Below are 288,358 nucleotides of genomic sequence, written 5' to 3'. Positions count from 1 at the left end.
TTTAGAGTAATTTTAATACCCGAAATTGGTCAAAATAGAAGCTTCTGAGTAGGAGAAAATGTCTGTATAAATGGCAATTTTGGTCACATTGAGGCTTCAAAAAGTAGTTATTCAACATGAGGCACAATCCAAATGACATTTTTAATACATTTTTCTACAGTCAAAAAAATCAATTTTCTGAGGAAAAACGATGACCTGTCGAACTTTCTCCAGATGGTCAGAAATGGTATTTTTTTAATGATTAATTTTTTGACTGTAAATGACTATTGCAGGTGAATTAGAACTCTTGGAACTAAAATAAGTGTTTTTATAGTCATTTTAATGCCTGAAATTGGTCAAAATAGAAGCTTCTAAGTTGGAGAAAAAGTATGTAAAAATGGCAATTTTGGTCACATTGAGGCTTTAAAAAGTAATTATTCAACATGAGGCACAATCCACATGACATTTTGAATACATTTTTCTACAGTTCAAATAATCAATTTTCTGATGAAAAACGATGACCAGTGACCAGTCGAACTTTCTCCAGATGGCCAGAAATGGTAATTTTTTAATCTTTCATTTTTTGACTGTAAATGACTATTGCATGTGAATTTTCACTTTTGGAACTAAAATAAGTGTGCTTAGAGTCATTTTAATACCTGAAATTGGTCAAAATAGAAGCTTCTGAGTAGGAGAAAATGTCTGTATAAATGGCAATTTTGGTCACATTGAGGCTTCAAAAAGTAGTTATTCAACATGAGGCACAATCCAAATGACATTTTTAATACATTTTTCTACAGTCAAAAAAATCGATTTTCTGATGAAAAACGATGACCCGGGACCAGTCGAACTTTCTCCAGATGGTCAGAAATGGTGATTTTTTAATGTTTAATTTTTTGACTGTAAATGACTATTGCATGTGAATTATCACTTTTGGAACTAAAATAAGTGTGTTTAGACTCATTTTAATGCCTGGAATTGGTCAAAAAAGAAGATTCTAAGTAGGAGAAAAAGTCTGTAAACATGGCAATTTTGGTCACATTGAGGCTTTAAAAAGTAGTTATTCAACATGAGGCACAATCCAAATGACATTTTGAATACATTTTTCCACAGTCCAAAAAATGAATTTTCTGATGAAAAACGATGACCCGTGACCAGTCGAACTTTCTCCAGATGGTCAGAAATGGTAATTTTTTAATCTTTACGTTTTTTTACTGTAAATGACTATTGCGTGTGAATTATCACTTTTGGAACTAAAATAAGTGTGTTTAGAGTCATTTTAATGACAGAAAATGGTCAAAATAGAAGTTTCTGAGTAGGAGAAAAAAGTCTGTAAAAACGGCAATTTTGGTCACATTGAGGCTTCAAAAAGCAGTTATTCAACATGAGGCACAATCCAAATGACATTTTGAACACATTTTTCTACAGTCCAAAAAATCAATTTTCTGATGAAAAACGATGACCCGTGCGTGACATGTCGAACGTTCTCCAGATGGTCAGAAATGGTAATTTTTTAATGTTTAAGTTTTTTGACTGTAAATGACTATTGAATGTAAATTATCACTTTTGGAACTAAAATAAGTGTGTTTAGATTCATTTTAATGCCTGAAATTGGTCGAAATAGAAGCTTCTGAGTAGGAGAAAAAGTCTGTAAAAATGGCAATTTTGGTCACTTTGAGGCTTTAAAAAGTAGTTATTCAACATGAGGCACAATCCAAATGACATTTTGAATACATTTTTCTACAGTCCAAATAATCAATTTTCTGATGAAAAACGATGACCAGTGACCAGTCGAACTTTCTCCAGATGGCCAGAAATGGTAATTTTTTAATCTTTAATTTTTTGACTGTAAATGACTATTGAATGTGAATTATCACTTTTGGAACTAAAATAAATGTGTTTAGAGTCATTTTAATGCCTGAAATTGGTCGAAGTAGAAGCTTCTGAGTAGGAGAAAAAGTCTGTAAAAATGGCAATTTTGGTCACATTGAGGCTTTAAAAAGTAATTATTCAACATGAGGCACAATCCAAATGACATTTTGAATACATTTTTCTACAGTCCAAATAATCAATTTTCTGATGAAAAACGATGACCCGTGACCAGTCGAACTTTCTCCAGATGGTCAGAAATGGTGATTTTTTAATGTTTAATTTTTTGACTGTAAATGACTATTGCGTGTGAATTATCACTTTTGGAACTAAAATAAGTGTGTTTAGAGTCATTTTAATGACAGAAAATGGTCAAAATAGAAGTTTCTGAGTAGGAGAAAAAGTCTGTAAAAACGGCAATTTTGGTCACATTGAGGCTTCAAAAAGTAGTTATTCAACATGAGGCACAATCCAAATGACATTTTGAATACATTTTTCTACAGTCCAAAAAATCAATTTTCTGATGAAAAACGATGTCCCGTGACCAGACGAACTTTCTCCAGATGGTCAGAAATGGTAATTTTTTAATCTTTAAGTTTTTTGACTGTAAATGAATATTGCATGTGAATTATCACTTTTGGAACTAAAATAAGTGTGTTTAGAGTCATTTTAATGACTGAAATTGTCGAAATAGAAGATTCTAAGTAGGAGAAAAAGTCTGTAAACATGGCAATTTTGGTCACATTGAGGCTTTAAAAAGTAGTTATTCAACATGAGGCACAATCCACATGACATTTTGAATACATTTTTCTACAGTCCAAAAAATCAATTTTCTGATGAAAAACGATGACCCGTGACCAGTCGAACTTTCTCCAGATGGTCAGAAATGGTAAGTTTTTTAATCTTTAATTTTTTGACTGTAAATGACTATTGCATGTGAATTATCACTTTTGGAACTAAAATAAGTGTGTTTAGAGTAATTTTAATACCCGAAATTGGTCAAAATAGAAGCTTCTGAGTAGGAGAAAATGTCTGTAAATATTGCAATTTTGGTCACATTTAGGCTTTAAAAAGTAATTATTCAACATGAGGCACAATCCAAATGACATTTTGAATACATTTTTCTACAGTCCAAATAATCAATTTTCTGATGAAAAACGATGACCAGTGACCAGTCGAACTTTCTCCAGATGGCCAGAAATGGTAACTTTTTAATCTTTAATTTTTTGACTGTAAATGACTATTGAATGTGAATTATCACTTTTGGAACTCAAATAAGTGTGTTTAGAGTCATTTTAATGCCTGAAATTGGTCGAAGTAGAAGCTTCTGAGTAGGAGAAAAAGTCTGTAAAAATGGCAATTTTGGTCACATTGAGGCTTTAAAAAGTAATTATTCAACATGAGGCACAATCCAAATGACATTTTGAATACATTTTTCTACAGTCAAAAAAATCAATTTTCTGATGAAAAACGATGACCCGGGACCAGTCGAACTTTCTCCAGATGGTCAGAAATGGTGATTTTTTAATGTTTAATTTTTTGACTGTAAATGACTATTGCATGTGAATTATCACTTTTGGAACTAAAATAAGTGTGTTTAGACTCATTTTAATGCCTGGAATTGGTCAAAAAAGAAGATTCTAAGTAGGAGAAAAAGTCTGTAAACATGGCAATTTTGGTCACATTGAGGCTTTAAAAAGTAGTTATTCAACATGAGGCACAATCCAAATGACATTTTGAATACATTTTTCTACAGTCCAAAAAATCAATTTTCTGATGAAAAACGATGACCCGTGACCAGTCGAACTTTCTCCAGATGGTCAGAAATGGTAATTTTTTAATCTTTAAGTTTTTTTACTGTAAATGACTATTGCGTGTGAATTATCACTTTTGGAACTAAAATAAGTGTGTTTAGAGTCATTTTAATGACAGAAAATGGTCAAAATAGAAGTTTCTGAGTAGGAGAAAAAGTCTGTAAAAACGGCAATTTTGGTCACATTGAGGCTTCAAAAAGTAGTTATTCAACATGAGGCACAATCCAAATGACATTTTGAATACATTTTCTACAGTCCAAAAAATCAATTTTCTGATGAAAAACGATGTCCCGTGACCAGACGAACTTTCTCCAGATGGTCAGAAATGGTAATTTTTTAATCTTTAATTTTTTGACTGTAAATGACTATTGCATGTGAATTATCACTTTTGGAACTAAAATAAGTGTGTTTAGAGTAATATTAATACCCGAAATTGGTCAAAATAGAAGCTTCTGAGTAGGAGAAAAAGTCTGTAAATATGGCAATTTTGGTCACATTGAGGCTTTAAAAAGTAGTTATTCAACATGAGGTACAATCCAAATGACATTTTGAATACATTTTTCTACAGTCCAAAAAATCAATTTTCTGATGAAAAACGATGACCTGTGACCTGTCGAACTTTCTCCAGATGGTCAGAAATGGTAATTTTTTAATGTTTAATTTTTTGACTGTAAATGACTATTGCAGGTGAATTAGAACTCTTGGAACTAAAATAAGTGTTTTTATAGTCATTTTAATGCCTGAAATTGGTCAAAATAGAAGCTTCTGAGTTGGAGAAAAAGTATGTAAAAATGGCAATTTTGGTCACATTGAGGCTTTAAAAAGTAGATATTCATAATGATCCACAATCCAAATTACATTTTGTATCAATTTTTCTACAGTCCAAAAAACTCAATTTTCTGATGAAAAATGATCACCTGTGACCAGTCGAACTTTCTCCAGATGGTCAGAAATGGTAATTTTTTAATCTTTAATTTTTTGACTGTAAATGACTATTGCATGTGAATTATCACTTTTGGAACTAAAATAAGTGTGTTTACAGTCATTTTAATACCCGTAATTGGTCAAAATAGAAGCTTCTGAGTAGGAGAAAAAGTCTGTAAATATGGCAATTTTGGTCACATTGAGGCTTTAAAAAGTAGTTATTCAACATGAGGCACAATCCAAATGACATTTTTAAAACATTTTTCTACAGTCCAAATAATCAATTTTCTGATGAAAAACGATGACCCGTGACCAGTCGAACTTTCTCCAGATGGTCAGAAATGGTAATTTTTTAATCTTTAAGTTTTTTTACTGTAAATGACTATTGCGTGTGAATTATCACTTTTGGAACTAAAATAAGTGTGTTTAGAGTCATTTTAATGACAGAAAATGGTCAAAATAGAAGTTTCTGAGTAGGAGAAAAAGTCTGTAAAAACTGCAATTTTGGTCACATTGAGGCTTCAAAAAGTAGTTATTCAACATGAGGCACAATCCAAATGACATTTTGAATACATTTTTCTACAGTCCAAAAAATCAATTTTCTGATGAAAAACGATGTCCCGTGACCAGACGAACTTTCTCCAGATGGTCAGAAATGGTAATTTTTTATTCTTTAATTTTTTGACTGTAAATGAATATTGCATGTGAATTATCACTTTTGGAACTAAAATAAGTGTGTTTAGAGTCATTTTAATGACTGAAATTGGTCGAAATAGAAGATTCTAAGTAGGAGAAAAAGTCTGTAAATATGGCAATTTTGGTCACATTGAGGCTTTAAAAAGTAGTTATTCAACATGAGGCACAATCCACATGACATTTTGAATACATTTTTCTACAGTCCAAAAAATCAATTTTCTGATGAAAAACGATGACCCGTGACCAGTCGAACTTTCTCCAGATGGTCAGAAATGGTAATTTTTTAATGTTTAATTTTTTGACTGTAAATGACTATTGCAGGTGAATTAGAACTCTTGGAACTAAAATAAGTGTTTTTATAGTCATTTTAATGCCTGAAATTGGTCAAAATAGAAGCTTCTGAGTTGGAGAAAAAGTATGTAAAAATGGCAATTTTGGTCACATTGAGGCTTTAAAAAGTAGATATTCATAATGATCCACAATCCAAATTACATTTTGTATCAATTTTTCTACAGTCCAAAAAACTCAATTTTCTGATGAAAAATGATCACCCGTGACCAGTCGAACTTTCTCCAGATGGTCAGAAATGGTAATTTTTTAATCTTTAATTTTGTGACTGTAAATGACTATTGCATGTGAATTATCACTTTTGGAACTAAAATAAGTGTGTTTACAGTCATTTTAATACCCGTAATTGGTCAAAATAGAAGCTTCTGAGTAGGAGAAAAAGTCTGTAAATATGGCAATTTTGGTCACATTGAGGCTTTAAAAAGTAGTTATTCAACATGAGGTACAATCCAAATGACATTTTGAATACATTTTTCTACAGTCCAAAAAATCAATTTTCTGATGAAAAACGATGACCCGTGCGTGACATGTCGAACGTTCTCCAGATGGTCAGAAATGGTAATTTTTTAATGTTTAAGTTTTTTGACTGTAAATGACTATTGAATGTAAATTATCACTTTTGGAACTAAAATAAGTGTCTTTAGATTCATTTTAATGCCTGAAATTGGTCGAAATAGAAGCTTCTGAGTAGGAGAAAAAGTCTGTAAAAATGGCAATTTTGGTCACATTGAGGCTTTAAAAAGTAATTATTCAACATGAGGCACAATCCAAATGACATTTTGAATACATTTTTCTACAGTCCAAATAATCAATTTTCTGATGAAAAACGATGACCAGTGACCAGTCGAACTTTCTCCAGATGGCCAGAAATGGTAATTTTTTAATCTTTAATTTTTTGACTGTAAATGACTATTGAATATGAATTATCACTTTTGGAACTAAAATAAGTGTGTTTAGAGTCATTTTAATGCCTGAAATTGGTCGAAATAGAAGCTTCTGAGTAGGAGAAAAAGTCTGTAAAAATGGCAATTTTGGTCACATTGAGGCTTTAAAAAGTAATTATTCAACACGAGGCACAATCCAAATGACATTTTGAATACATTTTTCTACAGTCCAAATAATCAATTTTCTGATGAAAAACGATGACCAGTGACCAGTCGAACTTTCTCCAGATGGCCAGAAATGGTAATTTTTTTATCTTTCATTTTTTGACTTTAAATGACTATTGCATGTGAATTATCACTTTTGGATTTAAAATAAGTGTGCTTAGAGTCATTTTAATACCTGAAATTGGTCAAAATAGAAGCTTCTGAGTAGGAGAAAATGTCTGTATAAATGGCAATTTTGGTCACATTGAGGCTTCAAAAAGTAGTTATTCAACATGAGGCACAATCCAAATGACATTTTTAATATATTTTTCTACAGTCAAAAAAATCAATTTTCTGATGAAAAACGATGACCCGGGACCAGTCGAACTTTCTCCAGATGGTCAGAAATGGTGATTTTTTAATGTTTAATTTTTTGACTGTAAATGACTATTGCATGTGAATTATCACTTTTTGAACTAAAATAAGTGTGTTTAGACTCATTTTAATGCCTGGAATTTGTCCAAAAAAAAGATTCTAAGTAGGAGAAAAAGTCTGTAAACATGGCAATTTTGGTCACATTGAGGCTTTAAAAAGTAGTTATTCAACATGAGGCACAATCCAAATGACATTTTGAATACATTTTTCTACAGTCCAAAAAATCTATTTTCTGATGAAAAACGATGACCCGTGACCAGTCGAACTTTCTCCAGATGGTCAGAAATGGTAATTTTGTAATCTTTAAGTTTTTTTTACTGTAAATGACTATTGCGTGTGAATTATCACTTTTGGAACTAAAATAAGGGTGTTTAGAGTCATTTTAATGACAGAAAATGGTCAAAATAGAAGTTTCTGTGTAGGAGAAAAAGTCTGTAAAAACGGCAATTTTGGTCACATTGAGGCTTCAAAAAGTAGTTATTCAACATGAGGCACAATCCAAATGACATTTTGAATACATTTTCTACAGTCCAAAAAATCAATTTTCTGATGAAAAACGATGTCCCGTGACCAGACGAACTTTCTCCAGATGGTCAGAAATGGTAATTTTTTAATCTTTAATTTTTTGACTGTAAATGACTATTGCATGTGAAATATCACTTTTGGAACTAAAATAAGTGTGTTTAGAGTAATTTTAATACCCGAAATTGGTCAAAATAGAAGCTTCTGAGTAGGAGAAAAAGTCTGTAAATATGGCAATTTTGGTCACATTGAGGCTTTAAAAAGTAGTTATTCAACATGAGGTACAATCCAAATGACATTTTGAATACATTTTTCTACAGTCCAAAAAATCAATTTTCTGATGAAAAACGATGACCCGTGACCTGTCGAACTTTCTCCAGATGGTCAGAAATGGTAATTTTTTAATGTTTAATTTTTTGACTGTAAATGACTATTGCAGGTGAATTAGAACTCTTGGAACTAAAATAAGTGTTTTTATAGTCATTTTAATGCCTGAAATTGGTCAAAATAGAAGCTTCTGAGTTGGAGAAAAAGTATGTAAAAATGGCAATTTTGGTCACATTGAGGCTTTAAAAAGCAGATATTCATAATGATCCACAATCCAAATTACATTTTGTATCAATTTTTCTACAGTCCAAAAAACTCAATTTTCTGATGAAAAATGATCACCCGTGACCAGTCGAACTTTCTCCAGATGGTCAGAAATGGTAATTTTTTAATCTTTAATTTTTTGACTGTAAATGACTATTGCATGTGAATTATCACTTTTGGAACTAAAATAAGTGTGTTTACAGTCATTTTAATACCCGTAATTGGTCAAAATAGAAGCTTCTGAGTAGGAGAAAAAGTCTGTAAATATGGCAATTTTGGTCACATTGAGGCTTTAAAAAGTAGTTATTCAACATGAGGTACAATCCAAATGACATTTTGAATACATTTTTCTACAGTCCAAAAAATCAATTTTCTGATGAAAAGCGATGACCCGTGCGTGACATGTCGAACGTTCTCCAGATGGTCAGAAATGGTAATTTTTTAATGTTTAAGTTTTTTGACTGTAAATGACTATTGAATGTAAATTATCACTTTTGGAACTAAAATAAGTGTGTTTAGATTCATTTTAATGCCTGAAATTGGTCGAAATAGAAGCTTCTGAGTAGGAGAAAAAGTCTGTAAAAATGGCAATTTTGGTCACATTGAGGCTTTAAAAAGTAATTATTCAACATGAGGCACAATCCAAATGACATTTTGAATACATTTTTCTACAGTCCAAATAATCAATTTTCTGATGAAAAACGATGACCAGTGACCAGTCGAACTTTCTCCAGATGGCCAGAAATGGTAATTTTTTTATCTTTCATTTTTTGACTGTAAATGACTATTGCATATGAATTATCACTTTTGGAACTAAAATAAGTGTGCTTAGAGTCATTTTAATACCTGAAATTGGTCAAAATAGAAGCTTCTGAGTAGGAGAAAATGTCTGTATAAATGGCAATTTTGGTCACATTGAGGCTTCAAAAAGTAGTTATTCAACATGAGGCACAATCCAAATGACATTTTTAATACATTTTTCTACAGTCAAAAAAATCAATTTTCTGATGAAAAACGATGACCTGGGACCAGTCGAACTTTCTCCAGATGGTCAGAAATGGTAATTTTTTAATCTTTAAGTTTTTTTACTGTAAATGACTATTGCGTGAGAATTATCACTTTTGGAACTAAAATAAGTGTGTTTAGAGTCATTTTATTGACTGAAATTGGTCGAAATAGAAGATTCTAAGTAGGAGAAAAAGTCTGTAAACATGGCAATTTTGGTCACATTGAGGCTTTAAAAAGTAGTTATTCAACATGAGGCACAATCCACATGACATTTTGAATACATTTTTCTACAGTCCAAAAAATCAATATTCTGATGAAAAACGATGACCCGTGACCAGTCGAACTTTCTCCAGATGGTCAGAAATGGTAATTTTTTAATCTTTAATTTTTTGACTGTAAATGACTATTGCATGTGAATTATCACTTTTGGAACTAAAATAAGTGTGTTTAGAGTAATTTTAATACCCGAAATTGGTCAAAATAGAAGCTTCTGAGTAGGAGAAAAAGTCTGTAAATATGGCAATTTTGGTCACATTGAGGCTTTAAAAAGTAGTTATTCAACATGAGGTACAATCCAAATGACATTTTGAATACATTTTTCTACAGTCCAAAAAATCAATTTTCTGATGAAAAACGATGACCCGTGACCTGTCGAACTTTCTCCAGATGGTCAGAAATGGTAATTTTTTAATGTTTAATTTTTTGACTGTAAATGACTATTGCAGGTGAATTAGAACTCTTGGAACTAAAATAAGTTTTTTTATAGTCATTTTAATGCCTGAAATTGGTCAAAATAGAAGCTTCTGAGTTGGAGAAAAAGTATGTAAAAATGGCAATTTTGGTCACATTGAGGCTTTAAAAAGCAGATATTCATAATGATCCACAATCCAAATTACATTTTGTATCAATTTTTCTACAGTCCAAAAAACTCAATTTTCTGATGAAAAATGATCACCCGTGACCAGTCGAACTTTCTCCAGATGGTCAGAAATGGTAATTTTTTAATCTTTAATTTTTTGACTGTAAATGACTATTGCATGTGAATTATCACTTTTGGAACTAAAATAAGTGTGTTTACATCATTTTAATACCCGTAATTGGTCAAAATAGAAGCTTCTGAGTAGGAGAAAATGTCTGTATAAATGGCAATTTTGGTCACATTGAGGCTTCAAAAAGTAGTTATTCAATATGAGGCACAATCCAAATGACATTTTTAATACATTTTTCTACAGTCCAAAAAATCAATTTTCTGATGAAAAACGATGACCCGTGACCAGTCGAACTTTCTCCAGATGGTCAGAAATGGTAATTTTTTAATGTTTAATTTTTGAACTGTAAATGACTATTGCAGGTGAATTAGAACTCTTGGAACTAAAATAAGTGTTTTTATAGTCATTTTAATGCCTGAAATTGGTCAAAATAGAAGCTTCTGAGTAGGAGAAAAAGTATGTAAAGATGGCAATTTTGGTCACATTGAGGCTTTAAAAAGTAGATATTCATAATGATCCACAATCCAAATTACATTTTGTATCAATTTTTCTACAGTCCAAAAAACTCAATTTTCTGATGAAAAATGATCACCCGTGACCTGTCGCACTTTCTCCAGATGGTCAGAAATGGTAATTTGTTAATGTTTAATTTTTTGACTGTAAATGACTATTGCATGTGAATTAGAACTCTTGGAACTAAAATAGGTGTGTTTTTGAGTAATTTTAATGCCTGAAATTGGACGAAATATCAGCTTCTGAGTAGGATAAAAAGTCTGTAAAACTGGCAATTTTGGTCACACTGAGGCTTTTAAAAAGTAGTTATTCAACACGAGGCACATTCTAAATGACATTTTGAATCAATTTTTCAACAGTCCAAAAAATCAATTTTCTGATGAAAAACGATTACCCGTGACCTGTCAATCTTTCTCCAGATGGTCATAAATTGTAATTTTTTCATATTTAATTTTTGGACTGTAAATGACTATTGCATGTGAATTATCACTTTTGGAACTAAAATAAGTGTGCTTTGATTCAAAATGTCATTTGGATTGTGCCTCATGTTGAATAACTACATTTTAAAGCCTCATTGTGACCAAAATTGCCATTTTTACAGACATTTTCTCCTACTCGGAAGCTTCTATTTAGACCAATTTCAGGCATTAAAATCTCTCTAAAAACACTTATTTTAGTTCCAAGAGTTCTAATTCACGTGCAATAGTCATTTACAGTAAAAAAATTAAAAATTAACAAATTACCATTTCTGACCATCTGGAGAAAATTCGACAGGTCACGGGTCATCGTTTTTCATCAGAAAATTGATTTTTTGGACTGTGGAAAAAATTATTCAAAATGTCATTTGGATTGTGCCTCATGTTGAATAACTACTTTTTAAAGACTCAATGTGACCAAAATTGCCATTTTTACAGACTTTTTCTCCTACTCAGATGTTTCTATTTCAACCAATTTCAGGCATTAAAATGACTCTAAACATACATATTTTAATTCCAAAAGTGATAATTCACATGCATAGTCATTTACAGTCAAAAAATTAAACATTAACAAATTACCATTTCTGACCATCTGGAGAAAGTTCGACAGTTCACGGGTCATCGTTTTTCATTAGAAAATTGATTTATGGACTGTGGAAAAAATTATTCAAAATGTCATTTGGATTGTGCCTCAGGTTAAATAACTGCTTTTTAAAGCGTCAATGTGACCAAAATTGCCATTTTTATAGACTTTTTCTCCTACTCAGAAGCTTCTATTACTATCAATTTCAGGCATTAAAATTACTCTAAACACACTTATTTTAGTTCCAAAAGTGATAATTTACATGCAATAGTCATTTACAGTCAAAAAATTAAATATGAAAAAATTACAATTTATGACCATCTGGAGAAAGTTCGTCTGGTCACGGGACATCGTTTTTCATCAGAAAATTGATTTTTTGGACTGTAGAAAAATGTATTCAAAATGTCATTTGGATTGTGCCTCATGTTGAATAACTACTTTTTAAAGCCTCAATGTGACCAAAATTGCCAGTTTTACAGACTTTTTCTCTTACTTAGAATCTTCTTTTTTGACCAATTCCAGTCATTAAAATGAGTCTAAACACACTTATTTTAGTTCCAAAAGTGATAATTCACATGCAATAGGCATTTACAGTCAAAAATTAAAGATAAAAAAATCACCATTTCTGACCATCTGGAGAAAGTTCGACTGGTCACGGGTGATCATTTTTCATCAGAAAATTGAGTTTTTTGGACTGTAGAAAAATTGATACAAAATGTAATTTGGATTGTGGATCATTATGAATATCTACTTTTTAAAGCCTCAATGTGACCAAAATTGCCATCTTTACATACTTTTTCTCCTACTCAGAAGCTTCTATTTTGACCAATTTCAGGCATTAAAATGACTATAAAAACACTTATTTTAGTTCCAAGAGTTCTAATTCACCTGCAATAGTCATTTACAGTTCAAAAATTAAACATTAAAAAATTACCATTTCTGACCATCTGGAGAAAGTTCGACTGGTTTAATTTTTTGACTGTATATGACTATTGCACGTGAATTAGAACTCTTCGAACTAAAATAAGTGTGTTTAGAGTCATTTTAATTCCTGAAATTGGTCTAAATAGAACCTTCTGAATAGAAGAAAAAGTCTGTAAAAATGGCAATTTTGGTCACAAAGAGGCTTTAAAAATTAGTTATTTAACCTGAGGCACAATCCAAATGACATTTTGAATAATTTTTTCCACAGTCCATAAATCAATTTTCTGATGAAAAACGATGACCCGTGAACTGTCGAACTTTCTCCAGATGGTCAGAAATGGTAATTTTTTAATGTTTAATTTTTTGACTGTAAATGACTATGCATGTGAATTATCACTTTTGGAATTAAAATATGTATGTTTAGAGTCATTTTAATGCCTGAAATTGGTTGAAATAGAAACATCTGAGTAGGAGAAAAAGTCTGTAAAAATGGCAATTTTGGTCACATTGAGTCTTTAAAAAGTAGTTATTCAACATGAGGCACAATCCAAATGACATTTTGAATAATTTTTTCCACAGTCCAAAAAATCAATTTTCTGATGAAAAACGATGACCCGTGACCTGTCGCACTTTCTCCAGATGGTCAGAAATGGTAATTTGTTAATGTTTAATTTTTTGACTGTAAATGACTATTGCATGTGAATTAGAACTCTTGGAACTAAAATAGGTGTGTTTTTGAGTAATTTTAATGCCTGAAATTGGACGAAATATCAGCTTCTGAGTAGGATAAAAAGTCTGTAAAACTGGCAATTTTGGTCACACTGAGGCTTTAAAAAGTAGTTATTCAACACGAGGCACATTCTAAATGACATTTTGAATCAATTTTTCAACAGTCCAAAAAATCAATTTTCTGATGAAAAACGATTACCCGTGACCTGTCAAACTTTCTCCAGATGGTCATAAATTGTAATTTTTTCATATTTAATTTTTGGACTGTAAATGACTATTGCATGTGAATTATCACTTTTGGAACTAAAATAAGTGTGCTTAGAGTCATTTTAATACCTGAAATTGGTCAAAATAGAAGCTTCTGAGTAGGAGAAAAAGTCTGTAAAAATGGCAATTTTGGTCACATTGAGGCTTTAAAAAGCAGTTATTTAACCTGAGGCACAATCCAAATGACATTTTGAATACATTTTTCTACTGTCCAAATAATCAATTTTCTGATGAAAATCGATGACCAGTGACCAGTCGAACTTTCTCCAGATGGCCAGAAATGGTAATTTTTTAATCTTTCATTTTTTGACTGTAAATGACTATTGCAGGTGAATTAGAACTCTTGGAACTAAAATAAGTGTTTTTAGAGTGATATTAATGCCTTAAATTGGTCGAAATAGAAGCTTCTGAGTAGGAGAAAAAGTCTGTAAAAATGGCAATTTTGGTCACATTGAGGCTTTAATAAGTAGATATTCAACATGAGGCACAATCCACATGAAATTTTCAATCAATTTTTCTACAGTACAAAAAATCAATTTTCTGATGAAAAACGATGACCCGTGACCAGTCGAACTTTCTCCAGATGGTCAGAAATGGTAATTTTTTAATCTTTAATTTTTTGACTGTAAATGACTAATGCATGTGAATTATCACTCTTGGAACTACAATAAGTGTGTTTAGAGTCATTTTAATGCCTGAAATTGGTCAAAATAGAAGCTTCTGAGCAGGACAAAAAGTGTCAAAATGGCAATTTTGGTCACATTGAGGCTTTAAACAGTAGTTATTCAACATGAGGCACAATCCAAATGACATTTTGAATTAATTTTTCTACAGTCCAAAAAAACAATTTTCTGATGAAAAACAATGACCCATGAACTGTCGAACTTTCTCCAGATGGTCAGAAATGGTAATTTTTTTATGTTTAATTTTTTGACTGTATATGACTATTGCACGTGAATTAGAACTCTTGGAACTAAAATAAGTGTGTTTAGAGTCATTTTAATGCCTGAAATTGGTCTAAATAGAACCTTCTGAATAGAAGAAAAAGTCTGTAAAAATGGCAATTTTGGTCACAAAGAGGCTTTAAAAATTAGTTATTTAACCTGAGGCACAATCCAAATGACATTTTGAATAATTTTTTCCACAGTCCAAAAAATCAATTTTCTGATGAAAAACAATGACCCGTGACCAGTCGAACTTTCTCCAGATTGTCAGAAATGGTAATTTTTTAATGTTTAATTTTTTGATTGTAAATGAATATTGATTGTGAATTATCACTTTTGGAACTAAAATAAGTGTGTTTAGAGTCATTTTAATACCTGAAATTGGTCTAAATAGAAGCTTCTGAGTAGGAGAAAAAGTCTGTAAAAATGGCAATTTTGGTCACGTTGAGGCTTTAAAAAGTAGTTATTCAACATGAGACACAATCCAAATGACGTTTTGAATCAATTTTTCTACGGTCCCCCCAAAAAATTTCTGATGAAAAAAGATTACCCGTGACCTGTCGCACTTTCTCCAGATGGTCAGAAATGGTAATTTGTTAATGTTTAATTTTTTGACTGTAAATGAATATTGCACATGAATTAGAACTCTTGGAACTAAAATAAGTGTGTTTAGAGTGATATTAATGCCTGAAATTGGTTGAAATAGAAGCTTCTGAGTAGGAGAAAAAGTCTGTAAAAATGGCAATTTTGGTCACATTGAGGCTTTAAAAAGCAGTTATTCAACATGAGGCACAATCCAAATGACATTTTGAATACATTTTTCTACAGTCCAAAAAATCAATTTTCTGATGAAAAACGATGACCCGTGACCTGTCGAACTTTCTCCAGATGGTCAGAAATGGTAATTTTTTAATGTTTAATTTTTTTACTGTAAATGACTATTGCAGGTGAATTAGAACTCTTGGAACTAAAATAAGTGTTTTTATAGTCATTTTAATGCCTGAAATTGGTCAAAATAGAAGCTTCTGAGTAGGAGAAAAAGTATGTAAAAATGGCAATTTTGGTCACATTGAGGCTTTAAAAAGTAGATATTCATAATGATCCACAATCCAAATTACATTTTGTATCAATTTTTCTACAGTCCAAAAAACTCAATTTTCTGATGAAAAATGATCACCCATGACCAGTCGAAATTTCTCCAGATGGTCAGAAATGGGAATTTTTTAATGTTTAATTTTTTGACTGTAAATGACAATTGCATGTGAATTATTACTCTTGGAACTAAAATTAGTGAGTTTAGAGTCATTTTAATGCCTGGAATTGGTCAAAATAGAAGATTCTAAGTAGGAGAAAAAGTCTGTAAACATGGCAATTTTGGTCACATTGAGGCTTCAAAAAGTAGTTATTCAACATGAGGCACAATCCAAATGACATTTTGAATACATTTTTCTACAGTCCAAAAAATCAATTTTCTGATGAAAAACGATGACCCGTGACCAGTCGAACTTTCTCCAGATGGTCAGAAATGGTAATTTTTTAATTTTTGATTTTTTTACTGTAAATGACTATTGCACATGAATTAGAACTCTTGGAACTAAAATAAGTGTTTTTAGAGAGATTTTAATGCCTGAAATTGGTCTAAATAGAACCTTCTGAATAGAAGAAAAAGTCTGTAAAAATGGCAATTTTGGTCACAAAGAGGCTTTAAAAATTAGTTATTTAACCTGAGGCACAATCCAAATGACATTTTGAATAATTTTTTCCACAGTCCAAAAAATCAATTTTCTGATGAAAAACAATGACCCGTGACCAGTCGAACTTTCTCCAGATGGTCAGAAATGGTAATTTTTTAATGTTTAATTTTTTGATTGTAAATGAATATTGATTGTGAATTATCACTTTTGGAACTAAAATAAGTGTGTTTAGAGTCATTTTAATACCTGAAATTGGTCTAAATAGAAGCTTCTGAGTAGGAGAAAAAGTCTGTAAAAATGGCAATTTTGGTCACGTTGAGGCTTTAAAAAGTAGTTATTCAACATGAGACACAATCCAAATGACGTTTTGAATCAATTTTTCTACGGTCCCCCCAAAAAATTTCTGATGAAAAAAGATTACCCGTGACCTGTCGCACTTTCTCCAGATGGTCAGAAATGGTAATTTGTTAATGTTTAATTTTTTGACTGTAAATGACTATTGCACATGAATTAGAACTCTTGGAACTAAAATAAGTGTTTTTAGAGTGATATTAATGCCTTAAATTGGTCGAAATAGAAGCTTCAGAGTAGGAGAAAAAGTCTGTAAAAATGGCAATTTTGGTCAAATTTAGGCTTTAATAAGTAGATATTCAACATGAGGCACAATCCACATGACATTTTCAATCAATTTTTCTACAGTACAAAAAATCAATTTTCTGATGAAAAACGATGACCCGTGACCAGTCGAACTTTCTCCAGATGGTCAGAAATGGTAATTTTTTAATCTTTAATTTTTTGACTGTAAATGACTAATGCATGTGAATTATCACTCTTGGAACTACAATAAGTGTGTTTAGAGTCATTTTAATGCCTGAAATTGGTCAAAATAGAAGCTTCTGAGCAGGACAAAAAGTGTCAAAATGGCAATTTTGGTCACATTGAGGCTTTAAACAGTAGTTATTCAACATGAGGCACAATCCAAATGACATTTTGAATTAATTTTTCTACAGTCCAAAAAAACAATTTTCTGATGAAAAACAATGACCCATGAACTGTCGAACTTTCTCCAGATGGTCAGAAATGGTAATTTTTTTATGTTTAATTTTTTGACTGTATATGACTATTGCACGTGAATTAGAACTCTTGGAACTAAAATAAGTGTGTTTAGAGTCATTTTAATGCCTGAAATTGGTCTAAATAGAACCTTCTGAATAGAAGAAAAAGTCTGTAAAAATGGCAATTTTGGTCACAAAGAGGCTTTAAAAATTAGTTATTTAACCTGAGGCACAATCCAAATGACATTTTGAATAATTTTTTCCACAGTCCAAAAAATCAATTTTCTGATGAAAAACAATGACCCGTGACCAGTCGAACTTTCTCCAGATGGTCAGAAATGGTAATTTTTTAATGTTTAATTTTTTGATTGTAAATGAATATTGATTGTGAATTATCACTTTTGGAACTAAAATAAGTGTGTTTAGAGTCATTTTAATACCTGAAATTGGTCTAAATAGAAGCTTCTGAGTAGGAGAAAAAGTCTGTAAAAATGGCAATTTTGGTCACGTTGAGGCTTTAAAAAGTAGTTATTCAACATGAGACACAATCCAAATGACGTTTTGAATACATTTTTCTACAGTCCAAAAAATCAATTTTCTGATGAAAAACGATGACCCGTGACCAGTCGAACTTTCTCCAGATGGTCAGAAATGGTAATTTTTTAATTTTTGATTTTTTTACTGTAAATGACTATTGCACATGAATTAGAACTCTTGGAACTAAAATAAGTGTTTTTAGAGAGATTTTAATGCCTGAAATTGGTCTAAATAGAAGCTTCTGAGTAGGAGAAAATGTCTGTAAAAATGCAATTTTGGTCACAATGAGGCTTTAAAATGTAGTTATTCAACATGAGGCACAATCCAAATGACATTTTGAATCATTTTTTCCACAGTCCAAAAAATCAATTTTCTGATGAAAAACAATGACCCGTGACCTGTCGAACTTTCTCCAGATGGTCAGAAATGGTAATTTTTTAATTTTTAATTTTTTGATTGTAAATGAATATTGATTGTGAATTATCACTTTTGGAATTAAAATAAGTGTGTTTAGAGTCATTTTAATACCTGAAATTGGTCTAAATAGAAGCTTCTGAGTAGGAGAAAAAGTCTGCAAAAATGGCCATTTTGGTCACATTGAGGCTTTAAAAATTAGTTATTCAACATGAGGCACAATCCAAATGACATTTTGAATCAATTTTTCTACAGTCCCAAAAAAAAATTTCTGATGAAAAACGATGACCCGTGACCTGTCGAACTTTCTCCAGATGGTCAGAAATGATCATTTTTTAATTTTTAATTTTTTAACTATACATGACTATTGCACATGAATTAGATAACTTTTGGAACTAAAATAAGTGTGTTTAGAGTCATTTTAGTGCCTGAAATTGGTCGAAATAGAAGCTTCTGAGTAGGAGAAAAAGTCTGTAAAAATGGCAATTTTGGTCACGTTGAGGCTTTAAAAAGTAGTTATTCAACATGAGACACAATCCAAATGACGTTTTGAATCAATTTTTATACAGTCCCCCCAAAAAATTTCTGATGAAAAACGATGACCCGTGACCTGTCGCACTTTCTCCAGATGGTCAGAAATGGTAATGTTTTAATTTTTAGTTTTTTGACTGTAAATGACTATTGCACGTGAATTAGAACTCTTGGAACTAAAATAATTGTGTTTAGAGTCAGTTTAATGCCTGAAATTGGTCGAAATAGAAGCTTCTGAGTAAGAGAAAAAGTCTGTAAAAATTGGAAATTTGGTCACATTGAGGCTTTAAAAAGTACATGGTCAACATGAGGCGCAATCTAAATGACGTTTTGAATCAATTTTTCTACAGTCGAAAAAAACAATTTTCTGATGAAAAACGATGACTCGTGAACTGTCAAACTTTCTCCAGATGGTCAGAATTGGTAATTTTTTTATTTTTAATTTTGTGACTGTAAATGACTATTGCATGTGAATTAGAACTCTTGGAACTAACATAAGTGTGTTTTTGAGTAATTTTAATGCCTGAAATTGGACGAAATATCAGCTTCTGAGTAGGATAAAAAGTCTGTAAAACTGGCAATTTTGGTCACATTGAGGCGTTAAAAAGTAGATATTCAACACGAGGCGCAATCCAAATGACATTTTGAATCAATTTTTCTACAGTCCAAAAAACAATTTTCTGATGAAAAACTATAACCCGTGACTTGTCGAACTTTCTCCAGATGGTTAGAAATTGTAATTTTTTAATGTTTAATTTTTTTACTGTAAATGACTATTGCACGTGAATTAGAACTCTTGGAACTAAAATAAGTGTGTTTAGAAACATTTTAATCCCTGAAATTGGTCGAAATAGAAGCTTCTGAGTAGGAGAAAAAGTCTGTAAAACTTGAAATTTTGGTCACATTGAGACTTTAAAAAGTAGCTATTCAACATGAGGCATATTCCAAATGACATTTTGAATCAATTTTTCTCCAGTCCAAAAAAACAATTTTCTGATGAAAAACGATGACCCGTGACCTGTCGCACTTTCTCCAGATGGTCAGAATTTGTAATTTTTTCACATTTAATTTTTCGACTGTAAATGACTATTGCATGTCAATTATCGCTTTTGGAACTAAAATAAGTGCGTTTAGAGTCATTTTAATACCTGAAATTGGTTGAAATAGTAGCTTCTGAGTAGGAGAAATAGTCTGTAAAAAAGGCAAGTTTGGTCACATTGAGGCTTTAAAAAGAAGTTATTCAACATGAGACACAATCCAAATGACGTTTTGAATCAATTTTTCTACAGTCCAAAAAAACTATTTTCTGATGAAAAACGATGACCCGTGAACTGTCGAACTTTCTCCAGATGGTCAGAATTGGTAATTTTTTTATCTTTAATTTTGTGACTGTAAATGACTATTGCATGTGAATTAGAACTCTTGGAACTAAAATAAGTGTGTTTAGAGTGTTTTTAAGGCCTGAAATTGGTCGAAATAGAAGCTTCTGAGTAGGAGAAAAAGTCTGTAAAACTGGCAATTTTGGTCACACCGAGGCTTTAAAAATTAGTTATTCAACATGAGGCACAATCCAAATGACATTTTGAATCAATTTTTCTACAGTTCAAAAAATCAATTTTCTGATGAAAAACGATTACCCGTGACCTGTCGAACATTCTCCAGATGGTCAAAAATTGTAATTTTTTCATATTTAAATTTTTTTACTGTAAATGACTATTGCATGTGAATTAGAACTCTTGGAACTAAAATAAGTGTGTTTAGAGTCATTTTAATCCCTGAAATTGGTCGAAATAGAAGCTTCTGAGTAGGAGAAAAAGTCTGTAAAAAAGGCAAGTTTGGTCACATTGAGGCTTTAAAAAGAAGTTATTCAACATGAGACACAATCCAAATGACGTTTTGAATCAATTTTTCTACAGTCCAAACATACTATTTTCTGATGAAAAACGATGACCCGTGAACTGTCGAACTTTCTCCAGATGGTCAGAATTGGTAATTTTTTAATCTTTCATTTTTTGACTGTAAATGACTAGTGCATGTGAATTAGAACTCTTGGAACTAAAATAAGTGTGTTTAGAGTACTTTTAATGCCTGAAATTGGACGAAATATCAGCTTCTGAGTAGGATAAAAAGTCTGTAAAACTGGCTATTTTGGTCACACTAAGGCTTTAAAAAGTAGTTATTCAACATGAGGCACAATCCAAATGACATTTTGAATCAATTTTTCTACAGTCCAAAAAATCAATTTTCTGATGAAAAACGATGACCCGTGACCTGTCGAACTTTCTCCAGATGGTCAGAAATTTTAAGTTTTTTCACATTTAATTTTTTGACTGTAAATGACTATTGCATGTGAATTAGAACTCTTGGAACTAAAATAAGTGTGATTAGAGTCATTTTAATGCCTGAAATTGGTCTAAATAGAACCTTCTGAATAGAAGAAAAAGTCTGTAAAAATGGCAATTTTGATCACAAAGAGGCTTTAAAAATTAGTTATTTAACCTGAGGCACAATCCGAATGACATTTTGAATAATTTTTTCCACAGTCCATAAATCAATTTTCTGATGAAAAACGATGACCCGTGAACTGTCGAACTTTCTCCAGATGGTCAGAAATGGTAATTTTTTAATGTTTAATTTTTTGACTGTAAATGACTATGCATGTGAATTATCACTTTTGGAATTAAAATATGTATGTTTAGAGTCATTTTAATGCCTGAAATTGGTTGAAATAGAAACATCTGAGTAGGAGAAAAAGTCTGTAAAAATGGCAATTTTGGTCACATTGAGTCTTTAAAAAGTAGTTATTCAACATGAGGCACAATCCAAATGACATTTTGAATAATTTTTTCCACAGTCCAAAAAATCAATTTTCTGATGAAAAACGATGACCCGTGACCTGTCGCACTTTCTCCAGATGGTCAGAAATGGTAATTTGTTAATGTTTAATTTTTTGACTGTAAATGACTATTGCATGTGAATTAGAACTCTTGGAACTAAAATAGGTGTGTTTTTGAGTAATTTTAATGCCTGAAATTGGACGAAATATCAGCTTCTGAGTAGGATAAAAAGTCTGTAAAACTGGCAATTTTGGTCACACTGAGGCTTTAAAAAGTAGTTATTCAACACGAGGCACATTCTAAATGACATTTTGAATCAATTTTTCAACAGTCCAAAAAATCAATTTTCTGATGAAAAACGATTACCCGTGACCTGTCAAACTTTCTCCAGATGGTCATAAATTGTAATTTTTTCATATTTAATTTTTGGACTGTAAATGACTATTGCATGTGAATTATCACTTTTGGAACTAAAATAAGTGTGCTTAGAGTCATTTTAATACCTGAAATTGGTCAAAATAGAAGCTTCTGAGTAGGAGAAAAAGTCTGTAAAACTGGCAATTTTGGTCACATTGAGGCTTTAAAAAGCAGTTATTTAACCTGAGGCACAATCCAAATGACATTTTGAATACATTTTTCTACTGTCCAAATAATCAATTTTCTGATGAAAATCGATGACCAGTGACCAGTCGAACTTTCTCCAGATGGCCAGAAATGGTAATTTTTTAATCTTTCATTTTTTGACTGTAAATGACTATTGCAGGTGAATTAGAACTCTTGGAACTAAAATAAGTGTTTTTAGAGTGATATTAATGCCTTAAATTGGTCGAAATAGAAGCTTCTGAGTAGGAGAAAAAGTCTGTAAAAATGGCAATTTTGGTCACATTGAGGCTTTAATAAGTAGATATTCAACATGAGGCACAATCCACATGACATTTTCAATCAATTTTTCTACAGTACAAAAAATCAATTTTCTGATGAAAAACGATGACCCGTGACCAGTCGAACTTTCTCCAGATGGTCAGAAATGGTAATTTTTTAATCTTTAATTTTTTGACTGTAAATGACTAATGCATGTGAATTATCACTCTTGGAACTACAATAAGTGTGTTTAGAGTCATTTTAATGCCTGAAATTGGTCAAAATAGAAGCTTCTGAGCAGGACAAAAAGTGTCAAAATGGCAATTTTGGTCACATTGAGGCTTTAAACAGTAGTTATTCAACATGAGGCACAATCCAAATGACATTTTGAATTAATTTTTCTACAGTCCAAAAAAACAATTTTCTGATGAAAAACAATGACCCATGAACTGTCGAACTTTCTCCAGATGGTCAGAAATGGTAATTTTTTTATGTTTAATTTTTTGACTGTATATGACTATTGCACGTGAATTAGAACTCTTGGAACTAAAATAAGTGTGTTTAGAGTCATTTTAATGCCTGAAATTGGTCTAAATAGAACCTTCTGAATAGAAGAAAAAGTCTGTAAAAATGGCAATTTTGGTCACAAAGAGGCTTTAAAAATTAGTTATTTAACCTGAGGCACAATCCAAATGACATTTTGAATAATTTTTTCCACAGTCCAAAAAATCAATTTTCTGATGAAAAACAATGACCCGTGACCAGTCGAACTTTCTCCAGATGGTCAGAAATGGTAATTTTTTAATGTTTAATTTTTTGATTGTAAATGAATATTGATTGTGAATTATCACTTTTGGAACTAAAATAAGTGTGTTTAGAGTCATTTTAATACCTGAAATTGGTCTAAATAGAAGCTTCTGAGTAGGAGAAAAAGTCTGTAAAAATGGCAATTTTGGTCACGTTGAGGCTTTAAAAAGTAGTTATTCAACATGAGACACAATCCAAATGACGTTTTGAATACATTTTTCTACAGTCCAAAAAATCAATTTTCTGATGAAAAACGATGACCCGTGACCAGTCGAACTTTCTCCAGATGGTCAGAAATGGTAATTTTTTAATTTTTGATTTTTTTACTGTAAATGACTATTGCACATGAATTAGAACTCTTGGAACTAAAATAAGTGTTTTTAGAGAGATTTTAATGCCTGAAATTGGTCTAAATAGAAGCTTCTGAGTAGGAGAAAATGTCTGTAAAAATGCAATTTTGGTCACAATGAGGCTTTAAAATGTAGTTATTCAACATGAGGCACAATCCAAATGACATTTTGAATCATTTTTTCCACAGTCCAAAAAATCAATTTTCTGATGAAAAACAATGACCCGTGACCTGTCGAACTTTCTCCAGATGGTCAGAAATGGTAATTTTTTAATTTTTAATTTTTTGATTGTAAATGAATATTGATTGTGAATTATCACTTTTGGAATTAAAATAAGTGTGTTTAGAGTCATTTTAATACCTGAAATTGGTCTAAATAGAAGCTTCTGAGTAGGAGAAAAAGTCTGCAAAAATGGCCATTTTGGTCACATTGAGGCTTTAAAAATTAGTTATTCAACATGAGGCACAATCCAAATGACATTTTGAATCAATTTTTCTACAGTCCCCAAAAAAAATTTCTGATGAAAAACGATGACCCGTGACCTGTCGTACTTTCTCCAGATGGTCAGAAATGATCATTTTTTAATTTTTAATTTTTTAACTATACATGACTATTGCACGTGAATTAGATAACTTTTGGAACTAAAATAAGTGTGTTTAGAGTCATTTTAGTGCCTGAAATTGGTCGAAATAGAAGCTTCTGAGTAGGAGAAAAAGTCTGTAAAAATGGCAATTTTGGTCACGTTGAGGCTTTAAAAAGTAGTTATTCAACATGAGACACAATCCATATGACGTTTTGAATCAATTTTTCTACAGTCCCCCCAAAAAATTTCTGATGAAAAACGATGACCCGTGACCTGTCGCACTTTCTCCAGATGGTCAGAAATGGTAATGTTTTAATTTTTAGTTTTTTGACTGTAAATGACTATTGCACGTGAATTAGAACTCTTGGAACTAAAATAATTGTGTTTAGAGTCAGTTTAATGCCTGAAATTGGTCGAAATAGAAGCTTCTGAGTAAGAGAAAAAGTCTGTAAAAATTGGAAATTTGGTCACATTGAGGCTTTAAAAAGTACATGGTCAACATGAGGCGCAATCTAAATGACGTTTTGAATCAATTTTTCTACAGTCGAAAAAAACAATTTTCTAATGAAAAACGATGACTCGTGAACTGTCAAACTTTCTCCAGATGGTCAGAATTGGTAATTTTTTTATTTTTAATTTTGTGACTGTAAATGACTATTGCATGTGAATTAGAACTCTTGGAACTAACATAAGTGTGGTTTTGAGTAATTTTAATGCCTGAAATTGGACGAAATATCAGCTTCTGAGTAGGATAAAAAGTCTGTAAAACTGGCAATTTTGGTCACATTGAGGCGTTAAAAAGTAGATATTCAACATGAGGCGCAATCCAAATGACATTTTGAATCAATTTTTCTACAGTCCAAAAAACAATTTTCTGATGAAAAACTATAACCCGTGACTTGTCGAACTTTCTCCAGATGGTTAGAAATTGTAATTTTTTAATGTTTAATTTTTTTACTGTAAATGACTATTGCACGTGAATTAGAACTCTTGGAACTAAAATAAGTGTGTTTAGAAACATTTTAATCCCTGAAATTGGTCGAAATAGAAGCTTCTGAGTAGGAGAAAAAGTCTGTAAAACTTGAAATTTTGGTCACATTGAGACTTTAAAAAGTAGCTATTCAACATGAGGCATATTCCAAATGACATTTTGAATCAATTTTTCTCCAGTCCAAAAAAACAATTTTCTGATGAAAAACGATGACCCGTGACCTGTCGCACTTTCTCCAGATGGTCAGAATTTGTAATTTTTTCACATTTAATTTTTCGACTGTAAATGACTATTGCATGTCAATTATCGCTTTTGGAACTAAAATAAGTGCGTTTAGAGTCATTTTAATACCTGAAATTGGTTGAAATAGTAGCTTCTGAGTAGGAGAAATAGTCTGTAAAAAAGGCAAGTTTGGTCACATTGAGGCTTTAAAAAGAAGTTATTCAACATGAGACACAATCCAAATGACGTTTTGAATCAATTTTTCTACAGTCCAAAAAAACTATTTTCTGATGAAAAACGATGACCCGTGAACTGTCGAACTTTCTCCAGATGGTCAGAATTGGTAATTTTTTTATCTTTAATTTTGTGACTGTAAATGACTATTGCATGTGAATTAGAACTCTTGGAACTAAAATAAGTGTGTTTAGAGTGTTTTTAAGGCCTGAAATTGGTCGAAATAGAAGCTTCTGAGTAGGAGAAAAAGTCTGTAAAACTGGCAATTTTGGTCACACCGAGGCTTTAAAAATTAGTTATTCAACATGAGGCACAATCCAAATGACATTTTGAATCAATTTTTCTACAGTTCAAAAAATCAATTTTCTGATAAAAAACGATTACCCGTGACCTGTCGAACTTTCTCCAGATGGTCAAAAATTGTAATTTTTTCATATTTAAATTTTTTTACTGTAAATGACTATTGCATGTGAATTAGAACTCTTGGAACTAAAATAAGTGTGTTTAGAGTCATTTTAATCCCTGAAATTGGTCGAAATAGAAGCTTCTGAGTAGGAGAAAAAGTCTGTAAAAAAGGCAAGTTTGGTCACATTGAGGCTTTAAAAAGAAGTTATTCAACATGAGACACAATCCAAATGACGTTTTGAATCAATTTTTCTACAGTCCAAACATACTATTTTCTGATGAAAAACGATGACCCGTGAACTGTCGAACTTTCTCCAGATGGTCAGAATTGGTAATTTTTTAATCTTTCATTTTTTGACTGTAAATGACTAGTGCATGTGAATTAGAACTCTTGGAACTAAAATAAGTGTGTTTAGAGTACTTTTAATGCCTGAAATTGGACGAAATATCAGCTTCTGAGTAGGATAAAAAGTCTGTAAAACTGGCTATTTTGGTCACACTGAGGCTTTAAAAAGTAGTTATTCAACATGAGGCACAATCCAAATGACATTTTGAATCAATTTTTCTACAGTCCAAAAAATCAATTTTCTGATGAAAAACGATGACCCGTGACCTGTCGAACTTTCTCCAGATGGTCAGAAATTTTAAGTTTTTTTACATTTAATTTTTTGACTGTAAATGACTATTGCATGTGAATTAGAACTCTTGGAACTAAAATAAGTGTGTTTAGAGTCATTTTAATGCCTGAAATTGGTCTAAATAGAACCTTCTGAATAGAAGAAAAAGTCTGTAAAAATGGCAATTTTGATCACAAAGAGGCTTTAAAAATTAGTTATTTAACCTGAGGCACAATCCGAATGACATTTTGAATAATTTTTTCCACAGTCCATAAATCAATTTTCTGATGAAAAACGATGACCCGTGAACTGTCGAACTTTCTCCAGATGGTCAGAAATGGTAATTTTTTAATGTTTAATTTTTTGACTGTAAATGACTATGCATGTGAATTATCACTTTTGGAATTAAAATATGTATGTTTAGAGTCATTTTAATGCCTGAAATTGGTTGAAATAGAAACATCTGAGTAGGAGAAAAAGTCTGTAAAAATGGCAATTTTGGTCACATTGAGTCTTTAAAAAGTAGTTATTCAACATGAGGCACAATCCAAATGACATTTTGAATAATTTTTTCCACAGTCCAAAAAATCAATTTTCTGATGAAAAACGATGACCCGTGACCTGTCGCACTTTCTCCAGATGGTCAGAAATGGTAATTTGTTAATGTTTAATTTTTTGACTGTAAATGACTATTGCATGTGAATTAGAACTCTTGGAACTAAAATAGGTGTGTTTTTGAGTAATTTTAATGCCTGAAATTGGACGAAATATCAGCTTCTGAGTAGGATAAAAAGTCTGTAAAACTGGCAATTTTGGTCACACTGAGGCTTTAAAAAGTAGTTATTCAACACGAGGCACATTCTAAATGACATTTTGAATCAATTTTTCAACAGTCCAAAAAATCAATTTTCTGATGAAAAACGATTACCCGTGACCTGTCAAACTTTCTCCAGATGGTCATAAATTGTAATTTTTTCATATTTAATTTTTGGACTGTAAATGACTATTGCATGTGAATTATCACTTTTGGAACTAAAATAAGTGTGCTTAGAGTCATTTTAATACCTGAAATTGGTCAAAATAGAAGCTTCTGAGTAGGAGAAAAAGTCTGTAAAACTGGCAATTTTGGTCACATTGAGGCTTTAAAAAGCAGTTATTTAACCTGAGGCACAATCCAAATGACATTTTGAATACATTTTTCTACTGTCCAAATAATCAATTTTCTGATGAAAATCGATGACCAGTGACCAGTCGAACTTTCTCCAGATGGCCAGAAATGGTAATTTTTTAATCTTTCATTTTTTGACTGTAAATGACTATTGCAGGTGAATTAGAACTCTTGGAACTAAAATAAGTGTTTTTAGAGTGATATTAATGCCTTAAATTGGTCGAAATAGAAGCTTCAGAGTAGGAGAAAAAGTCTGTAAAAATGGCAATTTTGGTCACATTGAGGCTTTAAACAGTAGTTATTCAACATGAGGCACAATCCAAATGACATTTTGAATTAATTTTTCTACAGTCCAAAAAAACAATTTTCTGATGAAAAACAATGACCCATGAACTGTCGAACTTTCTCCAGATGGTCAGAAATGGTAATTTTTTTATGTTTAATTTTTTGACTGTATATGACTATTGCACGTGAATTAGAACTCTTGGAACTAAAATAAGTGTGTTTAGAGTCATTTTAATGCCTGAAATTGGTCTAAATAGAACCTTCTGAATAGAAGAAAAAGTCTGTAAAAATGGCAATTTTGGTCACAAAGAGGCTTTAAAAATTAGTTATTTAACCTGAGGCACAATCCAAATGACATTTTGAATAATTTTTTCCACAGTCCAAAAAATCAATTTTCTGATGAAAAACAATGACCCGTGACCAGTCGAACTTTCTCCAGATGGTCAGAAATGGTAATTTTTTAATGTTTAATTTTTTGATTGTAAATGAATATTGATTGTGAATTATCACTTTTGGAACTAAAATAAGTGTGTTTAGAGTCATTTTAATACCTGAAATTGGTCTAAATAGAAGCTTCTGAGTAGGAGAAAAAGTCTGTAAAAATGGCAATTTTGGTCACGTTGAGGCTTTAAAAAGTAGTTATTCAACATGAGACACAATCCAAATGACGTTTTGAATCAATTTTTCTACGGTCCCCCCAAAAAATTTCTGATGAAAAAAGATTACCCGTGACCTGTCGCACTTTCTCCAGATGGTCAGAAATGGTAATTTGTTAATGTTTAATTTTTTGACTGTAAATGACTATTGCACATGAATTAGAACTCTTGGAACTAAAATAAGTGTTTTTAGAGTGATATTAATGCCTTAAATTGGTCGAAATAGAAGCTTCAGAGTAGGAGAAAAAGTCTGTAAAAATGGCAATTTTGGTCAAATTTAGGCTTTAATAAGTAGATATTCAACATGAGGCACAATCCACATGACATTTTCAATCAATTTTTCTACAGTACAAAAAATCAATTTTCTGATGAAAAACGATGACCCGTGACCAGTCGAACTTTCTCCAGATGGTCAGAAATGGTAATTTTTTAATCTTTAATTTTTTGACTGTAAATGACTAATGCATGTGAATTATCACTCTTGGAACTACAATAAGTGTGTTTAGAGTCATTTTAATGCCTGAAATTGGTCAAAATAGAAGCTTCTGAGCAGGACAAAAAGTGTCAAAATGGCAATTTTGGTCACATTGAGGCTTTAAACAGTAGTTATTCAACATGAGGCACAATCCAAATGACATTTTGAATTAATTTTTCTACAGTCCAAAAAAACAATTTTCTGATGAAAAACAATGACCCATGAACTGTCGAACTTTCTCCAGATGGTCAGAAATGGTAATTTTTTTATGTTTAATTTTTTGACTGTATATGACTATTGCACGTGAATTAGAACTCTTGGAACTAAAATAAGTGTGTTTAGAGTCATTTTAATGCCTGAAATTGGTCTAAATAGAACCTTCTGAATAGAAGAAAAAGTCTGTAAAAATGGCAATTTTGGTCACAAAGAGGCTTTAAAAATTAGTTATTTAACCTGAGGCACAATCCAAATGACATTTTGAATAATTTTTTCCACAGTCCAAAAAATCAATTTTCTGATGAAAAACAATGACCCGTGACCAGTCGAACTTTCTCCAGATGGTCAGAAATGGTAATTTTTTATTGTTTAATTTTTTGATTGTAAATGAATATTGATTGTGAATTATCACTTTTGGAACTAAAATAAGTGTGTTTAGAGTCATTTTAATACCTGAAATTGGTCTAAATAGAAGCTTCTGAGTAGGAGAAAAAGTCTGTAAAAATGGCAATTTTGGTCACGTTGAGGCTTTAAAAAGTAGTTATTCAACATGAGACACAATCCAAATGACGTTTTGAATACATTTTTCTACAGTCCAAAAAATCAATTTTCTGATGAAAAACGATGACCCGTGACCAGTCGAACTTTCTCCAGATGGTCAGAAATGGTAATTTTTTAATTTTTGATTTTTTTACTGTAAATGACTATTGCACATGAATTAGAACTCTTGGAACTAAAATAAGTGTTTTTAGAGAGATTTTAATGCCTGAAATTGGTCTAAATAGAAGCTTCTGAGTAGGAGAAAATGTCTGTAAAAATGCAATTTTGGTCACAATGAGGCTTTAAAATGTAGTTATTCAACATGAGGCACAATCCAAATGACATTTTGAATCATTTTTTCCACAGTCCAAAAAATCAATTTTCTGATGAAAAACAATGACCCGTGACCTGTCAAACTTTCTCCAGATGGTCAGAAATGGTAATTTTTTAATTTTTAATTTTTTGATTGTAAATGAATATTGATTGTGAATTATCACTTTTGGAATTAAAATAAGTGTGTTTAGAGTCATTTTAATACCTGAAATTGGTCTAAATAGAAGCTTCTGAGTAGGAGAAAAAGTCTGCAAAAATGGCCATTTTGGTCACATTGAGGCTTTAAAAATTAGTTATTCAACATGAGGCACAATCCAAATGACATTTTGAATCAATTTTTCTACAGTCCCCAAAAAAAATTTCTGATGAAAAACGATGACCCGTGACCTGTCGAACTTTCTCCAGATGGTCAGAAATGATCATTTTTTAATTTTTAATTTTTTAACTATACATGACTATTGCACGTGAATTAGATAACTTTTGGAACTAAAATAAGTGTGTTTAGAGTCATTTTAGTGCCTGAAATTGGTCGAAATAGAAGCTTCTGAGTAGGAGAAAAAGTCTGTAAAAATGGCAATTTTGGTCACGTTGAGGCTTTAAAAAGTAGTTATTCAACATGAGACACAATCCAAATGACGTTTTGAATCAATTTTTCTACAGTCCCCCCAAAAAATTTCTGATGAAAAACGATGGCCCGTGACCTGTCGCACTTTCTCCAGATGGTCAGAAATGGTAATGTTTTAATTTTTAGTTTTTTGACTGTAAATGACTATTGCACGTGAATTAGAACTCTTGGAACTAAAATAATTGTGTTTAGAGTCAGTTTAATGCCTGAAATTGGTCGAAATAGAAGCTTCTGAGTAAGAGAAAAAGTCTGTAAAAATTGGAAATTTGGTCACATTGAGGCTTTAAAAAGTACATGGTCAACATGAGGCGCAATCTAAATGACGTTTTGAATCAATTTTTCTACAGTCGAAAAAAACAATTTTCTGATGAAAAACGATGACTCGTGAACTGTCAAACTTTCTCCAGATGGTCAGAATTGGTAATTTTTTTATTTTTAATTTTGTGACTGTAAATGACTATTGCATGTGAATTAGAACTCTTGGAACTAACATAAGTGTGGTTTTGAGTAATTTTAATGCCTGAAATTGGACGAAATATCAGCTTCTGAGTAGGATAAAAAGTCTGTAAAACTGGCAATTTTGGTCACATTGAGGCGTTAAAAAGTAGATATTCAACATGAGGCGCAATCCAAATGACATTTTGAATCAATTTTTCTACAGTCCAAAAAACAATTTTCTGATGAAAAACTATAACCCGTGACTTGTCGAACTTTCTCCAGATGGTTAGAAATTGTAATTTTTTAATGTTTAATTTTTTTACTGTAAATGACTATTGCACGTGAATTAGAACTCTTGGAACTAAAATAAGTGTGTTTAGAAACATTTTAATCCCTGAAATTGGTCGAAATAGAAGCTTCTGAGTAGGAGAAAAAGTCTGTAAAACTTGAAATTTTGGTCACATTGAGACTTTAAAAAGTAGCTATTCAACATGAGGCATATTCCAAATGACATTTTGAATCAATTTTTCTCCAGTCCAAAAAAACAATTTTCTGATGAAAAACGATGACCCGTGACCTGTCGCACTTTCTCCAGATGGTCAGAATTTGTAATTTTTTCACATTTAATTTTTCGACTGTAAATGACTATTGCATGTCAATTATCGCTTTTGGAACTAAAATAAGTGCGTTTAGAGTCATTTTAATACCTGAAATTGGTTGAAATAGTAGCTTCTGAGTAGGAGAAATAGTCTGTAAAAAAGGCAAGTTTGGTCACATTGAGGCTTTAAAAAGAAGTTATTCAACATGAGACACAATCCAAATGACGTTTTGAATCAATTTTTCTACAGTCCAAAAAAACTATTTTCTGATGAAAAACGATGACCCGTGAACTGTCGAACTTTCTCCAGATGGTCAGAATTGGTAATTTTTTTATCTTTAATTTTGTGACTGTAAATGACTATTGCATGTGAATTAGAACTCTTGGAACTAAAATAAGTGTGTTTAGAGTGTTTTTAAGGCCTGAAATTGGTCGAAATAGAAGCTTCTGAGTAGGAGAAAAAGTCTGTAAAACTGGCAATTTTGGTCACACCGAGGCTTTAAAAATTAGTTATTCAACATGAGGCACAATCCAAATGACATTTTGAATCAATTTTTCTACAGTTCAAAAAATCAATTTTCTGATGAAAAACGATTACTTGTGACCTGTCGAACTTTCTCCAGATGGTCAAAAATTGTAATTTTTTCATATTTAAATTTTTTTACTGTAAATGACTATTGCATGTGAATTAGAACTCTTGGAACTAAAATAAGTGTGTTTAGAGTCATTTTAATCCCTGAAATTGGTCGAAATAGAAGCTTCTGAGTAGGAGAAAAAGTCTATAAAAAAGGCAAGTTTGGTCACATTGAGGCTTTAAAAAGAAGTTATTCAACATGAGACACAATCCAAATGACGTTTTGAATCAATTTTTCTACAGTCCAAACATACTATTTTCTGATGAAAAACGATGACCCGTGAACTGTCGAACTTTCTCCAGATGGTCAGAATTGGTAATTTTTTAATCTTTCATTTTTTGACTGTAAATGACTAGTGCATGTGAATTAGAACTCTTGGAACTAAAATAAGTGTGTTTAGAGTACTTTTAATGCCTGAAATTGGACGAAATATCAGCTTCTGAGTAGGATAAAAAGTCTGTAAAACTGGCTATTTTGGTCACACTGAGGCTTTAAAAAGTAGTTATTCAACATGAGGCACAATCCAAATGACATTTTGAATCAATTTTTCTACAGTCCAAAAAATCAATTTTCTGATGAAAAACGATGACCCGTGACCTGTCGAACTTTCTCCAGATGGTCAGAAATTTTAAGTTTTTTCACATTTAATTTTTTGACTGTAAATGACTATTGCATGTGAATTAGAACTCTTGGAACTAAAATAAGTGTGTTTAGAGTCATTTTAATCCCTGAAATTGGTTGAAATAGAAGCTTCTGAGTAGTAGGAAAAGTCTGTAAAAATGGCAATTTTGGTCACAATGAGGCTCTAAAAAGTAGTTATTCAACATGAGACACAATCCAAATGACGTTTTGAATCAATTTTTCTACAGTCCCCCCAAAATATTTCTGATGAAAAACGATGACCCGTGACCTGTCGCACTTTCTCCAGATGATCAGAAATGGTAATTTGTTAATGTTTAATTTTTTGACTGTAAATGACTATTGCACATGAATTAGAACTCTTGCAACTAAAATAAGTGTGTTTAGAGTGATATTAATGCCTGAAATTGTTCGAAATAGAAGCTTCTGAGAAGGAGAAAAAGTCTGTAAAAATGGCAATTTTGGTCACATTGAGGCTTTAATAAGTAGATATTCAACATGAGGCACAATCCAAATGACATTTTGAATCAATTTTTCCACAGTCCAAAAACAAATTTTCTGATGAAAAACGATGACCCGTGACCTGTCGAACTTTCTCCAGATGGTCAGAAATGGTAATGTTTTAATTTTTAGTTTTTTGACTGTAAATGACTATTGCACGTGAATTAGAACTCTTGGAACTAAAATAATTGTGTTTAGAGTCAGTTGAATGCCTGAAATTGGTCGAAATAGAAGCTTCTGAGTAAGAGAAAAAGTCTGTAAAAATTGGAAATTTGGTCACATTGAGGCTTTAAAAAGTACATGGTCAACATGAGGCGCAATCTAAATGACGTTTTGAATCAATTTTTCTACAGTCCAAAAAAACAATTTTCTGATGAAAAACGATGACTCGTGAACTGTCGAACTTTCTCCAGATGGTCAGAAATTGTAATTTTTTAATGTTTAATTTTTTTACTGTAAATGACTATTGCACGTGAATTAGAACTCTTGGAACTAAAATAAGTGTGTTTAGAAACATTTTAATCCCTGAAATTGGTCGAAATAGAAGCTTCTGAGTAGGAGAAAAAGTCTGTAAAACTTGAAATTTTGGACACATTGAGACTTTAAAAAGTAGCTATTCAACATGAGGCATATTCCAAATGACATTTTGAATCAATTTTTCTCCAGTCCAAAAAAACAATTTTCTGATGAAAAACGATGACCCGTGACCTGTCGCACTTTCTCCAGATGGTCAGAATTTGTAATTTTTTCACATTTAATTTTTCGACTGTAAATGACTATTGCATGTCAATTATCGCTTTTGGAACTAAAATAAGTGCGTTTAGAGTCATTTTAATACCTGAAATTGGTTGAAATAGTAGCTTCTGAGTAGGAGAAATAGTCTGTAAAAAAGGCAAGTTTGGTCACATTGAGGCTTTAAAAAGAAGTTATTCAACATGAGACACAATCCAAATGACGTTTTGAATCAATTTTTGTACAGTCCAAAAAAACTATTTTCTGATGAAAAACGATGACCCGTGAACTGTCGAACTTTCTCCAGATGGTCAGAATTGGTAATTTTTTTATCTTTAATTTTGTGACTGTAAATGACTATTGCATGTGAATTAGAACTCTTGGAAGTAAAATAAGTGTGTTTAGAGTGTTTTTAAGGCCTGAAATTGGTCGAAATAGAAGCTTCTGAGTAGGAGAAAAAGTCTGTAAAACTGGCAATTTTGGTCACACCGAGGCTTTAAAAAGTAGTTATTCAACATGAGGCACAATCCAAATGACATTTTGAATCAATTTTTCTACAGTTCAAAAAATCAATTTTCTGATGAAAAACGATTACACGTGACCTGTCGAACTTTCTCCAGATGGTCAAAAATTGAAATTTTTTCATATTTAAATTTTTTTACTGTAAATGACTATTGCATGTGAATTAGAACTCTTGGAACTAAAATAAGTGTGTTTAGAGTCATTTTAATCCCTGAAATTGGTCGAAATAGAAGCTTCTGAGTAGGAGAAAAAGTCTGTAAAAAAGGCAAGTTTGGTCACATTGAGGCTTTAAAAAGAAGTTATTCAACATGAGACACAATCCAAATGACGTTTTGAATCAATTTTTCTACAGTCCAAACATACTATTTTCTGATGAAAAACGATGACCCGTGAACTGTCGAACTTTCTCCAGATGGTCAGAATTGGTAATTTTTTAATCTTTCATTTTTTGACTGTAAATGACTAGTGCATGTGAATTAGAACTCTTGGAACTAAAATAAGTGTGTTTAGAGTACTTTTAATGCCTGAAATTGGACGAAATATCAGCTTCTGAGTAGGATAAAAAGTCTGTAAAACTGGCTATTTTGGTCACACTGAGGCTTTAAAAAGTAGTTATTCAACATGAGGCACAATCCAAATGACATTTTGAATCAATTTTTCTACAGTCCAAAAAATCAATTTTCTGATGAAAAACGATGACCCGTGACCTGTCGAACTTTCTCCAGATGGTCAGAAATTTTAAGTTTTTTTACATTTAATTTTTTGACTGTAAATGACTATTGCATGTGAATTAGAACTCTTGGAACTAAAATAAGTGTGTTTAGAGTCATTTTAATGCCTGAAATTGGTCTAAATAGAACCTTCTGAATAGAAGAAAAAGTCTGTAAAAATGGCAATTTTGATCACAAAGAGGCTTTAAAAATTAGTTATTTAACCTGAGGCACAATCCGAATGACATTTTGAATAATTTTTTCCACAGTCCATAAATCAATTTTCTGATGAAAAACGATGACCCGTGAACTGTCGAACTTTCTCCAGATGGTCAGAAATGGTAATTTTTTAATGTTTAATTTTTTGACTGTAAATGACTATGCATGTGAATTATCACTTTTGGAATTAAAATATGTATGTTTAGAGTCATTTTAATGCCTGAAATTGGTTGAAATAGAAACATCTGAGTAGGAGAAAAAGTCTGTAAAAATGGCAATTTTGGTCACATTGAGTCTTTAAAAAGTAGTTATTCAACATGAGGCACAATCCAAATGACATTTTGAATAATTTTTTCCACAGTCCAAAAAATCAATTTTCTGATGAAAAACGATGACCCGTGACCTGTCGCACTTTCTCCAGATGGTCAGAAATGGTAATTTGTTAATGTTTAATTTTTTGACTGTAAATGACTATTGCATGTGAATTAGAACTCTTGGAACTAAAATAGGTGTGTTTTTGAGTAATTTTAATGCCTGAAATTGGACGAAATATCAGCTTCTGAGTAGGATAAAAAGTCTGTAAAACTGGCAATTTTGGTCACACTGAGGCTTTAAAAAGTAGTTATTCAACACGAGGCACATTCTAAATGACATTTTGAATCAATTTTTCAACAGTCCAAAAAATCAATTTTCTGATGAAAAACGATTACCCGTGACCTGTCAAACTTTCTCCAGATGGTCATAAATTGTAATTTTTTCATATTTAATTTTTGGACTGTAAATGACTATTGCATGTGAATTATCACTTTTGGAACTAAAATAAGTGTGCTTAGAGTCATTTTAATACCTGAAATTGGTCAAAATAGAAGCTTCTGAGTAGGAGAAAAAGTCTGTAAAACTGGCAATTTTGGTCACATTGAGGCTTTAAAAAGCAGTTATTTAACCTGAGGCACAATCCAAATGACATTTTGAATACATTTTTCTACTGTCCAAATAATCAATTTTCTGATGAAAATCGATGACCAGTGACCAGTCGAACTTTCTCCAGATGGCCAGAAATGGTAATTTTTTAATCTTTCATTTTTTGACTGTAAATGACTATTGCAGGTGAATTAGAACTCTTGGAACTAAAATAAGTGTTTTTAGAGTGATATTAATGCCTTAAATTGGTCGAAATAGAAGCTTCAGAGTAGGAGAAAAAGTCTGTAAAAATGGCAATTTTGGTCACATTGAGGCTTTAAACAGTAGTTATTCAACATGAGGCACAATCCAAATGACATTTTGAATTAATTTTTCTACAGTCCAAAAAAACAATTTTCTGATGAAAAACAATGACCCATGAACTGTCGAACTTTCTCCAGATGGTCAGAAATGGTAATTTTTTTATGTTTAATTTTTTGACTGTATATGACTATTGCACGTGAATTAGAACTCTTGGAACTAAAATAAGTGTGTTTAGAGTCATTTTAATGCCTGAAATTGGTCTAAATAGAACCTTCTGAATAGAAGAAAAAGTCTGTAAAAATGGCAATTTTGGTCACAAAGAGGCTTTAAAAATTAGTTATTTAACCTGAGGCACAATCCAAATGACATTTTGAATAATTTTTTCCACAGTCCAAAAAATCAATTTTCTGATGAAAAACAATGACCCGTGACCAGTCGAACTTTCTCCAGATGGTCAGAAATGGTAATTTTTTAATGTTTAATTTTTTGATTGTAAATGAATATTGATTGTGAATTATCACTTTTGGAACTAAAATAAGTGTGTTTAGAGTCATTTTAATACCTGAAATTGGTCTAAATAGAAGCTTCTGAGTAGGAGAAAAAGTCTGTAAAAATGGCAATTTTGGTCACGTTGAGGCTTTAAAAAGTAGTTATTCAACATGAGACACAATCCAAATGACGTTTTGAATCAATTTTTCTACGGTCCCCCCAAAAAATTTCTGATGAAAAAAGATTACCCGTGACCTGTCGCACTTTCTCCAGATGGTCAGAAATGGTAATTTGTTAATGTTTAATTTTTTGACTGTAAATGACTATTGCACATGAATTAGAACTCTTGGAACTAAAATAAGTGTTTTTAGAGTGATATTAATGCCTTAAATTGGTCGAAATAGAAGCTTCAGAGTAGGAGAAAAAGTCTGTAAAAATGGCAATTTTGGTCAAATTTAGGCTTTAATAAGTAGATATTCAACATGAGGCACAATCCACATGACATTTTCAATCAATTTTTCTACAGTACAAAAAATCAATTTTCTGATGAAAAACGATGACCCGTGACCAGTCGAACTTTCTCCAGATGGTCAGAAATGGTAATTTTTTAATCTTTAATTTTTTGACTGTAAATGACTAATGCATGTGAATTATCACTCTTGGAACTACAATAAGTGTGTTTAGAGTCATTTTAATGCCTGAAATTGGTCAAAATAGAAGCTTCTGAGCAGGACAAAAAGTGTCAAAATGGCAATTTTGGTCACATTGAGGCTTTAAACAGTAGTTATTCAACATGAGGCACAATCCAAATGACATTTTGAATTAATTTTTCTACAGTCCAAAAAAACAATTTTCTGATGAAAAACAATGACCCATGAACTGTCGAACTTTCTCCAGATGGTCAGAAATGGTAATTTTTTTATGTTTAATTTTTTGACTGTATATGACTATTGCACGTGAATTAGAACTCTTGGAACTAAAATAAGTGTGTTTAGAGTCATTTTAATGCCTGAAATTGGTCTAAATAGAACCTTCTGAATAGAAGAAAAAGTCTGTAAAAATGGCAATTTTGGTCACAAAGAGGCTTTAAAAATTAGTTATTTAACCTGAGGCACAATCCAAATGACATTTTGAATAATTTTTTCCACAGTCCAAAAAATCAATTTTCTGATGAAAAACAATGACCCGTGACCAGTCGAACTTTCTCCAGATGGTCAGAAATGGTAATTTTTTAATGTTTAATTTTTTGATTGTAAATGAATATTGATTGTGAATTATCACTTTTGGAACTAAAATAAGTGTGTTTAGAGTCATTTTAATACCTGAAATTGGTCTAAATAGAAGCTTCTGAGTAGGAGAAAAAGTCTGTAAAAATGGCAATTTTGGTCACGTTGAGGCTTTAAAAAGTAGTTATTCAACATGAGACACAATCCAAATGACGTTTTGAATACATTTTTCTACAGTCCAAAAAATCAATTTTCTGATGAAAAACGATGACCCGTGACCAGTCGAACTTTCTCCAGATGGTCAGAAATGGTAATTTTTTAATTTTTGATTTTTTTACTGTAAATGACTATTGCACATGAATTAGAACTCTTGGAACTAAAATAAGTGTTTTTAGAGAGATTTTAATGCCTGAAATTGGTCTAAATAGAAGCTTCTGAGTAGGAGAAAATGTCTGTAAAAATGCAATTTTGGTCACAATGAGGCTTTAAAATGTAGTTATTCAACATGAGGCACAATCCAAATGACATTTTGAATCATTTTTTCCACAGTCCAAAAAATCAATTTTCTGATGAAAAACAATGACCCGTGACCTGTCGAACTTTCTCCAGATGGTCAGAAATGGTAATTTTTTAATTTTTAATTTTTTGATTGTAAATGAATATTGATTGTGAATTATCACTTTTGGAATTAAAATAAGTGTGTTTAGAGTCATTTTAATACCTGAAATTGGTCTAAATAGAAGCTTCTGAGTAGGAGAAAAAGTCTGCAAAAATGGCCATTTTGGTCACATTGAGGCTTTAAAAATTAGTTATTCAACATGAGGCACAATCCAAATGACATTTTGAATCAATTTTTCTACAGTCCCCAAAAAAAATTTCTGATGAAAAACGATGACCCGTGACCTGTCGAACTTTCTCCAGATGGTCAGAAATGATCATTTTTTAATTTTTAATTTTTTAACTATACATGACTATTGCACGTGAATTAGATAACTTTTGGAACTAAAATAAGTGTGTTTAGAGTCATTTTAGTGCCTGAAATTGGTCGAAATAGAAGCTTCTGAGTAGGAGAAAAAGTCTGTAAAAATGGCAATTTTGGTCACGTTGAGGCTTTAAAAAGTAGTTATTCAACATGAGACACAATCCAAATGACGTTTTGAATCAATTTTTCTACAGTCCCCCCAAAAAATTTCTGATGAAAAACGATGGCCCGTGACCTGTCGCACTTTCTCCAGATGGTCAGAAATGGTAATGTTTTAATTTTTAGTTTTTTGACTGTAAATGACTATTGCACGTGAATTAGAACTCTTGGAACTAAAATAATTGTGTTTAGAGTCAGTTTAATGCCTGAAATTGGTCGAAATAGAAGCTTCTGAGTAAGAGAAAAAGTCTGTAAAAATTGGAAATTTGGTCACATTGAGGCTTTAAAAAGTACATGGTCAACATGAGGCGCAATCTAAATGACGTTTTGAATCAATTTTTCTACAGTCGAAAAAAACAATTTTCTGATGAAAAACGATGACTCGTGAACTGTCAAACTTTCTCCAGATGGTCAGAATTGGTAATTTTTTTATTTTTAATTTTGTGACTGTAAATGACTATTGCATGTGAATTAGAACTCTTGGAACTAACATAAGTGTGGTTTTGAGTAATTTTAATGCCTGAAATTGGACGAAATATCAGCTTCTGAGTAGGATAAAAAGTCTGTAAAACTGGCAATTTTGGTCACATTGAGGCGTTAAAAAGTAGATATTCAACATGAGGCGCAATCCAAATGACATTTTGAATCAATTTTTCTACAGTCCAAAAAACAATTTTCTGATGAAAAACTATAACCCGTGACTTGTCGAACTTTCTCCAGATGGTTAGAAATTGTAATTTTTTAATGTTTAATTTTTTTACTGTAAATGACTATTGCACGTGAATTAGAACTCTTGGAACTAAAATAAGTGTGTTTAGAAACATTTTAATCCCTGAAATTGGTCGAAATAGAAGCTTCTGAGTAGGAGAAAAAGTCTGTAAAACTTGAAATTTTGGTCACATTGAGACTTTAAAAAGTAGCTATTCAACATGAGGCATATTCCAAATGACATTTTGAATCAATTTTTCTCCAGTCCAAAAAAACAATTTTCTGATGAAAAACGATGACCCGTGACCTGTCGCACTTTCTCCAGATGGTCAGAATTTGTAATTTTTTCACATTTAATTTTTCGACTGTAAATGACTATTGCATGTCAATTATCGCTTTTGGAACTAAAATAAGTGCGTTTAGAGTCATTTTAATACCTGAAATTGGTTGAAATAGTAGCTTCTGAGTAGGAGAAATAGTCTGTAAAAAAGGCAAGTTTGGTCACATTGAGGCTTTAAAAAGAAGTTATTCAACATGAGACACAATCCAAATGACGTTTTGAATCAATTTTTCTACAGTCCAAAAAAACTATTTTCTGATGAAAAACGATGACCCGTGAACTGTCGAACTTTCTCCAGATGGTCAGAATTGGTAATTTTTTTATCTTTAATTTTGTGACTGTAAATGACTATTGCATGTGAATTAGAACTCTTGGAACTAAAATAAGTGTGTTTAGAGTGTTTTTAAGGCCTGAAATTGGTCGAAATAGAAGCTTCTGAGTAGGAGAAAAAGTCTGTAAAACTGGCAATTTTGGTCACACCGAGGCTTTAAAAATTAGTTATTCAACATGAGGCACAATCCAAATGACATTTTGAATCAATTTTTCTACAGTTCAAAAAATCAATTTTCTGATGAAAAACGATTACTTGTGACCTGTCGAACTTTCTCCAGATGGTCAAAAATTGTAATTTTTTCATATTTAAATTTTTTTACTGTAAATGACTATTGCATGTGAATTAGAACTCTTGGAACTAAAATAAGTGTGTTTAGAGTCATTTTAATCCCTGAAATTGGTCGAAATAGAAGCTTCTGAGTAGGAGAAAAAGTCTATAAAAAAGGCAAGTTTGGTCACATTGAGGCTTTAAAAAGAAGTTATTCAACATGAGACACAATCCAAATGACGTTTTGAATCAATTTTTCTACAGTCCAAACATACTATTTTCTGATGAAAAACGATGACCCGTGAACTGTCGAACTTTCTCCAGATGGTCAGAATTGGTAATTTTTTAATCTTTCATTTTTTGACTGTAAATGACTAGTGCATGTGAATTAGAACTCTTGGAACTAAAATAAGTGTGTTTAGAGTACTTTTAATGCCTGAAATTGGACGAAATATCAGCTTCTGAGTAGGATAAAAAGTCTGTAAAACTGGCTATTTTGGTCACACTGAGGCTTTAAAAAGTAGTTATTCAACATGAGGCACAATCCAAATGACATTTTGAATCAATTTTTCTACAGTCCAAAAAATCAATTTTCTGATGAAAAACGATGACCCGTGACCTGTCGAACTTTCTCCAGATGGTCAGAAATTTTAAGTTTTTTCACATTTAATTTTTTGACTGTAAATGACTATTGCATGTGAATTAGAACTCTTGGAACTAAAATAAGTGTGTTTAGAGTCATTTTAATCCCTGAAATTGGTTGAAATAGAAGCTTCTGAGTAGTAGGAAAAGTCTGTAAAAATGGCAATTTTGGTCACAATGAGGCTCTAAAAAGTAGTTATTCAACATGAGACACAATCCAAATGACGTTTTGAATCAATTTTTCTACAGTCCCCCCAAAATATTTCTGATGAAAAACGATGACCCGTGACCTGTCGCACTTTCTCCAGATGATCAGAAATGGTAATTTGTTAATGTTTAATTTTTTGACTGTAAATGACTATTGCACATGAATTAGAACTCTTGCAACTAAAATAAGTGTGTTTAGAGTGATATTAATGCCTGAAATTGTTCGAAATAGAAGCTTCTGAGAAGGAGAAAAAGTCTGTAAAAATGGCAATTTTGGTCACATTGAGGCTTTAATAAGTAGATATTCAACATGAGGCACAATCCAAATGACATTTTGAATCAATTTTTCCACAGTCCAAAAACAAATTTTCTGATGAAAAACGATGACCCGTGACCTGTCGAACTTTCTCCAGATGGTCAGAAATGGTAATGTTTTAATTTTTAGTTTTTTGACTGTAAATGACTATTGCACGTGAATTAGAACTCTTGGAACTAAAATAATTGTGTTTAGAGTCAGTTGAATGCCTGAAATTGGTCGAAATAGAAGCTTCTGAGTAAGAGAAAAAGTCTGTAAAAATTGGAAATTTGGTCACATTGAGGCTTTAAAAAGTACATGGTCAACATGAGGCGCAATCTAAATGACGTTTTGAATCAATTTTTCTACAGTCCAAAAAAACAATTTTCTGATGAAAAACGATGACTCGTGAACTGTCGAACTTTCTCCAGATGGTCAGAAATTGTAATTTTTTAATGTTTAATTTTTTTACTGTAAATGACTATTGCACGTGAATTAGAACTCTTGGAACTAAAATAAGTGTGTTTAGAAACATTTTAATCCCTGAAATTGGTCGAAATAGAAGCTTCTGAGTAGGAGAAAAAGTCTGTAAAACTTGAAATTTTGGACACATTGAGACTTTAAAAAGTAGCTATTCAACATGAGGCATATTCCAAATGACATTTTGAATCAATTTTTCTCCAGTCCAAAAAAACAATTTTCTGATGAAAAACGATGACCCGTGACCTGTCGCACTTTCTCCAGATGGTCAGAATTTGTAATTTTTTCACATTTAATTTTTCGACTGTAAATGACTATTGCATGTCAATTATCGCTTTTGGAACTAAAATAAGTGCGTTTAGAGTCATTTTAATACCTGAAATTGGTTGAAATAGTAGCTTCTGAGTAGGAGAAATAGTCTGTAAAAAAGGCAAGTTTGGTCACATTGAGGCTTTAAAAAGAAGTTATTCAACATGAGACACAATCCAAATGACGTTTTGAATCAATTTTTGTACAGTCCAAAAAAACTATTTTCTGATGAAAAACGATGACCCGTGAACTGTCGAACTTTCTCCAGATGGTCAGAATTGGTAATTTTTTTATCTTTAATTTTGTGACTGTAAATGACTATTGCATGTGAATTAGAACTCTTGGAAGTAAAATAAGTGTGTTTAGAGTGTTTTTAAGGCCTGAAATTGGTCGAAATAGAAGCTTCTGAGTAGGAGAAAAAGTCTGTAAAACTGGCAATTTTGGTCACACCGAGGCTTTAAAAAGTAGTTATTCAACATGAGGCACAATCCAAATGACATTTTGAATCAATTTTTCTACAGTTCAAAAAATCAATTTTCTGATGAAAAACGATTACACGTGACCTGTCGAACTTTCTCCAGATGGTCAAAAATTGAAATTTTTTCATATTTAAATTTTTTTACTGTAAATGACTATTGCATGTGAATTAGAACTCTTGGAACTAAAATAAGTGTGTTTAGAGTCATTTTAATCCCTGAAATTGGTCGAAATAGAAGCTTCTGAGTAGGAGGAAAAGTCTGTAAAAAAGGCAAGTTTGGTCACATTGAGGCTTTAAAAAGAAGTTATTCAACAGGAGACACAATCCAAATGACGTTTTGAATCAATTTTTCTACAGTCCAAACAAACTATTTTCTGATGAAAAACGATGACCCGTGAACTGTCGAACTTTCTCCAGATGGTCAGAATTGGTAATTTTTTAATCTTTCATTTTTTGACTGTAAATGACTAGTGCATGTGAATTAGAACTCTTGGAACTAAAATAAGTGTGTTTAGAGTACTTTTAATGCCTGAAATTGGACGAAATATCAGCTTCTGAGTAGGAAAAAAAGTCTGTAAAACTGGCTATTTTGGTCACACTGAAGCTTTAAAAAGTAGTTATTCAACATGAGGCACAATCCAAATGACATTTTGAATCAATTTTTCTACAGTCCAAAAAATCAATTTTCTGATGAAAAACGATGACCCGTGACCTGTCGAACTTTCTCCAGATGGTCAGAAATTTTAAGTTTTTTCACATTTAATTTTTTGACTGTAAATGACTATTGCATGTGAATTAGAACTCTTGGAACTAAAATAAGTGTGTTTAGAGTCATTTTAATCCCTGAAATTTGTTGAAATAGAAGCTTCTGAGTAGGAGGAAAAGTCTGTAAAAATGGCAATTTTGGTCACAATGAGGCTCTAAAAAGTAGTTATTCAACATGAGACACAATCCAAATGACGTTTTGAATCAATTTTTCTACAGTCCCCCCAAAAAATTTCTGATGAAAAACGATGACCCGTGACCTGTCGCACTTTCTCCAGATGATCAGAAATGGTAATTTGTTAATGTTTAATTTTTTGACTGTAAATGACTATTGCACGTGAATTAGAACTCTTGCAACTAAAATAAGTGTGTTTAGAGTGATATTAATGCCTGAAATTGTTCGAAATAGAAGCTTCTGAGAAGGAGAAAAAGTCTGTAAAAATGGCAATTTTGGTCACATTGAGGCTTTAATAAGTAGATATTCAACATAAGGCACAATCCAAATGACATTTTGAATCAATTTTTCCACAGTCCAAAAAACAAATTTTCTGATGAAAAACGATGACCCGTGACCTGTCGAACTTTCTCCAGATGGTCAGAAATGGTAATGTTTTAATTTTTAGTTTTTTGACTGTAAATGACTATTGCACGTGAATTAGAACTCTTGGAACTAAAATAATTGTGTTTAGAGTCAGTTTAATGCCTGAAATTGGTCGAAATAGAAGCTTCTGAGTAAGAGAAAAAGTCTGTAAAAATTGGATATTTGGTCACATTGAGGCTTTAAAAAGTACATGGTCAACATGAGGCGCAATCTAAATGACGTTTTGAATCAATTTTTCTACAGTCCAAAAAAACGATTTTCTGATGAAAAACGATGACTCGTGAACTGTCGAACTTTCTCCAGATGGTCAGAATTGGTAATTTTTTGACTGTAAATGACTATTGCATGTGAATTAGAACTCTTGGAACTAAAATAAGTGTGTTTTTGAGTAATTTTAATGCCTGAAATTGGACGAAATATCAGCTTCTGAGTAGGATAAAAAGTCTGTAAAACTGGCAATTTTGGTCACATTGAGGCGTTAAAAAGTAGATATTCAACATGAGGCGCAATCCAAATGACATTTTGAATCAATTTTTCTACAGTCCAAAAAACAATTTTCTGATGAAAAACTATAACCCGTGACTTGTCGAACTTTCTCCAGATGGTCAGAAATTGTAATTTTTTAATGTTTAATTTTTTTACTGTAAATGACTATTGCACGTGAATTAGAACTCTTGGAACTAAAATAAGTGTGTTTAGAAACATTTTAATCCCTGAAATTGGTCGAAATAGAAGCTTCTGAGTCGGAGAAAAAGTCTGTAAAACTTGAAATTTTGGTCACATTGAGACTTTAAAAAGTAGCTATTCAACATGAGGCATATTCCAAATGACATTTTGAATCAATTTTTCTCCAGTCCAAAAAAACAATTTTCTGATGAAAAACGATGACCCGTGACCTGTCGCACTTTCTCCAGATGGTCAGAATTTGTAATTTTTTCACATTTAATTTTTCGACTGTAAATGACTATTGCATGTCAATTATCGCTTTTGGAACTAAAATAAGTGCGTTTAGAGTCATTTTAATACCTGAAATTGGTTGAAATAGTAGCTTCTGAGTTGGAGAAATAGTCTGTAAAAAAGGCAAGTTTGGTCACATTGAGGCTTTAAAAAGAAGTTATTCAACATGAGACACAATCCAAATGACGTTTTGAATCAATTTTTCTACAGTCCAAAAAAACTATTTTCTGATGAAAAACGATGACCCGTGAACTGTCGAACTTTCTCCAGATGGTCAGAATTGGTAATTTTTTTATCTTTAATTTTGTGACTGTAAATGACTATTGCATGTGAATTAGAACTCTTGGAACTAAAATAAGTGTGTTTAGAGTGTTTTTAAGGCCTGAAATTGGTCGAAATAGAAGCTTCTGAGTAGGAGAAAAAGTCTGTAAAACTGGCAATTTTGGTCACACCGAGGCTTTAAAAAGTAGTTATTCAACATGAGGCACAATCCAAATGACATTTTGAATCAATTTTTCTACAGTTCAAAAAATCAATTTTCTGATGAAAAACGATTACCCGTGACCTGTCGAACTTTCTCCAGATGGTCAAAAATTGTAATTTTTTCATATTTAATTTTTTTTACTGTAAATGACTATTGCATGTGAATTAGAACTCTTGGAACTAAAATAAGTGTGTTTAGAGTCATGTTAATCCCTGAAATTGGTCTAAATAGAAGCTTCTGAGTAGGAGAAAAAGTCTGTAAAAATGGCAAGTTTGGTCACATTGAGGCTTTAAAAATAAGTTATTCAACATGAGACACAATCCAAATGACGTTTTGACCCGTGAACTGTCGAACTTTCTCCAGATGGTCAGAATTGGTAATTTTTTAATCTTTAATTTTTTGACTGTAAATGACTATTGCATGTGAATTAGAACTCTTGGAACTAAAATAAGTGTGTTTAGAGTACTTTTAATGCCTGAAATTGGACGAAATATCAGCTTCTGATAAAAAGTCTGTAAAACTGGCAATTTTGGTCACTCTGAGGCTTTAGAAAGTAGTTATTTAACATGAGGCACAATCCAAATGACATTTTGAATCAATTTTTCTACAGTCCAAAAAAACAATTTTCTGATGAAAAATGATGACCCGTGACCTGTCGAATTTTCTCCAGATGGTCAGAAATGGTAATTTTGTAATTTTAAGTTTTTAGACTGTAAATGACTATTGCATGTGAATTATAAGTTTTGGAACTAAAATAAGTGTGTTTAGAGTCATTTTAATACCTGAAATTGGTCGAAATAGAAGCTTGTGAGTAGGAGAAAAAGTCTGTAAAAATGGCAATTTTAGTCACATTGAGGCTTTAAAAAGTAGATATTCAACATGAGGCACAATCCAAATGACATTTTGAATCAATTTTTCTACAGTCCAAAAAGTCAATTTTCTGAAGAAAAACGATGACCCGTGAACTGTCGAACTTTCTGCAGATGATCAGAAATGGTAATTTTTTTATGTTTAATTTTTTGACTGTAAATGACTATTGCATGTGAATTATAACTTTTGGAACTAAAATAAGTGTGTTTAGATTCATTTTAATGCCTGAAATTGGTCGAAATAGAAGCTTTTGAATAGTAGAAAAAGTCTGTAAAAATGGCAATTTTGGTCACATTGAGGCTTTAAAAAGTAGATATTCAACATGAGGCACAATCCCAATGACATTTTGAATCAATTTTTCTACAGTCCAAAAAACCAATTTTCTGATGAAAAACGATGACCCGTGACATGCACGACCCCCTACACTGCCTGTACACCACTGCTCTGCCCTAAACCCTGAAACACCACCCCCTGCATGACCCCCTACACTGCCCAACCACCACTGCACTGCCTTAAACCCTGAAACACCACCCCCTGCACGACCCCCTATACTGCCCGACCACCACTGCACTGCCCTAAACCCTGAAACACCACCCCCTGCACGACCCTCTACACTGCTCAACCACCACTGCACTGCCCTAAACCCTGAAACACCAGCCCCTGCACGACCCCCTACACTACCCAACCACCCCTGCACTGCCCTAATCCCTGAAACACCACCCCCTGCACAATACCCTACACTGCCCGAACACCACTGCCCTGCCCTAAACTCTGAAACACCACTCCCCGCACGACTCCCTACACTGCCCGAGCACCACTGCCCTGCCCTAAACCCTGAAACACCACCCCTAGCAAGACCACCTACACTACCCGAACAGCACTGCACTGTCCTAAACCCTGGAACACCGCCCCCCGGCAAGACCCCCTACACTGCCCGAACACCACTGCACTGCCCTAAACCCTGAAACACCGCCCCCGCAAGACCCCCTACACTGCCCGAACACCACTGCACTGCCCTAAGCCCTGAAACACCGTCCCCGCACGGCCCCCTACACTGCCCGAACACCACTGCACTGCCCTAAGCCCTGAAACACCAGCCCCAGCACAACCCCCTACACTGTCCGAACACCACTGCACTGTCCTAAACCCTGAAACACCACCCTAGCACGACCCCCTACACTGCCCGAACACCACTGCACTGCCCTAAACCCTGAAATACCACCACTAGAACGACCTCCTACATTGCCCGAACACCACTGCTCTGCCCTAAACCCTGAATCACTACCCCCAGTGCGTCCCCCTACACTGCCCGAACACCACTACACTGCCCTAAAGCCTGAAACACCAGCCCCAGCCCGAGCATGACCCCTTACACTGTCCGAACACCACTGCACTGTCCTACACCCTGAAAGACCAGCCCCAGCACGACCCCCTACACTGCCCGAACACCACTGCACTGCCCTAAACCCTAATAATACATCAGCCCCAGCATGACCCCTTACACTTCCCACACACCACTGCACTGCCCTAAACCCTGAAACACCACCCCCAGCACGACCCCCTACACTGCCCATACAGCACTGCCGTAAACCCTGAAACACCAGCCACAGCACGACCCCCTACACTGCCTGAACACCACTGCACTGCCCTAAACCCTGAATCACCAGCCCCAGCTCGACCCCCTACACTGCCCGAATACCACTGCACTGCCCTAATCCCTGAAACACTACCCTCAGCATGACCCCCTACACTTCTCAAACACCACTGCACTACCCTAAACCATAGAAAAGTAACCACCACACCATGCTGAATCCCCCTTACCTCTCACTCCTCGTGGTTCCTCTCCTCATGGTTGCTGCTTCATGTCGTCCCTGAGGGGCGGTGCACTTCATTGTGAGGAAACGGAACAGCCTCTGTTTCCTAACAACGACGTGGATCGTCTACATTTTTTTAGAACTCATGGTTATTTACCTTACATACCTTTACAACAAAATTTGTTGTAAAGACATGCGTGGTAAATGACCATGCGTTCTACAAAAATGCGTAGTCATGACTTCACGATGTACAACGCATGCGTGGTAATGCATGCATTATAATAGTATTGTGATGTAAAAAATGTGTTGTAACAGCTGTGGACCAGGCCCAGCCTAGAAACTTAGCCATGGCAATTGCTATTGGCTGTAATGGATCAGTTGTAAGAATTCTTAGGGCCTCATCATGCTTTCTAAAACCCAAAAGTTTACAAATAGGAATGACCCACGTAGCCCAAGGTTTTTTATACAATGGGCAAAAAAACAACAAATGGCTGACCGTTTCATCTTTATCTAGACATTTTGGGCAATTTTTCGTAATAATCCCAGCCCAGTTACCAGTAAAAGATCTAACCGGTAGGGTACCAATCCTCATTTGGAAGTATAACTTCCTGTCTGAAGGTTTTTCAATAAAATCCCTGTAATATTCTAGCGCAGGGTTTATCTTCAGTTCAAGGAATCGGCCTGTCAGATGCTTTGTAGCACCCTTTGCTCGTATTGTTGCCATTGCCATATCCCAGTATTTCTCCTTTAATAACTTTGACGGAAAAGAAGCATTTGAGGGGTCATCCCAAAGATCAATCAAACCTAGGTTCACCAATAGCAACCTTATCTCCCCTAGCCATTTAATCCTATGGAAACAATCTGAATCCATTACATCTTTTAGCCCTCTAGCATAGTGTGAGAGTTCCAAGATATCATGTTTAATGATTTTGATTGGATTTGTATATTTTTCAAATTCAGTGTGTCAATTTTATTCTTTACATTTTTTAAAAAATACTTTTTATCACCATTTTTTAAACTTATTTTTTCAATTAATTCTATTAAAAAGTAAAAAATATTATTTGAACTTAATGGGTTTTTCAAACATATTTTTTTATATTTTTCAAAATATTTTTTTAACTATATGTGCAAAACTTTATTTTGTATATATTTTTTTCAATGTTTTTGGATCCGCGCACCCTAAGCGCACCGTTCCCGATCCCTACGCGATAGCATCTGCGCATGGTATGCGTCGGGTACGTGTTTAGTGCGCGATCGCAATGCGACCGGTACGTGACTCCCAGCCTATACGCGACACGTTCGGTGTACGTAACGCGACGTTTACGCGCTTCCGTGATGCGTCATCTGCGTCTATGACGCGGTAGGTGCGCGGATCTCGCAAAGTATTTAACATTTTAAAAAACAAATGTATGTATTTCATGTGAATATTAATTGAAGACAAACTCTAAACTAGTCTTAAAACTAATATATTTTTACATCTAATCCTATAAATTTTATTTATTCAATTTCGCGGATGCGCGCTGGGTGCGTGCTGCTTAAGGCGCAGGGTGCGCGGATCCCATGTGAACTGCAAAAAAAGAGATTTGATTGGTTCATTACACTTCCTCTTCTAACTATTGAAAGACCCCACCCATTTCAATCATTCTTCTTTGACCTTCTTTAGAGCACCATCTCTTTGGAGAGAAGAAGATTTGTTAGACTAAGTTTACACTTAGCTCTAACTTTTTTCAACTAAAAATGGCTTCAGGGCAGCAGGCATCACCTGCATCAGCTCATACTTCTGAGGATGAATTTTTGGCGGAGGCGCCACCCAAAAAACGTTTTTCTTCAGTGGTGCGGAAATGTTTTACTTTTCCCGAGGGGCAGAATAAGACCAATGCCACCTTGGTCACATGCAAGATTTGCAAAAGAGTCCTGTCGCAAGGGGATCCTAACAAGAAATACTCTTGCGGCAAGGCAAGTATGATGAAGCACATGAGGACCCTTCATCCGAGCAATCTTGCAAGAGAAGAGTGCCGACGGATGAGAAACACTCCTGCCCCTGCGCCATCCACCTCATCGCAGCCAAGCACATCAAGAGTGCATCCATCAGCCCAAACCTTGGACATCCGTCCTCAATTTCAATTTTTAAAAGTGCTCTGCACTAAGTGCAATGCGACTTTGTGCAATGGTGAGCAGTCGATCGATCTGATCTGCCGCCGCCAAGAAAGACACATTTGCTAGTTTTTTTTGTTTTTTTTATTGTTCCCTGAAGTTCATTGTTTGGTTTCTCCTGTTTTGTTTTTTGTTTTTATTTTGTAGAAAAACCCCCAAAAATTAAAAATTGTTCAGAAAACCCCCAAAAAATTATAAAAGAAGAAAGAAGAAAAAAAAAGTTCTTGTAAGAACTAACTTTCCTGGTTTAAAAAAAGAGCTAAATGTCTTTGTTAGTGTTAGTTTAGATGAATGTATGTGTAGTACGTAATTGACTGAATGAATGCATTAGTAGCGTATGGTGAATGTATAAGTGCAGAAGTATGAGGAAGTGCTGCAGCATCACACAGTAACCTCTTTAACTGCAGTGTGCTGTAGTACTTCCGAAGCACGTAGATGCAACATATGTACATAAATATGTTGCAAATCTATACTTCTGTCTGCATGGCTGCTTAAACTGCAGCCATGTGGTGACACAGGCACCCTTGCACCATAGTGCACGGATATCTGTGTCATGTGCTGTTTGTTTTTCTGCAGGAAGACACACCTTCCTGCACAAAAACAATGAGAAAATGCATTTTTCTCCTTCAATGTATGCTGAACATTTCAGCATGCGTTGAAGATATAAAAATGTGCAGAAATGAAAACAATTCTCCTTGTTGTACTTTCCTACACCAATTTTAGAATGGTGCACCAATCACACACATATCGAGATTTATGATTTCTGATAAATCTAGACATGTGTCTTGTTCTATGAGTTTTCAGTGCAATCATGCACAACAACACTTATAGAACACCCTTTCAAAACAAAGTGGTCTGCATGATGAGGTTGTATTTACATGGAGTATAAAAAGTGCACAGAGTGCCTTTTCCTCTCTTTGTAAATATGAAAGTGTATCTTACACAATAACTATGTTACACAAAGTGACATATTTCCGTTTTTAAAATTCCTTGTGAATGATAAAAGGTAAGCACAGAGTTTTGTCTGCAAAGATGTTCAAAGAAGAATGATTGAAATGATTGCGGTCCTTCAATAGCTAAAATAGGAAATATTATGAACCCCTCAAATCTCTTTTTTTGCAGGTCACATGATATCTGATTATGGTCAGATTTCAAAATTACATAGGTATAAACAGAGTGTTTTTAGAAACATGTTTCCACTTTGTAGCTTCTTGCAGACCTCCTCATTCTGCATATTGAGACTTAGTTAAACTTACCTTCACAGTAATAGGAATAAAAAATGGTACACATTTTTTTCACATTTTCATTCCAATCTAAATTCTTAAAAATTGCTTATTTTACAATTTTGATCTGTGAAAGAAAAGGAAAAAAATTTATAACATGTAATAATACATTTTTTACAACACAGCATAATTTCCACAAAGTAATTTCTTTGCCTTTTTTGCTGTTCTCAGAATATATTATATTTCACTAAAAATAGTGATTTCAATCATACTCATCACTTAACAGCAGGCAAAAAAAAGAACAATCACAAAGATTGTTAAAAAAACAACAACATGCTATTCTACACAAAATACCACAAGATACAAATCACAGGTATATAAAATGCTTACAGCTAACAAAATGTTATAAGTTTAACTTGCAAAAACTGTAAATTTTGTCGCTTTAAAATATTCACCGAATCTAAGGATGAATTTTTGGAGGACGCACCACGCCCACAACGTTTTCCTTCAGTGATGTGGAAATGTTGTACTTTTCTCGAAGGGCAAACAAAGACCCATGCCACGTTTGTCACGTGCAAGATTTTCAAAAGAGTTATGTTACAAGGGGATCCTAACAAAAAAGACTTTGAGCAGCACAGCAAGTATGATGAAACACCGAGGGACCCTTCATCCAAACAATCTTGCACGAGAAGAGATGCAAACAGATGAGAAACACTCCTGTTCTGTACCTGTAAAAAAGAATCACAAATACATGTATATTAATAACTTTCAAATGTATACTATTCCATTACTGTACAAACACATTTTATATAAATACTGACTAAGAAACTATAGCCCTGAACCACAAGTGTGACAATGGTTAAAACACTACATGCATAGTGCATACTACTTTGAAGCAGTTCATGCCCTAAAGCCTACCTCACTAAAACACTACATGATAACTGACTAAATGATTACCATACTATAAGGAGACACACTGGGTGAGTGACAGGGTGTTTGCTAGAAGTGTATGAATACTAACTAGGGAATTGAAGGTGTGAAACACAACTGTGTAGGTGATTAGAGGACTGCATCTATACTGCATAGGCATTTCAAGCAGTCCATGTGGTAAGGCCTGGCTCACTGCATGACTACTTGGGTACTGACTGAATGATTAGAGTACAGCAAGGAGAGTGCCTAGGTGAATTTATAAGTGGTAGGCTTTTCGCACAGGGAATGGATTAGTACTTGGTACTGAATGGGTCACTAGACGAGTGCAAAGGCAGTGACAGGATGCTTGCTGGACTTTACGGATACTGACTAGGGAATTGAAAGTGTGAAAGACAAGTGTCTAGGTGGTTAGGAGACTGCATACATAGTGGATAGGGGTTTGAAGCAGTCCATGTGCTGATGCCTGGCTCAGTGCATGAAAACTTAGGCACTGACTGAATGATTAGAGTACTTCAAAGATAGTATCTTGGTGAATGTATAAGTGTTTGAGTTTTCGCACAGTGAACGGATTAGTACATGATGCTGAATGGGTCACTAGAGGACTGCAAAGGGAGTTACAGGGTGTTTCCTGGAAGTATATGGATACTGACTAGCGAATTGAAAATGTGAAAGACAAGTGTATAGTATGGTAGAAGACTGCATGCATACTGCATAGACATTTGAAACAATCTATGTGATAATGTATGGTTCACAACAAGAGGACTTAGAAACTGACTAAATCATCAGACTACTACTAGGTTAGTGCCTGGGTAAAACTTTTACATTTTCAGTTCTGGCACAGTGAATAGAATAGTACGTGGTACTGCACTTTAGTGTCAAACCCTGACTCATTTTATCAATGCATAAGCAAAGAATAGCTTCTAAAGCTACTAAAACTTGACAACATGACCGATTTTAAAACAGTTATCTGTCATCAAATACACTATGTTACCAAATGCTTCTCTCATAATCCTTACCCAAATGTACACAGACTCACAGTGTGATTTTAGACAAGCAACACTATCCCTAGAAGTTTACCAAAACTCATTCACTAGTGTAGAAGAGTTAATGGTACTGCACACAATCTACATATTTCAGGACTGCACTTTTGTGTCAAAGCCTAACTCATTTAATCAACGCATAGCCAACGACTGGCTTCTAATCCTACTAAAACTTGACAACATGACAGGTTTTAAAACAGTTATCTGTCAGCAAATACATGATGTTACCAAATGCTTCTCTCACAGTGATCCCAAATACACACTAACTCACAGTGTGATTCTAGACAAGCACCACTATCCCTAGCAGTTTACCAAAACTCATTCACTACAGTGCAAGTGGTAAGGGAACTGCACACAATCTACATATTTGAGGACTAGACTTTTCTGTCAAAGGCTGACTCATTTAATCAAAGCATAAGCCATAACTGTCTTCTAATGCTACTAAAACTTCACAACATGACAGGTTAAAACAGTTATCTGTCAGCAAATACACGATGTTACCAAATGCTTCTCTCACAGTGGTTCCGAAATGCACACAGACTCACAGTGTGATTCTAGACAACAACCACTATCTCTAGGAGTTTACCAAAACTTATTCACTACTATGGAAGTGGTAAGGGAACTGCACACAATCTACATATTTCAGGACTGTACTTTTCTGTCAAAGCCTGACTCATTTAATCAAAGCATAAGCCATAACTGTCTTCTAATGCTACTAAAACTTCACAACATGACAGGTTAAAACAGTTATCTGTCAGCAAATACACGATGTTACCAAATGGTTCTCTCACAGTGGTTCCCAAATACACACAGACTCACAGTGTGATTCTAGACAAGCACCACTATCCCTAGGAGTTTACCAAAACTCATTCACTACAGTGCAAGTGGTAAGGGAACTGCACACAATCTACATATTTCAGTACTGCACTTTAGTGTCAAAGCAAGAATCATTTTATCAATGCATAACCAAAGACTGGCTTCTAATGCTGCTAAAACTTGACAACAAGATAGGTTTTAAAAGAGTTATCTGCTAAAAAATACACTTTATTACCAAATGCTTCTCTCACAATGGTTCCCAAATGCACACAGACTCACAGTGTGATTCTAGACAACAACCACTATACCTAGGACTTTACCAAAAATCATTCACTACTGTGGAACTGATAAGGGAACTGCACACAATCTACATATTTCAGGACTACACTTTTCTATCAAAGCCTGACTCATTTAATAAAAGCATAAGCAAAAACTGGATTCTAATTCTACTAAAACTTGACAACAAGACAGGTTTTAAAAAAGTTATCTGTCAGAAAATACACGATCTTACCAAATGCTTCTCTCACAGTGATCCCAAATACACACTAACTCACAGTGTGATTCTAGACAAGCACCACTATCCCTAGGAGTTTACCAAAGGTGATTTTTCTAAGGTGATTTTTCCATGTGAAAAAGCCTTCTGCTGGGATATCATGAATCATGTTTGAGAGAAAACTATTTTCTCATGCTTTTCCGACAGAGGTTTGGAAGGTGATCTATAAGCTAAACTGATAGCATATTTTCTGTAAATTCACATTATCTTTCTCAGTCATTGAGAATGAAGTCTGACATTCTCAGTAAAACATGTACATCCAACAAGGGCAGAGACTGTCAGTTGATTCCTTTGTGTTCGACTGCAGCTTCCTAGAGTGTTCTAAAGAACAACTAGAGTGCTAACAGTCCTACTTATGACAAAAGTATGGCACACCTGAAGCCATCTTGATTTGAATAAAGTGGTAACTCTTAAAACATTTAATTTAAAAAGGAACAAAATGAGGGGTTCATTTTGCCATGGAAAGTATGATTAGTGCTGCAGAAAGAAAAATTAGGGCACATTTTGAGTGATTTCCTAAATCCTCTTCTATTTCATTAAAAAATTCTGACATGCAGACTGAAACATGCACTTTCAATACCAGCAGCAGACTTCCCTGGTGAGCAGTAGCTTTACTACAGTGATCTAATGAGCAACAAGAGTGCTAACATTCTGAATTTATGGCAAATGTTTGACACATCTGAATGCCTTCTTGATGGAATCAAAGTAAAAAACTGAAAGTATTTCCTACTGAGGAGACTGTAGTAAATGAGGAAATTAGGAAACTTCATAACAAATAAGTCTCCCAAGAAGGCCACCAGAGACAAAAGAGCCCAAATGTAGCACAAATATCACCCAGATGTAGCCCAAGTATAGCCCAATGACAGAATGTCCTAGAGTGTTCTAAAGAACAACCAGAGCGCTAACAGTCTTACTTATGACAAAAGTATGGCACACCTGAAGCCATCTTGATTGGAATAAAGTGGTAACACTTAAAACATTTAATTTGCAAAGGAACAAAATGATGGGGTTCATTTTGCCATAGAAATTATGATTAGTGCTGCAGAAAGAAAATTTAGGGCACATTTTGACTTCTCAAATCCTCTTCTATGTCATTAAAAAATTCTGACATGCAGACTGAAACTTGCACTTTGAATACCAGCAGCAGACTTCCCTGGTGAGCAGTAGCTTCACTGCTGTGATCTAATGAGCAACTAGAGTGCTAACATCCAGAATTTATGACAAATGTGTGACACATCTGAATGCCTTCTTCATGGAACCAAAGTAAACAAGCATTGAAAATGCAACAGGTCTCGCCCTCGCAATTCTGTTTGTAATTAGGTGGGTTTTTAGCTTTGCTTTTATTAGTGTTTTTGAAATTTTCATGTATATAACATGCATATGTATGCATATATGTATATGTATGCATGCATTTATATTTGTATTTATATAGATATGCAGATTATATATATGTTTATATATGTATGTATATGTACACATACATATATATAAATGCATATGAATATATTTGCATAGATATATATGTGCATATGTGTGCGTGTAGAGAGACTTAGAGAGAGGTAGAGGTGTAGAGGAGTAGAGGTAGAGGTGTAGAGGTAGAGAGCTAGAGGTAGAGAGGAAGAGGTAGAGAGGTAGAGAGTAGTAGAGAGAGAGATAGAGAGGTAGAGAGTAGAGGATGAGTAATAGAGAGTAGAGAGTGAGTAGTAGAGAGTAGTAGAGAGAGTAGCAGAGAGTGATTAGTAGAGAGTAGTAGAGTGAGTAGTAGTGAGAGAGTAGTAGAGAGTGAGTAGTAAAGTAGTAGAGAGTGAGTGGTAGAGAGAAGTAGAGAGTAGTAGAGTGAGTAGTAGAGAGTGAGTTGTAGAGAGAGTAGTAGAGAGTAGTAGAAGTAGTAGAGAGTGAGTAGTAGAGAGTGAGTAGTAGAGAGAGTAGTAGAGAGTAGTAGAGTAGTAGACAGTGAGTAGTTGAGAGTGAGTAGTAGAGAGTAGTAGAGAGCGAGTAGTAGAGAGTGAGTAGTGGAGAGTGAGTAGTAGAGAGTAGTAGAGAGCGAGTAGTAGAGAGTGAGTAGTAGAGAGTGAGTAGTAGAGAGTGAATAGTAGATAGTGAGTAGTAGAGAGTAGTAGAGTGAATAGTAGAGAGAGAGAGAGAGTAGAGAGTAGTAGAGAGTGAGTGGTAGAGAGTAGTACAGAGTAATAGAGTGAGTAGTAGAGAGTAGTAGAGAGTGAGTAGTAGAGAGTAGTAGCGAGTGAGTAATAGAGAGTGAGTAGAGAGTGAGTAGTAGAGAGTGAGTAATAGAGAGTAGGAGAGAGTGAGTAGTAAAGAGTAGTAGAGAGTGAGTAGTAGAGAGTAGTGGAGAGTGAGTAATAGAGGGTGAGTAGTAGAGAGAGAGTAGTAGAGTAGTAGAGTGTGAGTAGTAGAGTAGTAGAGAGTAGTCAGTTAGTGTCAGTCAGTCAGTCAGTGTCAGTCAGTCAGTGTCAGTCAATCAGTGTCAGTCAGAGTCAGTCAGTCAGTCAGTGTCAGTCAATCAGTGTCAGTCAGTGTCAGTCAGTCAGTGTCAGTCAATCAGTGTCAGTCAGTGTCAGTGTCAGTCAGTGCCGGTGTCAGTCAATCAGTGTCAGTCAGTGTCAATCAGTCAGTGTCAGTCAGTCAGTGTCAGTCAGTCAGTGTCAGCTAGAGCAGCTCTGCTGACCCGGTTCTCTGGCTCTAAAGCAGCTCTGCTGACCTGGTTCTCTCCCCCTAAAGCAGCTCTGCTGACCTGGTTTATCTGGCTCTACAGCAGGTCTGCTGCCCTTTTTTCTCTGGCTCTAGAGCTGCTCCGCTGACCTAGTTCTTAGGCTACAGAGCAGCTCTGCTGATCTGGTTCTCTGGCTCTACAACAGCTCTGCTGACCTGGTTTTTTGGCTGTAAAGCAGCTCTGCTGACCAGGTTCTCTCCCTCTAGTGCAGCTCTACTGACCTGGTTTCTCTGGCTCTACAGCAGCTCTGCTGACCTGGTTCTATGGCTCATAAGCAGCTGTGCTGACCTGGTTCTCTGGTTCTAGTGCAGCTTTCCTGACCTGGTTCTCTCCCTCTAAAGAGCTCTGCTGACCTGGTTATCTGGCTCTAAAGCAGATCTTCTGCCTCTAGAGAAGCTCTGCTGACCTGGTTCTCATCCTTTAGGGCAGCTCTGCTGACCTGGGTTTCTGGCTCTAGAGTAGCTCTGCTGACCTGGGTCTCTGGTTCTAGAGCAGCTCTGCTGACCTGCTTCTTAGGCTCTAGAGCAGCTCTGCTGACCTGGTTCTCTGGCTCTACAACGGCTCTGCTGACCTGGTTTCTTTGGCTCTACAACAGGTCTGCTGACCTGGTTCTCTGGTTCTAGAGCTGCTCTGCTACCTAGTTCTTAGGCTACAGAGCGGCTCTGCTGATCTGGTTCTCTGGCTCTACAACAGCTCTGCTGACCTGGTTCTCTGGCTCTAAAGCAGCTCTGATGACCTGGTTCTCTGGCTCTAGAGCAGCTCTGCTGACCTAGTTCTTAGGCTCTAGAGCAGCTCTGCTGACCTGGTTCTCTGGCTCTACAACAGCTCTGCTGACCTGGTTCTCTGGATCTAAAGCAGCTCTGCTGACCCAGTTCTATGGCTCTAAAGCAGTTCTGCTGACCTGGTTCTCTGGCCCTAAAGCAGCTCTGCTGACCTGGTTTTCTCCCTCTAAAGCAGCTCTGCTGACCTGGTTCTCTCGCTCTAAAGCAGCTCTACTGACCTGGTTTCTCTGGCTCTACAACAACTCTGCTGACCTGGTTCTTTGGCTCTAGAGCAGCTCTGCTGACCTGGTTCTTAGGCTCTAGAGAAGCTCTGCTGACCTGGTTCTCTGGCTCTAAAGCAGCTCTGCTAACCTGGATCTATGGCTCTAGAGCAGCTCTGCTGACCTGGTTCTCTGGCTCTATAGCAGTTCTGCTGACCGGGTTCTCTCCCTCTAAATCAGCTTTGCAGACCTGGTTCTCTGCCTCTAGAGCAGCTCTGCTGAGCTGGTTCTCTGGCTCTAAAGCAGCTCTGCTGACCTGGTTCCATGGCTCTAAAGCAGCTCTGCTGACCTGGTTCTCTCTCTCTAAAGCAGCTCTGCTGACCTGGTTCTCTGCCTCTAGAGCAGCTCTTCTGACCTGGTTCTCTGGCTCTAAAGCAGCTCTGCTGACCTGGTTCTCTCTCTCTAAAGAGCTCTGCTGACCTGGTTCTCTGGCTCTGAAGCAGTTCTTCTGACCTGGTTCTCTGCATCTAGAGGGGCTCTGCTGACCTGGTTCTTTGGCTCTAAATCAGCTGTGCTGACCTGGTTCTCTGGCTCTGGAGCAGCTCTGCTGACCTGGTTCTCTGGCTCTAAAGCATTTTTGCTGACCTGGTTCTCGCCCTCTAGGGCAGCTCTGCTGACCTGGGTCTCTGGCTCTAGAGCAGCTCTGCTGACCTGGGTCTCTGGTTCTAGAGAAGCTCTGCTGACCTGGTTCTTTGGCTCTAGAGCAGCCCTGCTGACCTGGTTCTTAGGCTCTAGAGAAGCTCTGCTGACCTGGTTCTCTGGCTCTAAAGCAGCTCTGCTAACCTGGATCTATGGCTCTAGAGCAGCTCTGCTAACCTGGATCTATGGCTCTAGAGCAGCTCTGCTGACCTGGTTCCATGGCTCTAAAGCAGCTCTGCTGACCTGGTTCTCTCCCTCTAAAGCAGCTCTGCTGACCTGGTTCTCTGCCTCTAGAGCAGCTCTTTTGACATGGTTCTCTGGCTCTAAAGCAGCTCTGCTGACCTGGTTCTCTCCCTCTAAAGAGCTCTGCTGACCTGGTTCTCTGGCTCTAAAGCAGTTCTTCTGACCTGGTTCTCTGCCTCTAGAGGAGCTCTGCTGACCTGGTTCTATGGCTCTAAATCAGCTGTGCTGACCTGGTTCTCTGGCTCTAGAGCAGCTCTGCTGACCTGGTTCTCTGGCTCTAAAGCAGTTTTGCTGACCTGGTTCTCTCCCTCTAAAGCAGCTCTGCTGAGCTGGTTTCTCTGACTCTACAGCAGCTCTGCTGACCTGGTTCTCGCCCTCTAGGGCAGCTCTGCTGACCTGGGTCTCTGGCTCTAGAGCAGCTCTGCTGACCTGGGTCTCTGGTTCTAGAGAAGCTCTGCTGACCTGCTTCTTTGGCTCTAGAGCAGCCCTGCTGACCTGGTTCTTAGGCTCTAGAGAAGCTCTGCTGACCTTGTTCTCTGGCTCTAAAGCAGCTCTGCTAACCTGGATCTATGGCTCTAGAGCAGCTCTGCTAACCTGGATCTATGGCTCTAGAGCAGCTCTGCTGACCTGGTTTCATGGCTCTAAAGCAGCTCTGCTGACCTGGTTCTCTCCCTCTAAAGCAGCTCTGCTGACCTGGTTCTCTGCCTCTAGAGCAGCTCTTCTGACCTGGTTCTCTGGCTCTAAAGCAGCTCTGCTGACCTGGTTCTCTCCCTCTAAAGAGCTCTGCTGACCTGGTTCTCTGGCTCTAAAGCAGTTCTTCTGACCTGGTTCTCTTCCTCTAGAGGAGCTCTGCTGACCTGGTTCTATGGCTCTAAATCAGCTGTCCTGACCTGGTTCTCTGGCTCTAGACCAGTTCTGCTGACCTGGTTCTCTGGCTCTAAATCAGTTTTGCTGACCTGGTTCTCTCCCTCTAAAGCAGCTCTGCTGACCTGATTTCTCTGGCTCTACAGCAGCTCTGCTGACCTGGTTCTCGCCCTCTAGGGCAGCTTTGCTGACCTGGGTCTCTGGCTCTAGAGCAGCTCTGCTGACCTGGGTCTCTGGTTCTAAAGAAGCTCTGCTGACCTGCTTCTTAGGCTCTAGAGCAGCTCTGCTGACCTGGTTCTCTGGCTCTACAACAGCTCTGCTGACATGTTTTTTTTGGCTCTACCGCAGCTCTGCTGACCTGGTTCTCTGCACTCACAATGCATTCACCCGACTTCGCGAAAATATATTTAAAAATAATATACTTTTATTATAAGTACAAATATATTATTTTTATGAATATCTTAGATAATCTCTTGCCCTAATATGTGTATTAAAGACACATACATATCATTTTGGAACATAATTTTTTTTTGCGGGAGTCGCGCACCTAAAGCTCCCCAGCATGTATATGATGTCACGTGGGACCCACCACCGCACAAGCATCTCGTACCATAATGCGCATGTGTTGGGAATGCACAGGAGCAGGAGTCGTGGACTGGTCGCATACCAACCACGCACATTACGTAATATTAAATGTATATGATGTAACTGAAAAACACGCATCCATCACACACCATACGCGGATCCTTCACAACTTTTCTAAAATGGCAGCTAGAATCCGCGCACCCACAGTGATTTGTAGGCTTTGAGTGCGCGACTAAAAAAAAATTGGAATTTTTTAGCTGTCTGACTGTCTGTGCAAGTGAGTAATTAAAAGTGTCTCACTTAATACAAGGATTAATAACTAAACTATGTGAATGTGTGCATCACTGTCTCTGTTGTTGTATAACATGCTGCATCAGTTGGTCACTAACTACATGAGTGTGTACATTAGTTGTTGAATAGTTGGGTGAGTATTTGTATGGGACACTGAGTTTGTGTGTGGTTGGATGGGGTGTGTGTAACTCTATGCATAGATGTGTGAATGGCTGATTGACTAAGTGTATAGGTTTAAGAGTGCATGTGGAAACAGTTGTTTGGGTGACTGAGTGTATTTATTTGTGTGTTGGTGATCGAATACATGTTTTAGTTGTACATCTTCAACAGAGTAAAAAAAATAAAAGGCATTGTATGTGAGAGTTGGTGTATATAAATAAGTATATATAAGAGTCAGTGATTGAGAGTAATTATATGAATGAGTTTATAATTGTAATGGTGATTTTTTAACATATTAACTATGAGTTACTATGTGATGGAAAAAATGAGGTGTTGTGTGTATAATTGTGTAAGTGAGTAAATGTAAGCGTGATTAATTTTTTCATGAGTGAGTAGGATGACTGCATAACCGACTAAGATGACTGCTGATGTGTATAAGTGCATTTGATAGTGTTCTATTAATTAGTGACTGCATGTATAAGTGATTCTGTTGTTGAATGGGTAGTTGTGTGTGTAGACTTAGGAATCAGTGAGTGGGTATGTAGTAACTGTATTGGTATGCCAATGGTTTCATATATGGTACTGTGTATTTTACAGTGAGTGATGAAAGGTTATACTAGTCTATGATGAGGTGCATCAGAGTGTCACGTGGATGATGTCATCAGTGATGTCATCAGTGATGTCATTTGAGATGTCATCAGTGATGTCATCAGTGATGTCACTGACCATGTCATGAATGATGCAATATGTGACGTCATCAGCAGTGCATTGCGGGCGCACGAGTTATAGTTAGCAGAACTAACTATAACGGAGGAATTTCTATGGTTTTGTACAAGTGAAATGTCCAGCTAGCTATAACACCCCTGAAACCTATGTTTTTTTCTGTGAATTTTAAATGCTAATTTCTAACTATAACGTCTCTGAAACCTATGTTTTTTTCACTGAATATTAAAGCTTTTTTAAATGCTAATTTTTAAGTGTAATAGTAGTTATACCTATTTTATTGTACTGATTTTTTACAGTTTTTTAACTGTCTGTTCATAATTATTTTATTCATGAAATAACATTACATATTTTTCTAAAAATTGCACACAAAAAATGTAAACTGAAATATTGTTTAATTTTTTAGTTTTACTTTTTTATTTTAATATATTTATATTATTTTCTTTTTTAAATTTATTATTTCCAATTTTTTTTCGGAGTCGCGCACCCAATGCGTACACATCACGGTGGGTGCGTGGATTCTAGCCGCCATTTTAGAAATGTCGTGAATGATCCGCGTATGGTGTGCGACGGCTGCGTGTTTTTCAGTTACATCATATACATTTAATATTACGTGATGTGCGCGATTGGTATGCGACCAGTCCGCGACTCCTGCTCCCGCGCATTCACTACACATGCGCATTACGGTACACGATGCTTGTTCGGTGTCGGGTCCCGCGTGACGTCATATACGTGCTGGGGCGCGCTGGGTGCGCGACTCCCGCAAATATTTGTATGTTCTTAAATGAAATGTGTGTGTGTTTAATATACATATTAGAGCAAGAGACTATCTAAGATATTCATAAAAATAATATATTTGTACATATAATATACTTATATTACTTTAAATATACTTTCGTGAAGTTGCGTCGGGTGCGTGCTTCATGAGCGCAGAGTGTGCGGATATCATGTGACCTAAAAAAAAAAGATTTCATTGGTTCATAACATTTCCCACTGTAACTATTGAAGGACCCCACCCATTTTAATCATTCTTGTTGGAGCATCTTTAGAGAGACATCTCTTTTCCTGCAAGAACCCTTTTTGCTTTTTTGTTTGGTGTTTTTCAAAAAATATCAAACAAAATGGCATCTGGACAGCAGCAGCAGCAGGAGGAAGTATATTCTGAAGAAGAATTCTTGCAGGAGGCACAACGTCCACAGAGGAAAGTCGTGTGGAAATTCTTCACTTTTCCATCTGGAGAGAAGAAAGTAAATGTGACGTGAAAAATTTGTGACCGAGTCCTATCAAGAGGCAGTGAAAAAAAATACTCTTGTGGCACTACTTCTATGTACAAGCATCTCCGGACCACACATCCTCTCAATCTTGCTTGGGAGGAAATGAGGCGAGCTCCTTTTAACCCCTCACCTGCTGTGGCAAGTACATCTGGAGCTTCCTCAGGAACACCTGCAATGGACATTAGGCCAGAATTTGCTTTTCTCGAGAAACACTGTGTGAAGTGTAAGAAACTTATATGCTTCGATGAGCAGTCGGTGGATACAATTTGTGCTGCGCAACGCAACCATCATTGTTAATTTTTTTGTTTTTTTGTTTTTGGAATGATAAGTAATTCCAAATGTTTCCTGTTTTATTCGTTCTTTTTTTTGTTCAATTTTTGAAAAAACACCCCAAAAAATACAAAATTGTTCAAAAAAATTAAAACAAAATACAAAAGAAAAAAGAAGAAAAAAAAGTTCTTATCAGAACTACCTTATCTGGTTAAATAAAGAACTATAATTGCAAGGTAATGTGTGAAAGTTTGGTTGAATATATGTATACAGCATGATTGACTGAAAGAATGCATTAGTAGTGTATGGTTCATTTATAGGTGAAGATTTATGAGGAAGTACTGCAGCGTGACACTGCATGCTCTTTAGCTGCACTGCACTGTGGCACTTCTGAAGCACAGGGATGTGACATATGTACATGAATATGTTGCAACTCTGTGCTTCCTTCTGCACTGCTGCACAAAGTGCAGCCATGCGGTGACACAGACACCCTTGCACCATGGTGCAAGGATGTCTGTGTCGTGTGGAGATTGTTTTTGTGCAGGAAGAGACACCTTCCTGCACAAAAACGATCAGTAAAGGCATTTTCCTCTTTCAATGTATGCTGTGAAATGCAGCATGCATTGAAAGAGGAAAATTGAGGAGAAATGAAAACAATTCTCCTCGTTGCGGCTTGCTACACCAACTCTAGGATGGCGCAGCATTCACACACATCTCCAGATTTACGATTTCTCATAAATCTGGAGATGTGTCTTGTTCTATGGGTGTTGCGTGGGAACACCCACAGCAACACCTATGGGACGCCCCTTCAATGCAAAGTTCTGTGTATGAAGGGGTCGTATTTACAAGGAGAGGAAAAACCACGCAGGGTGGCTTTTCCTCTACTTGTAAATATGAAAGAGTGCCTGGCGCCATCACTACGTTACAAAAAGTGACATACTCGTGGCGCAGGGTGTTTGTAAATCTGCCCCATAAGTGCTTAGGTATTGGTAGACTGATACAATAAGAACATAATGCTGGATGGGTGATTGAAGAATTGCGTGAGACTGACAGGAGGTATCCTACGCTGCATGGGTACTACTTCAGTATTTAATGGAGTGGACCAATAGTATGTATCTGCTAAGAGATTTGTAGGGATTATGCACAGAATATTTTATGTGTACTTGTGTTGGTGCCTAGGTCATTTTATAAGAATACCACTAGTTACTGAAATGATGACAGTGCTGCAAATAGAGTGAACACTTAATTTATAAGTGCTTACGTATTGGTGGAGTGATAGGATAAGTAGATAGTGGTAGATAAGTGATTAAAGAAGTGCAGGGGACAGACTGAACAATTCCTACACTGCATGAGTACTAACTGGGTATTTAGAAGAGTGTATCAATAGTATGTAGCTATTTAAAGGTCTGCTTGGTTAGTGCATAAAATATTATAGATGTACTTGTGTTAGTAGCCAGGCCATTCCATTAGTTCATGACTAGTAACTAGAATAATTACAGTATTACAAACAGAGTGTATAGTGAATTTATAAGTGCTTAGGTATTGGTGGAGTAATATGATAAGTAGATAGAGCTGGATGGGTGATTGGAGAAATGCATGGGACAGACAGGAGGATTCCTACACTGCATAGGTACTAACTGGGTATTTAGAAGTGCGTATCAATAGTTTGTAGCTGGTTAGAGGTGTGCATGCATAGTGTACAAAATATTGTACCTGCACTTGTGTTTTTGACTACGCCATTCCTTAAGTATACAACTAATAACTGGAGTAATATCAGTGTTGCAAAGAAAGTGTGTGCTGAATTTATAAGTGCTTAGGTATTGGTGGAGTGATAGGATACATAGATAGTGCTGGATGGGTGAATGGAGAAGTGCATGGGAAACACAGATGGATTCCTAGACTGCATAGGTACTAACTGGGTATTTTGAAGAGCGTATCAATAGAATGTAGCTGGTTAGAGGTCTGCATGCATAGTGTACAAAATATTGTACCTGCACTTGTGTTAGTGGCTAGGCCATTCCTTAAGTATATGGCTAATAAATGGAGTAATTGCAATGCTGCAAAGAGAGTGCATGCTATATTTATTAGTGCTTAGGTATTGGCAGAGTGATAGAATATGTAGATACTTCTGGATGGTTGACTGGAGAAGTGCATGGGACAGACAGAAGGATTTCTAGATTGCATAGGTACTAACTGAGTATTTAAAAGACTGTATCAAAGCTATGTAGCTGATTGGATGTCTGCATACATAGTGCACAGAATATTGTAGCTGTACTAGTATTGGTGTTTTTATGGTTTCGAGAATGGTAGTCTGTATTCTGGGGTGTGAGGAGGTGCATCAGATGATCACGTAGATGATGTCATCAGTGATGTCATTTGAGATGTCATCAGTGATGTCATCAGTGATGTCACTGACCATGTCATGAATGATGCAATATGTGACGTCATCAGCAGTGCATTGCGGGCGCACGAGTTATAGTTAGCAGAACTAACTATAACAGAGGAATTTCTATGGTTTTGTACAAGTGAAATGTCCAGCTAGCTATAACACCCCTGAAACCTATGTTTTTTTCTGTGAATTTTAAATGCTAATTTCTAACTATAACGTCTCTGAAACCTATGTTTTTTTCACTGAATATTAAAGCTTTTTTAAATGCTAATTTTTAAGTGTAATAGTAGTTATACCTATTTTATTGTACTGAATTTTTACAGTTTTTTAACTGTCTGTTTATAATTATTTTATTCATGAAATAACATTACATATTTTTCTAAAAATTGCACACAAAAAATGTAAACTGAAATATTGTTTAATTTTTTAGTTTTACTTTTTTATTTTAATATATTTATATTATTTTCTTTTTTAAATTTATTATTTCCAATTTTTTTTCGGAGTCGCGCACCCAATGCGTACACATCACGGTGGGTGCGTGGATTCTAGCCGCCATTGTAGAAACGTCGTGAATGATCCGCGTGTGGTGTCCGACGGCTGCGTGTTTTTCAGTTACATCATATACATTTAATATTACGTGATGTGCGCGATTGGTATGCGACCAGTCCGCGACTCCTGCTCCCGCGCATTCACTACACATGCGCATTACGGTACACGACACTTGCGCGGTGTCGGATCCCGCGTGACGTCATATACGTGCTGGGGCGCGCTGGGTGCGTGACTCCCGCAAATATTTGTATGTTCTTAAATGAAATGTGTGTGTGTTTAATATACATATTAGAGCAAGAGACTATCTAAGATATTCATAAAAATAATATATTTGTACTTATAATATACTTATATTACTTTAAATATACTTTCGTGAAGTTGCGTCGGGTGCGTGCTTCATGAGCGCAGAGTGTGCGGATCCCATGTGACCTAAAAAAAAAAGATTGCATTGGTTCATAACATTTCCCACTGTAACTATTGAAGGACCCCACCCATTTTAATCATTCTTGTTGGAGCATCTTTAGAGAGACATCTCTTTTCCTGCAAGAACCCTTTTTGCTTTTTTGTTTGGTGTTTTTCAAAAAATATCAAACAAAATGGCATCTGGACAGCAGCAGCAGCAGGAGGAAGTATATTCTGAAGAAGAATTCTTGCAGGAGGCACAACGTCCACAGAGGAAATTCGTGTGGAAATTCTTCACTTTTCCATCTGGAGAGAAGAAAGTAAATGTGACGTGAAAAATTTGTGACCGAGTCCTATCAAGAGGCAGTGAAAAAAAATACTCTTGACTAGTAACTAGAATAATTACAGTATTACAAACAGAGTGTATAGTGAATGTATAAGTGCTTAGGTATTGGTGGAGTAATATGATAAGTAGATAGAGCTGGATGGGTGATTGGAGAAATGCATGGGACAGACAGGAGGATTCCTACACTGCATAGGTACTAACTGGGTATTTAGAAGTGCGTATCAATAGTTTGTAGCTGGTTAGAGGTGTGCATGCATAGTGTACAAAATATTGTACCTGCACTTGTGTTTTTGACTACGCCATTCCTTAAGTATACAACTAATAACTGGAGTAATTTCAGTGTTGCAAAGAAAGTGTGTGCTGAATTTATAAGTGCTTAGGTATTGGTGGAGTGATAGGATACATAGATAGTGCTGGATGGGTGAATGGAGAAGTGCATGGGAAACACAGATGGATTCCTAGACTGCATAGGTACTAATTGGGTATTTTGAAGTGCGTATCAATAGAATGTAGCTGGTTAGAGGTCTGCATGCATAGTGTACAAAATATTGTACCTGCACTTGTGTTAGTGGCTAGGCCATTCCTTAAGTATATGACTAATAAATGGAGTAATTGCAATGCTGCAAAGAGAGTGCATGCTATATTTATTAGTGCTTAGGTATTGGCAGAGTGATAGAATATGTAGATACTTCTGGATGGTTGAATGGAGAAGTGCATGGGACAGACAGAAGGATTTCTAGATTGCATAGGTACTAACTGAGTATTTAAAAGACTGTATCAAAGCTATGTAGCTGATTGGAGGTCTGCATACATAGTGCACAGAATATTGTAGCTGTCCTAGTATTGGTGTTTTTATGGTTTCGAGAATGGTAGTCTGTATTCTGGGGTGTGAGGAGGTGCATCAGATGATCACGTAGATGATGTCATCAGTGGTGTTATTTGAGATGTCATCAGTGATGTCATCAGTGATGTCACTGACCATGTCATGAGTGATGTAATATGTGACGTCATCAGCAGTGCATTACTTTCATCCAAAAACCTGGCGGCCATATTGGCCTGGTCACGATGTGAAAATTTTGGAATTGATACAATAAAGAAAAGAAAACAAGTGTTACTATGCACACAATGTCTTTTCAGCATATCTTGCCCCGTGACCGCTATACCTGTATGTTTGTCAACGTAACTTATTCATAATAAACATACTCAGAATTGCAAACATCAACCTAAACAATGGACTACAGATTACTTTAAAGTGAAAGGCTATCGGCCATATTAATCTGGGCACGTTGCAGATTATAATGGTTCTTACACGAAAGAAAAGGAAAAAAAAGGGGTTTTAATATACGCACACTATCCCTAAATAAAGTTCTAGCGATTATAGTTCCATTCCATTCACAGCTCATTTGAGATGTCATGAGTGATGTCATGAGTGATGTAACTGACCATGTCATGAATGATGTAATGTCTGAGGTCATTAGCAGTACATTGCGGGTGCGTAAGTTATAGTTAGCTCAAGTAACTATAACTGCTGAATTTCACTGGTTGTGTATGAGTGAGATATGAGTCTAACTATACCGTCCCTGTAATCTTTGTTTTTTTCAGCAAATTTCTAAATTTTTTTTAACGTTAAGTAAGATGCATATCACAATAGATAGTGGGGGGCTGGAAGCAGGGCCTGGCGTTGTGCTGCCCCCACCCAAGCTTGCTGCTCCTGCCTTCCCTCCTCCAAGCCATCCATTGTCCAAGTCCATGTCCCTGCTCCCATATTACAGCCCTGTTTGGCTGTTATTCTGCCACTGGCCTTCCTGCCTTCTCTGAACAGTTAGCTTCTCCGCCCCATCTACCTCCTCTCCATCCTCTGTTGTCTGAATCCATGGACTAGTCTCCTCCCTCCTGCCATGCATGGTCTGATGTGCTACCACTGCCCTCCAATTAGAATGATGTACCAGTCCACTCCTCCTGCCCTCCATTGCCCAATTCTATGCCCCATCATTGACCTCCTGCTTAGCCTCTGTGCTTAGCTTGCTGCCCCTATTCTCCTTCCCCCTGCCCTCTGATGTCTTTGTGCAGGCCCCTGCTCCATCCTGTTTTCCCACCATGTTCCATGGACCTGCCACTCCTATCTACTCTGAGTGTTCTGTTGAGCTGCCACTCCCCTCCCACCTGCCTAGCATTGTCAGATGACTGTAACCTGTCCCTGCCACCTCCACCCTGCCTGTCCACATGCCATGCCCCTATCCCCTTCCTCCTGTCCTCCATGGTCCATTTTACTGCCACACCCTTCTGCCCTCCCTGGTCTGTTGTGCTGCAACTGCTCCTCCTGCCTGCCCCACGCGGTCTGTTGTGAGGCCCCTTCCCCTGAACTCTCTTGTCTGTGCCCAGGTCCTGACCCTCCCTTCTATCCTCCATGGTCCTTTGTGCATGCCCCTGCACCCTCCTTCTTGCCCATCATAGCCATTGTGCTGCCACTAACCCTCCTGCTTGCCATGCATGGTCTTCTGTGCTTCCATGGCCCTCCCACCTTCCCTGTGTGGTCAGCTAGCTGCCCCTGACCCCCTCCCACCTTCCCCCCATGATCTGTGTGTATGCCATCATAGTCTCACTGTTGCTCTCCATGATGTGTCCTGTTTCTAGTGCCCATCCTGCCTGACCTCCATGGTCATCTTGCTGCTCCTGCCCTGCCCCCTTCCCCCCAGCCCTCTGTTTCCATGTGCAGACCCCTATTCCCTCCCTCCTGGCTTGTCTGTTCCATTGTAATGCCCCGATCCGTCCCTCCTGCCCTTTATGGTCTGTTATGCTGTAGCTTTCTCTCGTGTCTGTCCATTATGGTCAGCTAGCTACCATTGCCTCTTTCCCCTCTGTTCTCTGTTGTCCATGTGCATGGTCCTGTCCCCTCCCTATTGCTTTCTATGGATTGTTGTGCTGCACTCTCGTCCTGCATGCCCTGTGTGGTGTATTGTACTGCTGCAAACCCTGATGCCTGCCCTGTAGGGTCAGTTTGGTGCACCTCTCCATGTCCCTCCTGTCCTCTGTTATCCGAGTCCATGTCCCTACCCCAATTCCTCCTGCCTACCATGATCCAATGTACCATACTTGCGAACATTTTGAACTTGGTAAGAGGGAGATTTTGAAAGAAAATGGGGTATTGATTTTCCCCTTTGAGTTACATTGAAAAAGAGGAGATTGTAGACAGGAGACAGATCAAATAAAGCCCATTTGAGCTTTAAAACATTGGACGTTTCCTGGCTGAAACGGGTCTGTTGACATGTATGGTTGTACTACCACTGCCCTTCCTTCTGCCCACAATGGTCTATTATATTGCCACAGCCTCTCTTGCCAGTCCTGTATTGTTGGTTTGTTGCCCCTGCCCCCCTTCCCACTGCCCTCCATAGTCTGTTGTGCTGCCACTGCCCTTCCTGCCTGCCAAGTATGGTCAAATTGTTGCCTCTGCACTCTCCTACCTGCCTTCAATTTTCAGAGTCCGTGCCCCTGGCCTCTGCCTCTCAACAGTATCCCAATGAACAACTAGATTGCTAACATTCTATATTTATTACAAAAGTGTGGAGCGCCTGACGTCATCTTGATGTAATCAAAACGGTAATACCTAGAGCATTTCCTTTAGAAATTACATATATGAGAGGGTCTTATTTGCATCAAAATTATGGTTAGTGCACTAAAAAACTAAAATGAGGACATATTTTCTGAGTTTTCAAATAGCGACAAAGAACTTTTAAAATATTTGTAATCTTTATGTTTTTTTATCCAGTTGACCACTTGATTAAATGTTGCACTTAGGGGAGAGGATGTGGTGTTACTTCCAGAGCTGCAGACTTGGCAACTGGGGAACCAGGTTGGAGTTTCTGCTTCAGCTCTACATTCTGTGATTCTGGTCAAATCAAAATGAATTTCATCTTGTGTGATGTAACCAATGCTCATGTGAAGCACTCCAATACCTGACAAGTCTGCACTGTATAAAACTGCAAATACACAAAAAATAAGTGTTTTGCACACTTCTGTCATTGGGCTACATGTGGGCTACATCTGGGTGATATTTGTGCTGCATTTGGGCTTTTTTGTCTCTGGTGGCCATCTTGGGTGATTTATTTGTTATGAAGTTTCCTAATTTCCTCATTTACTGCAGTCTCCTCAGTAGGAAATGCTTTCAGTTTTTTACTTTGATTCCATCAAGAAGGTATTCAGATATGTCACACATTTGCCGTAAATTCTGAATGTTATCACACTAGTTGCTCATTAGATCACTGTAGTAAAGCTACTGCTCACCACGGAAGTCTGCTGCTGGTATTAAAAGTAGAAGTGGGCGGAATTTGCGATATTAACTATCGCAATTTATCGCGAAAATGTTAAAAATTATCGCAAACACGCCGGAAATATCGCGAAGACGCGGAAGTTATTTTCCCACCTGTTCGTGGTATTTTCTGCTTGATCACGGGTTGCCAACTTACCCATGCGGTTGCTCACGGGTGCGGCCATCTTGTTTTTACTCGTCCCGCCCTCTCGCGATGCTTACTTCCTATTCCGGGTCGCGCAATGCCTGTTCACGCCCGTTCGCGGTCGATATTTCCTGTTCGCGGCTGCTTTTACTTGATCGCGTTGCTTTTTGCTTGCTCGCGGAGAAAATATTGCGCGAACTTGCGCATGTGGTCGCAATGGGCTCGGCCATCTTGTTTTTCACTCTATTGCATGGTTCTGGGGCCTGATTTTGAATCCTCCCAAAATCTTTTCAATCCTTTGATTATAGCCACTTTTTTTGGATCTTTATTACTTATTATTTCTCTAAGTATTTTCCTGCTTCTATATTTTTGGTTTTTGTCTACTTTTGTTTTGTTTTTTAGCTACTTTTTCTCTTTCTATTGCCTGCTATTTATTTTCTTTACTCCTTTATTTATTTTACCTTTTCTTTCCCGCCCCGTCCCCAGAACCATGTCTAAGGGTAGGGCTGTTCGCCGGCGCAGCCAGAGCCGCGACCGCAAGGCACCCACAAGGGGTGCAGGCACGGGCCTTATTTGGGGAGGCGGAGTTGGCTGCACTAATTTTCTTTGTGCTGTGCTACCTCCCCTCAACCCTGGCAGCAGGTGGCAGGCCTGGGTCCGGGTACGGCCTCCGGGAGCGTCGGCAGCGGTGGGAGAAGGTGCGCCGGGCAGTGTCACGCTTCTCTGGTGTCCGGCGCACCCAGGCGCAGCTGACGCACTGGTGGTCCGACATCTTGGACCGTGACCAGGACCTGCTGGACCTGCTAGGAGTGGAGGTCCCGGGGCTTGGTGAGTACCTATTTAATTATTACTACTTTGTGTCTGTTCTTCTGCTCTGTGTTATATATTGCGAATATCTTTTTTTTCTTCCAACCAGCTAGAATGTTGCTGCTTACATTCCAGGTTAATTACGTTTAAAAGTCTGTGATTTTTTTTGACACAGGTGCTCTTCTGCGCTACTACTAATCTTACTTGTTTGCAGCTTTGCGTTTGCGCTTGCTTAGCATGATTCTTTACGAGTTTATTTTAGAGAAATTAAGTTACGTAATGCTACAGTGACTCTAGTCCACTCCTTACTTTGTCCTGTCACTAATAGATAGGGGCGGATTGATACTTAGGTTTAGGTACTTTTGTATGAGCTTCAAATTTGTTAGTGGTATGCGTGATGCCCCCTCACTCAGTTACGTGACGTGCTGCTTGTACGGCAGTCTTTATTAGAACCTTTTCTAGTTTGTTCAATGAGTGGTGGTAGGCTTAGCAGTTACTTAGCACTAGCAGATCAATCAAACCAAAATTTGGTGTATACAAAATATGTAGTCATGTTCATGTGTCCTCCATGATTTGACCATATGCATTGTTGAGGAATACAGTGGAAATGCATACTTAATGTACAATTGGCATGCATGGAATAGGTGGGCTAGTTTGAGTGGTACGTTGTACTTAGGCTTAGTTGTAACTTAGTATTCTGGAATCAGAATGGAAGACTGGATTACTGTTGATAAGTAGAAACTTAAGTAGTCGAACTGCGAATCCCCCGATACTACTTGTTGACCAGATGAGATCGGTCAATTTAGGTATTGCAATTGTTGTTTACATAAGTGTTTTTTGACCGTTGTTGAAAAATATTGTATTTGTTTGACACCATCCATCAATGTTTGTCTCTTTCTTATATCTTTCCTGTTCATCAGCATCCAGGGGCAGACCGACAGGGACTGGGCAGTCGGCGGGACAGTCAGAACACCACCAGGAGGACACCGCTGAGGGCTCCTCTGCTGGCCCCAGTAAGTCTTCTTGTTTTTAATAATATTTCTTATTCCATACCTTTTACTGCCCCCTATTTTTCACAAACTATTGTTTGTTTTCAAATGCTAATTTTTTACCACCAATTATCCTTCGATCTGTATGGTTTAAAAAATCTTATCCCTGCCTCCGCTATGATGACTCTCAGTACTACTACTACTACTACATACTATCAGTCTGTCTGTACTGTAGTAGCTAGTCTTGCCCAGTTGGCCAGTGCCACTCTTTGTGAAAGGTTGTAATATAAAACTCATGTTCACCAGTAGCTCGAGCCATTGAGTCCAATATGTTGGGTCGTCGTCTTCTACTACTTTTACTCTTATTGATCTTGAGGCTTTGAAAATTCACAGCAACAACATCCCTACCAGATTTATTACTATTTTGATATGATACCCTATAGGACATACTACTGTTGTAGGGATCTTGCACATACACATTTGCACCAGAAAATAGGATGTTGGTGATGGTAGGTTGGACCTTCCTCGCACACCTCAATCAGAAATTCCGCACCCACCACAATTCCACTGCTTGACTATAGTACTGTCTTGTCATAACTATTAGGTCTCGGAACCCTCCCCCCAAGATACCCAACAAGTAGACAACCCAGAACATAACACAACCAACCTCTCAGTCGTGGAAGCAATGCACATGCACACCCTTACTTTAATTTGCTCACTCGTGTAAGTTAGTCTACACCAAATACCACCAAGTCTATGTAAGTTCAAAATGTTTATTTCAATTTGAGAAGGTCTGTACACTGTTTTATTATAAAATGCAGCACCAACCGGAAAATCAATAACATTAAAACAATATACATTGTTACACTTATACAGTTGGGAATTAAATCAGGATAACTGAACAGTGGTGGAAGGCAGCACCACCATCCCCTAGGAATTTAGTTTATATAAATTTATAAATGAAGATGTGAGTGAAGGGACCCCTCACCTTAGAAGAACCTAGTACTGGTAGTTGTTGCATCATTCAGAAGCTCTGGTTCGTAGAAGGGAATCTTGCGTCTGTAATGCGAAAAATGAAATGGTGTGCGTTAGTATATTGCAACTTGCAAGCATTTCTCAGCCATGCCAAAAAGTGTAGCATTTATGGATAAGCAATATGGACTAACAGTAACAGTAGTACACCAGTACTTCCTAAAAAAGTGGCTTGTTAATGTTTTTGTTGACCGCTTGTAGACTAGACAGTAGCAGTGTGAGGCAGGTCATGTGGGCTAAAAGGTGTATTAAGAAGCTGCAAGGTAACGTCACATGTGCAAAAATAAAAGACACAAAGGTAAAATGGTTGCATGGCTAGGGCTAATTAAGCAAAGGCTACAATGATCATATATAACTAATAGTGTCTACTCTACTACCTGATTTGTACTAGTGATGTATGTTAGTATTAACTCATTTTTCAACCTTGCTACTGATCAATAGGGGGAGGTGTATATGACACCTAATAAATGTGTAATGTTTTCTAGGCGCACTACCGACCACCATTGCCGGGGCCAGCGAACAAGGCGACGCGGAGGTCGAGGATGCGGCAGTTGCTGCCGATACCGACGATGGAGCGGTAGGGGGAGTGGCAGCACCAGTGGCAGGCGGTGGTAAATTAGATTCATAATCCTTAACTATTGTTGAACTTGACAGTACACTCACTGCAAGGGTGTACTGTATGTATATGTATACTGTACAGTTGTGACTTAGGGCCCCATTAGGATGGTGGGCGTATTGCCCCCGCTGGGCCGGCTGGAATTCACTGCCGACACCACAAGGGCAAACCACCCGCCAACCCTTTAGAAAATATTCAGACCCCCCACATGTCGACCAGGCGGAAAAGGGTTCAATATGGCGGTGGTGTCTCTCTGAACACACCGCCAGCCATATGATCTGCATTTTGGAATGCGGCATTGCCGTCCGCCACGGAAAGGCATGCAGACATTGCAGAGTATGCTTGGGGCCCCCATGGAGGGTACCTACCTATGCTATGGTACCCCCCCGCCTTTCAAAGCAAAACGTGACAGGCTCCGTGCGGGGCCCGTCATGTTGTGCTTGGAAAAGCAGCACAACATTTTAGCATTGCTTTCGGCAACGGCAACCAGAATGTAAAAAGAACAGGATGCGCCCGCCACTGTGCCGGGCGCATCATCCTAATTAATTGTCCCCACGGGACCCCCACCCTTTTTAGCATAAGGATGGCGGGCGGACAAAGTCCGCCCGCTATCTGATGTCGTGAGTAAGTATGAGTTGTTGGGGACGTTTGAAGAGTGAACTAGAAGACTAGAATTCCCTTTAATTGGCATAGGAGCGGGAGTATTGAGTAACCAATGGCCTCATCTATCTGATTTCAACTCCACTTTGAAAGTTTTATGGAGAAGAGCACCTGGTGCACTGTTCAACTAAAAAGTGAAAGACGGGTGGAAGGAAGAAGGACGGGCGGCATTTAAAATGTTATGTACTACTGTGCGTTATTTTATAGTGCTACTCTATCATGCCACTATGTGTATAAATAATTAACTTGTCTTACTGTTTTTCTAAGAGTATATTTTACAATTTGCTTGTTTTTTTCTTTTTGATACACAGCTACTCCAAAACAAAATCGGAAGGAGTTGGCCGCCAAGGCACGGCGCCGGAAGCTGGAGGCAATCCAGCGAGAATACCGGCGGCTGGTGGTCTTAGCCGAGGAGGAGGTGGAGGAGGAGACTGCGGCTGCAATTGTTGAAGCCTCCTCCAGTGGCCCGGGCCCCAGCCACCGCCCTCCAGCGGTACGGCGCCACCGTCTAGCGGCTGCCTGCCGCCACCGTGCCATCTCCGGTGCCCCCCCCACTGTGGCTGCTACTGCCGCGCCCTTAGACGCTGCGTCGCCCGTTTAGAGGGCCAGATGCATGTCCTCCTCGAGTCCCGCCCCACCACTTAGTCCCTGTCATCCTGTTCTGCCCCTTTTTTAATTCTTGTTTGGGTGGGTGGGTGGGAACTTGTTTGGGCGTTACAGACTTTTTTCTCCTATGGACATTGGTTGGGTTTAGGGAGGGGGGTGCTTCAGCTTTTGTGGGTTTAGTTTATTTTTGTTAGGGTAAATAAATATATTTTTCTATGTTACATGCAATGTTGTTAATGTTTTGTAGGTGGGGTAACTGTTTTACATCACACTGTTTCCTTGCTGGTGCATGGCCGCCCATAGCCTGTGTTTGATTTAAATAATTGGCTGACTGTATAAGACACAAACAGATAGATGTGACACACCTCACTCATTGGCTTGTCCTTCTAGTACTTTCAGTCTGTCCTCTAGTTTATGCATTCTTTGTACTGGTGTGTGAAAATGAAATCATTGACAACATGTCCATTATTAATTCTGCCTCCCCCAAACTTCTCTTTTACCGGTGCTTGATGTTTATGTCCAACTGTGGCACAGCACTGGCTGCATGGTGAAGATGGTTTCCTTTTTCATACATGCCATGATTGGGGTGGTGGTGGCATAGTAGTAGTAGTAGATACTGAAAGGGCGGCAGCATTTGCAAAAAAAGAAAAGGAGACAGTCAATCGCCTTTGAGAGACTGTTAGAGGAGTAGTAGAATGAAGTACAGTACAGAACTTACCGAGCAACAATAATATGCTCATATATTTGACAAAAAAACAGAATGGTGGTTGGGATAGCCTACTAGACAGAGTTACAAACTATAGTTGTGTTGAGTCACTTGACTAGGCCTACAGCCTAACAGTTAGTGCTGTATATGAGGAATGACAACAAACAAATCCAATCAATGCCGGCAATTCATGCTGAGGTATATGTTCCTTTGTTAAATAAAATAACCTCTGAAATATCCTACTCATGGGTGGGCAAGCAGAAGAAGATCATCACTCTGCCTTGAAATTGAAGTAGTGTTGCTTTCACCACATCCGCCCCAGCAAGTGTGTGATTAAGTATTGGTGTACATTTAATTTAGTTACACCTCGACAATAAGTCACACAGCCCGGGGGAAGAGGGTTAGGGTTTGTTGAATGGATGGAAGGGGGTTTTTGGGAAAGGTTTGACATAGAAAAACAGTATGCATACATAGACAAACAAACAACAATCATTGAAGACTACCATATCCATATGGTAAGGGAGAAAAAGGCAATGCATGCATGATGATGAGAGACCCGGATTACATATACTTCTAGTTCTTGTTCTGTTCCGGCCTTAATACTTTTACAGATAGCAAATAGAAATTTTAAATATTGTTAGGGAAGAATCGTAAACACAAAGCAAACCTAATGATGATAATAGTAACTCCAAGAACACACTGTTGTAAAGATTGTATACAAAATATTAATCAAATTATTTAAAAGTAGATAAAAGTGGATACTGTTACTGTGTTATCCTGGTCAAAAATGTGGACTGGATTTGCATCTCGGCATTCCTCTTGCTCCTCTTGTCCATCAATCTTGGGTGTGTCGCCTCGCCACTCGCAACTGCCCGGCTGGAAAAAAAGAGGTGATTTATTGGTAAGGTAAATTATGCATTGTAATGTTTTACAAAGTTTAGGGCAAGGCCCGGCCTGTAATTGTAGATGGAAAACCCAAGGGGATATTGAGAAAGAAAGTTAAAACAAATGCACAAGTTATGGTGTAGTGCAACAAGAACACTTTCCGAGGTGGCATGTATGCATCATCTCTACTACTCTAGTCTGTTTCCAGCATTGACCTTCAACAGTAACAGGAGAGAGCAGGCCCACAGTGCTTAGCAGTAGCACATCCTATGTTAACAGACACTTTAAAATCCTTTTTTTTTTCTCAAAGAGTTGGACAAACGCAAACCACATTATCCATTCCAAACATTGCATTTTATAGTTTCAGTTACTAAAATCAATGAACTGCAGTCATCCCACCACTACACTCTATTCCACTTCTACACAGACATTTGTGTCTGCTGTGGTTGTTGTTGACGTGTTTACCTTTATGCTTTTCCGTTTTATGCCACTCATGAAACATCCTCCTGACTTCATCATCATCTCCGATACTTTTACTGACTGACTGTGAAGATCGGGCTGCAGTATAAGTAAAATTTTTATGACACAACAAAAGTAGAAATATAAATATTACTGACTTGAGTCATTCTTTATTGTGTACAGAAAGATAGATTACTAGTACACTTTGACTTCACTTTGTGCACAACAAACAAACAACGGAAACACAACGACCAATCGCTCAGAATCAGGTGTCCAATGCATGCCATTAATTGTCATTACCTGTTCCTTCTCATCTTAAGTTAACGGGCCGTCTATTTCGCCATCTTCATGATGGGCGGGTCTGTTGTGTCAATCATACACATTGCACAGATTGAGTGAGTCCCCTTCCTGTATTGAATTAAAATCAATGTATCACCTAGCTGTAGGAGAAGTACAAATTTAATATTTGCAATAAGGGGACAATTGAATTTACCTTGCGTTAAGTTTAGTGTGTTCTGTAAAAAGTTGATTAGTGGCAGTGCACAATTACATAAATTCATGCACAACAAACACAACAAAATCTAAATCATTCAGTCTGCGACTCTGCGTCCAATGCATGGCATCAATCATTACCTGTTCCATCTTATTTTCAGTTAATGGCCAGTCTCTCTCGGCTCTGAAAGGAGGATAGCTATAGTAGTCATCTGATTCATGCTCAACTTCTTTTGGAAGGACTAGGAAAGTTTGAATTTGTTGTTACCATCATCCAATCATCATTCATGAGGGAAATGGAATTGAGCAGGAGATTCAATATGATGGAGCGGAGGAGCTGGTTTCGGAGGACTGTACTGTCAAATAGCAGACACCTGAAACTTGTATATTAAATTAGAAGAGTAGAAGACGGTGGTAATGGATTTGTTGTGATTCACAAGTTTATAACCGGAACGACAGACACATAAACAAAGGGGGAAAAAGGGAGGAAGACAGTAAGTGCGAGCCTAAATGTCAGGGAAGTATAGCTCGTCCTCAAACTCTGGGGGTTCAGCCAGTAGTAGGTAATCATCTGACACAATACTTCCGTCACCTGAGCCGCTGTCCTCATCTTCCTCTCCATTGCTTCATGTATTGTGTAATTCGGTGGTATGAAGTGCTGATTCATTTTGATCATTGTTAACCTCTTCACGTTTTTTGGCGATAGACTGGTCCTTCTCAATGTTACAATGGAACCAGCAGCACTGAAAACACGTTTGGAAGAGACACTTGCGACAGGGCAAGCCAGATAGCTTATCGCCAGCCTGCTGAGCTGTGGCCATTCAGACCTTTTCCTATACCAATACTGCAATGGGTTTTGATCAATGTACACCTCTGTTGGGTCATCCAGATAGGCCTGGACCATCCGCTCAATGTTCAGGGTTGCTGCTAGTAAGCTTTCGTGCTGTTTTGTTCTGTGCATCAGCACTGTGCTTATTAAAGCCTAACTTTAGGTACCAATCCTGTAATGATAATGATTGTACTCGGCCTAATGATCCAGTTATTGTTTCTGTGGTCGATAGTGATGGTGAGTGTTGTGATTGTGATCCAAACGCACTTCCCTCAGCCGACGAAATTGCACTTGATCCTGCATGGCCTGTTTCAGTACTTCTTGTGGGTTGATCTTGCGGGCTTTTAATTAGCTGCCGTTCGTTTTCCAACTTACTGGCTGCTTCAGCTATACAACTTTTGTAGCGGGCAACATCAATGTCGGAAAAAGCAAAGAATGTCTTCAGTGCTAATTTTGCACGTGGATCCAGAATTATGGCACAAATGTAATGTTCTTGTGACAAAATTTTATTTTGTATCCTTACATTTTCAGATAAGCTCTCCACCAAGTCATGGGCTTGCCTTCTGTCCTCTACACCTTTGTATGATTCCGACACATTATTCAGCTCATGCTCTAGCATTTGCAATAATGGGATAGCTTGGCCCATTGTACAGTCCTCCTTGCTGACTTCACGTGTGAAGACCTCAAAAGGAGACAGCATCTCAGTCAGGCATTTAATTAGGGTCCATTGATCCCTCTCAAGGTTCATGCCTTTAACACTAGCATCCCTGCTTCTGTACCAGACATATTCATGGAGTGACCTGTGCTGTTCGTACAGACGATCAAGCATGTAATACGTTGAGTTCCAACGTGTTGCCACCTCCTGGATGAGTGCCTTGACTGGCATCCTAAGTTCACGTTGGATGATCCTCAGCTGCTTCCGAGCTTTAAAAGAACGGATGAAATGAGTGCATATTCTTCGGCAGATAGCCAGTAAATTGCTGACTATGGGTTCTTTTTTCAGAAAGTCTTGAACTATAATGTTTATGCAGTGCGCCAAACACGGAACTCTGAAATAGGAACCAAGTTCCATGGCCTTAAGTACATTACTGCCATTGTATGTGGCAACAAAACCAATACCAAGCGCTCTGGGCCGCAGCCATTCCAAAACCTTGCTGCGAAACTCGTGTAAAATGTTTTAAGCCGTATGAGATTTCTCCATGGCGTACATGGCTACAGTTGCATGTTTCCGAGTACCTTCAAAAATCGCAGCTGTGTCAACAACACCTCGTGTAGATAGCTTATCTCTAACCCCCACAAAAGAGATCCAGTGTGCAGTGATGCACATGTAATCTGTGGCTTGGCAACTGCTCCACATGTCTGTTGTCAGGTGGATATTGTGCACAGCACTCTGCTGCAAAGCTTATCCAACCAATTCCAGCACATCATGATGTAGTGCCGGAACAGCAATTCTTGCGAAATAGGACTGGCTGGGAGCTTTCCATTTCGGGCAGATGGCAGACACAAATTCAAGGAAACCCACCCCTTCCACAAATAAAAAAGGAAGAAGGTCCAGCGCTAACATTTTAGCCAGCTTCGCATTGTACAATTGGGTGGTTGCGTTGGAACTGCCCCTCCAACCTAAACATGCTCTCAATGGTAGGCTAGCTCACTTTCCTTAGTGGTGCTGTTTTCATTAACCCATTAAGGCTCAACGACACAGATTGTCTCATTGAGGTATTCGGTCGCCTTGGTGTCTCACCCTGACTCTGAGTATGGCTCTTACTGCGGTGCCACTCTGATGTTACTGAGGAGGATGTGGGCGTTACCACTGCACTACTGGGGACAGGGCTAGAAAGGCCTCCCTCTTCTTCACCTGCCACCGCAATAATATCGCTCTCTGATTCATCCTGACCAACTTCAATGGGTTGAGTTTTTCTACTTTCTTTTAACTTAAGTAGGTGATCATCCCACATGATAGTGTGGTGTAGTCTTAGATGACTTGCTTGTCCTCCGGTACCATAGTTTGTACCAAGCTTACCACGCCGAACACCTTGCCGACAAATTGAGCATATAGCAATGTTCTCCTCCTTGGCGCTAACAGAAAAGAAGTCCCAAACTGGGGAGGAGAACTTTCTGGCACTGCTGGATGTGCCACTTCCAATACCAGATGAACTGGAGGGGGTGCTTGAAATGTGACCCTGTGCACCTAGACTGTGACTTTTACTACCACTACCTACTGAGATGGTTGAGCTGGATGTAGGTCCCTGCCGGGCCTTGGAAAATATGGCAGCTGGAGGTAGTGGTGGTATAACCTGTGTTGGTGATATCCGTGCTACATCCCGCTCAGTAGCAGCCTTTCTGGATAGGGTGAGAATGTTGGTCTCCAATCCCTTTGGGGCGGGAGTAATGTGCGTGATGACTGGCTCGTCTTCACTAACATCATCACCCCCCTCTTCTACATCTACCTCCATAACTCTAAGTTTTTCTGGGACCTTCCTTTTCAGAAGCATTGTCTTGTGGCGTATATCACTCTCAGACTGAGCTGGTGGGAGCCAAGTGGCATCACGATCATCAGAAGCGGGGCTTGAAGAAGAAGATGATGGACTAAGCCTCCTTTTCCTTGCTGGTGGTCTGGAAGACAATAGATCTTCTGAAACAGTGGTTTCACTTTGCTCCACTTTGTCTGCAGGAAGCTCGATTTCCTGAAATGCCCCTACGTCAGGAGCAACAACTACTATGGTGGGCTGCGGCGGCCGCTGCTGTTCTTGTTGCTGCGGCTGCTGCTGTTCTTGTTGCGGCGGCTGCTGCTGCTCTTGTTGTGGCGGCTGCTTCTGCTCTTGTTGCAGCGGCTGCTGCTGCTCTTGTTGCGGCGGCTGCTGTTTTTGTTGCGGCGGCTGCTGCTGCTCTTGTTGCGGCGGCTGCTGCTGTTCTTGTTGCGGCAGCTGCTGCTGTTCTTGTTGCGGCTGCACACTGATCTGCTGAGTTTGCGCCTGCGTTGAACTTGATTGTGTACTACTTTGCGGTAATGACATTTCTTCAACATCGCTGGTCGTTAGTAGACTGGCTACCTCTGCGACACTAAAGCCCTTGGGCCTAGGTTGGTGTGGTTGGACCGCTGTGCTGCTCCCAGCTTGGTTCCCGGACAACGCTGCTGCAGGCGTAACTTTTTTGGTGCCAAAAAAAACATTGGCCGGCACACCACCAGTCGTGGTTAATGGCACTTCCTTTTTCTGTTCCTTCTTCTCACCGGCAACTTTCTTGGTACTGGAACTGGTACCTTTCTTTGGGGCCATCTTCTTCAGATGTCAGGCAGGATGCAGATGCACAACAAGTTCTGGTCACACGTGGACGTGATGTGCAGCAGGACTTCTGTCTGACTGGCAGTACAACGGGTAGCCGGGTGATGCTGATGACACCTCCTACTCTGTCTTTTGTGCACCTAAAAGCAAATAAGCCAGGAGAAGAACATCAGTGAAATGTTGCATTTGTTGTTGTGGTTCAGTTACTTAGTACTGTACTAGTGCAAATAAAAGATAGTCTAGCCATTTATGACTTTTTTTTTAACTAGGGCTATGTTATACTACTGTGTACAGCCACACACTACACTCTCAGTAAGGATAGGAAAGTTAATAATAACCACCAAAATACAAATGTAATGGAAGTGGGGTGGACCCTATTTGCCATTAAATTATTTTAGCATCTCAGCATCCATGGAGCTGCTGCTGGGAAAGGGGGTGGATGGATGGACGCAGTAAGCCAAATAGCCAATAGGAAAACCATGCAGGCCTATGGGAAAAGCAGGACACTAATAACTCCCAGTCCAAACACATAAAAAGGCCACCACCCACATGGACACTCACAAATCACAAACAAGCCGGGGGCCTGGAGAACACCAGGAGCTGACAAAAGGCCTATAAAAGCCAGGTAAAGGATGCATGCTAAAGCACTCTGCTCTGCCTTTTTAATGCAACAAAATGTAAATACGAACATTCACAGGCCCCAAAAAGGTCTGCAGGGTGCATGCATTGCACACCAACAACACACCAGTGACCAAACACATACAACAAAAGCATGTCTTTAAGACAACCAACATCAGAAAGGCCACCCCCAAAAAGCACACTTCCCCAACTCAATCCAATGCCATCCATGCCCTAAATGAAGTCTAAATTCAACAGACCACACAGAAAACACTTGATTAATAAAGCTGTGGCTACCTGCTCTGATCCTAGTGGATGAAAGCAGGCCTGTTGGCAGACAAGGCCAGGCAAGCTTGCAGGCCTAGGCTTCAAAATGGCCACCAGCCACATGGCCAGGCCCAACAACATCAGAAAGGCCACCCCCAAAAAGCACACTTCCCCAACTCAATCCAATGGCATCCATGCCCTAAATGAAGTCTAAATTCAACAGACCACACAGAAAACACTTGATTAATAAAGCTGTGGCTACCTGCTCTGATCCTAGTGGATGAAAGCAGGCCTGTTGGCAGACAAGGCCAGGCAAGCTTGCAGGCCTAGGCTTCAAAATGGCCACCAGCCACATGGCCAGGCCCAACAACATCAGAAAGGCCACCCTCAAAAAGCACACTTCCCCAACTCAATCCAATGCCATCCATGCCCTAAATGAAGTCTAAATTCAACAGACCACACAGAAAACACTTGATTAATAACACTGTGGCTACCTGCTCTGATCCTAGTGGATGAAAGCAGGCCTGTTGGCAGACAAGGCCAGGCAAGCTTGCAGGCCTAGGCTTCAAAATGGCCACCAGCCACATGGCCAGGTCCAACAACATCAGAAAGGCCACCCCCAAAAAGCACACTTCCCCAACTCAATCCAATGCCATCCATGCCCTAAATGAAGTCTAAATTCATCAGACCACACAGAAAACACTTGATTAATAAAGCTGTGGCTACCTGCTCTGATCCTAGTGGATGAAAGCAGGCCTGTTGGCAGACAAGGCCAGGCAAGCTTGCAGGCCTAGGCTTCAAAATGGCCACCAGCCACATGGCCAGGCCCAACAACATCAGAAAGGCCACCCCCAAAAAGCACACTTCCCCAACTCAATCAAATGCCATCCATGCCCTAAATGAAGTCTAAATTCAACAGACCACACAGAAAACACTTGATTAATAAAGCTGTGGCTACCTGCTCTGATCCTAGTGGATGAAAGCAGGCCTGTTGGCAGACAAGGCCAGGCAAGTTTGCAGGCCTAGGCTTCAAAATGGCCACCAGCCACATGGTCAGGCACAACAACATCAGAAAGGCCACCCCAAAAAAACACACTCCCCCAACTCAATCCAATGCCATCCATGCCCTAAATGATGCTTGAAAATGAAATATATTCAAAAAACACCAAAAGGAACAGTTGCTTCATCATGCACACACCCATGAGGCCATGGCCATGACTAGCTCGGGCCTACTACTACTACCCACAACATTTTTAAAAAAAAGGAATGATGATAGTTATCAGAAATAAATTGTAGTTATAACAACTGCAATGCCCACAATCAAACAGACACAACAACCACTTACTTGTAAAATATCCTATTCCAAAAATCCTCAAATCCAATTGCAATGATGCAGCAGACAAAAAGAGTGATCTTTCCAGCTCCAAATCCAAAGGCAGAATGAGCAGGAGATGGACAAAGCACTGGGAGGAGCCTGCTGGACAGGAACAGTAGGTTGGAGATTCTGTGTCACTTCCTCCCTCTTTCTCCCTGCACAAAAAAGGACAGCCAAATGTCAATGTGAGGAGTTGTTTTCATCCAAAACCAGCATTTGCAGAAGGTTTCATGCTGCTAGAGCTGATATTCCTCTCCAAATTGAAAATTTTACATGTTCGAGTTCTCGAGCTTCACATTACTTTCGCCGGATGTCGATGGCGTGTCGAAAATGACATGATCGCGTTCTCTTGCTCCCTGTCGCATTGGATATGACGTGTTCGGGGTCTCTTTCTCCTTTTCACGTTCGATTAGACTTGCCCGCGTCCTCACCCTCTCGCGGTGTAGAATGACGTGTTCGAGATCTCAATCTTCTCATACTCGCGCGGTGCATGATCGCGAGAAGAATGACGTGATCGTGCGACAAATGACGTGATCGCGCGACAATGCGATCGCAAACTGTTGCGAGACAGCGCAAAATGGCTACCAACAATCCAACATCTCGTGGAGAACGCGACCGGGTCGGAAAACTTGTCGGCGAACGCGGGGATTCAGGTAAGGCGATCGCTTGCGCGTGAGAATGTATTATTTTACAGCGCGAGCAAGAAACAAATTATCGCTAAATTGTAGATTGCGGAAATTTTGGCATTTTCGCGCTCTCCGCGGAACGCGAAAATGTCAAATTATCGCAATTTCCGCCCAGGCCTAATTAAAAGTGTATGTTTCAGTCTGCATATCAGAATGTTTTAATGAAATAGTAGAGGATTTGAGAAGTCACTCAAAATGTGTCCTAATTTTTCTTTCTTCAGCACTAATCATAATTTCTATGGCAAAATGAACCCCCTCATTGTGTTCCTTTTTAAATTAAATGTTTTAAGTGTTACCAGTTTATTCCAATCAAGATGGCTTCAGGTGTGCCATACTTTTGTCATAAGTAAGACTGTTAGCGCTCTAGTTGTTCGTTAGAACACTCTGGGACATTCTGTCATTGGGCTATACTTGGGCTACATCTGGGTGATATTTGTGCTACATTTGGGCTCTTTTCTCTCTGCTGGCCATCTTGGGAGATTTATTTGTTATGAAGTTTCCTAATTTCCTCATTTACTGCGGTCTCCTCAGTAGGAAATACTTTCAGTTTTTTCCTTTGGTTCCATCAAGAAGGCATTCAGATGTGTCACACATTTGCCATAAATTCTGAATATTAGCACTCTAGTTGCTCATTAGATCACTGTAGTAAAGCTACTGCTCACCAGGGAAGTCTGCTGCTGGTATTCAAAGTGCATGTTTCAGTCTGCATGTCAGATTTTTTAATGAAATAGAAGAGGATTTGAGAAGTCAAAATGTGCCCTAATTTTTGATATTGCAGCACTAATCATACTTTCTATGGCAAAATGAACCCCCTCCTTTTTAAATTAAATATTTTAAGCGTTACCACTTTATTCCAATCAAGATGGCTTCAGGTGTGCAATACGTTTGTCATAAGTAGGACTGTTAGTGCTCTAGTTGTTCTTTAGAGCACTCTGGGAAGCTGCAGTAGAACACAAAGGAATCAACTGACAGTCTCTGCCCTTGTTGGATGTACATGTTTTACTGAGAATGTCAGACTTCATTCTCACATGACTGAGAAAGATAATGTGAATTTACAGAAAATATGCTCTCAGTTTAGCTTATAGATCACCTTCCAAACCTCTGTGGGAAAAGCATGAGAAAATAGTTTTCTCTCAAACATGATTCATGATATCACAGCAGAAGGCTTTTTCACATGGTAAAATCACCTTAGAACACACCACAATTCCTAAAATTAGTATGGTACCATCAACAAATGATTTATAATGTAACTAAACTCTTAAAACCTTCTATTAACTGCAATGCTTTTTAATGAGGTGCTATCATGTATATTGGTCCCATGATGGCTGCCAACACTTCTTGGATGAAGTGCTGACAGCCAATCAGATCTCACGATGAGATGTGTGGTTAGGCTCCATCCAGATATAGCTATCTTTTTAACTCTAACTTTCTCAGCTACTACTAAATGGATTTACACCATTTAAGCAAAAGGCACGAGTCTGAACTGAGGACTACCTCTTTGCCAAATTTGGTGTAATTCAGTTCAGCAGTTCAGGCTGTAGCTGCGTCAACAGATCCTATGGGAAAATGCATGGGGGAAACGCATTTTGGGACCCCCCTTTTTTCTCGGCCCCCGCTTGATGAATCACCATGAAATTTTCAGGATAGCAGCAGAGCGGAGCTGGCCAAAAGTTTGAAAAAGTTCGCAAAGATTCATCAATCGGCGCTAACGTTATTCCAATGAGAATGTTACGGATTTCCTATGGAAAATAGGTCCTAACTATAACTGCATACTGGCGACTGCCAGTAGGTAATAATCTACTGGCGGTCGCCAGTAGATAGTTATAGTTAGGACCTATTTTCCATAGGAAATCCGCAACATTCTACTCCCAATAAGTCTGGCGTCGATTGACGTATCTTCGCGAAATTTTCCAAACTTTTGGCCAGCTCCGCTCTTACCCTGAAAGTTTTGTGGTGATTCGTCAAGCAGGGGCCGAGAAAAAAGGGGGGTCCCAAAACGCGTTTTCCCCATGCAATTTCCCATAGGATCTGTTGTCGCAGCTACAGCCCGAACCGCTGAACGGAATAACACCAAATTTTGCAAAGAGGTAGTCCTCAGTTCAATCTCGTGCCTTTTGCATAAATGGTGTGAATCTGTTCAGTAGTTCCTGAGAAAATGAAGGTAAAAAAGTGAGTGATATCTATGGCCGACCGAGGATCCGCGGACCGTACACGCACCGTAAGCGCACCCTCCCCGAACCGAGCACGCACCCTCCCGATTTCACGCTGAATGCTAATTGGCTGTCGAGTGTCTCTACATTCGAAACCAGGAACTGTTGGCAGCCATTTTCTGCCTCGGTAGAAGCGAGGCTGAAGAAGCAAGGGGAATAAGTGTGTAAAACATATAAAGGGGGCAGAGTGGAAATACTCTGATCCTCTAGAGGGGCTTAGGGGGTCCCAGAAGGACCCCCTGGGGCCCCCTTTTAAAAAAAAAACGTCGAAATAGGCGCATCCTAACGCGTTGGGTGCACGGATTCTCACGCGTTGGGTGCGCGGATCCACGGCAATGTTTTCTGGAAAAAGACAAGAAATCATTGGTTGTTTGACTACTTTCTACACTGAAAGGTAGGGTGTATATTTCTGTTTTTTAACCCTTTCGATGCGTATGATGGAGTGGTTCCGTCATGCGAGTCAGTCGCGCTGTGCGCATGACGGAATGACTCCGTCATGGCCCCGCCCGCGCACGGAACCTTCAGCACAGCACGGTAATCCACGCCGCGCTGAAGGGGTTAAAGGTATGATTCTTATTAGTTAACAAAAACAGATTGTAAGGAACATTATATATGATAAGCTGATATGTTGAAAATTCAAGCACACTTCCTGTCTTGTTTAGTAATATTTTGTGCTGAACTTGTGACCTGTGAGCTCAGTGCAGTGTTCCATGAGCTGTTTCTATGATAACAGGCAGAAGGCAGATTGGGGGAAGGGTTAAAATGTATTTCAGTTGGAAAGGGTTGAAATGTTTAACCAATAGAAATGTGTGTTTGCTTTTGAGTTTATGTGTGAAGGATTGTGATTTGATGTTTACATGTATATGTGTGGAAAATGAAAGCGAAACTTTTTCATTCGTTGTTTTTGCTGAGAGGTGAACAGTGCAGAGATTCTGTAAAAGAAAATATGGTGAGTGATTGATATACTTCTTAATCTACAAAAGAACTTGAAAGATGAGTTATTTAATTGTGAGGGGATGTATGTAGACTATTTTGATTTTAATCAGACTAATGTATTTCTCCTGCTAAAGTGTAGGGAGTACTTTTTTTCTCTACAATGTGTGTGCATGTAGAAACCATTCTGTGATAAGCATTTGTGTTTTTCATGTGTTTGTAGACAGATAACTGTGCTGTTTTTATATTTTGGTAGAATTAGAAACCAGTCATTGTTTATGAATTTGTGACATGAGTTATGTTATGTTTCTATACTAAAATGTAGTACTACTTCTAGATGAAGAAATGTGTTTTGGTATAGTGCAAGGGATAGTGTTGTTTGTCTAGAATCACACAGTGAGTCTGTGTGCATTTGGGAACCACTGTGAGAGAAGCATTTGGTAACATCGTGTAATTGATGACAGATAACTGTTTTAACTTGTCATGTTGTGAAGTTTTAGTACCATTAGAAGACAGTTATGGCTTATGATTTGACAGAAAAGTGCAGTCCCGAAATATGTAGATTGTGTGCAGTTCCCTTACCACTTGCACTGTAGTGAATGAGTTTTGGTAAACTCCTAGGAATAGTGGTGCTTGTCTAGAATCACACTGTGAGTCTGTGTGCATTTGGGAACCACTGTGAGAGAAGCGTTTGGAAACATCGTGTATTTGCTGACAGATAACTTTTTAAAAACCTGTCATGTTGTGAAGTTTTAGTAGCATTAGAATCCAGTCTTTGCTTATGCGTTGATTAAATGAGTCATGCTTTGACACTGATGTGCTATACTTAAATATGTAGTTTGTGTTCAGTACCATTAACTCTTCTAGACTAGTGAATGAGTTTTGGTAAACTCCTAGGATAGTGTTGATTGTCTAAAATCACACTGTGAGTCTGTGTGCATTTGGGTAAGGATTGTGAGAGAAGCGTTTGGTAACATTGTGTATTTGCTGACCGATAACTGTTTTAAAACCGGTCATGTTGTCAAGTTTTAGTAGCATTAGAAGGCAGTCTTTGCTTATGCTTTGATTCAATGAGCCAGGCTTTGACACAAAAGTGCAGTCCTGAAATATGAAGATTGTGTGCAGTTCCCTTATCACTTCCACAGTAGTGAATGATTTTTGGTAAACTCCTAGGTATAGTGGTTGTTGTCTAGAATCACACTGTGAGTCTGTGTGCATTTGGGAACCACTGTGAGAGAAGCATTTCGTAACATCGTGTATTTGCTGACAGATAACTAATTTAAAACCTGTCATGCTGTCATGTTTTAGTAGCATTAGAAGCCAGTCATAGCTTATGCGTTGATTAAATGAGTCAGGCATTGACAGTAAAGTGCAGTCGTGAAATATGTAGATTGTGTGCAGTTCCCTTACCACTTCCACTGTAGTGAATGAGTTTTGGTAATCTGCTAGGGATAGTGTTGTTTGTCTAGAATCACACTGTGAGTCTGTGTGCATTTGGGAACCACTGTGAGAGAAGCGTTTGGTAACATCGTTTATTTGCTGACAGATAACTGTTTTAAAACATGTCATGTTGTCAAGTTTTAGTAGCATTAGAAGACAGTTATGGCTTATGCTTTCATTAAATGAGTCAGGCATTGACACAAAAGTGCAGTCCTGAAATACGAAGATTATGTGCAGTTCTCTTACCACTTCCACAGTAGTGAATGATTTTTGGTAAACTCCTGGGTATAGTGGTTGTTGTCTAGAATCACACTGTGAGTGTGTGTGCATTTGGGAACCACTGTGAGATAAGCATTTGGTAACATCGTGTGTTTGCTGACAGATAACTATTTTAAAACCTGTCATGTTGTCAAGTTTTAGTAGCATTAGAAGCTAGTCATTGCTTATGCGTTGATTAAATGAGTCAGGCATTGACACTAAAGCGCAGTCGTGAAAAATGTAGATTGTGTGCAGTTCCCTTACCACTTCCACTGTAGTGAATGAGTTTTGGTAATCTGCTAGGGATAGTGTTGTTTTTCTAGAATCACACCGTGAGTCTGTGTGCATTTGGGAACCACTGTGAGATAAGCATTTGGTAACATTGTGTATTTGCTGACAGATAACTGTTTTAAAACATGTCATGTTGTCAAGTTTTAGTAGCATTAGAAGACAGTTATGGCTTATGCTTTCATTAAATGAGTCAGGCATTGACAGTAAATTGCAGTCGTGAAATATGTAGATTGTGTGCAGTTCCCTTACCACTTGCACTGTAGTGAATGTGTTTTGGTAAACTCCTAGGGATAGTGGTGCTTGTCTAGAATCACACTGTGAGTTAGTGTGTATTTGGGATCAGTGTGAGAGAAGCATTTGGTAACATCATGTATTTGCTGACAGATAACTGTTTTAAAACCTGTCATGTTGTGAAGCTTTAGTAGCATTAGAATCCAGTCTTTGCTTATGCTTTGATTAAATGAGTCATGCTTTGACACTGTTGTGTTGTACTTAAATATGTAGATTGTGTGCAGTACCATTAACTCTTCCAGACTAGTGAATGAGTTTTGGTAAACTCCTAGGATAGTGTTGCTTGTCTAAAATCACACTGTGAGTCTGTGTGCATTTGGGTAAGGATTGTGAGAGAAGCATTTGGTAACATTGTGTATTTGCTGACAGATAACTGTTTTAAAACCGGTCATGTTGTCAAGTTTTAGTAGCATTAGAAGCCAGTCTTTGCTTATGCTTTGATTAAATGAGTCAGGCTTTGACACAAAAGTGCAGTCCTGAAATATGAAGATTATGTGCAGTTCTCTTACCACTTCCACAGTAGTGCATGATTTTTGGTAAACTCCTGGGTATAGTGGTTGTTGTCTAGACTCACACTGTGAGTGTGTGTGCATTTGGGAACCACTGTGAGAGAAGCATTTGGTAACATTGTGTATTTGCTGACAGATAACTATTTTAAAACATGTCATGTTGTCAAGTTTTAGTAGCATTAGAAGCTAGTCATTGCTTATGCGTTAATTAAATGAGTCAGGCATTGACACTAAAGTGCAGTCGTGAAATATGTAGGTTGTGTGCAGTTCCCTTACCACTTCCACTGTAGTGAATGAGTTTTGGTAATCTGCTAGGGATAGTGTTGTTTGTCTGGTATCCCACTGTGAGTCTGTGTGCATTTGGGAACCACTGTGAGAGAAGTGTTTGGTAACATTGTGTATTTGCTGACAGATAACTGTTTTAAAGCATGTCATGTGGTCAAGTTTTAGTAGCATTAGAAGACAGTTATGGCTTATGCGTTGATTAAATGAGTCATGCTTTGACACTGATGTGGTGTACTTAAATATGTAGATTGTGTGCAGTACCATTAACTCTTCCAGACTAGTGAATGAGTTTTGGTAAACTCCTAGGATAGTGTTGCTTGTCTAAAATCACACTGTGAGTCTGTGTGCATTTGGGTAAGGATTGTGAGAGAAGCATTTGGTAACATTGTGTATTTGCCGACAGATAACTGTTTTAAAATCGGTCATGTTGTCAAGTTTTAGTAGCATTAGAAGCCAGTCTTTGCTTATGCTTTGATTATATGAGTCAGGCTTTGACATACAAATGCAGTCCTGAAATATGAAGATTGTGTGCAGTTCCCTTACCACTTCCACAGTAGTGAATGATTTTTGTTAAACTCCTAGGTATAGTGGTTGTTGTCTAGAATCACACTGTAAGTCTGTGTGCATTTGGGAACCACTGTGAGAGAAGCATTTGGTAACATCGTGTATTTGCTGACAGATAATTAATTTAAAACCTCTCATGTTGTCAAGTTTTAGTAACATTAGAAGCTAGTCTTTGCTTATGCATTGATAAAATGAGTCAGGGTTTGACACTAAGGTGCAGTACCATGTACTATTCTGTTCACTGTGGCAGAACTGAAAATTTAAAAGTTTTACCTACGCACTGTCCTAGAAGTAGTCTGATTATTTAGTCAGTTTCTAAGTACCAAATAGATTGCTTCAAATGTCTATGCAGTATACACGTAGTGTTCTAACATACTATACACTTGTCTTTTACACCTTCAATTCCCGAGTCAGTATCCGTACACTTCCAGGAAACATCCTGTCACTTCCTTTGCAGTCCTCTAGAGACCCATTCAACAGCATGTACTAATCCATTCACTGTGCCAAAACCCAAACACTTATAAATTCACCAAGACACTCTCTTTCCAGTACTCTAATGATTCAGTCACTGCCTAAGTATTCATGCACTGAGCCAGGTCTTAGCACATGGACTTCTTCAAACCCCTATCCACTATGCATGCAGTCCTCCAACCACCTACACACTTGTCTTTCACACCTTCAATTCCCCAGTCTGTATCCGTTCACTTCCAGCAAACACCCTGTCACTGCCGTTGCACTCCTCTAGTGACCCATTCAGCATCATGTACTAATCCATTCACTGCGCCAAACCCTAATAAATTCACCCAGGCACTCTCCTTGCAGTACTCTAATCATTCAGTCAGTACCCACGTACTCATCCAGTGACCCAGGCCTTAGTATTTGGACTGCTTCAAACCCTTATCCACTATGCATGCAGTCCTCTAACCACGTACACAATTGTCTTTCACACCTTCAATTCCCTAGTCAGTATCCATACACTTCCAGGAAATACCCTGTCACTCCCTTTGCAGTCCTCTAGTGACCCATTCAGCACCATTTACTAATCCATTCACTGTGCTAAAACCCAAACACTTATAAATTCACCAAGATACTATCTTTGCAGTACTCTAATCATTCAGTCAGTGCCTAAGTATTCATACACTGAGCCAGACCTTAGCACATGGACTGCTTCAAACCCCTATGCACTATGCATGCAGTCTTCTAACCACCTAGACACTTGTCTTTCACACTTTCAATTTCCTAGTCAGTATCCATACAGTCCAGCACTTGTGACTGCCTTTGCACTCCTCTAGTGACCCATTCAGTACCAAGTACTAATCCATTCCCTGTGCGAAAAGCCTAGCACTTATAAATTTACCTAGGCACTCTCCTTGCTGTACTCTAATCATTCAGTCAGTACCCAAGTAGTCATGCAGTGAGTCAGGCCTTAGCACATGGACTGCTTTAAATGCCTATGCAGTATTGATGCAGGCCTCTAATCACCTACACAGTTGTCTCTCACACCTTAAATTCTCTAGTTAGTATTCATACTCTTCTAGCAAACACCCAGTCACTCACCCAGTGTGTCTCCTTATAGTACTTTAATCATTTAGTCAGTTAGCATGTAGTCTTTTAGTGAGGTAGGCTTTAGGGCATGAACTGCTTCAAAGTAGTATGCACTATGCATGTAGTGTTTTAACGATCGTCACCCTTGTGGTTCAGGGCTATAGTTTCTTAGTCAGTTTTTATATAAAATGTGTTTGTACAGTAATGAAATAGTATAAATTTGAAAGTTATTAATATACATTTATTTGTGATTCTTTTTTACAGATACAGAACAGGAGTGTTTCTCATCTGTTTGCACTCTTCTCGTGCAAGATTGTTTGGATGAAGGGTCCTTAGGTGTTTCATCATACTTGCTGTGCCGCACGAGTATTTTTTGTTAGGATTCCCTCGTAACAGAACTCTTTGGCAAATCTTGCGAATGAAGAAGGTGGCATTGGTCTTTGTTTGCCCCTTGGAAAAAATTAAAAATTACTTCACCACTGATGAAAAACGTTGTGGGCGTGGTGCCTTCTGCAAAAAAAATTCCTCAGATTCGGTAAATATTTTAACGCGGCAACATATACAGTTTTTGTAAGTTAAACTTATAAAATTTTGTTAGCTGTATGCATTTTATATATCTGTGATTTGTTTCTTGTGGTTTTTTGTTAAGAATACGATGTTGTTTTTTTTGTAACAATCTTTTTGATTTTCCAGGTCTGTCGTCGACATCCGTGGTTCCCACAGGAGTGTTCTGCTTTGTTGTTTTGTATTAAAAAAAATAAAGTTTGAAAAATAAATTAATAATGTTTTTGGTTGTATCGCTGGAATACTAGTGATATCTGTAGTTTGCACCAACTTCTGAATAGTGTGTTAGATTTATCTCAACTTTACTTCCGTTAAAGTGCTGATAAAGAAATGGAGAGTAGCCATTCCCGTGCAAAAAGACATGAGGTGCACCTTTGCGATTTATTCTAAATACTAAAATCCTGTATTGTATTGCACTGAGGTATTGGCTGCACTTACAGTGTACACATGAAATCTATTAAGAAATCTCATTGTATTTATATTGATTGGGAATAGTGCATCAAGTGCTGGATCTTGACGAGATACACTGCTCAGTTCGTATATTGTTATGCATATGAAAAAAATCACATCACAACTTTCACACTAATTGCAATGTGAAACAAATTCCGGCGATAAGACACGTTAGCACCGGGGATTTTACATCTGCTTTCTGCTGGTGTTAAGCAGGACAACTACATGCACCATGAAAGGGAACACAGCCAAGAGCCACACCAGAACACCCACAGGTGCCATAAAGTCAATGAGCATGATGCAGGGATACCCATGAGGGCCAGAAGACTCATCTCAACAACTCCAGGACCGCCAATGCCCCCCAAACCCATATCTTAGTAAGTGTGTCCCTGTGGTCATTGTCTTAGCATGATAGGCATGAGCCCTGCAACATCACAGTGTGCTGTCACCTCAGCGTTGGCAGTGAGCCTGGATGTGTAGCTACGTACGCATCCTCCTGCATGCACAACTGGCGTGTGCTGGTCTGGGGTTCACAGGTCAGTGGAGGGGTGTGTCTATCCAACAAGGGGAACGGGGTGTCACGGACATGTCCATGTACAGGAAGTGCGGTAAGTGTGTCTCTGTGTTCTGGTGTGGCCTGTTACAAGAGCCGCAGCAGTCGATGTTGTAAAGTGGCATGTACCACCTCCAAACGGCACTGTGATGTTGTTGTTGGAATGTAGCAGGACATGCACAAATAGGCATTACAATGGCGTGCCGTACGAGTGCACGAGATACAACAGCTCACCGTACAAAAGTGTGGAGGCTCGTGGGAGGGAGGAGTAGCCGTTTGGCAACATAACACACAGTGAACTCGACCATGTGCCACATGCTGGGCATCTCATCCATGATGACCACGGTCGCAGACATCCCACAACACCAACGACTGGCCTTTGTACACATCCTGTATGAATGCAGCGTGGTTTTCACTTCTATGCTCGTTCAGTGGTGTGATGTTGGCGGGTTGTGTGACTTGGGCTCCTTGTTGGTGTGTTTCATTTTGGCCATTGTTTGTCTATACTTGTGCTGTACTTAATTTTGCATGTGTGCCATTCTGTCCATCTCCCCTCATCCCCCACTCCCTGCTTCTTCCTCTTCCTGGTGCTGTTGTGTCTATAATTTTGTTGCTGCACACATAAATATATGTAGAGAATAAATTAGAATAGTTCCTTGATTCTTTTAGGTTTCAAAACTTCTCTATTGATTTCTTTTTAATTTTCCATATGAACCGTTTTTTTAATATTCAACAACACATAGAAGTCAGAAGTGCAACGTATTCTATCAACACACTTTCTCAAACATTCTACAACACGTGCAGGTTAAAAGTTCATCAATTTTTTAAAACTTTACGATATTTTTTTGTAATCTTTCTTGAACATTTAATGACACGTGCAGGTTAAAATTTGACGATTGTATTAAGTTCGAACAGTGCCTTCCAAATGCAAGTAGCAGGTGTGGTTGAGCTGAGCAAATTTTATCCTATGATATGCACTCCATGTTGAAACTGCTTTTTCTTAACCAATCACAAAGATGCTTTTCCACAAAACTAATGTGCACCCTACGTTTGAAAAAGAATGCTTTTCATGATATCTTCAGAGATAAGTTATAGATAGGAATTAGCATTTAAAAACCTTTGAAATTCACTGAAAAAACCATAGGTTTCATGCACGTTATAGTTAGGAATTGGCATTTAAAAAACCTTTGAAGTTCACAAAAAAAACAAAGGTTTCAGGGGCGTTATAGTTAGGAATTGGCGTTTAAAAAACCTTAGAAATTCACTGAAAAAACCATAGGTTTCAGGGGTGTTATGGTTAGCTGGACATTTCCCTCGTACAAAACCATTGAAATTCCCCTGTTATAGTTAGTTCAGCTAATGACATGTTCAGTGACATCAGTGATGACATCTCAAATGACATCACTGATGACATCACTGATGACATCATCCAGTGAATGTGTGTTTTTCTGAAAATTACATATGTTTTATATATGTATATCTCAAGGACGATGGAAGAATAAATGGGTATATGAGTGTCTAAATGGATGATTTGTTTTTGAAAAATTGATTGTATAACTGACTGATTAAGTGTATCTTAGTGAATACATGGCTTAGTGAGTAATGTTTAAAATTGTAAATATCTGTATCAGTCTCTCGCTTTGTGTATAAGTGGCTGCATGGGTTGGTGAGTAGCTACACCAATTTTTATATAGGTTATTAGTTTTTATTTTGAGTATCAATATGAGTGTCTGAGTGTCTGTATGGTTCAGTGGGGGGTATTACGTAGTGCATAGGTGCATGAATGAGTGACTCACTGTTTGTATGTGTTGAAGACAGCATGTGTGCAGGACTGTATGGGTGGATGAGTGTGTGCATGGGTGTGTTAGTGAGTGAATGACTGTCCCAATAGTGTCTTTATGAGTAACTATATATGTTTTAAACTAGTATATGTGACTATTGGTGTATATAAGTGAGTATATGTGAGAGTGAGAAATTGGAAGAGTTCCTGTATGAATAAATATGTGTTTCTATAAGTGATTGTTTAAAAGACTAAGTATGTGTAAGTTTCTGTAGAAGTAAGTGTGGTGGTGTGTGTATAACTGTATATGCAAGTAAATGGACGTATGATTCTTTTTTAGCATGAGTGACTATGTGTGTGAGTAACTCTGTGGATGAGTGGCGTTGTGTAACAGGATTTATAGGTGTATGAGTACATATGATGAGTGAGTACATGTATGAGTGACTGTATAGGACTGTTGGTGAATGAGTGGATGTGGATGTGGATCTTAGAATTACTGAATAGGTTGTTGTATCTGGTATAGGTATGTCCATTGTTTTGAAAATGTTAGTTTCTATTTTTGAATGTGTGTATAAAAGGTTATATTAGTGGGAGAGAAGGTCTGCCACTATATCACAAGGATGATGTCATCAATGATGTCATCAGTGATGTCATTTGAGATGTCATCAGTGATGTCACTGACCATGTCAAGAGTGATATAATATGTGACGTCATCAGCAGTGCATTGCGGGCGCGCGAGTTATAGTTAGCTGAACTAACTATAACGGGGGAATTTCAATGGTTTTGTACAAGTGAAAAGTCCAGCTAACTATAACTACCCTTAAACCTATGTTTTTTTCAGTGAATTTCTAATGTTTTTTAAATGCTAGTTCCTAACTATAACGTGCCTGAAACCTGTGGTTTCTAACTATGCCTACAGAGATAAGACATGTGAAGAAAGAAGAAAAAACGCAGGGAAAGAATCAAAAGAAATGCAGAGATAAGCAACAGAAGTCCTCAAAGACGAAGAAAAGTTCAGGAAGAAGGATAACGTACAGAAAGAACAAACAGAAGTGCAGAAAGAAGGCTTGTTGCAAAACCATCCTGTACCCTCAACATTTTCAGACGGATACTGGTGGTATCCCGAGAAATGCGCATGCGTGGGCACCCGCGCATGCGCATTCGTGAGGAAGAAGATATCCAGGAAACAGCAAGATGGAGCCCCGGGACGCGGCAGCTCAGGTAAGTAATTTTTCTTTTTCTAATGTTTCTAGTAATTGTAAAATGAGGGCGGGAGGGAGGCGGGCGGCGCGTAGTGGGGCTACGCGAAGTATGTGGGTGGGCGTAGATTTGTCCCCACTCTATATTGCTTCACGTAGCCTCACTACGCCCACTACGCCCAGGGCTGATTCAGATATGTCACACATTTGCCATAAATTCTGAATGTTAGCACTCTAGTTGCTCATTAGATCACTGTAGTAGAGCTACTGCTCACCACGGAAGTCTGCTGCTGGTATTAAAAGTGCATGTTTCAGTCTGCATATCAGAATGTTTTAATGAAATAGAAGAGGATTTGAGAAGTCACTCGAAATGTGTCCTAATTTTTCTTTCTTCAGCACTAATCATAATTTCTATGGCAAAATGAACCCCCTCATTGTGTTCCTTTTTAAATTAAATGTTTTAAGTGTTACCACTTTATTCCAATCAAGATGGCTTCAGGTGTGCCATACTTTTGTTATATGTAAGACAGTAAGCGCTCTAGTTGTTCTTAAGAACACTCTGGGACATTCTGTCATTGGGCTATACTTGGGCTACATCTGGGTGATATTCGGGATACATTTGGGCTCTTTTCTCTCTGGTGGCCATCTGGGAGATTTCTTTGTTATGAAGTTTCCTAATTTCCTCATTTACTGCAGTCTCTTCAGTAGGAAATACTTTCAGTTTTTTACTTTGGTTCCATCAAGAAGGCATTCAGATGTGTCACACATTTGCCATCAATTCTGAATGTTAGCACACTAGTTGCTCATTAGATAACTGTAGTAAAGCTACTGCTCACCAGGGAAGTCTGCTTCTGGTATTCAAAGTGCATGTTTCAGTCTGCATGTCAGAATTTTTTTATGAAATAGAAGAGGATTTGAGAAGTCAAAATGTGCCCTAATTTTTCTTTCTGCTGCACTAATCTTAATTTCTACGGCAAAATGAACCCCCTCATTTGGTTCCTTTGTAAATTAAATGTTTTAAGTGTTACCACTTTATTCCACTCAAGATGGCTTCAGGTGTGCCATAATTTTGCCATAAGTAAGACTGTTAGTGCTCTAGTTGTTTGTTAGAACACTCTGGGACATTCTGTAATTGGGCTATACTTGGGCTACATCTGGGTGATATTTGGGCTACATTTGGGCTCTTTTGTATCTGGTGGCCATCTTGGGAGATTTATTTGTTATGAAGTTTCCTAATTTCCTCATTTAGTGCAGTCTCCTCAGTAGGAAACACTTTCAGTTTTTTACTTTGGTTCCATCAAGAAGGCATTCAGATGTGTCACACATTTGCCATAAATCCTGAATGTTAGTACTCTAGTGCATGTTTCAGTCTGCATGTCAGAATTTTTTTATGAAATAGAAGAGGATTTAAGAAGTCAAAATGTGCCCTAATTTTTCTTTCTGCAGCACTAATCATACTTTCTATGGCAAAATGAACCCTCTCATTTTGTTCCTTTGTAAATTAAATGTTTTAAGTGTTACCACTTTATTCCAATCAAGATGGCTTCAGGTGTGCCATACTTTCGTTATAAGTAAGACTGTTAGCACTCTAGTTGTTCGTTAGAACACTCTGGGACATTCTGTCATTGGGCTATACTTGGGCTACATCTGGGTGATATTTTGGCTACATTTGGGCTCTTTTCTCTCTGGTGGCCATTTTGGGAGACTTATTTGTTATGAAGTTTCCTAATTTCCTCATTTACTACAGTCTCCTCAGTAGGAAATACGTTCTGTTTTTTACTTTGATTCCATCAAGAAGGCATTCAGATGTGTCACACATTTGTCATAAATTCAGAATGTTAGCACTCTTGTTGCTTATTAGATCACTGTAGTAAAGCTACTGCTCACCAGGGAAGTCTGCTGCTGGTATTGAAAGTGCATGTTTCAGTCTGCATGACAGAATTTTCTAATGAAATAGAAGAGGATTTGTGAAGTCACTCAAAATGTGCCCTAATTTTTCTTTCTGCAGCACTAATCATTCTTTCTATGGCCAAATGAATCCCCTCATTGTGTTCCTTTTTAAATTAAATGTTTTAAGATATACCACTTTATTCCAATCAAGATGGCTTCAGGTGTGCAATACGTTTGTCATAAGTAGGACTGTTAGCCCTCTAGTTGTTCTTTAGAACACCTGGGAAGCTGCAGTAGAACACAAAGGAATCAACTGACAGTCTTTGCCCTTGTTGGATGTACATGTTTTACTGAGAATGTCAGACTTCATTCTCACATGACTGAGAAAGATAATGTGAATTTACAGAAAATATGCTCTCAGTTTAGCTTATAGATCACCTTCCAAACCTCTGTGGGAAAAGCATGAGAAAATAATTTTCTCTCAAACATGATTCATGATATCACAGCAGTAGGCTTTTTCACATGGTAAAATCACCTTAGAACACACCACAATTCCTAAAATGAGTATGGTACCATCAACAAATGATTTATAATGTAACTAAAGTCTTAAAACCTTCTATTAACTGCAATGCTTTTTAATGAGGTGCTATCATGTATATTGGTCCCAAGATGGCTGCCAACACTTCTTGGATGAAGTGCTGACAGCCAATCGGATCTCACGATGAGATGTGTGGTTAGGCTCCACCCAGATATATCTATATTTTTAACTCTAATTTTCTCAGGAACTACTGAACGGATTTACACCATTTAAGCAAAAGGCACGAGTCTGAACTGAGGACTACCTCTTTTCTAAATTTGGTGTAATTCCGTTTAGCAGTTCAGGCTGTAGCTGCGTCAACAGGTCCTATGAGAAAATGCATGGGGAAAACGCGTTTTGTGACCCCCCTTTTTTCTTGGCCCCTGCTTGACGAATCACCATGAAATTTTCAGGATAGGAGCGGACCAGAGCTGGCCAAAAGTTTGGAAAATTTTGCGAAGATTCGTCAATCGGCGCCAACGTTACTTCAAATAGAATGTTGTGGATTTCCTATGGAAAATAGGTCCTAACTATAACTACCTACTGGCGACTCCCAGTAGGTAATATATATATATATATATATATTCAGTGAAAAAACCATAGGTTTCACACACGTTATAGTTAGGAATTAGCATTTAAAAAACCTTAGAAATTCAGTGAAAAAAACCATAGGTTTCACACATGTTATAGTTAACTGGACATTTTACTCGTAAAAAACCATTGAAATTGCCCCGTTATAGTTAGTTCAGCTAACTATAACTCGCGCGCCCGCAATGCACTGCTGATGACGTCACATATTACATCACTCATGACATGGTCAGTGACATCACTCATGACATCACTGATGACATCTCAAATGACATCACTGATGACATCACTGATGACATCATCCTTGTGATAGAGTGGCAGACCTCCTCTTCCCCTAATATAACCTTTGATACACACAATCAAAAATAGAAATCAAAATTTTAAAAACAATGGACATACCAATACCAGTTACAACAACCTATACAGTAATTCTAAGATCCAAATACACATCCACTCATTCACCAACAGTCCTATACAGTCACTCATACATGTACTCACTCATCATATGTACTCATACACGTATACATCCTGTTACACAATGCCACTCATCCATAGAGGTACTCACACACATAGTAAGTCATGCTAATAAAGAATCAAACATACATTTACTTGCATATACAGTTATACACACACCACCACACTTACTTCTACGGAAACTTACACATACTTAGTCTTTTAAACAATCACTTATAGAAATACATACTTATTCATACAGGAACTCTTTCAATCTCTCACTCTCACATATACTCACATATATAAACCAATAGTCACATATACTAGTTTTAAACATATGTAGTTACTCATAAAGACACTATTGAGACAGTCATTCACTCACTAACACACCCATACACACACGCATCCACCCATGCAGTCCTGCACACATGCTCTGTTCAACACATACAAACAGTGAGTCACTCATTCATGCACCTATGCACTACGTCATACCCCCCACCGAACCATGCAGACACTCAGACTAATACTCAAAAAACCAACTAATAACCTATATAGACACCCATGTAGCTACTCACCAACCCATGCAGCCACTTATACACAAAGTGAAAAAATGATACAGATATTTACATATTTAAATATTACTCACTAAGCCATGTATTCACTATGATACACTTAATCAGTCAGTTACACAATCAATTTTTCAAAAAGAAATCATCCATTTAGACAGTAATATACCCATTTATTCTTCTATCAACCTTGAGATATACATATATAAAACATATTTAATTTTCAGAAAAACACACATTCACTGGATGATGTCATCAGTGATGTCATCAGTGATGTCATTTGAGATGTCATCAGTGATGTCATGAGTGATGTCACTGACCATGTCATGAGTGATGTAATATGTGACGTCATCAGCAGTGCATTGCGGGCGCGCGAGTTATAGTTAGCTGAACTAACTATAACGGGGCAATTTCAATGGTTTTTTACGAGTAAAATGTCCAGTTAACTATAACATGTGTGAAACCTATGGTTTTTTTCACTGAATTTCTAAGGTTTTTTAAATGCTAATTCCTAACTATAACGTGTGTGAAACCTATGGTTTTTTCACTGAATTTCTAAGGTTTTTTAAATGCTAAGTCCTAACTATAACGTGTGTGAAACCCATGGTTTTTTCAGTGAATTTGCAAGGTTTTTTAAATGCTAATTTTTTTTTTTTTCTTCTATTTTTTCTAACATATTTTTATTTTAATTTTCTTACCTTTTATAAAGACTATGATTAAATTTTTAAAATTCTTTAATTTGTTTTTTTAATATATTTTTTAAAATAAACATGTAAAATTTATTAGCAGTACTTTTTTTCTATTTTTTCTTTTTTTTTTAGTACGCGTACCGTAAGCTCACGGTAAGCGTACGGTTTACGCAACGTCCGTAATTTATCTACGCTGCTTGCGTATAGTTACGCAATTTACGTAGCCGCGCGTACTCCGCGTGGGACGCGTGCGCGCGTACGCTACACGCGCACGTTACGCGGAAGTGTCGGCTAGTGACTGTTATGCGCATGCGCGCAAGCGCGTGTCTTTTTTACGCGCATGCGCACTTTTGCCGTAAGCGTACCGTAAGCGTACCGTAAGCGTACGGTAGGTCATGTGATCATGAAACACAACTTTTGATTGGTTGAAACTACTTTCAGTTCTAGAACTCTCCTACACCACACCCATTCCCCTCATTTCTGCTTGTGATCCCTTGGGAGAAGGAGCTGGTTTGTCTTTGGGATACGATGGCAGAACAGCAGAGCTCTTCTGAGAGTGAGGCTAGCACTAGCAGCACTGTCTTGAGGCAGAGATCGAGGAAACAAAAGCCCTCTTATGTATGGGATTATTTTACTTTTCCTGAAGGCCAGCAAAAGGTGAATGCACCCTTAGTAACTTGCAGGCTGTGTACTTTCTAGAGGTAATCCTGACAGGAAGTATTCCTTTGGGAATCACACCATGAAGAGACACCTCCAGGATGTACACAGAAGGACACATGGTCATCTTTTTGGAGGTAACTCTTCAGAAAGACAAGCAAGTACATCCATAGCAGCTCAGCCTGGACCATCATCTGCAGGGCTGACTCCTTCTTCTGCAGGTCAGGTGAGCCCTTCATCTGTGGGGGGAGCATCTCCTTCTGCTGGCCCTCTGGAAATTAACCCTCGATTTCTGAGGGTTGATATTCGATGTGCCTCTTGTCATGATCTAATTTGTCATAGGGAGACCAGTGTTTCCCTAGTGAACAACAAAATAGATCAGCACACTTGTCGCTTTGAATAATTTTTCCATGCTTTCTTTCCTCTGTCCCTGCATGAACACAACGGTTCTTTTAAGAGCCAACCTTATCTTTCATCTTTTTTTTACATATGTTTTTAAAAACTTTTTTTTTTTTTTTTACCGTACGCGTACGGTGCGCGTACGTTTTTTTTATTTTTAAAAAAAAACTCTAAAAATCAATTATCACATTACAAGGTCCTTGAGAGACTACAATTATTATTATTGACTTACCATACTCACTCAAAAAAATATTTATTCATTTGTTTTTTTAAAAAATAGTTTTAAAAATGGTTCTAGTTTTCGAAAATTTTCTATATCAATCTGAAAAAAAAGAAAAAAGTATTCATATTTTTAAAACAATTTATAATACAGTACACATATTTACATTTTTTTCCAAAAAATATTTTTGCCTTATTTTTGCTGTTTTCAGAATATATTGCATTTCACTATAAATTGTGAAAGCAATTGCATTCATCATTTTACAGCGGGCAAAAAAAAATAACAATCACAAAGATTGTAATAAAAAAGCCCAGAATCTCTTTTTACTTAAACTTAACATTATAGAAATGCATAATATTCTAAAAAAATATCATCTAATACCAATAGTTATTTCTTTAAAATACCGTCTGATATGTTTGTTTCAGAAGTATAATCACAATATTATATCTCAAATAACTCCAAAATACATCTGATTCCATTTCCTTTAGGCCAAATAGTAATTTTAAATTTTTTTTGGAATAAATTTCCAACGGTAATCCAATACAATTCTAAAGTTTAATTTGTCCAGATCTCACCGATTCTCTGTAACATTTTGGTTCACGAAAATTTTTTGAATAATTTATTAAGTCCACAATAGAATTGGTTACTTTTCCGCATGGCCAAATAGTAATTTTTTAAATCTTTTTTGAAAAAATTTCCAATGGCAGTCCAATAACATTCCAAAATTTAAATTGTGCCGATGTTACCGATTATCTCTAAATTATTGGTTTTTCAAAGTTTCATTTAAAATTAAAAAAGTCCACATTACAATTGGTTATCTTTCCATTAGGCCAAATGATAATTTAAAAAATCTTTTTTCTATAAAATTGCAATGGTAATCCAGTAAAATGGTAAAATTATTTTGTCGAGATCTTGCCAAATCTGTCTAAAATTTAGGTTTCAGGAAGATTAGATAGGAATTTGCTAAATCAAAAGGCAAACGTTGCTTGAAAATCAATTGGGAATCATTACACAGTGTCCAGCCTTTTTCACATTTAAGATAAACTGTGTAATGTCCAGAAGTAACAGTAGGTCCATCATGGAAAATTATTGCAACAGTTACAAAAGTTTTTCCTGAAATTGATAATTGCTGTCCTGTAAACTTCTTTATTAAAGTATCCTATTTTGAACCATCAGCTCTACATTGTTGCATCATTAAAATTACATACTCTCCGTATTCCTTTAAAATTAATGTTGAAAACATGTCAGATTTACACTCACCACATTTCATGCTATGATTAGCATCTTTAACTAATTTTGCAAAAGTAACTGTTTTACTCTCTGGCAATGTCAAATAAATAAACCTTTCATTATCAACATTAGAGCCACATATATTATAACAATTTTCACAACTATGTTCCCATTTATAAGAGAGACCAAAACAAATTTCAATGGGAACTCCTTCTTCTTCCACTACCTGAAGAAAATACAACAAGAATTCCTGTGTGTCTTGCTGTACATTTTGAGAAAACTGTGTTCGTCCTGAACATACATCTAAAAGTTTTCTAATTTCAGTAGCACTTTCTATTTGAGTTTTATCTTTACTTAGCTTTTGAAAAAGGAGAGTCAGCTCTGAACAGAATCTTTTTCCCTGATTTACTATTATCTGCTCTTGCAAACTTTCCAGATAAAATGCAACATTCAGCACTACATTTGCGTAGCAGTTGACACCAGAGCTATTTTCAAAATGACATCCTACAACCTGTTCTTCATTTTCCTTTTTCTTTTTGCTTACAATTACATCACTCCTCTTTTTTTTCCTCTTCTCTACATCTTCATTACAGATATTCTCATTTTTTCTTTTACGAGAAACTACACGTTTCTCTAACACAGGATACTGACCTAAATGAGGAGCATAGCTTCTTCTTAATCTATTATACTCCTTTACACAGTTTGTATCAGCACTAACTTTTGAGTCATCAAAGTCTATCATGAATAAACCTGATAATGTTTTCACTCGTGACAAAGCAACATATGCCATACCCTCTTTGAACACAGTTGAACCAATGTTTACAAATGCACAATCTACAGTCAATCCTTGAGACTTGTGAATAGTTACAGCATATGCTAGAGAAAACGGAAACTGCTTCCTACGTACATATAAGTCTTTCACAAGCATGAAACGAACTGTACAACGACAAATATCTTTAACTTCTTCTAACTGATCAAATTTTATTTTTAAACATTCAACTCCTTCTTTTTTCTGATAATTAATAAAACCCACAGCTCTTCCCATCGCTCCATTAACTAAACCTTTTTCAACATCCAAATTTCTTCTTAAAAATAGTCTACAGTTCATGCAAACATATAGATTTTTTTCTAATCCAGCTGTTTTGGAGATGTTCTTCTCTAGTGAGTCCAATTTATTTTTCATTTTGCCTGTTACTGTGACAGTAATTCTTCCATCCTCAATTTTGTCCACTGCTTCCAATTTCCTGATCTCTTCCTTTTCCAATTTCAAAAGCTCCTCATTGAATATTGAGCATTCACGTAGAGTTGGCATTAAGCAGATGGCACTTTTGTTTTCTGCAATGTTCTTGTATATCTTCTCTGCAACTATTTCTTCCTTTGGAAATAAATTATGTAGCAGCCGACTCTGTAATGCTTTTTTGCCAACTTCTGTGAGTAGTCCAATCCTGATATCTTTCAGAATACTTCCATATTCTTCATCGTTTGCTTGCCTCTTATTAGTAGTAAGTTCTTTGTACTCAAAGAAGGACCAAATATTTGTATTTCCGATGCTTCCCAATGACTTCTTCGTGTCTTCATGTGTGACAGTATTAAACACTGGTTGTCCTTTAACTGGAGTAAGTTGCAAAAGATCTCCAAAAACTATGACGTGTTTTCCACCAAATAACATGTCATAGTCTGTCTTCAAAATTTGCTGCATTCTTAAATGCACAAAGGCAAGCATTAAGTTTGATACCATGCTCACCTCATCAATAATGAGAACTTGCATCTTCTTCAATACTCTTGAAACTTCCAAGGATGCTTCTCCAGTTAGCTTGTTGAATTGTATTTTGTTCTCATGCTCCACTGGTAACATTAGCAAACGATGTAAAGTGATTCCTTTTATGTTATATGCTGCTAACCCAGTTGGAGCAGTAACCACACAAGACAAAGTAGAATCCGTTTTTTGCTTTAGGTAGCTTCTGATGACTTTTATTAGGAAACTTTTTCCAGTTCCAGCTTGTCCGCTTACATACATCCTGATTGGATGAAATGATGTGCATGAGCACTCTTTTTTTTCATGTAGAAATCCGTGATCAATTTTGTTTTTGATCTCTTCATAAATTTGTTGCTGCTCTTGATTCAGTTGTCTTTCCAAATTTTCTAAGTCTATAAATTCTTCTTGAGCTTGATTCATAGCCGTTTCCACTTCATGGCTATTGATGCTTCATTTTCAACGATTGGTTGTCCTAGGGGATCTTGACTGAGTGTTCCTGAACTTTGGCTGTCCTGAGAACTATCTCTAGCTATTTCTGCTGCAATTGTAGTTTCCTGTTCAATTTCTTCATTTAACATTTGCAGATAAGTTGAGAATGTACTGCATTGTATGCTGTCTTTGCAAGCATTAAAAGAATCTTCATAGCTCTGGAATTCTCCCAGTAGTTCATCCTCTGTACGCCATGGTTTAAACAACTGTAAAAGAGCCAAGTAGTAAAATTCCTTCTTGTCAGTAGTGTCGCAACTCAGCTTCCGGTGATTTATCAAACTTCCTTTTGTTTGCTTCACCAAACATCCTTCTTCACCAACGACTTTATATTTTCCATTGTTGATGTCTTCTGCAGCTTTCCGTGAATAAATGTAGTTCTGCAGCACTTCATAGAGACACATGTTCTCCAGATGATGACTTCTCTTGGGATAATATGTGTCCAACATGTTTGATTTCAAAATATCTGTACTTTCTGGGTCATTCTCGGCCAAATATTCAATTTCTCCTACAGATTTCAGTACCCGATTTCTCATTGCTGCAAGGCCTAAACTTGCCCAAATTATTCTTCTTGACTTCGAGTAGAGACTTGCAGAAGATAACCTATCTGAACATTCGTAGGATCCAATTTCTCGATGCGATAACATCTTCAAACTGAAACTGTACAGCTTCTTACTGACAGTCTTCTCGTGAGAAATCTCTTCCCACATTTCCTTCAATTCTGTTTTTTCTGATTTTGTAATGTAAGACGTTACATATCGAGCAACAGCAATGGAATTGTCAGCAACATACTGTATATCCATGTTAGCGTTCCACATGGATAAAATGACTGGGTTGTAGTCATTTATATTTTTTGATTCTTCTTTTCTTTTAAGGTTGTAGGTATTCTTAGGTGATTTTCTTGTGATAGTATGTCTCACAGCTGACATAAAACTGTTTACTCTTCCGTTTGAAAGAACAGGTCTAGGAAATCCAAATCGACATTTAGTGTAGTATTTTTCTTTGCTCTTGTATTTCCGTCGACAGTATTTTCCACACCGATGACTTTGGAAACGTAAAACTTGCTCCTTTAACTTGTTCTCTTCTGTGCTTTTTGGTATAGCACATGTTGCATATTCTTCAATGTAAGATAACACTGCTTGATCAGTATCTGTTCCAAACTTTGGGGCATCCTTGATCCACAACAGCATATGAATATGAGGAGCACCTCTTGCCTGGTACTCTTTTCTCCAAAAGAAATCCACTACTTCTCCAAGGGGTGGATTTTTTTTATTGCAGATGAAGGACATCATAGCCTCAAATCTATGATTGAAATATCTGCAAACATTAACCGGATCCAATGAGCACAGTTCTCCTGCTGTCTTGTATTCGATGTTTTTAATGTTTGAATTGGCCTCTCGTAGAAAATCCAGTAAATCATCCCAAGCGTACTCGGCACAGCTTAGGGTAAGGAACCATGTTGGTGTTCCTAAATTCCGTAACATGCATTTTAGTTCACCATGGCGTCTGTACCAATATTCATTTGTCCCACGCTGACAAGCCATCAGATTGATCAGTTGTGTTTCCAAATGATCATCTCGGTGCTGCACTTTCTCCATAAAATCCTTAGCAGACACATTTTGTAAATGTACTCCACTTTTTAAAATGTGATTTACTGCATAAGACAGTGCAGACAAGTCGCTTTCAAATAAAAGATGGAACAAATAAGGAATACTTTGTCGAAATCTGGGATCTTCAGCATATAGTCTTGTAGTCCGATACTCAGAAGCTGGAATCTGTTCTGGACGTTCATCGTATCGTCCTCCTTTTCCTTTAGGAAACAGCTGGGGAAAACATCGAGCTTCCAAGCTCTCCTCCCATACACTCACGGGAGTTCCTTTTGCTTTCTTCATCTGAAAGAGATCAATATTGTCTCCCATAACTTCTTTCGAATGAAGAGGATGTATGCTAAAATGTTCATAAATTTCTTCTTCCTTTGACTTGTCCACTTTTTCAATTTGTCCAGTTGGTGTTTCTGTGTCTTCTTGTAAATCTTCTTCTTCTTCTTCTTCTATATAAATTGATTCATACCATTTGTTATTTTTTTTCAAATACAAATTTGCTCTTTGTACTTTCCGCACATCTACCAGCTCCTGCCAAATCTTCTTATTCTTTGTAGGTACACCATTAACCAGAATAATTAATGGTTCAGTTTCCAAAGTATCCGCATCAATAGTTTCCATATTTTTTTTCAAATCCAAGGGCAAATACACCACTCTACCTTTTAAACCTCTCAGTAAATCTGAAGGAGGTAATTTACCAGTTTTCGGCTCCATACGTACTATGGTCTGGAACGGATGAACACATTGAATGAGTATAGCATCCAATTCTAAATTATTATGTACAGCTCTGGTCGGCATTCTATTTTCCTCTAACTTGTTGTAACAGTATTTACAAATACGCTGATCTTCACCCAATTCAAAACAATTTTCTAGAAATATATATGTGGCAAAATCCTTCCACTTATAATTATCTTCATTTTCACTCTTTCTGTAGAGATCAACATTCCTAGTTTGTTTTCTATAATGAGTTCTGCGGCAACAAATACAAGTAAAATTTGGTCTTTCATTAGAGACTATTGCAAATTTTGTTATGTGATCATTAAATGTGTTACTTACAGAGGGTTCTACATTCTCTTCCACTTCTTCCTCATTTACTGTGTCCTTCTCTGCACTGTTTTGTTCAGGACCAAAGTAACAAAACTGAATTTCATCAACAACCTTCTCTACATCTGATACCGTTCCTCGGAACAGAGCCCTATTCAATTCATTTAACTTTATTGCTGGACTTTTGGCAAAATACAACCGTCTCACAAACTTTCTCATTTCAGTATGATGAACAGCCAGCATCCTAACATGATGGAAAACACTATTGCACACTTTTCTAGATAGACAAGCCAGAGAATGACCCTGCAAACCAGTATTCTCTCTCACTCTGCATGGATCCAGACTTTGAAGCACCTTAATCTTCTGTTTTACACTTTTTTTACTATATTCTCTTAGAAACTCTCGAAATTTGTCAATAGATTCCTGACGCACAGTGCAAATACTACTACAATTCCAAGTGTACACTGGGGCTTTAGGACGTCTCCCCATTGCCTCATCTGCCATCACTTGTACCTCATCTCTTGGAACCATTATCTCCTTCTCCATTATGCAACCATTTTTTACTTCGTATGAACGACCTCTGGTGTCAACTGCATGCAGCAAACTATTACTTTGAAAATAGCTCTCTTCATTAAAAAAAGGTTCACTACTTGAACTATGCATCCACTTTCCTAAAAACACTTTACAAAAGTTTGTTCTGTTCACTACTCTTTTCCTTTTGCTATGTGATTTCAGTACATTAACCATTTTGTCTAATGTACGCATACTATTCAAAATTAATATGAATAGTTTCCTTTTTAATTCTAATGCCTTTGCTGCAATGGCTTCAATTTCTTTTTTTCTCTTATAAAACTTAGCCTTTTGCTTATATTTCTTCACATCCTTTATCAAATTGGACATAACTCTTCTCTGAAACATTTTTCTACGTATCTCTTTAAACGCTGTTTTTCTGTTTAAGTTTAACTTTTTAGTTGCAGAAGGTATATTTGCATTACCTAAATTCTCAATTTTTTCTTGTCCTTTTTGTTTGAAATCATTCTTTCCTGTACAGACATTTTGTACATTTTTCCTTTTTTTGAATATATTCCTTAGAAAATCTTTTTTTTGCTTACCAGAAGATTTTTTCTTCCTTCCAACATCAGCATCTTCTACTAACTTTGATCCTCTAGTTGTCTTCAAATATAGTTTTTTTTTAGCGTTTTTTGAACTCTGGATTTTGTAGGCATCTTAAATTTTGTTCACTGCTCTTCAGCAATACCTGAAAAAAACTAAAAAAAAATTCCTTTATTTTATTTAAATATATTACTACATTTCTTTTCACAATAGTCACAAAACGAAATTTCTTTGCCAATTTGAATGCACACTAACTGCTCTTTTTTTTGGGCAAGTGAAAATCACTTTTACAAACTGTCACATTATGAAACCACTTTTCAGATTTTTTAAAAAGCCCATGTCCAGACTGCTACACTCCAGCAAGGGCAACCAGCCTTAGTGATGCTGAATGTATTTGCATTACTGACTGAAACCTGAAAACCCCACTCGGTTGTAAATACTATGCATGATTCCACAGGATAACCAGCTGGCTGTGTGCTAAGAGTCTGCTTCTGCATACAAAAAAATGGCTCCCCCTTTCCATCCAATGCAAATGTAAAATCACCAGAGCAATACGCAATAAATCTCTGCCCATGTCTACAACCAAAATGAATTTGATCTTGTGTGATGTAACCAATGCTCATGTAAAGCACTCCAATATCTGACAAGTCTGCACTATATAAAACTGCAAATACACAAAAAAATAAGTGTTTTGCACACTTCTGTCATTGGGCTACATGTTTGCTACATCTGGGTGACATTTGTGCTGCATTTGGGCTCTTTTGTCTCTGGTGGCCATTTTGGGAGACTTATTTGTTATGAAGTTTCCTAATTTCCTCATTTACTACAGTCTCCTCAGTAGGAAATACGTTCTGTTTTTTACTTTGATTCCATCAAGAAGGCATTCAGATGTGTCACACATTTGTCATAAATTCAGAATGTTAGCACTCTTGTTGCTTATTAGATCACTGTAGTAAAGCTACTGCTCACCAGGGAAGTCTGCTGCTGGTATTGAAAGTGCATGTTTCAGTCTGCATGACAGAATTTTCTAATGAAATAGAAGAGGATTTGTGAAGTCACTCAAAATGTGCCCTAATTTTTCTTTCTGCAGCACTAATCATTCTTTCTATGGCCAAATGAATCCCCTCATTGTGTTCCTTTTTAAATTAAATGTTTTAAGATTTACCACTTTATTCCAATCAAGATGGCTTCAGGTGTGCAATACGTTTGTCATAAGTAGGACTGTTAGCCCTCTAGTTGTTCTTTAGAACACCTGGGAAGCTGCAGTAGAACACAAAGGAATCAACTGACAGTCTTTGCCCTTGTTGGATGTACATGTTTTACTGAGAATGTCAGACTTCATTCTCACATGACTGAGAAAGATAATGTGAATTTACAGAAAATATGCTCTCAGTTTAGCTTATAGATCACCTTCCAAACCTCTGTGGGAAAAGCATGAGAAAATAATTTTCTCTCAAACATGATTCATGATATCACAGCAGTAGGCTTTTTCACATGGTAAAATCACCTTAGAACACACCACAATTCCTAAAATGAGTATGGTACCATCAACAAATGATTTATAATGTAACTAAAGTCTTAAAACCTTCTATTAACTGCAATGCTTTTTAATGAGGTGCTATCATGTATATTGGTCCCACGATGGCTGCCAACACTTCTTGGATGAAGTGCTGACAGCCAATCGGATCTCACGATGAGATGTGTGGTTAGGCTCCACCCAGATATATCTATATTTTTAACTCTAATTTTCTCAGGAACTACTGAACGGATTTACACCATTTAAGCAAAAGGCACGAGTCTGAACTGAGGACTACCTCTTTTCTAAATTTGGTGTAATTCCGTTTAGCAGTTCAGGCTGTAGCTGCGTCAACAGGTCCTATGAGAAAATGCATGGGGAAAACGCGTTTTGGGACCCCCCTTTTTTCTTGGCCCCTGCTTGACGAATCACCATGACATTTTCAGGATAGGAGCGGACCAGAGCTGGCCAAAAGTTTGGAAAATTTTGCGAAGATTCGTCAATCGGCGCCAACGTTACTTCAAATAGAATGTTGTGGATTTCCTATGGAAAATAGGTCCTAACTATAACTACCTACTGGCGACTCCCAGTAGGTAATATATATATATATATATATATATATATATATATATATATATATATATATATATATATATATATATATAACAATTAGGGTTAACAATTCGGAGGGCATCCCCATTTCCTCCTGTAATAACCATAATTTACTACGGGGGACAAGGACAAAAGCTGACTTGAGGTCCACAAAGGCAGCATACAAGCTGCCCTTGTCTAGGACCACCGTCTTCCAGTCTAGCATGATAAATCGAAACACCTGATCAATAGTTCTAGTGTGTGCCCGGAAGCCAACCTGCAGTGGGAATAGAATACCCTGCTCGTCCATCTAATCCTGCACCTTGTTTAAAACTAACTGCCCCATTATCTTTTGCGGAGAATCAATTAGGCAGATGGGCCTATAGTTTCTGGGGTGAGATGTATCCCCTTTTTTGAAAACAGGAATAATCTCAGCCCCTTTCCAGGAAGCTGAGACTTGTGCACTGTGGGTGATTGCGTTAGCCAACATCTCTATATACCGGCCCCATTTGGTTTTATCATAAAGAAATATGTCGGCCGTAATACCATCTAGGCCTGGTGCCTTTCCACCCATTACAGCTAACAGGGCGATGCTAACATCAGCCTCATCAAAAACCATGCCTTGATAGTACGAATATGAAGGATCTGCCACCTCAACCTCGTCTGGGCTACGGGCATATTGGGGTTTAAAATGGGAGACCCATTGGTCCTAGGTTACGAGATTTTGGGGAGGTAGTGGCTGGCCAACCCTGTCCCACTTTACTATATTCCAGAACTGTCTGGAACTTTTACTTGCACATGCCAGCCTGAGGTCCAGCCATCTATTGTTGTCCAAGTCTTTCTTGGCCTATTCCTGTGCTCTTCTGTATGTTTGCCTTAATAACCGGACTTGAATCGCATCCCCTATGGATCTACACACCTCTCTACATTCCTCAGTGAACCATTCGCACGCTTTCTTTGGTTGAGTGCCCTTACCCTTACATTGCCTGATGAAATGAGTGTGCAGTGGGGCAAAGAATATATAATGAGTGGTGATTATAAGCTAAGAAACCACAGAATTGGCCACACAAACCTCTAGCTCATCTATCGCACAGTCAATATCCTTAGTAATAGTAGCTAGAAGATCGGGCTTCTCTAGTATGTTAACCCATTTTAGTCGTCTCATATCATTTGAGGGGACCACATCAAGAGTGAGCTATTTACTATCTAACTGTTTAGGTTCCCCATGTGGCAATAGATACAAAATTGCACATAAGGGATTATGATCACTCTCTTGCCATTCCCTTACAACCATATCCCTTATTAAATGTGTTAGCCCCATGTCTATCTGATAGAGATCTTCCATTTTCTGCCCGTAGGCCTTTCTCCAGGCAAATGGAGTTAATTTGGATAGCCATATCCGACCACTTTTTTATGGTTGCTAGTTCTAGTTTGGGAATGCCCCACTGGGCGTCTTCCTCGCCAGTTAGATCACAATCCTCATTGGCAAGAGGCTCAAAAGACGCATTAAAGTCTGCCCCAATTCAAACTTGAGAATCCCATGAATGCAGGTCTAGTATATTGTCGAGAGCCGCTAAAACTTCTGACTTTTATCCCCTTTGATCCTCTAGCATAGACATTATAAATGTCAACGATACTTTGCTGGCCCACTTCAGCCTAATTGCAAGAATATCCTTACTCTGTGTCTGGTGTTCCTGGATACCGAAACCAATCGCTTGACGTACCCTAATTGTCAAACCCCCTGAAGGTCTGCCTTTTTCCCCAGTGATAGCTGGGATATGATAATTTAGGTAGACTACACAGTAGAGGGGACCCACCAGCCAGGTTTCTTGAAAAAGGCAGATGTCAAACTGCTTGATAAAAATGTGCCAGTCGGGAAATGTGACCTTTAACCCAACCTTGCTATGTTCCAAGATATCACTGATATCTTTGATGAAATTTAGGAAGCTGTCCTTTGCCCATTGGGAGTATTAGGTGATTCACCTCTAGTAACTCGCATCCCTACAGGCGAAAGAGGTGTTGTCAATCTATTCCTAGGCGCCAGGTCAGAGGTTATACACTGGAGTTGGTTACTAGAAGGGGTATTGGAGGGGGTATCACTACAAGATGGAAGAACAGTATGAGATCCCAAGGGCAATTGGGGCCTATTCTGCTGTCAGTCATTAACCTCCAAAGAGGAACATCCCGCTAGTTGAAGAAGTGTTTGCTTAGTGAGTTACCTATACTGACTACTAGGTAGAAGCCACCAGATTTGGATGGAAGAAGGTTCAGGAGGGCAAGTGCGAAATTGCAGGGTGAGGAGATTTTCAGCAAGATCAGCCCCTTTCAGCGTAAGCTCAATACAGTCTGACAGTTGGGCTCGGGAGGTGAGCCTTTGTGCACTGATTATGTCTTCCCGAATAACTGAGCGGCAGCACCTAACATGGCGAATCCAATGGATAACTTTGTTAGTCAAAGAATCCCCATTTTCGACGCGTTTTCTGGTATCATACTTAGGTACATTAAACATATAGATTTTGGGGGCTTGGGACAGGTTAGAACTAGTCAGATCAACCGGTCGGTGTTGTGTGTTACGCGGGGAGTAATGTGCCGAAGATAGGGAAGTGGGTTTAATACAGGTTGGATGGGCCTGCACTAATGCTCGGCTACATTATTAGGTTGGCCGCTTGGTCCTCTGGAGAGCTGGCCATAGCTTGTAAGCTGTGGCAGCAAGGGCAGGCTGGGTGGCACAGTTGTGGCAGAAACCCTTGTCATTGGTATCTGTCTCGCGTACTGTATAATTAGCCTGACAAGATTGAGGTGGGTGTCCTGTCTTATGGTTAATGTTCTCAGACCGGGAAGAATCCTTTTGCAGTAGAAGATTAACCAAGGCAGTGAGGCGCTCAATCATTGTTCTCATAGTCTCTATTTCTAGCCTGAGAGTGGTAATAAGACGGTTTGTTTCTTGGGATTCAGTATTAGGACTTGGGCCTGACTCTGTACTAGGGGCCAGGGGTGAAAACCTATTTGAACAAGAGATGGCAGGTCCCAACTGTTGGTCAATAATGCCTGGGGTATTGTTGGAAGGTTGGGAATCCCTCGCTATATCTGTTGTTCCCTCCCTATTTAACGCGGGACCCCCTTTTCTAGATGGTTTTTGAAACATAGTTGGAATTGTAGGCTGGTAGCTTGATCTAGTTTTAATAGGTTGGATGAGTTGATCGGGAGATTTAACAGTGCCAAGCTGCGTAGTTGGTTTGCCGTCTAAAATATCCTCACATTCACTAATGAGGGTATGCATTCTATCTAAGACACAGTTACTGCCTGCATGTTTCTGTGACTTCCTAGTCTTTTTTCCCTTATCGGCCCACCCAGATCCACCACCACCACCCCCGCTTCCACTACCCTCCATGGATTTTCTTTTTCCCATTCCTTCTAGCTTCAGACTAGTATCAGGTCAACTCTACCCAGGTATATACAGGTACACAGCACTACAATAAACAGATAATAGTCAAACTGTCTACGCACACAAGCACACAATAGATTCATACAAGGGAATCAGGACTAGAATAATCTTGGGGTCCCTGCACAACAACAAAAATACAGACTTGGGCAATACTTCAATAGCCAGTGCGTGTCCGAGATAGTTCGTACGACAGTCCAGGATCCACACGCCAGATGAAAGGGGGGGTGGCCCTGCCCTGCCACTTCCTGTCAGTGATGGGCAAGGACGGGCCCGCCCTTGGCCAGGTCTTCGCCCGGAAGCGCCTGCGTGTGTCCCGCACAGCAGGAGCCCATAGGAAGATTTCAAGCGCCTCCAGGCGCAAGAAGGTGACAATGGTGGCAGCGGATGCATGGGGGGCTCAGACTCGTGGTCCTAGTCCTCCTCTCCCCCTCCAGCAATGTCAAGCGGTTTCAGGCAGGCAGTGGCAAAACGTGCTTTCCACGCAGCGGGAGCCCGCAGGAAGATTTAAAGCGTTTCGGGCACAAGAAGGTGAAAATGGCAGCTGCGGCCATGTGGGGGGCTGGGAGTCGTGGTCCTAGTCCTCCTCTCCCCCTCTGGGGATGTCTTTCTGTTAATGATCACATGAAATTCATTTGCCATCACATAAACTAACTGTTATAATTATATCCCTTTTACTACACTTGTCCTTTCCTTATTACCTCTCTCCTCCTTTGGAATCTTCCTCCCTTCCTTCCCCCCCCTGCTCTCTATTCTCCGTTGGTACTTCCCTTCTGTTGGCCGAGAGGCTGCTTTAGAATGTTGGGAACGTTCCAGTGTAGCTCACTTGAGACGAACTGTGGAACGCTGTGGATGTGGAATAGAGAAGATCTTACTTACTTCATTGTGCTGTCATCTTTATAACAATGGCGACAAGAAGACTGCGTGAGGGAGCAGTTTCCACCTCCATCCCTTTGATATTCGAGCTCGGAGTGTCATTCATACACCTTGTGGCCCACGAGGTCAGGTACTTTTAATATAGTCAAAGTAAATGTTATACCATTCCTGGTAGCTTTACCAGCGAAGCGGTGTGTGGTAGAGCTTGACCACTGGGAGTTGACTTTACGGCACTTCGAGAATCTTACTGCTCGTGCCTTCTGTACTCAGCTCACAACGTCCTCTGGCCCTCATGCTGGTTTTCGGGCGTTTGGTACGCTGAGAGGTACGTCCAACAGTCACCTTCAAATCTTTGGGTGTTCCGTTACTTTCTGGCTCCTGGTGTGCTTTCAAGGACTATCGGCTTCCAACGCTGAGAGAATCCTCCTTGATCGGCTTTCAACGCTGAGAGAATCCTCCTTGAGTGGGCCATTTCCTTGACGTTTCCCTGCTCCTTCGTGCGTCTGGTGTAGGTGGGGGCCCAGTGTCGAGCTTGGGAGCAGAGACAGCTGTTGCTTGGGGGCACGAAGCGGACGCCCTTTCTCTTCTTCCTCGAAGTGATCGAGTCAGCTTCCTTGTTCCATGTTTGTCTATTCCGGCGCAGCCGTCCTCAGTTCAGCCACGCCTGCAGTGTCATTAGAGGCGAGGCTGGTTCCTCACGAACTGTTAACCCCTAATAACCCTATATTCTACAGTTTACGCTTTCAACGGGGCTTTGTGTGAAGTTTCAACATCATTTCTTCCTCACTGCCTTTTCTGTATCTTTACCTCGTTTGCGGTGACAGGCACACCACTCCAATCTGTAGCAGCCTGTCATCTCCATTGTACAGCGGATGCCATCCATTATTAAGCATTCTGAGGAAATTGATGTTGTTTCTAAATTAACGGTGACAGGCACACCACAAATCTTTAGTAGCCTGTCATCTCTAATTCGGCGGAGGTCAACCATTCCGAAGCGTTCTGTGGTAGTTTTGACAGTGTTTAAGACATACTATCAACTGGAATCTTCGTAGCATTTCCTCACTCCAGCCAGTTGCAAAGTGACAGACTCTGTTCAGTTGTGAAATTGTCGTTGGAATATTCCTGTGTAGATTATCAGTACATATATATTTTGTTAAAATGGCGGCAAATATGTCTCAACCTCCTCCATACTTAAATGAGTTTTCAGAACCTAATTGTCCTTGGAATGAATGGGAAAAAGTGTTTGAGTCATATTTAATAGCCATTGGGGGTGAAAGATTTGGTCCGATAAGAAAACAACACATATTGTTGCATAATCTTGGGTCCCATGGCAGAAAAGTTTTTGATACGCTTCCTGACATCCCGCAAGATTCCAACTTAGCAGATGATCAGTTGGATCTTTATCACTTGGCATTGTTAAAATTGAGGTTACATTTTGGTGATAAAGTGAATATTGTTCTTGAACGACACAAATTTTTTAGCAGGGTTCAGGGAAAGCAGGAAAGTGTCTCAAGTTATGTGGCTGTACTTAGGGGTCTGAGTGAGTTGTGTGAGTTTGAGAATCTTAGAGATTCACTAATAAGGGATCAGGTGGTTAGATGTACTAACAATCCTAGGATCCAAGAAAAACTATTACAGAAGCAACCTGATCTTAAAAATACTATAGAAATAGCAAAGTCCATAGAACACACAGCACTATGCATCAAAGAGATGAAAACACCTACCAATAGTGAACAGGTGTCAGAGGTAGCCAAGTTAAACCTTGAGGATACGGTATGCAAGGTGAAAGAGAAAAGTAATGAAAACTCACGTAATGATGATAATACTAAACTAAAATGTTATCGCTGTGGCAGCAGCAATCACTTAGCTAATAGTCCGAATTGCCAAGCAAGATCGTATATTTGTAGGAAGTGTAATAAAAAAGGTCACCTGGCTAGGTTGTACCACAGCAATCAAAAGAAACCTTATGTTAGCAGTGATGCTAATGATAGTAAACAAGAGAGTGTGAAGAAAATTGTATTTCAGATTCATGATGGCGGTGCGATCAATCAGATTAAATATCCCCAATGTGATGTCAGATTGAATGGTAAAGTGATTAAGATGTACGCAGATTCGTGTTCACCGTTTACTCTACTTAATGTGTCTGATTTCAATGAAATGAACATTGGGCAAGAGAAAGAATTACAGGTTGCTGATATTTCACCAAGCAGTTACACGAAAGACTCGATTCCTATAAAAGGGATGATGCAAACCCTAATTTCTTTTAAGGACCGTTCCACTTCAGGGAAAATTTACGTTGTGGAGGAAGGATCCAATCTGCTGGGTTGGCAGCATCAAAAAGAATTAGGAATAAGATTAGACCCCAACAACCCAGAGCAGGTGCTGGTTGTTGACCAGGATGTGTCAGGTAGAGAAATTTGTAAGAAATTCCCTGAGGTATTTACTGAAGAGTTAGGACTTCTCAAACATTATCAGCATCGCATAAAACTCAAACTTAATGCTAAGCCTAAGGTACATAAAACTAGACCTATACCACACCTCATGTGTGAACCATTAAAGAAGGAGTTAACTAAATTACAGAACTTAGGGATAATATGTCCCATAGATTGCTCTGAATGGGTTGCCCCCATTGTAATTGCCCGTAAGGCCCATGGAGAGGACATCAGATTATGTATTGATCTTAGAGACCTAAATGACAGCATAATAGTTGAGAGGCACCCATTGCCCCGCATACACGAAATACTCAGTACGATGGGCAAAGCTACTTGCTTTAGTGTGCTAGATTTATCAATGGCATACCACCAGGTAGAGTTACACCCGGATTCGAGAGAACTTACGGCTTTCACCACCCCTTTGGGCACATTCATGTTCTGCAGAATGCCATTTGGGTTAGCGTCTGCGGCTGCAGTATATCAGAAAATCATGCAGCACGCACTGGAAGGCATACCCAATACTTTATGCTTCCAGGACGATGTCCTAATTTATGGTGCTACCACAGTAGAGCATGATAAGAACTTATTTCAAGTACTTAACAAGTTTAAGGAGGCTGGTCTTACACTCAAGGAAGAAAAGTGTAAAATAGGGGTGAGCACAGTTGACTACCTAGGACATACTATCACCAAAGAGGGTTTTAAACCTAAAATGTGCTTAGTGGAAGCAGTGAAGGATGCCCCTGCCCCTACTAATAAACAAGAACTCCTGTCTTTCTTAGGATTAGCAGAGTATATGGCAAAATATGTAAAAAAATTTGCAGATCTCACCAGCAATATCAGAGATCTAACTAAGGGTAACACACAATTTAAGTGGCAAGAAGAACACCAGAATGCTTTTGAGAAATTGAAGGCAGCTATTCTCTCCACTCCATACCTGTGTAACTTTGACCCCAATAGGAAGACTATAATCACTACAGATGCTAGTAACAAAGGTCTTGGTGCTACACTATCACAAGTAATTGATGGTAAGGAACGCATAGTTGCGTTTGCTTCACGTGTGCTTACCAAACCTGAAAAGAACTACTCCGTAATAGAAAAAGAGGCCCTATCATGCTTCTGGGCCATTAAACACTTTAAATTCTACTTATGGGGTATAAAATTTACTGTGCGCACTGACCACAAACCTCTTATTTTTATGTTCAACCCGAAAGGGACTCACAACAGCACCCCAAGAGTAGCAAGGTGGGTGTTAGGGTTGGAGGGCTTCTGTTTCAATGTAGAATATGTTGCAGGAGAACACAATTTGGTTGCTGACTTCCTTTCAAGAGCACCTTTAAATGTGGAAGAACAATTTGGGTCACGGAATACCCCCTCCTGGAAATACACTCATCCACTATTAACTCTGATGAGTGGTGCACTTTGCAAGAACAAGACATGACCCTTACACAATTGAAGAATTACGCATTACAGGGGTGGCCAGACACGTGTGATCAACTCAACCAAGAAATTAAGAAATATTGGGAGGTGAGATATGAAATTAATTTACACCAAGACCGAATTTGGAGAAATGACAAAATTATACCACCATCAGGGATGAGAGAAAAAATCATTGATCTCGTCCATGAAGGACATCTAGGACGTAGTTTGACTAAGTCTAGACTTAGGGAACGTTATTGGTTCCCAGGAATGGATTCATTAGTCGAGAGCAAAGTAAAGAATTGCAATGTGTGCGCGAACAGTGACAAGTCCAAGGCTACTTCCAGAGCGCCGTTATCCCCAGTATCTATACCTTGCAAACCATGGGACAAGCTAGCTTTGGATATGATAGGTCCTATCAACAGGAAAGGTGTGAGCAAAAGATTTGCATTTGTGTTAACTGATTATCACTCCCATTGGGTGGTTATTAAGATGGTTACTCAAACTAATACTGAAACACTCATAAATTTCTTGAGGGACACTTTTGCATCTGAAGGAATCCCCTCAACCATTGTAACTGACAATGGAGTGCAATTCACATCTTTAGCTATGTCGTCCTTTCTGTCTAAGTTAGGGATCACACAGCATAAGACAGCTCTTTATTGTCCCAGGGTGAACGGCATGGTTGAAAGAGTCAACAGAATGATCAAGGAGCATATTCAACTTGCTTGTTATAATCAATTGTCAGTGGAATTGGTGTTGCAAGAAATGTTATGGGCATACCATACCACTCCCAATCAAGTTACGGGCATATCCCCATTTTCTTCTCTTAGAGGGAGGAAACCTGGAACCAAGTTCTTTCCTAATTGGATAGGTGGGGGAGAATCTGTTGAATATGATGAGGAAGAGAGGAGTAGGAAGGTTGTTTCCAACCAGACCAAATAAAAACAGTACTATGATACCAAGAAGGGTACTAAGGAACAGAAGTGGGATATTGGTGACTGGGTGGTTGTTAAAAGGCCCACTCGCAGTGGGGAGAGTGAATCGAAATTTTCTGAACCTATGAAGATTGCAGAAGTTGGGCAGAGTACTGTCATCCTTGAAAATGGCCAATGCTGGAGTATGGACAGACTATCCCGCTCTTCTGTTCCTATCTCATAACACCGCATAGGTTTCTTGACCTTTCATTAGCCTATATTGTATAACTTATTAATGATGTTGTATTATAACTGCCTTTATCTTGCTTATGTTTACAGGCCTAAGGTGATGTTCCCGTTCCTCTTCTTTAAGGGGAAAGATGTGTTATAATTATATCCCTTTTACTACACTTGTCCTTTCCTTATTACCTCTCTCCTCCTTTGGAATCTTCCTCCCTTCCTTCCCCCCCCTGCTCTCTATTCTCCGTTGGTACTTCCCTTCTGTTGGCCGAGAGGCTGCTTTAGAATGTTGGGAACGTTCCAGTGTAGCTCACTTGAGACGAACTGTGGAACGCTGTGGAGGTGGAATAAAGAAGATCTTACTTACTTCATTGTGCTGTCATCTTTATAACACTAACCTTAACCATAATTCTGTCCTTTGTATAATCCTGAATGGTACCCCTACACCAATCTCCAACATAGTTTTTTATGTAGACCCATAAACCAGCTGTTAATTATACACTAAGCCTCAATCTAACCCCAACCATAACTGGCAGGATTAGAAAGACCCACAGGAAGTAAAAGCACCATTAATTGGAAAAAAGGTGGAAAGTTTAGAGGATGGGGATGTGGAAATTGCATGTCTTTAACAGCCAGACTGCAAACTTAGTCTCAGATTAGATGCTCACTTCCTGGTTACGGTGAGCACTCTGGGTATTAATAGTAATACTAGATCTTAGGACATTCTTATGGGAAGCAGCTGCCTGGCAGTGTATTGCATTTTTGCTGAAGTTTTACCGCTTGCACTTGAGTCGTCACCCATATTCATTCCTGTAACTGGCTGTCACCCCAGTATCCACCAGAGAATAGGGTAAACCTTTCCTTCGCTACTCAAGGCTACATTTTGCATGTTCCGATTGTAACACTCTTCCTAACGGTTGCTCTCCTCTTTCCTTTAGTCGGTTGCCCTAATAATCTTGCCACACATAGAATCCTGAGAGCTAGGGAGTGCTCATAGTACTGAGATGAGTTCAAGTTGAGAGAGTACAGTTGTGGTTTAATCCCACTCTTATTCATGCTTCCCTTTCCCTGTTGCCCCCCAATTTCTCTGTTGGTGTTGTTGTATTCCTAATTGAGCTGCTATGAGTTTTAGAGATGGATGAGATTTCTCGTTGGGTCTGCCTTCTCAACCTGACATTACCCTTAATCTTACCTTAACCATAATCCTATCCCCCATTTAAATCTTTTCTTAATTGAAATACAAATGTTTAATTGTACTTTGTCCCCTTATACTCATGCTAAATTTAAATATTAATTTTCTTTAAACCAAATCCTATTCTTAAAATGTATTATCAATTATTACAAAATCCAAATCTTATTGTTCCTATTATCTGAACCCTAATGCTGAGCCGAACCATTAGTCTTACACTAATTGCAATCATAACTCTTAATTTAAACCTTTCCTAAATCCTAACCCTAATCTTACTGTTCTTGGTACACCAGTCCTAAAGCTAACCCTACTTCCTAACTTGACCCATATTTTAAACCGAACTAGCCCTTTGATGTACATTTTCTAAATCAAAATGCTAACACTTATCTTGATTACAAGGAGGAACATGGTGGCCGGCTAACAGCGGGCTGTTGCAACTCACCTCTCCGGAGCTTGAAGACGCCGCACCGAGCCGAGCCACATGGAGGCTCACAGAAACGCCGCATGAAGACGAGGCTCGCATAAGTGCACTATAGTTTGACATGAAGGGGGGCCAGTATGCCCTAGAGCACCTGAAGCTGCATTTTTCCACGATTCCCACGCAGCAGCAGCCAGTCTAGCGTGGGGACCAGTGGATTCTGGAAGCATCGCCGCTACGTCGGGACCGGCGAGCTGCAGCCCAGTTCCACCACCTGGTCACTAGCGGCAGTATCAGCACAAGTCTCCGAGCACGCCTGCCTATTGTGGAGGCTTCAACTACTCCACATTCTATGTGCCCCAAAAGGACTCCTCTCCCAGGCGTGAAGGAGAAAGGACAGGGGAGACCTACGAGGATAGCCAGGAAGGTGGACAACACTGGACTCACCCCTTCTGCAGAAGGAAAGCCTCAAAGTATTTCACGCTACGCATTAAGGAATTCACATGTAGACTTTAGTTTTGGATTATCTAGAGCTGAGGGTCCTGGCATATTCCTCCCAATAACTTTTCCCATATCTACATCTACATTTACATCTACTGCATTGTCCAACCCACTGCCTCAAACCAGCATAGTGACTCCGTTATTTAAGGAGTCCCTCCCTGAACATAAACAAAGGAAAAAGGGTGGAGGGAAATCGGTACCCCCTTTAGACCCCCTGTCTAGAAAGACTAAAATTACACCTTCTTTGAGATTGTCTTTTAAGGTCCAAGGGAAGGAGGGAAGCTCCACTCTCACTACTCTGCCTTACAGAACCATTCATAGAGGAATGGTATCTTTGAAAACAGACCACAGAGACCAGGAGGGGCACCCTCGTTCTAACCATTTTCAAGCTTTGGGGGAAAGTTCAACACATCATGAAACTATATCTGAGACGGAAATAGGGGCACTTGCAACAGCAGTGGAGGAGAACATATCTGTCCCCCCAGTGAAAGACACAGGAGGCCTACTGTCTGCCCTCTCAGAAGAGATAAGAACCAGGTTCACACTTTCTGGGGCAAATCAAGCAAAAATCTGCGATGTCTGGGAAAGTTTAGAAAATAAACTCATGGGTAAGCCTGGGCGAAGCACTACGCTACGCTCGCGTAGTTTGCGAAGTTCGCGCTACTTCGCACTATGCGAACTGCACGTAGCACAGTGCGAACATGCGTAGCGTAGTGTTGCATAGTGCTGCGGTCATTTTTCGCTTGCTCGTGGTCCTCAACATCAAGTTGGCGACCGCAAGCAAGCAAAATGACATCCCGGCGAGACTTTTTCCTTGTTCGCGATCAGCTACTTCAAGTTGGCGATCGCGAGCATGGAAAATAAACCTCCCGGCGAGATTCCCAACACGAGGAGGTCAGGTTTCTCATTGCGAGTGGTCGCGTATGCTCGCGACCGCTCGCGATGTGAAACTACCAGTTTGAAAGTGAGAAAGCTGAAGCTCGAGTAAAAATCTACTCGAGCAGCAGAAAACTACAGCTCGCACTGTGCAAGATGCCATTTTCAATGATTGCACTGTGCCGGTTGCTTGTCCGCACTGTGCAATCATTGAAAACGACATCTGGCACAGTGCGAACAAGGTACTACGCAGTTCGCGAAGTGCTACTCGTAGCTCGCGTAGTGCGAACTTCACTTTGCGTAGCTTCGCGAAGTGCTACTTCGCGAACTACGCCCAGGCCTACTCATGGGTCTCTCAGGAGGAATAGGGAACCTAGAAGCAGCATTGGTGACAGTGCGGGAGGAACCTGCAGGAAACAGTAGAGAAATTGCGGGTCTCAAGGCTAGTGAGAAAAGACTGCAGGAAAAACTAGAAGTCCTAGAAAACCATTCTAGGAGAAATAATTTGAGGATCCTAAATATTCCCGAGGGAAAAGAAGGGGGAGACCTAAAAGAATTTGTGATAACCTTGATAAAAGAGTTAATACCTTTTGTTAGGACACTAGATTTGCACCAGGACCGATCTCCATTAATATTCAACTTATACATTGAACCTTTAGCAAGAAGAATCAGAAGGGAACAGCAAATCTCACCATTCCAATATGAAGAATGGACCAAGAAAGAGGCACTTTATGCAGATGATTTAATGATATACACACAAGACCTTGTAGGGGCTTATCCCATCATTATGGACATATTAACAGACTTTGGGAAAGTGTCGAAATACTTAGTCAATGAAGGGAAAACTGAGATCCTGGCATGGAATACTTCTTTAGACATAACCCTGAAAAAGATAGCGAAGAACGAGATCCGGTATTTAGATGTACAAGTCACGAAAGATATAGATATTATGGCAGAGATCAACTGGTCAAAAATCACCAAAGAAACCAGAAAGTTCCTAAATCTCTGGTCTCACCTTCCTTTGTTGAGCATTGGCAGAACTAACTTAATCAAAATGACACTTCTCCCAAAATGTACCTTTCTGTTTAATGCGCTACCCCTTCATTTTGAGGCTAAGTGGATGAGGAAGGTACAGGGTGATTTAAATAGTTTTATTTGGAACAATAAAGCCATCAGAATATCCTGGAAGAAGCTGCAGAAATAAATATATTGATGGTGCAGTGACCTTGCCAGATTTACAAATATACTGTTGGGCCTTCCAATTAAAGCACTTCAAAACTTTGTTAACAGACAATTTTCAAATGGGTACATCCTGCTTTGGAGCCCTAACTGCAGACCTGGCAGAGCAAAGATCTCTTTTTCTATTCAAATTTGGGCTAACACTTACCTTACTGTTCTTGCCTTCACTACCCTAACTGTAAATCTGATTCAAAACCTTCACCACAATTTTAAACTCTACTCTAAATATTAGGTCCAAATTCTAGCAGTTACACACAGATTTACTAGGGGTTTGCACCATCAAAAAATGATGCAAAGTAACAAATTGTTATTTACTTTCCAGCACAAAAGGTATTTTATGTTGGGAAGGAATTCCTTTCTGAATGCAGGTAATGCTTTGTGCTGCTTTTCATCACTTTGCATCACAAAGGAGTCAATGGCGAGGGTCACGATAACCATCCATTAGTAGTTTGGGTAAAATCTGAGCTGCTATGATAGTCAAACTGAGCTTTGCATCAAAAACAAATGCCTCCTTGAATGCTATCAAGGAGAAAGGTATTCATTTTGCAATACTAATCAATGCATTGCATGCAAAATGAACAGCACAGCACACATCCAGTGCATAGAATCATTCTATCTTTAGTTAGACATAGGAATGTGTACTAGCAGTGTATGCTTTCAATAGAAATCATGTGCTAGACAGCACTCCCTCTGCTCTGCAAGGCTGTGTGTTGAGCAAGGCAGCATTTTCGAGGGCCAATGGATCCAGTGGGGGGGTACATTTGCACCAGCAGTATGCCAATATTACTAGAAATTGCTCTGAGCTGTGTTATCCCCTTGCAAATATGGTTGCTGTTCTGCCTTGCATGAAAAATGATCACATGTGAGTCCTAATCTTGACAATCCTATTATACCAAATCTAAACATAACCCTTTTCCTAATTCGAACTCCAATCCTTATTTACACCCTTACTTTAAATAGCCCTATATCAAAACCTTAAGACCTAATCTAAGAATTTCCATTATTCCAAGCCTAATCTTAAAGCAACCCATTACTCATACCCTATACCTTACTATAGTCCTACATCCTACTCCAGGGTCATTGTAGCAAGTGACTTCTCGGTTTTGGACTTTTATGGTAAGTATGTCCCACTCAGTAAATTATTTGCAAATGGACTGAGAGTGTTAACCGGCAGTGTCCGGCTGATAGACCTAGCCCTCTCCGCAGGATCATTCTCAAACCTTTTGCCTTCACCCTCCTATTTTTTTAACCTGTTTCTGTTTGTTCTTAGGACTCAGTGCACTTTACCACTGGTAACCAGTGCTAAAATGCTTGCACTCTCTCCTTTTAACATGGCAGAATTGGCTTACACCCAATTGGCCTATTTAATTTACTTGCCCCTAGTAGAGAGATGTACTACATGTGTTCCGGCCTGTAAATTAAAAGCTACTAGTAGGCCTGCAGCACTGATTGTGTCACCCACTCACATTGCCTTTTAAGCTTGTCTCAGGCCTGCCTTTGCAGCCTGTGTGTTCTGTTTATGATTTTTTTGCCATGCCCAATCCTTCCTTTTTAACTCACCCCTTGGTTAGGCCCTACACAACCCAGAGGTCAGGGTGCAGTATATTTAACACAGAGTACATGTGCTTTTAGGTTTTACATGTCCTTGTAGTCAAAAACTCCTAAATCCATGTTTCACTGCTGTAAGGCAAACCTCTCCCTTAGGATAAGATTGGTCTACTGTATTACATTTATTAAGTGATAACTTCCAATTGGGAGCAGGTAGACAGGTGGAGTTAGGTGTCTATAGAATTGTAATGAAAAGCCCTCTTTAATGGTAAATTTGGAGTTTTAATTACAATTCTGAAAATGCCACTTTTTGAAAGCTGGCATTTTCTTGTCGTAACCTTTTGGTGCCTCCAGTCTGATCCTGGGTCACATGACTAGGTGTACCTGGTAGCAGGTCTTTGTGTAATTCTCCCAGACAATGATACAAAGGGAAGATAGCTGTTAGCAGGATGGGCAACTCTGAGTTAACCAGGGGGAGGAGCCGTCACCTGAAACACACTTGCACATCACAATTCTTTGCCTGAGAACTCTCACAAAGGGTTTGACACTGGTCTTTTGTGACCCCAAATAAGCCAGTGTCATGGCAAGGAGGAAGTGGATGCCTAACATCTCAGGGGGGTAAAAACCCCTAGAAGCTTCCTCTACTTCAAAGCAGGCACCTGATTTAATCATTGGACCTTTAGATCTAAATCTCCAGTACACTTCTGGGCCTATGGATTCTGCCAGGAAGAAGGACTTCTGTACTGCCACCTTTAGCCCAGCACCTGTACTCAATCATCTGTGAGTTCTGCCTTCTCAATTGGTGCAACCCCAGTCCTGGACTCTTGGAAGTGGGCCTGATGGTGCTCTTTCAGCCTGTCTGTGGATTCAGCAGAACCAATGCAACTTCTCCATGGTACATCTCCTGCTAAACCAGCGCATTGCTTTTGCTTTTCAACACATCACCCTTAGAACTGATGTATCACCCCTGCTGCGCAGACTTTCCTAACGCAAGGACTTTGCATTGCCCATCGCAGCACATCGGGACGGCTGCTGCATGACGCATCTCTACACAAGGACATGGCCTCATCCACGAAACCCATCAAAATCACTGCAGTATGACCCATCTCCATGTAAGGATATTACATCACACTTTGCAGCTCCCCGTAACCGTCGGTGTTCTATGCATTTCCTCACCTGGCTCCTGCTGTGCGATGCATCCTCAAAGAGGAACTCGGCATCTCTTTCAAACCAGGATTAAGGTTCTAAATTCAGGGGACCTTAGTGGTTCTTGTAGCTGGCCCATGCTCCATTGCAGTTGGTCTGACTTTTGCAATGCAGGGCGCGCTACGAAATTTGTTTTTATTTATTTAATTGTTTACTTACCTCCAACTATCCATATTCCGGTTTTTAGTACCCCCCCACGCTGCCCCTCCCCCGCCCCGCCTTTCTGCCCCACGGAACTCCCTCCACGGGCCGCGGCTGATGTGGAGTGAAGAGATCCCTGTTGGTTGTTTCTAAAGCTGCAGTGGTAGAATGTTAAAAGAAAGACTAGAGTACACATTGAATTGAATTAATAAAACTTTATTAACAATAACAGCATTGGCTATAGAATGTTATATGGTTAAAAAGTCATGAAAATATTTCATTCAAAAGAAGTAAGTTAACAGTCAGTGATTCATATTTTAATGATGGTCATGTAACATATTTGGACATTTTATAGTGACTGATAACCCCAAGGTTACTAGTGAGCCATCCCAGAGCTTAATGAGTGTCAATGCAAGTTGGTACTATCCATAAAGATTTCAATGGTGTGATACTGGTTTACTTTGCCAAATTTCTGCTTTGAATAATGTAGTGAAACCCTGGCAAAGCCTGTAAAGCTTACTTTTTGACAACAGCATCCCCTTATATATATTTTCTACTGAAGTTAGGTTTCAGGACTCGATAGGTGTGAAATATGTTATGAGATTGTCACCAAAGGTTTTGACATCTCCCTACTTGTAGATATTTGTGAATTAATATGTATTATGTAGTAGCATGTTTAATAAAGTACTTTTCCTTTTTATAACCAAACTACTTCTCTTGAGCAGGAGTTATATTGCTCTGCTTTGCTACCCTAAGAAATTCAATTGTTACAATGAGTTAATTGCTATCCAGTTAATAGAAAGTTGCAGACTTAATACTTGTGAAGGAATCACATCCTTTGGAACTAATGACCCAATTTCTTACAGTCATCATAAAAGAGAAGTAATAATAGTGAACGGCAATACAGGCTTGAGACCAGAAATAATGTCATGTTTGGTGTTTGGTGTCTCTCTAGGGCACTATTGCAGCCTAATTTCTACTTCTACAGATTAGAAGGAGGGCTAGCACATTTCCTCGTGTTCTAAGCTGCAAATTTTAGAATCTTGCTGTTTCTACCTGCTTTCTCCTGATTTGCTAGGAAAAATTTGTAAACAGAAGAAATGGAAATTCACCATGCAATGTGTGCTCTTTCTCTAATCTCCATGTATGCACAACGTTTTGCAAATGAGTTGGGATAATATGTTGGCACGCATTCATTTATATAATTCTGCAAATGCTTGTTCAGCAAGTAATCCTGGCAAGCAGATACCAACATTACAGTAAACAGGGGCTCAACAAATACAGAAACACAATTGATCACAAAAACACGATAGAGCACATTTGCAACAGCACAAGAATGTGCAAAAAGAACAACCACAACATAACAGGATAACACTAGCCATAGCTACAACACAAAATTACAAGAAAGCAAAATTGTAAATGTCTGCTGATGTGATGGTGTAGTATTGTGCTGCGTTATTTTGTTTAGTGTGTAGGGCTGGTTCCATCTCTTGTACTACTGTTTTTAGTACTGTTGAACAGAGCTGTGGTATTTTCCTTTATTGCTCTTACTGTGGTGTGGTTTTGCACTAAGTTGTTGGGTTTTGTGGTGATGCCGTGTGTGTTCTGTAGTCTGCCTCCTTAAATTTAGACAAATACCTTTTTCACACATTTGCTTCCATAATACAGTAGTTAAAGTTATTTGCACCAAAATAGCCCTACTTAGCACCGAAGCTATGGAAAAGCAGCAGACACGCCCCATAATATTAGACTGCATTTCTATCTCTTCTCGTTCACAAGCATGCACTCAAGCCATCTAGTTTTACATTTCAATAGTATTTTATCTCACCCTGAAGCAAGACCATATATCTCAATATTTGTGATTGCTGTTGTACCTTATCCTTAAACTCAGTGGAAGTTATTATTAAATAAACTATGAACCATGTTTCAACCTCGGACATGATAATATCTAGGGAAGAGATCATTTTATAGTTTAAGACATTCAACAAAGCGTAAAAAACAACTGATGTGTTTTTATTTTTAAATCGAATTACAGCCATATAAAACACATGTAGGTTTTATTTTAGATAAATGCAAACAATTTAGTGGCAATATTAAGCACACTTATAAAGCAGATCACTGAACATAGCTCAACAAGGAAGACCAAAGATTTTCGCTTGTTGTTTCAAACTTCTATTATGGTCCCCTATGGAACTATTCCACGACCTTTGCTTTATGTGCAAGAATGAACAACTTACTAGAAAAATCGCTGGTCGAATACAAAGTAGTATTAATTCTACGAGATATATGAAATTCTTTAATGATAAACCCTGAGTCCATCAGAGCCTTTTTCACAAATTCCGCATCCAAGCATAAGATTGGGAATCTGAAGTTTCCGACCATGTAAAAGGTGCATTTAAGGAAAGCAAACATTACGAGAGAACCACCAAGGTTTAGCAGTGATGACATACTTTTCACAGCATTGCAGTAGCCCTTTTCATCCCTGCTCAGAAATTCCAAACAAAATTCACTCAAGATGCAGTCAGCTTGAACACGAAGTCCTGGGGCCACCGGGTAAGATTCAGGAATTTCGGCTTCCACAACTTGTTTTATGACTTTTTTCATTTTCTCTTCGTTCTCAGTCCATATTGTTCTGTAAACCACAATTACACAATATAATTACTGCCATGCCATTTCCCCCTCATAACTATTATACTGTTCAAAATATCTTATTGCAATCTACAGAGATAAAAAACAGAAACACAGGGACAAGGCACCTAGTGGAAGTAGAGATGGTAAAATTATGATGTTGAATAGCAAAACTAATACACAAAATGGTATCAGTTCCTATGATTGGCAGTACCAAAATGGTGAGCTGCCTGAGGGGTTTGGAAGATAATAGTGATTGGTAAGGTTCGTGGTGATGTCTAAGGTGTAGGCCAGGTACTCCTAGGTAGTTTTCCAAGTGCCCTCACACTCCCTTGGGGGAGTCTCTGCACTCGTAGAGATTCCCCCCCAGTCGTGGGGGAGTCTCTGCATTTGGGGGCTGATTATGATGGCAGACGGACCTCAGTCCGTCCACCATAGTCTCGGGGAGTGGTGTACTAGGATGCGGCCGCCACCACTGCGGACACACTCGTAATACATTACATTGTGGAGAGTGCTGCTCGATGCAGCACCCACCACAATGTAAAAAATGCACTTTTTACCTTTCCCTGCACTATGTGGCAGGCACCATGCACTGCCTGCCAAATACTACAGGGAAATGCAGGTGGCACCATTGGTGCCCCCCAACCCCAAAACTAAAGTGGCCGGGTGAAAGGGGGGCTCGCTACGGGCCCTCAAAGTCCATCCCCACCAGCAGTTCCATGGGGGTGAACCGCTATGGAAAGGCTGGCGCGGACGTTCCATCATAATCCCAACGGCAGTGCCTGGTAGGCACCGCAGCCATTTTAGGTAATACAAGGTCCTCCACAGGACTAGCGGGCTCAAGGAGCCCATCGGATGCGTGGCAGTTGGAGTTTCCGATTGACCCGGTACCGCCTACAATTTTAATATGGCAGGTGGAAAATGGCCTCACAATGGCGGTGAGCCTACCACCGACAGCCTGTTGGTGGCGGGTTAACCGTCATAATAATCAGGCCCTTGGGGAGGAATCTCCAGAGTAAATTCTCACTGTGGAGATTGTGCCCTAGTGTGGAGGCTCCCCCACGACTGCTGGGCCTCCACCACGAGTGCAGAGGCCCTTGGTAAATCTGGCCCACAGTATTTATAACCGTGAATCCATTGAAAATATTATTTGTATTTGCCCTCATTTATTAAGCTTATGGAAACAATTTCTTTGGAGAATCTTCAGCAGGGAAAATATCATTATCACATATACATTATTGCTTTACTAATCAATCTTCATATTTTATTAGTGCTTTGATGACATTTCTAGACCTCATTCATAAACTGTCAGGGTTCCTAAGCCATGGATGTTATCTTTGACATAATACTTATTTTTAACTTCTTATGTTTGAACAAGGGATTGCTTGCTATGTCCTAAACAACTGATAAATTCATATGTATTTTAATCTTAGATGTGTTTTTTAAATGTTATATGAATTGTAACTATCTTTTGATAAATACAATAACAATGAACCATACTATCTATATCAAGAATGTAAGTATGGTATCTGGTTAGAAGACAGGAAGGGTGAACAGTAGAAAGGAGGGAGGCTAATGGGTGGTGGAAGATGGGAGTCAATACAGCCTACTATCCATTTCTTATATGTCGAAGCTGGTGCTTTATTGAGATGACTGAGGGGAGCTGGACATTTACTATGGTGTTTCTACAGCCACATGTTTGGGGGAGTAGTACCATCCTGCCAAGCCAATCTGATGAAGAGACTTTACTGCTGGGCCAAAGATCCAGGTTCTCCTGCTATATTCTTCTTGCAAGCAGCAAATCTAATCCAGCAGGACCTCACAGCGAAGTTTTCCGGCTTGTGGAGCCCTCTTCAGCTGTCTCCTGCAACTGTACCTCACTGAGGATTTTTGACCATTTTAGAGACTAAGTCTAAAGGTAAACCTTTTCACTTGCAAGAACCTGGATCCTGTTTCTAACACATGCTCCATCACTGTCAGCCTCAAACCTTACCCTTCAATCGGATGACCTTGATTGGCACCTAATGCTTTTTGACACTGTTCTATTATGGATGATAAACTTTAAAAATTCACATCTCTGGCTCTACTAATTGGATTTTTGTAATTTTTATGTAATTTTATTAAGATTATTTTTGTTCTGTATTCACTTTATTGCTGTTTGAGTGCTGCATAAATACTTCAGACAATGCTGATAAATTAAGCCTGGCTGCTTTTGTACCAAGCTACCAGAAGGTTAAGCACAGGCTTACTAAGTGACTTTTGTGGTTCATTCTGACAAAGATTGTGGTTATTATTTGAGATGGGTTCTCCACCACCCCAACTAAATCTCCAATTTCTTACTCTCCTCACCTGGGTCCATACTCTACCATTGAAAAATGTGTACGCTGTAGTAATCAGAGGTTTGATAAAACCTTTAAAGACAGGAAAGGCACACAAACAAGAAAGCTGAAGCAAGACCTGAACATATAATTAAATAGAGAACAAGTAGAGAATGTGGTAGGCTCTCACTTATCAAACTTTTGTGGAGTAAACTATTACTGTAATGTAGTTGTAAATAATCTATTTCAGCTATTGATTCAGCGCAAAAACCCAAGTAACGGGCAAAGCAAAACCCGTACCGATATCCTCCTTGCGTCACAGACCCGACATCACACTAACTCATTTACTCATGCAGTCATTGTTGGAGCCCATGACACCAACACTCACACTATTCTTTCACTGGTCTACACGCACAGGAGGGATGAGCGGTTCAAGCGCTGGACATGTAAGGGGAATACCTTATAACCTATAGAGAGAAAAAGTTATTTTACAATTTATACATTAATACCCTTTCACCTACAGATCTCAATCCTAAACATCAAGGCACTCCTCCCACATGGTCAATGGACCATTTAGTTGGATTGGTTGATGGTGATTTTGAACCAGCTAAAACACATTTCAGGATTTAGATCTTGCCTTCCTTAATAAATCACAAACCCATTTCTTGTTAATCAATATCTGTTTATCTAAATTTTCATAAAGAGTTAAATTCGCATTTGGAAAGTTTATATTAAATTTCATGTAAATCGCAGAACATCATATTCACCTAATCTGGCTATCTGGAGTCCTCTAAGTCGTGGGCTCTGCATAATCAAATTTGCAGCCAGTCGTCCAAAAGAAAACCAAAGTTCAAAGTACTTTTTTCAGCACGCTACAGTCCCAGAAGATCGGCAAAGGACCAGAGACGTGCAAACTTCTATCAGTGCCCATAGAATTTAGGAAAAGTTCGCAGTCATCAGATAATCGGGCAGCATTCGGACCTTCTAGGATACAGGAAGCACAGCAGTCTCCCTAAGTAGCATCAATCGACTAGCATTCGCCACCCTCTCTATTCTACCATGCATTTTTATAATAAAATCAAAGCCAGAAGATACATTTTGATATTTCAGCACAGTTGTGATTGGCTGGTTGAGATCGTCCGATGGAAGCTTTTGAGATTTTAGTACAGTTCGAGGGGTGAGGTCATGAGTTCATTTAAAAGTCAGTCTGTTCCGGTTTATTGTAAAGTCGATTGTTTTCTGTCTTGGCCGTCTTCCCACTGTGTCCTTGTTCGGGTACATGAGGGATAAAGGTTGTGACGATACTTAGGAGATTTCTTGCACCTGCGCAGCTCACTCCGCGCCTCGTGGGACAGTGGCCACTTCGTCGTGTAACGTCAGCGACCATCTTTGATTTAGGCCCAAATGCCAACTTAAGCGAAACAAGCACAAAAGAGTAATTAATACATAGAAATAATGAATCTAATGTTAACCCCTTACTAATCCCTCTATGTGTTTGTATTTATCTAGCATATAGCGACATTTAAAGCAATTATATTCACCTTTTCGATCCTCCTCATGGGCAACATTACAGAAACATTACAAAAGCTACATATATCATGCAGTATTCTACTACCACATATACTACCATTAATATGCGTACAGTTATTAGTTATAAGGGTTTATTTAGCCATGCAAATGCAATTCCCACGTGTAATACGGATATTAGTAATGTTGATTTAATATACATGCAAACTCGTTTAATAATATTATAATTAATACATTATATAATTAGTATCTTCATGCAGGATAGGGGAGGTATACAACATTTTGTACTACCCGCTCCATCAATCCCCCCTTTGGTGATTTTATCACCACACCATAATTTTTTGTTATCAATTTGCCATGAAAGCGAAATGGATTCTTTGTTTTAATTCACATCCCTGTTTCCCCAATTCCTTCTCTTCTTGCTGTTTTATACATACTTTCTTTCATCTCTTCTAATTCTACATCTTAAAATTGCCTCTCTTGTCTCTTATTCTGTCTTCTTTTAAAATTTTCCCTTTTTATCTTTTTCTGTATTTTCTTTCTGTTATGACATAAACATCCTAGTCTTAAAATTAATACTATAAAAATCAGACATGTTAATGGAAATAACATTTTACCTATAAAGGTACCACCTAACTTTAATAAGAAATCTTTAATAGAGGAAAATTTCTTTCCAATCTTTTCCCAAACACTTTCAACCTCCAGTGGTGCAATTTCCTCATGCAAATCAGTTATATTTTTAAGGTAGACTTTCAGGTCTTTACTTTTGTCAGGAATGTAAGTACAACAGTGTTGAACTTTCAGCATTCCACAGACTCCACCCTCTTTTGCCAATAATATATTGTAGGAGGGTGGAATCTTACTACATGGTTGCCCCCACTTGTTTTCCTGGTGTTTGCATGGTTTTTGACTAGTCTGGTGGGGATCCTGCTATCCAGGACCCCAGCCTATCTGCTTACTCCCTTAAATGACTGTTGTGCATATTAGATGCACTAGTGATTGGATACTGTGGTATCCTATGAGCCCCTAGTATATGGTACCTTAGGTACCTAGGGCATAGGCACTTCACAGGCCTACCAGGGGCTGAAGCATGTATTATGCCAACCCTGGGAAGCAGACTCAATCTGACACCACAGGCCTGCTACTGAAGCCTGGGTGAGGTAGTGTTAGCATTACTCACAGAGGTATAGGTTCCTATATCCCACCATACACACACATATAAACCTATCAGCCACCCCTATGGCAGGCCCTATCAATCCTGAGGGCAGGGTGCTTGGTTTACAATGTGAGGGGGTGCCTCTGCATGAGCAGGACCCCTCTGCAGCTGGCAGAGTCTATTCTTTGTGGCTGTTTGTGGATGCCGTTAAACCATATACTCTTAAGTGCATTATAAACTACGGGTAAATGCTAACTTTGGAATGAAAAATGCAAAAACAACAGTTGATATACAGAATGCAGAACAATGGCATACATTCACCCCAGCACAGAGATCTGGGTGTAAATCCATCGTTTTTTTGCTCACCATGCCATTCCAGTTTGAACCCAGCCACATGCAAATCAGTCTTGACCCTGTGCCTCATGGGAACAGTCCAGCCCGAACTGCCAAGCCAGGTCGTCCCTGGACTGGAAGCAAGCATCCTAGGACCGGTTTTGTGGTTTCACCCCTCTTCAGCCAGAATAGCTTGATTCCAGTGGCATGGAGAGCACGGGACTCACGTCTGAGCATACCCGTCCCACTCGGGGTGACAAATGCAAAAACAACATTTGAGGGACAGAATGCATAGCAATGTCATACATTCACCTCAATACAGAGATCTGGGTCTAAATCCATCGTTTTTTTGCTCACCATGCCATTCCAGTTTGAACCCAGCCATATGCAAATCAGTCTTGACCCTGTGCCTCATGGGAACAGTCCATCCCGAACTGCCAAGTCAGGTCCTCCCTGGACTGGAAACAAGCATCCTAGGACCGGTTTCGGGGTTTCACCTCTCTTCAGCCAGGATAGCTTGATAACAATGGCATGGAGAGCACGGGACTCACGTCTGAGCATACCCATCCCACTCGGGGTGACAAATGCAAAAACAACAGTTGATGGACAGAATGCAGAACAATGTCATACATTCACCCCAGTACAGAGATCTGGGCCTAAATCCATCGTTTTTTTGCTCACCATGCCATTCCAGTTTGAACCCAGCCATATGCAAATCAGTCTTGACCCTGTGCCTCATGGGAACAGTCCAGCCCGAACTGCCAAGCCAGGTCCTCCCTGGACTGGAAACAAGCATCCTAGGACCGGTTTCGGGGTTTCACCCCTCTTCAGCCAGGATAGCTTGATTCCAATGGCATGAACCCGAAACCGGTCCCAGGATGCTTGTTTCCGGTCCAGGGAATACATGGCTTGGCAGTTCGTGCTGGACTGTTCCCATGAGGCACAGGGTCAGACTGATTTGCATATGGCCATGTCTGAACTGGGGTGGTGGAGTGAGCTAAAGAATGATGATGGATTAAACCCAGATCAGTTGACTGGGGGTGAGTGTTTGATTTGCTCAAACGCTCTGTCCATCATCTCCTTTAGTATCGCTTTGTTCGCCCTAAGTTGGCAGGGTATGCCCAGACTAGGCCTGGGCAAAAATTTTGTTCCGTTCACGGAAATTGCGATAATTTGACATTTTCGATTTCCGCGGAGAGCGCGAAAATGTCAAAATTTCCGCTTTCTGCAGCTTGGCGATAATTTGTTTCTTGCTCGCGCTGTAAAATAATACATTCTCGCACACGCGCGATCGCCTTACCTGAATCCCTGCGTTCGCCGACAAGTTTTCTTGATCCGATCGCGTTCTCCATGAGATGTTGGATTATTTGTAGCCATTTGCGCTGTCTCGCGACAGTTCGCGCCTGCAGTGACGTCATACGTCGCGCGATCACGACTTTCTTCTCGCAATCATGCACCGCGAGACAACTCAAAACAAGATGGCCACGCCCGCGAGCAACCACATGGGTAAGTTGGCAACCCGCAACCATGCAGAAAATCTCGCGAACATGCGGGAAAAAAAATTCCGCATCTTCGCGATATTTCCGCTTGTTTGCGATAATTTTAAACATTTTCGCGATAATTTGCGAAAATGGATTTCGCAAATTCCGCCCACCCCTAGCCCAGACGTGGTTCCCTTGCTCACTTTGCCACTGGATTCAAGACAGTCTGGCTGATGAGGGTTATGAACCTGAAACCGGTCCCAGGATGCTTGTTTCCGGTCCAGGGAAGACATGGCTTGGCAGATCAGGCTGGACTGCTCCCATGAGGCACAGGGTCAGACTGATTTGCATATGGCCATGTCTGAACTGGGGTGGTGGAGTGAGCAAAATAATGATGATGGATTAAAGCCAGATCAGTTGACTAGGGGTGAGTGTTTGATTTGCTCAAACGCTCTGTCCATCATCCCCTTTAGTATCGCTTTGTTCGCCCTAAGTTGGCAGTGTATGCCCAGACGTGTGTCCCTTGCTCACTTTGCCACTGGATTCAAGACAGTCTGGCTGATGAGGGTTATGAACCCGAAACCGGTCCCAGGATGGTTGTTTCCGGTCCAGGGAAGACATGGCTTGGCAGATCAGGCTGGACTGCTCCCATGAGGCACAGGGTCAGACTGATTTGCATATGGCCATGTCTCAACTGGGGTGGTAGAGTGAGCTAAAGAATGATGATGGATTAAACCCAGATCAGTTGACTGGGGTGAGTGTTTGATTTGCTCAAACGCTCTGTCCATCATCCCCTTTAGTATCGCTTTGTTCGCCCTAAGTTGGCAGGATATGCCCAGACGTGGGTCCCTTGCTCACTTTGCCACTGGATTCAAGACAGCTTGGCTAATGAGAGTTATGAACCCGAAACCGGTCCCAGGATGCTTGTTTCCGGTCCAGAGAAGACATGGCTTGGCAGTTCGGGCTAGACTGTTCCCATGAGGTACAGGGTCAAACTGATTTGCATATGGCCATGTCTGAACTGGGGTGGTGGAGTGAGCTAAAGAATGATGATGGATTAAACCCAGATCAGTTGACTGGGGGTGAGTGATTGAATTTGCTCAAACGCTCTGCCCATCATCCCCTTTAGTATCGCTTTGTTCGCCCTAAGTTGGCAGGGTATGCCCAGACGTGGGTCCCTTGCTCACTTTGCCACTGGATTTAAGACAGCCTGGCTGATGAGGGTTATGAACCCGAAACTGGTCCCAGGATGCTTGTTTCCTGTCCACGGAAGACATAGCTTGGCAGTTCGGGCTGGACTGTTCCCATGAGGCACAGGGTCAGACTGATTTGCATATGGCCATGTCTGAACTGGGGTGGTGGAGTGAGCTAAAGAATGATGACGGATTAAACCCAGATCAGTTGACTGGGGGTGAGTGTTTGATTTGCTCAAACATTCTGTCCATCATCCCCCTTAGTATCGCTTTGTTTGCCCTAAGTTGGCATGGTATGCCCAGACGTGGGTCCCTTGCTCACTTTGCTCCTGGATTCAAGACAGCTTGGCTGATGAGGGTTATGAACCGGAAACCGGTCCCAGAATGCTTGTTTCCGGTCCAGGGAAGATGTGGCTTGGCAGTTTGGGCTGGACTGTTCCCATGAGGCACAGGTTCAGACTGATTTGCATATGGCCATGTCTGAACTGGGGTGGTGGAGTGAGCTAAAGAATGATGATGGATTAATCCCAGATCAGTTGACTGGGGGTGAGTGTTTGATTTGCTCAAACGCTTTGTCCATCATCCCCTTTAGTATCGCTTTATTTCCCCTAAGTTGGCAGGATATGCTCAGACGCGGGTCCCTTGCTCACTTTGCCACTGGATTCAAGACAGCCTGGCTGATGAGGGTTATGAACCCGAAACCGGTCCCAGGATGCTTGTTTCCGGTCCAGGGAAGACATGGCTTGGCAGATCAGGCTGGACTGCTCCCATGAGGCACAGGGTCAGACTGATTTGCACATGGCCATGTCTCAACTCGGGTGGTGGAGTGAGCTAAAGAATGATGATGGATTAAACCCAGATCAGTTGACTGGGGTGAGTGTTTGATTTGCTCAAACGCTCTGTCCATCATCCCCTTTAGTATCGCTTTGTTCGCCCTAAGTTGGCAGGGTATGCCCAGACATGGGTCCCTTGCTCACTTTGCCACTGGATTCAAGACAGCCTGGCTAATGAGGGTTATGAACCCGAAACCGGTCCCAGGATGCTGGTTTCCGGTCCAGAGAAGACATGGCTTGGCAGTTCGGGCTGGACTGTTCCCATGAGGCACAGGGTCAGACTGATTTGCATATGGCCATGTCTGAACTGGGGTGGTGGAGTGAGCTAAAGAATGATGATTGATTAAACCCAGATCAGTTGACTGGGGGTGAGTGATTGAATTTGCTCAAACGCTCTGCCCATCATCCCCTTTAGTATCGCTTTGTTCACCCTAAGTTGGCAGGGAATGCCCAGACGTGGGTCCCTTGCTCACTTTGCCACTGGATTTAAGACAGCCTGGCTGATTAGGGTTATGAACCCGAAACTGGTCCCAGGAGGCTTGTTTCCGGTCCATGGAAGACATAGCTTGGCAGTTCGGGCTGGACTGTTCCCATGAGGCACAGGGTCAGACTGATTTGCATATGGCCATGTCTGAACTGGGGTGGTGGAGTGAGCTAAAGAATGATGATGGATTAAACCCAGATCAGTTGACTGGGGGTGAGTGTTTGATTTGCTCAAACGCCTTGTCCATCATCCCCTTTAGTATCGCTTTATTCGCCCTAAGTTGGCAGGATATGCTCAGACGTGGGTCCCTTGCTCACTTTGCCACTGGATTCAAGACAGCCTGGCTGATGAGGATTATGAACCCGAAACCGGTCCCAGGTTGCTTGTTTCTGGTCCAGGGAAGACATGGCTTGGTAGTTCGGGCTGGACTGTTCCCATGAGGCACAGGGTCAGACTGATTTGCATATGGCCATGTCTGAACTGGGGTGGTGGAGTGAGCTAAAGAATGATGACGGATTAAACCCAGATCAGTTGACTGGGGGTGAGTGTTTGATTTGCTCAAACATTCTGTCCATCATCCCCCTTAGTATCGCTTTGTTTGACCTAAGTTGGCATGGTATGCCCAGACGTGGGTCCCTTGCTCACTTTGCTACTGGATTCAAGACAGCTTGGCTGATGAGGGTTATGAACCCGAAACCGGTCCCAGAATGCTTGTTTCCGGTCCAGGGAAGACATGGCTTGGCAGTTCGGGCTGGACTGTTGCCATGAGGCACAGGGTCAGACTGATTTGCATATGGCCATGTCTGAACTGGGGTGGTGGAGTGAGCTAAAGAATGATGATGGATTATACCCAGATCAGTTGACTGGGGGTGAGTGTTTGATTTGCTCAAACGCTCTGTCCATCATCCCCTTTCGTATCGCTTTGTTCCCCCTAAGTGGGCAGGGTATGCCCAGACGTGGGTCCCTTGCTCACTTTGCCACTGGATTGAAGACAGCCTGGCTGATGAGGGTTATGAACCCGAAACCGGTCCCAGGATGCTTGTTTCCAGTCCACGGAAGACAAGGCTTGGCAGTTCTGTCTGGACTGTTCCCATGAGGCACAGAGTCAGACTGATTTGCATATGGCCATGTCTGAACTGGGGTGGGGGAGTGAGCTAAAGAATGATGATGGATTAAACCTAGATCAGTTGACTGGGGGTGAGTGTTTGATTTGATCAAACAATCTGTCCATCATCCCCTTTAGTATATCTTTGGAATGGCTGCATCAAAATATGTAGTGTTTGGTGTCAAACAACTTGGAATCATACCCCCACACCAGTAACTGGTGTGGGAGTATGATCCCACCCTTCTAGAGGGGATGACATGTACCAACTGTACTAAAACGACAGAACTCTGAAAGAGCCCTGGCATCACAAGATGGATACCACCAGCACAGACACTGGGCTGCCCTGCTGCTGCTGACTGAAACTCGCAGTGGAGGAGGCCCAACAAAAGGCATTCTGTCACAGGGAGGTGTCACCACCTTCCAGACAGGATTTAGTGTATTGGAGCTAGGTGGGTGCACTCCTACAGTGCTTTGAAGTCCTGCACTGGGGGAGCAGTAGGCTCCTCTGTGCATATGCCAGCTCAAACCAGTTCAGGGTCTACCTGTCCCTGCTCTGGCACAAAACTGGACAAAGGGAAGTGGGTGTAACCACCCCCTACCCTGACCCTCCCAGAGGAGTGGTCATAGAGCTAGTCCCTCCCCTACCTTCAGTATAAGATAGCAAACTTTGCCATTGCAAATCAGATTACCCTGGACGACACTCCACAAAGAAGAATCCTGGCCCTTCGACATTCCACTACCTTTGGAAGACAGAAGAATCTCCCTTGGAGTCACGGAGTGACTCCCCTGCTTGGCAGGCACCAAAACCTTAACCAACCATCGCAAACATTCCCGCTCCCGCCGGAGTTCGAAGTCCCTGCAGCCCTGGAAGTAGATTTCCTGACTTCTCGATGGCTATTGTGAGCCCCCAGCAAAGCTGTGGTGAGTGTACCCCACGAGTGACGAGGAACAGTAATACCCGGGGACCATGCACTCTTGTTGAGTGCTATCCCTTCATGACATTCTACGAATTTGTGCTTTGGACCATTTGTCGCCCAAGCCTCCAGCAGGTCTTGCAGTGAAAATCCGAGGACTACCATTTCCTGAAGAGGGGTCTTTGCAATCCCTTTCCCATTGGCTTGTGGGTCCCTCGAAGACTTTCATATCAACTCAAAGGGCTCCCCTGGTTGCTCCAGGCCTGCCCTCACTTACCCATGCTGGGTGAGTCCCTCAGACTTTGCTGGTCTGCACCATCGACTTTCTTCACTTTACACAACACTTGCAGTTGCCAAGGCTTGTTTGCTCCAATTTGGTTGCCGACATGGCAGTCAGCTGCAGACGTTGTGGGACACTCTGAATCCAGCTGCTGGTCATCATCGATCCTTCCTGGACCTCGTGAGAAAAGAGTCAAAACACCATTGACAACCTGAAATCACCCGACATCTGTGGTTATCTTTCTTCCTGGCCATCGGTCACTGGCAAGTGACTTTGAACACTGTCCCTTCAATTTTCAGGTCATCTGCATCTTGAATCCACCCTTGGATTCCACCGGACACTTCGTCAGTCGACGCAAGCAGCAAGTCTTCTTTGGTCTCCATAGAAAACAGCGACGCGACCCAACACCAAAAGACACCTATGCACCCGGCTTCCCTGGGTGAGGTAACTCGTGCACTCCGGTGCCCTAGGGTGTGTTGGCCCTCAAAATACTTACCTTGTAAGTGGCTTGCTTGTAGACTTCCTCGAAGTACCGTAAAACTTTAAAAATCAAACCGTGACTTGTTCCTTTGTAATCAATAGGGAACCCGCGGCTGTGTTCACATACTGCACGCGTCTCCCGTGGGCCTGTTACTTACCTGCTAACACTTCAGTAGTGAAGCCCCAGCTATTCTCCAGGCCCTAGGCCTTGTCATTTTGCAATTCAACATTCTTATACCATTTTTTTAGTATATGGTCTGGTACGCCCCTAGGGCTCCAGCCATATTTGTGCTTAACTTATTGTGAAACGTTGATATTTGAATGTGTTCCTGCCTTCTAATCTCATAAAGAGATTAGTAGAGTGTGTCTAGAAATAAATACATATATATTTGATATATATACCTGTGTGGTGTCCTTTCATTTGGTAATTCAAGAGATTATAAGGTAAAACAAGCTGCTTTACATTCCTCTGAGACTTAGCCTGAATGCTGCTCTCCACAGCTACCACTAGGATAGCTTTCTTTAAAAGGTTGTCTTAAACCTATCTACCATAAGAGTCGAATTGGACTGGTGCAAGGTGGCCACTATAATTAGTGACCAGCATATGCCAGGCCACCTTCTCACATATATCAAGGGCAAGTCGATTTTGCATTACCATAGCACGCATGGCAACCATTTCAGTATTTACTAATGAAAATCCTCCAGCGGAGCTTGTTGACAGGCGATCCACTACTGTTGATAGTCTTCTAATTTTGTGTGCATTCAGAGATATTCCCACTGCCGGTATCAATGCTCCAAAAATGTCTCCTACAATTCCTGACCAAGATTCTCTCTTATGTACACCATCTTCTCCTCTTCCCATGTGGAATATCTTTGGGAAAACCAGACCTACATAACATGCGCCGTACCAATGTTCCAGCAATCGATAATATGCCTTGTTCCCACAGATAAAATATAACCCAGGAAAAACTGGATCATTTCCTCCTTTAAATCCCCATCCACCCATGATTCGGTATGTATCGTGGCATTCACTGTTTTCTACAAAGTAATTATCATATGCAGTTTGATTCCTTCTAATACACAACTTTCCTTTCTGAGGCCAATATAAATCCGTAGTTGGACTAGCTTCTCCTTTCAAATGCTTTTCAATTCCAACATCCCAAACAGTCTTTTCTTCTGTCCCTTCATGTACTTTCCTTTGCATTTTTAATCTCCTTTCTTCAACCATGTCTAAAAACGTCTTTTCCTCTTTCTTTAAACTGCAAGTCAAATTGTTTCTAACTATAGATTCTAATGTTAGTTCTTTAGTTTCTAAGAAAAATTCACCTAACATCTTTGCAGGCTTTACTTTGTTCAATTTGTTAATCGCAGGTACTTGTGAAAATATGTTATCTACATCTGAAAAATAATATTCTAACTTCCCTATTTTGTAAAACAGGCTAGCTATTACACTACATGTTATTCCATAAGTTACTGCGTGGTTATGGTAGGTCACTCCCTCCGATACAGATGCAGGTAGCTGCATGCAAACGTAGCAGTCCCTCACATCCATTGTCTTTACATATTTGTACAAAAGTTTCGAAAATACATTGTTAGAGAAATCATTTATAGACCTGTCTTTATGTAGATAGTTTCTATCGATTTTAGTTGGATATACCTTCTGAATCTTTTCTATATTAGTTTTATTTTCACTATGTCCTTCTATTGTCTCTATGGTAATCTTAAATGAGATCATCAAAGCTAACACACTCCACAGAAGCATTAATAATCCTGTCCAACAACAACACATTTTAAACCATCGCTTTAGAAATACATATCTAGCTTTTCTACTTTCTGTGTTTGCCATTTTTGAAAAATGATCAGTGTCTTTTGACTTAGCCTCTTCTACTTCACAACTAGTTTGTCTAACCCAAGGCTCTAAGCACCTACTTGGTTCTATCAGTTATGTCTTTTCCTGTATTTTATTGTTTTTCCATTAGCAGCTCTTTTGTCTTGTTCAGTTTGGCATTTGATTGTCTTTCACTTTCCTCTCATAATCTTGATACAGAACTTTCTGAACATCCGTTTCTTCTTCAATATCGGACAAGATAACTCTCAGGATTTCCGATTCTTCGTCTTCCTCAACCACTTACGGTACAGTCACCTCTAGGTTTTCTTGGCTATCCGCCTCTTCTTTTATTTCAGGCAGGGCCACATACGACCATTCCGGCGTCTTATACTTCTGGTTAGGTTTTCTCGTTCTTTTGCTTTCCTCCACTGTAGTTACTTTCTCGGTCTTTGATTTTTCTTGACTAGATACTTCATTCACTTGTTCTTCTCTGGGTGAATCCACTCGTGTCAGTCGATATCTCGGTCTCTTTATCTTGTTTGGCCAAATTTCATCTCTTGCTGACCTTTTCAATTTACTTCCTTTATCATTCTTTTCAGCTCTCCATGCTCTCTTTCTCAGGACTCGACCTTCTAAAACATCTCCTTCACTAAACTCTGATTCTGCTTCAACTTGCCTTTTGCTTTCAACTGTTCTTCTTTCCACCACTTCTTTTGTTTTCCCTATTTCTGTCCCTCCTCGTGTTTCTTGCACAATATCTTCCTGCTGACTAACTGTCCCTTCCTCTAACTGGATGTTGGAATTCCCTACGACTCCTCAGGGGTCTTCCGTAGAAATCTTTCCCTCACTTTCTGTATCTGGCACTTGTTCATCTACTTTTGTTATTTCAGGTGGAATTTCTCTCAGCTTTTCATCATGAATTTCTTTATTAATAATTTCTTTGATTGTCCCTTCACTGCTTTTCTCTTTTCCGGAGCGTACCGGTATCTGTTCAGTCTCTGAGTCTGAGCTGGTATCAGAAATCTGCAACCTCCTTCTCAAGGGAATATTCTCCGGGGCAAATGTCAAGTTTGGCTCTGTCTCCCCCTTTCAGAATTTTCTCCTGTTCTTACTTCTTCAGCATCCGATTCAGAACTACTTTCTGACTCTTCATAATATTCTCGTTCTTTGTTTTCCACTGGATTTGGGATTCTCAATGTGTGACTAGCATGGATCCAGTTCTTAATCCCAGCACACTTCACAGCTGCTGTTGTTGTAGTCAAAATCACTTGTTGTGGTTTTCCCCAACGTGGGACCAAACAGTTCCTCCTTCTGTGTACTTTAATTCTCACCCAGTCTCCTGGGCTCAGATCATGAGCTTGCTTCTTTTCAAGGGTGGTGGCATCCGATCCAACTTGATGAAACACAGAATGAACTGCGTCAGCCAGCCCCTTACAGTAATCCAACACCAAGTCATCAGTTATAGGCAACAGCTTGTTAACTGGTATAAATACATGGCGCATTGCTTTTCCCATGATAATTTCATGGAGACTCAAACCTGTGTTCCTATCTGGAATTGATCTAATAGTCATAAGTACCAAAGGCAAGACATCAGGCCATTTCAAACCTGTGGCTAAACACATTTTTCTAATCTGTTTTTGATAGTACCATTTACTTGTTCCACCACACCAGAAGCCTCTGGTCGATAAGCACAATGTAGTTTCTGTTGTACCTTCAATGCTTCACAAATCAGTTTCACGATCTCATTATGGAAATGCTTTCCTCTTTCTGACTCAATTGTGACTGGGAACCCGAATCTGGGAATGAACTCTCTCAACAGAAATTTAGATACTGTGATTCCATCACTCCTTCTTGTGGGGTATGCTTCTACCCATCTAGAAAACAAGCAGACCATTACCAGAACATACCTCAATCTATTACAGGGCGGCATCTCAATTAAATCAATCTGCATTCTGGTGAAAGGCCCTCCTTTTTGACCTATTGTTCCTAGACTTACTACTGTTTTCCTCCCAGGATTAGACTGCTGACATATAAGGCATCTTTGACAAAGACTCTCAGCTACAAGTCTAAATTTTGCATTGTACCAAGTCTGCTTAAGGGACCTAATCATCACGTCTCTCCCTATGTGTGCTTCTCCATGATACATCTGTGCCATGGCAGACACCATGCTATCAGGCATGACTGGTCTTCCATCCCGATAGACCCACACATGATCTGTTTCCCTTGGTGCACATCCAGCTTTTACCCACTGTCTCATTTCCTCATCTCCATCTTCTTCCTGCAATTGCCTCACTTCCTCCCATGTGCTCACAATGTTAGTAAACAATAGAGGCCAAGAATTAATTTTCCTCACTTTTGCCCTGTTGACCGAATTCTGATTACGTGCACAATATTGAGCCATATCGTTGATATAATCGGCGGTTTGTGCATGGACAGCACACTTTACAACAGCCAATTGCTTAGGCAGCTGTATCGCCTCAAGCAATTTCCCAACTACTTCAGCATTCTTTATGGGAGTTACACTTGAAGTCAGAAATCCTCTCTGCAGCCAAATCTGGCCAAAATCATGCACAACACCGTAGCCATACTGACTATCGCTAATCACAGTCACTCTCACATTCTTTCCCAATTTGCATGCTCTAGTCAACGCTATAAGTTCAGCAACATGGGCTGATTAAACTCCCTTCAGATAAGATGCTTCTATTACAGCTGCAACGGTGCATACTGCATATGCTGCACTCAGATTTCCTTTGTTTGTTCTAAAGCATGACCCATCTACAAACATCACAAAATCACTCTCAGACAAAGGTACATTTTTTATATCAGGACGGGGTTTGGTACAGAAATCCAGTACATCCAAATAATCATGATCTACTTCGTCCCTGACTTCAACATTCTCAGCATCAGGCAATAGCGTTGAGGGATTCACATTCAGGACATCTCACAAGGCTCACATTCGTTGCACCTAATATGACGTTCTCATATTTAGTCAGCCAACTATGTGTCAAAAACTGAGTGCGGCTCCTCGTTAAAAGGATTGCCACATCATGAGGTACAAACACTCGCACAGGATATCCTATCACAATTCCCTCACTCTGTTCCAGACTCTTACAAGTAGCAGCCACTGCTTTCAAACAACCTGGCAATGCTACAGCTCCAGGGTCTAGTATAGAAGACATGCTGGAAGAGGTTTGAAGCCCGGGGACGCCGCCGATCAGGTAAGGTTATTTAAACTTGTATTTTTTTATGTATTTAATAGGGCGGGCGGACAACTTCCGTTACGCCCTGAGTGTGCGGAGATTTGCCCTGTTTCTCCGCCTATTATCGCAGAAGGCGGAAGGGCAAATCTCCGCACATTCCGTCGGCGGAACGGAGTTGTCCGCCCACCCTTACTGTCGCTGCGGTTGACCACTCACCTCATTCTGCACCGGCGGATTCAATGATGTATTACGACCATTAGTATTCAGGGGAAATTTACACTCGGATTTCCAGTGCCCTATTCTTCCACAATTATGACATGGCCATTTCTTTTTGGCTTCTTTTATATTAAATTGTCCCTTTCCTTTTCTAGTATTAAATTTAGGTTTTGGTCCTGCACTATTTCCTTGCTCAATCAACTGTGCTTCCTGTCTTTCTGCCACTTTTACCTGTGCCCACATATCTTTTTCTTTTAATTTACGCTGCTTGGCTTCAATTTCATCACTAAAGTATTTTGCATGTCTCAGTACTTCATCTATTTTCTTGTTTTGCCAATCCACATTATGCTGCTTAATCATTTCACTAATTTCTGGACTTAGACCATATACAAATCTGTATACAAAATGACTCAAATCCTTCTAACTTAAATTTTCATCACCACTAAACTGCTTGAAGGCAAGTATTAATCTTTCATAATACGCGTGCACTGACTACTTAGTTTCCTGATGAGTTTGGTCAATTTTTAGCCAATCAGTTTCTTTGGGAAGTACTTTGTTTTTCAGAAAAGTAATTACTTGTTCATATTTTTTCATCACCTCTGGATCAGGAGCACCTGTCTTTGGATCTCTAGGATATTCTTTTGTAGTCCAAACTATTACAATCTTGCACTCTGTCCATAAATCTGCTGTTACTATTATGTCAAATAGACTATTTAAATCAATCCACAAAACCTTTCATAATTTTACAAACCTATCTACTTATCTATACTACTCGACTGGCTTTTCACGTAGTCGAGGGAAATCATTGGTAAATGACAAAATATCTTGCCTGGTCCTAGGGACATGTACATATCCTCCACCTGGAATTTCTCTCATAGGGCATTCTGTTACTACCTTTTCCTTCTCTCTCATTGGGAAGGCTGCAAATGTTTTTTCTGAAGCATTATCTCGTTTTCGGTACCACCTACTCCTCCATTTAGCCACATCTCCCCATTTTCTTAACAAAATAATTATGTCTTTAATCTGAATTATTCGTCCTGTGGTGTTCAAATCTTTAATATCTTTCTCAGTAAAGTCTACTCAATATGGTTTTTGCAAAGCTTTTACCTTCTCAATATCTATACCCATTTCATTTGCCACTTCCTCTAGTCTTTTGTGCAGATTCTTTGCTCTCCAAGTTACACTTTTGCACAAAAATAGTAATTCTTCATCCTGATAGGTTTTTAACTTTTCTGTGGGGATAGTCCCTACTATGAATTCTTCCAAAACCATCCTTAGTTTGGCTACATCTATAGATTGGGATTCTCTGTCTTTTCTCTGTAAACTCCTCAACCATTCACTCAATTCTTCTGACGTAGGGCCTACTGGTTTTTCCTCATTACCTCCTTCTGAGTCTTTTGGAGTCTCCGATACAGATTCTGTAGTCATTATTAGTCTTTCTACTAAACCTGGATTTGCTGTCAAAATTGTAGGCATACTCTGTTCTAATGTACTTACTGGTTGTCTCCAAGGGTTCTCATCTGAACTTTTCCTTGGTTTCTCAATCTGTTTATTACTATTGTAGGGGACCGTCAAACAATCCTCACTATCGTTCTGTTTGTCAAAAATAGGCATTACAGTGCCTATAGTTGCTGGAACAGTCACAGCTTCTAAGTTTTTAGTCAATTCCCTAATCTTTTCAGTTAACTCTAAAGTGGTTTTTGCTAGTTCTGCCGAATTTTCACTACTCACTTTACCATCCTGTTTTTTCTCTATTTCTCTGAAAGAATTATTTCTCCCTATCTCTTGAGGTACTGGTTCAATTTTAATGTTTCGCAAAGTTTCTCTCATTGGGGCACTTGGTGTTAACATGTCAGATTCTGGATGATACGGGGGTGGATTTTCATAAAACATGTCAGCAAGAACATCATCCTCCGATTCATTCACTCCATACCCTCCTGACTCTATATTATGTCTCTTTTCCGTACATTTTTTACCACTAACTTCTTCAACATGTCTCACAGGAAACAAACCATCAGTCTTATTTGCACTTCGCCATCTCCTCATCCTGTCATCATGATTCTCCTGTCCATGTGATCTACCAAACATGTACCTATTCTAGTTGCATCAACGGCAGGCCTTTCTTGACGCACCTCACATCAGTTCCAAAAGCAGTAAAGGTTGTGTAATCTACCCAGGACGCCAGCCGCTGAACAGCGTCACTGTGTACCAGATCATCAAAAGATTGAGAATAAATGGGGGTGCACGAGTCAGGGAGTCCAACAGTCAGATGGTTATAGATAAGAGTCTTCTTTATTCCACCTTTATAAAGTACAAAGTTTAATTCATATCAAAGATCCAGCCAACGCGTTTCATTCCCCAAGGGGAACTTCATCAGGGCTGCAACATGACAAAACAGACACATATATATTACATTTAAATCATACAACACAGGACTAACAACATAGATGAACACATATTTAAAAACAATATCCTTGACTTAAGGCCAACAAAGGCCTACAGCAAAACCAGAAAAATGTAAAAAGTTGATTTAAAGCTTATTAATCACCAATCTTCTTATCAAGACATCATTGACATCAGAAAGGAAGAGAAAAAAGAAGAAAGAAATGGGAAAGGAACAGGACGGGGTACAACACAGAATAATAATAAAAAAGATGTAATCTAATCATCTATCCATGCACTCAATATATACAGCCTAGAGAGTGCTCACACAATATTTGCTTGTTCAAGGAATGCATATCGCATATCTCCCTATTTATATTAACCAATCTAAAATAAAGCATATCTCCCACTAGAAGGACCACAGCCAAATGATAATAAGCCAGTCCCAAGCATACCATTAGGTGAAGTCACAGAGAAATTGGCAACAAAAGGCATAATATTGCCATGTTTGATGTACAGCAAAATAAAATAACCATTGTATTTCCACAAGATAACTTAGCACATCACATACCTAACAAAAAGGTTTCCTGTTTCAAAAAGTCTCCAATTATTCCAAGGACACAGTGTATTACACTTGTACCTATTGCTCCTGTGGAAAAGCAAAATTACGGTAGTTAGTCTAACATTCTTGTGGACCATTTCCCAACATGTCTAGCAGGTCAAAATTTCAATATGGGAAATCAATCTTTTTCAGAAGGTGCCCGATTAAACGAAGAATAAGTTTTATATATTACAAGTAATTCGTCATATGGTGACAATTAACAGTGATGATTGCTACATTGCCCATTGAAACAGTAGCATATTGGCAGAGTTCAGACCCAGAGAGCCACACAAAATTAAAAGTGACTCGGAATTTAATAGTCAAGAATACTAACCAAGTAATATCAAGCAGTGATATGCTCGCAGTCATAGATAATTCAGTACTTGTGACCCAACCACACGTAGCGTCAATATAGGAGTACAGATTTTATAAATGCAGCGTCCAATGTCTAAAATCAATCACCATCTAGTTACCAACTACAATTACGAATCTCCGTTATTTCTCAGTATGATCATCAGTCAATCAACCGAATTCGCTGTTGTTTTTTTAAAATAAACGGAACTCCACACCCAATTGCACAATCCGACAATGGGTGAGTTGAGGTAAAAAGTCAACTACGTCAATCAGAGCGCGGTCACAAACTAACCATCAATGTTTAAAATTGCCAAAGGGAACATACGGGTTATACTCCGTTCGCACACCAGCATGTTTCCCCGTTCTAGAAGTGGTTTGAAACAACTCTATGTTGGGAGTCGAGTGAGAGGAAAATGGTAGCAGGGGCGATGTAAATCTTAAGGGGTTCAACATATGGAACCCAGTCACAGGGTCCAAACATAGACCACGCAATTTCAGAATGCATAGAAACAGATCCCACAAACGTCCACCATCCAAAAACATGTGCCCAATCAGCATCTCCTTACCACAATCCAATTCAGAGAAACCCCGTTTCCTCGGTATGATGTTCAATAGGTTCACCGAGTCCATTGTTGTTTTTAAATCTATGAAACCACACCCCCAATTGAACAACCAGCCAATGACTAAGGACCAATGTGAAAGCTTTCACTATAGTCAGTCATAGCGCGTTCGTAATCTAGCCGCCATCTTAGAGAGCCCATAAGAAAGCGAAAGTGCCTCGTCTGAGCCGATTATATTATATTATTCATGGAGAACGCACAGGGTTATTACATTTTTTTTTATAATCCAACCTAATTACGGTAACGGGAACTGGTAGTGGGTGAAAATTTATCAAAAAGGAAAAACAGAAAAATATTCATATTTAAATTAAAAGCACGCCCATGCCAGTATAGCAGTGCTCAATACTTCAGTAAGTCATAACGCGATCATAATCCAGCTGCCATTTTTAAGTGCCCATAAGAAAGCGAAAACGCCGCGTTATAGACGATTTAACTATATTAGTCACGAGGAGCGTGCAAAATTTTAATACGAATTGGTAATCAGACATAAAATATAACAACAAGGACAAATAAATGAAAGTTATCAAACAACATAGAGTTGTTTCAAACCACTTCTAGAACGGGGAAACATGCTGGTGTGCGAACGGAGTATAACCCGTATGTTCCCTTTGGCAATTTTAAACATTGATGGTTAGTTTGTGACTGCGCTCTGATTGACGTAGTTGACTTTTTACCTCAACTCACCCATTGGCGGATTGTGCAATTGGTGGTAGGGTTCCGTTTATTTAAAAAAAACGACAGCGAACTCGGTTGATTGACTGCTGATCATACTGAGAAATAACGGAGATTCGTAATTGTAGTTGGTAACGAGATGGTGATTGATTTTAGACATTGGACGCTGCATTTATAAAATCTGTATTCCTATATTGATGATACGTGTGGTTGGGTCACAAGTACTGAATTATCTATGACTGCAAGCATATCACTGCTTGATATTACTTGGTTAGTCTTCTTGACTCTTAAATTCCGAGTCACTTTTAATTTCGTGTGGCTCTCTGGGTCTGAACTGGGCCAATATGCTACTGTTTCAATGGGCAATGTAGCAATCCTCACTGTTAATTGTCACCATATGATGAATTACTTGTAATATATAAAACGTATTCTTCGTTTAATCGGGCACCTTCTGAAAAAGATTGATTTCCCATATTGAAATTTTGACCTGCTAGACACGTTGGGAAATGGTCCACAAGAATGTTAGACTAACTACCGTAATTTTGCTTTTCCACAGGAGCAATAGGTAATAGTGTAATACACTGTGTCCTTGGAATAATTGGAGACTTTTTGAAACAGGAAACCTTTTTGTTAGGTATGTTATGTGCTAAGTTATCTTGTGGAAATACAATGGTTATTTTATTTTGCTGTATATCAAACATGGCAATATTATGCCTTTTGTTGCCAATTTCTCTGTGACTTCACCTAATTGTATGCTTGGGACTGGCTTATTATCATTTGGCTGTGGTCCTTCTAGTGGGAGATATGCTTTATTGTAGATTGGTTAATATAAATAGGGAGATATGCGATATGCATTCCTTGAACAAGCAAATATTGTGTGAGCACTCTCTAGGCTGTATATATTGAGTACATGGATAGGTGATTAGATTACATCTTTTTTATTATTATTCTGTGTTGTACCCCATCCTGTTCCTTTCCCGTTTCTTTCTTCTTTTTTCTCTTCCTTTCTGATGTCTATGATGTCTTGATAAGAAGATTGGTGATTAAGAAGCTTTTTAAATCAACTTTTTAAATTTTTCTGGTTTTGTTGTAGGCCTTTGTTGGCCTTTAGTCAAGGATATTGTTTTTAAATATGTGTTGATCTATGTCGTTAGTCCTGTGTTGTATGATTTAAATGTAATATATATGTGTCTGTTTTGTCATGTTGCAGCCCTGATGAAGTTCCCCTTGGGGAATGAAACGCATTGGCTGGATCTTTGATATGAATTCAACTTTGTACTTTATAAACTTGGAATAAAGAAGAAAGACTCTTATCTATAACCATCTGACTGTTGGACTCCCTGACTCGTGCACCCCCATTTATTCTCAATCAAACATGTACCTATACCTTCCGCCACTCCTCTGCCTTTCTCTGTCATGCATCTCATCTTCCCATTCCGTCAATGCTTCAAACTGTGTTGGTCTAGGTCTCGGTTCTAGATTCATCATTCTCTCTCTCAAATTTCTCAATTCCGCTAAATTGAACGAACCATGCTCTGGAAATGCCAAGACTCCATCATCTTTTGTATACTTTGCCCAATTGTCCAACCAAATGCATGTATGATATCCGTATTTCGCAACCATGAAGGATGCGGGCGATTTCGGTGGGGAAAGCAATTGTCCTTCCTGTTAGACCTGTCAGCCCTTTGGGTGGTCCCTCCTCATCATTATTTATTTTGTCCCACTTTTGCCTCAAACCCTGTTTGAATTTTTCCTTTTTGGGAACCACCAGACTTTTTAGTGTTGCTGCAGATTCAGGGAGCCATTTTAGCTACCCCTGAAACTTCTGTCTGAGGGCCTGGAGCACAAAATGGTGGCCACCTGTGACATCACCAGCATCCACTGGAACCTGCTAGCACCTTCCAGAACATTCCAGAACCCTGTGACAGTTGGAGGCGGTTTAGAATGTTGGGAAGCTAAGACAGAGAGTTGGCAGTTGGAGCTGGCAGTTGGCACCTGACTGGTGAGGAGAGAGCAGCAGAAACTTGAAGGAGGAAGGAGTGAAGCAGCAGGGGTGGAAACTTGTGCCTGGAGTGGGGTCCATAAACCCACCCTTGATACTAGTCCCTACTGACTGAGCCCAGCCTGGAGCCCTGTGTGGGAAGAAGTCAGAAACACCATCCTAAGGACCTGGACAGCAGGAACAGGCCTTAGAAACAGAGAACAGCAAGATCCTGACCTGGAAACTGGTTTCCCTGGAGTCCGACGTCGAGTAGCCTGAGACCTGGAGCCCGAGGTGGAGAAGCGGCGCTGACTGGAAAAGCAGACGTCGTACCCGGAGCCGCCAGAGGTCGAGAGAGGGCGCCGTCAGAGGTCGTGAGGAGTACCAGAGGTCGAGGAGGAAGTCACCCGAGGTCGAGTGAGCGGCGTCATCGGAGGAGTGAAGTCCGCCCTCCGGAGTCGTCGGAGACCGAGGTGAGGTGTACCGGAGGTCGGGAGTGAGGATCGCACTCCGGAGTCGCCGGAACCTGAGAGAATCGTGCCGGAGGTCGGGAGTGGAGGTCGCACTCCGGAGTCGCCGGAAACCTAAGGAGAGGAGCCCCGGAGGTCGGGAGTGAGGATCGCACTCCGGAGCCGCCGGAAGTCGACATCGAGTCAAGGCCGGCCGACGTCATCGAATCCGAGGTCGCCATCGGACCGGAGCCGCCCGAAGTCGACATCGAGTAAAGACTGCCCGACGCCATCGAATCGGAGGTCGAGATCGAGCCGAGGCCGCCGACATCGAACCGGAACCGCCTACCGGCGTCGTCAGGAACTGACATTGTGCCGAGGCCGCCGACATCGAACCGGAACCGCCTCACGGCGTCGACACGACTCCAGCGGTGTCGGAGCATCAGAAAAAGGGCAGTAAGTGGAGTAGAGGGCGCCTAAGGCCCTGTGGAGACCTGAGAGACTGCTCTAAGGGGCTAGGGAGGTGCTGGATCCAACCTGACTGTGCCAGGGGTGAGCTGGGACTAATCTAGAGAGGTTGTGTGGAGGGAGAGGGCCAGGTCTCTGGTATTCCCCCCTTGATCTACCTCAGTTTAGGCCTCAGCCCTGTCCAAGCCAGGGAGTAGACACCCCCAAGCCTTCCACATCCCCACAAGCTGTGCCTGGGCCAAATCAGCCCTTAGGAATTCAAAAGTGATCTGATTCTATGAGTGTCACTGTCAGCTTTTAAGTATTTATTAGGGGCACTGTATTTATTGTATTTAACCTATTTATTGCTTCACTGTATTTATTGGTCCACAGTATTTATTGATGCACAATATTTATTGGTTTACAGTATTTATTGCCTCAGAATATTTAATTGCCTGTATGTATTGCACTTGTATTTATGCCTTCATTATTTATGATCACCCCTATTTATTGAATCATTAAGCCAGTATTTATTTGACCTGCACTATCTAAAAAGTTTGTATATTGTGATTGTTATTTATTTATCCAATCAGCAACTAAGAGAAAAGGAAGATAAAGAAAGATATTTTCATAATTTTTACGGTGTAGAGTCGTTTTTGTAACGGATGCACGCATGGTTATTGTATGGGTATGTCGTATGCTTAGCACGGAGCCTGATTCCTGACCACTCGAGCCAAGCTACCACAGTGTGTCCGGAAGACCACCACCACCCTTTCAGAGTGGGAGTGTGGTTTTCCAACACTTCCCTAGTCACAATCGGTTTATCCTTTCTAAATAAACTCTTAATCTTTCCAAACCAGGACTTTTTCTCTTTTTCTGGTGGATCGTAATACATCATTTTGTCTTCCGTGTATCGCTAGTTTTTTTCCTACGACTATTCTGTTTTTCTTATCCAATTGTAGCGCGACTCACACTAACGCACCAATCCGGAGCGTTTATGTCACTTCTGCAATTCTCCAATCCCAGCGCGACTCACACTAACACACCAGTCAGCAGCGTCTATGTCACCCTGTAATTCTCCACTCCTAGCGCAGCGTACACTAACACACCAATCAGGGGCATCTACGTTTCTTACTGACTAGCCAATCCCAATGCGGTCTTTCTGACGTCAGCTTTTCTCGCTACTCCGGCTGACCCCTCCTTTACAAAATTTTCTCGGTAAGCTTTTTACGTTCTTTTAACATACAAATCAGTCAGTAACGACATAAAAACACCACCATTATCTGTTTCACTAACCAATAATAGTTAATGACCTTTCTTACAAGAATTCCGTCTTTCCCGAGAGAAGCGCTTACCTCTGCCCAACTACGGAGTCGTTACTTCTGTTGATAAAGTAGCACATCCCTCTACCTTACCCTTCTTACAAACATTAGCTAACTGTTACTCCAGAATTAAGACACCTAGTTGGAGACGCTTTGCTCCTGAAAAATAAAACCAGAGTTTCGCAATTAACCTGAATGCTATTTTCATTCAAGCACTTTCACACAGAAAATGTAGTACATTCACACAGAATTCTGTCTTTCCAGAGAACAGCAAACAGTCTGCCATACTACAGAATTATGGCATACGTTAATAAAGTAGCACTTCCCTCTACTTTATCCTTCTAACACGCTTAGAGTACACCTATTACCTTTCCAGTGATAAGCGTAATCAGAGTACCTTTTGGACTCCTGGTACCTAAGACCAAAATTTCACAGGTGACCTTTGCTACCATACACTTCTCTCATACAAGAAATATCCCTAATTCCAACACACGACGAAGCTACCGAATCGAACCCAGACAATGCGTCGTGTAACTCCAATCGTTACACGTTTTCCCCGTGTACCTACAGGGCAACAACACTTCCGTCTTTCCCGAGAGCAGCGCTTACCTCTGCTCTACTATGGAACCGTTACAAACTTCCGACTTCCTACATCCCAGAAGCCGTCAAACAACATAGAATTCGACGCCACTCAACATCGAGTGTTAATACAATGCTTTTCCACAATCAATAATCAATAAGCTATTTACAAGCAATAATCACCAAACCAAAACAATAAAAACCATAACTCTGCTACCAGAAAAACTGATGCAGCGCAAAAACCCAGGTAACGGGGAAAGCAAAACCCGTACCGATATCCTCCCTGCGTCGCAGACCCGAAATCACACTAACTCATTTACTCATGCAGTCATTGGTGGGGTCCATAACACCAACACTCACACTATTCTTTCACTGGTCTGCACGCACAGGAGGGATGAGCGGTTCAAGCGCTGGACATGTAAGGGGAATACCTTATAACCTATAGAGAGAAAAAGTTATTTTACAATTTATACATTAATACTCTTTCGCCTACAGATCTCAATCCTAAACATCAAGGCACTCCTCCCACACGGTCAATGGACCATTTAGTTGGATTGGTTGATGGCGATTTAGAACCAGCTAAAACACATTTCAAGATTTAAATCTTACCTCCCTTAATAAACCACAAACCCGTTTCTTGCAAATCAATATCTGTTTATCTAAATTTTCATGATGAGTTAAATTCGCATTTGGAAAGTTTATTTCAAATTTCATGTAAATCGCAGAACATCATATTCACCTAATCTGGCTATCTGGAGTCCTCTCAGTCATTGGCTCTGCATAATCAAATTTGCCGTCAGTCGTCCGAAAGAAGACTAAAGTTCAGAGTTCTTTGCTCAGCACGCTACAGTCCCAAAAGATCGGCAAAGGACCAGAGACATGCAAGCATCTATCACTGCCCATAGAATTTAGGAAAAGTTCGCAGTCATCAGATAATCGGTCAGCATTCGGACCTTCTAGGATACAGGAAACACAGCAGTCGCCCTAAGTAGCATCGATCGACTAGCATTCGCCACCCTCTCCATTCTACCATGTATTTTTATAATAAAATCAAAGCCAGAAGATATATTTTGATATTTTAGCACAGTCGTGATTGGCTGGTTGAGATCGTCCGATGGAAGCTTTTGAGATTTTAGTACAGTTCGAGGGGTGAGGTCATGAGTTCATTTAAAAGTCAGTCTGTTCCGGTTTATTGTAAAGTCGATTGTTTTCTGTCTTGGCCATCTTCCCACTGTGTCCTTGTTTGGGTACATGAGGGACAAAGGTTGTGACGAGACTTAGGAGATTTCTTGTGCCTGCGCAGCTCACTCCGCGCCTCGTGGGACAGTGGCCACTTCGTCGTGTAGCGTCAGCGGCCATCTTTGATTTAGGCCCAAATGCCAACTTGAGCAAAACAAACACAAAAGAGTAATTAATACGTAGAAATAATGAATCTAATGTTAACCTCTTACTAATCCCTCTATGTGTTTGTATTTATCTAGCATATAGCGACATTTAAAGCAATTATGTTCACCTTTTCGATCCTCCTCATGGGCAACATTACAGAAACATTACAAAAGCAACATATATCATGCAGTATTCTATTACCACATATACTACCGTTAATATGCGTACAGTTATTAGTTATAAGAGTTTATTTAGCCATGCAAATGCAATTCCCATGTGTAATTCGGATATTAGTAATGTTGATTTAATATACATGCAAACTCGTTCAATAATATTATAATTAATAGATTATATAATTAGTAGCTTCATGCAGGATAGGGGAGGTATACAAAATGTTGTACTACCCGCTCCATCACTATCTACACTTACTGAGAAAATTGACGAAAACAGAGAAAAGCCTTGATGTAGAGAACTGTCAGCTCTACTGAGTGCAGTGCGAGCTGATAGAGCTACTTCTCATTCTGCAACAGGTATAGTTTAGACCTGTGTGAAATTTTAATTATGCTGGAGTAATTTGAGTAATTTCCAGAATTTCAGATTACACTTTCGATGCAAAATTACTGAAAATTACACAATTACATCAGTTTGCGTAACTATTGAGTAATGTGGCACAACAGTCCTACTTAGTGAGTGTGAGTGACTGATGGCTGCTGCTGTTAATGTTCTGTTGCAATTAGTTCTATTTCCTTAAAGGAAAATGGCTCCTCTGGTCCATTTTGGAAGCGATGGTACATTTCTGGCTAAAAAAATAATGCTAATGCTAGATGTAGGGCTATGCTCATTGCATAGTTTATTATAATGTCACATCATTTTGGTGTCATTTTTTGTAATTAAAATTCAGAAAATTGTACACCCATCCATATTATATGTGACAGTGTCGACATCTGTACTGATGAGACAAAATACTTTCAATTCCCAAGAACATGCCCAGGAATTTTTTATGGTACTGCTAGGTTTTTTAGAAAATTAGTGTATTCCAATATATCAATTGTTTGGAATCAGATATTGCTGGGAACATAAATGTGGTAAGTACAACTATTTATCAAGAAGTGACATTGATTCAGAGCGATTTGTGTATCTAACTATACCAGATTTCAAATCAGTGTCATTTGATAAATGACTGTGGAAAGCTGTGCCAAATAATTTATGTCCAAACTGTGGAACAGAAGTAGTATTGACTTTACATCTTAGGGAGAGGAGGTAACATGCTATCTTAATACTGCACAGATATGGAGCTGCTGGCACATAAATAAATACTGATCTCACCAACGTTAAAATTGATCAGGTATCAATAGGTAGGATAACATATACCACTGGTGGCACCATTTTCCATGAGGGACAGAACATTAGATCAGTTCACTACACAGTATCTTTAAATAATAAGTCTGGATATTCTCAATGTAACAACACTTGTCTTACATTCAGAAACAGATTACCATGTCCATGTCATGTTAGTTCTGGAACCAAAATTCTGGAAAATATAGAGTAGTCTGCTTTACACTTAGTTTTATAATAAGAGTTATTTGGAATGTGTTGGTCCGAAAAGATGTAAATGAGTTGCCACTCTTGCAAGGACGCATGACAACATACTTCCACCACATTTACTCTTGTAAAATGACTCTATACATGCTGACATAAAAGAATATTAATTTAAGGTAACCTCCCAAAAAATGGAATACCTAAAATGGTCTTCAAACTTGCTAGGCAACAAGATGATATTATGAGCAACATCTGAATTAGAGTTAAAACAAATTTAAAACACCATGTATGGACCTTTTAAGAAACATTTCCTTTTTGTATAAATTTAATAAACAGATAGAGGAAATTATGGCTGATAGGTAGTAATGCAGTATGTACTCTTTACAGTTTCTAGTCTGCTATGAACAGTTATTATGTTTTATTTAATTCAAAAGATTATTTTTCTCAAAGTTCAGGGATGTCAAACATTTCTTTGAAATGTTAAAAGTTTTAAGTATGTAGTGGTTCTTATAAATGGTATATGAATTTACTCATAAAAATGGCATAGTCTTTTAACAACAAATAATTGTTTTAACTATTATAAATATGTCAATAAGTTTATTATTACTATCAGACTATTTTACAAAAACTGTTCCTTAGGCTGATCACTTTTTCAAACAAGCACATTCCAGTAGGTGATCAAGTCAGTACTGGCTAGAGCCTTCACTTTGTACTGAACTCATGACAGAGAATACACTCCCTTTAAACATGCAAGCCCCATACCTTAGTCATATCCATACTACCCACACTCTACTCCTTGTACAAAACTCTTTATGGAGACATACTCCCTACAAACACTCAATGCTTTTATTGGTGGCCAAGTTGCTAATGCACAAACTATTTGCCTCTAGACGCTCGAGAATTATTGGATGGACAAGGCCTTAGCATGCAGCCTTTGCCTTTTACAGGGGTTTTCTCAAAGAGGGGCCTCAGTTCAGACATCCAATCCCCAATAGATGGTAAAAGCCGTACTATGCACCCTATTCATCTTGTCGAGAAGTTGATAATGAATGATATAGAGCTGTTGTTAACAAGATAGTGTGACAAAATGCGAATAACATGTTTTGAATGCCTCATTATGATATTTTATATTTTTGACTACAGAGAAAAACTGAACGAACAACTACAGAAGAGGAAATCATGTTTTAAACACATATATTGAAATGAGTTAATATAATACAAGACCTTTAGTATTTGAATTAAGGTGAATTTCTATGCTTATAAATTAATGAGAAACCAGCAAGTCTGCAATAACAAGAAGAACATATACAGTACAATTAAGGTGAAATAGTTATGTAATAGTGTACTATTGCTTTAAGTTTTCTAATGAAAGATATAATATGCGTTACAGGATATGCTTCTGCTATGCACAGCATTTACCTGGACAGGGCAGTACCACATCAAACTCTACCATGCACATCCTTTGCCCTGTACAGGGGTCTTTATAGAATGCTCAGCTTTTTTCCAAGCCGTATTATGCACAGCCTTCGCCTTGTAGAGAGGTCTTTGGGGACAGACCAGTCGCTTACTAACCTCTACTACACAAAGCCTTTGCCTCTATAGAGGTCTTTGCAGACAGAGCAAAGACTAGTATGCATAACCTTCACCCTAAACAGAGGTGCTTGTGGACATGACAGTCACTCACTAAACCTTACCACGTGCATCTTTGCCCTGTGAAGAGAGACATCTTTACAGACAAGCCTGTACCTTTCCACACCCTATTATAGAGAGGTCTTTGTGGACAGGCCAATCCCTGACCTCCATTGATGACAAGATAGAAAGCTTACATCTTTGCATGGATCATTTGATGGATAAACTGGAGAAACATACCACCAGCTTAAATGAGGCTGAACACTGCATCTCCAACACAGAAGACGTGGTGCGTGTACTCACTACTAAATATCTCCAAATGGAAAAAGTGCTTGCTATTATCCAAGCAAAGAATGAGGATTTGGAGGCATGTTCACAGGAAATATTCACAACCCCCAAGGCAACTATGGAATATATTAAAAAACTGCCACCATGTAAGTGATGGCAGGAGGGAGATGAGGAAACCGTCAGCGGCATTTGAGCTTCAGACATAATCTACACCCCTTGGCGAACTGTAAACTACGGTAAAGGTCACTCTGAATCGTCTAGATAATCGGCTTGCATGATGATGTGCTGAACTGAAAGTTATGCCTCTATGTCATTACTAATTACTCTTCTAGAAACATCGGTAATGCCTCATTGAAATTGGTGCTCCATGGTATGAACAGGGACGTTAAACTCTTGAAGATAACTGGTACTGTTCTTGCTGCTTTTTGTATGTAGAGTATTTATTTTTACTACCCTATCCAACATGGACAACTATGACAGTGATGGCCAGCCCTACCACATGATTTTCCTTTCAGGCAGAGGAAAAATGAGTCTGGCCACCTCCATTTTTTCTGGAGGTTTCTCTGGGCCACTATGAGCCCCACTATGGGGAATACCCTGTTAGTTTCTTTAAATGTTATCTCTGCACACAATCAAGAGAGCATTGTTTAGATTTGTTGTTTGCTTTGGGGACTTATGAAGGAATGGGTTGTCCTCAGCATATTTTGGATGTTAAAGTGGGAGGGGGGAAGGGGTATAAATTGGAGGGTAATATTTACACATTTTTAGACAAATGTAATGCTGCTCTCATCTTGGTGCACATTACATGCGTTTTATATGTTCAGTATCTTATGGAGCATTCACCACGGCAGGACATGACACAGACACATAGACATTCGTCCCTCATCACATGGAATGTCAGGGAGATTAACAACCCCAGGAAATGTTGAAAGGTCATTGCCTAGCTCGAATGACATGGTATCCAGGTAGCCCTGTTACAGGAGACACATCTCACTCAACACACGAAAAACAGGGCATCTGTACGATTAGCCTTTTCATACTTGTTGTATACAGGGGGGTGATCCTGCTGATCAAGTGGGGCATTTCTTTTGTAGTCATGCACCCGTACATGGATACACAGAGTAGGTACATTATAGTACAAGGCAATTATTTGTGGCACTGTCCTGACACTGGTGAAAGTATATCAGCCTGACACCGATGATCCTGACTTCTATACACGGATCTGGGTGTGACTGCAAGTTATGCAATCATTGGCGGTTGTGTGGGAAGGTGATTTTAATACATGGCTAGATGCAGCCTTGGATAGATCAAACCTAAATAAATGATATGGTAGACAGGCTGCCAAGGTGCTCCAAAATGGTATGGAGGAGCATGGTTTGCTGGATCTTTGGAGGCTGGGAAACCCCACCAAGTGAGAGGGAACATTCTCCTCCTCAGCTCAAAACTCTTTGCTGTGGCTGGACTAGTGGCTGTCCACTCGTGAAGTCAGTGGGTGGACGGAGATGGTTGCCCCTTACCAAAAGTAATGAACATGCTCCTGTCAAATTGGTGATAATGTTTCCCTCTCACACACTGGTGCAATTCATGTGGTGCTTCCCCATCACTGGGTGGTCAGATCAAGTATTCTTGACTGAACTAGGAACGACCATTACAGAATACTTCAACCACAATGTGAGCACTGTAACAGGGGCACATGCACTGTCGGAGGCCTTCCAAGTCACCTGAGAGTGGTTTGCATTGCCAAATAGGTGGTAATCCTGTGAGATATTCACCAACAATTACACAAGCTAGAGCTGTAAATATGGGAACTAGAGCGGGATCATGAGTGCACACTGGATCCAGTGTTTCTGGTGACTATCTGGGAGAAAGTGACAGCCTACCAGGAGATTGCAGACTGCGAGGTTAAATATATCTCATGCTGCCATGTGGTGCTAAAGTATGGTGAGGGTGGCCGACCTTGCCGAGTGCTACACAGTAATTTGAAAATACTATGGGTGCCTCACAAGCTGTGAAAATAGTTGGCACCCATTGAGGGGAATGCTGGGACATACCTTCGTCGCTGAATATTATTCACAACTCTATTCCACGTGAGTGACAGTTTCAGATGGCAAGATCGAGAAATACTTATGAGACAACCCTAGCGTGGCTATCAAAGGAGCAACAAGGGTACCTGGCAAAGCATGTCACGGGAGGAGAAATCCGTGAGGCGATTCATTTACTTCCCAATGGAAAATAAAATAGGGACAGATGAAGTAACTGGAGTATTTTATAAAGAATTTGGTGCCTTCTTTACACCACATTTGCTTGAGATGTATGCAGAGGCTTACTAGACAGACCTACACTTCCCTTCTCTGTGGGAAGCTTTGGCTTGTCATGCTACTTAAGCCTGGTAAGCAGCCATAATATTGTGTGTCTTATAGACACTTTCATGAATTAACCCTGATGCTAAAATGCTAGCAAAAATGCTAGCCTCTAGAATACAGCCTCTGTTGCAAAATTTGGTACTACCAGATCAGTCAGATTTTATCCTCACCCGCTTTACAACACACACCCTGTGCACCAGCAGTGACTGCATTATTAAACACCCCTAAAGCTTTTAATTCTATAGAATGGGCGTTTTTGTTTTCTATTTCATGGGGAATGGGAATGCCCAAATCCTTTGTTGGGTGGATCCGTCTCTTGACACTGAACCGGCTGCAGGACTATGAATCAATGGCAACACAGTGGAGCCACTGTTTATACAAAGAGGGATGTAACAGTGTTGCCTCCTGTCCTCGTTGTTATTCACCATTGCCCTTGAGCCTTTAGCATGTAAAATACGGCAACATCATGCCGACTCAGCACTACGCTTAAGATTGCGATCAATGAGCAGATCCCTGTATGCTGATGATATGATCCTCCATGTACGAAACCCTGCAGACCATTTCACACAGTTAATCAAAAAATACATATTTTTAATGGTATGATGGCTTAAGTATTAATTGGTTGAAATCAGTTGTTATTCCAATGACGCCGCACACACAACAGTTCCCACTGGAATTCTCACAGGACTGGCATGCAGATCCAGTTAAATATCTGGGAATTTGGGACCCAGAGGCGGCAGTTCGGGAAAATTATGAGAGTGCAATCTCCGAGCTGGAGGATCAAGTGGCACGATGGATTCGGCTACCGTTATCACTAGCAGATCATATAGAGATCCTTAAAATGATCGTCCTCCTATGCTTCCTGTATTTATTCATTAACATCCCCATCATACTGCCTCTCCACTTCTTCAAAACAGTACACTCCTACATGCTTACTCTGACGTGGACCGGTAGGCAACTGAGGTTGTGTTAGGGAACCATGCATCCGTTTACCACGCATGCCGGTTCTACGCGGTCTTAACCACGCAAGTCATAACCATTCACATGCCTTTACCACGTATGCCTTTATAGCAAAATATGCATTGTTAAGCCATGTATGGGAAAGACATATGTGTGGTTAAGACTTATCAGACTTGCCCACCACGACCCCTGCCCTGGGACCTAAAACAACCCCCTCTCTCCTGAAAACCAACCCCCTCCCTCCCACAAGCCCTGAAATGTACCCCACCCTCACCTAAGCACTAAAAACTACCTAACCCCCTTGAGCCCTAAAAACTACCCTGCCCCAAGCCCTAAAAACTCCCAATCTCTGCCCCCGTCCTGATACCTAAAACTACCCCCTCCCTCCAGAAAACTAACCTCCCCCCCCCCAACCCTAAAAACGTCCCTGCCCCAACCGGATTTGCTGGGAAATTCTTACCTTATTGTATGCCCTGTCGTGATTTGGAGCGCCAAAGTTTCATTTATTTTAGTTATGCACTCAAACACACTTCGCATATTTTATTGGCACCACCCTCATGAATTTATACCCACTTTGCTATAGAATCGTAGGACGCATATCCACTCCCACTACCTGCTCTTATAACACAGAGGAGTACCACTATTCCCCATTCTGAGATGAACTCTGTTACATGCAGTATTGACACATGGTGCACCATGGGGACATGGGCCCGTAAATCCCGACTATATGCCCGACCCTTCCTCTTACACACCATCCTGACATATAAGTCACAGGAACAGAAGGCTATGGAGGTGCTGGCGTGAGCTGGCTTTCGAGCAATGGGCACTATGTTCCCAGAAGGCCAATTAGTTACTTGACAGAGTCTCTCCTCTAACACACCACAAACTCCGCTTTTAGTTTTCAATTACTTGTGGCTGAAGATGGCCATCAAAGTTTTGTATCTATCCTTTCCTGTACAGCCTCCTGCCCTCGGGTCCCTGCAGATATTGCTTACCAGCCCTACTTGTGGATGCCCATTATCAAACTATATAACACAGCACAGGGAGAGCAACATATTGATTCAACATATTGACTCAAATAAATCCTTAGACAGGTGGAATGCCATACGGCACAGGCCCCTATCCACAGAGGAATGGGGTTTCTGTTGCATGCTTACTGGTGTGCTTACCCAGAACTGCAATTTTCGCATTATTAATTTCAAGTTTCTACAACAAATGTACAATACACCTGTTCAGTTGTACAAATATAGACTGCAAACGGGTACAAATGGATAAGATGTGCGGCTATGTGGGCGGATTTCTTGCATGTGGCCTGGGCATGTTCATTGGTAAACCATGAGGTGACAGATGCCCTAGGGAAAATGATTTCAGAACCTATTTCGAATACCCCCCAGCTGTGTCTATTTGTTTTGGTGAGATTGTTGCAACCCCTCAGTCGCAAATTTGTAGCTATGGCAATACTGCTTGCTAAGAGAAGAGTGGCAATGAACTGGGGGTAAAACAAACCCCTAAATTCTAACACTGGATAGACGACATGGTGTACTGTAAAGAACAATTGGAGGTAAATGCGGAGGAGCTGCCCGTGTCGTCCAACCCGAAGAAAATATGGAGTCCTATGTTAACTTAAATGATGTCATTGCCTAGCATATCATAATAGGATCCATCATATTGACTGTGATATTGGGTCTGGGCCGCGTGAGGGGCAGATGGCACCTGGCTGAAACATTTAGGACTACCATGCTGGACCCTGATTTAATATGCACCATGTAGATATGCATCACTCATGATGATACTATGTTTGTATCTTTTTTTTGCTGTTATATATATAAAACTCAATACATAAAATAAAACATACAAAAATAATAAATTACGGAATAGCACACCTAAGGGAAAAATAGTAATTAAAGCTCAAGGGCAACATCCGGTTGTAAAAGTACAGCAATTGCAAGACTTTTTAAAAGATCTTGATGCTGCATCGGATGGGAGTAAGAGTACAGAAGTGAGTCAGGGAACTCTAGAGGCCACATTGAAAGTAAATTTGGTGGATGTGGGGAAATTAACATTGAAATTGGGCGAGATGATAAGTGGATGTGTTGCATTGGATCAAGTAAAATCATATCAGCAGAATGAACTTTTATTCATGATTAAGGATGTTAATAGGAGGGCAAGACAAGCTCAAGAGAAATGAACGGATCTGGTCCAAAAATATGAGGTTGATTTGGAGTGAACAAAGGCTTTTGAGAAGAGCCATCATCTTGCTTTTAGTGACCAAGGCATAGAACACATGAGAGTACCAGGAATGAAAATGTAAATTACGGAATTCATTCACAGCATTAAAATTTAGAATGAATAGAGAAGTGGGAGGCTAAATGGTCTCAAAGGGTGACTCCCAAGAGATTGATAGGCTAGTCGCCTCCTCCTGGAAGTGGAGAGAAGGGAGATACAAGCTTTTTTTTGCAGGAGGTACCTAGTGGAGGATATGTCTATGTACCTTTGAGTAGGAGTGATCTTGTGGAATTTACAAATAAATTCCCAAAGATGAGAGGAAGCCTGTGGAGTGGTACAAGCAGGTTGAGTAATTTGTGAAGATATTAAAAGTTTTGTGGATTGATTTGAATACTTTGTTTAAAATGATGGTACTGTGTGATTTATGGACAGCATGTAAAATAGCCATTGAGTGGGCTGAGAAAGAGCTGATAGATCCTGTGATTAGTGGCCCCTCAGCTCTAGTCATGAGAAAGTACGATTGGGTAATGACATGGTTGAAGTCCAAGATTCCACCTCAAGATATTGATTGGGTCAAGATTGGCAAGACGACCCAGGAACCGAAGGAATCGATTCATGTATATTATAAGAGATTGTTACAGGCTTTTAAACAGTAAAGTGGAATGGAAACATTAGAGCCTAAATATATGGGATATTTTGTGTCCAGGTTTGTGACAGCATTGAGGCCTGAGGTTAGCATGATGATTCAACAACATTTGATTTGTTGGCAAATTAAGTCAGTGGATGAAATATTGTAATATGCAAAATATTGAAATGATGACATTGAGATGAGGTAGAAAAAGTTAAAGGAGAAGTTGACGGTAGCACAAATGAAAGCTGCACAGAGGGGTATCCAAATTGTGTTGTTTACAGATTATGTCCCACAAATGCAGGGAGAGTATCAACAGGGAACACAGGCGATGCAGGGTGGATTTCAGTTACAAGGTAGATGTTGCGGTTGTCCTATAGTTCTGAGTACTGGAATAGATGTAGCTACATTGAAGAAGTCTAATCTGTGTCATAGTTGTAATAAATTGGGGAATTGGAAGTATAAATGTTGTTTTAATCCTGCAAATTCTGCGAATTAAGGTACAATACATGAATTGGTTCACCTCAGAATAATAATCCCATGCAGCAACAAAATGTGCCTAGACCGCAGTCTCAGAACTTTAACGTGCCACAAGCCCCAGTGATGCATGTTCACCAACCCCGATTCTACAGCAAACCACTAGTGGTCCCAGGTTTCCCACAAACCAGGTCCCACATTTGAATCAGAATATGCTACGGAATACTAACTCGTACCAACAGTTTCCTTTGTTTGAGATGGATGATATAGGAAGCATTGATAAGTCCTCCTGACGGAGCCTGAATGGGGAGGAAGATTGCATACTTGGTACAGTCTTGGAGGTAGACCAGAGTGGGCCATTTGTAGACACTGAGGTGAATGGCTACAATGTTGTGTTTTTGGTGGACATTGGTGTTATCTGTTAAACTGTAAGGACAGTGGAAGTTCCTAACCTACCCCTCCCGGGAAGAACTATCCAAGTATAGGTGTTGCTAATCAGCAAATGAGAAACCCAATTACTGAAGATGTCCCTTTAAAGATAGGGAGCTTTGAGGATAATCATCAGTTTTTGGTCTGTGACTTGAGTCCTGTAAGTTTGTAAGGAACTTGATTTGTTGTGCAAATTGAATTGCACCATTTATTGTATGCCGTGAAGGTTAGAGTTACAGACCCATGATAAGGATATTGCGTTTATATTGGCAAGCCAGACCCCAATTCTTGGAATGTATCAAATTTTAATGAAAGAAGATCTACCTTTGGACCTCAGGGATTCAGTACGACCAGAAGTTGGGGATTCCACCGAAAAGAGCATTGGACTCATTAAATGGATTGAGCCTGTTTGGATTTTAATCAATCCAAATGCAGAAAGCCTGGGAACTCCACATTATAATGTGACTCCCGAGACAATTGCTGGAATCACTCCAGTGATTGAGACAATGATCCAGCAAGGTACATTGAAAGAAATAATGGGAAGTCCATGTAACTCACCCATTATGAGCACTCAAAAGCTTAGCGGTAAGTACTGCATAGTGTAGGACCTTCAGAAAAATAATACTATTGTGATTCCTTGTTGTCCCATGGTACTGATTCCTGCTTTGATATTATTTCAGATTCCATGTGACGTGGATTGGTTTACTGTTATTGACTTGTGTCAGTTGTTCTTTTCCATACCGCTGAATGAGGACAGTCAGTTCATTTTTGTGTTCCAGTTCCGCAGTCGTGTTTTGGAATGGTGCCGATTACCACAAGGGTATTTGGAGAGTCTGTCTATCTTCAATCAGATCCTTAAAAATAATCTGGAATCTCTCAGTGTTAGTGCAATATAATATTGATTTGTTGATTGCATCAAATACTCCGGAAGCCTGCAAGTTTGGCAGTATTGCTCTGTTAAACGAATTGGCTGAGAATGGACATAAATTGTCCCCAAATATGTTACAGTATTGTTTGAGAGATGTCATGTATTTTGGCAATCACATTGAGAAAGGTGAAAGAAGGGTGTCGCAAGAAAGAATTTCAGCAATCATGCAAATGAATCTGCCCATGACACAGTAAGAGGTTAGGATGTTTTGGGGAATGGTAGGCTACTGTAATCAGTGGACACCTAACTTTTTCCCAGTGGCAAACCATTATAGAGGCTGACACACAAAGATGTGTTGCATCCGGTGCCTTAGAATCAATGTTCCCTCTAATGTTTTTCCTCTATGTGAGGCAATAAAGGTACTTTGTGCACTGCAACTAAGGCTGTGTGCACTGAAGATAAGCAACAACTTAAAATGCAAGCATGTGTGGTGTTCAAGCTAACAAAATCAGTGGCATAGTAAGGGTGTCATGGGCCCTAATGCAAGCCAGAAAAACTAACACCCCCCCATACCTCTGGGCTGGTATTAAAGATACACAATACTGGGATGTAGAGGGCTCATTGAATCCCTGGGCATGGTTGCCACTATAATTTGTGCCCTAATCATTCTACCTATAATTGCTCTCTATTTGCTATCTTAATGCCACTCTTATCTCCTCCTTGCACCTTTTCTTATCCCTGTCCATTCCCACTTGATCTCTTAGCTTGACCTTATCGCCTTTAACCCTTTTTCATTTTTTTCTCTCCTTGCTCGTCCTTACACTCCCACTTTTCGTCGTCTATTTCTGCTCTGCTCCACTTTTCCGTAATTCTGTTTCCTTTCTTCAAACTACATCCTACTCTTCTCTTTCCCACAAAGTCTATCTAATCTCCCTGTCCTCTCTCATTCCACCCTTACTCTATCAAGTATCTTGACTATGCTACTTTCTCATTTCATTATTCTCCTTGGTTCTAACCTCCTTGTTAGTCACCTCTTGGTCTACCTATCCCCTTTGGTTGTTCTTCATCACCCTTTCCTTCTTTTTTCCCACCCTTTTTCCTCTCCACTGTATGATCCATTCCCCTTTCTTTCTTTTTCTTGCCCTTTCTTGCATATTTATTTTTCATTTTTCAATCTCACTTCCATAGCTCATCCTCCTTATACATGCCTCCTTTACTCTCTACACTCGAATCTCCCCTCTCCTTCCCAAATTATCTTTTCTCTCCATCTTTCTATTATTTTTGTCCTTCCTACTTGTCTTCTTTCATATCCAGTACATTTTCTTACTTTCCAATCCCTGTTCTTATATTTTCTCCTTTTCTCTACTCCACAATTTTCCTTTCAAATGTGCCTTTCCTATTTACTTGTTAATTTTCTTAACCCGTCCCTCCTTTTCCGTTATTCTCTTTACTTCATATCCCAGTTTCACCCCTTCATTCTTTCCCTCATTAATACCTCGCCTCCACAGGTGCCTTTCTCCTCCCAACCTCATTGAATCCACCTCAATTTCATTCCACCCATTTGTTTTTTCATTTCTGCTGCCCTTTCACCTCATCCATCAACTTTCACACTGTCTCCTTGTTTTTTTTCCTACCTCATGACAAGCTCCTGCACAAACCCATTGAAACAATGTTTGGCCTTTGCTCTGCAACAGCGTCCGTTATTAGTTTTACCAGTGCCTGCCTGGGACTGTTTTTTCTATCTGTGGCACACCACACAGCGTGAATCCTAGGGAGCCACTTTAAAAAAATTATCGGATAAATATGAGGTGCCGCAGAGAGTGAAAATGTACCTACCGTTTTGATTTAAAAAAACAAATGTGCAGTTAAGTGAATTAGCATGGCAAAAGTTTTAGTCACCCCATAAATGCTAAGTGTTTGTACACTTTATGATTTATCCCTCTTCAAGAACCATAACTAAATGACAGCTGTTGGAGCAAGTTTAGACCTTCTTTACCATCCGGAACATACAGAAAAATAATTGGAATGCTCAATGCAAGGCGCAAACCATTTTTCTCTCCTGCTTTTGGGGCCCCTTCTCTTTGTCATATTCATTGCCTTCCGATTTTACACAGTACAGCTCCATTTCCTCTACATTTGTCATTTGGTAACCTTACATTAGCTTCTAGTAAGAATACAATCCGTCCTCATAATATTGAGAAATACCTATCTAGAGGCCGTTTTCCATACTTATTAGCACTTTACGCTGAGTTTGCATCACAAAAGTGACACAAGCCCAGCACACAGTGTTTTGGTGGGATTTTCTTTCCAATGCAAAACACTATGTGTGTAGAAATGTTACCCTAATAACTCAAAGTAGCCCTATGCCCTAAACTGTGCTACTTTACATCAAGGGGGCATACCATAGATGGTCCCACACAATCGCCCATGAGCTTTGAGGCAAATCCCAATCTAATAACATTTATAGATCGGGATTTGAGCCACAAAATGATGCCTCCACAAGGCATGCGTAAAAATGGAGGAACTTTTAAAAGTCTCCATATTTTTAAAACTTTGCAAGTGTGATGCACTGTAAAGCACACACACAGTGGGAAACATCGTAAACGATATTTTTTGCACTGGAAGGATCCCCTTCTAGTACAAAACCTACGATTGACAGAACACCAACATCTTTGAACTAAGGTGAAGGCCACTAGAATTATAAGATTTTGCCGCCATGGCCTTTTCCACATGATATGGAAATGCCACATGTGCCACATAATCCATAATCTGCTGTATAATTTGAGATTTGAAGCCCAAAACATTTATAAAAAGTTACTAAAGCTGGGACCACCTGCATTTCTGCAAAGTGGAAAACCCTTTGCAAAGGTAGACGGGTCACTTTTCTGTTGCTTATTGTTGTATTCAGGTGTTACATTGGTACTAATGAGGTGAACCATTTGCTCAGATTGTTTTAGCATGTATAAAATCTCAAAATAATAAAGCAATACTTTCACAAAATGTGCAGCATTATGCCACATAACTTGTCTTTTCTTGCTGCAAATTAAACCCTGCTGCATAATTTGATCCTCTCCTGCAGAATAATTCCAGTGGCCCTGACTATGGTGCAAGGCAAAGGTATGCGAAACAATAAATTAATAGGGACAGCTGAACCAAGGGTTGGCTCTCGCTCTTAAGTGGCTGTACCCAAGCCAAGCCTTGAAAATATGTACCATGTCAATCATACAGTGCAGATTATGTTAGAATATGGTAAGGTGTGTTCAACAATTCAAAAAATCAAAACATGGAACCACCTCACCTTGATACATCAGGTTATGTGCGAAGTATTTATTCAAAGTAGGTGTTTTTAAACATGAACTGAGAAATGTTCCATCCCTTGCCACCGGACCCCCACAAGACAATGCTATTAGTGATCTAAAAGCAAGTCAGGGGTCCTGTGTCCTCTATATGTGGCCTAGGTTATAATTGTATATGGGGCAACTTATTGGCTAATAAATCAAAGACAATTGTTGTTTTGTACAGTGCAAAGCCTGAGTTTGAGTATTTGAAGCTGCCCTCATTTGAGATTATGAACAAAAAAGGATTTACACTAAATAAGAAGCATTTGCCTTTAAGGGGAAACTTTAATTTACTTACAGTTTTCTGAGCAACCTTAACTGGAAAGTATTGGAGCGCTTTAATCGAGCATCAAGACTGGAACCTGTTTCTCCAGTTCCAAAGTCAGCATCCTTGGCCATGCTGCTGTATCCACACCCTCTCATTGCAGATTGAAACACATTTACACATATTTTGTTCCTCACTTCCTGTTATGGGCCTGTTGAAACACTCTGCCCTTAAAAGATGCAGCACCTTTATCATTTAATTGATTTACTTGGCCTCCTGGTGAACCGTCTGCCATGAAAGGGAACTTGTTATGCTTCCCTTCAGTGATGTATTTTGGTCCTTGAGGGAAGAGCGCGCTCCCAGAGTGTCTGGGCACTTTAAGAAGGAGGGCTGCACATGCATGGCTGCACAAGTGCAGCCTAGAGGGAACATAGCTTGGGACAATGATTGTCTGGTTGCAGTCCTGGAGTTGAGAGAAAGACTCTGTCGCACCCTGGTGCTAGGAATGCCTGATTACAATTAAGCATTTTTGCTTCTTGCAGGAAATGAGAAGGTTGTGCTTTTTGAGTGCTACCACAAAATCATGGAGGTGCTCCCAGGGCAGTAGCTTATGTTTTGGCCACATCAGATCCAGTGCCCCCAGGAAACAGCCTTTACAACAAAGTTTTTACCTCATTGTGCCTTTACTACGCATATTTTTTGTGTGCATGTTTTTACCGCGAACACGTTTTTAAACAAATACCAATATCTCGCATTTAAGGTAAGTTGGGGGGTGGGGGTCTCACTGCACAAATACATTGTTTTTAAATCTAAAAACAATTCATGGTATTGGCATGCATTTTAAATACATATTCGCTATAAAAACATGCGCTCAAATAAATGCATGTCAGAGACATGCAAAGTAATTGCCTGCATTGCACTGTCGTACACTGTGCCGCAGCGCTGCCCATTTGCCTTAAAACAGTGGCAGTGACAGGTATCAGCATCAAATAATGTGAAAAGATAGTGATGGGTCACCCCTTAACTGTATATGTTTCACACTCTGTTGAGATTTTGTTAACCAATATGAGGACACAGCACCTTACGAATAGCTGTCTGACTTGATATGAGCAGATCATACTGGTGACAGATAATGTAACTCTAAAAAGGTGTTCTGCGTTGAAACTTGCCACTTTGTTGCCCCTTCCTGACAAAGACAATGACGATAGTGAAGTGGAACATGACTATCTTGATGTCACTGAACTATGCATCAAACTGAGACCAGATATACAAGATGAACCACTTTCTGAATCTGATTACATAATGTTTGTGGATGGCTATTTTTTACGAGAACATGGGGGGACATTGAGAGCTGTCATGCAGTTAGTACTGTTACAAGTAGTTGCTGCACAAGTGACTGAGTTGATTGCTTTTACAAGAACATGCCACATCTTAGATCAATTAAAAGTGACTATATTTACAGATAGTCGGTACGGCTTTGGTGTGGTTCATGATTTCAGACAGTTATTGTCAACGGGGATTTATGACATCAGCAGGGTCCCCTATCTGTAATGGTGAACAGATAAGAAAACTGTCGGTGGCTTTGCAATTGCATGCACAAGTTGCCGTTGCGAAATTTTACGCACTCTGCAAGGGAGATGACTAGGTGGCAGTTGGCAACAGATATGCTGATGAGTTTGCAAGGAATTGCGCTTCCAATGGTTTTATATTCAACGGAGAGTATGTGAATGAAGGAACAGATTACACCAATTACAATCTTTTACATGCATTGGCTGATACATAGGAGGAAGTTAAACACTTGGAAGAGGAGGTGTCAGAGACAGAACAACAGAATTGGGGAAAATGCAGGTTATTTTAAGAGAGTGGAAGATGAAATTTAAGTATCAGTGGATGGCAGACCAGTGGTACCAAACAGTTTGTTGCCTCCCAATGGCTCGCCATTATCACAATCTGACAGATGTTATGATGAGGTTGTTTCGTCAGACGTGGTTTAATCCACGGTTCAGGTTGATGGCTGAAGCATTGTGCCATAGGTGTGTTATGTGTCAATAGAACAATGTAGGGAAAAGAACTGGAGTGACACTGAGCCATATAGGGGGATCAAGGTTATCCTTTCAACAGAATGCAGTTGGTTTTTATGGAGATGCCCATGTATAACAGGTTGAAGTATATGTTAGTTGTTGTGTGCATCTTTTCACGATTGGTCGAAGCATGTCCTACAAGAAGGTGTGATCATCTCACAGTAGCTAAATTGTTGTTGAGGGCGTTAACACCTAGGTTTGTCATCACAACTTCTTTGGAATCTAACAGGAGTACACACTTCAATAAAGAAGTGTTGAAGAAGCTGCATGCTGCTCTGCAAGTTGAACAGAGACTGCATTGTAGTCACCAACCTGAGGCTTCAGGCTTGGTGGAGCAAGTGAATGGAACGCTGAAATCAAGACTTGTCAAAGTGTGTGCTTCTACATCATTGAAATGGCCAGATGCATTGCTGCTTGTACTGATGAATCTGCATAGCACACCTGATTGTAGAACAGGATTGTCTTCCCATGAAATTATCATGGGAAGGGCAATGAGATTGCCGGTTGTACCTGCAAACCTAATCGTCAATATCACAGATGATAGTATATTGGACTTCTGTAAGGGACTCACTGACATGGTGCATTCTGTGTCCCACCAGGGATGTAGCTGCTACAGCCCCTTCACACCAGAAGCAGTGCCACGACCTAAGTCTGGAAGACTGGGTGGTGGTGAAGAAGCATTAATGGATGTCGTGCTTGAAGCCTCGGTGTTGTGGACCCTATTAGGTTATCCTTGTGACTACAACCACTGAGAAGTGCGTAGGTTTCCCTAACTGGATTCACACTGCCCACACTTGGAGGTTTCCATGTCTCCTTGATGAAATAACGGCACCTCTCCCAGAAGTGGTCTCGAGACCAAAAGAGCAGGTTAGTCAAACTGTAGGGAAACAGTCAGAGACTGAAGTAGCACTTGGAGGGTCTTGAAAAGCTGGATGGTGATACTGGTGAAAGAGAAACAAACACAGTAGTTGTCGCAGAAACAGATTCATACCCTGATGAAGGGCCAAGTGTTGGGGAACCTTGAGGGGCAGCAGAAGAACGTTGGCCGTGAAGGCAGGAGAGAGAGAAACTGATTCCGCTAGAAAAAAAAGTGGTCTTCAAGGTATCCCAGAAGAAACAGTAGATTTGTATCTGAATGAAGGAGGAATAGAGTCAGCATTCAGGAGGTCCAAGAGAGCAAGGGTACCAAGTCGAAGATACGCATCTCCTGAATGGACATATTTCCTTGCAAATGACAGGGAAAACACGTCCTGGGCATTCTGAGATCACTGTGAAAATACAACTGAAACTACGGGAACTTGATCTTCAGTTTGTTCTTACATTTCTACTTCCATTGCCGACAAGACAGAGTGCATTGAGACATCTTATCTTGGATGTGGCTGAATTTTCCTTTTCAAAGGCAACTGAGTTTCCTGTGCCAGTTGATGAGGAAAACATTTTATTCTTGAACTGATAGTGAATGAAATTGAACTATATATTATTAAAGACATTTCATAAATCTTGTAGGGAAGAAAGATGAGTACCAAGGCCCGAGGATAGCTGAAGGAGCTTACGTTTTTCCTTTAAAGGAATACAGAGTAAGGGTAAAGTTAGTACCAAGTTTCCATAGGAAGAGCATTTTTTGTTTTGCTTATAACTTTTGCATCATTTGATGAATCTTCATGAAACTTTCCACACTAATTCTATGTTCATATCAGCTCCTATGTTGAAAGTTTGGGGGTGATTCATCAAGGGGGGGTGAGAAAAAAGGGGGTCCCAAAACATGTTTTCTCCATGTTAATTTCTATAGGAAACTTTAGACAAGGCTACAGGTCGAACGGGTGAACGGAATTACCCCAAATTTGGCAGGGAGAAGGGTCTTGGTCTAGAAAGTACGATTTTGTTTATTTGGTGTAAATCTGTTCAGTAGTTTTGGAGAAATATCAAAATTTACAGATATCGATATTTGGGAATTCTGCCATCTGATTGGCTGAGGTTTTACAAGCACGAGCTTGCTGCTTATTGGCTGCGAGCTGTGTGAGCGGTTGCAACTAAGAAGTGTTAGTAGCCATTTTGTGATTCTGTTGACGCGAGTAAGGGTCAAAAAGGCAAAAAAAATAGGAAAGAGGAGGGTAGGAGCACTGTAACATCTGTGGGGTGTTTAGGGTGTGCTATACAGGGGTGCGAAGCAAACTACTCATCCCTACCAGTCTGAAAGTGCTGGGCTATGGAAATTAAGTGAGGTATTGCCTAGAGTCTGATGCTGCTAAGGTGAGCTGCTGTGGGACTCGGGGATTAAAGCATGAGCCCAAACTGTGTGTCTTATGCTGTGAAGTCATGTGCCCTCTCCGTTGTACCACACCTGTGGAAGTAGTGTCAGCATGTGTTTATACCTACTAGGACAAACTATTGGCTCCTGGTCTGAAAGTGCTGGGGTACGGAAAATATGTGAGGTTTTGTCTAGAGTTTTATGCTGCTAAGCTGAGCTGCTGTCGGACTCGGGGATGAAACCGTGAGCCCAAACTGTGTGTCCTATGCTGTGAAGTCATGTGCTATGGGCGCTGTGCTACACCGATCCAAGTAGTGTCAGCAATATTTTATATGTAGTAGGAGGAAGTTTTGTTTGGAACACAGTAACTTGTATATGGTGCTTAGGTGGTGCTATACAGGGAGTGCAAAGGTTAATCTATACGGTATTTGTAAAGCGCAAACTATTCACCCCTATGGGTCTGAAGGCACTGGAGGCCGGCGTGGAAATTATGTGAGCTATTAAGTGAGCTATTGCCCAGAGTCACATGGTGCTGAGCTGAGCTGCTGCCGGAGCAGGGGATTAAACTGTAAGCCCTGTGCTCCGAACTCATGTTTTCTGGCCACAGCGGCACACCTGTCCAAGTAGTGTAGTCATGTGTGCATATATACTAGGAGGAACTTTTGTTTTAAACCGTGTGACGTCTGTAGGGTGATTGGGGGGTGCTACAGAGGGAGTGTGAAGTTCAATTTTGCCGTTTCCAATCAATCCGGTATTTGTAAAGTGCAAAATACTGACTCGTACGGGTCTGCAGGCGCTGGGGGCCAGCGTGGAAATTAAGTGAGCTATTGCCCAGAGTCACATGGTTCTATCCTGAGCTGTCGCTAGAGCCAGTGATCAAAGCCAGAGCTCTGTGCTTCAAAGTCAGATGGTCTGGCCATTGCGCCACAGCTGTGTGGAGAATACATTTTGGCGAGGGTCAGGGAGTTGCCGTTGCCTGGCCCTAAAATAGAGGGCCTGAGTTGTCAGCTATAGGGTGGCTCTAGAAAGAGCCCTTGTGTTTATTAGTTGGAGCTACATATAAATGAGCATGCACAGCTTCAGGTTATTCAGAAAAACTCGATTTCCTTGATCTGTGAAGTGTACTCCATCACTTCTGTAGATATCAGCCATATCAAAATGTATGTTGTTGTTATAGATCGACCCCATTCTATGGTCTCTGAGGTATGCTGACACAGCTTTGTTGACATTCTTCCTAGATTTTACAATCTGAGGACAAAATTGGTTAATCCATTTCCACTGCTGTCTTTGGCGTATATTGGAATATACAAAGACAGTTTGAGACAAAAGCAACATCAGTTGTCGAAAGGTGTCTTTCATTAGCATCTCCAAACCTACACCAGTCAATGTGCCTAGGTCGTTTCCACCACAGTGCACAATCATGAGGTCAGGGTGTTGGAGATGCAAACAGGTTTTAACCAAAGGCAACAATTGGTGCCACTTTAATCCTCTTTGTCCAAACGATTTAATGTCCACATTTTGTAAACCTATGTCTAAGTCAATACGTCTCTGTTCTACATACCTCTTGCACCAGAAAACATAGCTATGTCCTATGATCCACACTAGCATTTTAAAGGTATGGCTGGGAAGTATGGATAGATGTCTGTAGCTCATGCATTCCTTTCGTAGAATGAGATATGTTTAATAGGTGGGTAACTGCCATGTTTTTTCATTTAAAACGATAACTGATTGGGAGATGAAAAGCATTTTTTTTTAAAAGTAGGGTGGACATTCGTTTTGTGGAAAAGCATCTTTGTGACTGGTTAAAAAAAAGCAGTTTAACGTGGAGTACATATCATAGGATAAAATTTGGTCAACTCAACCACAACTGCTACTTGCATTTGGAAGGCACTGTTCGAACTTAAAACAGTTGTGAACTTTTAACTAAGGGTGGGCGTCAAATTCCGTTTCGCTCGCAAAATTTGTGATATTTTGACATTTTTGTGTTCTGCGGAGAGCGTGAAAATGCCCAAATTTCTGCTATTTGCCACGTTGCGAAGATTTTTTTCATGTTCGCGCCTTGAAAATGCGTTCTCGCGCGTGCGAACGTCATACCGGGATCCCCGCATTCACCGACGAGTTTTCCAATCCGTTCGCGTGCTCCACGAGATGTTGATAGCCGGTTGCGCTATCCCGTCAGAGTTCGCGATCGCGATCACGTCAGACACCGCGAGAGTCTGAGATCGCGAACACGTCAGTTTCCACCGCGAGAGAGAGCGTGAGGTCGCAAATACGTCAATTCCCACCGTGACAGTGAGCATGAGATGGCGAACACGTCATTTTGGACGCGCCATCGACATCCGGCGGAAGTGTGGTGAAGGTCGCGAACGCGAACACACCAAATTTTGAATTTGGAGAAGAATATTAACTCTAGCTGCATAAAACCTTCTGTAAATGATGATTTCGATGGAAAAAACTCCTCGGATTGACATTTGGCTGTCCTTTTTTGAGCAAGGAGTCCTTTTTAAAAAAAAAACTTTGGGGGGAGAGGGAGGAAGTGCCACAGAGTCTCCAACTTCCTGTTTCTGTCCAGCAGGCTCCTCCCTGTGCTTTGTCCATCTCCTGTTCATTCTGCCTTTGGATTTGAGCTGGAATGATCACTCTTTGTGTCTGCTGCATCATTATCATTGGATTTCAGGACTTTTGAATTTGATATTTTACAAGTAAGTTGGTGGTGTGTCTGTTTGATTGGGGGCATTGCAGTTGCTGCAACTACAATTTTGGTACTTATCATTCTTTTTTTTAAATTGTTGGGGGTAGCCAGTAGGCCCAGAGCTAGTCATGGGTGGGTGCATGATGAAGCAACTGTTCCTTTGGTGTGTGTTGAATGTTTTCCAAACATCATTTAGGGCATGGATGGCATTGGATTGAGTTGGAAAATGTGTTTTTTGGGGGGTATTTCTGTTTTTGGGTGTGTGTTAAAGAAATGCCTTTGTTGTGTGTGCCTGGTGTGTTGGTGTGCACCCTGCAGACTTTGTTTTGCCCTGTGGATTTTCGTTTTTGCATTTTATTGCATTAAAAAGGCACATCAATATGGTTTAGCATGCATCTTTTGCCTGGGTTCTTTTATAGGCCTTTTGTCAGTTCATTGTTTCCCAGGCCTCCTGCTTGTTGCTCGTGATTATTTGTGAGTATCCATGTGGCTGGTAGCCTTTTCTGGTGGGAGTTATTAGTGTGCTGCTTTTGCCATATATAGGCCTGCATGGTATTCCTTTGTGGCCTAGGCTTCTTGTTGTGGGCCTGGCCATGAGGCTGGCGGCCATTTTGAAGGCAGGCAGTGTGTTTTTTGCAACAGGCCTGCATTGTCTGTCTTCTTTTTTCGTGTAGTTGGGTGGGCCTGGCCATGTGGCTGGTGGCCGTTTTGAAGCTTAGGCCTGCTAGCTTGTGTGGCCTTGTCTGCCCACGGGCCTGCTTTCATCCAGTAGGCTCAGAGCAGGTAGCCACAGGTGCATTAAACAAGTGTTTATCTGTGTGTTCTGTCGAATTTAAACATCATTTAGGGCATGGATGGCATTGGATTGAGTTGGAAAATGTGGTTTTGGGGGGTATTTCTGTTTTTGGGTGTGTGTTAAAGAAATGCCTTTGTTGTGTGTGCCTGATGTGTTGGTGTGCACCCTGCAGACCTTGTTTTACCCTGTGGATTTTTGTTTTTGCATTTTATTGCATTAAAAAGGCACAGCAGTGTGGTTTAGCATGCATCTTCTGCCTGGCTTCTTTTATATGCCTTTTGTCAGTTCATTGTTTCCCAGTCCTCCTGCTTGTTGCTTGTGAGTGTCCATGTGGCTGGGGGCCTTTTCTGCTGGGAGTTATTATCAGTGTGCTGCTTTTGCCATATGGGCCTGCGTGGATTTCCTATTGGCTTACAGCTTCCATCCATCCCCTTTGCCAGAAGCAGCTCTCTTCCATTACATTTGTATTTTGGTTGCTGTTCTTATTCTTTCCTATCCTTCCTGAGAGTGTAGTGTGTACACGGTACACAGTAAGTAGTATACCATAGCCCTTGGTGCCAAGTCTCACAAATGCCTACACTATATATTTTATTTGTTTGTTTGCACTAGTAGTAATTGAACCACAACAACAAATGCAACATTTCACTGATGTTCTTCTCCTGGCTTATTTGCTTTGAGGTGCACAAAAAGACAGAGGAGGAGGTAACTATCAACATCATCTGTTGTACTGCCAGACAGAAGTCTTGCTGCGCACCACATCACGTCCACGTGTGACCACAGACATGTCTGCAACTTGTGAACCTGCGTCCTGTCAGACCTCTGAAGAAGATGGCCCCAAAGAAAGGTACCATGTCCTCCAGTACCAAGAAAGTGGCCGGTGAGAAGAAGAAGGAACAGAAAAAGCAAGAGGCACTAACCACAACTAGTGTGCCAGGAAATGTGTTTTTTGGGACCAAAAAACAAACGCCTGCAGCAGCGTTTTCTGGCAGAAACCAAGCTGGGAGCAGCACATCCGTACCAGCGGGCCAACCCCACCAACCTAGGCCCAATGCCATGAGTGTCGCAGAGGTAGCCAGTCTACTAACGAGCAGCGATATTGAAATGTCATTATCGCAAAGTAGTACACAATCAACGCAGGCGGAAACTCAGCAGATAAGTCTGCAGCGGCAGGCGAAGCCGCAAGAACAGCAGAAGCCGCAAGAACTGCTGCAGCCGCAAGAACAGCCACTGCCGCAAGAACAGCCGCTGCCGCAAGAACTGAGGTCACCACAAGAACAGCAGCAACCACAACAACAGCCACAACAACAGCCCACAATAGTAGTTGTTCCTCCTGAAGTAGGGGCATTTCAGGAAATCGAGCTTCCTGCAGACAAAGAGGGGCAAGCCACTGTTTCAGAAGATCCATTGTCTTCCAGACCCCCAGCAGGGAAAAGGAGGGTTAGTCTATCATCTTCTTCTTCAAGCCCCGCTTCTGATGATCTTGATGCCACTTGGAAGCCACCAGCTCAGTCTGAGAGTGATGCATGCCACAAGACAAGGCTAGTGAAAAGGAAGGTTCCAGAAAGCCTTAGAGTTATGGCGGTAGATGCACAAGAGGGGGATGATGATGATGACAAGCAAGTCATCACGGACATCACTCCCGGCTCAAAGGATATAGAGACCAACATCATTACCCTATCCAAAATGGCTGCAAGGGATGTAGCACGGATACCACCAACACAGGTAACACCACCACGACCTCCAGCTTCCATATTTTTAGTTGCAAAGGAAAGGCAGGGACCTACATCCAGCTCAACCACCACCTCAGTAGGTAGTGGTAGAAGTCACAGTGTAGCTGCTCAGAGTCACATTCCAAGCACACCCTGCAGTTCATCTGGTATTGAAAGTTGCACATCCAGCAGCACCAGAAAGTTCTCCTCCCCAGTTTGGGACTTTTTTTCGGTTAGCAGTAAGGAGGAGAACATTGTTATATGCTCAATTTGTCGACATGCTGTTAGGCGGGGTAAGCTTGGTACAAACTATGGTACCGGAGACAAACAAGCCATCTCAAAATACACCACACTATCGTGTGGGAGGCTCACCTACTTTGCTTAGAACAAAGTAAAACTCAACCCATTGTTGTTGGGCATAAAGAATCAGGGGACGATATTATCGCGGTGGAAGGTGAACAAGAGGGAGACATTTCTAGCCCTGTCCCCGGTAGTGTAGTGGTACCGCCCACATCCTCCTCAGCAACATCTCAGTGGCCCCGTAGTAAGAGTCAGAGTCAGGCTGAGACACCAAGGCGACTGAGTAGTACTGCAATTAAACAAAGTGCATAGTTGAGCCTAACTGGGTTAAAGAAAACAACTGCACCACAGTGGAAAATAATCCAGCCTACCATTGACAGCATGCTTAGATTGGAGGGGCAGTACCAACGCAACCACCCAATGACATGGTTGTACAATGCGAAGCTGGCTAAAATGTTAGCGCTGGACCTTCTCCCTTTTTCATTTGTAGAAGGGGTGGGTTTCCTTGAATTTGTGTCAACCATCTGCCCTAAATGGAAGGTTCCCAGCTAGTCCTATTTCGGAAGATTTGCTGTTCCAGCACTACATCCTGATGTGCTGGAATTGGTTGGACAAGCTTTGCAGCAGAGTGCTGTTCACAATTTCCACCTAACATGACATGTGGACTAGTTGCCAAGCCACTAATTACATGTGCATCACGGCACACTGGGTCTCATTTGTGGGGGTTAGAGATAAGCTATCTGAAGTAGGTGCTGTTGACACAACTGAGATTTTTAAAGCTACTCGGAAACATGCAACTGTATCCATGTTCGCCATGGAGAAATCTCATACTGCTGTAAACATATTGGAAGAGTTTCACAGCAAGGTTTTTGAATGGCTGCGCCCAAGAGGGATTACGATTGGTTTTGTTTCCAGAGATAATGGCAGTTATGTACTTAAGGCCATGGAGCTTGGTTCCTATTTCAGGGTTCTGTTTTTGGCGCACTGCATTAACATTATTGTTCAAGACTTTCTGAAAAAAGAAGCCATAGTCAGCAACTTACTGACCACCTGCCAAAGAATATACACTAATTTCAGCCATTCTTTTAAAGCTCGGAAGCAGCTGAGGATCGTTCAACGTGACTATAGAATGCCAGTCAAAGCACTCATCCAGGAGGTGGCAACACGTTGGAACTCAACTTATTTCATGCTTGACCGTCTGTTTGAGCATTACAGGCCAATCAATGAATATGTCATGCGAAGAGGGGATGCTACTGTGAAAGGCATGACCCTTCAGATGGACCAATGGTGCCTAGTTAAATTCCTGACTGAGATGCTTCTTCCTTTCGAGGTCTTCACACGTGAAGTCAGCAAGGAGGACTGTACTATGGGCCAAGCTATCCCATTGTTGCAAATGCTAGAGCATCAGCTGAAGGAGGTGTCTGAAGCATACAAAGATGTAGAGGAAAAAAAAGAAGCATATGAGTTGGTGGAGAGCTTTGCCCGTCGCTTAGCTGACAATACAAGGGTGCAAAATAAGATTTTGTCACAAAAACATTACATTTGTGCCACAATTCTGGATCCACGGACAAAATGGGCACTGAAGGCATTAATTCCTTTTTCAGAAATGAATGTTGCCCGGTACAAACCTTGGATAGCTGAGTCAGCGAGTAAGTTGGAAAATGAACGGCTGCTAATTAAAAGCCCGCTAGATAAACCCACAACAAGTACTGCAGCAGGGCATCCGGCGTCAAGTTCAACTTCAGAGCCTGAGGGCAGTGCTTTTGACTCAGAACGCTCACCAACACTATCGACAACAGCAAGAACTGAATCATTAGGCCCAGTAAAATCGTTACAGGATTGGTATTTACAGCAAGGCATTGGTAAGTCCAGTGCTGATGCAACGAGAAAAGAGCCCAAAAAAAGTTTAGCACCCCTGAACATTGAGCGGATGATCCAGGCCTATCTGGACAACCCAACAGAGGTGTACATTGATCAAGACCCATTGCGGTACTGGTATGTGAAAAGGGGCCAATGGCCACTGCTCTGCAGGCTGGCGATAAACTATCTGGCTTGCCCTGTTGCAAGTGTCTCTTCTGAATGTGTTTTCAGTGCTGCTGGTTCCATTGTAACAGTGAGAACGACCAGGCTCTCACCCAAAAACGTGGAGAGGTTAACCATGATCAAAATGAATCAGCACTTTTTACCACCAAATTACACAATACATGACTCAAGGGAGGAAGATGAGGACAGCAGCGGAAGTGGTGTGTTAGATGATGATTACCTACTTCTGGTTGAACCCCCAGAGTTTGAGGACGAGCTATACTTCCCTGACAACTAGGCTTGCACTTCCAGTTCTTACTGTCTTCCTCCTTTATTTTCTTTTATTTGTATGTCTGTCTTTCTGGTTAGAAACTTTGAATCACAACAAATCCATCACCACCGTCTTCTAATTGTTTTATTGCCATATACAAGTTTCGGCTGTCTGCATATCACAGTACACTCCTCTGAATCCTGCTCCTCCATCCTCCTGAATCTCCCTAAATCCATTGCCCTCAAGAAGACAGATGATGATTGGATGATGCAAAATAGAAGAAAAAAGAAAATATTTCCTAGTCCCTCCAGAAGACGTGGAACATGATTGATGGTGACTACTATAGCTATCCTCCTTTCTGATCCGAGAGAGACTGCCCATTAACTGAAGATGATAAGGAACAGGTAATGAATGATGCCATGCATTGGACGCTGACTGAGTGATTTTGTTGTTGTTTGTTGTGCATGAAGTTACTTCATTGTGTACTTTATGTAATAATCTACACACTAAAAGTAACTCAAGTCCCTTTTCCCTTCTTGTATTTTTAATAACAAATTTGTACTTATACTGCAGGCCAATACATTGCATTTTGAATATAGGAAGGGAACTCACTCGGTACACTGCAGCCTGAGTTGAACAACACCATCATGATGACCACAGTGACATAGTATCTTTACAGTCACTCAGTACACGGATTGGGGATGATTGATGGAATAAGTCAGGGCGTTTCATGAGTGGCATAAAAGGTAAACAAGTAAACATCAACCACAGCAGACCTAAATGTCTGTGTAGTGGTGGAGTCAAGTGTAGCAGTGGTATGACTGCGGTGCATTGATTTAGTCACTTAAATTGTAAAATGCTATGTTGCTGGATATGTGCTTTGTCCAACTGTTCTGCTTGGGTTTTCGGATCAGATAGAACCCACTCATCAGGGCCTCACTAACCCAGCCAGAACGTTACCCCCTCCCTAGAACCTATTTACAATCCTACAACCACATATATCTATCACCTAAGGACAGGGGATTCCTACTATGTATACCAAGATCTCACAATCGGCGGCCTCGCGATCCCCTACGAATCCAGACCTCTCTGCCCAAACGACAGTATCACAAGTGGCTGGCTCGCGGTCCCATACGAACCCAGACCTCTCTGCCCATACGACAGTATCACAAGTGGCGGCCTCGCGGTCCCATACGAACCCAGACCTCTCTGCCCATACGACAGTATCACAAGTGGCGGCCTCGCGGTCCCATACGAACCCAGACCTCTCTGCCCAGACGACAGTATCACAAGTGGCGGCCTCGCGGTCCCATACGAACCCAGACCTCTCTGCCCAGACGACAGTATCACAAGTGGCGGCCTCGTGGTCCCATACGAACCCAGACCTCTCTGCCCATACGACAGTATCACAAGTGGCGGCCTCGCGGTCCCATACGAACCCAGACCTCTCTGCCCATACGACAGTATCACAAGTGGCGGCCTCGCGGTCCCATACGAACCCAGACCTCTCTGCCCAGACGACAGTATCACAAGTGGCGGCCTCGCGGTCCCATACGAACCCAGACCTCTCTGCCCAGACGACAGTATCAGCACAAGTGGCGGCCTCGCGGTCCCATACGAACCCAGACCTCTCTGCCCAGACGACAGTATCACAAGTGGCGGCCTCGCGGTCTCATACGAACCCAGACCTCTCTGCCCATACGACAGTATCACAAGTGGCGGCCTCGCGGTCCCATACGGACCCAGACCTCTCTGCCCAGACGACAGTATCAGCACAAGTGGCGGCCTCGCGGTCCCATACGAACCCAGACCTCTCTACCCAGATGGCAGTCTCATACGACAGTTCATCCTATGGTTACCATAACATACAAAAAGGGCTCACTATTCATCAGATCACACAAGGATTGTCAGTTTGAGTACAGCCTGTTCTCAGGTTCGAGGGGCTCCTCTTTCCCTTATTCAGTTACCACTTACCTGATCAGGGTTAACATCTGTTCATGTAGCCGCAGCTGACTAGAAGAATAGGCTACCCTCTTATACAAGAACACGCAGTACATGTTGGTTCACTACAAACTGGATATTTTATTACTCATTACATACATAATCACATAACATTACGATATAACACATAACCTGCAAAGAAAAGTGAAAGATTAAGTTGTACACTCTAATAAGAAAGGGTCGACATCACCTTAGTAGTATGTAGCCTGCACTCAGTGGTCATCTGGGTTCCCTTCTCGTCTGTATCTCGGCTCGCCGGGAGTCACCCTTCTTCGAGTCACTGGGACCTCTCCCTTATCGGCTACTTTCTCCTCTCTGGCTATTCTGCTAGGAAAGCATCTGTCTCTCGGTTCTTCTCCGCCTTCAAGATGGCGTCTGTCTTCCCTGGAATAAGTAGTAGCTTTACTGCTAACGGCCAGATGCCGCCTACGGACTGAACGTGTAACTGCCTAAGACTTTCACTAATATAGAGGTGCATTTCCTCATGGAAAATTCCGGCCCGTAACCTGCCGCCCACCAAATTCTTGTACCTCCCCGTACCAAGGACACGTTCCCAGCCGGCCGGCCTGATGTAGTGTCTTCGGCATGAAGAAAAATACAATCCTTCGATAAGGGCCGGCCTGAACCGGTTCTCTCCAAGCGAATAACACCTCATAACTAAAACATAGCTTTTGGCCTAGAAGCATCCCAAGCTGCCGAAGCAGAAAGAAAGATGGAGTCTCTCCCGTTTGAGGCCTAACAGGCCTGAATTCAGCACAGCTCCATGAAATACTCTCACTATAGGACAGGTTATCCCTAATACTAACGAATCTATCCCCTAGGCTATATATGCAAGCCCTGATCTATGGGGAAGAGCACAGAATCATATCAAAGTGCCTAGTAAATAGGCTCCATTCACTACTCTAACCCTTAGGCTTGAATGATAAGAGACTGAAGTCACATCCAATCACTTGTTAACACAAGAAGGCCAGGAAAATCGAGCAGAACACCAACTCTTTCAAAAAATGTATGCTAAATGGAGGATTTGCAAAGGATGCCATCACTGTGGGCTTGCTCTGTCCTGTTGGTGTTGTAGGTTAATGCTGAAAACAGACTAGAGTAGAGATGATGCATCCATGCCGCCTCGGAAAGTGTTCTTGTTGCACTACACCATAACATGTGCATTTTTTTCAACTTGGTGTCTCAATATCCCTTTTGTTTTTGCATCTACAATTACAGGCCGGGCCTTACCCTGTGCTATACTTGGGAAAACAATGCACACTTACCTTACCAATGAATCTACATCTGCCAGGCAGGCAGTGGCGTCAGCCAAGATTGATGGACGGAGCATCCATGGAAGGGAGGACCAAGAGGAATGCCAAGATTCAACTCCCGATTTGACCAGGTTAACACAGTAACAGTATCAACTTTCATCATCTTTTAAATAATTTGATTCATTTTTTTGTCTACAATCATTATAACAGTGTGTTATTGTTGTTATTATTATTATTATCATTAGGTTGGCTCTCTGTCTATAATTCATCTCTACAGATATTTTTAAATTTTTCTTTGCTATCTGTAAAAGTAAGCCCGGTAACACTGAACACAAACTGTATGTAATCCGGGTCTCCTTATCATCATCATGCATGCATTTCCTTTTTCTCCCCTAACATATTGATATGGATATGGTAGTCTACAAAGATTCTGTCATTTGATGTTTGTCCATGCGTACTGTTTTTCTTTCTCAAACCTTTCACCAAAGCCCCCTTCCCAACCATTCAACAAACCCTAACCCTCTTCCCCCGGGCTGTGTGACTTATTAAGGTATGACTACATTAAATGTACACCAATAATTTATCACACGCTTGCTGGGGCAGATGTGGCAAAAGCAACAGTACTTCAATTTCAAGGCAGGGCGGGGATCTTCTTCTGCTTACCCACCCATGAGCAGTATATTTGTGAGGTCATTTTTTTACCAAAGGAACCTAATACATCAGCATTAATTGCCGGCATTGATTGGATTAATGGATTTCATTTGTTGTCATCCTCCTACACAGCACTAACAGTTACGCTTGTGTCTAGTGTGCTGTAGGCCTACTCAAGTGACTCGACACAAATAGAGTTTATAACTCTGTGTACTACTAGGCTATCCCCACCACCATGATGTTTTGTTGTATTTTTGCATATTATTGTTAGGCAGTAAGTTCTGTACTGTACTTCATTCTACAACTCCTCGAAGAGTCTCTCTCAGGCTACTGACTGTCTCATTTTTTTGCTGCTGCCAGTGTCTACTACTACTACTACCACCACCACAACCATGGCATGTTAGGAAAGAAAACCATCATCACCATGCAGCCATCGATGTGCCTAAGTTAAACATCAAGCAAAGGTAAGAGAAGTTTGGGGGATGTATAATTAATAATTGACATGTTTTCATTAATTCAATTTCACACACCCCTTTGAGTCCAGTTGCAGAGTGCCTAGAGTAGAAGAGACTGACAGTACTAGTAGGACAAGTCACTCAGTGAGGGGTGCCACATCTATCTGTTTCTGTCTTACAAAGTCATCCAATTATTAAAATCAAACACTGGCTGTGGGCAGCCCTGCACCAGCAAGGAAAGAAGGATACAGTGTGATGTAAAACAGTAACCCCACACAGAAAACATTAACAATATTGTATGTTAAGTAGAAATATATTATTTAATACCCTAACATAAATAAAATATGTAAAAAAATCCCACAACACCCGACCCACCCCTCTCCCTAACCCCAACCAATGTCCGTAAAGAAAATGTCCCATTGTCCAATGAAAATAGAAAACCCAATGCCCAATTCCCACCCACCCACAGAATAATTAAAAAAGGGGAAATAAACAGGGTCTTAAGGTCGGCGGACTTGACTCTGGAGGACATGAACTTGCTCCTCCAGGCGGGCAACACGGCGCTTAAATGCGCGTCAGTTGCATCCACAGGGGGCAGCACTGATAGAGGGGCGGTGGCGGGCAGCTGCAGACGGTGGCGCCGTACCACTGGAGGGTGGGGGCTGGGGCCCGGGGCATTGGAGGAGGCTGCAGCTGCTGCCGCCTTCTCCTCCTCCTCTTCCAGAAACACCAGCTGACGATATTCAGTCTGTATGGCCTCCAGCTTCCGGCGCCGGGCCTTGGCTGCCAACTCCTTCCTGTCAGGTTTCCCCTTGGAAGGAGTAGCTATTTATGAAGAAGAAAAAACAAGACTATTGTAAAATATACTCTTAGCAAAGCCGTAAGACAAAATATTTCTACACATAGTGTCATGGTAGCACTAGCAAGCACAGTACATAACATTTGTGTATGTATCTATCCTCCCACTTTCTTGGATTTTAACATTTGTGGGAGTTTCAGGCATTCAACCAACCATGCATTTGATTCCTATCAGCCACCTATGCATGCTGCATGCATCTCACAAATCCTTCTCTGCAGTCATAAATATTAAATCTCACCCGTCCTTCTTCCTTCCACTCTTCTTTCCCTTTTCGTTCAACCCATCCATCAAGGTCATCTGATCTGACTTTTAGGCTTCTCCATAAAACTTTCACAGCTGAGTTGAAATCAGATAGAAGAGGCCATTGGTTCCTCAACACTCCCGCCACTAATGCTTTTACTAATGCTCAGTAAAGGGTGTCTTCAACCGTTCACAACAGTTTCTTACTTAGTAAGTCTCAACTGTACAGTATTATACAGTACACCCTTGCAGTGAGTGTAAAGTCAATAAGTAAGGATTAGGAGTCTAACTTACCACCGCCTGCCACTGCTGTTGGCTCACCCCCTGCATCTCCTCCTGCAACTGCCACATCCTCTCCTCCGTCAGCAGCCGCATCACCTTCGCCGCTGGCCCCGGCACTGGTGGTTGGTAGTGCGCCTTGAAAAAACATTACACATTTTTTAGGTGTCATATACACCTTCCCCTATTTTTCAATAGCAAGATTGAAAAATCAGTTAATAGTAATACATACATATACAACAGACATCACTGGTACAAATCAGGTAGTAGTAGAGTAGACACTAGTAGTTATATGTTCCCTAGGGTCATTCTAGTCTTTGCTTAGTTAGCCCGAGCCATGCAACCATTTTAACTTTGTGTCTTTTATTTTTGCACACGCGTTACCTCGCAGCTTGTTGTATAAAGAGTGACGCTTTTGAGCCCACATGAGCTCATACTGCTACTGTCTTAGCACTGCATACAAGGTCAAACAAAACAAGCAACTTTGTTATGGAGTTCTGTAAATGCTACACTTTTTGGCACGACTGAGAAATGCTTGCAATATACTAACGTGCACCATTTTTCTCCTAACAGATGGAAGAGTCCCTTCTACGAACCAGAGCTTTGAAGAGCTTATGATGTAACCAGTACTAGGTTCTTCTAAGGTGAGGGGTCCACAGAATTCGCTCAGTGATCTTCATTCATAATTTTATATAAACTATATCCCTACAAAGGGGATGGTGGTGCTTCCATCACTTTTCAGTTATCATGATTTCGCATTTCTTTTCTTCGTTCTATGTACTTGTAGTTGTTATAAGTGAAACTAAGTGTAACAATGTTTATAGTTTTAATCTTATGCATTGTGCTGTTGGTGCTGCATTGTAGAACAACGTACAGAGCTTGTCAGTTGCAAATAAAACTTTTGAACTTACATAGACTCGGTGGTATTTGGTGTGGATGGACTTACAAGAGTGAGCGAGCGAAAGCAAGGGTGTGCAAACTGTGCATGTGCATTGCTTCCTTGACTGAGAGGTCGGAGTGTTATGTTCTGGGTTGTCTACTCATTGGGTATCTTGGATGGGGGTCGGAGAGCTAATAGTAATAAAACACTATTATAACTAGTCGGGCAGGGGATTGTGGTGAGTTCTGTTCTGATTGAGGTGTGAGGAAGGTCCAACCTCCCATCACCAACATCCTATTTTCTTGTGCAAAGTTCTGTATGTGGAAAATACCTACAACAGTAGTAGTATGTCCTATCCTAACAAAATAGTAAAATTTGGTCGGGCATTTTGTTGGTGGGAGTTGTCGAAAAACATCAAGATTAATAAAGCCTCAAAGATTAAGAAGAATAGAATAAGTACAAGAAGACAACCCAAAGGACTGGACTCAATGGCTAGAGCTACTGGTGAATCTGAGTTTTATTTAAAACCTTTTAAATAAAGAGTGGCCAACTGGGCATGCTTAGCTACAGACAGACTAATAGTAGTAGTACAGAGAGTCATAGCAGAGGCAGTTAGAGGCAGGGATAACAAGCATTTAGAAACAGATAGTCTGGATATAATGATAATTGTTGATAAAAAATAGCATTAAGAAACAAAAACAATAGTTCGGAAAAAAAAATACGGTGCAGAACAAGTTAGTGAATACGAAATATTAATATTAAAAACAGGAAGACTTACAGGGGCCAGCAGAAGAGCCCTCATTCTGGTCCTCCTGACCGTGGTGTTCTGGAACTGCTTCCGCCGACTCTGCCCCCGTCTTCTTGCCCCTGGGTGCTGATCATGAAAGATATAAGAAAGAAAGAGACAAACATTTATGAATGGTGTGAAACAAATAAAATATTTTTAAAAGACTGTCTAATCTGGTTGACAAGTAGTATCGGGGGATTCGCGGACAGACTAGTTATTATTTAACTACATTAATTCAGTGTTCCATTCTGATTCCAGAATACTAACTAAGCCTAAGTTGTACGTACCACCTGACCTAGCCCACCTATTCCAGGCATGCCAATTGTACATTAAGTAAGCATTTCCACTTCTCTTAGTTCTCAAAAATGCATAAAAGAAGGACAAATGCCTGCATTTTTGCATACACCAAGTTGTTGGTTGGTTGATGCTGATGTTCTGCTAGTGCTAAGCCTATTACCACTCACTGAACAAACTACAAAAGGTTCTAATAAGGACTGGGGTAAGCACTAGCAGCACTCAGCAGCATGTGATGTAACAGAGGGGGCATCACGCATCGCAGACCACTAAAAAATTACAAACTCATAATAAATAACTAAACCTAAGTATCAATCCACCCCATCTCTTAGTGACAGGACAAAGGAAGGACTAGAGTCACTCTAGCATTACCTAACTTAAGTTTTCTAAAATAAACTCTTACATAATCACGCAAAACGTGCGCAAACGCAAAATGCAAATAACAAGATTAGTAGCGCCGAGCACCTGTGTCATAACAATCACAGAAGGCTTTTAAACATAAATTACCTGTAATGTAAGCAGCAGCATTCTAGCTGGTCAGAAAAAAAATATATTTGCAATATATAACACAGAGCAGAAGAACAGACACAAAGTAGTAATAATTAAATAGCTAATCACCAAGACCTGGGACCTCCACTCCTAGCAGGTCCAGCAGGTCCTGCTCCAGGTCCAGGCTATCGGACCACCGGTGCGTCAACTGGTTCTGGCTGCGCCGGACACCAGAGCAGCGAAACACTGCCCGGTGCACCTTTCCCCACCGCTACCGACGCTCCTGGAGCCCGAACCCGGACCCAGGACTGCCGCCTGCTGCCAGGGTTAAGGGGAGGTGGCGCTGCACAAAACAAACCTGGGCGGCCAACTCCACCCCCCCAAATAAGGAAGGCGGTCGCGGCTCTGGCTGCGATGCACCCTGTGGCCCTTTGCCATGGTTCTGGGGTAGGCAGGGGGGCGGAAAAGAAAAGGTAAAAATTAGAAAAGTAAGTAAAAGAAATGAAAAAAGCAGGTAATAGAAAAATAGTGAAAGAGTAATTAAAAACACACGAAAAGTAGACAAAAACAAAATAAATAGATTCAGGAAAATAGAGAGACAGATAATAAATAAAAAAGATCAAAAAAATGTTTTCAGAAACAAAGGATTGAAAAGATAGAGGGAGGATTGAAAAGCAGGCCCCAGAACCATAGCAATAGAGTGAAAAACAAGATGGCCGCACCCATTGCGACCGCATGGGCAAGTTCGCAAGCTATTTTCCCCCCGAGCACGCAAAAAGCATTGCAAACACGTAATACGCATTCCCGAACAGAAAATACCTATCGCGAACGGGCGCGAGCATGCATTTCGTGACCCGGAACAGGAAATAGCATCGCGAGTGGGCAGGATAAGTGAAAACCAGATGGCCGCGCCCATTAGCGACCGCATGGGAATGTTGGCAACATATTTCCAACGCGATCACGCTAAAAACATCGCAAACAGGCTGGACAAAAACTTCTTTGTCTTCACGATATTTCCACGTGTTCGCAGAGATTTTTAATGTTTTTGCGAAGATTTGCGTAACGCGATTACGCACATTTCTCCCACCACTACTTTTAACCTGCACGTGCCGTTACATGTTTGAGAGAATTTTCCAAAAAACATATCGTTAGGTTTAAAAAAATTTGAGGAACTTTTAACCTGCACGTGTTGTAGAATGTTCTAGAAAGTGTGTTGATAGAATACGTTGCACTTCTGACTTCTATGTGTCCTCGAATATTTAAAAAACTGTTTATATGGAAAATTCAAAAATAACCAATAGAGAGAAGTTTTGCAATCTAAAAGAACCAAGGAGCTATTCTAATTTGTTCTTTACATGCATTTATGCGTGGAGTAACAAAATTAGAGACACAACAGCACCAGGAAGAGGAACAAGCAGGGAGTGGGGGAACGAGGAGAGATGGGCACAATGGCACACATGCACAATTAAGTACAGCACAACAACAGACAAACCATGAAACACACCAACAAGGAGCACAAGTCACACAACCCACCAACATCACATCACTGAACAAGCTCAGAAGAGAAAACCGCACTGCCCGAAAAAAAGAAGGATGAACAAAACCTCACATGAAGGGACATCTCACACACAATGCAGCACACACACATAGTAAGCAGAGCACACCAACATCCAACACAATGTTGTCCAAACACAAACATTCGCACAAATGCACTCGCCTGCGGATGATAAACAGCCAAAAGTGTCAGTACGAAACAGGCACATGAGAACGCATAAGTACAAACCCACAGTCAGGATGGGGTAGCAATTCACATATGGCAGGCAGCCAGAGAGTCTGTGACACACACATTGTCATACAAATGAAGACACAACACATTTGGAGACAAGTGAAAATGTGGAAACTTTATTAAAAAAGTGTATGTCAGTACGGCCAAGAGAAGTGTCACGATAGGCAGACAAATGCAGCAGCATGCCTGAATAAGGAAAGTAGGAAAACATCCATGTTCACCTCGGGGTAGTCCATCACCAACACACATCAGTGTCAGGCAGCGTTGGTTGTCCGCCCTTCGGACAGGAGTCGATGCCAATGCAGCCATGTCTACTGTCGTCTTGGGACATGTGACCAGATGCACAACGTGCAATGATGCTGCGGGACTTGTGCAATGTGGCACATCGAGTCGCGATTGCAGGTACCTTGTCACTCGTCCATGAACGCGAGTGCAGCTGCGTAAGCCACTACCTCTAATGAGTGATGGTTTGCCACAGTATTTCACATGTCATTGACGTAATCCATCAGCTGACTGGTACAGATGTGCTGACTCCAGCCACTGTACCCAATGTGCACCAAAGCAGAATCGGGAAGTAGGTCACTTTGCTCACTGCATACAATGACTCGTGCAATCTCCCAGGCCCAGTTCCCAACATGTATGCCAAACATCCATGCATGCCATAAACGGGCATCACCATGACACTCCTGGTCGTGGGCCAACAGGGGGCGCACACATCCGTCGTAATAGATGTCAGCTGCCCACATGTTGGAGAGGCACTCGTCCATGCACCACTCGGATAGGCATGTGCGACATTGCAATACCAGTTGAACGCTGGTGACGTCCGCAATGCAGAAGCTCAGCCAGTAAATGATCTGCAGCACTGCCAAAGGCAGTGCACCCAGGACATGCAGCAAACGTGCAAGATATAGGTCAACGTGAATGGAGTCGACCATGTGTTCGGGATGCCCTGCTATGCGTCAGTGGCTCTGCTTGTAGCTGCACTGGCTTGTCGTGTGCCAGTCTTGTGGATGAAATGGCACATCTTGGTGCAATGAGCCGGGTCTGTGTGCAATGGGTGTAGGGCAGGGTTGTGGTGGGAGTACGTGTGAAGGCCATGTCACGCATGCTAACTACGACAAAGGACTTTTGAGTGTGGGTTGTGCACTCGTTCTCAAATCGGGCAGTGCTTAGTGTGGGAGACAGATGCAAATATTATTGTATCTGTCAGGGGGGGCTGGCCACTTGCAAGTTCCTTCTCAGAGCAGCAGATGTGTTAGCGCAAGATAGTTCAGACAAAGAACCTTTCATCCTTACAGTAACTCCTCCAGCTGCATTCATATAGGATGTGTACAAAGGCCGGTCGTGGGTGCTGTGGGATGTCTGCGACCCTGGTCATCATGGATGAGATGACCAGCACATGGCACATGGGTGGGTTCACTGTGTGTTACATTGCCAAACAGCTGCTCCTCCCTCCCACAAGCCCCCACACTGTTGTGCGCTGCACTGTTGTTTCCAGTGCACTCCAACAGCACACCATTGTAATGCCTATTCGCGCATGTCCTGCGGCATTCCAATCACACTGTGACACTGCCGTTTGGAGGTGGTGCATGCCACTTTACAAGATCGATGCTGCGGCCCTTGTGGTGGCCACACCAGAACACAGAGACACACTTACTGCACTTCTTGAACACGGACATGAGTGAGACACCCCGTTCCCTTTGCCGCTTGTGCATGCAGGAGGATGCGTGCGTAGCTACATCTCCAGGCTCACTGCCACCGCTGAGGTGACAAGGTAACGTGTGCCTATCATGCTAACACAATGATCACATGGACACACTTGCCCAGATGCGGGTTCGGGGGCGTTGGCATCCTGGGGTTGTTGCGATGAGTGTTATGGCCCTCATGGGTATCCGTGTATCATGGTCATTAACTCTATGGCACCTGTGGGTGTTCAGGTGTGGCTCTTGGCTGTGTTCCCTTTCATGCTTCAGGTAGTCATCCTGCTTAACACCAGCAGAAAGCAGGTGTAAATTCTCTGGTGCTAACGCGGCTGATCGCCGGAATTTGTTTGGTATTGCAGTTTTTGCCTCTCATTGTGAAAGTTGTGATGTGGTTTTTTCGTGTACAGAAAGATAAATGAACTGGGCAGTGTATCCTGTCAAGTTCCAGCATCTGACCCACTATTCCCAATCAATATAAATACAATGAGATTTCTTCATTGATTTTGTGTGTACACTGTAAATGCACCTACTACCACAGTGCAATTTAATACAGGATTTTTGTATTTAGAATAAATCGCAAAGGTGCACCTCGTGTGTTCTTGCATGGTAATGCCTACTCTGCATCTCATTATCAGCACTTTAATGCAACTACAGTTGAGATAAATCTAACACACTATTCAGAAGTTGGTGCAAACTGCAGACATCACCAGTATTCCCACGATAACTGCCCCAAAATTTAACACCATGGTGGACACCACCAAATAACAGTCATAAGAACGAGAAAGAGTCACACAGCACTTAAGTAACAACCAAAAATGTTATTGAATTTTTTTTTAACTTTCTTTTTTCGTAAACGTATATATAAAGCATAAACTACATTTAACAAAATGAACACAAAACAACAAGATGGAAGACTCCTGTCGGGACCATGAATGTCGACGACACAGCCTGGAAAATAAAGCACAAAGTAAGGAAGTGTGTAATGCGCATATCAAAGGAGTGAGACATAGAGAAGGAAAAAAAAGCCAGAGAGAAAAAGAGAGGGAAGGAAAGAAAGGGAGTGAGAAAGGGAGATAGAGAAAGAGAAGGAAGGAAGAGAGTAAGAGAGAGAGTGAAGAAAGGGAAGAGAGAGAGAAAGAGAGAGAGAGAGAGAGAGAGAGAGAGAGAGAGATAGAGAGAGATACTGCTGCCCCTACGCATCCATGATGACGAAATAATTACCTGCTGCCACCGGAGTGTCTACCAGTGGGCGCTCCACGTGCCTGTCTAACCTCCGCGGCCAGGCAGATCTCACAGATGTCACTGAGTCCTGAGTCATCAATGGCGGAGACCACATCAGCTTTTGGTGCCCTGTGCAACACAAGTCAGTGCCACATGGTGGTAAGCCGCTGAGGGCCATACAACTTAGGGTGTGACTAACCCTGAGCAACTCAAGTCCACGCCACGTGGTGGTAGGCCCCTGACGGCCATACAGCTCAGGGTGTGACTAACTCTCTGCGCAACTTTTCATGGACTCTTTATGATTGAGACCCATGGGGCGTCCGCCATCCAGTCACCACAGGCAATAAAGGATGTGATGTTGTCGATGCATTATATTTGCGTGGTCATATGGCCTGTGACCTATGTGCCGGATGGGTGTGGTGTGTGTGCAAACCTGCCCTCATAGGAGTGGCTGTGACATGTTGATAGTTACGCTTATGCTTACGGGGAGACAATACAGCTGCATGACTGAGATCGTCCCTAGTGTTTTACGTAACATGGTTGGGTCCTCTGTCCACAACACTACAAGCACCGGTTGTGTTTGTGCACATGGAGAGGTGTGTGTTCTGCATACTGAGATGTGTCCAGCACATCACTACTACACTTTGCATTGTGTGCATTGTTATTCATGGGTGAATCGCTTCCTTCACGTATTAATTTGTTCGCACCTGTACCAATATTCAGCTATTGTGTAGCTGAGGGGCAATGCCGTTTTCGGAAAGTTTGCAGTCTTGTTCTGCGCTGCCTCGTGGTAGGGGGAGTCCTGGGGGTGGTGATGGGTGTTGTGGCGTTCTTGGGTGTCGGAGGTGCTTGATCAGTAGGTCTATGACATGTGTTGGTCTTCAGGTGTGGCTCTGGGCTGGGCTCCCTTTCATACTGTATGTAGTTGTTTAATATTTAAAAAATAAGAAGACATCAAATAATAAATAAAAAAACAATTTTTAGGATATTAAAGTTACAAATTCTCACATTTTTTTCAAAATTACTGAGAAAAACATAGGTTTTATGAACATTATCATTAGAAATTAGTATTTAAATAACCTTTGAAATTCACAAAAAAACATAGGTCTCAGGAACATTAAAGTTAGAAATTAGCATTTAAAAAACCTTTGAAATTCACAGAAAAAACCATTGGTTTCAGGCACGTTATATTCAGAAATTAGCATTTAAAAAACCTTTGAAATTTACTGGAAAAACCATAGGTTTCAGGCACGTTATAGTTATAAATTAGCATTTAAAAAACCTTTAAAATTCACTGAAAAAAACATAGGTTTCATGCACATTATAGTTAGTTGGACATTTGACTCATATAAAACCAGATGGTCAGAGATGTCATGAGTGATGTCAAGGACCATGTCATGAGCGATGTAATATGTGACGTCATCACCAGTGCATTGAAGGCGCGCGAGTTATAGTTATCTCAACTAACTATAACGGGCGAATTTCTCTGGTTTTAGTCAAATGACCAACTAACTATAATGTGCCTGAAACCTATGGTTTTTTCAGTGAATTACTAAGGTTTTTTAAGGGCTAATTTCTAACTATAACGTGCCTGAAACCTATGATTTTCAGTGAATTTCAAAGGTTTTTTAAATGCTAATTTCTAACTAGTGCATAGATGTGTGAGTGGATAATTCACTGGGTATATGTGTTCAAGTCTGTATCTGTGAAGGGCTGTATGGCTGGGTGAGTGTGCGTGTGAGTGTCTTGGTGAGTGAATGGATGCCTCAGTGGTACATGTGTGAGTAACTCCATATGTGAAAGACAGTATATATGAGTGTTGGACTGTATAAATGACTATATGTGAGAGTGAGTGTGAGAGTGCCTGTATGGATCAGTGTGTGCTTGTGTTAGTTATTGTATTAGAGTGTAAGTATGTGTTAGTATATGTTTAAATAAGTGACGTGGTATGTGTATAACTGTACAGGTGAGTAAATGAAAGTGTGATTGATTATGTCCATTACTGACTAGGTGTGTGAATAACTCTATGAATGAGAGGCAGTGTGTGAGTGTCTGTATAAATATGTGACTGGATAGGATAATGCTGTATTGATGGCTGACTGTATGTATGAGTGACTGTATGGGTGAATGAATGGATGTGTGTGTAGACCTAGGAATTAGTGAGTGGATATGTACTAACTGGTATTGGTGTGTTCATGGTTTCGAAAATTATAGTTTTAGAGTGGGTGTAACAAGTGTTATATTAGGGTCTGATGAGGTGCATCAGACTTTGACGTGGATGATGTCATCAGTGATGTCATCAGTGATGTCATTTGAGATGTCATCAGTAATGTCATCTGTGATGTCACTGACCATGTTATGAATGATGTAATATGCATCAGCAGTGCATTGCGGGGGCACGAGTTATAGTTAGCTCAACTAACTATAACAGGGGAATTTCTATTGTTTTCTATGAGTGTAATGTCCAACTAACTATAACATCCCTGAAACCTATGATTTTTTCAGTGAATTTCAAAGGTTTTTTAAATGCTAATTTCTAACTATAACGTGCCTGAAACCTATGTTTTTTTCAGTGAATTTCTAAGGTTTTTTAAATGCTAATTTCTAATTATAATGTTCATTAAACCTATTTTTTTTTCTGTGTTTTTTAATTATCAACCCATTCACAACTTGTTGAAAACTGTAAATCTCACCACTCTTCCATCGATACCTTACGTCAACAAAATTGCCACAAATGAGAGCCACAACTAATGCTAATGAAATGCAAAGTAGGCGTTCCCGTGAAAAAAAATCACGAAAACACCACTTCCCCATATTTTCAACGAACAGCCAAATCTGCAATGCGATCCAAAAAGCAGGCGATAAGCCGAGTTAGCAGTAACAAATTAACATCAACCTTTCACTGGTGTAAGGAGGTCAACTATCTACTCCGTGAATTGGACCCAACTCACAGCCACATTTAAAGACCAACACGTGATAGAGCTACTGATCATGTAGCTCCGACATGCAACACGACCACAACACCCAGCGCCACCACCACCAGAACCTCCCCCACACCACCCTCCCTACTACCACCGAGGCAGCGCAAAACGGGACAATGGACCCTTCCAAAACTCCATGCCCCTCAGCCACACAATAGCTGAATGTTGGGAGATGCGGCAACCAACTATATATGAAGGAGGCAAGTCACCCATCAACAATAAAGCACACAATGCCAAGTATAACGCTGATTTGCTGCACAGACCTCACTATGCAAAGCACAAACCTCTCCATGTAGAGATATACTATTGATACTTGTAGTGTAGTGCACAGTGGACGCAACCATGTTACCTCAGGCAGTGAGGAAGATCTCAGTCATGTAGCTTTGCTGTCCCCCCCGGAAGCAGAAGCAGAGTGAGCTGCTCCAATGTATACCACTCCAGTGTAGGAGTATGCATAAATAGGCCAGGCCCAAGGCGTGGTTCACTTGTGGGAAGACCAACAAGTCTCTCAGTGTGGCAGCCCTCACCCTGGCATGTGGCTGCCGCCATAACCGCGGGCTTCCTCGACACTGGCCCCGGGCAAACCAAGCGGCAGAGCACCGCAGACTTATGTGTGTACCGACTACTGCCTTTGATCTACACTACGGACAGCAGGGCTCACAATTCAGATGCAGTGGCGATTGCAGGTGTCGCAGTCCAGTTCGCAAGACACGTTCCTCCCCATGCAGCCCGCCCAGACCACGCATCATTGCAGGGTGCACACACGCTGTGTGCTTCAGGTGCTACTGACTCACTGCACCATAAGTCATCGCCACATGACCTCATCAAGGCAGAATTCATTAGACAAAACACATTGCTCCCAGTGCGGCCCGCCAGGACCACGTATCATCGCAGGGTGCACATACGCTGAGTACTCCAGGTGCCACTAACTGTGCAGCTCAACTCAACACCACGTGGCTGTGCACCCATCCTGACCGCTGCCTCCGCCCTACACTGGGGTTACACGGTTCACAATTCAAGATTAGTAGCAACACAAATTGTGTAAGAGACTATAATGGGTTAAGAAGACCAAATGCTCCCAATCTGTTCAGCTCAAGTAAATGTCACCTTCCTGTGGGCCTTTGCTGACCGCTGCCTCCGGCCTACACTGTGAAAGACCGGCGACACGTGGTGCCAACTAACCATGTTCAACTCAAGCCTATCCCACATGTGTAACTGTGTTCTGAGTCCTGATTGGCAGTGACCACAGCACCAGACTCCCTTCGATCAGTGAGGGGTATTTCCATATGGAAGGCCGGCGACACGTGGTGCCACTGAACCTGCACTATGCAGGCCGGTGGGGCCACCAACGTATGCACGTGGGTGTGGGCCCTTGCTCACCGCTAACTCTGGCCTACACTGTGGAATACTGCCGATAAATGGTGCCACTAACCGTCTTCAATACAAGCTAATCCCACATGTGGAACTGTGTCCTAAGTCCTGAATAGTAGTGACCCCAACTCCGTGAGACAACCACAGCACCAGACTCCCTTCGATCAGTGAGGCATATTTCCATATGCAACGGCGGTGACACGTGGTGCCACTAACCCTGTTCAACACAAGTCGAACAATCCCACATGTGGAACTGTATCCTGAGTCCTGAATGGCAGTGACCCCAACTCGGTGAGACAACCACAGCACCAGACTCCCTTCGATCAGTGAGGCATATTCCCATATGCAACTGCGGCGACACGTGGTGCCAATAACTCTGTTCAACACAAGGCGAACAATCCCACATGTGGAGCTGTACCCTGAGTCCTGAATGGCAGTGTCCCCAAGTCCATGGCAGCAACCACAGCAGCATACTCCCTCTGATTAGTTTGGCATATTTCCATATGCAATGGCAGCGACACGTAGTCCCACTAACCACTCTTTAACACAAGCCAATCCCACATGTGTAACTGTGTCCTGAGTCCTGAATAGCAGTCACCCCAAGTCCGTGACAGTGACCACAGCACCACGCTCCCTTTGATCAGTGAGGGGTATTTCCATATTCAACTACAGACTCCAGTAGGCAACTAACTATCACAGTCCTACACCCTACATATTATCCTTTTAGTATCCTCGCTTCAAGAAGTTTATTTTATATCAGTTATAGCTTTACTACAATGACCAAATTAATCTTCAAAATGCAAACTAACATGGAATAGCAGTATACACTGCAGGCAGTACAGCTCGCAATTCCAATTTTAAATGCTAATTTCTAACAACAAGATTGTACTCAGAAAATACAACACTTCCTCAATGTATTCTATACTTATTTTATCTTTTCATCATACGCCTACACTGCACTCAGTAGGGCTCACTATGAAAATTATTTCTTAATTCATTAACTAGAGAGTCCACTGGGCAAGTAACTATCACAGGTCTCAAATCTACATAATATCCTTTTAGTATCCTTTCTTCTTGAACATTTTTTATATCAGTCATAGCTTTAGTACAATCACCAAATTCATTTTCAAGTACAAACAAACACTCAGCAGTCTACACTGCGGGCAGCAGACCTCACAATTTGAATTTTGGACATGTGGTGCCAACTAACACTGTCCAACACAAGCCGATCCCACATGTGTAACTGTGTCCTGAGTACTGAATGGCAGTGACCCGAAGTCCATGGCAGCGACCACAGCACCAGACTCTCTTCGATCAGTGAGGCATATTTCAATATGCAAAGCTGGCGACACGTAGTCCCACTAACCATCTTTAACACAAGCAGATACCACATGTGTAACTGTGTCCTGAGTCCTGAAAGGCAGTGACGCCAAGTCCGTGGCAGTGACCACAGCAGCATACTCTCTTTGATCAGTTAGACATATTTCCATAAGCAAGGCCAGCGACACGTAGTCCCACTAACCCTCTTTAACACAAGCCGATCCCACATGTGTAACTGTGTCCTGAGTCCTGAAAGCAGTCACCCCAAGTCCATGGTAGCGACCACAGCACCAGACTCCCTCTGATCAGTGAGGCATATTTCCATATCAAGGACAACAGCATGTGGTGCCACTAACCCTGTTCAACACAAACCGATCCCACATGTGTAACTGTGTCCTGAGTCCTGAACATCAGTGACCCGAACTTCGTAACAGCGACCACAGCACCACACTCCCTTCGATTAGTGAGGGGTATTTGCATATGGAAGGCCGGCGACACGTGGCGCCACTGAACCTCCACTACATAAGGCCGGTGGGGCCACCAATGTATGCACAGGACTGTGGGCCCTTGCTCACCGCTACCTCTGGCCTACACTACGGTCAGCAGGCCTCACAATTCAGATAGAATCCTGATTCCACATGACGCAGTCCAGTAGCCAAGACACATTGCTCCCAGTGCGGCCTTCCACACCAAGCATCATCACAGGCTCATACAGTCTCAATGCTTCTAGTGTCACTAACCCCCTTTAACACAAGCCAATCCAACCTGTGTAACTGTGTCCTGAGTCCTGAATGGCAGTGACCCCAAGTCCGTGGCACTGACCACAGCACCACACTCCCTTCGATCAGTGAGGCATATTTCGATATGCAAGGCCGGCGATATGTAGTCTCACTAACCCTCTTTAACATAAGCCGATCCCACACGTGTAACTGTGTCCCGAATCCTGAATGGCAGTGACCCCAACTTCGTCGCAGCGACCACAGCACCAGACTCCCTTCAGTCTTATTTGTTGTTCTTTTCTTTAAATATTTTTTTTACATGTAAATCTATACATGACTAAGATTCTTCTTTGTCCAACCGCTCAGGGACACTTCCAGGCCCAAGAGGGTTGGTGGGGGTATAATGGTAATGTGGGAAGAGGGTGCATTACCTGCTGATGTGGGGAGAGGCAGTATCAAAGGGGTATCTATCACAGAAAGAGCTCCGATATGGTTTCACAAATGCCTAGGACAAATGCCAGCTAACGGACTGAATCACAAAATGTTTTTTCAATGCTTATGTAGTGTGAGTTATGAACAGTTTGCACCCAGGCTCACAGAGGAACAGCTGCGGCCCGTCTGCTTGACTCACAGACGCCATACTATGAGCCGTCCGTGTCATTGTAGCTATCCCTGCCCTGTTCCGTCGAACGCCACGCCACGCCATGCCACGCCACTCCGATTATGTTCCGACGTTGGCCCCACATAACTACCTGTCGCAGGCATAATTGCTGTTGGTGTGCAGGTCAGTGGTCTAGTTCTCAACATCTCACGGCCACTCCCTGAGGGCAGGTTTGCACACACACCACACCCATCCAGCACATGCGTCCCAGGCCATGTAACCATGCAAATGTAATAGATCGACAACGTCACATCCTTTATTGCCGGTGCTGACTAGATGGTGGATGCTCCACGTGTCTCAACCATAAAGAGTATTGCGCAGAAGGTTAGTTGCACCTTGATCTGTATAGCCGTCAGGGGCCTGCCACCCCCTTGGCGTGAACTTCAGATGCACAGGGTTAGTGCCACCCGAAGCTCATATGGCCATCAGGGGCCTACCACCACAAGACATGGACTTGAATTCCACAGGCTTAGCGGCCCAAAAAGCTGATGTGGTCTCCGCTATTGATGACTCAGGACTCAGCGACATGTGTGAGATCTGCCGTGCCGTGGAGAAGCTGATGTGGTCTCTGCCATTGATGACTCAGGACTCAGCGACATGTGTGAGATCTGCCGGGACGTGGAGAAGATGATGTGGTCTCCGCCATTCATGATTCAGGACTCAGCGACATCTGTGAGATCCACGGAGAAGCTGATGTGGTCTCGGCCATTCATGACTCTGGACTCAGCAACATATCTGTGATGCGCGGAGTTTTGACGGGCACGTGGAGTGCCCACTGCTGCACACTTCGGTGGCACCAGGTAATTATTTGCTCATGGATGCGCAGGGGCGGCTGTGTCTGTCTGTCTCTCTCTCTATCTCTCTCTCTCTCTTTCTCTCTCTCTCTCTCTTTTTCCTTCTTTTCCTTCTATCTCTCTAAGTCTCTCTCTTCCTTCTCTTTTTCTCACTCCCTTTCTTTCCTTCCCTCTCTTTTTCTCTCTGGCTTTTTTTTCTTTCTCTGTTTCTCCGTGTCTCTCTCCTTTGATATGCCCGTTACACACGTCCTAATTTTGTGCTTTATTTTCCAGGCTCTGTCGTCGACATCCATAGTCCCCACAGGAGTGTTCCGCCTTGTTGTTTTCTATTATTTTTGTTAAATTTTGTTTATTAGTTTATCGTTCATATATATGTTAATAAAAAAGTAAAGTTTGAAAATAGTTTATCATTTACATATATATGTCTATTAAAAAATAAAGTTTGAAAAAGAAAAAATTAATAACGTTTTTGGTTGTTCTCTGAACTGCTGTGTGACTCTTTCTTGTTCTTATTACTGTTATTTGATAGACTCCACAATGGTGTTAAATTTTGGGGCACTTATCGCGGGAATACTGGTGATGTCTGCAGTTTGCAACAACTTCTAAATAGTGTGTTAGATTTATCTCAACTTTACTTCCATTAAAGTGCTGATAATGAAATGCAGACAAGCCATTCCAGTGCAAAAAGACACGAGGTGCACCTTTGCCATTTATTCTAAATACTAAAATCCTGTATTGAATTGCACTGAGGTAGTGGCTGCAATTACAGTGTACACACAAAATCAATTAAGAATTCTCATTGTATTTATATTGATTGGGAATAGTGCATCAGGTGCTGGATCTTGATGAGATACACTGCTAAGTTTGTATATTGTTCTGCACACAATCACAACTTTCACACCAACTGCAATGCGAAACAAATTCCGGCAATAAGCCAAATTAGCACCAGGGATTTTACACATGCTTTCTGCTGGTGTTAAGCAGGACGACTATCTGCACCATGAAAGGGAACACAGCCAAGAGCCACACCAGAACACCCACAGGTGCCATAGAGTCAATGAGCATGATACAGGGATACCCATGAGGGCCACAAGACTCATTGCAACAACTCCACGACTGCCATTCTGCCCATCTCCCCCGTCCCCCCACTCCCTGCTTCTTACTCTTCCTGGTGCTGTTGTGTCTATAATTGTGTTGCTCCACACATAAATACATATAAAGAACAAATTAGAATAGTTCGTTGATTCTTTTAGGTTTCAAAACTTCTCTCGATTGGTTTCTTTAAAATTTTACATATAAACCATTTTTTAAATATTCAACAACACATAGAAGTCAGAAGTGCAAAGTATTCTATCAACAAACTTTCTAGAACATTCTACAACACGTGCAGGTTAAAACTTCATAAATTTTTTAAAACTTAACAATATTTTTTTGCAACATTTTCTCGGACATTTAACGGCACGTGCAGGATAAAAGTTCACGATTGTTTTAAGTTTGAACAGTGCCTTCCAAATGCAAGTAGCAGGTGTGGTTCAGTTGAGCAAATTTTATCCTATGATATGTACTCCACGTTGAAACTGCTTTTTCTTAACCAATGACAAAGATGCTTTTCCACAAAACGAATGTGCACCCTACTTTTAAAAAAGAATGCTTTTCATCTCCGATATCACGTATCATTTTGTATGGCAAAAAAAGTAGCTCCCCATCTTTAAACATATCTCTTATTCTACCAAGGAACTGCATGACTTACAGACCTCTTTCAATACCTTCCAGCCATACCTTCAAAATGCTAGTGTGGATCGTAGGACATAGCTATATTTGATGGTGCAAGAGGTATGCAGAACACAGACGTATTGACTTAGACCTAGGTTTACAAAATGTGGACATTAAATGGTTTGCGCAGAGAAGATTGAAGCAGCACCAATTTCTACCTTTGGATAAAACCTCTTTGCATCTTCCCCACCCTGACCTCATGATTGTGCATTGTGGTCGAAATAACCAAGGCACATTGACTGGGGTAGGTTTTGAAATGCTTATGGAGGACACCTTTGGACACCTCAGCTCAGCACCATGTGACTCTGGGCAATAGCTCACTAAATAGCTCACATAATTTCCACGCCGGCCTCGAGGGCCTTCAGACCCATAGGGGTGAGTAGTTTGCGCTTTACAAATACTGTATTGATTTGATACGCGCAAATTTACCTTCGCACTCCCTGTATAACACCCCTAAGCACCATACACAAGTTGCAATGTTCTAAACAAAAGTTCCACCGAGTAGCTATAACTACATGCTGACACTACTTGACAGATGTGGCACAGCGCCCAGAGCAGATGACTTCACAGCATATGACACACAGTTTAGACTCACGCTTTCATCGCCAACTGCGGCAGCACCTCAGCTTAGCACCATAAGACTCTAGACCACAGGTCTTCAAACTGAGGGGCGTGCCCCCCTGGGGGGGCGTGGATGGGTTCCCAATCGGGCGCAAAGGCCTCTGCAAGCACATGTAAATGAAGACGCCTGGAAGTGCAGCAATGTTTATTTTCTGCATTTCCAGGCTGTCTTCATTTAATCTGAAGCCCTCAGAGTGCTGTGGGGCCAGAGGTCAGTGGGTGTGCTGCTGGGGGCTCGCTGGGCAGTGTCTGGAGTCTTATTGAGACTCCAGCACGCTTGAGTTTTCACAGGTCTTCAAAGACCATTGGAACATTTACATACCTTTGGAAACTGGTTACCGAGGCTAAGTTTTTTTTTCTGTTTCCAGTACCCACTGGGCCCCCACTCTGCCTATTTTTCATTGTATTTTACATTTACTGATGTAGTGTGAGAATGCTTTTCATGAAAATGAATATAAAAAAGGGTTGCCAATAGAAAAAATGCCAGCCATGTATGTTTAAAGAGCCTGCAAAGACCTTGCTTTGACACTAAATAGGGTCTTAAATAAAAACGTATGTATTCATTTGTAATTCGACTTTCTGTCTGTTCCTTTTATTTTCAGTCATGAATCATTCAGGCAGCCCTAGAGCACATTTAAAAGTGCTTTATATTTGTTTTCCGAACTATGCACAGATAAGTGCTGAAAATAGGGCTTTAGGTACTGTTTATTTTTGTACAGTCTGGGACATCAAAATAATGAGCTGGCAACTTTGTTGCAGGATCAGCACATTATTTATTTCCTTCACCCGCGATACCCTGATTAATTCCGTAATAGCAATAGTTTAACTTATATCTGATACCCTACGCCTGTCAATAACATGCTGATTAACTTCAAGTGTCTGGGAATTCACCCTGCATTCAGACAACTCACTCCTCATTCTCACCCTTCACTTTCACGCTCACCCTGCACTCACAGCGCATAGTTATGGTTTTTCCGCATTTGCCACATAATCCATCATCTGCTGCATAGTTTGCAGATTATAAAATGCAGCAACATATGTTACCTCACAGTGGAAGGCCCTTTCTAAAGGTTGACTGCTCACCTTTCTGTTGCTTGTTGTTATATGTGGGTGTTAATGTGGTACTTATGAGGGGCAATAAAGGCCAGGACAATGTGAACAAGTGTAAAAATAGCAAACTAGTACAGTAATGCTATCACAAAAAATGCAGCATAAATTGCCTTTGCTTGCTGCAGAATTTAGTCACCCATGCTGCATAATTTGGCCTTCTCCTGCCGCATGATTCCAATGGCCCTGTTTATAGTGCTGTGAGGTCCCAGCCTGTGGCAGAAAGCACTGTGAATATGTAAGTCATTATTTTAAATCAGTATTCACATACTCTAAGCTAGTCTGATGCAAAATGATGCAGTGACTGGGATAAAACAAGTTCTTACAAAATATACTTTTTAGTAATAAGTAATCAAACTGTATCTAATGCAGACATTTTTGCAAGTGTCTTCACTATTCCAGATTCCAGCTGATAACTTCTTTACATTACATCTTAAAAAGAATAGATCTTTGCCACCATAAAGCTATAAGCAGATCCTCTGGAATTATTCTGCAGAAGAGGACAACATTATGCGGCACGTTTGACTAAATTATGTAGCTAGAAAAGGTAAATTATGCGGCACAATGCGCAACATTTTGTGGTTAGCATTACTTCATATTTTGTCATTTTAACTCACGGTAATGCTGTCAGGGGAAATATTTCACCTCATTAGTACCAGTTTAGCACCCAAATACAGCAGTAAGTAACTACAAGATTACCAGTGAATCTTTGCAAAGGGCCTTCCACTGCTCCGGAACTCTGTCACGCTTTAAGTAACTTTTGTTTCGTTTGAGCTAGAACCAAGTATTTTTTGTTGAAATCTGCAGATTATGTAGCAAATGCAGTAAACTGATAATTATGTGGGAAACGCTGCTGCTGCAGTAACTCATAATTCCAGTGGCCCTGGCTTTAAGTGACTCAATCAATTAATGGCTGGTAAGAAGGCTAGTTTCTTTTTTAACTTTCTGAACTACCACCATACGCTTCGATTTCAGGCAGAGGCATCTCAAAGTCAGTATTAACCATTCAGGGGCAATTTTTTTGTGAAAGCTGAGTCCACGGGGTGGCAGGTAGAAGGCCAGCAGGGGTGCATTCAGATCCAGAGCCCTATTCCTCTAGATCCCTGGGGCCTCACAGTAATGGTCTAGGAGACAGAGGAAAGGAGTGAGATTCATAGATATTGTCAAAAAGAAGGCCCAGAATAGGGAGCACTGTATGCGGACTCATTTTTATGTTTACAAATGGCCAGAGACCACTTCTTCAGAGAGATACCCCAAAGAAGGGGACAATATAAGTGTTTTTTTTTAAGGGACATTCATTAGTGAAGCTGGTACTGCTTCCAAGTGTGTAAGTGGGCACTGCTGGTTATCATAAAGGAGCAGATGCAGCAGGACTGGGGCCCAGGGATTTGGGGGGCCCACTGCATCACAATTATGACTGTCTACCTTTAAAAAAGGGGCGTCAGAGCTTATTGTCCTTTCAAGCATTAGGACAGAGGTGATGATCCGTCTTGGTGGGGAGGAGGTAAAAGACGCAGAGGATATAGCCTGCTACTCAGGACTGCAGTTATTATTAGTGCAGCAGGTATAGTTGCATTGGGGTCAAAGATTGTGAGGGGCTCACAACACCCCAATTATGGGGAGCAGTTTGTTTGGGATATCTGTTTTTGTTTGATTTGCTGTTTTATAAATCTCAAATTTGGTGCGGTTCATAAGCTATAGAAAAAGTATTACTGAAATCATCTCATAAGCCCCGCTCCCCCAATCCTTGCCATAAAGTTTTAGAGGGGGGCCCGACCTCAAAACATTTTGCTTAGGGGGGGCTCAGAGTAAAAAAGTTTGAAGACCTCTGCTCTAGACAATACCTCACATATTTTCCATACCCCAGGACTTTCAAACCAGTAGGAGTCAGTAGTTCGTCCTAGTAGGTATAAACACATGCTGACACTACTTCCACAGGTGTGCTGCAGCGGCCAGGGCACATGACATCACACCATAAGACACACAGTTTAGGCTCACGCTTTCATCCCCGACTCCTGCAGCAGCTCACCTTAGCAGCATCAGACTACGCAATACCTCACTTAATTTTCGTACTCAGCACTTTCATACCGGTAGGTATTCGTAGTTTGCTTCGCACCCACTCTATAGCACACCCTAAACACCCCACAGAGGTCACAGTGCTCCTACCCTCCTCTTTCCTACTTTTTTCGCCATTTTTTCCCCTTACTTGCTTCAACAGAATCACCAAATGGCAGCCAACACTTGCTAGTTGCAACCGCTCGCAGCGCTCCCAACCAATAAGCAGCAAGCTCGTGCTCGTAACGCTTCAGCCAATCAGATGGCAGAATTCCCAAATATCGATATATGTAAATTTCGATATTTCTCAAAAACTACTGAACGGATTTACTCCAAAATAAACAAAAGTGTGCTTTCGAGACCAAGACCCTTCTCCCTGCAAAATTTGGAGTAATTTCGTTCACCCGTTCGACCTGTAGCCTTGTCTAAAGTAAAATAAATAATGCTCTTCCTATGGAAACTTGGTCCTAACTATAACTACCTACTGGCAACCGCCAGTAGGTAACATATATATATATATATATATATTACCTACTGGCGGTCGCCAGTAGGTAGTTATAGTTAGGACCGTGTTTCCATAGGAAATCTTAAAATTCTATTTTGAATAACGTTGGCGCCGGTTGACGAATCCTCGCAAAATTTTCAAAACTAATGGGGCGCTCCGCTCCGCTCCTACCCTGAAAGTCTCGGGGTGATTCGTAAAGCGGGGGCTGAGAAAAAGGGGGGGTCCCAAAACACGTTTTTCCCATGGATTTTTCCATAGGGACTTTAGTCGCAGCTACAGCCCGAACGGCTGAACAGAATTATGTGAAATTTGGCAGAGAGGTAGCCATAAGGTCCATGAAGTGCCTTTTGCAGGTTTGGTGTAAATCTGTTCAGTATTTCCAGAGAAAATAGCATTTAAATCAATATATATATCTATATGCGCGCAGCGTCAGCGCACTGAGCAAGTCCTGTGCGCGCACCCTGCCGTGCGCGAGCGCACTTCTGATTGGTTGTTAGATGTCAGTAAACATTCGAATCGGTGGAAATCAGGAAGCGGCGGCCGCCATTTTGTCTCTCGCATAAAGAGGGGGTGAGAAACAAAGGGGGAGAACGTGAAAAGGGGGCAGAGTGGGGAGAAATTGACCCACTAGGCATTGTAAGGGGGTCACAGTAGGACCTTGCAGGGCAAAATAAAAGATTTATATTTTGAAAAAAAATATCGCCGAGTGCGCGCACCCAGCGCGCACCCGAATTTTTTTTTTTTTTTAAAAAAGATTAAAAAATCGCATTTAAGTGTTTAGATATAAGGTGGCTCTAAAAAGAGCCCTTGTGTTTATTGTGTGTTTTTTGGTACCTACAAGTAAGTACCGATGCAGAGTCTAAAGTTCAAGAGGAAGACTCAGTTGCCTTCATCAGTGAAGTGTACACCATCTCCTCTATAAATGTCTTGCATGTTGTAACGCAAGTTGTTGTGGTATATAGAACCCATACCATAGTCTCTGAGGAAAGCAGAAATAGATTTGTTGACGTGCTTCCTTGCTTTGTCAATCTGTGGACAAAATTGGTTGGACCAGTTCCACTTTTGCCTTTGGCATATATTAGAATATACAAAGGCAGTTTGTGGAAAAAGCGACATCAATTGCACAAAGGTGTCCTTAATAAGCATTTCCAGACCTACCCCAATTAAAGTGCCTAGGTCATTAGCACCACAGTGCAGAATAAAAAGGTTAGGCTGTGGGAGATGTAGAAAGGTTTTCACCAAAGGCATTAATTGGTGCCACTTTAACCCTCTCTGACCAATCCATTTAATGTCTACATTTGGCAAAGCAAGGTCTCTCACCATACCTCTTTTTTCTGCAAACTTTTCACTCCAGAAGACATAGCTGTGACCTACAATCCACACTGTGAACATCTTCCAAGGAGATCTGGATGCACTCAGGAGGTGTCTTTCAGTAGAAAGGCAATATGAAATGAAAGACAGTTGAAATATGGAGGCACACATACTTTTTTTTATAAAAAGAACTCATTGGCAGATTCAAACCATTTTACAGTTAAAACTAGGCTGTATGTTCAAATTTTTAAAAGCATGTTTTGTATTGGTTCAGAAAAATGTGTTACCACAGAACATTACTATGGATTTGCTGTTAGGTTTGAAAAGTCAAGCACTCTTGCTCTTTGGATATGAAACATTGTCTGCTGAACTTCTGACCTCTCTCCTCACAGCAGTGTTCCATGAGCTGTTGCTATGGAAGCAGGCAGAAGTCAAGTTGGGGGAAGGGTATATTTGGAAAGGGGTTGAAGTTTTCAACCAATAGAAATGTGTGATTTCATTGAAAAAAAGTGGGAAGCACTGAGATTTGAAATTAACATGTATATGTGTGAAAAAAGAGAGGGAAACATTGCCATTTAGTGGTTCTGGAGAGAGGAGAGAGGTGTAGAGCTCTGATATTCTGACTCTGATAGTCTGCTGTTTGAGTGCCACATTTCTTAAACAACTAACTAATTTTAAAGGTGAGTTATGAGTTTGAGAGGGAAAGTATGTGGTGATTTTTGAGATAAATATTAGAATTGTGAATCTTCTTCAAAAGTTATGTTTTACATTTTGAGGTTTGGGAGATATTTAACTGTTTTGAACTTGTAAGATATTATGGAGTATGTTTTCACCATAAGTTAATGTGTACTGGTAACAATGAGGAATAATGTTTTGTGCCTACCATCAAACCATGAGTCTGTGTGCAGAGAAGAATTGTTGACAGAGATTTAATTTGTGTTGCTGTTGAAAAGTAAGACTTGCAGTTGAAAGAAAAGGACAGCTTCTTTTTAATTGTGATGGTTAGGATTTAGCAGAAATCACTTTGAAAGAAAAGAGAGGAAAATGGCAACACATTTGAAATTAGCATTAGTTCTGTAAGAATTGCAGTCCCAGGAAAGGGGCAGCCTGTGTTTTGTGCCTACCAACACAGCATGAGTCTGTGTGCATATAGGAATTGTTGTCTGAGATGTAATTTGTGTTGCAGTTGTTTTGTAAAACATGCACTTGCAGGAAAGGGACAGCTTGTTTTCTTTAAATGTGGTGGTTAGCACTCAGCAGAAAACACTAAAACGCAAATGAGAGGTAAAAGCTAAAACATTTGAAACCAACAGGGTAGATTTCCCTTTCAAAATAGCAAAGGCACAGGTAGTTGCCATATGTTCAAAAGTGAAAATAACCCTTAGCACACATGCACTGTTACATACATCCCAGCAGTCTTCATGCAGTTTTGGAAGTCTCTTTGCTCATCTGTCTTGCACCAGACAATACACAGTCTCCACAAAGACACTCTTGGCACACACGCAGCAGCTTCTCCAACATTCCCATGCGTAGTACTCAGCTCTGTGTGCTGTTTCAGCTAGCACTGTGTAATGCAAACACATTCAACGTCACCAAGGCTCATTTCCTTTGCTCTAGTGTAGTCACTCACCCAGGTTGCACATGCTCATGGTATGAAAAAGCAGTAAGGACATGTGCTCTTTTCTGCCTCTGTAATCTACAAGGAAAATGTGTCAGGCTGTCACAGTAATTATCACTTGCTCTACCACAGTAGTAAATGTGCTTTGAAATTGCCAATCATATTCTGTTTTCTGCTTAGAATCACACCATAAGGCTGTGTGCGCACAGGAATTGTGGCCAGAGATGTAGTTTGTGTTGCAGTTGTTCTGTAAAACATGCACTTGAAGGAAAGGGACAGCTTGTTTTCTTCAAATGTGGTGGTTAGCACTCATCAGAAAACACTAAAACGCAAATGAGAGGCAAAAGCTAAAAGATTTGATACCAACAGGGTAGATTTCCCTTTCAAAATAGCAAAGGCACAGGTAGTTGCCATATGTTCAAAAGTGAAAATAATCCTTAACACACATGCACTGTTACATACATCCCAGCAGTCTTCATGCAGTTTTGGAAGTCTCTTTGCTCATCTGTCTTGCACCAGACAATACACAGTCTCCACAAACACACTCTTGGCACACACGTAGCAGCTTCTCCAACACTCCCATGCGTAGTACTCAGCTCTGTGTGCTGTTTCAGATAGCACTGTGTAACGCAAACACATTCAATGTCACCAAGGCTCATTTCCTTTGCTCTAGTGTAGTCACTTACCCAGGTTGCACATGCTCATGGTATGAAAAAGCAGTAAGGACATGTGCTCTTTTCTGCCTCTGTGATCTACAAGGAAAATGTGTCAGGCTGTAACAGTAATTATCACTTGCTCTACCACAGTAGTAAATGTGCTTCGAAATTGCCAATCAAATTCTGTTTTCTGCTTAGAATCACACCATAAGGCTGTGTGCGCACAGGAATTGTAGCCAGAGATGTAGTTTGTGTTGCAGTTGTTCTGTAAAACATGCACTTGCAGGAAAGGGACAGCTTGTTTTCTTTAAATGTGGTGGTTAGCACTCAGCAGAAAACACTAAAACGCAAATGAGAGGCAAAAGCTAAAACATTTGAAACCAACAGGGTAGATTTCCCTTTCAAAATAGCAAAGGCACAGGTAGTTGCCATATGTTCTGGTTACAATGAGGAATACTGTTTTGTGCCTACCATCAAACCATGAGTCTGTGTGCAGAGAAGAATTGTTGACAGAGATTTAATTTGTGTTGCTGTTGAAAAGTAAGACTTGCAGTTGAAAGAAAAGGACAGCTTCTTTTTAATTGTGATGGTTAGGATTTAGCAGAAATCACTTTGAAAGAAAAGAGAGGAAAATGGCAACACATTTGAAATTAGCATTAGTTCTGTAAGAATTGCAGTCCCAGGAAAGGGGCAGCCTGTGTTTTGTGCCTACCAACACAGCATGAGTCTGTGTGCATATAGGAATTGTTGTCTGAGATGTATTTTGTGTTGCAGTTGTTTTGTAAAACATGCACTTGCAGGAAAGGGACAGCTTGTTTTCTTTAAATGTGGTGGTTAGCACTCAGCAGAAAACACTAAAACGCAAATGAGAGGTAAAAGCTAAAACATTTGAAACCAACAGGGTAGATTTCCCTTTAGAAATAGCAAAGGCACAGGTAGTTGCCATATGTTCAAAAGTGAAAATAACCCTTAGCACACATGCACTGTTACATACATCCCAGCAGTCTTCATGCAGTTTTAGAAGTCTCTTTGCTCATCTGTCTTGCACCAGACAATACACAGTCTCCACAAAGACACTCTTGGCACACACGCAGCAGCTTCTCCAACACTCCCATGCGTAGTACTCAGCTCTGTGTGCTGTTTCAGATAGCACTGTGTAATGCAAACACATTCAACGTCACCAAGGCTCATTTCCTTTGCTCTAGTGTAGTCACTCACCCAGGTTGCACATGCTCATGGTATGAAAAACCAGTAAGGACATGTGCTCTTTTCTGCCTCTGTAATCTACAAGGAAAATGTGTCAGGCTGTAACAGTAATTATCACTTGCTCTACCACAGTAGTAAATGTGCTTTGAAATTGCCAATCAAATTCTGTTTTCTGCTTAGAATCACACCATAAGGCTGTGTGCGCACAGGAATTGTGGCCAGAGATGTAGTTTGTGTTGCAGTTGTTCTGTAAAACATGCACTTGAAGGAAAGGGACAGCTTGTTTTCTTCAAATGTGGTGATTAGCACTCATCAGAAAACACTAAAACGCAAATGAGAGGCAAAAGCTAAAAGATTTGATACCAACAGGGTAGATTTCCCTCTCAAAATAGCAAAGGCACAGGTAGTTGCCATATGTTCAAAAGTGAAAATAATCCTTAACACACATGCACTGTTACATACATCCCAGCAGTGTTCATGCAGTTTTGGAAGTCTCTTTGCTCATCTGTCTTGCACCAGACAATACACAGTCTCCACAAACACACTCTTGGCACACACGCAGCAGCTTCTCCAACACTCCCATGCGTAGTACTCAGCTCTGTGTGCTGTTTCAGATAGCACTGTGTAACGCAAACACATTCAACGTCACCAAGGCTCATATCCTTTGCTCTAGTGTAGTCACTCACCCAGGTTGCACATGCTCATGGTATGAAAAAGCAGTAAGGACATGTGCTCTTTTCTGCCTCTGTAATCTACAAGGAAAATGTGTCAGGCTGTAACAGTAATTATCACTTGCTCTACCACAGTAGTAAATGTGCTTTGAAATTGCCAATCAAATTCTGTTTTCTGCTTAGAATCACACCATGAGGCTGTGTGCGCACAGGAATTGTGGCCAGAGATGTAGTTTGTGTTGCAGTTGTTCTGTAAAACATGCACTTGCAGGAAAGGGACAGCTTGTTTTCTTCAAATGTGGTGGTTAGCAGTCAGCAGAAAACACTAAAACGCAAATGAGAGGCAAAAGCTAAAACATTTAAAACCAACAGGGTAGATTTCCCTCTCAAAATAGCAAAGGCAGAGGTAGTTGCCATATGTTCGAAAGTGAAAATAACCCTTAGCACACATGCACTGTTACATACATCCCAGCAGTCTTCATGCAGTTTTGGAAGTCTCTTTGCTCATCTGTCTTGCACCAGACAATACACAGTCTCCACAAACACACTCTTGGCACACACGCAGCAGCTTCTCCAACACTCCCATGCGTAGTACTCAGCTCTGTGTGCTGTTTCAGATAGCACTGTGTAACGCAAACACATTCAACGTCACCAAGGCTCATTTCCTTTGCTCTAGTGTAGTCACTCACCCAGGTTGCACATGCTCATGGTATGAAAAAGCAGTAAGGACATGTGCTCTTTTCTGCCTCTGTAATCTACAAGGAAAATGTGTCAGGCTGTAACAGTAATTATCACTTGCTCTACCACAGTAGTAAATGTGCTTTGAAATTGCCAATCAAATTCTGTTTTCTGCTTAGAATCACACCATGAGGCTGTGTGCGCACAGGAATTGTGGCCAGAGATGTAATTTGTGTTGCAGTTGTTCTGTAAAACATGCACTTGCAGGAAAGGGACAGCTTGTTTTCTTCAAATGTGGTGGTTAGCACTCAGCAGAAATCACTAAATCGCAAATGAGAGGCAAAAGCTAAAACATTTTAAATTATTGAAAAGCTAAAAAAAAATTAAAATGAATTATAATTACAAAAAGGTATTTTTTTTACAGTTTCTTGCAGGTATTGCTGAGCAACAGTGAAAAAATAAAAAAAATGCCTTTAAGGACAAGAAAGAGGAAAGAAAAGCAACAACAACTATATCTGGACAAAACTGGAAAAAACAAATAGGAGGAAAAGCTGGTGATGGCAAAAAGAAAAAGTCTACTGGTAAGCAGAGTAGAGATTTTATAAAAAAGATCTTCAAAAAACAAAAAAATGGAAAAAATAAATGTAAAACAAACAGTGTTTTAGGTACAAAGCAACAACAGAGTCAACAGCAAAAAACAAAAGCTAATGTACAATCAGAAGTAAGTAAAAGTGATTTAACACGAAAATTAGATTTTAAAAACATTCGTCTAAAAATGTTTCAGAGAAGAGTGATGTTAAATTTGCTAAAGGATGTGAAAAAATATAAGAAAAAAACAAAATTTATTAAGAAAAAAAAATGTATAGAAAATATTGTAAGTAAGGCTTTGGAAATAAAAAGAAAACTTTTTATTTTAATTTTGAATCGGATGCGTAGATTAGATAAATTAGTCAATGCAATGAAGTCACAAAGCAAAAGGAAAAGAGAAGTGAAAAAAAGTAACTTTTGTAAAGTGTTCTTGGGAGAATGGAAGCACAGATCAAGTACTGAACCATTTTTTAATGAAGAGAGTTATCTTCAAAGTAATAGCTTGTTGCATGCAGTTGACACCAATGGTAGAGCATATGAAGTTAGACATGGTTGTGTGATGGAAAAGGAGAAGATGGTTCCAAGAAATGAGGAAGAAGTGATGGCTGCTGAGGCTATGGGGAGACGTCTAAAAGCCCCAGTGTACACTTGGAATTGTAGTAGTATTTGTACTGTGCGTCAGGAATCTATTGATAAATTACGTGAGTTTCTAAGAGAATTTAGTAAAAAGAGTGTAAAACAGAAGATTAAGGTGCTTCAAAGACTAGATCCATGCAGAGTGAGAGAGAATACTGGTTTGCAAGGACATTCTCTGGCTTGTCTATCTAGGAAAGTGTGTCAAAGTGTTTTTCACCATTTTAGGATGCTGGCTGTTCATCATACTGAAATGAGAAAGTTTGTGAGAACATTGTATTTTGCTAAAAGTCCAGCAGTAAAGTTAAATGAGGTAAATAATGCTCTGTTCCGTGGATCTGTATCAGATGTAGTGAAGGTTACTGATGAGATTCAGTTTTGTTACTTCGGTCCAGAACAAGAAAGTGCAGAAAAGGACACAGTTAATGAGGAAAATGTGGAAGAGAATGTAGAACTCACTGTTACTAAAAATTTTGAGGATGAAATGACAAAATTTACAATCATCTCCAATGAAAGACCAAATATTACTTGTATTTGTTGCCGGAGAAGCCATTCCAAAATTCAAACAAGGAATGTTGATCTGTATAAAAAAAGTGAAAATGAAGATAATTATAAGTGGAAGGATTTTGCAACATATATATTTCTGGAAAATTGTTATGAATTGGGTGAAGATCAGCGTATTTGTAAATACTGTTATAATAAGTTAGAAGAAAATAGAATGCCGACCAGAGCTGTACATAATAATTTAGAATTGGATGCTATTCCTGCCGAACTTTCTGATTTAAATACATATGAGTCTATACTCATTCAATGTGTTCATCCGTTCCAGACCATAGTACGTATGGAGCTCAAAACTGGTAAATTACCTCCTTCAGATTTACTGAGAGGTTTAAAAGGAAGAGTGATGTATTTGCCATTGGATTTGAAAAAAAATATTGAAACTATTGATGCAGATACTTTGGAAACTGAACCATTAGTTATTCTGGTTAATGGTGTACCTACAAAGAATAAGAAGATTTGGCAGGAGCTGGTAGATGTACGGAAAGTACAAAGAGCAAATTTATATTTGAAAAGGAATAATAAATGGTATGAATCAATTTATATAGATGAAGAAGAAGAAGATTTACAAGAAGACACAGAAACACCAACTGGGCAAATTGAAAAAGTGGACAAGTCAAAAGAAGAAGAAATTTATGAACATTTTAGCATATATCCTCTTCACTCAAAAGAAGTTATGGGAAACGCTATTGATCTGTTTCAGATGAAGAAAGCAAAAGGAACTCCCGTTAGTGTATGGGAGGAGAGCTTGGAAGCACGATGTTTTCCCCAGCTGTTTCCTACAGGAAAAGGAGGACGATACGATGGTCATCCAGAACAGATTCCAGCTTCTGAGTATCGGACTACAAGACTATATGCAGAAGATCCGAGATTTCGTCAAAGTATTCCTTATTTGTTCCATCTTTTATTTGAAAGCGACTTGTCTGCACTATCTTATGCAGTAAATCACATTTTAAAAAGTGGAGTACATCTACATAATGTGTCTGCTAAGGATTTTATGGACAAAGTGCAACAGCGAGATGATCATTTGGAATCTCAATTGATCAATCTCATGGCTTGTCAGCGTGGGACGAATGAATATTGGTACCGACGCCATGGAGAATTGAAATGTATGTTACGGAACTTAGGAACTCCTACATGGTTCGTAACCCTAAGCTGTGCCGAGTACGCTTGGGATGATTTATTGGATTTTCTACGAGAGGCAAATTCAAACATTAAAAACATCGAATACAAGACAGCAGGAGAACTGTGCTCATTGGATCCGGTTAATGTTTGCAGATATTTCAATCATAGATTTGAGGCTATGATGTCCTTCATCTGCAATAAAAAAAAAACACCTCTTGGAGAAGTTGTGGATTTCTTTTGGAGAAAAGAGTACCAGGCAAGAGGTGCTCCTCATATTCATATGCTGTTGTGGATGAAGGATGCTCCAAAATTTGGAACAGATGCTGATGAAGCAGTGTTATCTTTCATTGAAGAATATGCAACATGTGCTATACCTAAAAGCACAGAAGAGAAAAAGTTAAAAGAGCAAGTTTTACGTTTCCAAAGTCATCGGTGTGGAAAATACTGTCGACGGAAGTACAAGACAAAAGATAAATTCTACACAAAGTGTCGATTTGGATTCCCTTGACCTGTTCTTTCAAAAGCAAGAGTCAACAGTTTTATGTCAGCTGTGCGACATACTATAACAAGAAAATCTCCCAAAAATACATACAACCTAAGAAGAAAAGAAGAGTCAAAATTTATAAATGACTACAACCCAGTCATTTTAACCATGTGGAATGCTAACATGGATATTCAGTATGTGGCAGACAATTCTATTGCTGTTGCTTGGTATGTCACATCTTACATCACTAAATCTGAGAAAACAGAATTGAAGGAAATGTGGGAAGAGATTTCTCACGAGAAGACTGTCAGTAAGAAGCTGTACAGTTTCAGTTTAAAGATGTTATCGCATCGTGAAATTGGATCCTACGAATGTTCAGATAGGTTATCATCTGCAAGTCTGTACTCGAAATCAAGAAGAATAATTTGGGTCAGTTTAGGCCTTGCAGGAATGCGAAATCGGGTACTGAAATCTGTTGGAGAAATTGAATATTTGGCAGAGAATGACCCAGAAAGTACAGATATTTTGAAAACAAACATGTTGGACACATATTACCCAAAAAGAAGTCATCATCTTGAGAACATGTGTCTCTATGAAGTGCTGCAGAACTACATTTTTTCACGGAAAGCCACAGAAGACATCAACAATGGAAAATATAAAGTCATTGGTGAGGAAGGATGTTTGGTGAAGCAAACAAAAGGAAGTTTGATAAATCACAGGAAGCTGAGTTGCGACACTACTGACAAAAAGGAAATTTACTACTTGGCCCTTTTACAGCTGTTTAAACCATGGCGTTCAGAGGACGAACTACTGGGAGAATTTCAAAGCTATGAAGATTCTTTTAATGCTACCAAAGACAGCATAGAATGCAGTACTTTCACAACTTATGTCCAAATGTTAAATGAAGAAAATGAACAGGCAGCAAAAATTGCAGCTGAAGTAGCTAGAGACAGTTCTCAAGTTAGCCAAAGTTCTGGAACACTCAGTCAAGATCCCCTAGGACAACCAATCGTAGAAAATGAAGCTGCAGTAGCCATGACTGAAGTAGAAACGGCTATGAATCAAGCACAGGAAGATTCAATAGACTTACTAAATCTGGAACAACAACTGAATGAAGAACAAAAACAAATTTATGAAGAAGTCACCAAAAAAATTGATCATGGATTACTACATGAAAAAAACCAGTGCTAATGCACATCATTTGAACCAATCAGGATGTATGTGAGTGGACAAGCTGGAACTGGTAAAAGTTTCTTAATAAAAGTCATCAGAAGCTACCTACAGCAAAAAACAGCTTCAAATTTGTCTTGTGTGGTAACTGCTCCAACTGGGTTAGCAGCCTATAACATAAAAGGAATTACCTTACATCGCTTGCTAATGTTACCAGTGGAGCATGAGAACAAAATAGAATACCACAAGCTAACTGGAGAAGCATGCTTCGAAGTTTCAAGAGTGTTGAAGAAGATGCAAGTTCTCATTATTGATGAGGTGAGCATGGTATCAAACTTAATGCTTGCCTTTGTGCATTTAAGAATGCAACAAATTCTTAAGAGAGACTATGACGTGTTATTTGGAGGAAAACACGTCATAGTTTTTGGGGATCTTTTACAGCTCACTCCAGATAAAGGACAACCCGTGTTTAATACTGTCACACATGAAGACACGAAGAAGTCATTAGGAAGCATTGGTAATGCGAATATTTGGTCGTTCTTTGAGTACAAAGAACTCACTACCAATATGAGGCAAGCAAACGATGAAGATTATGCAAGTATTCTGAAAGATATCAGAATTGGACTACTCACAGAAGTTGGCAGAAAAGCATTACAGAGTAGGATGCTACATAATTTATTTCCAAATGAAGAAATAGTTGCAGAGAAAATATACAAGAACATTGCTGAAAAAAATACTGTAATCTGCTTAATGCCAACACTACGTGAGTGCTCAATATTCAATGAGGAACTTTTGAAATTGGAAAAGCAAGAGATTAAGAAAATGGAAGCAGAGGACAAAATTCAGCATGAAAGAATTACTATCACATTAACAGGCAAACTGAAAAATAAATTGGACTCACTAGAGAAGAACATTTCCAAAACAGCTGGATTAGAAAAAAATCTATATGTTTGCATGAATTGTCGAGTGATTTTAAGGAGAAATTTGGATGTAGAAAAAGGTTTAGTGAATGGAGCTATGGGAAGAGTTGTGGGTTTTATTAATTACCAGAAAAAAGATGGAATTGAATGTTTAAAAATAACATTTGATCAGATAGAAGAAGTTAAAGACATTTGTCGTTGTTCAGTTCGTTTCATGCTTGTGAAAGACTTATATGTGCGTAGAAAGCAGTTTCCATTTTCTCTAGCATATGCTGTAACTATTCACAAGTCTCAAGGATTGACTGTAGATTGTGCTTTTGTAAACATTAGTTCTACTGTGTTCAAAGAAGGTATGGCATATGTTGCTCTGTCATGAGTAAAAACATTATCTGGTTTATTTATGATAGACTTTGATGACTCAAAAGTTAGTGCTGATACAAAGTGCGTAAAGGAGTATAATAGATTAAGAAGAACCTATGCTTCACATTTAGGTCAGTATCCTGTGATTGAAAAACATGTTGTTTCTCGGAAAAGGAGAATTGAAAATACCTGTACTGTGGATGAACAGAACAAAAAAAAAAGGACAGTGATGTGATAGCAAGGAAAAAGAAAAAGGACAGTGTTGAAGAGGTTGTTGGTTGCCATTTTGAAAAAAGCTCTGGTGTCAACTGCTATGCAAATGTAGTGCTGAATGTTGTATTTTATCTTGAAAAGTTGCAACAACAGATAATAATAAATCATGGAAAAAGATTGTGTTCTCTGCTGAGTCTCCTTTATGAGAAGCTAAGTAATGATAAAAATAAAATAGAAAGTGCTTCTGATGTAAGAAATCTTTTAGATGTATGTTCTGGATCTACACAGTTTAAAGAAAATGTCCAGCAAGATGCACAGGAATTCTTAATATATATACTGAGCGTACTTGAAGATGAAGGAGTAGAAGTAGGAAACTTATTTGGTGTATCTTACAAATGGGAACATTGCTGTGAAAACTGTATGAACACATGCAGTGGTAATGTTGATTCAGAAAGGTTCATATTTTTACCATTACCACAAAGTAAATCAGTGACTTTTAGTAAATTAGTTAAAGATGCCAATCACAACATGGAATGTTCTGAATGTAAATCTGACATGTTGTCCACGTTATTTTTACAGAAATATGGTCAGTATGTAATTTTAATGATGCAACGTTGTAGAGCTGATGGTTCAAAATTGGATACTTTAATAAAGAAGTTTATAGGACAACAATTATCAATTTCTGGAAAAACTTTTGTTACAGTTGCAATAATTTTTCATGAAGGACCTACTGTAACTTCTGGACATTACACAGTTTATCTTAAATGTGAAAAAGGCTGGACACTGTGTAATGATTCCCAATTGATTTTCAAGCAACGTTTACCTTATGATTTACCCAATTCTTACTTAATTTTTCTGAAACCCAAATTTTGAAAACTAAAAACTGTATCTGAAGAAAGCATTTTTTGTAATTTTAAAGGATTATAATTGAAGATATCACTTAAAAAGGATTTTGAAATTACTATTTGGCCTAAAGGAAAAGTAATAAAAACAATTGTGGACTCATTTGACAGAAATTATTTTGGCATGTGTGCTTTTGCAACAAGGTTTAAAGACGGTTTATCTAGAAAATTTTTATTCATCTAGAAAAATATTTGTAATATATATGTAATATTTCTAACAAGGTATATTTTAGTGAGGATAGTTTTGGGGCTTTTTTTAAACAATCTTTCAGATTGTTTTTTTTTTGCCCGCTGTTAAATGATGAATACAATTGTTTTCACTATTTTAAGTGAAAATTAAAAAATTCTGAAAACAGCAAAAAAAAGGCAAAAAATTGCTTTGTTAAATATGTAAAAACATGTAATGCTTTTTTAAATGTATTATTGAATATTAATACTTTTTTTCTTTTTTTGCAGAAATAGAAAGAAAAAGAAAAAAAAGAAAATCTGTTCCCTTGCAAATTACCAAAAATATATTTTTTTCAAAATAAGTTATTTTTTTAAAAAAAATAAGTGAAAAAAATGTGTATTTCTCAATCCTCCCTTTTCATGCTTCCATTTCTTCACCTCTCTTTGTACATTAAATTAAAAAAAAAAAAATAAAAAAAAATTAAAAACATCCTAGTGATGTCATTTGAGATGTCATCAGTGATGTCATGAGTGATGTCACTGACCATGTCATGAGTGATGTAATATGTGACGTCATCAGCAGTGGATTGCGGTCGCGCAAGTTATAGTTAGCTGTACTAACTATAACGGGGGAATTTCAATGGTTTTTTACGAGAGAAATGTCCAGCTAACTATAACGTGTATGAAACCTATGGTTTTTTAAGTGAATTTGCAAGGTTTTTTAAATGCTAATTCCTAACTATAACGTGTGTGAAACCTATGGTTTTTTCAGTGATATATATATATATATATATATATATATATATATATATCAACGAATACTCGCTCTACGCCTCCATGCCACTCCGCTGGAACAAAGCGAGAAAGGACCCAGATAGGTGCTTGATTAGTTTATTTTACAAGCAACACTCCACCATGACGCGTTTCGGCAGCTCCTCTGCCTTGATCACATGACAGCGCTTACACGGAAGGAATTCATTTTTAAAGTGCAATTGCAAGGTCACATGGTACAATGAACATGGAAAACAGATTATATAATTACAACAATGTGTAATTTGGAAGAAAGACATCAGGCTTTACAATTCTATCACTGAGTGTCTGTCATTATAAAATGACCTAATTGTCATGTCGGCTATTGATATAATATTTCAATGCTCCACACCTGTAAAGTCTCTTCTCAAGTTAAGTAATGGCTTAAATGCCGGAGACCTACATGTTTTCCATTTGTTAACGTGAATTGTTTTACATAGGACCTATGTGATAAGAAGTAAATATACCCGTGTATCCAATACATGTTAAAAAAAGATTTAAGAACAAGTAAGAGAACCGGTGTTAAAAAATTAATTAAAGTGTGAGTGCATAAAAAGTGTATAAGAGAAGTGTATTAAGGGACTGGTTGTTAATATGTAACCTCCCAGTGTACGTAATTATAATAATAACAAGGATATTTTCTAGTGTCACAGACTATAATTGTCTGAGCTATATATTCTGACTATAAATATCGCAGACTGAAGTTACCTATATACCGTGTTTTCAATTGTCATATCAACTTTTATCTCATGAACAGACTATATATGTAATTTAGGGGATTTAATAGCTGTCAGTCGTTCCTAGCCCTTTTATGAGTATAAGTGGCTAACAAACATTCATAAGTACATGTACAGAATATATTAAATGCATAAATATATAAATAAATATAAATAGATAAATTCTTAAAACACACACATATTGTTTGTAAAAAACCTCCCCTAACAAAGTAGGTAAAATACCAACATTGTGACATATCATTGTTGTCTGTGCAAAAATAAATCAGTTAAAAAGGCCTTAGATTGTGGAACATTTAAACAATTTGGCTGAGGGGAGTAATATAAAATTCATACAATGATAGTAAAATATGTCAAGCGTAAAATACAGGTATGTTAAAAAGAGATTTCTTTTATATAAATATTAAAATATACGATATTAAAAAAATCTTCCATATAATTATACAATCCTAACATACAATACTACCATTCCATTGAATCCTATTTATCCCTAGCAATAACTATATAAAGAGAAAGGAATGCCAATTTAAAACTGATACAAGTATTTCTAGTCAAGGTATGTGTGCAGATCCTCGCTAGTATTAAGACCCCCCGGATGTTTGGTATCTAGTTCTAAAATGTAGCGTGTTTCAAGGCGCCTGAGTTTTTGTTCCCGATCCCCACCTCATCAAGTGGAGGTATCGTATCAATGACATAGTACTGAGGATGTTTTAAATTATTGGCATGTTGCATCTTGAAATGCCCTGCTATAGGATAGCTTGGGTCGCTATTGGTGATGGCTCTAATGTGTATATATATATATATATATCTATACTAAATGCTAATGTACAAACAGAAGTAAGAAAGAATGACTTAAAAAGAAAAAACAAAACAAAAAGAAAAAACATTCGTAGAAAAATGTTTGAGAGAAGAGTGATGTTCAATTTGCTGAAGGATGTGAAAAAATAGAGAAAGAAAGCCAAATTTTATAAGAAAAAAACCATATTGAAACAATTGTTGCCAAGGCTTTGGAGTTAAAAAGGAAACTATTCATTTTAATTCTGAACAGGATCCGTACATTAGATAAATTAGTGAATGTAATGAATTCAAAAAGCAAAAGACAAAGAGAAGTGAAAAAAAAAACTTTTGTAAAGTGTTCTTATGAGAATGGAAGCATATTTCAAGTACTGAACCATTTTTTAATGAAGAGAGTTATCTTCAAAGTAATAGTTTGCTATATGCAGTTGACACCAGTGGTCGAGCATATGAAGTTAAGGATGATTGTGTAATAGAAAAGGAGAAAATTGTTCCAAGAAATGAGGAAGAGTGTTAGCAGATGAGGTTATGGGGAGACGTCCTAAAGCCCCAGTGTACACTTGGAATTGTAGTAGTATTTGTACTGTTCGACAGGAATCTATTGATAAATTTTGTGACGTTCTAAGAGAATATAGTAAAAAAAGTGTTAAACAGAAGATTAAGGTTCTTCAAAGACTAGATCCATGCAGAGTGAGAGAGAATACTGGTTTGCAAGGACATTCTCTGGCTTGTCTTTCTAGGAAAGTTTGTCAAAGTGTTTTTCACCATTTTAGGATGCTGGCAGTTCATCATACTGAAATGAGAAAGTTTGTAAGAAGACTGTATTTTGCTAAAAGTCCAGCACTAAAGTTACATGAGTTGAATAGTGCTCTGTTGCGTGGATCTGTAACAGATGTGAAGAAGGTTTGTGAGGATATTGAGTTTTGTTACTTTGGTCCAGAGCAAGAAAGTGCAGGAAATGACACAGTTGTTGATGAAAATGTGGAAAAGAATGTAGAACCCACTGTTAGTAAAACATTTGAAGATCAAATGACAAAATTTACTATCATCTCTAATGAAAGACCAAATATTACTTGTATTTGTTGCCGGAGAAGCTATTACAAAAATCAAACAAGGAAGGTTGATCTCTATGAAAAAAGTGAAAAAGAAAATAATTATGAGTGGAAGGATTTTGCTACATATTTATTTCTGGAAAATTGTTTTGATTTGGGTGAAGATCAGCGTATTTGTAAATATTGTTATAACAAGTTAGAAGAAAATAAAATGCCTGCTAGAGCTGTACATAATAATTTAGAATTGGTTGATATTCCTGCAGAACTTAGTGATTTGAATACGTGAGTCTATACTCATTCAATGTGTCCATTCGTTTCAGACTATAGTTCGTATGGAGCCCAAAACAGGCAAATTACCTCCTTCAGATTTACAAAGAGGTTTAAAAGGAAGAGTTGTCTATTTGCCATTGGATTTGAAAAAAAATATTGAAACAATTGATGCAGATAGTTTGGAAACTGAACCATTAGGTATTCTGGTTAATGGTGTACCTAGAAAGAATAAGAAAATTTGGCAGGAGCTGGTGGATGTACGAAAAGTACAAAGAGCAAATATATATTTGAAAAGAAATAATAAATGGTATGAATCAATTTATATGGATGAAGATGAAGAAGATTTACTAGCAGACACAGGAATACCAACTGGGCAAATTGAAAAAGTGGATAAGTCAAAAGAAGAAGAAATTTATGAACATTTCAGCATACATCCTCTTCATTCTAAAGAAGTTATGGGAAACACTATTGATCTCTTTCGGATGAAAAAAGCAAAAGGAACTCCCGTGAGTGTATGGGAGGAGAGCTTGGAAGCTCGTTGTTTTCCCCAGCTGTTTCCTACAGAAACAGGTGGACGATATGATGAACGTCCAGTACAGATTCCTGCTTCTGAGTATCGAACTACAAGGTTATATGCAGAAGATCCAAGATTTCATCAAAGTATTCCTTACTTGTTCCATCTTTTATTTGAAAGTGACTTATCAGCACTATCCTATGCAGTAAATCACATTTTGAAAACTGCAGTACATCTACATATTGTCTCTGCAAAGGATTTTCTGAACAAAGTGCAACAGCGAGATGATCATTTGGAATCACAATTAATTAATCTGATGGCTTGTCAGCGTGGGACTAATGAATATTGGTACCGACGCCATGGAGAATTGAAATGTATGTTACGGAATTTAGGAACTCCTACATGGTTCCTTACCCTAAGCTGTGCAGAGTACGCTTGGGATGATTTACTGGATTTTCTTCGAGAGGCAAATTCAAATATTGAAAACATCCAATACAAGACAGCAGGAGAATTGTGCTCATTGGATCCGGTTAATGTTTGCAGATATTTCAATCATAGATTTGAGGCTATGATGTCCTTCATCTGCAATAAAAAAAATCCACCTCTTGGAGAAGTTGTGGATTTCTTTTGGAGAAAAGAGTACCAAGCAAAAGGTGCTCCTCATATTCATATGCTGTTGTGGATCAAGGATGACCCAACATTTGGAACAGATTCTGATGATGCAGTTTTATCTTTCATTGAAGGATATGCAACATGTGCTATACCTAAAAGCACAGAAGAAAAAAACTTAAAAGAGCAAGTTTTACGTTTCCAAAGTCATCGGTGTGGAAAATACTGTCGACGAAAGTACAAGAGTAAAGAGAAATTCTACACAAAATGTCGATTTGGATTTCCACGACCTGTTCTTTCAAAAGGAAGAGTAGACAGTTTTATGTCAGCTGTGCAACATACTATTACAAGAAAATCGCCTAAAAATACCTACAACCTAAGAAGAAAAGAAGAGTCCAAATATATAAATGACTACAACCCAGTCATTTTATCCATGTGGAATGCTAACATGGATATACAGTATGTAGCTGACAATTCTATTGCTGTTGCTCGGTATGTCACATCTTACATCACTAAATCTGAGAAAACGGAATTGAAAGAAATGTGGGAAGAGATTTCTCATGAGAAGACTGTCAGTAAAAAGCTATACAGTTTCAGTTTAAAGATGTTATCGCATCAAGAAATTGGATCCTACGAATGCTCAGATAGGTTATCATCTGCAAGTCTGTACTCCAAATCCAGAAGAATAATTTGGGTAAGTTTAGGCCTTGCAGGAATGAGAAATCGGGTACTGAAATCTATTCGAGAAATTGAATATTTAGCAGAGTTCGAACCTGAAAGTACAGACATTTTAAGAACAACCATGTTGGACACATATTACCCAAAGAGAAGTCATCATCTTGAGAACATGTGTCTGTATGAAGTGCTGCAGAACTACATTTATAAACGGAATGCAACAGAAGACATCAACAATGGAAAATATAAAGTCATTGGTGAGGAAGGATGTTTGGTAAAACAAACAAAAGGAAGTTTGATTAATCACAGAAAGCTGAGTTGCGACACTACTGACAAGAAGGAATTTTACCACTTAGCACTTTTACAGTTGTTTAAACCATGGCGCTCAGAGGATGAATTACTTGGACATTTTCAAAGCTATGAAGATTCCTTTAATGCATGCAAAGATACCATCGAATGCAGTACTTTCACAACTTATGTAGAAATGTTAAATGAAGAAATTGAACAAGAAGCAACAATTGCAGCTGAAGTAGCTAGAGACAGTTCTCAAGACAGTCAAAGTTCTGGGACGCTCAGTCAAGATCCCCTATGACAACCAATCGTAGAAAATGAAGCTGCAATAGCCATGACTGAAGTCGAAACAGCTATGAATCAAGCTCAGGAAGATTTAATAAACTTACCAAATATGGAACAACAACTGAATGATGAACAACAACAAATTTATGAGGAAGTCACAAAACAAATTGATCATGGATTACTACATGAAAATAAAGAGTGCTCATGCACATCATTTGAACCAATCAGAATGTATGTGAGTGGACAAGCCGGAACTGGAAAAAGTTTCTTGATTAAAGTAATTAGAAGCTACCTACAGAAAAAAACAGATTCAACTGTGTCTTGTGTTGTTACTGCTCCAACTGGTTTAGCAGCATATAACATAAAAGGAATTACCCTCCATCGTTTGCTAATGTTACCAGTAGAGCATGAGAACAAAATACAATACCACAAGCTAACAGGAGAAGCATGTTTTGAAGTTGCAAGAGTATTGAAAAAAATGAAAGTTCTCATCATTGATGAGGTAAGCATGGTATCAAACTTAATGCTTGCCTTTGTACATTTAAGAATGCAGCAAATTCTAAAGAAAAACTATGAGGTGCTATTTGGAGGAAAACATGTTATAGTTTTTGGGGATCTTCTGCAGCTCACTCCAGTTAAAGGACAACCAGTATTTCAAACTCTTACACATGAAGACACGAAAAAGTCGTTAGGAAGTATAGGTAATGTGAATATTTGGACACACTTTCAGTATAAAGAACTCATTACCAATATGCGGCAGGCAAATGATGATGATTATGCAAGTATTCTCAAAGATATCAGAATTGGACTACTAACAGAACATGGCAGAAAAGCTTTACAGAGTCGAGTGCTATGTAATTTGTTCCCAACAGAACAAATTGTTCCAGAGAAAATATACAAGAACATTGCTGGAAAAAATGCTGTAATCTGCTTAATGCCAACACTACATGAATGCTCTATATTCAATCAAGAACTTTTGAAATTGGAAAATGAAGAGATTGTCAAACTGGAAGCTGTGGATAAAATACAACATGAAGGAATAACTATTATATTGACAAGCAAATTGACAACTAAATTGGATTCACTAGAGAAAAACATTTCGAAAACAGCTGGTTTAGACAAAGATCTTTATGTATGTATGAACTGTCGAGTAATTTTAAGACGTAATTTGGATGTAGAAAAAGGTTTAGTTAATGGAGCTATGGGTAAAGTTGTGGGTTTTGTTAATTACCAGAAAAAAGATGGAATTGAATTTTTAAAAATAAAATTTGATCACATTGAAGAGGTTAAAGACATTTGTCGTTGTTCAGTTCGTTTCTTGCTTGTGAAAGACTTATATGTGCGTAGGAAGCAGTTTCCGTTTTCTCTAGCATATGCTGTAACTATTCACAAATCTCAAGGATTAACTGTAGATAGTGCTTTTGTAAACATTGGATCTACTGTGTTTAAAGAAGGTATGGCATATGTTGCTTTGTGACACGTGAAAAAAATATCTGGTTTATTCATGATAGACTTTGATGAGTCAAAAGTTAGTGCTGATGCAAACTGTGTAAAGGAATATAATAGATTACGAAGAAGCTATGCTCCTCATTTAGGTCAGTATCCTGTGTTTGAAAAACGTGTTGTTTGTCGGAAAAGGAGAATTGAGAATATCTGTAATGAGGATGTACAGAAGAGAAAATAAAAGGTCTGATCTGATTCCAAGCAAAAAGAAAAAGGACAATGTTGAAGAGGTTGTTGGTTGTCATTTTGAAAATAGCTCTGGTGTCAACTGCTACGCTAATGTAGTGCTGAATGTTGTATTTTATCTTGAAAGTTTGCAAGAGCAGATAATACTAAATCATGAAAAAAGATTCTGTTCTCTGCTGAGTTTTCTTTTTGAGAAGCTGAATAATGATAAAACTTTTCACTCGTACAAAACCATTGAAATTCCCCCGTTATAGTTAGTTCAGCTAACTATAACTAGCGCGCCCGCAATGCACTGCTGATGACATCACATATTACATCACTCATGACATGGTCAGTGACAGCACTCATGAAATCACTGATGACATCTCAAATGATATCACCGATGACATCATCCAACGAATGTGTGTTTTTCTGAAAATTACATATGTTTTATATATGTATATCTCAAGGTCGATGGAAGGATAAATGGGTATATAAGTGTCTACATGGATGATTTGTTTTTGAAAAATTGATTGTATAACTGACTGATTAAGTGTATCTTAGTGAATACATGGCTTAGTGAGTAATGTTTAAATATGTAAATATCTGTATCAGTCAATCACTTTGTGCATAAGTGGCTGCATGGGTTGGTGAGTAGCTACATGAGTGTCTATAGAGGTTATTAGTTGTTTTTTTGAGTATCAGTATGAGTGTCTGAGTGTCTGTATGGTTCGGTGGGGGGTATTACGTAGTGCATAGGTGCATGAATGAGTGACTCACTGTTTGTATGTGTTGAAGACAGCATGTGTGCAGGACTGTATGGGTGGATGAGTGTGTGCATGGGTGTGTTAGTGAGTGAATGACTGTCTCAATAGTGTATTTATGAGTAACTACATATGTTTTAAACTAGTATATGTGACTATTGGTGTATATAAGTGAGTATATGTGAGAGTGACAGATTGAAAGAGTTCCTGTATGAATAAGTATGTGTTTCTATAAGTGATTGTTTAAAAGACTATGTATGTGTAAGTTTCTGTAGAAGTAAGTGTGGTGGTGTGTGTATAACTGTATATGCAAGTAAATGGATGTTTGATTCTTTATTAGCATGAGTGACTATGTGTGTGAGTAGCTCTATGGATGAGTGGCGTTGTGTAACAGGATGTATATGTGTATGAGTACATATGATGAGTGAGTACATGTATGAGTGACTGTATAGGACTGTTGGTGAATGAGTGTATGTGGATCTTAGAATTACTGAATAGGTTGTTGTAACTGATATTGGTATGTCCATTGTTTTGAAAATTTTAGTTTCTATTTTTGAATGTGTGTATCAAAGGTTATATTAGGGGTAGAGGAGGTCTGCCACTCTATCACAAGGATGATGTCATCAGTGATGTCATTTGAGATGTCAGTGATTTCATGAGTGATGTAACTAACCATGTCATGAGTGATGTAATATGTGACGTCATCAGCAGTGCATTGCGGGCGCGCGAGTTATAGTTAGCTGAACTAACTATAAAGGGGGAATTTCAATGGTTTTGTACGAGTGAAAAGTCCAGCTAACTATAATGCCCCTGAAACCTATGTTTTTTTCAGTGAATTTCTAAGGTTTTTTAAATGCTAATTCCTAACTATAACGTGCCTGAAACCTATTGTTTTTTCAGTGAATTTCAAAGGTTTTTTAAATGCTAATTTCTAACTATGCCTACAGAGATAGGACATGTGAAGAAAGAAGAACAAACACACAGAAAGAAAAAAAGAAATGCAGAAAGAAGCAACAGAAGTCCTTAAAGACGAAGAAAAGTGCAGGAAGAAGGAAAACATGCAGAAAGAACAAACAGAAGAGCAGAAAGAAGCCTTATTGCCAAATCATCCTGTACCCTCAACTTTTTCAGACGGATACTGGTGGTAACTGAGTCTGACTAACCAGTCCTAGAGCCAGTGCTATGTTAAAAGACAATCAGAATACAGTGAAAACACCTACATACACTAGGGAACACTATGCGTTGGAGTCCCCCTGTGATCAGCATGACCTCCTCTGTAAGCCCCTAGTATATAATAGGGCAGGGGATTAAAACTACCTCTTAAAACGCGCCACAGGGTGTGTTCGCACACGTCACCTCAGGCCCCGTCCCCTCACTTCCCCACTGTGTAAACACACCCTGTGGCCGTTTTAAGTTGGGAGATTAAGTCCCCTTGAATCCTGAGGGTCCCTAGGGTCCAACTAGACCACTAGGTACCTCCAGTAAGCGCCACAGAGCGTTGCAGAGAGATGTAAAAAGGGGCACGGCCTAGACCACCTCTCTGCAACGCAGCGCAGTGGCGCTTACTGGAAGCACCCGGTGGGCTAGTTGGCCCCCAGGGTCCCTCAGGATTGAAGGGGAATTATTTCCCCAACTTCAAACGTGCCACAGGGCTTGTTTGCACACGTTAACTCAGGCCCCGTCCCCTCCCTTCACCACTGTGTAAAAACGCCCTGTGGAGGTTTTTAGTTGGAAGATTAAGTTCATTTGAATCCTGAGGGTCCCTAGGGTCCAACTAGCACACTAGGTACCTCTGGTAAGCGCCACAGAGCTGCGTTGCATACAGGTGTAAAAAGGGGCATGGCCTTAGAACCCCTGTCTGCAACGCAGCACCCTGGCGCATACTGGAGATACCTGTTGGGCTAGTTGGCCCTCAGGGACCCTCAGTATTGAAGTGGAATTAATTCCCCAACTTACAACTGGCCAGGGGGCGCGTTTGCAGAGTGCTGCAAGGAGGGGGCGTGGCCTCCAGCGCGATGCTGGTCTTTTATTTATTTTATTTTTTTAAGACTGAGGGCTGTGTGGCCCCCCTTCTTTTTCTAATTTACTGGCCCTGGGGACCCCATCCCCCAGGGCCTGCATCCTAATTTTTTTTGTTGAAAAATAAAAATTTGGCCTGGGTCATGGCCTTTTTCTTTTTTAAATTCTTTAGGAGGGGGCTGCGTTGCCCCCCTCCTCAGGTCACTTATGGCCCCGGGGACTTCATCCCCCGGGGCTGGCCTTTGTTTTTTAATATTTTAAAAAATATATATTTATAGAAACACCTAGGACATGCTGGACAAACCGTATGTACCTAGCACCATGACGATTTGCGTGATATTAATTAAAAGGCGACTATGCATAGAATGAATCCACATGGACACCGCTAGTGAAGCTCTGACAAGTCTGATGCCCTACCATGCCTAATCCCGGCACCCCCACCGGTGGGTACTATCCAAGTAGACACCCTTGTTGTTTATTTATACAAACATTGGTAGCTATTGACGGGCACATTTAATATACACGCACACCAAGCCATTCAAAGGGGATTCAACAAAAATTCGACCAAACTATGCAAGAAACCCCCCTCACGGTTAATAAAACACACATCCACCGCCGGATGTGTAATACTTTTTATTTTACTCTCTGGAAAGGAGACAAACCTCACTTGAGAGTCACGGCTTTCTCCTGGCTGAGCCCAATGCTGTGTTACACCCACCAGTGCCCGCCAAGTGCCTCACACCTCTGTGTTGTATTCCACCAGCTAGTGCGTATGCTATGACACTCTCTAGCCCATGTGCACTGTAACACCACCCCGTGAATATGTCATGCCACACTTGCCTTCGCACGGGTTATATTGCCCCATCTAACGTGCCTTCCTCGATGCCTATGTTATAACGCACAGCGCTATGCCATACATATTACAATCTGGGATCCATATCTTTGTCACATTGCATATGCAACGTTACACTCCCCAGCACACATTTTATATTACAACTTTAGAGACTAGTTAGGTTACACAACACTGCCCTGTGCATATTACACTCCAAGGCGCATATCGCATAGCACGCGCTAGTGCCTGTGCTATCTCGCGATCTCCAATGAATCTGTCATTGTGCACAATGTATTGCATATTGTATTTCACGCCCCGGTTCATCTTATATCACACTTTTTGGTGCATAGTTTATACCATATACTATATCTAGTTTTCATTTTCAATCGTGCTCTCAGGACTATGTTCTATATAACACTGCGTCCACCTACCCTTTTCACGGGCATTACATTTTGCAATGGGGGGTAGAGGGTCAGTGGGTGTATCTGGCAAGTGAGCTCGGATTCACATTCACAAACGTCCTCTTCTTCCTGAATAAAAGTGAGATTATGCTGCATACTTGTTCATATTTTAAGTAGTTCGCACATACACACATTTTAAAAACAATAAAGTTCCTAATACCCACCTTCTCTGAACAGTTAGCTTGCTGCCCCATCCACCTCCTCCCTATCCTCTGTTGTCTGAATCCATGGACTAGCCTCCTCCCTCCTGCCATGCATGGTCTAATGTGCTGCCACTGCCCTCCATTTAGCATGATGTACCAGTCCACTCCTCCTGCCCTCCATTGCCCAATTCTATGGCCCATCATTGACCTCCTGCTTAGCCTCTGTGCTTAGCTTGCTGCCCCTATTCTCCTTCCCCCTGCCCTCCGATGTCTTTGTGCATGCCCCTGCTCCATCTTTTTTGCCCACCATGTTCCATGGACCTGCCACTCCTATCTACTCTGAGTGTTCTGTTGAGCTGCAACTCCCCTCCCACCTGCCAAGCATTGTCAGATGACTGTAACCTGTCCCTGCCACCTCCACCCTGCCTGTCCACATGCCATGCCCCTATCCCCTTCCTCCTGTCCTCCATGGTCCATATTACTGCCACACTCTTCTGCCCTCCCTGGTCTGTTGTGCTCCAACTGCTCCTCCTGCCTGCCCCACGCAGTCTGTTGTGAGGCCCCTTCCCCTGAACTCTCATGTCTGTGCCCAGGTCCTGACCCTCCCTTCTATCCTCCATGGTCCTTTGTGCGTGCCCCTGCACCCGCCTTCTTCCCCATCATAGCCATTGTGCTGCCACTAACCCTCCCGCTTGCCATGCCTGGTCTTCTGTGCTGCCATGGCCCCTCCCACCTTCCCTGTGTGGTGAGCTAGCTGCCCCTGACCCCTTCCACCTTCCCTCCATGGTTTGTGTGTATGCCACCATAGTCTCATTGTTGCTCTCCATGGTGTGTCTTGTCTCTAGTGCCCATCCTGCCTGACCTCCATGGTCATCTTGTTGCTCCTGCCCTGCCCCCTTGCCCCCAGCCCTCTGTTTCCATGTGCAGACCCCTATTCCCTCCCTTCTGGCTTGTCTGTTCCATTGTAATGCCCCTGATCCGTCCCTCCTGCCCTTTATGGTCTGTTATGCTGCAGCTTTCTCTCCTGTCTGTCCATTATGGTCAGCTAGCTACCATTGCCTCTTTCCCCTCTGTTCTCTGTTGTCCATGTGCATGGTCCTGTCCCCTCCCTATTGCTTTCTATGGATTGTTGTGCTGCACTCCCGTCCCGCATGCGCTGTGTGGTGTATTGTGCTGCTGCAATCCCTGATGCCTGCCCTGTAGGGTCAGTTTGGTGCACCTCTCCATGTCCCTCCTGTCCTCTGTTATCCGAGTCCACGTCCCTACCCCAATTCCTCCTGCCTACCATGATCCAATGTACCATACTTGCGAACATTTTGCACTTGGTAAGAGGGAGATTTTGAAAAAAAACTGGGGTATTGATTTTCCCCTTTGAGTTACATTGAAAAAGAGGAGACTGTAGACAGGGGACAGATCAAATAAAGCCCATTTGAGCTTAAAAACATTGGACGTTTCCTGGCGGAAACGGGTCTGTTGGCATGTATGGTTGTACTACCACTGCCTCTTCCTTCTGCCCACAATGGTCTATTATATTGCCACAGCCTCTCTTGCCAGTCCTGTATTGTTGATTTGTTGCCCCTGCCCCCCTTTCCACTGTCCTCCATAGTCTGTTGTGCTGCCACTGCCCTTCCTGCCTGCCCAGTGTGGTCAAATTGTTGCCTCTGCACTCTCCTACCTGCCTTCAATTTTCAGAGTCCGTGCCCCTGGCCTGTGCCTCTCAACAGTATCCCAATGAACAACTAGATTGCTAACACTCTATGACGTCATCTTGATGTAATCAAAACTGTAATACCTAGAGTATTTCCTTTAGAAATTCCATATATGAGAGGGTCTTATTTGCATAAAAATTATGGTTAGTGCTCTAAAAAACTAAAATGAGGACATATTTTCTGAGTTTTCAAATAGCGACAAAGAACTTTAAATTATTTGTAATCTTTATGTTTTTTTATCCAGTTGACCACTTGATTAAATGTTGCACCTATGGGAGAGGATGTGGTGTTACTTCCAGAGCTGCAGACTTTGCAACTGGGGAACCAGGTTGAAGTTTCTGCTTCAGCTCAACAGTCTGTGATTCTGGTTAAATCACTTAATCTCCCCATGTCTACAACCAAAATGAATTTGATCTTGTGTGATGTAACCAATGCTCATGTAAAGCACTCCAATACCTGACAAGTCTGCACTATATAAAACTGCAAATACACAAAAAAAAGTGTGTTGCACACTTCTGTCATTGGGCTTCATGTGGGCTACATCTGGGTGATATTTGTTCTGCATTTGGGCTCTTTTGTGTCTGGTGGCCATCTTGGGAGATTTATTTGTTATGAAGTTTCCTAATTTCCTCATTTACTGCAGTCTCCTCAGTAGGAAATGCTTTCAGTTTTTTACTTTGATTCCATCAATAAGGTATTCAGATATGTCACACATTTGCCATAAATTCTGAATGTTAGCACTCTAGTTGCTCATTAGAGCACTGTAGTAAAGCTACTGCTCACCACGGAAGTCTGCTGCTGGTATTAAAAGTGCATGTTTCAGTCTGCATATCAGAATTTTTTAATGAAATAGAAGAGAATTTGAGAAGTCACTCAAAATGTGCCCTAATTTTTCTTTCTTCAGCACTAACTATAATTTCTATGGCAAAATGAACCCCCTCATTGTGTTCCTTTTTAAATTAAATGTTTTAAGTGTTACCAGTTTATTCCAATCAAGATGGCTTCAGGTGTGCCATACTTTTGTCATAAGTAAGACAGTAAGCGCTCTAGTTGTTCTTAAGAACACTCTGGGACATTCTGTCATTGGGCTATACTTGGGCTACATCTGGGTGATATTTGGGCTACATGTGGGCTCTTTTGTCTCTGGTGGCCATCTTGGGAGATTTATTTGTTATGAAGTTTCCTAATTTCCTCATTTACTGCAGTCTCCTCAGTGGGAATACTTTCAGTTTTTTATTTGTGTTCCATCAAGAAGGCATTCAGATGTGTCACACATTTGCCATAAATTCTGAATGTTAGCACTCTAGTTGCTCATTAGATCACTGTAGTAAAACTACTGCTCACCAGGGAAGTCTGCTGCTGGTATTCAAAGTGCATGCTTCAGTCTGCATGTCAGAATTTGTTTATGAAATAGAAGAGGATTTGAGAAGTCTAAATGTGCCCTAATTTTTCTTTCTGCAGAACTAATCATAATTTCTATGGCAAAATAAACCCCCTCATTTTGTTCGTTTGTAAATTAAATGTTTTAAGTGTTACCACTTTATTCCAATCAAAATGGCTTCAGGTGTGCCATACTTTTGTTATAAGTAAGACTGTTAGCGCTCTAGTTGTTCGTTAGAACACTCTGGGACATTCTGTCATTGAGCTATACTTGGGCTACATCTGGGCGACATTTGGGCTTTTTTGTCTCTGGTGGCCATTTTGGGAGATTTATTTGTTATGAAGTTTCCTAATATCCTCATTTACTGCAGTCTCCTCAGTAGGAAATACTTTCAGTTTTTTACTTTGGTTCCATCAAGAAGGCATTCAGATATGTCACACATTTGCCATAAATTCAGAATGTTAGCACTCTAGTTGCTTATTAGATCACTGTAGTAAAGCTACTGCTCACCAGGGAAGTCTGCTGCTGGTATTGAAAGTGTATGTTTCAGTCTGCATGTCAGAATTGTTTATTGAAATAGAAGAGGATTTGAGAAGTCACTCAAAATGTGCCCTAATTTTTCTTTCTGCAGCACTAATCACACTTTCTATGGCAAAATGAACCCCCTCATTTTGTTCCTTTTTAAATTAAATGTTTTAAGAGTCACCACTTTATTCCAACCAAGATGGCATCAGGTGTGCCATACGTTTGTCATAAGTAGGACTGTTAGCGCTCTAGTTGTTCTTTAGAACACTCTGGGAAGCTGCAGTAGAACACAAAGGAATCAACTGACAGTCTCTGCCCTTGTTGGATGTACATGCTTTACTGAGAATGTCAGACTTCATTCACACATGACTGAGAAAGATAATGTGAATTTACAGAAAATATGCTTTCAGTTTAGCTTATAGATCACCTTCCAAACCTCTGTGGGAAAAGCATGAGAAAATAGTTTTCTCTCAAACATAATAAATGATATCACAGCAGAAGGCTTTTTCACATCGTAAAATCACCTTAGAACACACCACAATTCCTAAAATGAGTATGGTACCATCAACAAATGATTTGTACTGTAACTAAATTCTTAAAACCTTCTATTAACTGAAATGCTTTTTAATGAGGTGCTATCATGTATATTGGTCCCAAGATGGCTGCCAACACTTCTTGGATGAATTGCTGACAGCCAATCAGATCTCACAATGAGATGTGTGGTTAGGCTCCTCCCAGATATATATGTGATTTTACTTTTGATTTTCTCAGGAACTACTCAACGGATTTACACCATTTAAGCAAAAGGCACAAGTCTGAACTAAGGACTACCTCTTTGCCAAATTTGGTATAATTCCGTTCAGCACTTCAAGCTGTAGCTGCGTCAACAGGTCCTATGGGAAAATTCATGGGGAAAATGCGTTTTAGGACCCCCCTTTTTTCTCGGCCCCCGTTTGACGAATCACCGTGAAATTTTCAGGATAGGAGCGGACCGGAGCTGGACAAAAGTTTGGAAAAGTTTGCGAAGATTCATCAATCAACGCCAATGTTATTCCAAATAGAACGTTGCGGATTTCCTATGGAAAATAGGTCCTAACTATAACTACCTACTGGCGACTGCCAGTAGGTTATATATATATATATATATATATATATATATATATATATATATATATATATATATATATATATATCTTGACATTAATTGGGCATTGGTTTGCTGTTGCACAGGTGGAACTCAACAGAGAAGTCTCTGCAGCTGCTATATTCCACCCAAGTGTTAGATTACAATGTAGAAATGGAAGCCAATACCAATATTATTACTAATACTACTAGGCGTGGATACATTATTATCACAGGAATATTAATAGCTGAAGTTGTAGCATTCATAATTGTACCTACTGGGTTATATTTAGTCACACACAGATGCATCAAGAGGGGTTTAAACCTTGAATGTTTATTTTAGATTGCTTTATGAATATTTAGATACTATAGGCCAGATGTAGGAAGCCAAATTGGGATTGCAAATGCTAAAATTCGCAGACTTTCAGCATTTGTGATTGCAATTTGGCTGTGAGCAATGTAGGTAGGCAAATACCCTCTCGCAAAATAAAGAATTGCAAAAATTGCGATTCCTAATTGTGCGTAAGCATTAAGAGAATCGCAATTTGCGATTTTGCCACAAGGTATCGCAAATCAACACCAACTTCAAGTTGGTGGTATTTAGCATTTTCCTTTAAAAAACACCTTTTTGCTTTTTTCAAAGTGCCATGTGGCACACATACATGCCCTTAGGGCCCTCAAGAGCATTTGACTCATGAGGGACACCAAGTAACGACTAATGGAACTGCAGCTTCATGAAAGGGTTTCAATTCTTTTGCATTTGACTCCTGAGGGACACCTAGTAACGACTAGTTGAACTGCAGCTCTTTATAGAATTATTTTGATATTGGATACTGTAATATTCACTGCCCACTGCTAATCTCGTCCCATAATGCTTTGCAGGGCCTTTGGTTAGGTTTGTATTTTTGCCCATAACTGTGCTTGGGGTGATCCTAAGAGGATGGGACCACCACCGAATTCTTCAGCAAGATGCGCTCTTTGTTTTCAAGGCATCTGCTTGGTTCTCTCCCTAGGTTAGGGAGGATCCCAAAATCATCACCTCTCTCATTGCTTGCTAAATTTTCATTTTCACTTTTGTGAAATGACTATATGCATTTAAGCATGTAAAGACAGAGTTACTTGTTATTTTGCCAAAAGTATATGAGGTTTCTACTTTATTAATTGGGAGTCTGACGTAACGGAGCAGAGTTTCATGTAGTAGTAGTAGTACTCTGCCAATTATACCCACCCTTAGTTTATAGTATGTTTTTGTGATTGATTTAAATCAGTTTGGCTTTGAGTTTATAATAAATCTTTTTTTCAACTTTAAGATACAGACTCTGACTTTTAATGTGTGGTCAAATTGATCACACTGTCTAGGAGATTTAAAATGTATCATTAACCTCTTTTCATTTCAGGCTACAAAAATGGTCTATTGACCTGAGTATATTGGAAGGATTGGCCCAGAGCATTCTCAGAATACATTACATGAGTGATGTAGTGCTGTACAGTGCATGTGTGGAAAGCATGTGCTGGGTTTATGTTGGTTTGCATAAAGTACAATAAATGAAGGGTGAAGAGTTGTACAGCATTTACATAGTACATAGTGAACGTGTGTGCTGGCAATGCATGTGCTTTGAAATAGCACATAATGGTTAAAGATAGAAGAGCTTCAGTGCTAAACAGTGTGCACAGACTGAGTGTGTTTACTGAATGTATTGGTTCATGTGAAGGTACAATGCTTAGAGGTATTAATGCTGAACAGAAAGTGTGCTTTGAATGTACACTGACAGAATGTGCCTGAAATGGTACAGTGCAGGCATGAGTGTGTGCAATTAATGCATTTGTACATATGAGGGTACAATGCTTAGAGGTATTAATGCTGAACAGAAAGTGTGCTATGAATGTACACTGACAGAATGTGCCCCAAATGATACAGTGCAGGCAGGATGCTATGTTCCATTTTGGGAAGCCCATGCCTGCCTAGTAAAGACGTGAGGAGGAAAGGAATCCAACTAGGTAGATTTGTATATTGCTGCATTCCTTTGAGCTGGGTGGGGACACACTGGAGGGAAAAGGAAGTGACTTCTTATATATTTCAATCAAACAATCAATCAGGATTTATAAAGCGCGGAGAATCGCCCGATAGGGTATCCAGGCACTTACAGATCCTGGAGGCTTATATGAATCGCCAGGTCTTGAGGGCCATACATGAATTCCAGAAGTGAGATGATGGCCTGGAGGAATGTTGGGAGGCTGTTCCAGTTCTTTAATGCAATATGAGAGAAGGAGTGTCCTTCATTTCTGCTTCAGTAGATGCAGGGAGTAAAGGGAGGCAGAGCATAGTCTTCTCGACAGTTGGTGAAAGTTCAGGCCTTGTTTAATGTAGGCGGGTCTTTGGTTGTGTAAAGCTTTGTATGTGGGTCAGTAGCTTGAATTGACATCTCTTCTGTACAGGGAGCCAGTGGAGTTGCCTTAGGTGGGGTGTGATGTGGGCTCATCAAGGAAGGCCAAGGTTGAGCCTGGCTGTGGTGTTCTGTATGGTCTCATGTCTCTGTAGGAAGTGTGCGCCGATTCCTACATAGAGGGCCTAGCCGTAGTCCAGTCGGCTGTTGATGAGGGCTTGTGGCATGGTGCTTCTTACATGTAGGGGTAGCCACTTGAAGATCTTATGTAACATGCACAGAGTGAGGAAGCAGGCAGAGGAGATGGCATTGATCTTTGATTTCATGGTGAGCATGTTGTCAATGATGATTCTGAGGTTTCTGGCATGATTGGAGGAAGTGGGTGTGGGTCCTAGGTCTGATGGCCACCAGGAGTTGTTCCATGTGTTGCTGCTATTGCCAAACATCAGTACTTACATCTTGTCTGTGTTTAGCTGCAGGCAGTTGTTCTTCATCCAGTCAGCAACATGTGTCATGCATCTGTGGAAGCTGGTTCTGGTGGTGATGGGGTCTTCAGTGAGTGAGAGGATGAGTTGGATGACGTCTGTGTAGGAATTTATGTTGAGACCATCAGATCTACCAATGTTGGCCACCCGGGTCATATATACGTTGAAGAGCGTTGGGCTGAAGGATGAGCCCTGGGGGACACCGCATGTGATCTCATTGGGTTCAAAGGTGAAAGGTGGATCCTCTGGGTTCTAACGGAAGGAGGTGATCCATCTGTGTGTGTTCTTTTGGATGCTGATGTAGTGGAGTCTTTCGATCAGCGTGTGGTGGGAGACGGTGTCAAAGGCTGTCGAGAAGTCAAGGATGAACAAAACTGCTGTTTCTCCTCGGTAGAGGAAGGTTCAGATGTCATCGGTGGCTGCAATCAGATCGGTTTTGGTGCTTTGATTACTGTGGAAATGGGTTTGGGAAGCATCGAGTAGCTGACTCTGCTCCCGGTGTATCAAGAGTTGATTGTTGATGATCTGTTCTAATACCTTCACTGGGAATAGGAGAAGGAAAATTGGCTAGTAGTTTGCTGGGGTCGGTGGAGGATTTTTTGAGTTGTGGTTTGACTTTGGCGTATTTCCAGACATCAGGAAATGATGGGGTGTTGATAGAGGTGTTGAGTAGTGTGGTGAGTTCTTGGCCGATCCTTTGATTTCTGAGGTTGAAGATGTGGTATGGGCATGGGTCTGTGGGAACTACTGAGTGGATCGATTTCATGGTGGAGATGGTGTCCTGGGTAGAGAGCATATTCCAGGTGGTCAGTGTTTGGATCATGTTACTTACAGTGGTGGTGTATCTGTCAAGGATGTCCCTAGGTGTGGGTTGGGTTAGAAGTTTCTTTATATGGTTGCAATCTTTTCAGGGGAAAAGTGGATGAGGTTGTCGCACAGCTCCTGTGAGAGTTTGATATTGTTTTCACTGGCAGCCATGTTGGAGAGTTCCTTAACAATTTTAAAAAAATCCTTGGTGTTGTTGGCGCTGGGTTCTATGCATTCAGGAAGGACTGTCTTCTTTCTTGTCCTCACCAGGTGGTGGTAGAGGTTGAAGGAGGTCTTGAAGGCTGCCTTGTCAATGGTGTCCTTGCCAGTGCACCATCTCCATTTCATCTGTTTGCTGTCTTGTTTTACTGTTCTGATTTCAGGGGTAGACCAGCTGACCATATTAGAGGATTTTTCTCTGGATATTGCTCTTGAAGGGAATTATGCTTGTCTGTTCAAGTGGTGATCCAGATGTTGAAGTTTTTCACTCCCTCTTCGAGGTTGGTGGCGGTAGCAGGGTTGGAGGTATTGAGGGTGTTCGCCCAGCTGGTCTCTGAGATTTTCCAAATACTGCTCTTTGATTCAGTGATAGATCACAAGGAAGGAGCTTGGAAACATCTCAGGAAGTGAGATGGGGCTGATAAGAGAATCATTAAAAGTTGGGCTAGGGGTCTAGTAATAATCTTTTGATGCACATATCACTGTTAGTGAAATCCAGGTGTGAAGTCTGGTCACTCCCATGAATTGTGTTGTTGGCAATCAGCTTTGGAGTTGTGCCTGTTGTGGCAGACCTCTTTCATAAAGTAAGATGAAAATGAGAAGTACCCACTTCAAAAGTAGCAGAACCCAAATTTAAAACTTAAAAGGCCCAGACCCTAATTCACATTTGGTGTCTGGGAAAGGACTATAAGAAGAAGAGGTTGGGTCTCTAAAGATTTTCCATCTGCCAAGCAACCAGATGGGCTGTCTGAGAAGGTGAAGCTCTGCAAGACTCCTGCATGTGACCAGGACTGGGAGCCAAGGCAAGCTAGTCCCCTTGATGGATGAGGGGACATCACCCCAGGTAAAACAAAACCACCTGCCCTGGAGCCTGGAGCACCGATGCCTGTCTACTTGACAAGACGATTGTTCCTGTGAGAAAGAGGAAAGCACTGAAGGATGTGCGGTCCAGTAGGGAGCCATATCATGAAAACTAACTGTGTGTGGTGTGGATCTGGATGTGCCGCGATCGGGCGATTGAATGCATGTATGACTGTTTTCCATGACCCCCGTCTGCCACAAAAGGGATGCCTTAGACTGAGCAGGTATTGAGCTCTGTGTGGAGGGCATTGAGCACACATGGCCTCATTGCAGTGACCCTGTATGCCAGAGGGGGCGACTAATAAAGAGGTTGCATGAACATCTGAGTGGTGACCCCATATGTGAGGAGGGGCCACAGTAGTACTGGCGCTTACAACTTAGGACTCTATGTTGTGTCTGGAAGGTACTGCACCCACTCTGTATTCCTAGGGAGGCTGCTAGGATGAAATATCAAAGCCTTCAGCCTGTTCCTTGGAGCTGGAGTGAGGCTGTGACTGGCAGGTCTAGCTCCATGAAGGATCTGCCCTAACTCACCCTGTGGACCAGTAGGATACCGAGGAGGATGAGGTGCCTTTGCGGGACTCCAGTCAAGAGCCGAAAGACTGAATTCCCCCCCCCCTCCCCCACTGGGCAGAACTTGACATAGTACATCGCCGTGAGATGGAAGCTGCTCCAGTCATTGGAGAGAGCAGCCATGCCACTCCAGAGGGTGAGTCTGCGCCTGGCCAATGCTGGTGCGTGTACCACCAGCAACCTGACTTCTCTGAACAGGATCGGATCTCACTAGTGCCTGTGCAGATGGCACCCCCTTTGATGCCGAAGGCTTCCAATGCTGAACGTTAACAGCACTACATCTTGCATGTGATCTCTCATGTACCATATTTCAAGCTGAATGCTTCCAAGCTGCAGGATCAAATAAGACTTAGGCTCGGTCCTCCGAGGCCTCAGAGGATTCACCGCTGAAGGTGCTGCCTCTCCATGGACACTGTTGACTGAAATCCAGAAGAGTCAAAAGGGAACTCTTGAGCACTGCCTATCAGTTTGCATTCTCTGACGTGGCCACCAGTGAATAAGAAAAAACCCTGAATATATTACACAAAGAAAAGTGGGATTGGGATTCATCAGGCAACTTCTAAATCCCCTACCTCAAGAAGGTTGTGCTGTTGCATTTGAGTTTTGCCTGCTCTACATGTGTAGAGTTAGAAATAAAATACTACTTTTCTTAAAAAGCAAGTATTTGGCTGTACATTCATTTACTGTTCACACTGTTAGCATTTTGGGTTACAAGCCCTGTTCAGTCACCTATATCTACATGCCCCTCCTCCGAGGAAGCCTTGACTGCTCAACCATAGCTACCACTGAGAATCAAGTGCAGAAGGGGTACTTGGCCCATTTGAGCAGGATCCATAGTAGGTCGGGTCTCTGGACATCAAGAGTAAAAGGCCTCAACCACAACGGTTGGGCCCAGTAGGCCCTTCGTGTTCTGTGGCCCTTTGAAAGTGGTTCTGTCAAACATGTTTTTTGATTAACTGCAGATTACCTGCAGCTCTCGGAATGAGCCCGTAAATATAGTTATCACAGAACACAAGGATGAAAGAGGACTATCTGTCCTCATTCTAACCTATGCTCTGCTATTGAAGAGTCAAAACACAAAAAAGTTAAATGTAAACTTGTAGCAAGCAAGTAACGAGTAAACCAAAACCGACATCTGATGAAGCACACACCCACTGATGTAAAACCAACCGTAACCAAATTCTTTCATCAACCAGTCCACCATGTTCTGATTAGTCACTCCAGTATCCTCTAGTGGATTGTCCAGGAAATATATGAGTCACCAGAAATCCATTATTGGCGTAAAGCGGATTCAGGTAACATCTACAAAAAATTGCTCATTATCACTGCCATTAACTTTCTTGGTTGCATTCATCTTCCTTCAAGCTTGCTTATTTGCCACTCTCCTTATATTTGAAATTTTCTATCCTTTGGGAATTCCCATATTTAAACTCACCAGCCTGATGGGTTTACGGAAGTAGAGATATACCTGTCAAGAAATACTGAAACTTTGATAATGACCCAAACACCTACCTTAAAATAGGGATGTCTTACTTTTTCAATAGTGTAGTACCTGCCCTTAGCCTTTAATTGTTTTTCGTTAATGGTCTTGCTAACCAAATCCATTCTGATGTGGTATGATTTTTTCCTCCAATGTGTTTTTTAACCACCAATGAAATCCCTATCTTTGGGGAGGTAAAAGGGCTAATACCTGTTTTGGTGTATGATGTGATCTGGCATTTTCACATCCTCTTTCTTTCATAACTTCCACCCAGCCCTGCTTGCTCCTGTAATTGAAGAACCCATTCTCTTAAGATAGACTGCAATGTGTTGCATATGTACATTACTTTCGAGATCATAAAGATCTATAGGGACATCAACAAAATCATTTGAAGATTACATTTTGTAATTTAATAGTGCTGATAGCAGGTAACCCAAAAAAGACACCTTATCAGGCACGTAACACTTAAAGTTAAGCCACAAGCCCAAGATGCACTCATCAACAATCTAATCTGGAATGTTAAACATTGGAGTTTCTGACTACATGTTTAGAGAATGGCAAAGAGAGGACCTACATAAAAGGAAATGTACTGTGAAGTACATAACACTATGAAAAAGGAGGAGGCTGTAAATGAAGAAAGCTGGCAGGCTACCAAAAAGCTATAGAGGATGCGAAAAGGAAGCAGTGGGAAAGAAGAATAAGATATCTACCCAATGTCATTATAAAAACATTTGAGGCTGCCAATGCATATATTTCCTCCTAGCTTTTCAGCAGCATTCCCTAATCCTAACATCATTCAACTATTTTTTCACTCATCTAATTTATATTGTTTTGAAGTATTGTTGCATCTCATCCTGAAAGTATTCTTAAGAATTCAGTCTTTGTAGTTGAGTTTTATGTCTTACAAGAGTTTCACAGTTGGTTCACATTTGATTGATTATATGAGAGTGATAAAGTGAATCACAGGTCTCTTATACCTGTCGGCAAAGAAACAACCAACCTAATTTGTTCACATTCCAGAAAAAGTCTGTAATCCCATTGGCTTAAAAACACTTTGAGTCATCTCGGTCAACTAGAGAACTAAACATTCTATAACACAGACATCCTACAATATTTTGTGAGGCAATATTGCATGTGGATTAGTGAATTAGAAGCACATACATGAACAATAATTTGCTTCACCTGAATTGTTTTGTCCTGATGATGCCATACGTTGAAAAACCATTGGTGATTATGGCAATTGGAACAAAGTGATATGGTGTCTGAGCCTATATGACCCAAACAGTTTAAATCTAACAACATTATTTTTGTTTCATTGCTATCTATACTATACATACCTTTCACCTGTCAACTTTCACTCACTTTGTTTTCACCTGAGCATTGAGCACAATTATGAAGCTGTTCATGTCTTAATCCATGCAAAACTAACAGTGGCTCTTATAGTATTTTATTATCACATTTTGTATTTCACCTGTTGCAAATTATTGTTCATTATTGTGCATTCAATTGACTATTCAAGTCAAGTCAAATAAGCTTCATTCGATTTAAGAATAAATCATAAAAGCACAATATATCACATGTTATTAACCCCTTCTGTGCCCATGACGTGCTGAACTCGTCATGGAGCACAGTCGCGCTGTGCCCATGACGAGCCCAGCACGTCATGAGGCATTCCCTGGGGAATCCCTCTGGTGCCCACACCAGAGGGATTCCCTTTAATTAAAAATAGCCTCGGGAGCTGGGAACGAGCTTCCCCAGCTCCCGAGGCCCCCCCCCCCCTTCAGTGTAATGACGATCGGTGCGCACGTCGCGCCAACGTCATTACACTGAAAGTGAAACTGAAATGAGCCAAGAGGCTCATTTCAGTTTCACTTTGTACGTACTCAGGGGGCTATCTCAGCCCCCTGAGCACGTAGAAAGACGGTTGAGGTATCGTTGGAAAGGGGAGAATCTCCCCTTTCCAATGGTACCCGTCCCCAGTGGATCCCTGCTTGGGGATCACCACAGGAGGGCGATCCCCAAGCAGGGATCCACCAGGGAGGGGGGAGCAGCCCCTTGGGCAAGGGCCTTTGCTACCCCCATATAATTTTGGCATTTTTTAGTCTTTTTGCCCCCCCGGGGGGGGGCAAAAAGCTCACTAGACACCAGGGAATTAAAAAAAAAAATAGGGGTGGGGGCTGCCCAAAATGGGCTGGCCCATGCCCCCACCCCACCCCCCAATAATCACAGTCTTTCTGCTTCCCCGGCATTGGCCCCTAATCTGCCCGTTCGGGGGGGCAGAAAGCCCACTATACACCAGGGATTTCTTTTCAGTTTTTTTTAGGGTGGGGGCTGCCCGAAACAGGCTCGCCAATGCCCCCACCCATCCGCCACCATTACAGCCTTTCTGCCCCCCCTGGGGGGCAGATGGGGCATTGGCCCCCAATCTGCCCCCCAGGGGGGGCAAAAAGACCACTAGACACCAGGGAATAAAAAAAAAAAATAGGGGTGGGGGCTGCCCAAAATGGGCTGGCCCATGCCCCCACCCCCCAATTATTACAGTCTTTCTGCCCCCCCGGGGGGGCAGATGGGGCATTGGCCCCTAATCTGCCCCTCCGGGGGGGTGAGCAGAAAGCCCACTAAACACCAGGGATTTTTTTTGCGCAATTGTTTTTAGGGTGTGAGCTGCCTGAAATGGGCACGCCAATGCCCCCACCCTCCCCCCCACAAAAATGACAGACTTTCTGCCCCCCAGGAGGCAGGTGGGAGCTGTAGCCTCCAATCAGGCCCCCCCTGGGGGCGCAGAATGCCCACTAGAAACCATGGATTTTTTTGTTTTATTAGTGTAGGGGCGCCCCAAAATGGGCATGACAATACCCCACCCCACCCCCAGAGAAATTCCAGTCTTCCTGCCCCCCTGGGAGGGCAGATGGTGGCAGTGGCCCCTGATCTGCCCCCTGGGGGGGCAGAAAGCCCACTAGGCGCCAGCGAGTACGCAGGCTTTTTTTATGCGTGGTCTGTCTGCCCCTTTAGGGGCATATCAGTATGAAACCCCCTTCCCTGATTCCCCCCCAGGGCGGCAGAAAGCCCACTGGGCTGCGGATCTTTTTTAGCAATGTGCATACCTGTGGATTTTGGGCCCTAGAGCAGTTGGCACGTAGGCAAACCTAGCAAACCTGTACATTCTTTAAAACTAGACACCGAGGGGAATCCTGGATGGGCTGACTTCACTGGCTCTCACCAGGGTCTGTTACCCAGAATCCATTGCAAACCTAAAATTGTGTCCAAAATAACACATTTTCCTCTCATTTCTGTGGTGGAAAGTTCTGGAATCTGCGTGGGTCCACAAAATTCCACCCACCCTGCATTCCCCAAAGTCTTCAGAGAAAAATGGTACCTCACTTGCGTGGGTAGGCCTAGGGCCCGTGTCAGGCAAGGGCCCAAACCCTATTGAGGAGATATCAAAATTACCTATCACAAAACAACCTGGTTTTGCAAAGGGGGTCCTATGAGTCTTTGGCCCCGGGCTTGCCGGCCACCTAGGGAAACCTACCAAACCCACACATTTCTGAAAACTAGACACCCGGGGGATTCCAGGGAGGTATGGCTTGCGTGGATCCCCCAACGTTTCCTTACCCAGAATGCCCTGCAAACCTCAAATTTAGCTGAAAAAATCACCTTTTTCACACATTTTTGTGTGGGAAAGTTGTGGCATCACCGGTCTGACACAAATTTCCTACCACCCAGAGTTCCCCCAGGTCTCCCAATAAAAACGGGGCCTCACTCGTGTGGGAGGCCCAAGTACCCGCGACAGGCAAGGGCCCAAAACGTATTGAGGCGACATGAAAATTGCCTACCTCAAAACGACCTGGTTTTGCAAGGGGGGTCACCTGGGTTTTTGGCCCTGTGCTCGGTGGCCACCTAGGGGAACCTACCAAACCCACACATTTCTGAAAACTAGACACACGGGGGATTCCAGGGAGGTATGGCTTGCGTGGATCCCCCAACGTTTCCTTACCCAGAATGCCCTGCAAACCTCAAATTTAGCTGAAAAAAACACCTTTTTCATACATTTTTGTGTGGGAAAGTTGTGGCATCACCGGGCTGACACAAATTTCCTACCACCCAGCGTTCCCCCGGGTCTCCAGATAAAAACTGTGCCTCACTTGTGTGGGAGGCCCAAGTACCCGCGACAGGCAAGGGCCCACAACGTAGTGAGGCAACATGACAATTGCCTACCTCAAAACGACCTGGTTTTGCAAGGGGGGTCACCTGGGTTTTTGGCCCGGTGCTCGGTTGCCACCTAGGGGAACCTACCAAACCCACACATTTCTGAAAACTAGACACCCGGGGGATTCCAGGGAGGTATGGCTTGCATGGATCCGCCAACGTTTCCCTACCCAGAATGCCCTGCAAACCTCAAATTTAGCTGAAAAAATCACCTTTATCACACATTTTTGTGTGGGAAAGTTGTGGCATCACCGGGCTGACACAAATTTCCTACCACCCAGCGTTCCCTGGGTCTCCCGATAAAAACTGTGCCTTCCATTAACTGGAAGGAGGTCGAAAGCACAAAAAATAGCAAAAATAGGCTATGTCCCAGAAAAATGCCAAAACTGTGTAAAAAATGTTGGGTTTCTGACAAAAGTCTGGTATCCCCTAAAAGCTGGGAAAATGGTGATTTCGGCCCCACAAACCCTTTTTTGATAACACTTGCAGGCAAAACCCAGATGCTTTCATTTGCAGCCCGTTTTTCCCATTTCCCCCCAAAAACCTACATTTTGCTCTATTTTGGTTAATTTCTGTGACCCCTACAGGGGAATCCACAAACCCTGAGTACCTTCAGAATCCCCATGATGTTGGAAGAAAAGGACGCAAATTTGGCGTGGATACCTTCTGTGGTCAAAAAGTTACAGGGGCCTCAGCGCGCACTACCCCAAATAGCCAAAAAAGGGCGTGGCACAGGAGGGGGAAAAGGCCTGGCAGCGAAGGGGTTAAGAACAAGACAACATCATAAACAGACTGTAAACAACGTGGGTGGGAATGGGTAAAAACAGTTGATTTGCCAAATTCATATATCACACAGTGTTCCTATATCTAATTACAATTTTCAGGTACAAAGCTAAGGGTCTCGCAAACATTTCATCCTCTAAGAGTTGTAATGTTGAAGATGCTAGACGGCATTGTCTTGAGCCTAAAATTCTTAAAATAGGTAAAATCCATTGCTTTCTTGAGACGGTATAACTTTTGCAAAATAGTAGCATGTGCATAGTTGATTGCAAGGACATGTCATCACATGGACATAAGGGCATGGTTATAGACCAGTCGTTCATATCTGGAAAGCTTATCAACCTATGAAAGTTCCCCAGTCGGAAGCGGGTCAACATCTTCCTATCATAAGCCTCAATAACAAATACCAAACACAGTTGTATATTGTGTTTAATTAATAATTTCTGGTCTTCAGTAACAGTTGGATTTAAAATTTTGGTTGAAAGTCTGTTTATCTCCAGGAGCTTTAAACAGTCCCTTTTCAAAGTTTTTCTTGGGATTGCAGTTAAGCTGCCTGGGTTCTCAAAGTATTTGCAGTGTCCGAGGTCTAACAAACTTTTTAACATAGTTTAACCAAGGAATACAGGATGCCAGTTGTAAATTTAAACAATCATTTAAAACATCCTGATTAAAACTAGTATTAGTTGGGTCTTTATTAAGTCAGATATATGTGGCATCCCTAGTTTGGTGTGACAAATATAAGTGGCTGTACTACTTGGGACTGCCAGAATGTATCTAAAGAAGGCATTCTCAATTGACTGCAGAAGCTGAATATCGACATAACCCCAGATGCCTGCACCATACATAGCAGTTGAGACAAACTTAGCTTTATAAATCTGCAGTAGTTCTACTACTGGGCGTCTTCCCAATTTTCTAGCCACGTTAACTAGAGCGGCTGTAGATTTCATAAAGAACAATTTTCTGGCTTGGACAGCCTCGTACCATGTCCCCTTATGATATCAAAGAGGATGCCAAGTAAGAAAATCTATTGGTGAAATCGACCTTATTATAGTCTATGGTTGTGTCCCAACATTTTGCACAGTTTTTTCCACATTTCATGATAAATGTTTTCGAAGTGTTCACTCGTAGACCCAAATTGTACATAAAAGTTGTAAACTAGACACTACTCTTTGGAGCCCAAGTTGTGTTTGTTACATCAAAACAGCATTGCTTGCATGCAGTAAGGCCGGAATAGGACTTTTATCTATATATGACAAATCCTGACTAGGGGGGGTCGGCAAATTCCGTCCCGCTTGCAGAATTTGCGAAATGTCGGACTGTCAGTTCCATCATTAGACATTAATCCACATATATTTCCCTCAGTGTGCGGGCACAATATAGAATTGAAATCCCCACCCCAAATAACACACACATCTTTAGCAATATCATCCTGAACATTATTCATATCGCTTCGTAATTTTCTCAGAACCTCCATTGACTGATTTAGGAATGTTGTCATAAAAATGTCAGCAAATCTATACAATGTATTAGGTCCAGGGTAAACATCACCATCTGATAATAAATATCCAAAATATTTAGTTCGATTTGTTTGATGTTAACTCAGTTGGACACATATGTGCACAGGCCACCCTTATTTCTCCCATTGACAGATGATATCCCTGGTGTGTGAAAAGTTTTGTATCCATTGATGTGCATATTGTTTTACACTGTTGTTTCTTGAAAACATATAGTATGCTGAAGTCTTCTACATAATCTAACCATGAGGGATTATTAAATTTAGAGCACAAACCTGCCACGTTCCAAAATAGTACGGAGCATGTGTTTGTCCTACTATTATCCTCATTACTCTCTTCTTTATTATTAAGAGGAGTCTTTATTGTTAGTGGTTCTTCTGGGGAAACCATTATGCCCTGTGCGCAAGCTGAGGGATTTACAGGTATAACTAGGTTAATGTCTGTTACCGGAGGTGTTTTCAAATTAGACGTAAGAGGCCAGGTAACTAAAGTCAAGTGTAAATTAGTGACCCAGGGTTGAGCAGCACCTGTGACTGTTTCATTTAGTCAGTCTACTTCCTCTAATGTGGGCCGGTGAAAGAAATATATACAGAGACATTATAAGTGTGATCAGTATTTGTGTAAGGCTCCCCTCTTTGTTTTCTAGTGTAAGGTTCTTTTGGCGGTTGGTAGAAGAATCCCAGAGGGACTGTGTTAATACTGGAAGTCGTTATAAATTGGTTTCCTGCTCTGGTCAAAATCGCTCAAATTAATTGTGGAGATTTAAATGTCAGTACCTCACAATCACCCTGGAGCGTTTTTTCTCGACCAATCCAGCTGATCCTTCTTGCCATTTTACACTCAGCGAATAATGTCTCAGTGAGCCCAGTTTTCTTGCCCAACCAGAATAGCGCTTTGTTTCTCAGAGCATCACAGGGTTCTATTGCCTGAGACGATAATCTCTGTACATTGGCCCGGACTATCATGTAAGGTGTCACTGCCGGCAGTAAATCCAACGTACACAAATCTGATTGGGAGCTAATTAAAGGTGGGGGCAGGTTTGGCTGGTTATAACTAGTGTCATGTTTTACCGATGCCCTTAAATTTGTTCTTGTATTGTTATTATCAGTAGTTGTGTTCATATACAGTGGAAGTGAGCCCATAGTTATCTTTACAGGGTCAGGAGGGTTTGCAGGTGCCAATGTCGTGTTGGAATCGTTAAGACCTACTCCCACACGATGTTGGTCAGCCTGCAGGAATGTTGGCTCTCTAACTGGGCACATTGCTAGATTGGCCTTAGAGGAACTCTGCTGATTTCCTAAATCCTTGTTCATAATCTCTACAATTGAGGCTACCTTTGTTGATACATTTTTTATGGCATCCCTAATAAATGTATGTAGTTCTTCCATTTTTTCTGTTAACTTACTAAGGTCGCCTGTATCATTATTAGTTAGAGTGTCAGTGAGGGACTGATCCCTCCTTCTTACTTCGGATTTGCTACATTTCGTCCTTTTTAAAAATATATTTTGGGAGGTTCCAGCCTGACTACTATGTTTTTTTTTTCTTCATGATCTCTTGATACCTGCTCAGGGTTTCTAGGGTACTTCAAAGGGGATTGAGAGTCACATTCCTAACCATTTATATATTACCTACTGGCGGTCGCCAGTAGGTAGTTATAGTTAGGACCACGTTTCCATAGGAAAACCTCAACATTCTATTTTGAATAACTTTGGCGCCGGTCGACGAATCCTCGCGAATTTCTCAAAATAGGTGGGGCGCTACGCTCCGCTCCTACCCTGAAAGTCTCGGGGGGATTCGTCAAGCGGGGGCTGAGATAAAAGGGGGGTCCCAAAACGCGTTTTTCCCATGCATTTTTCCATAGGACCTTTAGAACGAGCTACAGCCCGAACGGCTGAACAGAATTACTAGAAATTTGGCAGAGAGGTAGTCCCTAGGTCAAGGAAGTGCCTTTTGTAGGTTTGGTGTAAATCTGTTCAGTAGATTCTGAGAAAATAGCCTTTAAATCAATATATATATCTGAGCCCGCTTACGGTACGCTTACCGTACGCTTACCGTACGCTTACCGTAAGCTTACGGTGGCGTGCGCGAGCGCGATTCTGATTGGCTCTTAGATCTTAGTAAACATTCGAATCGGCCGAAACCAGGAAGCGGCGTCCGCCATTTTGTCTCTCGCACTGAGTGTTGTTTATCAAACATGATGGCCAAAAACATGTTACGGGGCTGTTTTGACAACTCCCTCCCACATAGTCATGTTGAGGGAGTCCCCAAACATCCCCCAAGAGCAAAAACGGTTTTATTTTTTTTTCGGCAATTTCGCGGGGTACGCTTACCGTACGCTTACCGTACGCTTACCGTAAGCTTACCGTACGCTTACGGTAAAAAAATAAAAATAAAAAAAACACTATCCACACTTACCCCACCCCCTGTGCTTTTGGTGGCCGCAGGCCACCAAATGTGCAGGGCTTATTAATAGAGAAAAAAAACGTAATTTTGGCAACATGAAATTATAAAATCGAAATAAAAAAAACACTATCCACATTGACCTCACCCCCTGTGCTTTTGGTGGCCGAAGGCCACCAAATGTACAGGGCTTATTAAAGTTGATAAAAACCGTGCACGGAACGAACTGCGTTAAGTGGGCGCGCACGCCACAAATGGCGTAAAGTAACTTAGCATTTAAAAAACCGTACAAATTCACTGAAAAAACCATAGGTTTCACACACGTTATAGTTAGGAAATAGCATTTAAAAAACCTTGCTAATTCACTGAAAAAACCATAGGTTTCACACATGTTATAGTTAGCTGGACATTTTACTGATAAAAAACCAATGAAATTCCCCCGTTATAGTTACTGTAGGCAACTATAACTCACGCGACCGTAATCCTCTGCTGATGACATATGTGTCTTTATGAAAAAAAAATATTTGTAATATATGTATAGCTAAAATTTAATGGAAGAAGATATGGGCAAATAAGTGTCTAAATACAGTATTAGCATCAGCAGAGGATTGCGGTCGCGTGAGTTATAGTTGCCTACAGTAACTATAACGGGGGAATTTCATTGGTTTTTTATCAGTAAAATGTCCAGCTAACTATAACATGTGTGAAACCTATGGTTTTTTCAGTGAATATATATATATATATATTCATCCCAAAGGTTGCCCAAAAGCAGAGACGCACACAATGAAAAGGCTGACCCCAGTTTTCACAACGGAGTCTTTATTCGGCAATCAGCAGACACATCCGGATATTTCCTCGCCTCACCCAACATGTTTCGGAGCGCCTGCTCCTTGATCACGGGTCGTGGCTTGCTCTCTGTGCAGATGCGTAGGGAGGCAGTCTCTTAATTAGCAATTTATCGCCCGCCAATGGGCTTCTTCCTCGCTTTGCTTTCTGGGGCTTGCAGTCCCTGCGCTGAAATATTACCCTGGATGGGTTCTGCATTAAGAACATTGTTTTCAAACTCTTGATAGAGCCTCCAGTGTGCCTGCTGACGAAAATATTGCTCCCTTATCATCCTGTCATGAAGACTCCCGTGTGTCGGGAATCGGCAGTCCATGGTATACACAGTGGTTCTGTCTCCCCGACCGAGGCTGGCCGGTAAATGTTCATCCCAAAGGTTGACCTATATATATATATATATATATTATCTACTGGCGGTCGCCAGTAGATAGTTATAGTTACAACCTAGTTTCTATAGGAAATCTCAAAATTCTATTTTGAATAACTTTGGCGCCGGTTGACGAATCCTCGCGAAATTTTCAAAACTAATGGGGCGCTCCGCTCAGCTCCTACCCTGAAAGTCTCGGGGTGATTCGTCAAGTGGGGGACGAGAAAAAAGGGGGATCCCAAAACGCGTTTTCGCCATGCATTTTTCCATAGGACCTTTAGACACAGCTACAGCCCGAACGGCTGAACAGAATTACTTGACATTTGGCAGAGAGGTAGCTATAAGGTCAAGGAAGTGCCTTTTGCAGGTCTGGTGTAAATCTGTTCAGTATTTCCTGAGAAAATAGCATTTAAAAGCATATCAATATCTATACGCGCGCACCGTGAGCGCACAGTGTGCGCACCCTGCCGTGCGCGAGCGCAATTCTGATTGGTTGTTAGATGTCGGTAAACATTCGAATCGGTCGAAACCAGGAAGTCTCGGCCGCCATTTTGTCTCTCGCAGTCTGAGGGGGTGAAAAACAAAGGTGGAGAATGTGAAATGGGGACAGACTGGATAGTTCCTGACCCCCCTGCCTTGGTCAGGGGGTCACAGAAGAACCCCCAAGGGAGAAAAAAACGAATTTTTTTTTTTAAATCGCGAGGTGTGCGCACCCTGCGCGCACTGCGAACCGTGGGTGCTCGGTGCGCGAAGCGCACCGAGTGCCCACAGAGCGCGCACGGTGCGCGCACGGTGTGAAACCTGAAAACAAAAATAATAAATAAATACATAACTTAGCATTTAAAAAACCGTACAAATTCACTGAAAAAAACCATAGGTTTCACACACGTTATAGTTACGAATTAGCATTTAAAAAACCTTGCAAATTCACTTAAAAAACCATAGGTTTCACACATGTTATAGTTAGCTGAATTGCCAAGCACGGGCCGAGAAAAAAGGGGGGTCCCAAAACTTGTTATTTCCCATAGGAAACTTTAGACACAACTACAGACCAAACTGCTGAATGGAATTACACCACATGTGGTAAAAAGGTAGTGCTTGGTTCAGAAAGCGCCCTTCTTTTAAATGGTGTAAATCCATTCAGTAGTTGCTGAGAAAATCAAAAAATAAAAGTTCCGATATTTAGATGCACGGAGGATCCGCGCACACTCCCGATCACTAGCTTTATTCTAATTGGCTGTCAACACTCCAAACCAGGAAGTGTTGGCAGCCATCTTGTGCCTCGGTAGCCGAGGCACAAGAAAACAGGGAAACAAACGCAAAAAATAAGAAAAGGGGGCAGGGTAGAAACACCCTGACCCCCTACGCCTGCTCAGGGGGTCCCATAAGGAACCCCAGGGCCAAAACAAGCATTTTTTTTCCAAAAAAGCGGTGAGATTCGTGCGAATTTCGGCCGAAAATTGGAAAAAAACAAAGCGCGGGCTCTTGCGCTTCGTTATTATTTAGCCCCCGGCTAATAAATAATAACCTGTCAAGCCCCCCCACATGTCCCGGGGACCGCCATTTCCCCGGGGCACTAAGTATGTTAATTCGGGGGTCCGTAACGGACCCCCAAGCCCCGGGGACCACCACCTCCCCGGGGCTATGCACATGTTGGGAGCCCTTGATAGCTCTGGGAACTGCCACCCCCCAGGGCCGGCTCCTGCAGTGTCCCGGGGTGCCCACTCCTGGGACGCTGCTGTTTGCAATGACTGCTGTTGGCAATGACAGGGCGGGAGCCACACGGCTCCCGCCCTGTCATTGCAAACTCTGCTTTGCTTCATTGAAGCGAGAGCAGAAAAACCTGCTCTCGCTTCAATAAAGCAAAGCGGATTGCTTTTCCATAAGGGAAGCTGTATGTTAGCAGCTCCCCTTATGGAAAAGAAATGCCAGCTCCCATAGGACGCGGGGAGCAGGCACGACCGTGGGGGCATTGGGGCTCCCCCCACGGTCCCCAACGGAGAGGACCAGCCCCAGGGCTAGAAGTGGCCCGGTAAGGGTGCCACGCAGCCTCCCTCCCCAAATAAATAAATAAAGGCCCCGGGGTATGGGGTCCCCGTGGCCATAAATGGCCTGAGGAGGGGGGCCACACAGCCCCCCTCCAAATACATAACAAACAAAAAAACACTGGCCATGCCCCGGGGGATGGGGTCCCTGGGGTCGAATATGGCCTCGGGAGGGGAGCCACACGGCCCTCTTCCATTTAAAAAAAAAAAATAGGGGTCAGGCCCTGGGGGATGGGGTCCCCAGGGCCCAGAAAATAGGAAAGGAAGGGGGGCCACACAGCACCCCTTCTTAAAAAAAAAATACAAAAAAGATGTGATCGTGCCGGAGGCCCTGCCCCCTTCCCCTTCAATACTGGGGGTCCCTGGGGGCCAACTAGCCCACCAGGTACCTTCAGTAAGCGCCACAGGGCTGAGTTGCAGAGAGGTGGTCCAGGCCACGCCCCTTTTTACACCTCACTGCAATGCAGTTCTGTGGCGCTTACTGGAGGTACCTCGTGGGCTAGTTGGACCCCAGGGACCCTCAGGATTCAAGGGGACTTTATCCCCCAACTTAAAACGCGTCACGGGGCGCATTTGCACAGTGGTGGAGAGGGGGCGGGCCTGAGGTGACATGTGTGCAAACACACCCTGTGGCACATTTAAAGTTGGGGAATCAATTCCCTTTCAATCCTGAGGGTCCCTGGGGGCCAACTAGCCCACCAGATGCTTCCAGTAAGCGCCACTGCGCTGCGTTACAGAGAGGTGGTCCAGGCCATGCCCCTTTTTACACCTCTCTGCAACACCACTACGTGGTGCTTACTGGAGGTACCTGGTGGGCTGGTTGGACTCCAGGGACCCTCAGGATTCAAGGGAACTTATTCTCCCAACTTAAAACGCGTCACGGGCGCGTTTGCACAGTGGTGAAGGGAGGGGGTGGGGCCTGAGCTGACATGTGTGCAAACATGTCCTGTGGCGCGTTTTAAGTTGGGGAATTAATTCCTCTTCAATCCTGAGGGTCCCTGGGGTCCAACAACCCCACCAGGTACCTCCAGTAAGCGCCACTGCGCTGCATTGCAGAGAGGTGGGCCAGGCCTCCCCCTTTTTTACACCTTTCTGCAACGCAGCTCTGTGGCGCTTACTGGAGGCACCTGGTGGGCTAGTTGGACCCCAGGGACCCTCAGGATTCAAGGGGACTTAATTCCCCAACTTACAACGTGCCAGGGGGCGCGTTTGCAGAGTGGTGGAGAAAGGGGGCATAGCCTTTCTCTACCTCCCACCAATCCCACTGCATGGGGCTTACTGGAGGTAAAAGGTATTCAAGTTGGCCCCTAAAGGACCCTCAGCAGTGAAGGGGACTTCACTCCCCATCCAAGAGCGTGCCAGGGAGTGCGTTTGTAGAGTGGTGGGCAAAGTGGGCGTGGCCTGGTACGAGTACTTACCAATGCTGCTGTGTGGGACTGACTGGAGATAATAGTTTGGGAAGTTGGCCCCCAAGGATATCCTCGGGGGCCAACTACCCCTCTTGTTACCTCCAGTAAGTCCCACACAGTGGGACTGCTAAGACGTCTTCGTAGGCCATGGCCCCCTTTCTCTACCACTCTGCAAATGTGCCTCGTGGCAGACTACTGGATGGGGGATGAAGTCCAATTTAGTCCTGAGGGAGTTTGGGGGCCAAGAATCCCTCCTGGTACCTCCTGTTAGTCCTACGCAGCGGAATTCCTGAGCGATGGTTGGACGCCCAGCACCCTTGCTCCACCACTCTGCAAACACGACTACTAGTTAAAGTAGCATATTTCTGCACCTCTGACTTAGAGGTAGTTTTAATCCCCCAGCCCTATTATGTACTAGGGCCTTACGGAAGAGGTCATGCTAATCGCAGGGGTACCCCAACGCATAGTGTTCCCTAGTGTATGTAGGTGTTTTCACTATATTCTAAGTGTCTTTTAGCATAGCACTGGCTCTAGGCCTGGTTAGTCAGAGTCAGTTACCACCAGTACCCGTCTGAAAAAGTTGTGGGCACAGGATGATTTTGCAACAAGGCCTCTTTCTGCTCCTCTGTTGGTTCTTTCTGCATGTCTTGTTCTTCCTGCACTTTTCTTCTTCCTTGTGAACTTCTATTGCTTCTTTTTGCATTTCTTTTGCTTCTTTGTGTGTGTTTTTTCTTCTTTCTTCACACGTCCTACCTCTGTAGGCATAGTTAGAAACTAGCATTTAAAAAACATTGGAAATTCACTTAAAAAACCATAGGTTTCAGGCACGTTATAGTTAGAAATTTGCATTTAAAAAACCTTTGAAATTCACTGAAAAAACCATAGGTTTCAGGCACGTTATAGTTAGAAATTAGCATTTAAAAAACCATAGAAATTTACTGAAAAAAACAAAGGTTTCAGGCATGTTATAGTTAGAAATTAGCATTTAAAATACCTTAGAAATTCACTGAAAAAACCATAGGTTTCAGGGGTGTTATAGTTAGTTGGACATTTCACTCGTACAAACCCCGTGAAATACCCCGTTATAGTTAGCTCAGCTAACTATAACTCGCACCCCCGCAATGCACTGCTGATGACGTCACATATTACATCACTCATGACATGGTCAGTGACATCACTGATGACATCATCCATGTGATAATTTCATGTATCTTCTCACACCCTAATATAACTTTTAATACACCCACTCTAAATTACAGACTGCCATTCTCAAAACCATGGACACTCCAACACCAATAACTACATACCCACTCACTGATTCTTAGGTCTACACACACATCCACTCACTCACCCGTACAGTCACTCATACTTACGGTCACTCAGTACAGGACTATCATATGCACTCATACACCTATATAGACACTCACACACCGCCACTCATCCATAGAGGTACTCACACACGTAGTCAGTAATGCAAATAATTAATCACACTCCCATTTACTCACCTATACAGTTATACACACACCAGCTCCCTTACTCATACAAATACTAGCACATTCTTACGCTCTTATACAATCACTGATACAAGCACACACTCATGTATACCGCCACTCTCAATCACACACTCTCACTTATACCCATTTATATACTCTAACACACATATTTACTGCCTTTCACATATGTAGTTACTCACACATGTACCACTGAGATATACATTCACTCACTAACACACCCATACACACACTCACCCACCCATACAGTCCATCACAGATGCACTCTTGAAACCATACACCCAGTGACTCACCCACTCACACATCTATGCACACACCCCCAAACACACAAACGCTCAGGCACCCATACAGATACTCAGACAACCAATCAATGACTCATATAGACACTCATGTAGTTATTCACAAACCCATGCAGCTGCTTACACATCAACAGACAGACGAATACTGAGATTCACATAGCTTAGTCACTAACCCATGCATTCAGTAAGAAATGTTTAATCACTCACTTATAGAGTCAGTCACGTAAATCATCCATTCAGACACTTATACACCCACTCATTCTTCAATACGACTTTCCCTATATATATTAAACATATTTAAACTTTAGAGAAACACACAGTCACTGGATGATATCATCCGTGATGTCATCACTGATGTCATTTGAGATGTCATCAGTGATGTCACTGACCATGTCATGAGTGATGTAATATGTGACGTCATCAGCAGTGCATTGCGGGGGCGCGAGTTATAGTTAGCGGAACTAACTATAACGGGGGAATTTCACAGGTTTTGTACGAGTGAAATGTCCAACTAACTATAACGCCCCTGAAACCTATATTTTCTTCAGTGATATATATATATATATATATATATTCACTTAAAAAACCATAGGTTTCACACAAGTTATAGTTAGCTGTACATTTCACTCGTAAAAAACCAATGAAATTCCACGTTATAGTTAGATCAGGTAACTATAACTCGCGCCCCCGCAATGCACTGCTGATGACGTCACATATTACATCACTTATGACATGGTCAGTGACATCACTCATGACATCAATGATGACATCTGAAATGACACATTGTGCATTGCGGTCGCGCAAGGTATAGTTACCTGATCTAACTATAACGTGGAATTTCATTGGTTTTTTACGAGTGAAATGTACAGCTAACTATAACTTGTGTGAAACCTATGGTTTTTTAAGTGAATATATATATGATTTGACACATTTTGTACACATCCATTGATGGGTGGGGCGCCTCTAGCTTAGTCCCTCCTCACAGGTCCAGCGAGGGACCATGATAAAGTGTGTAGTGCTCGTTTCAGGGCCTGTAGGTAAAGTGCAGAGTGCTAGATCTTCTTCGCTGCGGGAGTACTGAAATGGAGATATGGCTTTACTGCACTTCTAGCATGGCTTGGCCCCCCCTTGCAGGGCCAGCAGGAGTCTGTGATAAAGTGCGTGGTGTGTAATGCTCAGTCTGGAGCCCCCAGGCAAAGTGCAAAAGTGCTCAATCTCCCTTATAAAGAGTTTTCACTGGCAAACCTGGTCTAGAAGATGTTGGTTCCTCTTGAAGGTCAGTCACCACATGACAAGACTAAGGGGGGTGGCCCTGCCCTGCCTCTTCCTGTCGATGATGGGGGTAGGATGGGCCCACTCTTGGCCCGGGCATCCGCACCACGGAAGGCAACTAGCGCTTTTCAGTGCTTCCGCCGCAGGCATGGTGCTAGGCTCCCCCCCTCCTGGTAGCAATGGTCCCTGGGACACCGAGTCCCTCGATTTCAGGCAGGCAGTGCACCAAACAGAAAAGCGTCCTATTCCAAACAAAACCTTTGTTCTATATGTATCTGAATGCCCCTGTTTTGTGAAACTGTTTGCAAATGGGTTAAGATTATTTTTTGATGATTCTCAGAATATCATCTGTATCAGCATTTTGCATCATTGTATGTGTACCAGTACTATGAATGTGTAAATTCTTCATTACACAATATACTCTCAAGTATTTCCCAATTATTGGTAGGCCTGGGCGGTGAACTCCGCTCCGATCGCGATGTGCAAGGGAGTTTTTTCCCTGCTCGCGTTTGCAAGCGGTAAGTTAGCGATTGTGAATGGTAAGTTTGTGAGCGTGAGCTGCGGCTTGGGAAGAATTTCTACCCGAGCAGCAGGAATACCAGCACAAACTGCAGCTCGTACTGCACTCCATCACTCTCAGAACTTTGCAGAGTTGTTTTGTAACTTCCGGAGTTCCGAGTAGCAGAACTCCGCGAACTACGCCCAGGCCTGATTATTGGCTTACCCATCGTTCACAAAGATTTCCATTTTTTCTATGCCCATGAGCTGTTCTTTTCACAATATTCTCTGGTGTGAGTGCTTGTTGGTTCTGGCCGTTCTAAAGCATTTTGTATGTGTGCACATACCTTGCACTAGTTGTAAATAACCCAAGGCAAAATACACTTTCCTTATGAAATGCTTGCTGGTTTCCATGCAGAAGCCCAATCTGTATATGGTTTTGCATTCTTTGCTGTTTTTACAGTTTTCACCATAAATACAGGATCTCCATAAAAAAAGTATAAATGGTAAGAAGTAGTGCACTGGACAATTGAAAAACTCCTAAATTCCACAACTAAGTTAACTTCTTAAAAGAGATGTATTCTCGTCAACTTCACTACCTTCACAGTGTAGTGGACGAGAATGATTTGTCCACCACACACAATACCAGAAGGATTTTTGTTCTAGAAAATTAATTCAGAATTGAACAAAGAGATTCCTAGTGGTCTTTTTTGTACACTGTAATGTCAGGGTGCACAGTGCTAGGCCTCACAATGTCAAATTTAAAGCAGTTGTGCCTGTTAGGCATATATCAGTGTGGAAAAAATACCTTCCCCAGGTGTACCCCCATTCTGCTTGTGGGGTACCATTTTTATCAGAAGGAATGTGAAAATGTTGGGTGATGAGAATTTTTGTCGATGCCCACAAATTTAACATTGTGGGAAAACAATTATGAGGGCTTAATACCGAAGTGCCTCAAACATCAATAAAAGGCTCAATACTTAAAAGAAAAGCCTCAATATCAAAGGCATTACGTGCTCCTAAAAAAGAGAATTGTAAGGCACAAATGCAGTTCACATTGAAATCTTACCTGTCTTTTTCAAGTTCACACGGAACTATAATCCCAGGCTCCTTATCCAACCATTGATTGATATGTTTTCGACTAGCGCCCGCAAAATCTACTATGATGATTTCTTTGAAGGATTCACATGCTGGTAAAAGCGAAGATAGTAATAAAGCTCCACCATACTTGATCAGGATATCCCCTTTCACATCTCCTGGTCAACAGTAAATGCAACAGAATTAATATATTGCATGCTTACCTTTATTATATTTAAATGAATTTTCTTAATGTGATCAAAGCCAGAAGAGTATCCTTGATTGCAAACATAGTAGGCACAATTGGCAATGCTATAATCACATAGGAAGGAGCAAAACAAAATTGCTTTTATTCTTTATTTAGCTGTCTTTCAAAATTGTTGAAAATACTTTATTCTGTCACTGTATTAATTGATTAATTTGTGAATCCTGTGAAAATCAGCATAGCCTTGAAAAGGGCCATCTAATTTCAATAATGTTTTCATGTAGGCTAGAACTCAGTATAGCCTCAATGTCAACATTTAATAAAAGCAACATAATTTAACATGCAACTTTTAGTTTACAACACTGTCATATAGCAGTGTGATCTATTTTACATACTCGGGTTTCTATGGGTTATGTTGGTTTTCGTGTTCTAGAATTCTTTTTGCTGGTGTATGCTTTTGAAGGCGACTAACAATGATTCAGTGTAGTGTTCCTATATTCCTCAGGATTTTGACTTTTTACACTGTATACAATTCTCTCAGATTTGTTTAGAACGTTTTTCAAATCTAACTGGAGAGGCTGGACTAGTCCTCTCAGTGTCAACACATGAAACACACTTAGACTCTAAGGGCTTGATTCACAAAGATAAACTTAGACCTGAAGTCTAAATTTACACTTGAAGTCTAAGTTTAGAGATGACGTCTTAGTTTAGACCTTAAGTCTAAGTTTTGACCTAAATTCTAACTTTAGACCTGAACTCTAAGCATTTAAAGTCTAAACTTAGGGCCCGATTCACAAAGGTAAAGTTAGACCAAAAGTCTAACTATACTACTTTTCGAATTCACAAAAGTAAGTTACTATTAGTAATGTTACTACTAGTAAAGTTACTAGTAGTAAAGTTACTAGTAGCAACTTACCTTTTTGAATACCGAAAAGTAGTAAAGTTAGACTTTTGGTCAAAGATAGACTTATGGTCTAATTTCACCTTTGTGAATTGGGCCCATAATTTTTAGTTTCTGCTAAATGGCGAAACACATTTTTTTTACCATATCTCTAGACACATGTTAATATACACTTACAAAGTAGAAAGTAACAAGTGCTGTGGCTCAATGCTGGTGGTGGCTCACAAAGATTGTGAAAACTGAGATGAAAGTCTAATTTTATGACTTTCGGTATTCACAAAAGGCATTTACGAGTAGTAAAGCTGGACTTTTGTCGCAGTTTAACTTAACTTTTGCTCTTTAGTGTAACTGAGACCAAAAGTCTAGTCTGCATTAAACTTAAGACCAGCACTTAAGTTAAACTGATACAAAGGTCTAACTTTACTACTCGTAAATGCCCTTTGTGAATACTGAAAGTCATACAAATAGACTTTTAACTCCGTTTACGTTTGTGAATCAGGCACTATATGTCTCAGTTTGTCTCATTTGTTGACACAGAGGACTAGTTCAGTCTCTCCAATAAGATTTATATTCTAAGTTTATCAGACTGAGTCGTTGTTATATATACAGTATCATATGCAAAGTAATCGCAAGCAGCAGACCAGACTTTCTTCCATCTGTGCACTCAGGATCTGGAAAAATATTCCTGTATCCATCATGACGACCCCAATGCTGCTCAAATTTAGGAAAGTGATTAAGACCCACCTCTTTAGAAGAACACTACTGCACAATCTACTAACTGTTCACAGCTCAGCTTCATCTCCTAATACTCAATTACCTTAAGTTTCCCTTTGACCATATAATGGACTCTGCTGCCCTTCGGCTAGCTTTGCACAATAGAAAAAATAGATACACAGATATACATATATGCATGACTATAAACAACTACAGTAATAACAGTAGGGCAAATTACGCTTGTGCAACAACATTTTGAAGCCACATTTCTTTTTGAATGTCACTAATTGCAGAAATTTTAGGAAGAAAATATACTAAACAGTGAAAGTATCACCCTTCTTATGAAACCTTTGGATTCCACTATCATTCTATAAGGAGAAAAGTGCAAACTAGAACTAAAGATTCTTTTAGTTGCATGTAGGAAATTTCCCTAGGCTCCTGCAACTTAAAACTAAACAAATGAGCTAAGAAAGACAATTGAAAAGTATAGTGGAATTCTACAAGCTGATAAAAAATAGTGATGGACGAAGTTTACTATTTTTAGACAAATTGCTTGATTTAGCGGTTGGTGGTTGGATATTCTGTCAAAACTAAATTAATATCCTTTCTGCTGTATTACAAGTGTATTGCACCCTATGATAAGTAATATGGTGGTTGAGATATACACACCACATTTGTGAACAAGTATCCAACCACCCAAACTCTAAATAAAGGCCAAAAGTGTTTAAGGTTGAACATCAAAAATATTTTAAAGGATTTTTGTTCTGCAAACACCTTTTTTAGTAGAAGGGTTCCCCCCAAAAAGATAGTGTTGTGGGTTTGACATCAGATATTCATTAAGGGGCATATGTATCAAACGATTTTGTATTCGCAAACGCTGCAAATCGCAAAAAAACTGCGTTTGCGAATACAAAATCGCAAAATGAGATGTATGAGGCATTTCAGCAGCGCATTCTTAAGGAATCGCTAATTTTGCGATTTCTTAAGTTTGCATAAGCATTTAAGAAATCGCAATGTAACACGCTATGTAACACGCACCCAAGTTGTGCGATTTCTCCTTAAGAAATCGCAAATTACCACCAACTTCAAGTTGTTGGTAATTTGAGATTTCTTTGAAAAATGCACTTTTTGGCATTTTTCAAAGTGCCATGTGGCGCACATACATGCCCTTAGGGCATGTATGTGCGCCATATGCACACACATGCTGATTTCAGGGGTGCATCAGGGTGTCATCATGACACCCTTGCACCTTTGAAAATATTCTCAATTTGCGATTAGCAAATTGCGATTCGCAAATTGAGAAAGACTTCCCATTCATTGCTATGGGCCTCCTGGCCCGTAGGAATGAATGGGAAGGTATTCCTTAATTGCGATTTCGCAATTTGCTAATCGCAATTAAGGAATTTTAAGAATTCGCTAAATTTGTGCGAATTTTTAGATACATCCCGTTTTGCAATTCTCAAATAGCGATTCTCAAAAAATCACTATTTGAGAATCGCAAATGGAGATTTTGATACATATGCCCCTAAGTGAATTAAGTAACATTTGTATTTTCTTCAATACTGAAAAATCTGGTTCTTGTTATACTCATGAACTCATTGAGCATTAGCAATAAAAGTGAGAAAAACACTGCACGTACCGGATCGGAACCATCTGGCAAATATCTCCCCTCGCTCGGTGAAAGCATCTTGCCTAAAGTCAGAGTCTGCCCCGAAATATGCTGAAAGAGCGAGGTTGTGGTCATAATATTTCTCATAGAGCTGTTTGTAGGTTAGCCCTGAGGACATTTTGCTGACGTCAATGGCTTTTTACGATTCTGTGATGAACTCACAACTACTTGCTGCAAAGTAAAGTTGCTCTGGTGGAATGTTTTGGGGGTTTATATATGGTTCGCTCCCAGCATTTTATTATTTAGATTAGTTTCATGTTTGTGTATTTTTGGAATTATGTGAGTCACTCTCCTTTACTGTTGACATGACTGTTGCTAGCATCGCTTATGGGTGAATTCCAAGGTTATGTCAATGTCTACTGGTGTCAGTACAGTGACAGTCTCGTGTTTTGTTGTTTGCCTTTAGTTTACTGCTTACAAGAGCTCCATGTGAGAAACTGTAAGGCGCTCTGGGTGTACAAAGTATGGGAGGGCTTAATTTAGCGTTTTCTTCATTCCGGCTGTGTGTCAGGGCTTCATGCCATTTTTAAAAATAAAAAATATATATATTCCTGATTTTTGCAACATGAGCAGGGCTGTACTATGAAACGAAAGCAGCCCCTGCGAGAATGTTAAAAGCAGCCCTGCTCTCTTACTCCCTGCCCCCACCATCTCTGTCATCTCTTTCTCCTGCAGTCCACTCCCCCACCTACTGTAATTGTCTAGGGATGCTGTATTAAGTGGGAAATGCAACAGCAGCTGTCCCCTGCCTTAACAAGTGGCCTCCAAAAATGCCCAGTGATAAAATTAGGTAATGCTGGCCTGAACAGGAGTATTCTATGTATGTATTGCTCTGAATACTTCCAGCTAATCTTCATTACCTCTACTCCTCCTTACTCGTCCCAGTCATTTCTCACTGAGAAAACCCATTCACTACAATTGATCACCTACTCTTAAAACTGTGGGGCAGATTTACAAGCCCTGTACGCCACATTTGCGCCGCCGTTGCGTCACTTTTGTGACGCAGCGGTGGCGCAAAGCCAGCGCCATGCTGCGGGGTATTTACAACGTGACGCATCTAGGGAGATGTGTCACGTTGTAAAGCCCTGCGCCACATGTGGCCGTTTCCGGCGCCGGGGGGGCGTTCCGGCACAGGAACGCCTCTTAAAAGTGGCTGAGTGAAATCTACAAGATTTCACTCAGTCACTTTTACAGCCATGCTGCGTCAAAACCCTGCACCTGCTTGAAGCAGGCGTAGGGATTGGCGCAGCATGTTAGGCATAATGGCACGCCGAGCCTTGCTGGAGCTGCGACGCGCTTGCGACGCAACTCCAGCAATGTGTCACCTTTACGGCAGCAGATGCGTCACGCATCTGTCTATTCTTGCCCCATGGTGCGCCGCATTGTGGCGCAAGAGGTGTCTGCCGTGACGCAAAATAACTGGCGCATGCCTGCTGATATGCAGGGATGCGCCAGTTATTGTAAATCTGCCCCTATATGTCTAGTGAGTCAAGGAATCCACCCTAAAAACCCACACCTGCCCAAGGTACTCCCTGTTACTCTTCCACTAAGCCATTAGTTAGAGATTGAGGAAGAAAACAGGGCAGGGGGAGGCTTGTAAATACTGGCACGAGTATGGACGAATTGTAGTAATCAAGATTTCCGGTTAGTATTTGGAGCATTATCTCTTCTTCCCCTTTATCGTCCCAGTCCTGCCTAGCTGAGTTATGTTCAAGCTCAGACTTGTCTTTATCAGTCAAGAAGGACCACATTAAAACATATTTTAGTAGAGCAGGAAATAATTGTATTCGTCATTCAACACCTACTCCAAGAAACTGTTGCACATTTCGATCAGACTCTATAATTATTTGAAAACACAGAAAATAAAATAAAACAATATGTACTTAGGCTGTGATGGATCCCAAAATAACCTATGTTCCAAAACCTAATCATGCTCAGAACCCTGCACTATCTTCAATCTATTAATTCTTATAAATGTAGACAGAGAAGCTTAGGTAGTGACCTCACCGATATCTCTGATAGATACACCAGCCCTCTCAGCCCGACACGCTGCCATCCCCCTGGTAGAGCATGCCTTGATCACTCCATGCAGCGGCGTCACTAGGGGGGTGCGGGGGGTGCGGACCGCACCGGGTGACACCCTTACGCGGGGTGACACCAAAGGGCCGGTCACTGTGGTGCAGACTGCAGAGCAACGCAACGACGCAACCTAACTATGCAGCAGGGGGAGCGAGGAGGTGCCTGGGCGCAGCGCGCACTGTCTCCTCCTCCGTCGCGTCTGCGCGCCTCGGCAGTGACGTCACGTCGTCACTAGAGGGGTGCAGTGATGTTGTTTTGAATACGGGAATCCCACATGCGCATTGGGGGCCCCAAGTGCGCGTGACTTGGCATCACGAGGGACGAGGAGGAGGTCGTCCCGTCTCAGGTCGACCATCGCCGCGCCTGTAATTAAATTTTATTCCAAGCAGGACAGGAGCAGAGCCTGGTTTAAGGGGGCTAGCCGCCGAGCGCCGACCGAGGTAGTCCCCCCACCCGCTGCATCCGCCGAGCGCCGACCGAGGTAGTCCCCCCCACCCACTGTCTGCCACCAACTCAGGTGAGTGGCAGTTACCTGGTTGAAATGCGCTGATGTTGGTAGATATGGAAATAGTAAGATATTCTCTAGTCTGTCAGCCTCTGAGAGCCCCCCGCCTGCCCTTCAAACTGAGGCAGACTTGTTTGCAGCAATTTCCTGTCCCAACGGCCCACCGTCCCTAAGGGAGAAAGATAAACAGGGCAATTAACTGCCTTTTCTATCGAGACAACACCCGGATTGTTCTGAAAGGGGTGGGCCGGAGCTGTTTTGCGAGGAGTAGGCCGCGCTGCTTGGGTCACTCTTTCCAGAAGCCTACGTGGATCTGGAAAGGTGACAAAAAATCCGAGACAGGTTCACAAAAGAGTGGGAGAGAAAGAGGGAAAGCAGGGAGAGAGCGGGAGAGGGCTAACGGAGAGCAAGGGAGAAGAGAGGGAGAGAATATTGGGAAGGAAATCACGAAAGAAAGCAGAGGAAGGGATCCTTATTGGAAAAGGGTAGAACAGCTCAAGGAGGGAGGGATTGAGAGTAATAAAAGACACAGATTTTCATACCGAAGAAAATAGAAACCAATCAGATTAAGTCAAAAGGTCTGGTTTGTATTTAGAGTTGCCAAAAACATTTAACAGTAATTTGCTGGTGGGAAAGGAACAAATAATATTCAAGAACCCTTTTTCTGCATAATGTACATCTATGAGATATTGTATTTAATGAGTGATGTCAGTGCACGTTTGGGATGTAAAATAGTCCCTCTTGTGTTGCAGTGCAAGCATTCAATAGGAGGTAGAATGGAACACCAACCAACCAATAACGTGAGATGAGAGGGTAATGCTTTTGTGGAAAGGAGCCAAAGAGCACTCTAAGTATATGCTAAAGAACTGGTTAACAATAGTCTTGCAGACAACTGCGCTGTCATGACAGATCTAAGAACGTGAGAACGTAAAAGCCAAAATGGGGACCTGGAAATTAGGGGGTAAAACGGAGGTGGGTTAAACCAGAAATCCTCCTCACCGCTGTAAGCTTCACCTTTCCTTGCTGCCCTCACCTCTCTGCTGGCTCTTCTAGTAAACCCTCTGCTTATTGAATTGCAGAGTTAGCGAAGTCATAAAGTGCTCTGAGATATCTGGTGATGTCCGAGTTTACGTTTTATAGGCTGTTGGATGGACTTTGGTTTATAAGGGAGGTATTGGGGGATATACCTGAGGTTCAAATAACTGCTTCAGACATGTGGGCTAACAAAGAAACAACCATAGACACAACCTCTGAAGACACTGGCACTGTTTAACAACCACCAGAGTATGTACCATGTTATCAAGAAGCACAACCTTGCCTTTTGAGTTCTGCTTGATGAAGAATAGTTCTGTAAATCCGAGTGTGGTGGGGCTTCGATTATAGGTATCTACATTGCACTAAAATGGCGAGAGGGCAGCGAAGCAGCGATGTGTGCATTTACAGCAAAAACATGGAAACCACAGAAGACTCAGTATTCCAAATGTTAACATGCACAAGGTGGGGAGGGATACTGCTGAATGAGTGAAATGATGCCAACTGGGTCAAACAGCAGCTGCAGCAGTAACTAAGGTTGGTAACATGAGCAGAAGCTATGCAGCCTTTTAAAGGCAGGGAAAGCATCTTATACACTTAGGAGCAAGGGAAGAAGTAAAAGTGAAATGAAAGTTGGAAATCTGGGCAGGTGCTGCACAATACTGCACTGGGACTGGCCAAAAAGATCAAGAAATGCACATCTCCTTGCGTAGCCTCCTAACTAAGGCCAGTATCTGCCTAAGTTAACTTGACTGATCTAGATATTCTCCATAGACAGGCACCAGACTATCTCTGGGATAAAATGAAGCATTGTGTCTCCAGTAGAACATGTAGGTCAACCGGGTATGGCCTACCAGTGACTGAATTTAAACAGGGACTGCAATGTGACATCGCCGCCTAGAAGCTGAGGCTGAAAAATAGGTGGCGCTCACATAGTTGATTGGGGTGGGAAGGTGGGGCAAGAGTTTCTCAAGACCAGTGTACCCTTTAGAGCCTCATTCACTGGCAAGCCCACAACCTGGACATGGCAGTACACACAAACAAGATACCCAACATCACAAACATACATTATCTTGGCCAATGTCACACTATACAGCAAAGGTATAACTTAATATGGTGCCTCATGTTTTCTGAATACAACAAACCATTTCAACAGTTTTTCTCTCATTTCTTATTCTTTTTTATGATTTTCACATCTATCATGATGCAATTTGGCTTGGTGACAGTGAAGATGCTCTCAAACCAGCACTTTAAATGGGCAGGTATTCTATTTAATTATTTATTTATAAAGTTGTATATAGTGCGAACAAGATCCCAAGGGATATCAGAGCGCTTTACATTAGGATGGGAGGAGGACAGGTACTCTCGGGCGCTGAGTACCTTCAATGTCTATTTAAAAGGAGCACTACCAGCACTTTCAGCAATGGTTCAGTCCTTTTCTTGGGAGGGTACCTGCATTTCTAAGGCGTGAACAGGTACTCTGGGATGGTGAGTATCTACATTTGTAAATTTCCATTTCAAGCACTGTCTCATACCAGACGAGGGTGGAAATATCCAGAGGAAATGGTGCTTTCTCCATGTGGCTATATGTATTTTTTGTGTGTTTAGTGCATTTTGGTGCATATCTGCTAAATGATCCTATTCTTCTCTCTGGCCTACTGGCTGAAATCCCAGGTCTGTAAAGGTTTTCATCTAGGGCTTTCTAATCAGTCACAGTGGCTTTCTTCACTCGAGCTGCCTAGGCTCCACCACTTGTTGTTGCAACCTCTTGGTAGACCTCGAGAGGCTGCCACCAGAAACACACAGAGGATGGTCGAGTGTATACATCCTTCCGCATCTACGTTTGCTTGATGAAGGCCTCAAAACATTCTCGGTTGGATTAGCAAGGTTTTCTCAGCCGTGTGGTGCAATAAACAGATTATGTAGTCATGAAGCTGAGACTTTTAGGGAAACTGGATTTCAACATTATATTCAATTTCATTAGAAGTTGTTAGAGCAGCACTGAGGGGGTGCTAGAGATGTTCATGGCATTTTGGACTGAATGAAGGTAATCAGAGTGTGTGGTTGTCTTTAAGTAAGGGTCAGATAGGGCTTTGGTGACCACAGTAGATTTTAGGAGTGTTTTATAATAATGAAAATGTAGGACCTTCTCTTTTTGGGGTATTCGTTCTATGGGACCTTGATATTGTATTTCCTGGGGTACATCTTTTAGTGCCCCTTTCTCCCTTTAAGAGCTTTATACACTTCTCTCACAGTGCTCTCTAGCGGTTGAACGTGCTATATGATGCAAGCTAAGAAAGTTGGGGACCCAAGTTCAATAGGAATTTGAAAAGGAAAACTGAACACCCAAGAGCACATTTACAATGTGATACATATGCCCAAAAAAGGAGTGAACAAACAAGTGTAAAGCTATAAAGTCACCATTTAATGTGCTAACACGTGCAGCGTTAGCACATTAGCGTGAGATACACAGAAGGGAGCCAGCACAAGCAAACAGAGAGGGTATTGTTTTCAAATAGTCCTTCAGACAACTAAATACAACAATTCACGTGGAGGCATAAGGATACACCCTGATGCCAAGTCTAATATATTCTATATTATTGTTTTCTTTATTTTTGCGTTAGATATTTTGAGTGAGGTGTAAGGTTTTGAGGCATCCCCAGCTTTACACGGTTTAGTAAATATGGGAAAGCATTAACATCCATGGGTGTTGTGTGGAAAACCCACTGCAGCGCCCATGGAATGCCTCCCTAACGCAGAGTAAGAAAACTACAGCTAGGCACTTTGCCAAACAAGGGTCATTTTTCACAGCGAAATTGAGGTGTGTCCACGTTGCGTTTTGCGCCGTTTCCTGTCGCGGGCACTAGGCCGACCCACACAAGTGAGGTACCATTTTTCTCTGAAGACTTTGGGGAACACTGGGTGGGTGGAAATGTGGGGATCCAAGTAGATTCCAGAACTTTCCACCACGGAAATATGGGGAAAATGTGTTTTTTTCTGGCAATTTTTGAGGTTTGCAAGGGATTCTGGGTAACAGAACCTGGTGAGACGCAGTCAAGTCACCCCATCCTGGCCCTTAGCTTCAAATTGGATATCCATGATTGCTCCATAATTGCTCAACACATACATTTACTCACCCACTTCCCTTTGGCATCATGCGTTGTATTTCCAGTTAAGGAGGGGGGCCCGCAAGACTGGAGGTGAACTTCAGTATGAATAGTGGTAGACAAGCCTTGAAGGTTAACCTACACTTGTCATGCTAGGGTCTTGCGGGCAGGCCTATGAAGCAGTACACCCTAGAACAACAGTGACCCTGTCACTGAGATCACAGGGCCCTTGAGAAGGGCCAGCTCTAGGACGGTGCAACCGGTGTGACCGCACCAGGTGCTGACTTTAGGTGGAGGCATCATTTTTGCAAGTATATTATGGTTTTAAAAGCACTTGCTGCCTCCTTCCTGGCCTCCAGTAATTTTCGGTAACAATAAAAATGTCATGATGACTCTGATGATTAATGTTCTTCCTAGAGAGAGATCGGAATTTTGTCTAATGGAAGATTTGACTCATAGAAAGGTAGCTCAGAGGGTTAATGTACCTGCTGCAAAGAACATGTACCATGCAGATCACAAAGTGCACATAATGTAAATAGGCCAGTGGGCTACTGCTTTTGTCAGAGAGATCCTTTTGTTACTTGCAGTTTATAAGTTAAAATCCTAACATAGAACAGTGAGCTATTAACTGTCATCTACTCTGCAGCAACACAAGTCACATTTTTTATTAACTTTTGATACGTTTGAGCTACAAACAATTTATTAGTTTAAATGGTCAGATCATGCTGCAGATCTTGCATTATGAGGCAAATATGGCAGAGCCATTATTATTTAGAAAACATTTGCAAACTAGGATTTTTAGCCATTCATGTTTGAACTGCTGTTTTGGAAAAGGGAGAAGTGCTGATGACAGAAACTCCATGGCTCGGAGACAAATGGCTTGTGCTTCCACATTTTATCGTATTTGGGGTCATTCTGTGATTAGAAGCATATCCTACTTTGTATACATTTTAATGTCAATAACTCATTATAACCTTAAATAATCATGTGTATCCATTGGTTGATAAAACTGGGCAGTGAAACCAAACAAATACCAAAAATTGGGAAGTTTGCGCATTCTGGCCACGCCTCTGGCTCTGCCCACTGATCCAATCCTTGGGTTATTCCCACCCTCTGATTTTCCACCCACATTTCCCCTACTTTTTTTCCCCCACTTCGACCACTGATATATCGTGTTGCTGGATAGTGGGAACACCACACCAGTAAAAAGTACCATACCTATGATATTATAAATTCAAATAAACTGTGAACTAGCAGGTAGCCCACTGTACAACCTGATTAATGAGTCATTATCACACTGTTGTTAACAGGCACATTTTGTAAATATAGGACCTACATTTACAAACGTTACTAAGGATTCTGTATGGTCCCGTTATTTGCCAACTGTGTCCACTGGCGGACTCGGAACGGAGGAGGTCCATGCGGTAAGTCATGAGGTGGTGACACCATGAGTTACCCGCACCGGGTGACACCAACCCTAGTGACGCCACTGACTCCATGAATCTCTTCTCCACTGTCCTGTTACACTGTGCATATAGTAGCTCTAATCCATCTTACTAAGGTGAAAGAGGAAGATTATTAACACTTCTTTGCTGGCCATTTGTCAACAAACAGAGAATCTGAGGCTCTATACTCTGCTGCTCACATGTGGTAGCTAGTTAGAGCTCTAACCACATCACGGAGATGAATTAAGGTATCCATACCATACTCATCTCTGGGTAGAGAAAAAAGGACACTCTCCTGGGTCTTATGGAAAGCAGTATTAACCTGAGGTAGAATTTTGGGGATCTGAGCAAAAACTAACATGATCATGAAATACCTTAAGGTATGGCCAGCACACCTAATCAATGGTCTGAGGTATTAGCTACTAAAAATGCTTTTCAGAGTCAGGAACTTGTCAGGTGCAGATTCTAGAGGGTCAATTGAGGTTCCTGTAAAATAAAATAGGACCATGGGAAGATCCCAAGATGGAAAGGCAGTGCAAATCATTGGTCTTAAAAGATCAAAACCTCTAAAGAGCTTTTGATATCACAGTTTCTTTTGAGGCTAACTCATCCCAAGAGTATTGAAATGCTCTTAATACAGACCACTGAAGTTGAAGAGTTTACCACTGAAGTTGAAGAGTGAGAAAAGACTATCATGATCAAGAAATATCCTGAGGTATGGAACCTGCACCCCCAATCAGTGATCCGAGGTAATAGCTACCATAACATGGTTTTCAGACTCAAGAACTTGTCAGGTGCTGATTTGAGAAGTTCGAAATGAGGTTTCTGCAAATAGATAATTCCAGGAGAAGATCCCAAGATAGAAATGTCGTCCAAATCCTTGGTCTTAAAAGATCAAAACCTCTAAAGAGTTTTGATGTTATAAGATCTTTTGAGGTTGACTCATCCCAAGATGATTGAAATCCTCTTATTGCAGACCAATGAAGTCAAAGAGTGGAAACTGTCAGATCCCTGTTGTGAGAAGTTGGCCTGGTATATGCTGTTCACTAGTTATAGGGGACACCTTGCACCAGTACAATTCGACTCTTATGGTAGTAGGTTTAAGACAACCTTTAAAGAAAGCTATCCTAGTGTGGTAGCTGTGGAGAGCAGCCTTCAGGCTAAGTCTTTAGAGGAATGTAAAGCAGCTTGTTTTACCTTATTGGTGCCGATCACGATCCGGTAAAAACCGGGTACGAACCGTCGGACGGAGCATATTCTCCGTCCGACGCGTACCCGGTCGTCAATTTCTACAAACAAGGAATTACGATTCGCACGGGTACACCATGACCGTACGATTCGTAAAAAAGTCCGACCGAACAAAAAAACACCTACCAATGCGATCCGGGAAAGTGCCGACCTGACGTCGGGACGCTCGCAGCCAGCCATTCACGACCCAGGAATCACGATTCGCACCGACGTCACCCCGCACGGTGAATATTTTGCGGCAGCCAAAAACTGCCGGGAAATCAGGACGACGCGAACAAGGACCACCAGTACGCGACGGACAGACGACGACGCGAACAAGGAGGACCAGTACGTGACGGACACACAGGACGACGCCACCAAGGAGGACCCGTACGCGACAGGACGACGCGATTGGAGTACGCGATGGACAGACATGGACCCGAACCTACGAGTCATCCCTGCCCTCATAGCAGTCCACCTGCTCTACAGGCACCGACGCAGACGCCGCAGAAGGTCAGAATAACTAAGGGAGGGGGGAAAGTGGGGTGGGGTGGGGGTGGCACGACCAGGGCAGACCACAAAACAACCACATAAGTCACACATGGCCTGGACATACCTGACTCCCATGCCCTGGTCACCACGAGGGGGTGGGGGTGTGTCCTGATAAGCCAGCGACCGCCACAACGGAAGTCCGTCACCACGCGAACCGGCAACACAACCAGACAGGTACGTCCCGTACCCACGCCTCAAGAGCGTGGGTACGAGTCGTACCACGCCCACACACACGTCACCCCAACAATGGCGGGACGGATCGTACCCACGTGGCAAAGGCCTGGGTACGGCCCGCACAAGCATCACATAGCGTGGGGACGGATATGTACGGACCCTACCCCCACCCGCGTATGCATGGAGCGTACCCCCACCCCAACAGTGTAAGTACGACTCGAACCCTCACCCGCGGACGTACGGACCGTACCCCCATGCCAACAGTGGAAGTACGACCCGTACCCCCACCCGCGTATGCATGGAGCGTACCCCCCATGCAAACAGTGTAAGTACGACCCGTACCCCCACCCGCGTATGCATGGAGCGTACCCCCCATGCCAACAGTGTAAGTACGACCCGTACCCCCACCCGCGTATGCATGGAGCGTACCCCCCACCCCAACAGTGTAAGTACGACTCGAACCCTCACCCGCGGACGTACGGACCGTACCCCCACCCCCACCAGTGTAAGTACGACCCGTACCCCCACCCGCGTATGCATGGAGCGTACCCCCCATGCCAACAGTGTAAGTACGACCCGTACCCTCACCCGCGTATGCATGGAGCGTAACCCCCATGCCAACAGTGTAAGTACGACCCGTACCCCCACCCGCGTATGCATGGAGCGTGCCCCCCACCCCAACAGTGTAAGTACGACTCGAACCCTCACCCGCGGACGTACGGACCGTACCCCCACCCCCACCAGTGTAAGTACGACCCGTACCCCCACCCGCGTATGCATGGAGCGTACCCCCCATGCCAACAGTGTAAGTACGACCCGTACCCTCACCCGCGTATGCATGGAGCGTAACCCCCATGCCAACAGTGTAAGTACGACCCGTACCCCCACCCGCGTATGCATGGAGCGTGCCCCCCACCCCAACAGTGTAAGTACGACTCGAACCCTCACCCGCGGACGTACGGACCATACCCCCACCCCCACCAGTGTAAGTACGAGCCGTACCCCCACCCGCGTATGCAAGGAGCGTACCCCCCACCCCAACAGTGTAAGTACGACTCGAACCCTCACCCGCGGACGTACGGACCGTACCCCCACCCCCACCAGTGTAAGTACGACCCGTACCCCCACCCGCGTATGCAAGGAGCGTACCCCCCACCCCAACAGTGTAAGTACGACTCGAACCCTCACCCGCGGACGTACGGACCGTACCCCCACCCCCACCAGTGTAAGTACGACCCGTACCCCCACCCGCGTATGCATGGAGCGTACCCCCCATGCCAACAGTGTAAGTACGACACGAACCCTCACCCGCGTATGCATGGAGCGTACCCCCCACCCCAACAGTGTAAGTACGACCCGTACCCTCACCTCGAATGCATGGAGCGCACCCACACCGTGTATGTCCCAAGCGTACATATCCAGAAATTGGAGGTGTGTGTGCAGAGTCCTCCCAGCAGTGCCCAGAGACAGAAGGGTGTGTGCAGAGTCCTCCCAGCAGTGCCCTGAGACAGGAGGGGTGGGTGCAGAGTCCTCCCAGCAGTGTCCAGACCCAGGAGGGGTGTGTGCAGAGTCCCCCCAGCAGTGTCCAGACCCAGGAGGGGTGTGTGCAGAGTCCTCCCAGCAGTGCCCAGAGACAGGAGGGGTGGGTGTGGAGTCCTCCCAGCAGTGCCCTGAGACAGGAGGGGTGGGTGCAGAGTCCTCCCAGCAGTGCCCTGAGACAGGAGGGGTGGGTGTGGAGTCCTCCCAGCAGTGCCCTGAGACAGGAGGGGTGGGTGCAGAGTCCTCCCAGCAGTGCCCTGAGACAGGAGGGGTGGGTGTGGAGTCCTCCCAGCAGTGCCCTGAGACAGGAGGGGTGGGTGTGGAGTCCTCCCAGCAGTGCCCTGAGACAGGAGGGGTGGGTGTGGAGTCCTCCCAGCAGTGCCCTGAGACAGGAGGGGTGGGTGCAGAGTCCTCCCAGCAGTGCCCTGAGACAGGAGGGGTGGGTGTGGAGTCCTCCCAGCAGTGTCCAGACCCAGGAGGGGTGTGTGCAGAGTCCTCCCAGCAGTGCCCTGAGACAGGAGGGGTGGGTGTGGAGTCCTCCCAGCAGTGCCCTGAGACAGGAGGGGTGGGTGCCCATCACTCCCAGCAGTGCCCTGATACAGGAGGGGTGTAACACATGTGTGTGAGGCCAGAATTATCCACATGCATACTGGCTACAAGGGAACATGTCCCCATGAACTCATGTCAACAGACTCCACACACAAGTACAGTGATCACCAAGGATGCCACGATTGTCGCAGGTGGAGACATGGCCCTGCATGCATGGCCAAAGTAGAAGGGCTCCGTCACACACACAGCTCATGTAGACACAGCTCTGCGCTAAACATTGGGAACACCCTGCAGGGAAGAAAGCTGGGTACACAGAGGAAGGAATACACCCTGGGACAAGTGCACCATGCAGTAACTGCTTACATGAACAAAGAAAGTTAGCCAACACCTTGTGATGGCACACAGATCACAGGGTCCCACCAATGAGCAGTACACTACTACACATCCCACACACCCAAACCCTTACACACCACCCAAAACCATGTAGCAGCCCCACCAACACCAATACCAGCATAGCAGTAGTGTGATAATGAAAACAAAATTAAGCTTTATTCAGCATGAGCACAATGTCCG

General features: G+C 40.6%; 1 protein-coding gene across 1 annotated transcript; it reads right to left on the bottom strand.

Moving 5' to 3' along the window:
• Positions 1-132,633: 132,633 nt before the first annotated feature.
• Positions 132,634-275,764, bottom strand: LOC146861582 (nicotinamide N-methyltransferase-like). Its single transcript, XM_085645972.1, has 3 exons — positions 275,547-275,764; positions 272,080-272,266; positions 132,634-135,063 (listed from the first exon to the last, which is right to left on the bottom strand). Exons 1-3 carry the CDS (start codon positions 275,692-275,694, stop codon positions 134,625-134,627), a joined length of 774 nt encoding a protein of 257 aa, XP_085502098.1. The 5' UTR covers positions 275,695-275,764; the 3' UTR covers positions 132,634-134,624.
• Positions 275,765-288,358: the final 12,594 nt, after the last annotated feature.

Source organism: Triturus cristatus, chromosome 3_1 (genome assembly GCF_964204655.1).
Source record: "Triturus cristatus chromosome 3_1, aTriCri1.1, whole genome shotgun sequence".
Taxonomy (NCBI): domain Eukaryota; kingdom Metazoa; phylum Chordata; class Amphibia; order Caudata; family Salamandridae; genus Triturus; species Triturus cristatus.
The sequence above is the reverse complement of the archived record's forward strand: the minus strand, read 5'-3'. Positions and strand labels throughout refer to the sequence as shown.

Coding starts and splice junctions, on each gene's coding strand:
- LOC146861582 (XM_085645972.1), bottom strand. CDS start 275,694: ATGTCCTCAGGGCTAACCTACAAACAGCTCTATGAGAAATATTATGAC. Junction 272,267..275,546: donor TGCCAGATGGTTCCGATCCG/GTACGTGCAGTG, acceptor ACTGTTGACCAG/GAGATGTGAAAGGGGATATC. Junction 135,064..272,079: donor TGTGAACTTGAAAAAGACAG/GTAAGATTTCAA, acceptor TGTGGTTTACAG/AACAATATGGACTGAGAACG.